This window comes from Puma concolor, chromosome C1, assembly GCF_028749965.1.
Source record: "Puma concolor isolate L17-30 chromosome C1, mPumCon1.1.hap2, whole genome shotgun sequence".
In the NCBI taxonomy this organism is placed as follows: domain Eukaryota; kingdom Metazoa; phylum Chordata; class Mammalia; order Carnivora; family Felidae; genus Puma; species Puma concolor.
The window spans coordinates 77,973,194-78,222,494 of NC_141674.1; the positions used below are offsets into that span (position 1 = coordinate 77,973,194).

Here is a 249,301-nt window from a genome sequence, read left to right on the forward strand (position 1 = left end):
ATCCAAAGTACCCCACGTCTACCTTCATAGCATCACTCACACACCAGGATTATAAATGCCTGTGACTTTGAGTTCCCTGAGCATAAGAACTGAGCATTTTTCATCTTTTTAAAACTAGTACTTCTCATAGCACCTGACACATAGTAGAAGCTCAGGAGTGTGTGTGGAATAAATGAGTACCTCCATCAATGCACGGATGATGGATATGGGCTTTCCCTGGGGGTCAGTCATAGAGAAGCAAGCCCTCATGCTTGGCGAGAAAATAAGACTCCAGGTCTTTCTCCTATCCAGCCCTCACCCACACCCTGATGAACCACAGCCTAGAGACACCAGAGCAAAGGAATCAGTATAATCAAGGGCAAAAAAAAAAAAAAAAAAAAAAAAAAGATGTCAGACTAGCTATTTTGGAACACTGATCCAATAAAAGGCAGAAAAGGAGAGACCGCACGTAAAAATCATTATTACCAACCCGATGTTGCAAAAACCTACCAAGAAGGAACCTCCCTGTAGAGCCTGTAATGTCAACAACAGCATCACTACTATCACTTATATTTTAGGAATTTCTTAAAAATCTGTACATGTTTTTATCTCATTTTATCTTTACAATAGTCTTATGAGTTGGGTGCTTACTTATATTTTATTATAAGTGGGGAAACCACTATAAGCTTGCCCCAGGCCACTCAGCTAGGAAGTTAAGAATGCCAGGATTTGAATCCAGTCTCTTAAGCAAAGGCAAACCTCCTCCCATTTCCAGATCTCACCAACTCAGTGCCTACCCCAAACTGACAGAAAGGATGGAACAACAATACTCCTGCCTTGGCAGCATTCTCAGCTCTGTTCGGTCCCATAGCCCAGGTATCTGAAATTCAGGCGAAGAGAGCTGGGAAGGAGAAGGACCCAGAGGGAGGGTGCTTTTACCCTCATCCCTCCACAAATGAATTGGCAGAAAGAATCCCTGTAGAGGAAAGGGGGGAGAAAAGGAATCCCTGCAGGGCAGGGCCAACAGGCTGCGCCTCACGGCACAGCTGTCCCCTCCAGGCCTGGCCACAGGGACTTGGTGGTCTGCTCTCAGATGATGATGGGCTTGGGTTTATGGACCCTGGAAGAAGGGGCCAAGAGCAGCAGGGATCAAGTTAGAGCCAGTGACTCACCCCACTGGGGGCCGGAGGTTCAGGAACACATCACAAGATGCTGAGACACGTCTCAAACACTTGCCAGCTGAGTCCATCTGGAACATGAGTTCTGAGCATGAAGGAGCGGGGAGACGAGGGGAGGAGCCCTAACCCTGCGGGTCACTGACAGCTGACTCAGAACTGACTTCCAAGGCCAACCGGGATGGCCCGGCCCGTCGCAGACCGTCCCCAAAGCGCTGTGAGAGGTCATGAGAGCCGCCAGGCTGCACCTCCAAATAGTTTCCCAAAGAGGGAGAGAAAACAGCTCTTTTGCCGCCCAGCTGCTCCGAACCCTCCCCCTTAGACCTCCCTACTCCCGTTAGGGCTGTTTTCTCAGGACGGCCCACCCCTAGATGTGGGCGGCATAAGAAAGGAACCGCCACCAAAAATCCCTGGGGGCCGACTTGTTGCTGTTCCTCTGAATCCTTTCGAAGGATTCAGAGCTAAGCCATGAAATCGTTCACATTTGCCTAAACAGAACTTTCACACTTGTAGTTATTGAATTTGTGAGGTGGGATTATTTCATGCCTGTCTTTCCCACTGGGCAATTTCGCCAGAGTCGGTTTAGTCTTGTTCACCAGTGCCTCGGAGAGTCCCCAGTACACAGTTGGTGCTCAGCATGTGTTTGTTAAGTGAACTGTGCATGGATTTATTGCAGCCCTCCGTGGTTAGTAGGAGCAAAACTCCCCCCCACACGTCTCTGCGTGGAACGGCCTTCAGATGCATCAGATGCTCTTGTGGCCCCCTCCTCCTCCCACCCTGGTGCTGCATTTGCAGAGTAATTAAAGCTCCCCCAGGAGCTTAGAGCTAGAGTCCAGGTCACGTGGCTCGGGCCCCGGTTTACAGCTCAGGTGTCAGGGGCTGGGCTGGGCCGGGGGCTGGACTGGGAGAGCAGGATCTCTGGAAATCATTTGGGGACCGAACGACACGGATGAAGAATTTGAGAAGTTGGGAATCAGCTTTTGAAAGGAAATGTCAGTAACTCAGGGGAAAAAACGAGGATGAAGGGCGAGCTTTTTGGCTATGAGAAAGGGTACTGGCTCCGAGTCAAACTGGCTCTCTTCCAGGTTTTTATTTCTGGTGTTTGGTGGTTAAATAAAAAAAGCTTATAAACTTAACTCCAGTTGGGAAAAAATACAACGATTTCAAATATTGATCCCGAATAATCCCTTCAAACCAGGCAGGGTGGGGGTGGGGAGACCACCCGGTGTGCAGGAAGGGAGGGGCCGAGTGGGGGGAGCCCCGGCCAACCGGTTCTGGCTGTTGAATTGGCATTCAACATTCCCTGCTCTGGGCACGTATTTTATTGGTCACCTACCCCACCTCCCATTGGATTTTAAGGACCAAGGGACAAAAAATCAATATGCAGGTAGGTAGCCTCCAGCAAGGATTCTCAACGTTTCTAGACTGCTCACATGCTAACATTTACATTTGACATTAGCTCACTCTCTCTCTTGGAAGAAATTATTTTTAAATTTCAACAGGGAAATGAATTTCAAATGATTTTATCAGATCAATAAAAACATTACAAATACCAAACAGAAAAACTGGCAGAGGAAGTGAACTGGCAGTTCACTAAAGGAAAACAAACGGCCAATGAACACCTGAAAAGATGTTCATCCCCAACAGCTGTCAAAGAAATGCACTTAAAACAATGAGAAGCCCTGCTGAGCCTTGCAGATCAAAAGAAATAATATTATTTGCAAATTTTAACTTTTGAAAAACCAGAGAGAATCAACTGGGGGGACTACAGAAGTGAGATCTCAGTCAAGTGACTGGTCACAATATTCTTATTAAAAAGCATATAATAATATATATGTTAAGTATATATATATATTTCTTCCCAAACACCCACAATAACCAGCTATAAAATGCAATGGAAAAAAGAGTCCATTCATAGTAGCAACAAAACAACAAAATTTTAAATGCCCAGTAATTAATATAACAAGAAATGAGGAACATGTATAAAGAAAAAAGCATTCTGCTTTATTGAGAGACAATGAAAACAAAAGAACCATACATCTGAAAATATCCAGATAAATTAAAGATTTTTTAAAGTTTATTTTTGAGAGAGAAAGAGAGAGAGTGCAAGCGGGGAAGGGGCAGAGAGAGGGCAAGACAGCTGTGTCTCTGCACTATCAGCACAGAGCCCAACATGGGGCTCGAACCCACGGATCGTGAGATCATGACCTGAGCTCAGATCAAGAGTTGGACACTTAACTGACTGAGCCACCCAGGCACCTCTGAATTAAAGATTTAAATGTAAAATACAAAATCACAAAAGTCCTGGAAGAGAATATAAGCCATTATGTAATTCTGAGATAGGGAAGCCCTTCTGTGGATGACCTCAAAGGCAGGAACCATGAGTGAAAAGTTAGATAAATATGACTATATAACAACAAAAAAAAGGAAGATTTGTTTCAGTATGTGGATAAATACCATAAACCAAAATAAAAGGCAAATAATAAACTAATTACTATAAATATTAAATATTTTCTCAATGCTAAAAGAAAACTTATTGCTGGCATTACTTTTTGTTACGGAACATTCATTAATATCTATTCTAAAGGAGCATTTAGGGGGAAAGTGTCAGTAAGACCTGGTTAAATTCTTATTTCTTAGCAGTAAATAACTCCATGGGCTTTCTTTCAGCCCTTCAAAAACTATGAAGATCTTTTGGTCCTTAACGTCCTTTACACATGCTATTGTCTTCGCTTAGAAAGTAAATATTCCTTCTGTCACCACCGTGGGTAGCCGTGTCTCAGGCTTGAGCATAAATGATACTTCTCAGAGACACCTACTTTAACCAGTCTAATTCAAGTCATTCCTTACTGTTTATCCCACCATCATGTACATTTCCTTTATATCATTTATCAAAACCACAACTTGCAATTATAAATGTATTTGTTCATTTGTGACTCCATTACAGAGTAAGGTCCTAAGGGCAGCACAAGAAGATGCCTACTTTATACACCAGCATAAAGCAGTATTTGGCCCAGGGGCTGCCATAAGCCAGGCCCACGATACATGTTTGTGGTATGAATGAATAAACACTCATCTAGGTGCTAGAGATGTAAGAGAAAATGAGACAGTCCGTATGTCCTGGAGCTGACATTCTAGGAATTGACTGATTGGTTCATTGATTGAATGTATGGGTAGATGAATGAATGAATGAATGAATAGGCTTGGATAAGCCTTTCATGGTAGTATTCTGTAAGGATTGCCTATCTGGTTTTTATCTCTTCCAGGGGGCCAGAACCTTGTCCTGAATCAATAGGTAGAGTCCAGGTATCCTTATCTACCTTAAACCCTACCCTAGTCAGGGGCACCTGGGTGGCTCAGGTGGTTAGGCATCAACTTTGACTCAGGTCCTGATCTCACGGTTCATGAGTTTCAGCCCCGAATTGGGCTCTGTGCTGATAGTGCAGAGCATGCTTAGGATTCTCTCTCTCTCCCCCTCTCTCTGCCCCTCCCTCACTCATGCTTTCTCTCTCAGAATAAATAAATAAACTTAAAAAACACATACACACAAAAAAACAAAACCCTACCCTAGTCAATACCCACATGCCCAGCCCCAAACCACTGCTGCACTGAAGGAGTGCAGTTCAACAAAGATTTTATTGAGGAGGACTCTCATTTGTTCCTCATGTCTTGATATTTAAAGGAGTCCAATTCACAACCCCTGCAGGACTTCTCGTATTCTCTTTTCTCTATCCCAATTCCCTCCAGCCCCACAAGAATCTAAATCATCTAAATCAATCTAGATCTTTTCTTTACCAAATCCCCATTCCCTTTCTTTCCCAACAACCCCATTCCCCACCTCACCCCCAACACATTCCCATGACCTCTTCCACTCCTAGCTATTTAATGACTTAATCCCTTCTTAAATCCTTTCCACACACACACTCCCCTTTTGGTCTATGTCTCTCCTGTCTTCAGAATTTGTCTTTACCAAAGTCCAGGAATAAGTCTGACTGAGGCATTCTCTTGGAAAGACGGGGGTAGGTGCAGGAGACCAATGATCTGGAAAATTACTGGAATCTCTTTGGTGACCTGAAAGGGGGTGTGGCGGGCATAGGAAAGGAGAAATCTCACTATCCACCATCCCTAAAATCCCTGCATGCCCAACCTCTTCTCTGGTTGTATCTGAACTTGTTCATGACTTGTTACATGTGAACCCTGCCTGGCTGCACCCTGAGAGCTCAGCTGCTCCTGTTCTTAATCCTGTCACAAAGCCTCTACCAAAAAACATTCTCTCAATATTCTTTAAAACCTCCAGCTCTGAAGCTCATGACATCAGATGATACTACCAAAAAGCTCCCCTTGGTATGGCCTGGTCTCTTCCCCCCTTCACAGATACCTGTCTGTGTCTCTCTCTCTCATTTCTGTGACAGACCCTGGCTTTCTCTTCTCTCTCATCTCCCAAATGTTGGAATGCTCTGGTGCTCTGTGTCTCTGACCCCTTCTGTATCTACACCTAATCCCTAGGTGATGTCATCCAATCCCATGAGTGGCCTATACACCCATAAGCTAATAACTCCTAAGTTTCTATCTCTGTACTCAGACCTTTCTTGTACTCCAAACACACATACTGAACTGTCTACTTACAATCTCTATCCAAATGCCTAACACACATCTCACTCTTAACAGAACTCCTGATTTCCCCATGTTAAAAATAAGACAACGGCCCCAAATGGAGCTGCTTACTTAGCATAAGCCCCACATCTCCAAATCACGACTTAATTAGACTTAATTATAGTTTCAGCTCTCCCAGAAATGGAATCTTAAACCAGTCAATCAGGAATTGCCTGATCAGCACTAGTTAGATAATCTGCCTCATGGACCCCTGCCATCCCTGAAAGGAAAGTACCTTGCAACAACCGGCCTGCTTTTTTGCCCAGTATAACCTCCTTGTTCCTCTCCCTTCTGCCTATAATTCTCATTTTGTGCAGCTCCTCAGAGGTCCTGTCTATCTGCTAGATTGGATGCTGCCTGACCCACAAATCATTGAATAAAGCAAATAAAACGCTCAGTTGAATTTTGGGTTTTGACACCCACAAATCTCCTGTCCTTACAGTTCTTTCCATGCCAGTAAATGTACCTTCCACCTTCTGCTGCTCAGCCCCCAAACCTTAGAGTCATCTGTGACTCCTCTCTCACACCTCACATCCAACCTGTCAAATCTCGTCATTCTAGAATCTACCTGCTTCTCACCACTTCCACCATACCCTCCCTTGTCCAGACCAGTTTCCTTGCACCTTGATTAGTGCCATAGCCTCTGAGGCAGACACGCAGCAGCCTCTCTACAGTGCACTGTTTATCACTTGGGTAAACACAGTATCCTCTGGGCCCTCCTGAAGAACAGAGTTGTGGGGTTTCCCTGCCTTACATAGTGTAGCCACTCCTGCACGCCCACCACTCTGAGCCTTTTGGTCCCCCTTCCACCATCTGCCACAGAAATTTTGACATTTCTACTTTACTTAATTTGGGACATTGCCTTCTCTGAGCAGCATGTTAGCACTACTGCCCAGAGGCCTTACCAGAGTGTTAAATCCTGCATCATGGGAGAATGCTCCCATACCAATAAATTCTCTGTGACAAGAGACTCAAGGTGACCTCCATGATCATGCGTCTTGGTGTTGCAGACTATGAGTCTGGAGTTCTTTCTTGTCCAGCAAGAGAGCAGATGCAGAATTGAATACAAGAGAGGCTAATGTCTGGGAGGAGACAAGAACCCTGAACAGGTTTCAACTCCATATTTATTGAGCTCACAGGATATTACCCACATGGCGAATGTGAAGAAAACAAGATTTACATGTGAACGTGGAGAAAACAATCAGACGGTAATCATTAACTTGTGTGTGTAAGAAGCAAAGGGTCTGGGGGGCAAGTGGAGTTTATGATCAAAGTACAATAGTATATTGGCATCAGATGGAAAGTAATTTTCTGCGGGTGATATGACAAGGTACTCGTGATCCCGTTACAATATCTCACTAGCTAACCTCTTTCACCACAGGGCACTTTCACCCTGTGGTGGCAGCTTTCCACCCTAAGCTTTTTTCTAACCCATTTATGTAAGTAGAATTTATTTCCCCACATCTTGGTATTCACACTCTTGTGTGGTCTTTCCCCTTGAATGTGATTCAGACATGTTGAGATATAAGTGATTACATTGCATGTGATCATAACATCCATCTTGCTAGAAGACTGTCTCCTTTGCTGGCTTTGAAGAAGCAAGATGCCATGTTATAAACTTCCCTAAGGAGAGAGCCATGTGGCAAAGAACTGACAGTGGCCTCTGGCAGACAGTCAGCAAGAAACTGAGGCCCTCATTACAATCATCTGCAAGGACCTGAATCCTACGAACAACCACGTGAACTTGGAAGTGGATCCTTCCCCGGTGAGCTTTCAGATAAGATCCCACCCCTGGCTGACACCTTGATTGCAGCTTTGCAGAGGAGGGAGCTAAGCTGTGCTGGAACTCCTGACCTATGGAAACTGTGAGAAAAATAAAAGTGTATTGTTGTAAGCCGCTAAGTTTGTGGTAGTACTGTTATGTAGCGATAGATAGCTAATACACTTACTCTTTTCCAACCTTATGTTCTTCCCATCCTCCCCACTTGGTCTAGCACTCCCAAGATCCAGTCTCATCCACACTCTCCCAGCTTCTATCAGTACACACTGACCAGGTCTTACAGTCCCGTTCTTTCCTTAGTAGGCCCAATGCTTCCCTGACTGTTATATATTGCCAGAGTCTCTGAGTACTCCACCAAATCTCACCACCCTCATTCCTACCAATGCACTTTCCATTCTTCCAATCAATCACTCAGGCCAGAAAACTGATGTCATCCTTGGTTTTGCATTTTCTCTCATACCCCACATCCAATCACTTAGCATATATTGCCAGATTTGCTTTTGAAATGCGTGCAAAATCTGACCCTTTCCTACCAACTTCGCTGCTCCTATCCTGGCCTAAACTGCCACAGTTCTCATGAGTACTTTTGCAAGAGCCACTGCGTTGGTCTTCTCACCTCGGTTTCTTCTCTACAGCCAGAGTGATCCTTTTAAAATGTAAGATCAGGGCGCCTGGGTGGCTCAGTCAGTTAAGCGTCCAACTCCTGATTTCGACTCAGGTCATGATGTCACAGTCATGAAATTATGCCCCATGCTGGGCTCCATGCTGGGCATGGAGCTTGCTTAAAATTCTCATTCCCTACCTCTGCTCCTCCCCTGGTTGCATGCAAGCCTGAGCTCTGTCTCTCAAAAAACAAAAACAAAAACACCCAACATATTAAAACGTAAGATCATATCTCACAATTCAACACTTTCCAATGGTTTCCTATCTCATCCAGAATAAAATCCAAAGTCCTTGCTGTGGCTATCCGACTACCTGCTCTGGCATTCTCCAACCTCTAACTTTGTCCCTTATACTCCTCTCTTACCCGAACATGCTAGCCACATGGCCTCCTTGCCAGTCCTCAGCACCCCACCAATACTGCTCCTGCTTCAGGCATTTGCATTCCTTGTTTCCTCAAAGATAGTTAATACTCTCCTCCCACGCACTTTCTTTGGGTTTCTGCTTAAATGTGCTCTGTGGGTGCCCCCTCCCTATATCAAAAAGGCATTTCTTATTAGCCCAACCTATTCCCACCACTCTAACACTGCTCTATTTTTCTGCACAGCATTGGGTTATTTGATTGCGTTCCCGCCTAGAATGTAAGTTCTCTAAAGGCAGGTCTGCCATTCACTGATGTGTCCCCAGCACCTAGAATAGACACATACTGAACACTCAGTAACTATTCACTGGGGGCACTTGGCTGGCTCAGATCAGAACATATGATCTTGATCTCAGGGTTGTAAGTTCAAGCTCCACATTGGGTGCAGACATTACTTTAAAATCTTCAGGGGGGCGCCTGGGTGGCTCAGTCGGTTAAGCATCTGACTTCGGCTCAGGTCATGATCTCACGGTCCGTGAGTTCAAGCCCCGCATCGGGCTCTGTGCTGACCACTCAGAGCCTGGAGCCTGTTTCCGATTCTGTGTCTCCCTCTCTCTCTGACCCTCCCCCGTTCATGCTCTGTCTCTCTCTGTCTCAAAAGTAAATAAACGTTAAACAAAAAAATTAAAATCTTCAGGGACACCTGGCTGGCTCAGTCAATAGAGTGTGCAACTCACTCTCTCTTTTTTTGTTTGTTTGTTTATTTACTTATTTTGAGAGAGAGAAAGTGAGAGAGAGAGAGAGAGAGAGAGAGAATCCCAAGCAGGCTCCACACTGTCAGTGCAGAACCCTATGTGGGGCTCAGTCCTATGAACCGTGAGATCATGATCTCAGCCGAAATCAGGAGTCTGGCGCTTAACCAACTGAGCCACTCAGGCACCCCAAAGCATGCAACTCTTGATGTCAGGCTTGCAAGTTCGACCCCCACGTTGGGTGTAGAGATTACTTAAACAATTAAAATTTAAATAAAATCCTAAAAAAATACTTAAAAAATTAAGTATTCCTTGCAAGAATAAATAAATGAACGCGTGAACTGTCATGGAATAGACATGACCCAGCAAGTTTCATTGTAGGTTCTTGGAAAGTGCTCTGTAAAAACCCAGGGGGTCAACAGGTAGCAGCAGAAACTGGTACATTAGCTGCCTCTTTTTTTTTTTTTTTTTTTTTTTGTGCAGTCTAGGGATTTCCCATCTTGTATTTTGTTATTGTCTTATCATCTCATTCAAAATACAGTTCTAAAACCTCATGGCTTCTACCCAGACCAACTAGGTTTACAACACGGCACAACCAAACCCCTTCTTCCTTACCCATTTCCCAAACACACATCCACATCCACACTCACACTTAGACTTAGCAAACAAATTCCTTACAAAACACATTAAGCCAACCAAATATATAAAAATCAATATTTATAAAAAGATTAGGAGGAGTTTATGCATTTCACAAAAGGACCTTTGCTTTGGAAAAGGATTCACCACAGGAATCCTTTAAATAACTAGTTCACTAAATGATTTTAAAATAGGACTTGGCTTCAAGCAGCTCCCCTAGAAAGAAAGAAGGCTATATTTATCAAATATCTACTTATGATCCAGTCACTGGGCCTGTACCATTGGCTATTGTTTTATTTCCTACCGATACTCTGTGATTTAGTGAGTCGCACCAGGGATATATCTAATTATTACATCAGTTTATTTGTATCTTTTGAGTTTCTTTGAGCATTACAAGCCATCATATTTTTTTCCCAGGAATAGTATAAAAATATATAGCATTCTGGGGTCATTTAGTTTTGGGGGCAAGTAAATTTTACACACCACAGAACAAGAGAATTCTCACAAGAAGGGAGTGAGCTTTGAAATTAGCCGGCCTCATTTGGATTGTCACATACAAAACATGTGTTCTCGGATAGCTTCATTGGGGGCTTATTTGAGTCTCAGCTTCCTTACTAATAAATATGGACATAATACCAGCCAGCTCAAAGTGACCAGAATTGAATAAGATATATAATAAAGCCTAGTCCAGTGTTTGGCACATACTGGCAGCCTAAAAAAAAATGTTATTTTCTATCTTCCTTCTACAGGATATGACAGATAACACCCATTGTAAAGGCACGTGAAGTGCCTAAGAAAAGGAGGAAAGTATCCATTAATTACACAATCTGCATATGACACACTTACTCTGTGCCAGGCACCGTTTGAAGCTATTGGGAGACAGTGATGAACAAGACAGACCCTGCTTCTCCTGGAGCTTCCAATTCTGGATAGGAGATACTGACAATAAACAAACTAAAATTAAAAAAAAAAACAAACAAAAAACCCAAAAACGTTAGTGGGGAATGGGTGCTGCTTAAAGAGTCAAACCCGAGTGATGTGATGGAGAGGAACTGGGTGTCTTCTGTAGGCTGACTCATCTGCCTTTCTCACGTGATACTTGACCTGCGATCTGAATAATAAGGACTAGCCAGCTGTGTGATGATCTGGGGAACAGCATTCCAGGCAGAAGGACAGCAAACAGAAAGTCCTTCAGGCAAGAAAAAGATCACAGAACATCGTGGCTAGAGCATAACAGGTGGGCAGGAGACTGATATTAGCTGAGGACAGAGATGAGGAGGGGTCAGATCCTTAGGGCTTTAAATGCCAAGATAATCACAGATAAAAGGCTAATCTCCCTAATATATAAAGAATTTGTAGACATTGAGAAGGTAAAGGACAACAACCCAGAAGAAAAACAGGCAAAGGGCAGGACAGTTCACAAACGAGAAGAATAAATGGTTCTTATATATGTAAAAAGATGCACAACCTCATTCATAAGAAAAATACAAGTTAAATTACATTAAGATACCATTTTTATCCATCAGATCGGCTAAAATACTCAGTTGGTGCAGCTGTGGGAAAACAGGCATTGTTGATACAAATGGTGCAACTTCATTCTGACAGAAGTGAGGTGATATCTCATTGTGGTTTTGATTTGCGCTTCCCTGATAATCAATGTGATATCATCTCACACCTGTCAGAATGGCTAAAATCAAAACACAAGAAACAAGTGTTGGCAAGGATGTGGAGAAAAAGGAAACCCTTTGTGCAGTGTTGGTGGGAATGCAAACTGGTGCAGCCACTATGGAAGACAGCATGGAGCTTCCTCAAAAAATTAAAACAGGGGTACCTGGGTGGCTCGGCCAGTTAAGTGTCTGACTCTTGGTTTCGGCTCAGGTCATGATCTCACAGTTTGTGAGTTCAAGCCCCACATCAGGCTCCGCACTTAAGTGTGGAGCCTGCTTGGGATTCTCTCTCTACTCTCTCTCTGACCCTCCCCCACTTGTGCTCTCTCTGTCTCTCAATAAATAAATAAACTTAAAAAAAGAAGATGTGGTATATATACATACAATGGAATATTATTTAGCCATAAAAAGAATGAAATCTTGCCATTTGCAACAACATGGATGGATCTAGAGAGTATAATGCTAAGCAAAATAAGTCAGTTACAGAAAGACAAATACCATGATTTCACTCATCTATGGAATTTAAGGAACAAAACAAATGAACAAAGGAAAAAAGACACAAACCAAAAAACAGAGTCTTAACTATAGAGAACAAACTGATGGTTAGCAGAGGGAAGGCGAGTGGGTGGGGGGAAATGGTGAAATATACGAATGGGCCTAAGAGTACACTTACCATAATGAGCACTGAGTAATGTACAGAATTGTTGAATCACTATATTGTACACTTGAAACTAATATAACACTGGAAGTTAATTATACTGGAATTTTAAAAATAAATAAAAAAATAAAATAAAAAATAATTAGGTTATAACATCCAAGCAAGCAAGAGCAAAAAAAAAAAAAAAAAAAAAAAGTAAGGTCTAACTTTAATAGTATACAATTTTATAATATTCGTTACAAGTAGAAATGCACTCATTCTGTAATTCACCTAGTAACCTTTTTCCGGAACTTTACTCTTGATATATTCCTGCACACAAACCAATGAATCTACATATAAGGCAACACATTGCATCTTGTTTGTAAACCAAGGGCCCGCTAAAAGGGGCACGTGAAATAGATTATGGTATATTCCCACAGAAGAAGCCTATATGGAGAAAGAAAAAAAAGGAATGGAAATAAAATATATTAAGGAGAAAAGCAAATGCAACACGGGTGCATTTACTTTATTACATACACAGGTTGTGTATGTGATACACATATTACATAATACACATAAGAAAAGATACTCGGGGTGTCTGGGTGGCTCAACCGGTAAAGCCTCCGACTTCAGCTCAGGTCATGATCTCGCAGTTTGTGGGTTCGAGCCCTGCATTGGGCTCTGTGCTGACAGCTCAGAGCCTGGAGCCTACTTTAGATTCTGTGTCTCCCTCTCTCTCTGCCCCTTCCCTGCTCATGCTCTCTCTGGCTCTCTCTCTCTCTCAAAAATAAACATTAAAAAAAAAAAGAAGAAGAAATATTCATTTGCTTGCATTTTAAGAAACATGACAAACTTGTAAAACTTACCTATGGGGAAAATAGGCTGGGTAGACACGGGAGTAGGAGCCAGACTTACTAATGCACGCTTTTTTTAATATCACTTAAATTTTCAAATTATCCGAATTGTATTTTTAGTCAAAACTTAAAAATCTAAAAAGTTAAAGACAAAAATGAATCAATGAGAAAACTTACCGATTAATCTAAGGACCAATAAAGGCATTGATAAAGAATTTGGAGTTTATTCTAAGTGTGCTGGGAAATTGTAGGATTTTCCATGAGGGTTTGACGAGATGTAGCATATTGTGAAGTCAATGGTCCAGCAGCCACACAGGGAACAAACTGTAGCAGGACAAGAGGGATGCGGAGGTCTGTGGGTGGAGTGGGGGTTGAGGAGTGAGGGGCAGTCGTGAGGGGGCAGGATGAGTTAGACCAAAGTGCAGTCGGAAAGCCCTAGAATATGTTTTGGAAGTGAAATCGACAGCACTTGCTGATAGATAGTAACAGGTTTGTGCCATGAGCTCAGAAAGGGGTAAATAACTCACAGGTGGAGCAGTTCTGAAGGTTCTATGGAGAAAGATGTGTACCAGCAGAGCCATGAAGGACATTAGGATGCAAGGAGATGTTAACATGGTGAGAGGTCACTGTGGATGGATAGGAAGAGGGCTTGGGGCAGGGGGCAGAGGGCAGAGGGCAGAGGGCAGGCAGCAAGTGGAGGGCTCTGCCCTGCAGAGTGGGGTGGGTCTCTCTCCTAAGAGTTGCTTCCATTTTTCTCCACTGCAGCTGAGCTTAGATCCACAGGCATGAAATGATTTGAAACCAAATCCTATTTCCATGACATACTTCTCCTAATTGCTTCCTACACTTCCTGTGACTATTTCCTTGCAGAAACTAAAGAGTTTCTATCACACACATTGGCATTCTTAGAATATATTGAAAGGAAAAAATCAATCAGGCAAAATGGGGAAAATCAGGCTGGGCTAAAGATTTGTCTTTTTTGCCGTTTGCTCACAATAACTGAGTTACCTTCTCTTGGAACTGTAGTGTAATGGTGAAGAATGCTGGGTTTCCCTGGAGTCCAGGTTGGATGCTCCAGCAGATGCTTCTAATTTTAAGGCTAATTGGTAGGCTAAGAAGCTTTTTGTTTTCACCTCTCCTCTCCACTTAAGAAAAAGATTTGATAACTAGACTTCCCTCTGGAAAGACTCTTTTGTAGATACTGTACTTATCTTGAATCAAGAGCAGTGACCCTAGAAGTTTGTGTTTCTGACCAAGAAGATATTTGAAGCTCTGGTTTCCACTTTTGGAGTAGATTGTTATTATCTGGGTTGGGTTTTAACACCAACAATCCAATCTTCTCTCTCTCTCTCTCTCTTTTTAAGTTTACTTATCTATTTTGAGAGAGAGAGAGTGAGGAAAGTGCAGAGAGGGAGAGAGAGAATCCTAAGCAGGCTCTGTGTTGGACGCCTAACCAACTGAGCCACCCAGGCGCCCCCAGTCTTCTGTCTACCCCCCCCTTCACCAAACAAAATCCATGTGTTTTTCTCCTTTTAAAATTCAGCATTATCTCAACACTCTTGTCCAGTGCTCTGTGTTCTTTGCAGGAACTATGTCATAGGCAGTTTATGAACCAGGATGAGTAACAGACCAGCAAAAGCTGCTGCTCCACCCAAATCACTTATGAAGACTTTCAGCTCTGGATTTTTGATCCATCAAGTGGGAGGAACCAAGTTGGATTTTAAAGCTGAGAAATTCTTGCCCATCCTTCTTGTACAGATGGTGTGCTGTGGTCTATAAAAGGATCATGTTCTGGGGCTTCTGAGCTGCAAGAAAATATTAAGAACATGTTAATAAAAAAGAAAGCAGAAAATGGCTGAGATGTAAGTGTGTGTGTGCATGTGTGTGTGTGTGTGTGTGTGTTTGTACTCACATTCCCGACCCTCATTTCTTTTTAAGTGACGATAGAATTCATTTCAGTCATGTGGATCTACCTTGAAAGTTTTTTTTTTTTAATGAAATCTCAGAGGCAGTAATTGGAGAAGGTCTTTAAAAATCAGTTTAAGCTATGACATTCTACAGAAAGAGAGGTGATATCATATGACCTTTAAGTGTGAAATCAAATCTACATAAAGGGCAGTGTTCATTCCTCTGAAAAAGTTGAGATAGAAATTTAGACACAAATGCAGCTAACATGTCAAAACTCAAACTTTAGATCATCAATGACATCTATAAAATTTAAACTAGCTACTTGCCCATTTTTAAACACATTGCATTAGGAAGAACAATGCTCTATATAGGTTTGGCTTGCTCGGAAACAAATAAGACATCTGCATTTGTCTTGAAAATACCAACTAGTAATATTTCTTCTTTACAGAATTATAACATTCACAAGTGGAAGAAATCAACACTTTATAAGTGGTGTTTGATGTTACTTATTATAATTATATACTTGTAATATTAATTATTCTATAAGTATTTATGGGGAGGGGAGGAAGATGAGGAGTAACAGAAATGCATTTCTGTCTTAGTTAGCTTGGACTGCTATATCAAGTACCATAGACTGGGTGGCTTAAACAACATTTCTTTCTCACAGTTCTGGAGGCTGGAAGTCCAGGATCAAGGTGCTGGCAGATCTGGTATCTGGTGAAGGCCACTTCCTGCCTTGTAGATGTTTGTCTTCTCATCATATCCCATGAGGGAGAGAGGAAGCAAGTTTTCTCCTTTCTCTTCTTGTAAGGGCGCTAATCTCATCATGAGAGCTCCACCTTCATGACCTAGTTACGTCTCAAAGGCCCATCTCCAAAAAGCATCACACTGGAGATTAGGTTTTCAACATATGGACATATGGAAGGAGACAAATATCTAGTCCATAGTGTTCCACCCCTGGCCCCTAAATCCATGCCCTTCTCGCATGCCAAATATATCCATTCCAGCCCAACAGACCCCTAAGTTCTCATTCCAGCATCAATTCATTCCAGCATCAAAAGTCCAAAGTCTCATCTAAATATCATCTAAATCATATATGAGTGTGAAATGAAGTAGGTATGACTCATCCTGAGGCAAAATTCTTCTCCAGTTGTAAACCTGTGCAACCAGACAAGTTATGTGCTTCCAAAATACAACAGTGGGACAAGCATGGGTAGACATTCTGAAGGGTAGCAGAATACACCACCCAGAATATGTCTGTAGGAGCTCAGGACATGCCACCCCAAAATGTGCCACTTTGGTACGTTGATTATTTCGAGTTATAGTTTCGTGAAAAACAGCAGGTGCAGGAAAGGGCTTTCTTTGGACTCCCTCTTATCAGGCTAAAGACCGACCTTCTAAAAGTAACCCAATTGTCATAAATACTCTTCCTGGGAATTTTATCAATCAGGGAAGATTGACTCATCATAGGAGAGGAGACCAGAAAATTGACACCACACCCAACTTTGTCACAAACTATCAAAGCTCTCATCTAGCCTTCTAAGGGCCCATTCATCTTCCATAAAAGCCATTCACTCCCCTGTAAGAGGCCTGTTATCACCCCTCCCCTTTCCCTATTAAGATGATATTTAGTCTTGAATTCTAAAGCCACCTCCTTAAGTTACTCATTTTTTTGCTGGGCGTCTCCCATGTATAGATGAGGTATACATGTTAATAAACGTGTTTGTTTTCCTCTGGTATGTATGTCTTTTATTATAGTGGTTGCAGCTAAGAACTCAGAAAGGTGGAGGGAAATTTATTTTCCTCCCCCAAAATTCCCATTCCAAGAGGGAGAAACAGGAAAGAACGAACAGGTGACAGGTCTCAAGCAAGTCCAAACCCTAACAAGAAAAATTCCTAGATCTTAAGGCTTGAGAACAATCCTCTTTGGCTTGATGCTCTGCCCTCCAGACCCATTTGGGTAACAACATCACCCACCCTCTGGCTAAACCGTGTGGAACCGTGAAAAATATCAGATAGGCCCAATATTAATCAAATGTTTGTTTTTCAGACTTTTTCCCCTAAATGTTTTTAAATAACAGGAAAAAAATCAGATCTGGTTTTTTTACAAGGAAAATCAGACAACCTATATGTCTTATTATGGGTCACAGAATCCTTTAAGAATCTAATGAAAATGACTAGTTGTTGTATGTTAAGGTCCCAATGAATTAGATCTCTTTCTGATTTATCTGTTTGAGTAATCTATTTAACTCTTCTTATGCTACTACCATAATATTCTTATTATAAGATTTTATACTAAATGTTAACATCTGCTAAGGCCAAATCACTCTCACGATTCTTTTTCAAAATCTTAATCCAACAGGAAGTAAATGAACTGTTTAATAGCTTCTGGTAAAACTGAGTAATCATCTGAAGAAAACAAAAATAGACCTCTATCCTGATATCATCACAAAAATATGGAATAAAGATCTAAATTTTAAAAATAAATTAACACAAGAATTAGCATTTAACTTTAGTTAGAACCTAAGCACGACAGGAAACCCAGAAGTCAAAAGGAAAAGACAGAAATATTCAACTACATAAAATTAAACACTTTATTTTGGGAATATTCATTATGAGCAGGATGAATGAGAAAACGCATCATGGATTAGGAAAATATTTGTCATACGTGATGTGTGATAGGTCATATCACCAATATGGAAATTATTAAGAAAATACAACTCAGTAGAAAAATGGGCAAAGGAAATGTTAATGTATAGAAGGACCTGGGAAAGACTAATAATTTTATAACTTAAACCTCACTGGCAATGGGGTACCTAACTGGCTCAGTTGGTGGAGCATGTGACTCTTGATGTTGAGGTTGTGAGTTCAAGCCCGGTGCTGGGTGTAGAGCTTACTTTAAAAATAAGTGGCGGGGGGGTGGGGGGGGGTGGGGGGGGGGACAGTGCTTGGGTGGCTCAGTCTGTTAAGTGAAAGGCTCTTGGTTTTGGCTCAGGTCATGATCTCACAGGTTCATGAGTTCAAGCCTCACTTTGGGTTCTGCCGCAGCTGGCAGAGCAAAGCCTGCTGGGGATTCTCTCTCTCTCTCTCTCCCCCCACACACACCCCATCCCTCCCCTGCTTGCGATAGCTCTGTCTCTCTCAAAACAAATAAAGAAAGCTTAAAACAAAACAAACTCACCGGCAGTGGGGATAATGCAAATTCAAATAACGTGACATAGTTTTTCAACTATAAGATTGGCCAAATTCAAAGTACATACTGCTGGTAACAATAATAGTAGATGATATTTTTTTAAATTTTTTTTTAACGTTTATTTATTTTTGAGACAGGGAGAGATAGAGCATGAATGGGGGAGGGTCAGAGAGAGAGGGAGACACAGAATCTGAAACAGGCTCCAGGCTCTGAGCTGTCAGCACAGAGCCCGACGTAGGGCTTGAATTCACAGACCGTGAGATCATGACCTGAGCTGAAGCTGGACGCTTAACGAACTGAGCCACCCAGGTGCCCCTAGATGATATTTATTAAAGTGATTAGTATATCCTGAATACTTTATGTGGATTTATATCATTTAATATTTATGACGATGCTAAGAAATAGATTTCTCTTAAATTAAGGAAAAAGCTCAGCTAGCAAATGGCAGGTCCAAGATTCAAACCCAGGTAGTCTGATGTCCAGAGCCCAAGCTCTGTTTCATGTGTCCAGTGCCAATGGGAAGGCTGTGGCAGTGTGATTTGCTACAACTGTTAGAGAAAGTAATGTGGTAATAGGTATGAATATTAAAAAACTCATTCCCTTTGACCTGTCATCCCCCAAATAAAAGAATCACCATGATCTGGTATTACTGATTCTTTGATTACTGATTCTTTGATCTGGTATTACTGATTCTTCAGTAGAACTTACCTGTAAAACCGTCTGAGTTTGGCAGTGGTTTTTTTTAATGTTGTTTTTTAATTTTATTCTGTTTTGTTGTAAGTAGATTTTAAACCATTGATTTTCTTTTTTTTTTTAAATTTTTTTTTTTCAACATTTATTTATTTTTGGGACAGAGAGAGACAGAGCATGAATGGGGGAGGGGCAGAGAGAGAGGGAGACACAGAATCGGAAACAGGCTCCAGGCTCTGAGCCATCAGCCCAGAGCCTGACGCGGGGCTCGAACTCACGGACCGCGAGATCGTGACCTGGCTGAAGTCGGACGCTTAACCGACTGCGCCACCCAGGCGCCCCAACCATTGATTTTCTTAATGGTTAAATGTATTTCCTATTTTCTGTTGCTTCTTGAATGGGTTTTGGCAAATTAGTTTTTTCCAGGAAATCATTCATGCCATCTTCTAAGCTGTGGCCTTCCAGTTCCTGATCTACCCCTTTCTTCCTGGTATTGGAACTGAGGAAACCCCTGCCAACTGCAAGTTCCAATAGTCCTCAGCCCCAGGGATGTAATTCTTCCTACATTTATTAATTCAGTGTCCTCTTTTTACCCTTCCAGCCACCTGACACCCGCTTAACCAATTCCTTATGTTAATTTCTTTGTATTGAAATACCCAGTGTGGTTTCTGTTCCTCCAACAAGGGCCCCAACAGCACATCACCAGGAAGTAAGTGTTCAAACTTCTTAAAATGAAGCTGTTTATCTTGATTCCTTATTTATTAAAATCTCTGCAGAATCTTGTTTTGTCCTCTTTCATTCCTAACACGTGTCTGTTTTTCTTAATTTTTATCTATCTCCAGTAATCTTTTAATTACTAGTTTTTGGAACTTTTCTTAACTTGCTATACTGGATATGTTTCCATTTGTAACATTTTTCCCCCAAATACAAGCATTTTACAGGTATAAATTTCTTCTAAATTACTGCTTTGGCTGCATGCTTGAATTTAGTACTTTCATTATTTTTCAAATCTATGTATTTCCCAATTTCTATTAAGAGTACTACTCTGAGTCATGAATTATTTAGGAGTTTAAAAATTTCCAAATCTATTGAGTATTTTTATTTTTTAATTTTATTTATCTATTTTTGAGAGAGAGGGCAAGTGAGGGAGGGGCAGAGAGAGAGGTGGAGAGAGAGAATCCCAAGCAGGCTCTGCACTGTCAGTGCAGAGCCTGACCCGGGACTCAAACTCAGAAACTGAATTGTGACCTGAGCAGAAATTCTTAATTGACTAAGCCCACAGGTCCCCTGTATTGAGTATTTTCAAATTATCCTTTTCTTGTTGATTTCTAAACTACTTGGGTTGTGGTTAAAAAACTTGACCGGTATAATTAAGTTCTGTGGTATTTGCTATGAATTCCATTATGGTCTAATAGTAGTCCATTTTTGTAAATATTCTGTATGTACAAAATTCTCAAATTTGGGGGTGCAGGATTCTATGTATATGGCCATTAGATCAAACTTAATTGCACTGTTCAAATCTTCCATATCCAGGTCTTTGTGATTTATGAACTTCTGAAAGTATTATGTTAAAATCTACTGATAGTACACTGTTACTTTGTTTGCTTTACAGCACTAGAATTTAAGGACATATATAAGGATATTAATAGCAGCAGGTATCTTCGCAAAACCCTAAAAACACCACTTCTAAATGTCAATCACCAGTGAATTGGCTAATTATATGAAATATTATGTAGCCATTAAAAAGCATGAATTTGTTCTAGGTCTATTAACCTAGAGGGTGGACCATGTTCAGTGAGAAAGGCAAGTTTCAGAGTATATATATTGTGATCCAATTTTTAGTAAACAAAACAAAAATTGCTCTGTGAACACATTTCGTATGTTTGAGTTAGAAAAAAAAGGCTCTTGGAGTGCCTGCGTGGCTCAATTGGTTGAGCATCTGACTCTTAATTTCTGCTCAGGTCATGATCTTACGGTTTGTGGGTTTGAGCCCCACATCAGGCTCTGCACTGACAGTGTGGAGCCTGCTTGAGATTCTCTCTCTTCCTCTCTTTCTGCCCCTCTCCTGGTCATGGTTGTGTGCACTCTCTCTCTCTCTCTCTCTCTCTCAAAATAAATAAGTAACAAATAAATAAACTTTAGGAAAAAGAAAAAAGGCTGTTAACATCATTTCTTCCAGAGAGGTGCCTGCCTGGGAAAGAGCATTAACAACTTTGCTTTATTTTACCACCTACAATGACCATGCTTTACTTTGGCAATTTAAGGAAAGTCCAGTAAAAAAAAGTGATGATCAGAACACACAAAACCTTATAGGAAGATATGCCATGTGAAAACAGCAAGTCACAAATGCTATGATACAATCTTATGCATTACAGTGACATGTACATGTTGATACGAACATAAGGAAATGCCTGGGAATACACAATAAATCCGTATTACCACCTTTAAGTGTGAGAATTATGGGGGCTGCTTCACTGCTACATGTCTGTATTATTTGCATTCATTTTATACATGTAAATTAATTGAATGTGCAGGAAAAAATTTGAGAGGATGCAATATAAAATGGCTATGGACCAAAAAAACCCCACAAAACAAAAAACAAAAAACAAACAACAAAAACCCCAGAACAACAAAAAGCCCAGACACATCAATGCAAAATTTTAAATACAATTTCAGGTAGTTAATAGAATCTCTGAAGCTAATCTATGGATTGCCTCGGTTTCTGCTCCCCACTTTAACGGCAGAAAAATTATTTGATCTGCCAATTTCTCCATCCTCTGAGAAGCGCTGGCTCCAGGACACAATATTGATCTGGAAAGTGGCTGGACTCTCTTCTGTAATGAGGACTTCGACCTCACTGGAGTGAAATGTTACTTAAGCCCCTCACCTGCTCCTGCTCTGTGGACACCTACCTGTGTGAAGTGTTGGGGTGAGGGGGATACTGGCCTCAATACCATTTGGGTCTGTTTCCAACCACCTAATTTCACTAATTCTCAAAAGGGGAGGAGAAGGTAGGGACATGTGACAGCAGTTTGTATATATTCGATATCATAATTTAATCCTTAATAGGAAAAAACCAAGCTGTTGTTTTCATGATACAAATGTCTAGTGGGGGGTATGCCACATAGAAATTGAGCTTCCGACAGGTGAAGGAAGTTGCTGGGAAGGTAGGCAGATTATTCTCCTTAAGCCATACTTAGGAGGTTGAACTTTATTCTGAAAGCAAGTGGGGGAACTACTTAAAGGCTTTAACTGGAAAGTGACATGATTTGAGTCTTTTTTCATTTCTTTTGGTTGCATAGTGGAGAAAGAATTAGGGGGTAGCAAATCTGAAGTCTGCATACCAGTTAGGCTGTTGCAGTAATTCAGTTTTTTAAAAAAAAAAAATTTAAGGGGGCGCCTAGGTGGCACAGTCGGTTAAGCGTCCGACTTCAGCCAGGTCACGATCTCGCAATCTCGCGGTCCGTGAGTTCGAGCCCCGCGTCAGGCTCTGGGCTGATGGCTCAGAGCCTGGAGCCTGTTTCCGATTCTGTGTCTCCCTCTCTCTCTGCCCCTCCCCCGTTCATGCTCTGTCTCTCTCTGTCCCAAAAATAAATAAACGTTGAAAAAAAAATTTAAAAAAAAAATTTGTTTATTTTTGAGAGAGACAGAGTGCAAGGGGAAGAGGGGCAAAGGGAAACAGAGAGAGAGACACAGAATCTGAAGCAGGCTCCAGGTTCTGAGCTGTCAGCACAGAGCATGATGTAGGGCTTGAACCCACAAACTGTGAGATCATGACCTGAGTTGAAATTGGACGCTTAACCAACTGAGCCACCCAGGTGTCCCTGCAGTAATTCAGTTTAAGAGATAATGGGCCTTGGATTCTGGGTAACAGCAGCAGGAGTAGAAATAAACAGGTGATTTGGAGAAAGAGATACTCTAGAGGTTGAATAAACCTGGACTCATTAATTCGTGGGAAGCCAGAGAGGAGTCAAGTTAGATTTCCAGATTTCTGGCTTGGGCAGCTAAAAGGTGGTGGTGGTAGTGCCATATCCATAGAGAATGCTGGAAGCAACACTGAGGTATTTGGAGATCCAAATAAATATTTTTTCCCATTCCTTGGCTCTAGGAGATGGACAGAAAGGCCAGGAATGGATTCAGGGGCCGACATCCACTTCTGGGTCTCCCACCATGTTTTTCCAAGAACAGAGACAGCTCCTGCTATCTACTTCCTCAGGTCTGTCCATTCTTTCCCTCTGTTCTACTGAGCTAGGGTTTTCTCTTAGCTTTTTCCCTCCCGACTCCTCACCAACACAGTTGGAGCAGATGATACATTTAGGACAAAGTCACAAGGAAAAAGTTATGTCATCCTGAGGGTAGAATTTAATGATGATAAAACAAGACACACATTAATAAATTGATATGTATCTTTTTTATTATGCACAGATAAAGGACTTAAAACTGTGGTTATCAAAACTATACATCTAAGCATGTTCATAAAATTGCCAACACATTGAACAGAGAAAAGAATACAACAGGGGTGTTCAAACTGGCCACAGGGATTTTAAGGGTACTCTTTTTACCCTGATAGATGAAACACAGCAACAAAATCAGGCTCACTCAGGAAAACCCAGAAGAAACAAGCATTGTTTTTGGAAACTGATAATAGTCCTTTTTAGAAAAACATCTGTCAGTTTCATGAACAATCCCCAGATAACACAAACAGGAAAAAGGTCACACACACACAATTCGCCCAACCAAATGTGCTCTGTTACCACAACCATCACTCACACCATGAGGTAGTTACTGTACGAAATGACCAACACGCATGTGCGCACCCCCCCCACACACTCACAACCACGCCCCCTACAGAACACACACAGAACATGGGTTTACAGTCTTATCACAGACAAGGAAAAGACCATTTTTGTTTGTTTGTGTAGACAATGCTCTAGAAGCAGCTCAGACAGAAGACACCTCTGACTTTAAAAACAGAGGAACTGCTGGTGAACACCACATGGTGAAAGCTATAAGGTATCCCACAGACACTCTGCCTGGGGAGTTTGGAGCATTTCAACAATAGCTTTGGCTTGGTCAAACACAACAAAAATGATCTCTGTGAATTAGAGTGTAGCCGGCAGAAGTAACGAAAGACTTTGTAGACAGAAGCATTTAACTGGAATATAACAACAGTTTTAAGGAAACTTGCAGAACTTGTTATAAACTCGAGCTTGTACTTTGTATTGAAACTGTGAAGTATGAAGTGATTAGAAATGCTGTAATACAAAACTGGGGAGAGAACACTTTTTTTAAAAAACATTTTTTAGAAACATTTCTGAGATACTTAGTTAATGACATTCACTCTCCAGTGAACATGGGATCGGGTTTATTATCAACACAGATTTCTTGATCTGAATAATACTTCTGACAGTAAGACCCGAACAATTAAAAGGTGATTTTTTTTTCCTTCTCTTTCTTTTAAAATCTTTTGGTTTGCATCCATAAATTTGTAAATTAATTTTAAATTATTTATAAAATCATTGGCAATGTAACATCTCTCTCAAAAATATACATTTAAATATAATCATCACAAAAGGTTTTAACCCTGTCCATCTAAAGAATTGGATCTGTTTAATACCTCTTAATAGATGATTTTGTTTTTAAGAGGATGGAAAGGGTTTTTTAAACAGCAAAGAACTGATCAAAAGAATTCACAGTAACTGAAATTAAACATTTCATATGGAGTAATTTAAATTTATCTAAAACACTTAAATATATCTTTATACACACATTTTTGTAGTAAAATATAGCTATATGTGACTTAAAGACTCTAGTCTTCTTTGAAGACATCTTTAAACTTTTTTATACATAGAATATGCTAAAACAATACATTCTGCTGAAGGTTAGGCAAAGCGCATTATTTTCAAACACAGGTAGCATAATCTAGGTCCTCCACTCTGATACCCTTATGTTAAAAAGTTAACTGAAGGAAATCAATTCTCTAATCTCGTATCTTCATTTGTATGTGGAAATCTGCAAAATTTTCAATAAATCAATGCAGGCAGCCTGGAAATCTTAGCCCTCAAGTAATCTGTTCTGGTTAATATTATGCAGATTGAATATCTATACTTATCAAATCAGAGTATTATTCTATGATTGGATGATATGTCTATCATATGACAGATCAGTATCATATCAATGACTGTCAGTATCTCCACCTACTTGTGGGCTGACAGACACTGCCCTCAGGTCTTGGGTATCATCAACATTTTCTACTTAGGGTTCCATTCAGAGAACCAGGCACAACTTCCTTATTTTAAGGGCAGTGAGATTCACTTATGAATATTTTGGAGTAGAAGCTAGCCTGTTCTTTCTGTAGGATTTAGAGTCATTTGGGGGAGAATTCTGGAAGAAGATGAATATTTCTTTGCAACGAAGCTATTCTCAGTAGTAAATGAATTGGCATGGCAACTTTCCTCGGCCTTCTTTTTTAACACAGACTATCAGTTGAGCTTATTTTAGCTGCAAAGTGGCATCATATTGTTCCATTTTAATGAAATCCATCTCAAATCCTTTTTTGAGGTTGGAATATATTTAAGGCAAGAGAACTAAAGCAGTCCACACGAGTGCCCTTTTCCAATCTCAGCACTTTCTTGGCAGAATCGGTGACACTGTTCAGATAACCAACCAGAAACCAACAGGATCTGCCGTGCATTTGCACGAACAAGAGCTTCGTTTTTCACAAAAGGGTCTATTAACAAGGTTGACACGTTTTGAGTGGAAACACTAATTCTCCCAAATACACTTAAGTTGCAACTCTGAAGACACAGGGTCTTTTAAAACGGGGAATGAATTTTCTCTTTTTCAATGGAGAAAACAAATGTGCCAGGTGACATGGTCTATACCTGTACTTGCATATATATATATATACTGTGCAAATTCCTCTCCAACTTTAAAACTAAATTTGCCCCAATTTATAATTTTTCTCAGAACGCAATGTCATAAATGGGGACAAATATGCAGTCCCAGATTTTGGCCATTTTCTATTTCTATATGCTTATGAAGCAATACAAACTTTGCATTAAGACATTTTTGCAGTCGGTGTGCGAGTGTGGGACAGGGGGGAGCAGGTAAGGTTATCGGCACTGGTTTTGGCCCAGGGCCCGAGAAAGGAATGTTGCTGCGATTTGTGTGTCAGGGTGCAGTCCCTGAGGGTGGCACCCTTCAAGCGGACAACATCAGCCCCCAGAGGGTGTGACAGCAAAGTGAGAAGTGTGCGTCCAGAAGGTGCAAATTAGACACGGAGGAACACACTGAGAAAATCTTGAAGTATTTCTTGTGTTATACATCTTGGTTCAGTTATACAAGGCTCTTTGGCCGTATCTCCTCACTGGTCCTACTGTCTGGTTATCATCCTCTCACCAACCCCTCGAGTCAGGGTAAATCTCGGGGCCCCAAATTATGGACAGTCTTACCTGGACAAAGCAGCATTTTGAAAACTGGCACGTGTTTCACATTGAAAACCCCCAAGCCCGGGCGGGGCTGGTGGAGAAGGCCACCACCTTGGCTTTCTCACAGGAGTTCTAGTGTGTTACAGAAGCCCAGGGGGCACACGTGTATTAGCCCTGGGCGGGGGAGGAATACAACAGGTGGCCTGCGTGTTGGAATTCACTCTCTCTTCGCAATGGCACCGTGCTGCGGCCTTCCCGCGCGGACACGCGGGGCGGGCGGCCGCCGGTCCCCTCCGGGCGGAGGCGGGGAGCTAGGCTGCGCTGCTGCTGGAGCAGGGCGTGCTCTGCGTGCTGCCGATGCTGTGCGCCGCGCTGCTGTTCTCCGAGGCCGGCGGGGAGGTGGGCACTTGCTGCCTTCCTGCCGTCTGCCCTGCGGTTAATGAAGAAAAGGGACGAAGAAACACGCGTGTTACGTGTGCGCATCCGTGACAAGGCCAGTTATTTCCCCCTTTGCTGTTCTATCTGATGTTTCTCTCCTCCGGGGGCAGAAGCAGGTAGACCAGGCCTTACACAGAAAGTGGTCCTGTTTGTTGGTGTTTTGTTTTGCCTGGTGAAAAGAGAACTGTTTATAAGCTGACCTATGATAGGCAGTGTTAGTGGCTAAGACTCTGACAGATGACAATAAATCCCCGGGATTTCAGTGCCCAGGACCTTTGAAGAAACCGCCACCATTGGTACCAACTGACCAGCCCCTGTATTCGGGACACACAGCCTATCTCTTCTCATAAAGATACAGTCAGGTTTGGAGGATGAGACCTTTATTTATTTATTTATTTTATTAAAAAAAAAAACAAAACTGTTTTAACATTATTTTTGAGAGACACAGAGAGAGCATGGGCAGGGGAAGGGCAGAGAGAGAGAGGGAGACACAGAATCGGAAGCAGGCTCCGGGCTCTGAGCTGTCAGCACAGAGCCTGACAGGGGGCTCAAACCCCCAAACCATGACACCATGACCTGAGACCAAGTCACGTAACTGACTGAGCCAACCCGGGCACCCCAAGAGGGCGAGACCTTTAAACTGTACTGAGAGAGGTCTGCGGTACGGGGGCCTTTTTCTGAATATACTTGCTCAAAATGGGGGTGGTGAGCCTAGATTTTGCCCGAGCTACAGCACAGCCAAGTGCTGTGCGGCCCATGAACACAACCCAGCTGAGAAATGGAGGCAGGACAAGCCTGCTCTCGGAAAAACCTTTTGGGAAAGGAGTTTAGCTGTTGGCACACGGGGAACTGTGGTTGCCTGGGAACAACCTCCTCCATCCTGCAGTTCACTGGGGGTGCAGTGAGAATATCTCCTAACACATTAAGCATCCCACTTTTCATTACACATCCCACTGAATTTTAGCTAAACCCATTCCTTGTGCCAAATGTGCAGTGCTTTGGAGGAGGAGGAAACCCTGGGTCACCCACACACATGGTTTGCATTTAGCACTTGCAAACGGCCCTAGAGTGAAGTCTTTTCTTCAGCGAAACTGGTCTCAGGGCAGCCCTCAAAAAATGGCTCTGTGTAGGGAAAAGGGATCCATGCTCTCCAATGAAAAACACTGCATTTTCTCTGAAAAGTCAGAGCATAAACTTAATAATCTTCTGGTCAGCAGTCGCCCTCTTCTAATGTTGGAAGCCCCAGAGGGCCAGCTCTGTTTATGAATGAGCCTCCTCTTTCCCGGTCCTGCTGAAATACACAGCTATCAGCCAGAGAGATAAGCAACCTTCCGCCCGCTTCATTAAAACAAAACACACAGAGCAAAGGCTCGATTCCTCAAGGGCGGGATCTCAGCCTGTTACTTCCATTCCCTTTCTGGGGCCCCTCAAAGGACTCTGCCAAAAGAGCAGCTCTGCAAAATGTAGAACCCGTTCATGCCTTCGCATCTGGTTACAGCTTCCCCTGTCACCCATTTTACAAACCACACAACTACAGCACACATTTTTGCATCAACCTCAGGGCATTTGTATGCTTGCTGCATTGTTTGGCCCGTGCTGTCTTTCCTCTGATTCTCTTTTCTTCCGGGACTGGTGGGATAGAGAGAGGATAGGGGGCCAATATTCCTCAGAGGCAGAGAAACTGTATTTCCACTCTTCTTGGTTTTTTTGGGCAATCTATATTTTGGACGTTCCCCAGCATTACCCTCTACCCTTCATGTATGTATGTAATTAAAGATCTGGAGAAGTTTGCCTCCATGACAGTGACTTTCTGCCAGAAATTCACTTTCCCCAGAGTGGGAGCTTATTTCTAGAAGGAAAGCAAATCTCTTAGCTATTCTGATGTCAAAAAAACAAAACAAAACAAAAACCCCAAAACAAACAAACAAAAAACCCCAAAGCCTCCAGGGACCCAAACAACTTGTGATATACTTTAAAAATTCAGCTCCCTTAAACCCACATGTTGATCCACACCCAGCTGCATTATTATGCTATTAGAAGGACTGATGGGGCCGTGCATGAAGCGCATTTTTGCAACACTTTTCTCCATTTAAAAAGAAAAGCAGCAGGAATCAACACTCCACCTTCCCTTTTTGGCTCACCTGGACTTCATTTGTTCAGCCTGATAGCAGCTAAAGCATGGTGGCCTTGCCTCATTTATTGACAGTGAGCGAGTCTGTCTCATCCAGAATTGGACACGGGCTTGATTATTCAGAGTCAGGAAAAGTGCCAATACTACTCCCTGCCCAGGAAGTATGAGTACTTGCTTTCTGATGTCTGTTTGCCGAATGTAATTTGTTGGCAGGCCAGTTGATTTTAATCAGTGCCCATTAAAAAGGTCTTTCAGCTTCCAGTTTTGGAAACTCTCGTGCTAACGCAAAACACTGTCTAAAATGAAAACTCAAGCAAAGCAAAACAAAGAAGCCCCCTCTCCTCTCAAGATTGCAGGATGTATTTCACCACGGTGGACAAGTCAACTTAACCTAATAATCTACTGACCTCGAAGTAGCTACACCTGTGGTGAACGTTGCAAAACATACAGACTTGTGGAATCACTATGCTGGACACCTGACCTAATGTGACACTGTGTGCCGGCTATACTTCAGGAAAAAAAATGAGGAAAAAAAAAAAGCCAATCTACTGACTTTGAGCCAATGATGTGCCAAGCCAAGGAGAATCTTTGTCTGAGAATCTGCTCAGAAATACTGAAAATACTGTTTTTAGAAATATTAAAAATACCTTCTCCTACTGTGGTGGCTATTTTCACATGGATGAGATTTCTCACACGTTGTTAAAAGCTTTTACCGTCTTAAAAAAAAATTTTTTTTAATGTTTATTTATTTTTGAGAGAGCAAGTGAGCGAGCAAGCATGAGTGGGGGAGGGGCAGAAAGAGAGAGAGACACAGAATCTGAGGCAGGCTCCAGGCTCTGAGCTGTCAGCACAGAGCCCAACGTGGGGCTCAAAGTCACAAGTTGCGAGATCATGACCTGAGCCAAAGTCGGAGACTTAACTGACTGAGCCACCCAGGCGCCCCAAAAGCTTTCACCTTCTGACAAATTACGACAAGGATTTTTTGTTGTCAGATGGAAGTGGTGCGACAGAAACAGTCACCCTGAGAAACAAAAGTTTGATGTGCAGATGCTTCTGCTTAAAAAGCCAACGGAGTTCCCCCGGGTTTTCTGAGATGGGCCCTTTGGCTTTCTGCTCTCTATCACAGTGACCTCTGATTTCCTGGAGCACTAACTCGTAACATATCCCTTGGGTGACTAATACAACCACCCTACTTCCGGAGAAGAAGGGCAGGGAGGACCCCAGAGCTAAGCAGAATAGGCCCACTTAGCAAATGTAAGGAACTGAAGGAAGGATCCTTACTCATGAACATCATAGTTGGCCATAAGGAGAAATGTGTTCAGTCTTCACGCTTTGCTCCTAAAATTTCAAACCCCACTAAGGAAGAGAGATGTGGGGAGGAAGGACAGTAGAGGAGGAGGCCTTTGGAAGAGGGTGTATTAGAAATAATTCCACCCAGTTCACATATTCGCCTGTGGCTGAGCCAAGATGTTGCCAGAGATGCTTTCAGAAACAGAAAAATATATTTCTTAAGGGATAATCTGTTTTATTTCTTTAGCTTGGCATGGAGTTGTCCAGATCTGATTTCCTGCCACCTCTTTGGCAGTCTACTTTACAACTGGATTCTTATCTCTGCATCTTGCAGCATGGCAGGTCCTGGGGAAGAAACTTCATCTCAGAAAGATGTGAATAACTTGGAGAGGCTCCACGGGGAAACAACAACAACAGAAGAATTTTAAAGAAAGGTGAGAGGAATCTCAATTATTTAGCCCAAAGGAGAATGTTTGCAAATATCACCCAAAGAGGATTATTATAAAGAAGAGCAGACAGCTGTGCCTTATCTCTCTTGAGGGCAGAACATGAGGAAATGAGTTTAAATGGTAGCACTAAGGATTTAGGTCACAGAGAAAAGAACTTGCTGATTATGGGGATTGGTTAGTTATAAGGGGAATTTATGGAATCTCTTTCTTGGAAGACACTTAAGCATTGGGTTGAAAACCATATGCCTGGGGATGGCTTAGCTTTAATATTACTTGATGCTGGAAAGAAAAAGATACTGTCTGCAAGGCCTATGTGTTGGTTGTAATTATGGACCAGTCAATGTCTCAACCTCCTGATATCCTAATTGTAATGATTTTACAAGCTTGCTCCCGTAAGGATAGTGAACTAGATAGACTACCTTTAGTTTATAGAAATGTTCATTCATTATTTATCATTTCCAAAAATGGTCCGTCTCCACTCTCCGAGCTAAAAGATTTTCCTTCTGCAGGCGAAACTCATCAGGAGGGGTACGTCTGATGTTGTTATAATTTATGAGGAAGCGGGGAGAGGTTCCAAGGCAGGAATTAAAACCCTTCAAAATGTCCTGCCTATCATTTTCTTCCTATATTCCTGCAGTACAGCCAACCTATTTGCCCCCACATTTTGGTCTTCTGTGGCTTATTTTACTCTAACTTAACCTGAGCACATGGGTGCCGAGAGTGAATTCCTGCCTTCTTTACAGTCGTACCAGGGCTCCCATCTGTTCAGCTGCATCTTCCTGATCCCTGGGACTCAGCCTCTTGCCCCCTACCTTAGTCACACCTGTCTTCCTGCTGCTTCTCTCTGCACCTGGACTAAACTTGGGAGCCTGAAGAAACTTCAGACTTCTGGAAACATTTGAAGCCCCTAGAGATGCTCCTAATTAAAAGCTCTTACCTGACTCAGGTAAACCTAAGTAGGTGCTTGACTTTCACTTTAAGAACACATGGTATGTTCAACTGAAGACTGCTGAACAGAAACCTGAGGGATTGGGACAGGCATGCCTACTTTGAGACCTCAGCATTTTATATTGCTGTGTGGAATGCAGCATTCCTTCCACTCTTAGATTTTTGTTCTGCCTACATATCTGAGAAACGTTCATTATCTTACATTTTTGTAGGACTTGGGAGTTCATAAGACTTTTCACATGCATTCTTGCTTAAGTGCTCTCACCGCCAATGACCCTGGGCAGAAGGGGTCACGTCTATGTTTACTAAAGGGAAACATGGTTCATAGTAAGGTAACAAGACTAGAAGTTGAACAAACTAGATCTTCAAGTCCCAGGGCTGTACAGAGACACACATGGAGGGCAGCCTCGCCCCGGACCCCTGCCCTCTTCCGTCTTCCTCTCTTCTTCCTCTTATTATCATCACACTGTGAGTACATTCTGTTCAGTGGCCACAAAGGCAAGTTACATAAAGTAAAGATAAATGATGACAACCTCTAACCCACCCTCCAGCACAGTTTTGTCTGCAAAAGGAAGGTCTTTTAGCTTGGAGGATGGGGAGGCTCAATTTTGGAAACGATAAACAGTGACTGAATACTTCTCTAAACTAAACACAATCTAGTTCACTCTTCTTACAGGGGTGAGATAGTGAAATAATTCCAATTAGGATATCAAGAGACTGAGACATTGGTGCACAATGACCACCTACACGGAGGCCAAGAGAAAAATCTCACCAAAATGACACTGTACAGATTTTATTTTTAAAGTTTCTTTATTTATTTTGAGAGAGAGAGAGAGCGGGAGAGGGGCAGAAAGAGAGGGAGAGAGAGAATCCCAAACAGGTTCCATGCACAGTCAGCGTGCAGAGCCTGATGTGAGGCTCGAACCTATGAGACCGTGACATCATGACCTGAGCTGAGATCAAGAGTTGGTCACTTAATTGACTGAGCCACCCAGGTGCCCTGACACTTTACAGATTTTTAAAAGGCATCAACCTTCAAGAAAGAAAAAAAGAAAAGCAGGAGTGGCGACAACATCAATAAAATATTGAAAGCTGGTGAAGAAATGGGTGAGTAGTAAGTGATGTAGCAGATTTAAGAGAGCCAGAACCTAAGCCAACAGTAAGAACAGATGAGCAACAACCAAGTTATGGTACAGAACCCTCAAAAATTCAGGAAATGGTGGCATCAGTTACTCGCAAAGACAGGGCAAACTTGAGGCTGCAGGCACTAGGGTTGACTGACTGCTGCCGTATAAGCAGCAGTGAGATTTTTCTAAATCCCCTTCTTTACCCTGTGGAGTGGGACCCTGCCCATCCTCATCTGGGAGGGAGACAGGAAGTTCACTCTCCAGAATATGAAACCGAGGTTTCCAGGAGTGAACAACACCAGGACAGCTGAGAGCAGAGAACCCAACTCAAAGAGGAGGATTAAATGAATGTCCTGGGGGCGCCTGGGTGGCGCAGTCGGTTAAGCGTCCGACTTCAGCCAGGTCACGATCTCGCGGTCCGGGAGTTCGAGCCCCGCGTCGGGCTCTGGGCTGATGGCTCAGAGCCTGGAGCCTGTTTCCGATTCTGTGTCTCCCTCTCTCTCTGCCCTTCCCCCGTGCATGCTCTGTCTCTCTCTGTCCCAAAAATAAATAAAAACGTTGAAAAAAATTTTTAAATAAAAAAAAAAAAAAATAAATGAATGTCCTGTAGGTTGGATGTTGTGGTGCCTAGAACGCTGACAGCCAGACCTGCACTCTCCAGGAAGAAAATAAGAAAACCTATTTTATAGAAAACCTGGTGAGGAAACCTCAAGAGGAAAGATCCAAAGATGAATTATTAGGAGTTACTCAATAAAAGGCAGCCAGATCACCCTAAGGGAAGTTCACAATCAGTATATCCCATCTATATCCTCAAAACTTACTCATTCTTAAATAATCCTATATTATTTTCAGAGGGATAAGATATTACACCCATAGGAATAAGATATATATTTTTAATTCATAGGAAAAATGGCTTGGAATTGAAACATTTGAATGCAGTAGTTAAAAATTCAGTAGGAAACGAAAAGATAAAGATGATGAAATCTCTTTGAAAATTAAGGAAAAAAGCAGAAAACAGAAAAGAAAGGAAAATTGGGGAATCATTCAAGAGGTTCATCTTTATAATGATTTCTAGAATGAGAGAACAGAGAAAATAGGAGTAAAAACAAATGATTCCAAAAACCTCAGTGCTGGAAGACATGAATTTCTAGACTGAAAGAGCTCCATAATGTATGAAATCCACCTAAGTCAAAGACTGTCATTGTAAAATTTCTCCCAGAAAACAAAACAAACAAAACAAGCCAGCAATTTGAATGGCTCTGAGTTTCCCAAAAGCAATCTTCAGAGCCAAAAGTCAATGAGGAGTGCTTCTAAGATTCTAAAGAAAAATTATTTATGACCTAAAATTCTGTACCTTGCCAAGCTGTCCACCAAGTGTTTGTATAAACTGAGGATATTTTCAGATATGCAAGGTGTGACAAACATTTACTTCTTATGTACCCTTTCAACAACGGAGGAGAAGACATGGAATGAATGACACAGGCCATTCAAAACTCCCAAGGTGCAGGGAATTCCCAGAACAGTAGTGAAGGAATATAAGAAGACAACAGTGTCCAATATAGAGGGCAGCCAGTTCAGACATGAACAGGTAAAAAGGCTCCGGGAAAGATTTAGTGAAGAAAATGAATCAGTGGAATACTGTTGTCTGAATGCATTCAGAAGAGACTGAGACAACTGGCAGAGGGTCAACAGATGAATTAGTGAGAAGCGTACAGAAAACTAAGCCCGCTGCCTGGGTGGCTCAGACAGTTGAACATCTGACTCTTGGTTTGGGCTCAGATCATGATCCCAGGGTCATGGGTTGGAGCCCTGCATATCACGCTCTGTGCTGAGTGTGGAGCCTGCTTGGGATTCATTCTCTCTCTCTCTCTCTCTCTCTCTCTCTCTCTCTCTCTCTCTCTGCCCCTCCCCTGCTCATGTGAGCAGTATTGCTCTCTCAAATAATAAATAAATAATAACATTAAAAAGGGGTTAAAAAACAAAACTAATGTGGGGAAGGAGGGGAGAGATAATCATCAATTCTAGGGAAAATTAAAAATCATACAGGAGAAACAATAATATACTATATAGCTAAATTGTGATTAGCATTTAGGTAGTTATAATATAAACAATAAATACTGATCTACCCAAAATTTGACTATAATTCTGTTAAGAGGATGGCAGGGTTGGGGGACAATCAGGGGCGTATGAATGTATAATTGGGACACAGTGATGACAAAGAACTGAATTATCATTTTCCATTGTTGAAAGAAAAAGCCTAAAGCTGTTAAGTCAAGAAGTTGCAATACTATACTTCTATTATTTCAATATATAGATTAATGTCCAAAACAATCAGCTAAGAGTCAGGAATGGTGCTCTGAGGAGCAAGAAAAGGGAGTGGGGCAGTAGGGGGCTCATGTTCTTCTAATAAGTCTTGTAGAACTATTTCAGTCTTTAAGCTATGTGCATATGTTACTGTAATAGGGCTAAAAAGTTTTACTAAAAAATACAAGTAAATACTTTTGCCCCTCACATCAAAAAAATGACAGATACAATTCTGCATAGGATTTTTGGGACCTTTAAGAACTACAAGTTTGGGACTCCTGCACTAGTCAGACTCGCAGAAGCATGAAGATTCTATGGTTCCTTTCCAGCACCATTTCTATTCTGACTGTTACTCCTTTTTGTGGTATCTTAGTAGATAATGTAAATTTTAGGAATGGAGTTTTTCAGAGTTAATATAGCCCTCAGGAGGTATTGCTTATGGCGCCCAAAGCTGTGATATGACAGAGGACGGACCCAGCTTTTTTAGACTAACACACGTTCCAGGTATGGAAGTATGTATCCACAATTCAAACACATGACTTGGTTTGGTGCTCTGTGCTCGGATGGAAATGAAGAACATAAAGAGAATTTGTCTGAATTAGGGGCTGTTTTTGACACAGAGGCAGATGCTGCTTGAACCCCCAAATATACCATACAAAGTCTGAGTTTCACAGCTTAGACTATTGTGGATGTTGAATGCATTGAGTCTGTGTATACATACCTCTCTCCATTGACTACTGCATTAGAATCTCTTTTCATCTAACCGTGCTGCTAGCTGATCCACGTAGGAAACTGAAGGAGTTCTGGACAGGATAGTACGACTGGGTTCTGAAGTGGGCCTTTTTCACACTTATATGATGTTGGTTTTCCTTATGAGAAGTCTTTAAAATGAACCAGAGGCTACAGCTTTTAATAAAAAGTCATTCTGAAGCTGTATCATATGTGATGCTAGCAGGGTTAGAGCCCAAATGACAGTGTCTATAAACCTTTTAACTTCCAAATCAGTGTAATTTATATTGCTTTGGAAACCATAACAGGAAGGGTTTTTGGCTTTGTTTTTCTTTAATCTACTTCCAAACCTATTTCTATATTAACAAAATGTAAAAACTCCTCCCCTTCAGTGTCTGGTTTGTGGGAGAAGGGAGCAGGAACGACAAACCTTGGAATTTAATGAGCAGACCAATAAATGCCATGAAACCAAGCTTTGCTTTTTATCAGGTTTGTGACCATGGCTGTGCGCAAGAGTCTGGGATTATCGGAGTGAGTTTAGTGGGGTGTGTGCCAATAGTGAGTGCCATGTGGTAGCCCGATACTGCCTGGACCTGGCTGCCTGGCCCTACCCGGCCTGAGATGAACTTGCAGGGTTGAGGGTGTAGCTCCATGGCCAAGGCCAGTCATTGCTCTCAGCAGGCACATGTTAAGCATAGGTGGATAACCAGCCCATATAAAATCCTCAGGGCGACAGAGTCTTTTTGGCGTAGTTCCAAGTTCATTCCCAAAATACAGCATCAGCTGCCAACGGCCCTAGAACCTCACAGCCAGGCAGGAGATTGGGAAAGATTAAAAGGAACTGCTAGCGTGAGATCTGAACATGTCAGTACGCCTCTGACAAATTACTTACTCTAAAATACTACTCTGCTAAAAGCCGTCCCTTCTGGTGCTTATATGAACTGTTCATGAGGAAGAATATGCCTAAATTGATTCCCAGCGGTTTGTATATCCTCAGAATCATTACATTTAGGATTAAGAGTCTCATTTTCTCTCTCACATGATATATACCTCACTCAAACATCGCCAATTGGGAACAATAGTTTGAGGACTCAAAGCTCCACTATCACAACTCCTAAGCTTTTGCTTTGGATTGTGTGACTTTCCATGCTAGGCACAAATAGATCTGATCTCCTTCGGCCATAATCTAAAATATCTCAGCCAGAGGATGCAGTATTTGAAGTAAAAATTCTGCTTAGGGATTAAGAGGTGACTTCTCAAAATGCCCTTCTGTGTTTCGTCTCCCTTTAAAGCAGTCATCTTTTTAGCTTGTCTGGTTGAATGGCCCACGGTAAGGCCAGAGATCATGGCGCTCATTCGTTCAATGGAAAATCAATGAAATTCTAAATAGAAAGGCTGAACCTGCCACTGGCCTCGGGCTGATCAATCAAGCACAATTTACCTAGGTTCATAGTATAAACTCAAAGTATCCAAGGACACATAAGCCTAAGTAGCTCTCTAGACATACCCCAAAATGCATGTCTTTCTTTCCTATGTCTATCTGCAAGGAAACTAAGAAAGAAGCAACAGAAGGAAGGTCCATTTGTTCCTCCCCCATCGCACTAGCCTCGCCCCTTGCCAGGCCTGCATTCTGTACTGGGGTCAGAACAGGTTCTCTGTTCAGGCCAGAATGTTTCAACCTTGGGATTGAGGGGAAGGGGAAAGAGGGGGGGCGTGGCATATCAGAATGTTGGGGAAGGAGGAGCACAGCTTGAAAACAAAGTGCCTTGTTTCACCATTTTTATTTGTTTGCAAATCATGAAAATATATTTTAACTTTTTTTTTTTTTAATTTATTTTTGAGACAGAGCATGAGCAGGGGAGGGGCAGAGAGAGGGAGACACAGAATCTGAAGCAGGCTGCAGGCTCTGAGCTGTTAGCACAGAGCCCGACACAGGGCTCGAACTCATGGACTGTGAGATCATGACCTGAGCTGAAGTCAGATACTCAACCAGCTGACCCACCCAGGTGCCCCTCATGAAAATATATTTTAAAAATTTAAACAATTTTATGGAAGAAAGACATGAGAAATTTATGCTTATCAAAGAGGGCATGGCATGGGTTTTAAAAGGGTCAAGAAATTCTGGTGTAAGCCACCGAGACACGGGATTCTGGTGGGCAGTGTGCAACATCTTAGCAGAGAGGATAATAAAATCTTCGCTTCCTTTTTCACTTCCTGCCCATTCATATATCTGCACTGAAGTGTTTAGCTTTGAGGGAAGGGTTTGTATTTCTGGTTTGTCTACATTAATTGTCTTTAATTCAACCCTAACCACAAAATAGCTTTATTAGTAGCTAAACTTGACCAACATTTCAATTGCAATTAACATAGTTTGAACATTCCTTTTCTTTACTTTCTCTCTTTTTTTTTAAAATGTTTATTTTTGAGAGAGAGAGATAGAGAAAGAGCGAGTAAGCGAGTGCACTAGCAGGGAAGGGGCAGAGAAAGCCTGAGACACAGAATCTGAAGCAGGCTCCAGGTTCTGAGCCACCAGCACAGAGCCCGACGAGGGGCTTGAACCCACAAAGGGATAGATAGTGACCTGAGCTAAAGTCGGATGCTTAACCGACTGAGCCACCCAGGCACCTTGAGCATTCCTTTTCTAATGGTACTTCAGGCACACCGTATTTTTGTAAAACCCCATTTATGCCAAATACATTCATGTGCAAACGGTAGGGATGAACTTTCTTTCTCATTCGTGAGTCCATCCATTCATGCAACAAAACCCTGAAAGGTTGCCTGTGTGGCAGACATACAGGATTCACAGCAACTACTATCTGACAGTCACACTCACCTGTGTGAGAATAGATGTACCACAAGGCCCCTGTCAGGAGTGCTCCGATCACAAATGCTGCAAATGCGATGCCCATCACGGTGAGGGTGTCCAGACCATGGAAGATCTCTACAAAGGAAGGGAAGTCAATGCATACTTTCAGTGGATCTGCATTATACGTTACAATTTTGTATCTGTGCCACAAGCACTGTTGGGAAGGCTGAGCCCTAACTAATAAAACAAGGGTGAAATGAGGATTCCAAGAAAATGCAATGTATTTGAAACTTGCATGTTTTTTTCCCCCAAAAGGAAAATAAAATGATCTGATTTCCAAGATATCCTCCTCAGTTTGCAGCCTCCGTGTGAAGATGCTTTGGAAAATGAACTTCCATGATCGAAATGTGACCCACAGCAAACACTTTGAACAATGATACGAGAAAACACACTTCAAATACTCTACAAACATGTTTTCATGAACATTTACAAGTATGAGAGATGACCGGAAGAAAGGGAGTGCCAAGGAGGAAACATGAGGTAAGGATCGACTCTTCCTATAGATTTTAACTTTTCAGTGGTCTCAGCTCAAACCCTCCATCTTAACAATTATGTACTGTATCATTTAAAACAACCTACTCTTTAACACTTTTCCAACCGTGATCTTTCTACCAGGGGGACGGAAACATGTCTCGGTGTGGAGGGATGTCAGTTTTATGGTCAGCAAAACACATAAATAGAACCAATTGTTCCTCCACTTGGCAAAGATGTTTATACTTGAAATTAATTCCAGGCTACAGAAATAGAACATTTCCTGAGAACCACCTTCTTTGAATCACTTATAAAAAGTTAAAATCACTTTCTAAGAGAGAACGGTTTTCAATAGGATAAAATTTCCAAGGTGTCTTTTTTTTTAATATAAATTTAAGGTGTACAATCTCCCCAATGTTTCAATACCATGTTCCTCTCCAGTCAGAAGCAACTCCAGCTGATCTCCATATGAATTAAATCACTTTGCCTTTCATCTCACTTCAGTGTAAAAGATCTAATTGTAGACAAATATGACTCCCTGAGTAGCCCCAGAACTAACTCGTAAGGGCTCAGGAAAAGTAGGTCATGCTGGCAACGATTCTAGAAATTAGGAATTCCCAACCTGGTGGCTACTCTTCTAGGCCATGTGTTCTTTGGTGTGTTAACTTCTGGAAAATGGGGATTGCACTATTTCACCTGCTGAAGGCAGGAAGTGAAGAAAAGGAGTTTGTAAAAGGTCTGGGATCCTGAGGAAGGAGTAAGAACTGGGAAGAACTCTAGAGGTTAAGATGAACCAAGTCATCAACACAATTTAGTCTAGTCTGCAGGTATTAAAAGATGATTTGCCTTTTTATGCTTACAGATGCAAAAGAGAGGCATGAATGAAAGTTTTTAGTAAAACTTCTCCGAAATTCTAAAAATAGAGATGTCATTTATGAAAATTAGACTGGGTAAGTATGAGAGAAATGCGTCCATATGTGTCTCTTTGTGGGTTCATGATAATGTTCCACAATATTGTTCAAGTAAGATCCTTAACTAGAACAGTATAGTGCTTTGCATAAAGGAACTCACTAGATCTTCATGTGTAATGTGATGGGGTCAGTAATGGAGACTGACCCAGACAGTCGTAGGGAAGAAAAAAAAAAAAAAGCAGAGATTCTCTTCACAAGGCAACACCATCTAGAAGAGCTTCTTGGGTATACAGCAGGAAGCCCAGGCTCTAGTCCTGTCTGACTGCCAATTATAACCACAGGCAAATCTACCTAAATCTTTTGGTTAGAGTTTTCGTCCAGAGCGAGTGACAAAATTGGCCCGGACGATTTCCAATGCATCATGTTGTAGCAGTTGCTCTCTCTCTTTTTTTCACACATGTCCCCCCAGGGCCTCCATAACCGCCCCTCGCCCCCCTTGGACTAGAGACTGTCTAGAAGACCCAGCAACTAGTTCCCTTAGCCCTACTTCTCTGAGCAGGTAATTACTGTTGATGATGCATAAGCAAACCACTCCCATAGCTGTAAGTTAATGCTTTTAGATCACAGCTGATACAGGTATGCAAATAATGAACTCTTCTCTCTAAAGCTAAGTAAGGCCACACATGCCAGTGGGTCAACAAATTCATATTTAAAAGAGGCAGACAGGGGAAAAAAACCCAGAAGGATGAAGGAAGGACAGAGGAAAGGAAAAAGAAAGTATGAGATTATGAAAAAATGGGGGAGAAGGGGAATGGGAGCAGAAGTCTCCTTATCAAAACTCAAAGTTTGCCAAATGCTCCATAACCAACTCATTCTTATAAAAAGCCCAGGAGGCTTCATTTCAAAACAGATGCATAAAGACTTACGTGGAGGAACTGGATTCGGTTCCTTAATGCTTAGACTGGTTTCTGGAAAAAAAAAAAAAAAAGAAAGAAAGACAGAAAAAATACATAAATCATGATGCATTCCACAGAGAAACCAAGTTTTAAGCAAAAGGTCATCAAAATCTGAGCAGAGACTGCCACTTTCCTATTTGTTAATAAATACTCGGTGAAAGCTTTGTCCATTATCCTCTTTAGATGTCAAAACTGTAACATGGGTTACTCAGAAATTTTAAACACTGCACTTTGTTAACCATCAATTGTATAGTTCTCCAAATTGAAGAAAACCTGAAGGCCAACTTAAGGAATTTGAGTGTGACAATGTGTGTGTGTGTGTGTGTGTGTGTGTATGTACATACCTTTATATTAACAAGAGGATATGATACCTTCAAATACCATAATTCTCCAGTGTATTCATGATGTTCTTCCACTTTAAAAAAGTTCTTTTACTTTAATGTACACAAATTTTGTAAAAATGTCTTTATTCTTCTTAGTGCTATTATCTTCTAGTGCAGCTCCTTTTCATCACACATCTGCATTGGTTACAGAGGTTTCCTAACTGGTCTTCTTATCTCCACCCACTGCCCTGCTGCCTCTGCCCCAAATATTTCCTCCTCTATATTTTCCCCCACACTGAATTTTCCAGAGCCCAGAGTTGATTAAGTTATTGTCCTGATTAAACTGCTCCATGACTTCCTGAACTTATAGGAAAGAAAATCCAAGCTCTAGCAGAGCACACAAAGTTCTGCCTTCCTCCTCTACCGACCTGTCTATAGTCTCCTTTCCTAGGGGTCCTTCACCCATATTTATTTAAGCTCCCTAACTTTTCCATGCTGCTGTATGTCATCACACTTTGCAAGCCATTCCCTGAAATACCTCTTCTCCCCCAGACCTGCACTGTTGGTATTTTTGCGGGAGGCCTTCTCTGACTCTCCCACTGCCCCAACCTCCAACCCCAACCAGCAGGGCTGGTCTCTACCCTCTCTGCTAATTCCACCCCACAGTTTTTGTACGTATACTACATCACATTGTAATTCTCTACATTTTTTTCTGCCCTGAGGGCAGGGTCAAGTTCTTCCTTATCTGTACATCTTCAAGGCTCAGCCTAGCATAGAATAGGCTGACCAGAAATATTCAGTGAAGGATCATTAGATTGTTGATATGCTTTTCAAAAATGGACACAACAGAAGAAGCCTGGAATAAGGCTATATAGAAGATGCTTTGACATTCCTATAATTCTTTCGTGTTCAAATCTCATTTGAGGTTCACACCAGCCCTGTGAGGGATGCAGAAAAAGAATTCTTATCACTATTTTACAAATGAGCATCCTGAGACTCTGATATCATGTGACTTGCCCAAGGTCACAGCTGGAAAGCATCAGGGCAGGGGTTGATCCCAAATTCCAGATTCTACTTAGTAGGCTAATGACTAGGGAATGACACTTTGTCCTTAACAGGAAAGCAGTGATTAAGAAGATACTTGTGACTAATGGTGAGAAAAGCTTAGATCATGAACTAAGAATAAATTTTATTTACTTTATTTTGAGAGGGAGAGAGAGAGAGAGAGAGAAAGCATGAGCAAGCAGGGCAGGGGCAGAGAGAGAGAGAGAGAGAGAGAGAGAGAGAGAGAGAGAGAGAGAGAGAATTCCAAGCAGTCTCCATGCTGTCAGCAAAGAGCCTCACGAACTGTGAGGTCATGACCTGAGCCACAATTAAGAGTCAGACGCTTAACCAACTGAGCCACCCAGGCGCACATTTTATTTTATACTATATATATATATATATATATATATATATATATATATATATATATGTATATATATATATCTTTTAGAGAGAGAGAGAGCATGTACAAGCAGGGGAGAGAGGCAGGGAGGGAGGGGAAGACAGAGAGAGAGAGAGGGAGAGAGACAGAGGGAGAGGGAGTGGGAGAGAGAGGGAGAGAGGGAGAGAGGGAGAGAGGGAGAGAGGGAGAGAGGGAGAGAGGGAGAAAGGGAGAAAGGGAGAAAGGGAGAGAGGGAGAGAGGGAGAGAGGGAGAGAGGGAGAGAATGATTCTTAAGTAGGCTCCACATTCAGCATGGAGCCCGAAGCAGAGCTCTATCCCACAACCCTGGGATAATGAATTGAAATCAAGAGTCAGACACTCAACCAACTGAGCCACCCAGGTGCCCTAAATTTCATATTGTTAGGTGACTGGAAAAAAAAAAAAAACCAAAAATATTTTATGACATATGAAAATTATGTGACATTCAAACCTATTCCATAAATAAAGTTTTCTTTGAACATAACCATGCTCATCGTTCCTGTATTGTCTACTGTTCGCACTTACACGCTACAAGAACAGCACTGAGTAGTCAGGGCTGGGACTGTATGAGGAAGAAACCAAAAACACTATCTGGCCCTTTAGGGAAATAGTGTGCTGAGTCCAGGCACAGACTCTCCCCCGCTCTTTAGAGTTTCAAGTGGTCAGTGTTTAGCACCTTTCTTTTCACCTCCATTTCCACTCCATAAAGAAGGAACACATACCTTGTGCTGGAATCCACAGTGGAGTGAAAAGAACTTGTGAAAAACTGACCAAACAAGCAGCATTCGAGGTCATTGTTTATAAAAATAAAGAAGCTACACAGGATTGTAAATTTTCAGGATTAACCATCGCAGCTGGGCTGCAGCACAAGTATCCTGGTCCAGCTCTAGGGGAAGGAATGCTCCCGGATGAATCAAAGCCACCACAACTGAACAGTGCCCCCTGGAGTTGTGCAACACGGGGGCACGAGGGTGAGGACATGTGAAGGTTATAATGAAATAGAATTACTAAAATTAAAATGATTGCGTGTTTTTAAGAATCTATTTCAGTAGGCAGAACACACACCGACTACAAAATGCACACAAGAGACTGTCTCCTAGGGGTTTGGTCCTATCAGCCTATTGGCAGTGATAAAATAGTGAAGGTGATGTCTTACATTTATACATGTGTATAGTATTTTACAATTGACAAAAAGCTTTCTCTTGGATTTTCTCATTTTAAACTCCCAAGAACCCTATGAAGTAGGGGTATCTAACCACAAAATTCTAGTTCCAAGATGCAGTGGTTTGATTCGCTGAACTAAGTCCAAAGGCATTTAAAGGTCTCTATAGTGTTCATCATGTGAGAAATATACACGCGTCTGGGAAGAGTTCCATCCAATCAACCGCCCATGGCTAAACTTTTTCACTCAGAATCCCTAAGTGGTTTTAAATAATGACTCTCCCCAAAGGAGACCTCACATGTGAGAATTTGGGTTTTAGAGCAAGGCCTCTGTGATGGATGGCATTGTTTTAAAACTCTTAATGGACTTAGCCTATGATCTAATCCTTTTCCCCCACCCCAAATAGGGGCCTTCTCGCAGCTAAACAGAAACATTTGGTGCTTATTTCCCCCGGGGTGAAGTTCCTCCATAAACAATAACAAGCACAAGCTGCAGCACTGAGGTTACAGGATTTTATCCTCCTTTTGGTTCCAAAAGTCCCCAATAACCCCTGTGTATGACTAAAGGAGCCTGATCTCCGCCGGAACCCTATAATCGAGCTGGCATGCCGAAAGGAAAACGGGAACGCGGCGATATTTACTTTTGGTTTAAGGGTAAGATGGTAAGAAAGGAATCCTTGCTATTGCTGCAAAGAGAATTTTAACAATAGAGATTCATTTGCAGAAAGAACAAACTATAATCAACATTCTGAATTAAATCTTTTCATATACTCTTGAGCAAATTTTGGTCTGCCTCTAGAACCAAATTTCAGTTTGTTGGGCATGGTTTTCATAAACGGGATATTTCTGGGGTTATGCATGAGTAACTGACCACAGCTTTGAGCTTCCAGCTTTCAATTCAGTTCTCCTAAATATGGTAGGATCAAGCAGGCCCACAGGGTAACAAGGTGTCTACTTGGTACCCACATCTATTGGTGTTTGGCAAAGAGGGAAAGATAGGAAGATGAAGAAGCTGGGGACTCAGGAGGCCTCTGTGCAGACCCCATTTAACGTGCAGTTTTTACTAACTTCACTGTAAATGAACCCCTTTGCTGGTTCTTTCAATATTTATGGCATTCATTCCAATTACCCTGTCACTTATCCGCACCCTTCCACTTGATCACTGGTTCTTACCTGGGGTGATTTTTGCCCCCTGCATCCCACTGGGACATGTGGAAATATCTGGAGACATTTTGGGTTGTTACAATGGGTAGCAGAGGGGTTTACTATGGGCATCTAGTGGACAGAGACTAAGGATGCTGCTCAAAATCCTACAATACATAGGACAGCCCTCTACCCCAAGAGTTATCCAGCTCAAAACATCAAGAGTCAAGGTGTAAACCTCTGCACTACACAAGGCCTTACAGACGGGTTTACTATGTGCCGAGCATATAGTGGGTACCAATAAACATTTTTTTAATAACTGTAATTATCATGTATATCTTATACTATGTATATCTCCCCAAAACAACCTTCATGCTGCTTTCAGAGTAGTCTTCCTAAATGATTTGATCATTGGTTCCCTACCCAAGGTCTTTTTTTTTTTTTTAAAGATGTTATTATTTTTAAGTAATCTCCACATCCAACGTGGGGCTCAAACCCACAACAGTGAGGTCAAGAGTGACATGCTCCACCAACTGAGCCAGCCAGATACCCCAATCTTTTCGACGGTTCTTAAATTTTAGAGGTGCATGCTGGAATATTTATGGATGACATGAAATGTCTGGATTTCCTTCAAAACAATCCAGGGACAGAAAGTGGTAAAACAAGTTTGGCCATAAATTGGCAGCTGCTGAAACTACACGGAGGATACATAGTAGTTCATTCTCCTATCCTATCCTATCCTATCCTATCCTATCCTATCCTATCCTATCCTATCCTATCCTACTCTCGTATATATTTAAAATTTTCCAAAGTAAAAAGTCCCTAGATACCTCTGTCCCTTACTGGATAAAGACTGAATGTCTTGGTCTGTCAGTTAAGCATTTCTACCATCTTTCTACTCAGCTTCCCCTCATCTCTACTTCAGCCTGAGGACAAAACCCGGCTGGGTGCTTTAGAGTATTTTTGTTCTGGAAAAATCAAGTATGTTCCAAAAAGTAACGCCTCTCTTGGATTAACTTCCAATTGACGTTTACAGCTTTCCCTTTCATTCCCCTTCCACCCCTACTCCCCACAAAAACCCAGTTTGGCTGAGAGGTTAAGAGGAAGGAAAGGAAATTAACATTTACCAAGTGCCCATGATATGCCAGGTGCTGTCCTGAGCACACTTATTTTTAAAAAGTTATGTAGTGGAAATTCAGTATTTTGAATATTTAACTTGCTAAAAATTACATATTGTATATAAATCATGGCAAACTTGGGGGTGATGTTTATTGTTCTTTCTCACTCATTTTTTTTATATGTGCCCTAAATTTCAGACAAATGATTATCTTCCCTTTCACCATTTTCAAAAATCATCACTGCTGTGGTAGAGCCATTTTTATTGTGCAAGCCCTAGTGTGTTCTCAAATGCCACAAAAATGGTCACAGCATCCAAAGCAAACAGCACTAACGTGCCTATACTTCAAAATATTTCAGAAAATATGGTAGGATGGCACTACCTCAACTATTTTAATTGTTTTGCCATAAACCATAATACGCATCGACTATTCATGTTTTCTGGGCTTTTTTGTGAGTTACAATTCAGAGTCACAGAACTTCTCAATTTTAATACTCTCTTAAACGGCTTACATGTGTCCCAACATCTTACCCTTTGGGGAACAGATTTTTTTCCTAAAATTCTTCATCTTTTCAGTTCACAATCATTAGAGTATTTGAGTATGAACTTGAATGCCAGTGTGAAATGGCATGAATAGGAGAAGGGGTGTGAAAAGGGTGTGAGGAGATAGATACCTATGTTGCTTGTAGTTTTTATTAAAACCTAGAATCAACCTCTACCTAGGATAAGGCATAGGGTTTACAGAACACAAGCCCTGGAATCAAAGTGCCTGGATTTGAATCTCGGACCCACCATTTATTTATGTCAGGTTATCTAATATTGCTCTATACTTGCCTCCCAGAGGGGCTATGATGATTAAATACGATTACCCACATGAAGCATTCAGCACAGAGCCCTGTAGTAAGCAAATGCCCCGTAAATGTTAGATAATCATTATCATCTCCATGACTATCATCACCACCAGCACAATCATCTGTTGAAAGTTTTAGCAGCAAAATAATGCTAACCCAAAGCTAGCTCCCAAGGGACTAAGGTGGTGATTATGTGCTGTGGAAGCTCAGGCATATTCCATTAAAAATAGCAGCCCAGGGGCACCTAGGTGGCTCAGTGGGTTAAGCGTCCAACTCTGGACTTTGGCTCAGGTCATGATCTCACGGTTTGTGAGTTCGAGCCCTGAGTAGGGCTCTTGTGCTGACAGTGCAGAGTCTGCTTGGGATTTTCTCTCTCTCCCTCTCCCTCTGCCTCTCCCTCATGCATGTGCGCGCGCGCGCGCTCTCTCTCTCTCAAAGTAAATACATAAATTGAAAAACAAAAACAAACAAACAAAAAAAAAACAGTGGCCCAGAGGAGGGACCCAGAATTATTTAGTTTTGGCGGCCTGTTCTCTGTGTCCATAGGAGGAAGAAACACCACCTGAAATATGACCAGGCCATTAGCACTGGGAGTACAGACCAGCTCTCTGCTTGGCTGAGAAGCTGATAACCTGAGCCTTTATCTGCTGCTGCCCCAGAAAATCCAGTGTGGAGAAATAAGATGCACCAATGACCAGGGAGACCTGGAACTTCAGCACGGCCTTCAAAGAGCACCTGTGTGGCTAAAAAGGCAGTCAAACATCTCATTGGTTGGGTAATTTTTACCCCCAAATTCGTTCCAGTAAGAGATACTCCTGGGATACTACAGGTTCTGTGGCTTACAAAAGTAACACACAAAGCTGGCAGAAAGACTGTTCATGATGACCCAGTTATTATTCAAATAACCTAATGCTATTAGGCAAATGGTCACATCCCCATTTCAACTGATTATTCCAATTTACTGAGAGGCAGAGGGAAAACACAGACTCCAATGGCCTGCATCATGAAGAAATGATTTCAGAATCAAAAGAAAATAAACATGAAGGGTGGGAGGAGTCACTCAGAGAGCTGAAAACTGCCAGAACTGCCATTCAGTGCAAAGTTAGAAAGCCTATTTGCACACAGCCCAAGGGAAGCTGGCTGATAGTCTAACCTGCATTTGTTTAACAACCCTAAGCAATCAACTTTCTTCACCACAAGCTTCTCCGCTAAAATCTAGTCTCAATCAGCGAATCTCATGAAACTGCTTTGATATTTGGTAAAATTTTCCTCTTGAACTTTCATGTAAAAAAAACAACACTGAACTTTCAGGATAATTACACTAAGTTTAAACAAAAGTAATTACCTAATTTGCAAGAGGAATTACTTAGAAAAATACCACCAAACTTAAAAGAAGCATGAATGAATTACTGGAAGTTATACTGCTGTGTATTAATGCCTAATTATTCTTTGGCATAGAAAAAAGCAAGCGGCTGCCTTCAATTATGAGCGGAACTACCTCTCTCAAAAAAGGTAAGAGTAACAAATGGAATACAAGTGGCTGCTGTTATTGTTAAACCACTCACAAAAGTACAAAATGAGCCAGATGTTGCCCAACTGTGATATACTTCGCAACACAATTAACTTATTTCTTTCCCCTGGTCCCCCAAAACAGGGAACTATTCGGGCAATCCATTTACAGAAAGACTGTGGCTATTACACGGTTTCAAATTGTTGAAAACCAATCAGTGAGAGTAAAACAACAACAAAAAGTGTTAATAAGGAACCAATAAACATCTAGTATGTCCATTTTGCACCACCTTCAGAATGGCTGGGCAATGAATTAAAACCTAGTTTCCTTCTTCAAACAGTACAACAGGTAAAGTTAAGTTGTGCCCCAGCCTCCTGACTCTAAGCCAGTGCCCTCCTCACTGTATCTCCTGCCTTTCCAAAGTGAGCAGTAGGAAGAGGGCAAATGACATACAGATACGTCAGTAAGAATGGCTCTTTTCACAGAAGTCACTCAACCAAACAAGAAAGTAGACACATCCACATGCCTCTATTCTATTAGGTCCTGTGCGCCTATCCTCTTAGCCCCCACTGCCTTGTCTTGCCAAATCCAACAATGCTTACATCAGAAATGCCATCCCAGCGCTGCCCCCAAGCCTACATCAGGTGTCAGCTCCACCTGGCAGGCCTCCTAGCAAATGCTCACCAAGAGGAGACAGTATGCTTGCTGGCTTCTATCAAGGCTCCAGTGCCAAGCTCCTCTCTGTCCCTTGGTGGTGGAAGGTGGCATGGGACCTAGCCCTGAAATAGCTAACCCCAGAAGCTAGGAATCCACTTTCACTCTCAGACTTCTCTTTGTTTGGCACCCCTAGACAATGTTTCCAGATAGTCATAGGTTGTTTCTAGACAGTGACAAATGTAGCTGCCCAAATAGCCCATGTGTATTTGGCTCCACCCCCTCAGATGTTGCCAGCTGCCTGATGTGTTCTTGTTTGTCCATGCCCCTCGGCTGTGATGCCCGTCCCCATCAGATGCTCTCCACAGTCCACAGGACCTCATGTCCATTCCTAACATCTCCATGGAGCCCAGCTCGGTTTCTCCGCTGGTATGGCTGACTTGGCCTACACCATGTTTGGCTTTGCCTTGCCTGTCTACCTGAGGCCACACCTCTTAGGGCACGTCCTTCCTTTTCTCCCACAAGAAGATGCAGACTGCTGATGCTCCTGGGTGTGCAAGAAGAGGCACCCTTGGCTTCAAGCAACAAACGTGCCTGGGTAACATTCTGAAACCTGAATTATAAAAATGCATTTGGACAGTGGTTCTTAACCTTCTTTCTGCTCTGACCTAAGATGAATGGTGTTCATATACCTAACACTCTCCCCAAAGGCATCTGCGATCCTGATACAGCCCTGGGACTGCTTGTACTCAGCAGAATCACTGGTAGTAGACCACAGAAAGATGGGCTGTGGGCTGCTCAATCCAGGCATGCCAGGAGGAACTTGGAGCCTTTCTTGCATACTCAAGGGATCATATTTGAATGGCAAGGGAGAGTGACATTGGGATAGGGACAACTTTGACTCTGATATAATATTAAAGAGGAAATCATTGGCAATCACATCACTAATAACTCAGCCACATGTCAGAGCAGACCTAACTAAATAAAAGGCTCTTTTGGCAAAACTCCTTCTAAAGTTACTAATTGGCCCTTAATTTATCTTTTGAATACAAAGGTACTTTGATTTACAGTATTGGAGCTGTTGCTGCTTCTTTTGTATTTTTTTTAGTATTGGAGCTTTTTTTTTTTTTTTTAATGTTTACTTAGTTTTCAGAGAAAGAGCATGAGCAGGAGAGGGGCAGAGAATCCAAAGTGGGCTCTGAGCTGTCAGCACAGAGCCCAATGTGGGGCTCAAACTCGTGAACTGTGAGATCATGACCTGAGCTAAAGTTGGATGCTCAGCCAACTGAGCTACCCAGGCTCATCCTAGGGGTCTAGTACTAGAACTTCTTAAAATGGGCAACCCCCAGGCTCTGAGCGAGCCTTCCAAAACGCACCTTTAACTTCTTCTTGCTGGTGGATCACAGCAAGGGGCTTGGTGAAGGTCTTCTTAGTCTGCATCATGGCCCAGATCATTGAGGCGTCCAGCGAGGTGCAGGCTTCATCTGGAGGCACACACTGCAGAGAGGCAGAGATAGCAAAGCAGGGTCAGGGGTCACCCCGAAGAGCCTGCACCAACTCAGCCTGCACAGTTGGCCAGTGCCCCTTATCAGACAGCTCACAGCTGTTTACCAGAGAAAAACAGGAGATTTGGGCGTTTTCCAAAGAACCATAAATAATCTGGGAGATATAGTGGCAGACCCAGGATATTCTCAGCTGCACTTGAAGATTCAAATATCACTGGATGGCTTATAAACATTGCCTTTTCCCCCCATCTTCCCACAAAACAACTAGAGGTTTATGTGTTATTTAGTCTGAAAAATAATTAAAAAAAAAAAAAACTGTATGACGAATGTTGGCCCTTCACCAAGCTGGCTTCACATAAATGGTTCATATTTGTGACTTGTGATTGTGGGAAACTTCATGCACAGCATTATGAAAGTGACAGATTTTACATCTGTTGTCCAAAAAGATAATAATGTTGTCAAATTTGTTTGATTTTTTAAAATCCTGGTATAGGCTCGTTCAAAATGGTATAGGTGACCAGGGTCACCTGCTATAGTGTTCCACACTGGAGTCCTGGGGAGTTGTAGCCAGGTGTGGAGACCATGAGATTAGCTGTTTACAGTCATTTTAAGGCCCCGAATTTAGGATTAGCATGCCCAAGCCTGTTATATCTGTTTTTAAAAAGTGTACTCACATTCTAGTACCTTTTTCTTTAAAACATCTTCAGTTCCTTGTCTATGCTTATCAATAGGTAAAACTCTGATGTACATGGCATCTACTTGTTTTTGTTGTAAGAAGTATATCAACCCTTTAAGAAGTCTATAGCAAGCCATCCCTAAAAGCTAATGAACTTCCAGCTCTTCCAATCACAAAAGAGCAAAGCCTTTTGGCTCTATTGTCATTGCTGCTCTGAACAGCATATTATAAGAAAATAACTCCTTCCCTTCCCCCAAAACCCAGAGGAAGCCTTTACAATAGCCTCCTTATAAAGGGAAACAACAGATTTTTCTGTGGAAAGGCCTCATTGTTGAAAAGATCTGCATGTTAGGAAAAGCCTTCTTACTTTGCTGCTATTTCTTCAGATAAGTAAGAGTCTACGATTCTACGTCCAACTCACGGCTCGACCCTGGGCAAGACACTTAACTCTGGCCTTAGTTTCATCAGCTAAGGGCAGGGATGGACCCAATGATCTTTGAGTACTCCTCCTAGGAAGATTCTTTGGCTCTCTCTATCATCATAGAAGGCACTGAGAAGTCGCTAGAACTGTGGAAATATTACCTACAAGCAGTAAACATGAGGAGAGTGGTAACAGTTCATCCGAAGCCACTGCACTATAAATGGTGGACTGTTGTTACTGTCTCATTTGCTCCTCTGTTCCTAAGGGAAGCCAGCTACTATTATTTCTTTTTTTTTTTTCATTTTTTTTCCTTTAACATTTATTTATTATTGAGAAACAGAGAGACACAGAGCGTGAGCCAGGGAAGGGTAGAGAGAGGGGGAGACACAGAATCCTAAGCAGGCTCCAGGCTCTGATCGGTCAGCACAGAGGCCGACGCAGGGCTCGAACTCACAAACCGTGAGATCATGACCTGAGCCAAAGTTGGACGCTCAACTGACTGGGCCACCCAGGCGCCCCTACTATTATTTCAATTATAGATGAGGCCATGCAGATTCTGAGAGCTCAGGGGACTTGCTTAAAATCTTGTTAGTAAGCAGTGGGCCTTCCTGCTCAGTGCTCATGCTCTTTCTACTTTCTCTTGCCTTGGGCGTAAATAGAGACTTTAGGTTTAGGGTCACATCCCATGTCACTCCTTAGAATTCTCTGCAATGAAGTACTGGGATTAATTTTCACAGAATGATACGCTATGGACTATGCCAGGCCAGGCTCAGCGAGAGGTAATAACCAAAGCCCTCAGTAAAGACGCCTAGTAACTGCCAGGCCTCCCCTCCTAGATCCCAAACTTCTACAAGTCTTCCACCAGCTGCAGGGACCAGCTGTGTGTCACAGCCAAGCATTAAGTTTTCCCATGCCTCTCTACCACAAGTCCACAAATGGCCACTGTGAGGTGAATGCCCACAAGGCTAAGGCATCAATGTTTCCAAAAGCAACCTAAAGAACATAGTCTATATCATCTTATGTATTCATGCTCCCAAATGATCATGACCAGATTTGCTACATTTTCGTATGTATTATAAAATGTTCTCTGATGTTATCGGAGAAATGGATGCCCAGGGGAATATAACAGTGTAAAGCATTCAGGTCAGTGGTAATTTATCCAGTAATAATGATTTAATTGTTCCTCCTCCCTCTATATCTACCTCTTACAACCTATGTATTAAGAGACATACACTATTAATGATACCAATCAATTATTAGTTTTAGACACTGATTTATATGTGACTACAAAAGTTTTATAAGTCAGCTGACACTGTGCGAGATTTCTACAGATGAAATGCATGTAAGGAATTATACATAACTATGGAAGATCACAGAAACAAAACTGTGGCAGAGACACCCTTCTTGCACAAGGCCCAACTAATGAAGGTTTGTAATTAACCTTGCAGATCCCCCCTACGCAGCCATTCCAACAAGGTCAAAGTGTTCTGATGTCTGTTGTGGCAACAGAATGTCCTGGTTCAATATGGGGAGTGACATAAGGTAAACATGATGAACCAGTATGAAGCTGAGAAAAATTAAAATATTTGTTAGTTTCCCTTAGAGGTTCTCTTGAGACAAGTCAACCTTATAATTCACACAGAGAAGGTCAAAAAACAATTGCAATACAAGTCTCAGCGGGACCTGGAAAAATTAATCCTCACATTGAACTTGTCCTTTCGGCTCTGTACTTTGGCACTGCACGCTATCTGAATAGCAAAGATAAAGCCAGACCTCTCCCTCAATGGAAAACAGTCTTGATTTATCATTTATAAGATACTACTAAGTAGCTTGCATGGAAAAAAAAAGTCATACTGTCAGGATTTATTCTCTAAGACTCCATAAAACTCACGGTTCCCTGCTAACACAGATTTTATTACTTCAGTTGGGCAGTTCCCAAACCAAAAACCTCAACCTGCAATAACTCGTGATTAAACTTCTCCGGTAGGTCACTGCCTCACCTAAAAATGTCGAAATAGCATACAGATGGATGAAGGCCTACTCACCTTAGGTAACTTCTGGGGGTCCTTTTCCTTCTTGGTACACAGCGTGAGCTCACACTGTAGAAAGAGCAGTGAGGTGTTGAAAATGGACTTAAACACAAAGCTGAATCGCTTCTTATCCATCTCAGCTTGGGGAATAGGAAAGTGCACCCTCTTTGGATTGTAGAATTTCACAGATTCATCTTTAGGACAAATGTTTTCAATGATAGTGTAATCAGACATCCTATCCGGGTTTGAATATGGAGAGATAAAGCACGTTTGGATGGCAAAGCCCAATTCTTGGTCAGCCTTAGTAACAGACACCTACAAAAGAACAGAAAGACCAATCAGAAGCAAGTTGGCATCTCTCTTTTACTCTATTACACAAGGGTAACATATCAACATAGCGCTTCTGATGAGGGACCCTGCTTTATTTTCATAGTGTACTTATACAGTCTTCTTTCTAATTACAAAAGTAATATATACTCATTGAAAAAAGATGTCTCCCGGGGCGCCTGGGTGGCGCAGTCGGTTAAGCGTCCGACCTCAGCCAGGTCACGATCTCGCGGTCCGTGAGTTCGAGCCCCGCGTCGGGCTCTGGGCTGATGGCTCAGAGCCTGGAGCCTGTTTCCGATTCTGTGTCTCCCTCTCTCTCTGCCCCTCCCCCGTTCATGCTCTGTCTCTCTCTGTCCCAAAAATAAATAAATGTTGAAAAAAAAAAAAAAAAAAAAAAAAAAAAAAAAAAGAAAAAAGATGTCTCCCATTTAAACTTGATATGGATGATTATGGTGAATTATTTGGTTCCAATGTCAGTCTGGAAGATTCCAACACAAGATGAATAAATCTTGTCAACCTCCCCTAAGTCCTCTAGGAAATAAAAATAAAAGCACAGCGCGCACCTAAAATGGATTTTCCAAAATAAACAAACACCAACAGGCAAAATCCCTGATGTCATAATACTGTATCATGTCTTAGTAGCATACCACCTGTAGCGCAAGCTATTTTTTGAAATTGCTCAAAAATAAGGTACAGAGCAAAATCTATTTAACCTAGGCAGAGAGGACTGAACTTCTAAACTGCAGCAAGTCAGAATGAGCCTAAAACATTGCAATAAAGCTACAGATTCATCTAAAGTCCTGCTTCCTAGTGAGCAGGCAGAGCTGGCCCAGTTTGGTGTCAGGAACCGTGCAATCTGGTGGCGATCACGAGCCTGGCAAAGTGTCCTAGCTGCTCACAGGTCCAAAATAGGCCTTGCCAAGTACTCTCCCTTCGCTCTTTAAGCCCAAGGGTATTTTAAGGGAAATCTAATCTGGAAACGTTTCCAACTCATTATACTTCCCTCTTACAAAACATTTGTATGGGCTACGTCCAAACCTTGTTAAGGTTCTTTTCTTTAGAAACAGGAAGTGGTGTTTGGCCAAGTGTAAACAGAATTCAAACCTCAACTATCCTGAACTCAGCTAAAATCCTCGGACCAGAGTGGATTCTCCATTTGGTGACACATGGATACTGTGTGAACTGCCTTTCCCCTCATGCCTCATTCCTTTACTAAACTTAGGGTCAAAATAAACTTAAACACTTTAGAAATAAAGTTAGTCCTTAATCATAAGCCAATAGCCCCAGAATCCTTTCAAAAGGCGTGGAGATATAAACGCACTTTCCATTCTGGGAACCCAGGGGAAATCCCTGACATCGCATAGGGCACAGCACTATTTTGAAATATCCCTACGTGGCTAACTACAAGACACTCAACAGTGAAGATGATTGTGATCATGTCACTTTGTTGGGCCTTAAAGCTCAATCCCTCTGAACAATCTTGTGAGATAAATATTTTCATCTCCATTTTATAAATGGAGGAGAAACAGCATCCAGGATGGATGACTCATTCAAAACCCCACTTTGCAAGCGCTGGATAAAACCAGGGCTTAAAACCCAGGCCTTCTGACCTCAAGTCCATTTTCTCTAAAGTACTTCATGGTAGCCACAGGGTCAATTCAACCAAACCCAAGATGTGGCCTTGGGAAATCACCTAGTCAGAAATCTTTCTAGGAAATAGCGTTTGGTAGTCTAGAAATATTCACAGATCATTGTTTTGGCAATATTTCTAAAAAATAAGATATCTTGGAAAGATGGAAAATTACATATATCCTATTACTAAAAAGTGGCCTTTAACATGAAGTCAGAACCCACAATGCAAAAATGTAGACAGAAGAAGAAATGCAAATCTTTTATCTAATCTCAAAGAAAGTACATAGTAGCAGAAAGTCTCAGGTATCCCAAAAAGTTGTTTTGGAGGAAAAACTATGGTCAGTAAGTCTTTTACTCTACAATGGCCTGGAAATGAGTGGTAGAAGGACTACAGGCCTTGGAGGGAGATGAGCAGATGAGCCTCAGGAAATTGTGTGCTCTGTGACTTGTGCCCTGTGAACTCTGAGTCTCAGTTTCTTCCCACACAGAATAAGGGCACCAATACCTACCAGAAACAGTTATTGTGAGCATGTGTAAAGTCACAATTACACACAAACACGAGTTCTCAGCTACTCAATAAATGCCAGCTATAATTAGTAGTTCTATTCTAGATGTAAAATTTGGAGGTTGTAAATAGTTCTTTTTAATGCCCCCAAGAAAAATGAACTAACAGAAAAGCTGTCATTTGCTGAGTCGAAGGGGCACATGTACCCTAATGTTTAAGCAGTGCTATCAACAATAGCCAAATTATGCAAAAGTCCAAATGTCCACAGACTTATGAATGGACAAAGAAGATGTGGTACCTTGTATACACACACACACACACACTCAGTATACACACACACACACACACACACTCAATGGAATACTACTCAGAGAAAAAGAATGAAATCTTGCCATTTGCAACAATGTGGATGGAACCAGAGTGTATTATGCTAAGCAAAGTAACTCTGTCAGAGAAAGAGATCATATGATTTCACCCATATGAGGAATTTGAGAAACTTAACAGATGAACACAGGGGAAGGGAAGGAAAAATAAGGTAAAAGCAGAGAGGGAGACAAACCATAAGAGACTCTTAAATACAGAGAACAAACTGAGGGCTGCTGGAGGGGAGGTGGGTAGAGGGATGGGTTAAATGGGTGGTGGGCATAAGGAGGGCACTTGTTAGGATGAGCACTGGGTGTTACATATAAGAGATGGATCACTGGGTTCTACTTCTGAAGCCAAGACTACACTGTATGTCAACTAACTCAAATTTAAAAGAAGAAGAAGAAGAAGAAGAAGAAGAAGAAGAAGAAGAAGAGGAGGAGGAGGAGGAGGAGGAGGAGGAGGAGGAGGAGGAGGAGGAGGAGCCGCCGCCTGGGTGGCTCAGTCAGTTCAGCATCCAACTTCAGCTCAGGTCATGATCTCAGGGTTTACGAATTTGAGCCCCGTGTCGGGATCTGTGCTGACAGCCCAGAGCCTGGAGCTGCTTCAGATTCTCTCTGCCCTTCCCCCACTTGTTCTCTCTCTCTCTCTCTCTCTCTCTCTCTCTCTCTCTCTCCTTCCATCTCTCTCTCATAAACAAACTTAAAAATTTTTTTTAAAAGAGGATGAAAATATAGTCAGTATATGAAAAGATATAAATGTGAAAGTAAGAAAAAAAAAGCATTTCAAGTAAGCCAGCATTAGGTGGACTGGGGAGAAAAACCAAAAGGCCCAGGGTAGGATACAGGAGGAAGACTGGCCACTGATGAGTATATGGCAGCAAAGCCGTAGGTCAGCAGAGCAGGCACACGTTTGAAAAAGAACAAACTGCAGTTAAGCAGGGCCCCTAAAATCCAGGGCACAGCAGAGGGTCACTGACCAACTGCGCATGTGGACTATGCAGGCAGAAACACAAGAAGAAAAAAATGATCTTGGATAAGAAGAGATCTATAATTAGGAACAGCATGTAGAAAGCAGTATATTTTCCCCAGTGGAGAAAAAAGGTATACCCCCCAAAAAGAGAAGACCTCTCAGAATAAGGAATGAAAAAGGAGGAGAGATCCAGGAAAACGTCTAGAGCCAGTGGGTTCCATCCCAGAATGAGGACAAAGGTGAGAGTTCTTTGTCTTTCTGAAATAGAAATATGTGCTCTGAAGTCACTTTCAATGTGTCGAAGTACCCCATTTCCACCCTGTAAGCTTCTCAATCCTCCCACAGTGAAGCAGAACACCAGCTTGCAGTTTAGCACCAAAACTAGCTCATCAGAGGATGATGTTCTTGTAAGACCAACAGGTGTTCTGAGGCCATAGAGATATTTATCTTTTTCTAGAATCTAATCCATGAACCTGGATATTTGCACTGGTGAGAGGGTTACATTTTCTTCCCCTTTAAGTGACCCTTTGAGGATAAATGATAGTAGCATCTAGTAGATAACATTATGGGCTCTGGAGCCAGACAACCTGAGTATGAACCCTACTCTGAGCTCATTAGTTACTAACTATGTGATTGTAGACAAGTTTGTACCTTAATTTCCTCATCCCTAAAATGGGGATATCAGTAGTCTTGTCTCATCAGACTGCTTTGAAGAGTCAATTACTATAACACTTATAACCTGAGTTTGGCACAAAATAAATCTGCAATGTTAGCTGTTATTATTTCATTATTCCCACCACTACCTAATATTTTCATAGTTATTCCACAGATATATGCTATACATAATAATTACCATTATGTATACAAAATAGTTTCATACATTTATAGACACATTTAGATAATGATCTAAAAAAACCCAATTTTCATGAGATATGGAAGCGCACAGCATTTCACTGAGGTGTGTTCAATTTAAAAGATAATATAAGAGGTGATGTGAGGGGCGTCTGGGTGGCTCAGTTGGTTAAGCATCCAACTTCAGCTCAGGTCATGATCTTGCGGTTTGTGGGTTTGAGCCCTGCGTCAGGCTCTGTGCTAACACCTGGAGCCTGGAGGCTGCTTCGGATTCTGTGTTTCTCTCTCTCTCTCTCTCTCTCTGCTCCTCTCCTGTTCACACTCTGTCTCTCTCTCTCAAAAATAAATAAACATTAAAACAATTAAAAAAAAAAAAAAAAGAGGTGGTGTGAAATCTTCCTGGTTAACTCTAACAGTGCAAATACTGAACTCCTGTTCCAAAAATACTAAGGACAAAGCAAGAACAGGACTTTATTAAAATTCACACTGCTGATTAAAAAAACAAAAACAAAAACAAAAAAAAAAAAACATTCATCTGTAAAACACTCTCTCCATGTAGCAAATCCTAAAATGTCTTGCTTTGGTCAGAAATCAACCTGGATGCAGGGCGCCTGGGTGACTCAGTTGGTTAAACATCTGACTTTGGCCCTGGTCATGATTTCACAGCTCATGAGTTCGGGCCCCGTGTTGGGCTCTGTGCTGACAGCTCAGAGCCTGGAGCCTGCTTTGGATTCTGTGTCTCCCTCTCATTCTGCTCCTCCCCCTGCTCATGTTCTGTCTCTGTCTCTCTCTCTCTCTCAAAAATAAATAAATATGGGGCGCCTGGGTGGCGCAGTTGGTTAAGCGTCCGACTTCAGCCAGGTCACGATCTCGCGGTCCGTGAGTTCGAGCCCCGCGTCAGGCTCTGGGCTGATGGCTCGGAGCCTGGAGCCTGTTTCCAATTCTGTGTCTCCCTCTCTCTCTGCCCCTCCCCCGTTCATGCTCTGTCTCTCTCTGTCCCAAAAATAAATAAACGTTGAAAAAAAAAAAAATTAAAAAAAAAATAAATAAATAAATAAATATGAAAAAAAGAAAGAAATCAACCTGGATGCATTTTCTGAGCCAAGCCCTTACCCAGAACTGGTTAAGGGATGTGGGGAAGAACACGATGAGGTCTGCCCCAGGAGCTACTATAATTCAGCCCTGGCCTAAAAGCCCAAGGCTAGTTAATGTTCATAACTAGCATACCTAGTTATCCCAAGGCTAGTTAATGTTCATAACTAGCATACCTCAACATAAATGTGTCCGTTCTCTGCCACAGAGAAGACCCCCTGAGAGGGCACGAGAAAGAGGTCAGTGTTATAGAGCTCCATGTTGAAAGTGACATTCCTGTGGAGTGGGTCCTGGAAGCCGCTGTGATTCCTCACTCGCCGCAGGCTGCAGTTAAACTAGTGAAAACAAACAAACAAAACAGAGATAAATCAGAGTCAAATGAAGGATGAACACCCTAGACCTTTATAACCTTTGGCCTTTAACATCTAATCCCTGCCCCCCACTCCCAACAGTCCCTAATTAAAGGCGACCAAAAGGAAAACATTCTCACAAACTACCTACTATAAACAAACACATACCACCACAATTTCAGGCCGGCTGAAGAAGGAAGTGTCTCCTTCATCCATATCCCCCGGAAATCCATGATCACCTGACTCCAGATCTTCATAACCATCTAGCCAGCCACTACTATCCCCAGGTGATGGAACCTGCATCACAATCTAAAAGGCAAAGAAAGCGCAGACATGGTCATTGAAACACCCAGTCACATGATCTGGTTCTATCTCACACCAACACCAATGTAATAATTCAGATGCAAACTGAAAACCTGACTTAAAACAAAACAGGGCTCCTGAGTGGCGGCTGGGTCATGGCTCCGTGGCTCCGTCATCAAGCATCTGACTTTGGCTCAGGTCATGATCTCACAGTTGGTGAGTCTGAGTCCTACATGGGGTGAACATGAACCCTGCTTTGGGTAAAAACATGAGCCCCAGGTGAGCCCCACTTCTCTCTCTCTCTCTCTCTCTCTCTCTCTCTCTCTCTCTCTGCTCCTCATAGGATTTTCTTCCTCTTTGGCCTTGCTCACTTGCGCCCCCCATCTCTCTCTCTCAAAATAAAAATAAGAAAAACCTCCAAGTGTTTCAGGATTTTATCTTCAAAGAGATAAAAATAAAGAGGAACCCAAAGTACATTCAAATTAAAACTTGACTAAAGTATGCATCTTTCCTGGTGAAAGAATAAAACTTGTTTCAAACAGTAGGAAAACACTAGGCACTAGGTTGAATGGGGTTGTCAGCAGGCCAGCCTGTAGGGGAAGGGGCCTTCTCCTTAAGGGGCTTCTCTTTACATCAAAAATTCTAAGAAATATTAAGAGCTGGCTAATTTGTATCCATTGAGATTTCTATCAAGTTTGAGTTGGAAACAAAGTACCTAATGTTTACTATTATGCCAGCCTCTCCTCATCTTATCTCTGTACTCCTCTACCTTTTCCTCATTTCCTCCCCCGTATCTTTCTGTATGGTATACAGATGGAGGAAAGAATCCTGTTTTATTCTATGATAGTCTATCCAAATGTTAGTTGAGATGATTATTCCTAGGTTAGTTCTAAATAACATGAAAAATTCACCTGAGGACTGTGACTCCATAAATAAAATCCTAATTTTTTTGTGTATATAGAATAGTCATATTTTTTGGTCTGATTTCGTGTCGTGTGCCTAATTTCTGAATATGTTGCAAAACAAAAGTATATAGTAAGTCTGGAAATTGCTACAAATAGTTATCACTGGAACGAACACCTAAAATATTCACTAAAGGGAAGAGAATGTAGAAAAACCACCTCTCCATTTACCGGTTCCTCACAAGAAAGTACTGATGTACCTGAAGCAAGTACCTAGGACATTTCTTACCCTAGGTATTATCATCATAATATACACACAAATACACACACAGACACATACACAGACACACACACAGGCGCACACACGAGAAGAAAGAGATTTTAAGGGCTTGGGATATACCTTTTTCTTCTGAGGAAAATGGTATTATTTTTACTTAACAGATAACCAGAGCCTCTTATTGGTGTTAATTTAGACGTAAATTTAAAATTCCAAAATCAAGTATATCAGTACTATATGCTATTCATTATATCTGGAAAAACTGGGTAATATACAAAAATTAATGTTGGAATTGGCAGGGGTGTGTTCATCATAGAGGTCAAAGGTTAATAAATTATTCCAGGAACAAAGGGAGATTAGTTGGGCCAGCCTTGTGTCAGGGAAAGATTAGTGGATGAGAGGTCAGGAAGCTGGATTCAGTCCTGGCTCTGCCGTTAACTAGTTCCTCAAATCTAAGCAAGTCTCTTAACTCCCGGGAGTTCAAATTCCTCACCTGTGAAATGAGGAAGTTGAATGAGATCATCTTAAGGTTCTTTCCAGCTCAAACACTCTAAGTCTGAAGAATAATAAACTTGGGCCCATAGAGTCAGTCCCCACATGAGCCACAGTGACAGAGCACCTGATCTCCAGTCTTTCCTCTGGATGGGTCAAGGGTATCTACCAAAGGGCAGTGGGACGAACGTGAATGAGAGTCATGCCCTCCCCACCCGTGGCAAAGCTGGAGTAGGTGCTGGGAGCATAGACACACACATCATGTCAAAGCCAGACACGGGTTTTTGAGCCTTATTTTTACCATCAAAAGTATAACCTGAACTGCAAAATTAATACTATAAAGTTCTTTTGAAATTTCGTGTTTCAAATTCTTTTAATATTTACTACCCAGTGTCTATTTCTGCAAGAATAGGCTTCATCTGAAAAAAAAAAAAAAAGATTCAGATGAATGAACTGACAAGAATGATATCTGAAAAGTGCAGGATAGCTACTATAGTGGATAATCATTGGGGGAATCTGTGGAATCTTCCTCTGGGGAACTTCAAAAGTAGGGGATTTTTTTCAATTTAATCTCTTTTCTTCAAGTTGGAGAGAGACTTAATAATAATTTCTTGAGGGCCATTTTTGGATTTCTCTTGATTATTTTGTTCACGAGGAAGGGAGAAGTCCTCCTACCTCTGAACAAGACTGAAATGAGGCCACAGAGACCATGGAGCTGGCTAGCTCAGCTGTGTAGACTCAAGGTCAAAGGACACCCAATTTGTTGAGAACTGACACTTGGCTTTTTTAGGCCTAGGGTATATGCCCCTGCACATTTTCACAGAAATTTTAAGGCTAATTTTAAGGAAACACCCGGAAAGGATCTGGCAAAGGGCCAAGCTTTGTTTTGGGGAACACTTACAGAGTTATAATAAATCACTCCATCCGGGGCTGACCGCCGGTGCCAAGTACCACAGCCACTCAAGGGAGACTCCAAAATGAAGTGGGTGCCATTCATCTTGGCCTTGCAGGTAGGATCCAACAGAGTGAGCTCCATCCCCGAGTAGTTGTTGGCCTGAAACAACCACCACCAAAGACATAAGGAAGGGCCCACAGGCAGTTCTGCAGCACACAAGGAACGTGTTTTGCCTGGTCTTCCCATATGGTATTGGTTGCTGGAGGCCTGCATTCCCCCTCCCCCCTTACCTCTTCCCAGCCTACCAAGGATTGTGTTTGTTGGCCTTGGAAATTCAATAGCAAAATATTGACACACAAGGATCTGGAACCCCCTTTAACTGAGAATAACAGGACCCGGGTAAGAAACACAGCCAAGGGGAAGTAAGCCCATCCAACTGAGAAAACAGTATCAGGTCCCCAGAGTTCAAAAGTGAAAGAGCTAGAGGGAAATAACTAACACATACTGGGGCAAGATGGGGAGGGAGGTGGCTTTCTCTTCTCTCCTTTAAGAAATTGCACTGACCTGAAAAGACTCTTTTTGTACAGATACGACCATCTTTTCACTGTCACATTTGACTGACAGGGAAATATCCACATTCTCTTGCACCTCCTTGGGCTCTTCGGGACCAGGAAACAGCCGCAAGCTGGGGACGATAGGGTCCCTCGGCTGGGGGATCCCATCTTCTCCCCTTTCCATCTGGCCTCTCCTGGAGATATCAGGGATAGGAAAGGGGAAACCTCCATTTCGGCCTCCCCCTCCCCGGATGGGTGGGTTCTCCAGGGCAGGCAGACTGCCAGGGTCCAGCAGGATCCGTAGCTCAGGAGGGATGGTATGGACTTCCTCATCTCTCATTTCCTCTGGTGGTGACAGAAGGCAACATTGTCAGTGTTTGATGCCAGGCCACAGTCATCATCATTAGAGGCAAGTACAAGAGGAACTGGCACAGAATGGGTGTGTGTAAAATTACTCTTATCAAGCAATGTGTAAAGGAGACAAGGAGTCTGGAAACCTGAATTCCAGTCCTGGTGTTCTTTCTAACTGACTGAGTGTCTCTGGGCCAGTGGCTTACTTCTCTGTGTCTTAGTTTTCTAATTTTTAAAATTAAGAGGTTGGATTAGATCATTAGTCCTCTATATTAAAATTATTTGGGGAGATTGAAAAAAATTCCCTATACCCAGGCTGTGCCCCAGGTCAATTAAAATCAGACTTTATGGAGAGGTATCTAATCATTAATATGTTTTAAAGCTCCCTGTATGATTCCAACATACAGCCAAGGTTGAGAACCATGGACTAGATAATTTCTAAGGCCCTGTAAGATATAAAAATCCATTATTTGAGGAGCGCCTGGTTAAGCATCTAACTCTTGATTTCAGCTCAGGTCATGGTTTGTGAGTTCGAGCCCCAAGTCAGGCTCTGTGCTAACAGTGTGGATTGTCTTTCTCCCTCTCTTTGCCCCTCCCCAGCCTTCTCTCTCTCTCTCTCTCTCTCTCTCAAAATAAATAAATAAACTTTAAAAAAATACATGATTTGAATAAGTTATTGGGACAATAATATTTTCAAGTGCCATTGTAATACTTCCCTTGAATCTAGAGATTCTTTAGAATACATTCTTCAGGGATTTCTTGAAATAGTATTTGCTACCTCCTTTTTGCCTGCTAAATTCTAACAGGCATTTGAGCACCCTGGCCTAGTCCTGAAGGAGAAAAGAAAAAGCTGCTTAGGTACACTTATTCCTTCAAAGGGAAAGACCTGTTTCCATATAATCAATATTCAGTGTTCTGTCCTATTTTCAACAATTTAGGGAAGAGACATTTCCCCAGTATTGTTTATATCCATCCAGTCTCAAAGTCAACGCCTGAGGTCAATCCATCTCAGTGGGGGCAGGAAGTGAACATGACTGGGGACATTAACTCTCCTTCAATACTATCTTTCGGGAAAGGATGGCAGACGGCACAGCTGTATGGGTCCAAAAGAGGCCAGAGCTTTGGAGGGTTTTAAATTTGTACGTTGACAAAAACCTTCACAACAACCCTTTGAGGTAGGGCCTATTTGCTCTCCCATATTACTGAGGAGGAACCACCTGAGGCTCAGAAATTAAGCAACTTGCCCTCAAACAGTGAACAAATGGCCCGTATTCCTAACCTTCAATCTATGGGCACTGTCCTTGGTGGCAGTACCAGGGGGTGAGGAACAGGTCTGGGGATCAGAAAACTCTGGATTTGAGTCTCACTAGTTAGAGGCTTGGCAAAACCTCAAGAACCTGTTAAAATTCCACTTTCTGCTCCATCCAACTGGGGTAATGACTCCTGCGTCCCCTCTGGGTGAGGAAGAAGAAGCACCTCGTGACTACTGTCCTGTAAGATGCAGTCTGACCCAGGACTTTTCCCCCGTAGTTCCAGCCGCTCTGCATCTCAGCTGTCAGTGATTAGCAGGCACTTCTGAGAGAAGAAGCCAGGCTAATTTGTTCTTAATGTAATCACAGTGAATTACGTGATCTACAACAAAGTTCTCCACCATGCAATCAACTGTACCAAAAGAATTTGGTACAGAAAAATCTGTACAAAAGTACCAAAGATCGTTGCTTTAAAATAATCTATCATGATTCTAGATACTCTTAAACTTGATAGTAAAATGCAGTCAAATGAATCATCAAAATTTACAACAGAAAAACAGTATCATATGAGATGTAATGAGAGTTCCTCATTGGAGAGTCTCATTTAGGGGATATTTTTACTACAGAAAAAAAAAAAAAAAATCCATACTTACCACTGTTTTCAAGCCGAAGATGGAATCTATTAGCCACAGGAGCCACTGTATATGATGTTACTGGACTATAGCCATTGTCCGAAGCCCACTTGAACAGATTCTCTTGGGTTGAAGGAATGTCATCTCTTACTGATTTGGTTGTTATCATGGATCTTTCACTCTCTTTCCCAAAGCCAATACTGTTAGGAGCCTGAAGATAACAGCAAAATTTCACTCGTGAGTCTAAAACTAAACAGTGCTTTAAGTACAAATTCAATACCTAGAATGAACAGATTCTACATTGTATATGAAAGAACTATTTATTCTTTTGATCCCTACTTTCCTTGGGCTAAGAACACTGATGTGAAAATCTTTAACAGCAGATTAAGAAAAATTTATTCATGTTGTTTGATCTTACCATTTGGGTTGCTTATGCTGATAAAAATAATCCAATAATCGATAAGTAGCTACATACTGAGTATACCTACTAGGTTACAAGAGTTAGTTAACTGTTTAAATTATATATATATAATATATATATATATATAATATATATAAAATGTTTAAATTATATATATATATCAAACTTTCCCTTATTTTTATTTAAAATGATGTTTAAAGTGTACAAATGTGCATGTTATACTGCCAAAAATATGTCCATGCTTCTATTTTCTGCACTCTAGATTTAAATGAAAGAAGGCACAATGCAGTTACTTCACTGTGGAGACCATCTCATCTTTGTAAACTATTAAATTCCATATGGTGGAACAACCAGTGTTGAGATTTCAGTTATAATTTATGGCCAGTTCAGCAATCCTGTAATTGTATTCATTTGTCAATTTTATTAACTGAATATGCTTCGATTTTATGTTCCAAAAATTAATTAATTGATTTGGGTTACTGTCCCTCTTAGTGCCAATATTTTATCCAGCAATACCAGTAAGCTGACTTTCACTTGGTAATTAATTACAAAATTAGAACTGAGTGATAGGAATCCTTCCAAGAAAGGACTGAGTAACCAGGATATGGTAAGTTTCCACATCCTCTGGCTCCTACAGCAGTGACCTTGTCAGACAGTGAAGGAGCTGACGGATGCAGAGGAGATCCCAAAGCGAAGGCACCGTAGTTTCAACAACTGCTCCAACAAGACTGGAAAGCCCTTCCAGCATGAAGATTAGGCCATTTTCACGCCGTATAAAAATCACTTTAATTTCCATGCCCAATTATTTTCTCCTGCATACATGCAGCATTTTTTCCTGAATTCTCCATTTGTTTCCCATTCTGTGTGCCCCGAACATGACTAAATATTAATCCTTTCCCACTATAAAACCATCGAAGATTCACAGGCTCTAAGTTCTCTTGGCCTCTTTGGTGGTGGGATATTGGCTAAGGACACATATTTTCAATTCAAAGCTTAAAGGATCTCCCCCAGTATATTTTTTCTGTGACCCAAAGTGATTATCTGAAACTTCCAGAGCAGCCAGTCACAATAATGCATGCAAAGGAACCAGACAGAGCTTTAACCACGCTTTGTAGCCATTTGTGAAAAACTCAGCTTGACAGGTTTGGAATATTCCAGCACTTACCCTGATTTAGAGAAAATTCCTTAGAGGAAGGAAGGGTTAAAAAAAAAAAAAAAAACTAAAATAAAATGAGGTAAGGAAGGATCCAAGTAGTTCTTTAAACTTAGTTTCCTAGGTGCAGCTTCTTCTAGTCTTTTAAAGCAGCATGTCGTTTTGATTGGCGGGAGTTGTAACACTGGCCTAAACAACACAGCTTGGCCTCATCTGCCCTAGTCTTTCATGTTGTTGGACAGCTGAGAAAATACTGTATTTCCAGAATACTATCATCACAACCGCCACCTGTGTTTTTTGTACCAATATGGAATGATTTGTTTACACCTTTCCACATTAAATCTAGGAGCTGTCAGTACAACTCATATTGATTACGCCTCAGGACTTACAAGGCTAGAAATCTATCTACACGTTTGTAAAACAGCAAGTCTTGGCAAATTGGTTCCTTCCCAGCAATGAGCAAATTCCTCACCCTCTATTTCGGGATACAGGGAGTCCCCAGGCTTTTCTAAGGCTTTGGTGTAGCTACTCCAAAAATGGGAGTGTTCAAGGGGGTCTCCAAATACCACCACCATATTTCAGCCACATCTTCATGAAGGATGATGAGCAAGGTAGAGTCTGAGCACTTCCCTCTTCCCCTTCCCCTCCACTGCCCAACACACACTTGCATCAGAAATGATGGGGTACGGGAGAGGTTGGTCAGAGATGTAGTCCATTCCCACTGGGATTAAAACACGTCTTCTCTAAGAATAAGCTGGCTGAGGCCATTTGAAATAGTGTAACCAAATATTTCCTCCATCTATTCTTTTGTTTTGGAGGTTCCTCCAAAATGTGATTATGCACGGTCCATAAGGGACCTGAAGAAAAACCCAGAGCTGGGCACAGTAATGAGGACAGTTCTAGTATTCCAGTTCTTGTCCACAGTACTGCCCTTTGTGGCTCTTGGAGGGTGCACTCTGCCTGTGCACCCACCCCCTACAGGCACCCACATGCCATCTGTGTTTAATGGGACTTTTCTTTACATTTACCCAATCAAGTGCCTTATAATTTCTTCAGCAGACATTTTGTTTTCACTTTGTTTAGAGAAGTTAATTGCTCCTATAGACAAACTTTTGAAAAGTTTCCTGTGGAAGGAAGATAAATTCCCTTTTTATGGCAGGCACTATGCTAGAAGACTTACATATGTTATTTAGTTCTCCTCTAAAATATAAGGAGGGTACCTGGGTGGCTCAGTCAGGTAAGCATCTGACTTCAGCTCAGGTCATGATCTCACAGTTCATGAGCTTGAGCCCCACATCCAGTGAGCTCGAGTCCTGCTTTGGGTGAGTCCTACTTCTCTCTTGCTCCTTCTCTCTCCCTCTCTCTCTTTCTCTCTCTCTGCCCCTCACTCAGAAGTTAAGTAGCACACGTGGCTGAGAACTCACCCTGTGCACACAGCCTGTCTACCAGGCTGTCTCTAAAGAAGATACTACAAACAAGGCCACTATGAACCATTTCCCTTTTCTAAGCATGAATGTATACTTTTTTAATAGCAGGTACCTTTCCTTCAGAGCATAGTCAGAACTCACATCTGAGACTGGGAGTTAGGAAATCAAAAAGCATGAAACTGATTGGGAGAATAAAAAAGAACATCATGAAACATTACCTAATTGTTTAGTAATGTTGTCATGCATTGTCCAAAATTGGCCGGGAACAGGAGTACAGCCAAAGAGAGGAATATAAACAGATCTTGCCCTGGGATGAGCAATCTCATTTCTAGTCTGTCTTACTCATATGAAAAGTGAAGACATTCAAAGTGAACTCCAGGACTGCCATGGACCAGGAACACATACATGCTCAGGTACAGAAAGAGCCACTGAAGGGTCAGGGCCGAAAGAACATTTACACAACTCCAGCAGGGAATTAAAATGTACCGTATGTTTTTTGCCTTTCAAAGCATAATTCCCTTTCCTGTTTTTGTTATTCTGAAATTAAAAACATTTGGTTGGTGTGCCAGGCAGCAAACGCTGCAGACATCCCAGGTCACCAACACCCCTCTGGCCAAGCCAGGGAAAGCAACTGAAACAGCTCTGACTTCAGAGAACTGCGGCTGGGCTTTGTTCTCGACACCAAATTAATGTATCGCCCTCACACAGGATGGCTTATTTGGATCCTCTCACAATCAAAAAAAAAAACAAAAACAAAAAACCCACAGGAACCAGAAACAATTACAGTACTTTAAAATTAAGATGTGTATGCTTGTGGCTTTGCCTGCTGCTTCTGGTGAGTGCTTATACATGAGGTAGCCCCAGCGGAGCACTGGCTTTGTCCACTGTTATATCACGCTAAAGGTGCCATGAATGAACAGCACCAAAACCAGAGGCATCCCTCCCCCAAAATGGGGAAAACATAAAACCCTCTCCAATTGCTTCAATGCAGGTACTGAAAGAGGGAATCAGACACAACTTTTTAAAAAGGCAATACACAAAAATTTGAGCCTACAAAAGAGATGCTAAGGTAATTATCTTCTTAAAAGTGACGAGGGGGGGTTTTCTTGAACTTTCTTGTAATTTGTGCAACATGCTGTCACACAGTTAATGCCGTAAACATATTTGAAAAAGATTTATTTTACCAAATTTCAACATTTAATTTTTTAGGAAACTAGCTGCCTATCATGCCAGCCAACTAATAAACTTCTTAAGCCTATCTCCTTCATGGAAGTAATGTTTAGTTAGGGAGTAGGCTGGGGGTACTTTTCCCATATTATTTCACTAACCACCCCATTACTGTGATTCTAGCATCAGTGTTTCACCCTCAGAAGTTAGAAGCAAGCAAAAAGGCATGCCAATACCATGTATTTATCTCTAAAAGAAAAGACAACAGTGTGAGCTGGGGTCAGCCCAATTTTCCACACCTTCCCTAAATACCTAACCCCAAATTAAGAGCTGATATTCAGTACCATGACAATGAGGCCATTACAGGACTGTCAACCATGAAAGGCCCCATTGTGCTCATTATTTTACAGTTACTCTGACTGGAAAGCACACTCATACATTTCAGGAATTTCACAAATGAGGCGACTGGGGTCTAAAGAGGTTAAGGGACTTGCCCAAGGTCACAGTTTGTAAATGGCAGTCTGGACTCAAATCTTGATCTTGACCCCAGAGGCCATGCTTTTAGCCACCACACTGTCTGCCCTTGTCAGGAGAAACCATGGAGCAGCCTATTTTATAAAGTGAAAAATCACAGAGAGCTCAGAGAAGCAGAAACTTCACAAAAATAATACATATAAAGCAAAAATGTCACAAAAATAACACATACAAGCACAGCTTAAATTGTTGCCATGCATCAAAACAAAGAAATGCTCAGCAAACTTACAACAACTCTCAGGTTTCCCTTAACATCAAAAGATTTGATCACCCAGTTGACAGACTTTTTGCACTTCAAGATCAGGATGAGATTTTTGACCACCTCAAGATCCTTTCGAGAAGGTCTTATGTCAATTATTATATCCACCTGGAAAGCACTGTGAATGGAAAACAAAGGCAAAGTTAGAACCCAAATGCCAGAGAGTTGCAACTATCTCCTCTCTTCCAAGTCTTCATGTTTCCAGTGTCTGGCCAGTTGATTAAAAAGCTGGAGTTGATCCCAGGCAAATGACATGTGCAAAACAGATTGTTAGTGCACACAAAACAAAATAGTTTTACATAACAATAGAAAAATACGCCTGCTGATAATTAGACACTAAAATTTTTCTCCTTCTTTGGGGGGAATAAAAAAGACAGTTACTTAAGGCAGCCACTGTTTGAAATGGATCTGGGCAACGAGGAATTTACTTTTAAAGCAGAATTGTTGCTTTTCAACCTTCAACACCTTCAGTGTGTAACTTTCCAATTTGCATATGCTCAAAATCCTGGAAGGTGGCAGGGAGGAGGGATGCCTGGTAGTAAAAAAAACAAAACAAACCCCGAAACAGAAAAAAACAACAACAAAAACAACAACAACAAAAAAACTAGGACACTTAAGATGAAATAAGAGGCGAAAGGCTGGAGAACTTGACTTATAGAAGGTTTGCATAAGCCATTAACATTTGCTACAGAATCATATCTGCACTCACTTTCCCAAACTTCTGGATATACAGTTATTAAAATAAAGAAAACAGATGGTCAACCAACTGATTACTGGAAAATTGATGAAGACAACCCAAACTTCTAAGAATTCGGTATACAGGAGAATTTTTTTTAACCAAACAGTAACATCTCTGTCATTCTGAATTTAAAGGAAAGTCTTTCTTTCCATTTGGTTTTACACACTTGTGAAGCACATGATGAATGATACACTCAAATGAAGCCTGAGGCTTAATATCTAAGCATGTTTGCCAGATTGATTCTATTCCCATTCTCTTTTAATTTTCCACAAAATTCTTCATGTGGGACAGAATGGAATCTTCCCCAAACTGAGGTGTAGTTTATTCACCTTTGAAAGCAAAATTTGATTAGAATTTTAATTCTGAAATCCCTCTACAATATAAATTTAAGGCAGTGGTCCACAGGAATGCAGACTCGAGTAGAAGAAAGAGGCACTTTTCCTCTTTTATCCCTTTTAATTCCCTAATCATTCTTGATAGGGAGGGTTAAATTGCTAGTCCTGGGGCAGGAAGCTGAGGGTGGGAGATGGAGAAAAAGAACGTAAGCGAGAGGCAGGTTGTATCTAATGGCTCTTTGGTGTGTCGCCACGGAGGGCCATGCGCCAACACACCCACACTCACTCCCCCACCCCTGATGCACACACACCTTCATAGCACACACAGCTCTGAATGCAAATGTGCTCTGAGGACGCTATGAATGGAATTTTATTAAAAACAGAATGTGATTAAAATTATAATTATGTTAACAGGCATATTTTATAACTTTTTATCAGGAATAACCTCAGTCAAAGGAGATAACAATGGGGCAAGAATTATTTTGTACTGTAATTAATTAGTGCCTGAAAGTTCAAAATAGGCTTCAGAAACTCACCTAGAATATAGGGGATCTAGAGACAGATGCCGAAAATAAAATATACCACTGGTGCCTTCACTCCCTTCTTCAAAACTTCTGTTGATTCACCCAACGCATGAACAGCTCCCTCCCTCCTACACAAGTAGGGTTGTACTGTCTCTGCCTCAAGTCAGCATATATCTTTATTTTCATTTCTTTTCAGTTCAGCGCACACCCGCCCACACACACACACACACACTCACCTGTAGGGGTTAGAGCTGGGGGTAATTAACTCAATGATGTGTACTTCCTTATCCTGGGGCTGGCTGGATATCACACAACCCTCCGCTGCTTTGGGCTGAAGGTACTCAGCAAGGTAATTGAGCGAGAGAAAATTCTTCCCTATGTTGCACATGGGAGGGAACACTTGATCTGAAAGAAACACAGGACAATTCATCACACCACTGAGCTACACGTTATCAGACTCGAAGGGAAGAAGGTGATAGTAACTGAGCAACTGCAGGACACAAGGAACCACAAGCCCTAGGGACGGCCTTAGAACTCAACCACTGCCTTCAAATACCTCCCCTATGGTCACCAGTGACCTCCTACTGACCAATTCTAGTGGCCTCTTTTGGTCTAAATCCTTTCCTTTCCTGTTTTCTGTGATACTGCATTGTCCTCATCCACATCCTCTGACTTACCTCCCATCTCTTTTACTGGTTCCCCCTCCTCTGCCCATTCTTTAGACACCAACGATCCTCAATCTTGGGTGCACACCAGAATCTACCTATTTGGACCCCATCCCAGAGATTCTGAGTCAGAAGATCTGGGGGGCAGGGTGGTGCTAGGCAGCTTTCTTTTTGAAAAGCTCCACAGTTGATCTTGATACAAAACCAAGGCTAAGAACTCAATTCCTTCCTCAATCTTCTTTTTGTCTCATAATCTTCCCAAATGACCTCAACTGCTCCTAGGGCTTCAACCTGTACCTAGATCATGACTCCTTTTCTGAGTTGCAGTCCTAGGCTGGCATCTGTCTACCAAGTACCTCTCACCTAAAAAATCCAATAGTTATTTCATAGTCCACATACTCAACACTGAAATCAATTATCTATCCAGATATGCTCCTCCTTGGATATTTGCTACTCCAATTAATAGGGGGATCAACCACCTAATCAATTCTCTGGCCTGCTATGTAGAATGAATCATTCCCTCATATTTATTCATCACAGCACTACAGATCTAAAGACTGAAGGAGGGAGTTTGAGGGAAACAGTGAGGGCAGACTTTCACTCTTTCTCACAATCTCGTTACAGATGACTAATGCTTTTATAACACTTTACAGTTTACAAGGTGCTTTTGCAAACATCTCATTGTGCTAAGGGCTGCTCATCACCTCCACCAGGGAAAGCGATACAAGTACCAAGAGTCTAAAGATACTCCCACAAGGGCACATGCCGTTTACACAGCACTGTGGTTGATGGGATTTCCAGCCAGCGGTTTAAATGTTTAAACAGAACTTGAAACTGCTGGCAGGGTGACAGCTGGGACCAGTGTCAAGGAAGTTCTAGGTGTAGCAAACTTTTTTTCAGAAGGGGTAATTAATCAGAGCCCTGGCACTGTAATGAAACAAACTTCTGCCTCTTTCATTTAATGGACAGGATGCTAGGGTTCAAATACACATGCAAGTCTCACTCAGGAGAGAGGAATCAGCTCAGGAGGTCCCAAGATTGGTTTGGTACTGCCCTGCCCCCAACCCCCACCAAGCCTGGGTATCAGCGCACACTGTGGCATCATGGCTCCATGCACCAGGCCTAGAACAGAGGGGACCACAGGAGCTCACAAGGCCCCAGGATGCAGGCTCCTGCACAACAGACCTGGATCCTCCCTCTGCACTCTTCCCTGAAGACCCCCTTAGAGAGAAGAGGCCAGGGCTCCACTGAGGCAGCTGGAGTGGCCCCCCCTCCACGTCTGCTGAGGGTTTTCCCGGATGAACAGATGAGGAATGCACACCCCATAGCTGCAGCCCTGCGGACGCCTCCCCCAGATCACAGGATGGAAAATGATACTACGGTAGCAAGACTGAAATTTAATCAAGAATCAGGGGGTGTGTGCATGGGCCAGCGACAGGCTAGTCTGGAACTCCAGAGACTAGGACCCTCTTGGGACTCTGGCCTGTATATTCAGTTCAGTTCATAGGTGGGTCTGGTTTGCATCTGGCATGTAGTAGGCATATGGTACAGGTGTCCCGAATTAACAAACAATGAGGTGAGATTTGAGACAAATACCAAAAATTCACCCACGTTGTGACCCTCCTAAGCCACTAGGAAAGGTTTGTTTAAAAGTTGCTATTATTGAGGTGCCTGGGTGGCTGGGTCGGTTAAGGGTCCAAGTCTTGATTTCAGCTCAGGTCATGATCTCAGGGTTCCTGCGATTGAGCCCCGAGTCAGGCTCTGTCCTGACAGTGCGGAAGCCTGCTTGGGATTCCCGCTCTCCCTCTCTCTCTGCCTCTCCACTGCTTGGGCGCTCTCTTTCTCAAAATAAATAAATCAAAACTTAAAAAAAAAAAAAAAGTTGCTATTATTAAGGGCTCAAGTCCCAGATGCCATTGTCACTAGGTTGAATAAGCTGATCATTTTCTGTTGTGTATACATGTGTGTGCCTAAGTTTTTTTCCCCCCAAATGACCTTCCGCATGCCTGGCATCAAAACTTATACCAACTGCCAAGTAGAAAGGAAACCACAAAGGGGAATACCCGGGTAGAAACCTGGCAAGTTTTGGGGGTGGGGGAGGGGGGAAGTCACATGCTTATTTGTATTTTAGGAAAGGTTTGACGACTAACTTTGCGACTTGGAATGATATACTCTGGGAACCTAGGAAGTAATGCAAACTCCTTGTTTTCCTGCTGTGGAAACTGAGGCTTACGTGGCAAATCAGAGGGGTGCTGGAAGTCTCACAGTTAATGAGACAAGTTGGAGTAAGAACGGAAAGTCCTCAATTCTTCCATTCTAGGTGTACTGGTTAGAGCAGCAGTTCTCAAACGTGAGCACATATCCGAATCACCAGGAGTGCTTGTTAAATAAAACACAGACGGCTAGACCCTACTCCCAGAGTTTTCAATTCAGTTGGTCTTGGACGGGCCCAAGAATTGGCAATTCTAACAAGTTCCCAGGTGATGAGGATGCTGCTGGGGCACAGACCACATTTGAGAGCCACTGGGGATAGAACAAGAGGAAACTCTGCTCCTCTTGCTTGGGATCTTGGCTTGGGATCCCTAGAGGTAGCTAGCGAGAGATGGGCAGGTTCTGGGAAGCTGGCTGATGAGTCCTGCTCAGTGAAGCCTGATCCATGGTGACAGACAACATCACCCTGTGGTCCACCGACCTAACCAAGGAACCTCACTTCCCCCAATAGTTGTTCTCCATGGTGTATACCAGTGACTCATACCCGACTCGTGTCTGGAATCAAGTTTCAGGGGCTCCAAAGGTGTTACCAAGGAGTCACCAGTTTTGACTGGACTGGACTGGACATGGGGGCCTTTGAGTTCGTTCCTGACTCAGTGTGTGGCCCTGGGGAAGTCACTTAACCAACCCTCACTCTCAAGGCAGGCAACAGCTGTGCATAAAAGTTCCTGCACTGTCAAGAGAACAGCTCAACAGCTCCAAATGTTACTGTAACACATTTTCTTATGGTAACAAATTCCAAGTGGGAGGGGGGCAGGTGATCGATATCCTTTTACGCTACTAGAATTCTGCTTCAGAAATGCAGGCCATGCGCCAGGGCTTAGAACCTTTGTTAAAGAGGTTTTGCATTTTGTTCCAATGGGAGCTGACCTCTATTACAAGTTACCTAACCACCTAAGAGTTCAGTAACAAACTCCAGCTTTTGTATCCAACACTCACCTAAAATTCTTCTCTCTACTCTGCTAAACAAGTCTTTCCACCCAGGTGGCCTACTTGTATTATCAGGTTGTGCCTACTTAGCTAAGACTTAAAATACAGCATCAGGAAACAAGCATTAGACTCGAGAGTCAGGAAACCTGGGTTTGAATTCTGACTTCACCACTTACTAATAATGCGGATTTGAGCAAGCTAGCTTAACCCACCACTAACCCCTCTGTAAAAGGGTGGAAGTAATGGTTTCCTCGTAGGATTACTGGTGAGGTTAAGTGGGGTACCTGCGAAAAGAAAGCACCTGACGTGGCCTTTGCACTTAGCACATACTCCAACATCAGAGTCCACCTTTCCTGCAACTGTCAAACAGCCCAGGTTTAAGAACGGGCTGGAAACAAGCATTCAACGCGTGCTGCCATGCTGTCTGTGAAAGAGGTGACAAGTGCTGTCGAGTTCAACAGAAAGCAGATGGACGCTGAAGACCTGAAATGCAGTTTTCACATACTCACCTGACTATAACAAGGACTCATTCACAAGAGTTGTTATTTCTAGTAACTAATGGGGTCTCCAAATATATACAACTAAAAATAATGATGAAAGAAGTTATTTTTAAAAACGTGCTTTCAAACTGAGTTACCAGATATTTATATCCCTCTGCAAGGCAAGGAAATTAAAACGGGCAAATCTCTTATCAAGGCCACACAGTTCCTTTCTCCAATAATTTGTCCTTGTAATGGGCATTAGTATTAAAAATATATTTAAGCACTTTTCTGCTGCTATTGTCCAAAATTTAACCCACGTCTCAAGACCATAAACCAACACTGGCTTCAAATGTTTGCAGATCAACAGGTAAGAGGAAGCCCTAACTGTTGGCTCAGCCGGCCAACTCCTCCTCTATTCCATTAGCGATCACCTCCTTTCCTTTACTTCGGATTCTCACCCTTCATTCACTTCCGATTTCTGTGTGTGGACGTCTTCTAAACCCTGCACCACAGCCTCCTCTCCTCTCTCAACCATGCTACTCCCAACATCCTGCTTGGCCATTACCAGGCCTGTTTCCTCAGGGAAAAAAGAAAAAAAAAAAAAAAAGGGAAGGAAGGAATGTGAGGGGAGCAGGCCTGGTGATCTCTCAGGTCCCTGCCAGCTACAACATTCTGTAATTCTAGGATTCCTTGCCCTAACCACCTGGTCTGTGAAAAGAAAACAAGTGACTGTCATAAATCAGTCATTAACTGAAACCACGTAAAATTTACCTTCCCCCACTTTAACGTAAATGTTTCTTGCTATCTTGAGTTCAGTGAATGAAGTGACTGCTCCGTACTCCTTTCGAGCCCAACTTAGCAGACGGTCGTTTCTATAAGGGAATCTCTTTTCTTCTGTTTTTGCTGACAAGGAGAAGTTTCCTGATGAAAACTGGACCATGGAACCCTGAGACACCTAGAGGAAATAGAACAATGTACATGTTTAATATGGTACAGTCACCTGGAGCTGAATCATAATTAGAGAAAGCACTTATCAGACAATGGGTATTTGTCAATCCAACCTCTTCTCTTTGTTATACAGGTGGGTCTTTTTTCAGCAGCTGATTCAAGAAACAGTCCCAAGGCTACTTCTCCCAGGAAACAACAAAGCTAGCAGTGACCCTGGTATTTTTAAGAAACCAGTGACGCAGGATTGTGCCATTAGAATTTGTAAAGAACTCTGTGATAAGAGACTGCAGAGTGCATTGTGAGTTATCACAAGAATGATCATTGCTATTTTTCCTGATATCTCAGTTGAAGGCCAGCCTTTCAAGTAGAGTTTCTAGCCTAGCGGAAACTAGGGAGTGTGATCATGGGCTTGTCATGGGCTTCAAGATCAGGGCAAGCAATCCAAAGTCCAGTTAGCAAGTAAACCTGATGTCCAGGTCCTCCATAACTGCAGCCTCTACTGACAGCCACCATCCCAGAGACACTGGTTTGTGCTGTCCTGGGCAATGAGATAAAGAGAATGGCTGGAGGCTGTCAGTCTTCTACGACGTCGCACTGCTGCCTAGAAGTGAGATAAATGTATGTTACAGTTTATTTTGTGAGACCCCCAAACACCCACAGATAATGAAGTCAAGAGGCTGTTAGACTGATCCTAATAAAACTTTCAGGATGATTTATGCAAGCACCACATTCCTGCTGGATGCATCTAGACAATCGCTGACCTAGCACATCATGGTATATATAATTAACACATACAAAGGAGGAAAATTATCATCTTGCTGCTGCACTGCAATCAAATTTAGTTGCTGGTGAAAATATGCACATGTCATCTTAATTGGCTAGCATTTATAAAAGTAACTGATTTTATGAATGTCAGGGTGAAACCTCAAACTGTCAGCAACAAGGTTCACAAATTCCCAAGCCACAGTGCTATAAATGTATTAAATTTCACATTAACTATTTCTCATTAACAAAGAGCAAAGGAGTTTCCGAAGGGGGTTACAAATAACCAGACTAAAAGCAGGCTGAGGGCAGGGGTTTTGCTTAGGGTTCTATTGCTTACAGCGATGTTTGCAACCTTAATGCACAAACAACATAGTACGTACCCCAACTATGTGCTAGGCACTGTTATTTTCTATTCAATTATACACAGGTACAGTAGTCCCCCCTTATCTTTGAGGCATATCTCCCAAGACCCCCAGTGGATGCCTGAAACCACAGACAGCAGTGAACCCTATGTACACCATGTTTTTTCCTATACATAACTACCTATTGTAAAGTTTAATTTATCAATTAGGCACAGTAAGAGATTAACAATAATAGCTAGTAATAAAATAGAGCAATTAAAACAATATGTTGTAAATAAATGTGGCCTCCCTTTCTCAAAACATTTTACTGTACTGTATTCACCCTTCCTCTTGCAATGTCAGATGATAAAATGCCTACGTGAGCAGATGAAGCGACAGTGTTAGGCTACTACGGACCTTCTGACAATTCATCAGAAGAGGAGCATCTGCGTCCAGACTGCGACTGATCAACAGTAACTAAAACCATGGAAAGCAAAACTTTCAGATCGGCAGGCACTACTGTGTATATTTAAATGCTAGCAAAGACGTTCTTCGCCAAATTGATTCCATGACCTACTAATGCTGTGGTCTCACTCTTGGCTGAAAAGCAGAAGCATCTAAGAGCTTCTAAATATTATGAGGTCCAGGCCACACCCAAGACCAATGAGAACCTTTGGGCTGGGACCCAGACCTCAGATCATTTTAAAGCTCCCTGAGTGATTTCAAAGGTCAGCCCTGGTTGAGAAGCCCTTCCTTAATTGGGACTGAGTGATCCGTAATTTTAAAAGCACTATTATGGGTCAGGGGCAGCGTGGGCACCTTGCAGCTTCCTCTCTACCAGTGGTTCTTCACTGGGGTGATTCTGTTCCCCAGAGGACTTTCGGCAACATCTGGAAATATTTTTGATTGTCACAAGTGGGAGGGAAGAGCTACTGGCATCTGGCAAAGAGGCCAGGGATACTGCTAAACGTATCACAGGGGGCAGCCCCCGTGACAAAGATGACCCAAAATGTCGACAGTACTGCGCCTGAGAGATCCTGGTCTGACTGAATGTTGCTAACATTCAAACGTCTACTGGATCCCCAGATTGAATCCTCAAGTTGACAGTCATCTCTATGCTAGAATTTGGGCCGTTAGGTACTTAATAAAGAGTAAGAGAAGCTTCCTGGTTTAGGAAGCCCAAAACTAATCATTACTAAGCTGGACATAAACCATGGCCTCTAACAATAGTTACCACCTCATGCACACCTACTATGTATCAGGTATCATGAAGTGCTGCGAAGAACGCTAATGACATTTGCAAAATATGTCCTGATGCCAATTACATATAAACAAAATCAGTGGGGACTGTCCAGTTTTAACCTTGTTTTGAACAATGCCCGCAGAAGAAAAAGTTCCTGAACCATTTACCTGCCAAACAATAACCATGCCAACATATGTATAAACCCTCTGAGACTTAGCTACTCACCAACACTGAACTTCAGTGTTTATCTGATTTTTATGACTGAGGCACTGTAGTAAAATCTTCTTTTCACTGAAAACCACTTGTGCTAAAAAGTCATTTTTATCAAGCCTGTCACCAAAAAACCCACAACAGTGCAAAGGCCTTTGTCCCTCTGCCAGCACAGTTCTGAACGTTTCGGCAAGTATCCCTGGATGTTCCGCTCCTTTTGTCCTCATTCATGTTACAGCCATAAAATAAAGCACTTGAGTTTTAAACACCATGTACCTAGAGTACATTTCTTCGGAGTAGAAGGTGGGGTATACAGTGTAAGAGAGAAATAAGGAGCAACTCCCAAATGCATCCGAAAGTAACAGAAAAGTGATACTAGGGCATGGCTGATTCTTCAAGAAGGGGCAACTCTTGGCTGATCCCTCCATGTACCACCAACCCTGCTCCAGTCTGTCTTCTCCGGGGGCCAGCAGCAAGGTTCATCCACTCACAGCTGAGGAATTTGGAAAAGGAGTTAACTGCCGCTCCTCAGGCACATTCCAATAAGAAGAAAGCCAAGCTGCCAGAGGCAGTGAAATGTCCCTGACTGCAGGTCAGTGGAAATTTTCTGCTGCGGCACGGGGTTAGTCAGCACTCCTCCTGATCACCAGTTCTTCTGGCTCTGACAAAGTTGCACGCCGACAAAAGTCGGCCCCAACCCCCACCGAGTTTTAGAAGGTGTTGTTATTTCCATCTGATCCTCAGGATGACCTATGAGCTAGGTTACTAGGATTTCCACCGTGGAGAGGAAGAAACCTCAGAGAAGCTAAATGGCACACACAAGGTCAGAGGATCAGCACGGGAAGAAGACCAAACAGGAGACTTCAGACTCCTGGTCATAGTGAGCCTCTGTGCTAACCGTGCCAGAAAGAAGACCTCATCAGCTCCCGAGGCAGATTTCTGTTCTATCTGTAAGATTTGCCTTCTACTCATGTGTCTGAGCTATGCCTTCCAGAGGAAGAATTCCTTCCTCCTTCCTCCACGAGATAAGCCTTCAAGCATCTGAAGATGTCAGTTGACTCCAATCCTGACTCTACTTCTTCAGAGCACTATTTCCAGCCCCCTCACCTCCTCCTCAGATACTGTGGTTATCAGTTCTTCACCAGCATAGTCCCTGAAATGTGGTGCTCAGGACAAGACTTGGGGTTTGGGGTGTGGTCTGACAAATGCACCGTAATGGTTAATTATGTGCCAACATGCCTGGGCTATAGGGTGCCCAGTAATTTGGTCAAACATAATTCTGAGTATTTCTGTGAGGGTGTTTGTGGATGAGATTAACATTTAAATCAGTAGACTAAGTTAAACAGACTGCCCTTCCTAAGGTGTGTGGGCTTCATCCAATCAGTTGAAGGCCTGACCCCACCCCCGGAATAAGCTCTTCCAGGTTCTACAGCAGCCTGTTGGCCTTCAGATTCAAATCGGGGCATGGACTTTGCAGATTCTGGACTTGCCAGCCTCCATAATCACAGGAGCCAATTCCTTACAATAAATCTTTTTCTACATATATGTGGACACTGCATGCAGCCCAGAATCACATTAGGTTTTCTATCAGCTGAACTCTGCTGTTATCTCATATTCATTAATTTATACTTCAAACATACACCTGCCAAATATTTCTTGAGCACCTCCCTCATCTGTGCCGGGCACTGTGTTGGAGGTGCTGGGGTAATCGCACAGAAAGGTGACAGATGAAACTCCCCGGCCTTGTGGAGCTTACAGTCTCTTAAGGAAGCCAGAGGAGCACAATAAATAAGCGAAATATGTAGTATCCCAAGAGGCGCTATGGAGCAAAATAAACTGAGAGAAGGGAAGGCTTAAATGTCATGGGGAAAGTCCAGCTGAGAAAGTCACAGCATAAAGCCCTGCGGAGGTCAGAAGGAAAAGAATCTGTGGTTGAAACAGCAGCTCATGTAAAGGTCTGGCAAGCGGAAGGGAGAGAGGCGGGGCCAGTGTGGCTGGAGCACCGGGAGGGACAGGTAGATGAAAAGGTCAGAGAGGTCAGAGAGCCGAGAAGGTCCAATCTGACCTTGCAGACTGCCACTAAGGACTATGGTGTTTAGTCCAGGTGAGATGGGACACCACTGAAAGTTCACGAAAACATCTAAAAAATTTTTACCTCTGGCTGCTGTGGCCAGTCTAGATTGAAGAGCGGCAAGAGCAGGAGACCAATAGTAGGCTTCTGCAATAACCTCAGGGAGAAAGAGCAGCATCTCACGCCGGGGAGGTGGTGGTGGAGATGGTGGCACCTAAATCCCCAGGGCTCATTTTACCGGGTTGCGGCTCTTTCCATCCTTCCCTTATAGCAGTAATTCTTTCATAGAAACACAAAGTCTTATATTTATTCCTTAGACCCATATTTCAAATCTGTGTCGGACACATAAAAATCCTTATTCTGGGGGCGCCTGGGTGGCTCAGTTGGTTAAGCGTCTGACTCTTGATTTCAGCTCAGGTCATGACCTCACGGTGGTGGGACCAGGTGACACATCGGGCTCTGTGCTGAGCATGGAGCCTGCTTGGGGTCCTCGCTTTCCCTCTCTCTGTCCCTTCCCCGCTCATGCTTGCACTCTCTTTCTCTCTCAAAATAAATAAATAAACATTTAAGAAAATCCTTATTCTGTTAGCTGTCAATATCACTGAATTGCACATGCGTGCCTTCTATACATTCATCTAAATACTTGAGCAGTGGAATAAGACCAGGCTAAGGTCTGTGACTTACAGGTATACTCCCATGCTGACCCAAAGATGCTAAACAGCACATGCTGGGGTCCCAGGTTGTTCATCAACTACAAAGTAACCCCATAGAACTGTCCTCACCTGGTCTGTAAGGGCATCATGCTAGAACCTGTTAAGAACCCTGCTGAAATAAACACATGATCTATCACTGTCATCCCCCCTACCATCTGGCACTCTAGTCTCCTACCTGATCTTCATGGTATGGTATCCTTATTTGAGTCTGGATTGGGTTACAGTCTGTGGAAGAACACAGACATAAAGAGAAGAGCAAAAAACACTATTTTTCTAATACAAGGAGGGGCTACAATCACCACTTCAAGGAAAATAACTATGAGTGAATATGGAAATGTTTTAAAAAATGTTAAGAGCAAGGATTTTATATTTGGATAAAATGGCAGGTATTTTCTTTTACTCCACCTTATTGGTGGGTTCTTGCCATGCCGCCACCCCATTTCTGGCCCTGTATCTCAAGACACCTGCATCTCAACCACTAGAGTAACCCCCTATCTTCCAATCTGGTCTCCTTCCATCACTCCTCCACCCTGTTGCTGGGAGATCTTTCTAAAGAGTAAACTCATGACGATGCAGGACAGTATCTAAGCATCTTAAATGGCATATGACCAGAAAGGGCCTCTGCCTGCCCCACTGGCTACCACTCCCCCGTGTACTCACCATATGGAATCGCTTGGTGGCAGAACACATCCTGCTACTTGAGGCTCCTGAGTCTTGTTACATCCAGGTCCCTCCCACCTGGACTGCTCTTTCCAGCCTTCCTCATCTGGTAACTCTCCTTGAACTTCCACAGAACCACCTTCTCTGTGAAGCCTCCCAGACTTCCCTTCTGACTTCAGGGTGGAGCAGCGCACAGGTGCCTTTTCAGACCTCTAGTCGAGCCCCTCTCTCACATGAAATGTGACTCTTTATCAGCAAAACTGATAAAGAAAAACAGCTCAAGGGTCAATCAAGCACCTTGCTCATTCTAAATCTCCGGGGCTCGCGTGGCATGGAGCTTGGCACAAAGCAGGGACTCCATAATTGCTTGCTGAATGAGAATCGGTTCTGTTACTTACAGGAAAGGATATGCCATAGTTTCTTCATTCCTGTAACCCAAACTCCTTACTTCTCTCACTGCCTGTGGAAATGCTCTTTCAGCCAACATTTAAAGCCCATGATTTGCCTTTTCACCCAATACCTCCACCTAAAAACAAATTCTTACATCATTCCATGTCCTCCCTTGAATTCAGCGAACTTTCCTCCTGCTTGCTAATTAAAACCCAATCCTCTGACATTCCCTGACATGACAAACATCTCCCTGTGGGAATGAACGGAGCATAGAGCTTTAAGAATCCCGATCCTTGGCAAGAAGGGGCAAACGTGAAGCACTTTACTGCCCAACAAACCCCAGGCTACTGAGATGCACACTGAGCCACCTCCTGAATGCTCTTCCCTACTTAAACCATGCACGACATTTGTATTGTAGATTCTGGTTATGCTACCAGATTTTTTTTTAAAGAGCAGAACATTACTCTATCTGCCAGTGCTGGGAGTTTTATTACAAGAACTTACGGCTAGGCAACGAGAGCCAAGTTTATTATTTTTTCTGGATCAGATTCAACAACCTTGTCCAAAAGAGCAAGAAAAAAGCAAAGAGGCAACCAGCCCTTTTTGTTTCCACACCTGCATTTAAACTTTAACTCTTAAAGTCCTAAGCAGATCCATGGAAGCCTCAAGATTTATCTCCCAAGTTCTAGTGAGGTGAACAAATCCTGGCCGATGGGTGCAGTCACCATTTTCCTGGAACTGAGGCTCTCTGTTTTAGCACTTAACTCAGCACATCAGCTGACTCAGAGGCCTGGTGGTTGCATCACAGTATCCCTGTGGGCCTCCCCCGAGTTAGTTTGGTCTTCGGTGAGGGGGGAGAGAGAAGGTAGTACCATACTATAAGGATTCACTCATCCTATGCCCTTCCCCTCCCCTTCCTCTATCCCCTCCCCACTGCCCTCACCTTACGAAGAATGTTCCCTGATGAACAGTCCTGATAAGGAAGTCCCATCTAGGGGCACCTGGGTGGCTCAGTTGGTTAAGCATCTGACTTCGGCTAAGGTCATGACTCGTGGTTTGTGAGTTCAAGCCCCGCATTGGGCTCTATGCTGACAGCTCAGAGCCTGGAGCCTGCTTTGGATTCTATGTCTCCCTCTCTTTCTGTTCCTCCCCTACTCATGCTCTGTCTCATAAAAATAAATAAACATTAAAAAAAAAAAGAAGTCTCATCTGAAGTTTCTCCTCACCCAGTCACATGTTATCTTCTCATGGGGCCAATTAAAAATTACAATCCAACCACCCAGCAGCCCCCACTCTAGCAATCCTGATACACCCCCAAACCTGCTTTCCATGTTCTTGGAAAGTCACCTTCTAAACTACCATATAATTTACTTATTTATTATGTTTATTGTCCATCTCCTCCTACCAGAATGTAAGCTCCTTCAGAGGCTGGGATCTTTGCTTTGTTCATGGGTATATCTGATGCACCTAAAATAGTGCTGTATTTAGAAAAGATATTCAAGAAGTATTTAGTGAATGAATGAATCTTGAGGTCCAATCAACTGGTAGTACCTGCCTAAAGTTCTGTGCTAAGAAGGACTCTGAGGTCATTCACATACGGAAGTAGTGGAGAAATGAGAACGAGCACTTCGATCAGTCACGTGTCTGCCAATGGCTCAGAGCACCCTGTACCTGCTCTATAGCTGTCCAATACAGTAGCCACACTCCATTGAACACTCGAAATATTGCTAAATAAACTGACCTGTGTTGCAACTGTAAAATACATACTAGATTTTGTACTGTGTCATATAGTACAAGATTAAAGAAACCTCAACAATTTTTTATTGTTAAATGCTATTATGTAGATATACTGTGTTAAATTACATATGCCATTACAAATAATTTCACTTATTTCCCTTACTTTTTAACAATATATTTTTATGTTTATTTATTTGAAAGGGAGAGACGGAGTAAGAGAGGGGGAGAGAATGAGCATGTGTGGGGGGAGGGGCAGAGAGAGAGAGAGAGAGAGAGACGGAGAGAGAGAGAATCCCAAGCGGGCTCCATGCTGTCAGTGTACAGCCAGACTTGGGGCTCGATCTCACGAACCTGAGATCATGACCTGAGCTGAAATCAAGAGTCAGACACTTAAGTGACTGAGCCATCCAGGTGCCTTTCCTTTCCCTTTTAAATGTACTAACAGGGGCGCCTGGGTGGCGCAGTCGGTTAAGCGTCCGACTTCAGCCAGGTCACAATCTCGCGGTCGGTGAGTTCGAGCCCCGCATCAGGCTCTGGGCTGATGGCTCAGAGCCTGGAGCCTGCTTCCGATTCTGTGTCTCCCTCTCTCTCTGCCCCTCCCCCGTTCATGCTCTGTCTCTCTCTGTCCCAAAAATAAATAAAAAAACGTTGAAAAAAATTTTTTTTAAATAAATAAATAAATAAATAAATAAATGTACTAACAAAAGATTTTAAATTCCCTCTGTGGTTCACATTTTATTTCTATTGGACAGTATTACTCCAGGACCTCCTCCAATATGATTGTAAGGAAACACTGATAATATCCATCTATCCATCTGCTTCTTGATCTGGTCTCAGAACATAAATTAATGTCAAGAAGCCATCTCAAATCCAATGCTTCACAAAGTGTGATCCTTAGACCAGTATAATCATCCTGGAGATTCCAGGATGGGTGGGAATGTGGGGTCCAGGAAACTGCATTATAACCTTCCTCCCACCACCCCATGATTCCAATGCATAGCTGAGGATCATTGCTGTAGGCCATAGATACAAATATTATTTAAATTTCAAATAATCTTTGTGAAGCAAACAGGAACAGGATTGCAGCAGGGTGATCAAGTATGAATCTTCTCCTCTGCAGTGGTAGAAAAAAGAAAAAAAAAAAAAAACAAGACGAGAGAGTAAAGCCAAGTCATGGATAGAGTCATCTTCTTGCACATCTGAAAAGAAAGAAATGGGCCTTGTGAAATCAGAGGAGACACAGCTCCCCAAAGATGAAGAAAAGCCTGCTGACATCGCAGAGGAAAATCTGTTCCAGGAATCACATACACACGCCCTATAGCTCAGCTGTGGTCCATTTAGAGCTTGAGCTGTGGCTGGTGAGCGCCTGCTATTCAGGTTACAAAGCTCCGTGGGGCTGCTCTGCTCACACACCCAGCTTCACACATTTACATGACTTTGGCATTGATGAAAGTGAAGCGTGTGGACAATCAGGATCAGCTCCTCTCCCTCTTCTATCTTGCCCTGTCCGTAACTTTTACCATTCCTATTCCTTTTCCCTGACTCCTGTGCAGACAAATCTCTTTTTGGAGTTGCCTGACTGGGAAAATAGAGCATAACAAGGAAAACAAAAAAAGCAAAGAAAAACACATCGACATTTCCAAAACACCTTTGGTGTCAAGTATTTGCTAGTTCCTTCCATTCTAGAGGGAAAAAAGACGTAAAGTAGAATAGGCATTTCTCTTGAATTTAGGTTTTTATATCAATAGTATTGATGGCAGATGGGTCCTAGAATTCATCTAACAGTGCCCACACAGAAAGGCATTGAGATGATGCTTTGGTGTATTTTGTGCACAAAGTCCATCCAGTAAAAACAAACTAACATAAAGTACTGGAACAGTACTGAAATATTTACCTCCCAAATGAGGACTAAACCCTACATTCTGAAAGAGGAAAATCACACGTTTTTCCTACCCAATTCCTGGGAGGGCTGTGCTTGCCTATTTCCTCCAAAGCCACGTGAGGTGAAATATGATCTGAAACATGTTTTCTATTAACCATATATCATGACTCAATGCTTTTTTTTTAAGTTTGTTTTAAAGAAATAATAACTTCCATGCCCATGAACCTACAGTCTTAATTTGTAATGCTACATATTCATGAGCCATGTGATTATGGCATCTGCCAATCGTGCATTCAAGAAACACAAATCCATGCAACCATTTAAAAATCTTGGGTGATTTTAATTTTGTATCTAAAACCAGATTACCTTCTTCCTTTAAAATGACTTAAAACTAATATTCAACACTTTTTCTCAAAACATTCATGATGGTCACCCTCTGCTTTTAATTTTTATTTTTGCTGAAATGGAATATAGAGAACTAAAGGATTGAAACAGCCCTCTGTTCTTAACACCCAACATGTTTACACATGCCAAGAACAAAGCTCTGAGATGCAGCCCTCTCACTATAAACACGCACAAACTTGAATGTAAGCCACTACAAAAGCAATCCTCTAATCTCCCGTGGAAATGTTACAGAAACGATAGTATATGTGAATATACAAAGGGAAGCAAAATATGTCACTGCATCTGAAAGACAGACTCAGTCCACACAGGTTACCAAATTAATGAAGCATGAGCTGCTTTACAATGTAGAGTTTTCCAAAGTAGAGTCCCAGGTCACAGAGGGACCCTTGATGGTCTTACAAAATGAGCTCTCCAGATTCCTAAACTTACCTTTCTCATCTGCCAGTGTTAGCAGGATTTTAGGATGAGCGTGATTCAAAATTTAAAGCGTACTTGCCATCTAAAGGGTATTTTTCCAGGAAAAAACAAAATGTTGACATCATTATCATCACTTGCCATGATCCTCTATCTGTTTTTGCCCTCCAAACATGCTTCTGGGAATCCCTAGCTAGGGAAGATTCTTTTATTTTTCTTTTAAGTTATACCCAATCTGCCAACCCAGGTTCAAGAGCACAAATTGAACTTTCTAAGTGCTTGGCTCCTAATAGGTTCCTAGAATTCTCTTTATAGCGTTCCTCTTCATCAAATAGATATTCTAAGTTCTATTTTACAGACAAGGAAATTAACGCTCAGAGAAGCTACAGGATCGGCCCGAGGCACACAGCTGGTAGAAAGCAGGCTGACAACAGAACCAGAGGCTTTCTTTCCCATTAGAGAGCTGTTTCTACTCCACTACCATGGAGTGGTCAACTACTGAACTCAAGAAATCAGTAGATCTGGGTAGACAGAGCCCCACCTTAGCCTCCTATCAACAGAACACTGGGAGAGAATAGCCATGAAGGTTCTTACTGATCACTTACTAAGTGAACGTTTCATAGATTCTGAATCTTCACATGGGACAACTGAAGATACTAGTGCTCTGAGAGGTTACATAAAGCTCCAGATTGCATAGCTTTAGCAAGGGACAAGTGCAGAATTAAAATGTCTATCAGACTCCAAAAACTATGCAATACATAATCCAGGCTTTTAAGAGAGTGAAAAGGGAAAGCAGTAAGGCAAAGCAGGGGACTATGTCCTTTCCTGATGTTTGCATAGAGATTCCCCCGTTCCGTTTGGTTATTTCCTTCTCTTTCTCCCCCTTCCCCAGCAGTCTAAGGAGTTCAGCTGGAAAAAGTAGGGGAGAGAAAATGGAAATGGAAGGGGCAGACAGAAATAGTGATGACTGTTATGGGAACAAAGTAATTACTTGTTGGGAAGAAGAAAGATTGGGTATAGTAAACAACAAAAGCTGCCAAAGGATCTGAAATCATTTGAAGAGAAACTATGGTAGACCTAGGTTGGCAAGAATTATCAGGGTGTATAAATTTAAGATATAAATGCTCCCTGTGATGGTCAGTTTTATATGTCAACTTGGCTTGGCTATTATTATTCCTATTATATCCTATTATTCAATCAAACTCTAATCTAGATGTTGCTGTGAAGGTATTTTGTAGGTGTGATTCACAGCCATAATCAGATAAATAAATAAGGGCAATTATCTTAGATAATCTGGGTGGGCCTGATTCAATCAGTTGAAGGATTTAAGAGCAGGGCTGAGGCTTCCCTGAGAAGAAATCCCACCTGTGGACAGCAGCTTCCACTCAGGCTGGAGAGTTCCAGCCCTCCTTCCTGATCACCAATCTGCAGATTTCTGCCATGCCTTGTCTGTCTCCACACGGCATAAACCAATTACTTGCAAGAAATCTCTTTATATATATCCCCTACTGGTTCTCTTTCTTTGGATAACCACTGACTATTACAGCTTCTGTGAATGGCTGATGAAGGCTTGAAGAGAAATGGAGCTGCATATTCTGGCCTAGCAACCCCAGACCTAAGAACAGTTTAGGAAAAAAAGGTTCTAAAGGATATTTCCTTCAGGGGTGCATGATGGAGGTAGGGCCTTCAGCCCCAAGAATGGCTGGAGCCCTCTTGACCTTCCTAACATTAGCTCTCAACCAAAGGCAGACCATGTTTCTACACTTACCTCCATTTTCCAGGCCACCCCGGATGAAGAAATAAATGATCCTAGAGGGTGAAAGACAGAGGGCTATGCAGGGTATTCTGGTAAAGCTTATTCAGAGACAAGCTAACCAGAGGAGCCTGGGGGACAATGTTGTTGGAAAAAGGATCAAGAAGCAATTTTAACACCCACACCCAACTGAAATACTGGCATTACCTAGATCCCAGTACTGTAGCAAGCCATTCACGACACACTCTGCTGAAATGAAACCAGAGAGGCAATTTCACGCCAGCTCCTCACTGGATCTGGTGAGCGATACCCTGATTTGGCTCTTCAGGTTCAATTCTGAAGCCCTTGTCGCTGGGACAGTCATTGGTGGTTCCAGGCTGGAGACCAGGGTTACAGAGGACATCAAAGTCACACCCTTGAATCAAGTGGTGTGACTGTCCCCAGTGAGGTCTCCATTTACCTTTCTGAAAAGTAAGGGGCACTTAGATTATGTACGTCCCTCAGGAGGCCATCCAGCTACCTTCTTTGCACTATCTGTGACTGAGGGATGATGGCAGGGGCTCTAAGCAAAGGGGAAAACAACTGGAGAAAAAAACAGCTCAAAACACCAGGGGGTTGAGGGGGGGTTAGTCGCTTTTGGAATGCTATTTTTAAGGTGGCAGCCTCAGTGACTAACCTCCAGTCAGCGGGAGGGCAATGGCTGACACTAGTTCAAAAGCTTCACACGGTATCTAGGAAAACTATTGTTATATGTAGTTGGTTGTGATCGGGGCAATGTCCTGCATCTAGATATCAGGGGAAATCGTTCAACCTAAATACCTTCCCTCTGCAAAAGGAAAGCCCTGGGTCAGACGACAGTGGACAATTAAATTCCAATATCCCTGGCTACACCAATTTGCTCCCATTCAAACCCCAGATCAAAGTCGAAGATAGGAGATAAAAGGGAGAAAGTAGGGAAAAAGCTAACCCAAACTACTAATCCTTATCATTAAAAAATACTCATTATTATTGCTAACATTTGTCAAGCACTTACTATGTGCCTGGCACTATTCTAAGCACTATACATGGGTTATACATGCCATTTATTTACTAGCTGTGTGATCAGGCACAAATTAACTTAATCTCCCTTTGTGGAAACGATTTCCTCATGTTAAAATGAGGATAATAATTGTACCTACTTTACAGGCTTGTTATGAAGGTTAAATAAGGTAATATATGTGAAGTACTTGGAAGAGTGCCTAGCACATGGCTCATGCACTAAGTGTTTGTCAAATGTACACATACATGTATACGTAGCCCCACAATGGGCCACAAGGGTTGTCTGACAGATCATAAGGTTGACAGGCCATAATTCATTCCTCACTATGCCTGGACTGTAGCCTTCTTGTCTGAACTTCCAGAAAAGGATATATGAACCCTGTTTTCAAGGGCTGGAGCAGTGCTGGCTCCAAACAGTAGCTCTGAACATCACCCAGCAGCCTGTATCAGCCAGAAACTATAGAATCTCCAGAACAGACTATGTCATAAACACAGAATGGCTAGAGATCAAATGAGCTTTTGTGGGCTTTTGGCAGAGGTGGCAGATGGCTAAGCCCCTGACTTTCAGGTATACCCTGGGTCCCAAGATCACAGTTGTGTCATTCGCCACCGAAACAGGACAAGGCAGGAGAGTAAGGAGGACTCCCTGGCCTGGTGGCATTAAGAGGCCATCTGAGGATAGGGTATTAGCACCAAAGGCAAAAACCAAGGGCAAAAACTATTCTCGGGATATAAATTCTACCTTGGACAAAGAAACAAGAAAGGCTAAAGGGACCCCTTCCTCTGCAGAAATCCACTTCCAAGCTAGGGGTTTGGATGATGGAGGTTTAGAGTGTCGGCGCTGGGCTGCCTCAAATAAGCCCAATGACTCCATTCCCAGGAAGGAGTCAGGCCATCATGCAGTCCCCATTAGAGATGGGGACTGCAGGCCACCTGTGTGGAATGCTTACCAAGGGCCTCACTGTCTGCAGTGAGAGGACCATGGCACAACCACAAGCTTTCAAGCTGACCTCACCAGAATCTCCCAGGAGATAAGTTTCTCCCCTTCCTATTACATGAAAAAATATTCTGCAACCTCCCTTAACAAAACACTCACTTTTTCTACCAAACAGCCCCTTGCAAGCTGCCTACCACATTAACCAAGGGCACCAGACATATGATGTTTGATACAATTGCCCAAAGCTTGGGAAGGGCAGATCCATCAGGTTGCCAGAGTAGCCTTAGACAGCAAAGCCTTAAAGGAAGGAATGGGACTCTACACGAAGAAACCTACCTTCTCTCCTTGGTAAAATAGAGTTTATTTAACCTCAATTTGTTGAGTGAAAGCAAAGCCTTCACAGAGCTGGAGCCCAGGCCTGCACACAGACATGACACAGAAAGTCCAGTGGAGCCAGGAAAAGTCTACGCTTGCGTGAACCCTCCAGGACAGGATGTCTCAAGCAGGAAGAATACACCCAGGCAAACCTCACAAGGCCAAGGGGCCACTCACTGGCAACATTCACAAGCCTTAACCCAGCAAGTTAAGATAATCCTAGGAAGTCTTCCAAAAAACTCTTTCTGGACCAGGATTACCAACTGAAACTGGACTCATTCCAATGCTCTAATTGCCACAGTGACATTTAGGAAGAGCTCTCTTGACCACAAATGGGCCAGAAACTTATTCCTAGGAAATATGGTAGTTGACTGACCCTAGTTCATGAGAGGATCAAGCCCCTTACAATTAGGGCTCTTATGGACAAGCCACAAAACCAACAGATAAGCAGCCTCTGGAACAAAAATGCATGGTACACAACCACTCGGAATATCCCAAAGGGCACAGTGAGTCATTCCACAAGAGACATTTTTTAAAAAGAAGAAGAACCAATCTTGAAATGTTTAGTTATTTAATCTGTCTTTGAGAGAGAATTTGTTTAGGGGAAAGCCTAACTGGAAAATCCAAAACGGTATATCTAGAGCCCTAGTCTATACACTCCTAGTACACAGGAGTGACATTCCTGGTTGAGCAAAAACCTATTCTTGTGTCCGCAACCCCGACCCACACTGCTCCTCCATCAGCCTCACAGAGGGAGCTGCCTTCATTGCATTTGGAAGAAGAGAATTCTCATTTTCTCCAATTTTCAGGATCCAACAATGGTACTTCTTTTTTTTTTTTATTTATTTTTTTTTAATGTTTCTTTTTGAGAGAGAGACAGAGAGACAGAGAGACAGAGAGACAGAGCAGGGGGTGGGCAGAGAGAGGGAGAATCCAAAGCAGGCTCTAGGCTCAACTGTGATCACAGAGCCCAACGTGGGGCTAGAACTCAAGAACTGTGAGATCATGACCTGAGCCGAAGTCAGAAGCTTAACCAAGCCACCCAACAATGGTACATTTTACACTGGTACCAACAATGGTACATTTTACACTGAAATGCAACTCCTGGGGTGTCTGGGTGGCTCAATCTATCAAGCGTTCAATTTTGGCTCAAGTCAGATCTCGTGGTTCATGGGTTCAAGCCCCACATCGGACTCTGAGCTGACAGCTCAGAGCCTGGAGCCTGCTTCAGATTCTGCGCCTCCCTCTCTCTCTGCCCTCCCCTGCTCACGCTCTCCCTCTCTCAAAAATAAATAAAAACATTTTTAAAACTTTGAAATGCAATTCCCAATCTTTTTTTTTTAATTTTTTTTCAACGTTTATTTATTTTTGGGACAGAGAGAGACAGAGCATGAACGGGCGAGGGGCAGAGAGAGAGGGAGACACAGAATCGGAAACAGGCTCCAGGCTCTGAGCCATCAGCCCAGAGCCCGACGCGGGGCTCGAACTCACGGACCGCGAGATCGTGACCTGGCTGAGGTCGGACGCTTAACTGACTGCGCCACCCAGGCGCCCCTGCAATTCCCAATCTCTTAACCATCTCTCCTATGTAATGAGTAGCTCCTGGAGGGCAGGCAGTCCGTTCCATTTCTCTCTGGAACCCTCCATACCTAGCACAGTCCCCAGCATCCTGTAGGCACTCAAAACTGGTTGTTGGATGAATGAACAAGCGGATACAGAAACCGTCATAGCAGGTATGCTAATCTAATGTTTTTCTAAGCGTGGGGAGAAGTGCCAAGCAAGGGAAAGGAGGAATTTAGAAAAAAAAAAAAAATCATTTCCAGATTTTTAAATGCAACATAGTGGAGAATACAGGGATTTTCCTTTTTTTTTTTTTTTTTTTTTTTAAGTTCCCTCCTTCACAACCAAACTTGAATGCCTGAGTTATTCAAAGGGCATTTTTGGATACTACAACTCTCAGTTACACATCACTTGGAGTTAAGAAAAGGAAGGTCTGGACATGCGCTGTGGTTTAGGCTGTGCACGTCCCTTCCTAGAGTGGAGCTAAGCACACATCTGGGGCTATTTAACAACTGATTGGAAATTTTGCCTTCTGATTTCCAGTTAAATACTGGGCACAGGAAAACAAATAGCACTTGTTTTTCACTGAGCCTTGTCAGTCATCCAAACTGCAGTGCGGACCAGAGAACTGCCTGTGGTTTGGTGGCAGAGGCCCAAAAATTTAGACCTTTCCACCCCACCCCCCCAAGTGCAAGTAAAAGGAATAAACCAGATTTTGGCAACACCCGCCTCTTCACCTACCCCTCCCTTCTTCTCAGACACACAAAACTAGATTTTAAATATTAAGCCTGTAACTGGTATTAATTTACATTTTTCATTAGGATTAAATTTTGATTTGTTTTTATTCCAAAGCCAATAGCGTTGCGTTTGGTTTCTCTCATTTTTTTTTTTTTTTCCAACTGCCCTGCCCTGATATTTACTTGGATTTGCTGAAGAGGCAATGTTCAGATTACCATTTTCTGTTTCCAATTAAATTGGGATATAATATCTAACATTCATATTATCAACGAATCAGAGAGTTTAAAAGCTGAGAGGAATTTCAGAGACTGGCTACTACCACCTCCTTACTTTAGAGATGAGGAAACTGAGGCCCAAGTAAGTGATTTTGCCCAATAATACAGAACTAGTTAGTGACAGAGCCACTTAGTGCTCAGGCCTCCTGGTACCCAGGCCAGGCTGTTAACCAGAAAGAAAAACCCAAATTACCTCTTAGTACAGCTGTGAGATAAAATACAGAATAGCTAATTAAATTTGAGTTTTGGTTAAACAATGAATGATTTTTTAATATGAATATGCCCCAAGTATCATATGGGCATACTAAAAAAAAAGTATTTGTTGTTTATTTGAAATTCAAACTTAATGGGCATCCTGTATCTCTCTTAACTCTGGAAACCTTATCTTAGAAACCAATATCCCCTCCCACTCCACACCTCCACTCAAACATATACATGTATGCACACATTTCTTTCTTTTTTTAATGTCAATGGATGGAAAATATAAGTTGCAGCACAGTAATCCCAAGAACAAGTGAGATTGGAAGAAGTTGCTGCTTATTTTTCGAGGTTTCCTTATCTTAGATACCTTTCTTCCTTATAAGCATGCAAAGCAACTAAGCCTGACATTAAAAGGCTGCGTAAGGCCCCTGGATTAGACATTTTATGTGTCATCTTGAGATTTTCTGCTTGTCCCAAGGCTCTGAGTCTGTAGACCTTGCAGGAGAGCGCACTCAGGTTTAGAATAGAATAAAACAAGATTAGGGGCTCCTGGGTGGCTCAGGTGGTTAAGTGTTTGACTCTTGACTTCGGATCAGGTCATAATCTTACGGTTTGTGAGATTGAGCCCCATGTCAGGCTCTGCACTGACAGCACCGAGCCTGCTTGGGATTCTCTCTCTTCCCCTCCCCACTACAAGAGGGGCAGAGACAGAGGGAGACAGGGAGAATCCCAAGAAGCCTCCATGCACAATGTGGCGCTTGAACTCACAAACTGTGAGATCACGACCTGAGCCAAAGTCAGACATTCAACTGACTGAGCCACCCAGGCACCCTGGGTCTACATTTTTTTTAGCCCCTCCATCAGTTGATGGATATTTGGGCTGTTTCTACTACTTTTTGGTTGTTAAGAATAATGCTGCTGAGAACATTTGTGGGTGATTTTTTTTTCTGTACACCTAGGTTTTGCCCAATTGTCTTCCAAAGCAGCATTTTACTTTACTGTCGGCAATTTATGAGGGTTCCAATTTCCCTAAATTCTCAATAACACTTGTCATTATCTGCCTTTTTTATTAGACCCATCCTAGTGGGTGTGAAGTGGCATCTCATTGTGGTTTTAAATTTGCATTTTCCTAATGACTAATGATATTGAACATCTTTTCATGTGCCTATTAGCCATTTGTGTTTTTTCTTTGGTGAAATGTCTATTCAAATTGCATCATGTTTCTTAACAAAAACTAGTATTGTTATGATTTTTTTTTTTTTAAGCAAACTCAGGTTGGAAGTTCAGATATTTATTGCCCCACTGAACTATGCTTCTTCTTCTATGTGGAAATAATTGCAAAAATAAAAATCCTTCTAAGAGATTTTTCTTTATAGTTTCAACATGACAGACTGAGGGGTTAGGATTATTCTTATTTCTAATTGCACTGAGGGACAGCTCTAACCTACTCAATATTCTCTGGGCCATCCAGACACCTTACAGAAGAAAATCTATACAGCTGTGACAACTCCATCATGCATGTGCGTGTGCACGTCCATATACACATGTGTGAGACTCGTACTCAAAGACTCACTGCTTGACAATGACACAATCACCCTTCATTCCGTTTCCTACATAACCAGAACAACCGGATAAAGGAACTACATTCGCAGAGGAAACTCAATCCCATTTTCCCCCTGCCTGACACACTCCTTCTTGCCTGCACTGTGAAATCATAAGGAGGGCTGGAATGATTTGACAGAAAAAAAGCCAGACACCTTCATCAGACAGTATTAAAGTATAATATTTTTAGTCATTCTCATGGTGGCTGAGACATTCAGAGCAACACAAGTTCCTAACAACTAATTATGAAATGTTTCCCTTTTAAATTTGGGCATCTATAATAAATGCAGACATGTCAACTTAAATTAAAACATCATCTTGAACAGATGAGTAGATATCATTGCTTCATCTCTTCTCACCACCCTGCTTAAAAAAATAAATAAAAACTAAGACAAAAATCAAAAAACAGAATTGTGTAGTGCTGTAACTTTACCTGGAAAGTAAAGATAGCTTTAAGGCAGTAATGCAGGCACTACATTAATACACATCTTAGACAAAGAATCAAGAGACGGCCTCTCTCCTCCACAACTCGGAGCTCTTTGGGTAACCTGGGAGGAGACAGTGATGGAAACGGCTAAGTCCCAGTGTCTGAAAGTCCCACAGGCCTTCTCAAGTGTTTGTAAAATAATGTAACGGTCTTGTTTCTAAATTTGAACTCTTAGCTATTATACATGGATCAACAGACCTCATCCCTGATGTGTCTGTCATCCAGCAGCAGACCCCTCTGCTGCAATGGCTGTCCAGTGGATGCACAGACCCTGAAATTCCTTTCCAGCAACACAGAGTAAGGGAAGAGCTTGCCTTTACCCTCTTTACCTCACACACTGTCAGGGAGAGCTACCTGGCTTGTGAGAGAGCTTGTATACCTCCTCCACGGACCTGAGAAAATGAATGAGCAACACATGTTCTACTAGCTTTTCCAGGCCTTGAAGACATGTACAGATGGGAGAAAACCATTTTATCTAAAGAAAGCCTGCTGGATAATAAAGTAGAGTTCAAGTGTCCCGGAATGTAAATCCTTGGCTTCTCCCAATGCTGTCTCCCCTGTGTTGGTAATTTTAGGTTCATCACTTGATCTGCAATCTCCTTACATGGGATCGACTCCAAAGAGGGATGATGTTAAGTTGTTTAACTAAAACTGTCTCCTTTTTTAACTGTTAGTGCATTTTAAACTGATGGCCAAGATGCAGTTCTTACAGATCTTAAAATTAAAGCAAATAAATAATAACTAGGAGTAAGATACTTTCCATTATAACCCATTGAGGGGTAGGTTCATGAAGAATCCAGAAAGTGACCAGTACAACTATGATATATGTAGCCCTCACTTTTCATCTGGACCTGTAGCCCAGAGAAATAGGAACTCCTTTTAATCTTGGACAAGCCAAGCTAGACATTTATAATTAGAAATATAAATTATATTTTATAATATATATACATATTATATATAAAACGAGTGGCTCAGTCAGTTAAGCATCTGACCCTTGATTTCAGCTCAAGTCATGATCTCATGGTTGAGATCAAGTGCAGTGTCAGACTCAGTGCTGGGTGTGGAGCCTGCTTGGGATTCTCTCTCTCCCTCTCCCTCTTCCCCTATCCCGCTGTGTGTGCTCTTTTTCTCTCTCTCTCTCTCTCTCTAAATAAACAAATAAAAATAGAAATTCAACATCTTTTCCAAGTGTTCTTTACTATGACTATTAATAAATAGCCACAACAACAACAGGTAATATCTATGAACGGGGTCAGGCACTGTATTAAACATGCTACATGTAATCTCTTTTAATCAAGATAACAACCCCATGATGCTGGGACTATTAATTTTCCTTTATTACAAGTGAGGAAAATCAGGCTTAAAGAAATAAAATAATTTGCCTTGAGTTACTATTTGGATTCAAAGCCGGGTGGGCAAAGCATTTACTCATAACCTGTCCATAACCTGCCCAGTGTGGTAGCCTCATGTAGCTACTAAGCACCTGAAATGTGGTTGGTATGCCTCAGTAACTGTATTTGTAATTTTAGTTAATTTAAGTTTTTTTTTTAAGTTTTAAAAAAGTTTTCTTTTTTTAGTTTATTTATTTTGAGAGGGAGAGAGAGAGAGGGAGAGGGAGAGGGAGAGTGAGAGAGGGAGAGAGAGAGAGAGAGAGAGAGAGGGAACAAGAACAAGTGAGGCAGGGCAGAGAGAATCCCAGGCAGGCTCCGCACTGTCAGCGCAGATGCTTAACCACCTGAGCCACCCAGGCGCCCCTAGTTATTTTAAATTTAAATAGCTCACCTATAGCTACTGTTTACAGTATTGCACAATATAGCTCAGCACTCTAAGGGCTAAATGCACATAAGACTTTATGATCATGGCCATTACTTACTATCACAAATACCTTTAGTTACAAGAGATTGACAATGATTATGAGTATGAAGGAGCCAGTCTGGGGTAAGAGCTTCTTGTGTAAGTCCTATCTGGGTTTGATAGAATGTCACTCAATTTGGTTTTGCCTGATGCTTCATCATGACCAGATCCAGGTTATGTGCATGTTTGGCTAGAATATAACATAAATGATGCAGGTTATCACATTTAAAGGCACACAATGTCCATGTGCCCCATACTGGTGATGTTGATTTTGAAGATTTGGTTAAGGTACCATAGGGTATCTCCACTATATATAGTTATTGTTTCTTCTTTTGGTATTAGTAAGTAATTTGGGTAATTTAAATAAAATATACAGTTCCTCAAACTCCCTCCACTTCTGCTACATTTAGCTTCTACTGATGACTCCTGCCCAATAAACTTTTACTATGATGATTGCAAAACCAGGAATTTCTAACTCCATTATCCTTCTATATCACTGATTGGCATCTGACTATAATGAAGAGCTGTCCCTTATCCCTCTTTACTCATTTATTTATCTACTTATTAACTGTACTGATTATGGATTCCTACTTTATTCAACAGGTACCTTTGAGTTTTTAAGTGTATTCTTCAAATGTAAGTACAGATATGCTCATTATACAAGAAAAAGACTATTAACTGAGGCCTCTTTTTGTTTTGGATGCTTTGGGGCGATGAGGCTTAAAAGCCTAAGGCTCTGCAATTAAGGACATCAGCATGGAGCCCTAGCAGTAGACAATGTGAGTTATCACTGCGAAGGGCAGTGTTGCGCATCATCAGACATGATATCATACCCCAAAAATTCCATCCAAACAACCCATCAATTTCTCCACAACCAGCAAACTTGAATGTTCTGGCAAACTCAAAAGGACATGATTTACAAATAGTAGGTAATATTTGGATCTTTCCACAAGAGCTGGGTTCCAGCTTTTTTATAAAATACAAATGTTTTCATTTTGGAACTGGCTGTGTCACTCTCTCAACAAACAGATCCTCGTATCAGAAAGTAGGCCTGTGTTATATACAAATAGAATGGGTTTGTGTGTATTTATTTTGCGGTCAGAGACCACACACCTAGTGGCTGTTTACAATGTTTACATTGCTCCTGATGCCACCAGAGGAGTCTCAGAGTGGAGACCAAAGCCCAGGCCACACAGAGTATGACTGCAGGTCCTGCTCTAACGTGGAAACTAGACCAGATCCTCTATCCACAGTCAGACACACACGTGCGGTGTTTGTTTTCCGTGACTGCTTACCTACACTGTCCAAATACCACTAAGAGCATTCTTTCAATTTAATACACTGTGGACTCTGGTATTATTTCAATGAAATAAGCCTTTTAAAAACGCTTGCAAAGTTTTAGGGTCATTATATCCTTATGCTAAGGACACTTTGGGAAGGTTTCAAACACTTACCAAGAAAAGTCTGGAGACCCCAACTGCCAGCCTCTCTGTCTTCAGATGCCAGACCAGGGGCTGTGGGGAGTTGAGCACAAACACGATAGGCTTGTGGTGAATGTGGACCGAGGAGATGGGATTTAGGTGCAGAGTGACCTAGGAAGCAACAGAAAGAGAAATCTTAACACTGGCTTTCCATTAAAATCACACAGCACAGCATCTGGAATACTTTTCCACAGCCCACCATTAAAAGAAGCTATAAGGTAGTTTAGGTTCTATGGATAAGATATACTAGGTTGAACTAGATGCTGCTGCCAGTATTTGACCAATTTTTACTACAAAAATGGCAACCCACACTAATCTCAACTAAAACATGATTCAGCTCCCAGTAATAGGGAAACACAAACAGAACACTTTTTCCCCCCCAAAGTTAGCAAAGACAGAGCAAAAGTTACCTTCCCTCAAGACTGCCTTATCCTTCAAGTCAAATGATTAAGCTAAAAACTGGGATTACGGAATGCCATGGGATCATCCCTGTGGATCACCAGAGAAAGGACTTTCTTCTCTTCCAGGTGAGCTCCAACCTCTAAAAAGTGAAGTGAGTTCTGCCAAAAAAAAGTGCTGAAAACTGCAGGAAAGGGGCTGCCAAGGGGAGTTTTCATCAACCCAGCTATTAGCTTAAGGGGGCTTTCCAAAAAAAAATGAAGTATAGAGAACACACAGAATAAAAACTGACTGTATGCAGAACTGGTCCAAAACAAAAACAAAAACAAAAACAAAACAGTGAAGAAAACCATGAGCCTGGATAAGAAAGCTGTGACCACTTTTGATAGTGGATCAAGGACTATTATAGGTTATCACTATCATCATTAACATCATCAAAAAGCACCTATGAGGACAGCTGGAAACAGTGGGTTCAACATCCTCCCGGAGCATACCAGCCAAGATAGGTCAACATGAACACAGAGAAGCAAAAGGGTGAATAAAGAAATACTGAACAGATGCTTTCATAGAAGCATGTCTCATACTGGCTTTCTGTACAGAGGGGTGAAGCAAGACGCAAGAAGCACATATTTTAACAAGCTGAACTCACCCAAGAGCACCAGAAAGTGATGAGAGGGAAAGCACGAAAAATGACTTTAGCTGGCAAGACAGAGACTGAGTAATACACTGGGAATAACGGAACATCTCAGCCATAATCCTTATGAGCATTAAATGGCCTAGATCTATGATCTGAGTCTATACAGCCATCAGGGATAGAGCACTCAAAGCTGGACTATTTTACGTCTTCCAGTGGCTGCTGGCCCACTTTGATCTCAACATATCTCTGCCTTTTATTGTAGGGACTGCCTTTGACACCAATGTCGCTTATCACAACAGCCTCTCGGGTCACTGATAATACAACTTCGAACTTTACTTTCAGTACCCATGCCTTAGCTTAGCACAGGGTCGGTACTCGGTGAGTACCAACTGGATATTTAATTCTCTAATTTCCAATGCCATGGAAGTATTTTATTCTATTAATAATTTACACTCTGGTGTATAATACCATCTCTATTCATTAACTGTTGAGCGTGTGTCTTAATTTCTGAAACAGACTGCAAACATTCAGTAGGCAAAGATATGTCTTACTATAATACTGTGCTGAAACAGAGGGCAGACAGTTATTTAAAGGATTGATTTACTACAGCAAATTTATAAATTTATGTTACCTAAAAGGTGAAAAAAGCTGAATATATTGATAGGTTCAAAGGGACGTAGCTAGCTAATTTATAGAAAAATTTCAGAACACAAGCAATACTATCATGACCTGTTTTTGCAACACAGCTAGGATCATCTTTACATTTGGCATATGCAAACTACTAAAAGCAGAGCACTAATGAAAAGTGATGTTGAGTACAGCTACAGCATAATAACACATTTCTTGGTTGTACAAACTCTACCTCACAGCATTTCACATAGCTGTCCGCATCTAGAAATAAACAGATCAATGGCCACTGTAAACAAGACAGGCTTGGGGCAAAGATTCAAACTGTAGTATTAACAGAGAGATGCACACTACAGAAAGCATATACTTTGGAAAGTGAAGAAAGGAGAGATGAAGTCATTACTTGTACAAAAGTACCTGAAAAATTGCTAAGAAACACTCTGTCATGAACAGTATGTGTCAGTAAAAAGTTTCCAGATTTATTCCTTCCAAACTGTTTATTGAGCACCATCATGGCACGAAGAATAGCCATGGGTATCCACAGAGGGATGTCAACTCTTTTTCTGTTAATTTTCTTTGCAGCCCTCAGGCATACCACTCTTGAAGTGTGTAGATAAAATTGCAATAAATATATATCTCAAATGAACAAGAATTAAAAAAAAAAAAAAACTTAGGAAAAGAAAACTGTGTATGAGACAGATATTGGTGCTGGGGTCCAAAATCTTCCAGATGGTCAAAAGTGTCGAGGCCTGGCTCACACAATCAAGGAAAGATTTCTAGGAGCCACAGCTCTGAGCTTTCCTGGAAACGGCTCCCTCTTCAATATGTGGCAGCGTCTGGCCAAGATGAATCCCCGACTCTGGCACACAGGACCCAGGCAAAGCCCCAAAAACCATCTGGCAAAGAAGAATTCACACTATGATTGGGAAATTAAAAGAAAAATACTCAATACTTTTTTTAAAAGATCATTTGGCATGAACAAAGAGTCCCCCAAGCACCCACTCACCTAATCCCTCAACAACCTTCTTCTACTGGAATAAATCTTGCTGAAGGGAATACAGAGGACAACCAAAAACAACCAACAAAAGAATGAAGGTATAAAAGCTCTCCGAACGGTGGGGAGAACATACTCGGAATATCTCTGAAAGAATTCCTGGCTAAGGTGCCTACTTTCTCTCAGGCTGGAAAAAAAAAAAAAAAAGCCAAGGAAAAAACAAAATCCTCTTTAGAACCAATTGTAACTTAGGATAGACTACAGTTACAAGGATAAGAACATTCTGCTAAAGGTTTTCTTGGGTAAATTACTGCCCCATGATCATGGTCTCATGACCAGAGCTGAGGAAGATGGCAGCAAAGAAACAGCTGTGGAGAAATGATACAAGTGTGTATCCAATGATTTCCAGCTTGGCAATCCAAACAGTAGTTCTAAGGGTTGACTCTCAATCCTATGTTAAGTCTACATGAAAGTAAGAGTCACCACTTAGTCCATGGTCTTCATAAGAAATAACAAACTAAACCTAGGGGCCATGTGGCTGTGAAGGAAAATGGGACTAAAGGGGATGCATCCCAAATGAGGCAACAATGACTAGTCTGTAAATAGGTGGCTTGTGTGTTCATCTTCGGCAGTAATAAAGCATTTGAGAACTTAATGCAAGATGCACCACACACAGAAAAACCCATATGTGTACTACATTTTGCAAGCAATGTCAGAGAAAACACATTCACTACAGGGCCCATGAATTCTAGGTTAAGTACCCATTAAGCCAGGTTAAGGAGTCCACTGTAGAAGAGTAGGAACATTCTAAAGGCAGAAACAGAAACAAAATGACTCCATGTAATTAAACTAGAGATTATACCTGTGGTTTTAACATGTCATCCTCTCAGAGAACGAACTTACTAGATGACAATTCAGAAATAAAACACTTGTACATGCAGTTTCTGGGGATTCAGTGACCTCTTAAAACCATACTTTGACCACAAAGTGGTCCATAAAGCCTTGTCCAAGAGTTTCTGCTCTAACCATGTTTGTCTCAACAGTGCTGCATTTCAGTCTTCCTCACGGTGTGAGAAAATGCAAGTAAGTCTAATCTGTCACATCCCATATGTAGACATTGTCCCTTATACATTGCTGATCTCCCCTAAATGAATAAAAGCTCACTGGTTCTGAGCTAAGAGAACGCTGATCTGTTCTATGGCATCTATTTATACTAGGTCTACTGAGGTTATCTGTGCACTTTAACTACCAGATGTAATTAATGTATTTCTCCTATTTTATAAAGAAATGCAAAGTAAATCTTTTCTGAGTACTTTCCTGGGGAATCTGAATACAATTTTGACCAAAATCAAGGCCAACTCCAAGGAGCATAAAGCCCCCAATTGGAAAGACAAACTTCGTATCTCTCACTTAGGAAAACTGTCCTTGTCCACGTTATGACCAGAAAACAATGACAACTTTGTTTTCCAAAAATTAGCTTCTTTTTTTTTAAGTTTATTTATTTCTTTTGAGAGAGACAGAGACAGTGTGAGTGGGGGAGGGGCAGAGAGAGGGAGAGAGGATCCCAAGCCGGCTCTGAGCTGCCAGTGCAGAGTCTGACATGAGGCTCGAACTCACAAAACTGTGAGATCATGACCTAAGCTGAAACCAGGAGTTGGACACTTAACCGACTGAGCTACATGGGTACCTCCCAAAATGATCTCTTATAAGCAAAAACTATATATTGTCTCAAACTTTGTAAATCACTTCATGGAAATGAATTATGTACTTACAGGAAAGAAAAAAATCTCTACTCTCTTTATGGAAAGATGCCATATGAAAATTGTTTTGAATTTCTAAGGGTTCACAGCAGAGATGCAAGGTAGTTCTATCATAGTGACTTCAAAATTTTCCTGTTAGACACCCTCCCCCCCACTCATGGGGTTTTTAAAACAAACATAAGGAAAGCCAGCAAAACAACTGATATGAGAGTCTAACAGCTGTCCGATTTTGCTCAAGTGTCAGTGAGGTTCCTTTTCAACATTTCTGATTCTTGTAACAGTCCCTATGGACCTATGAAACAATGAAGTCATCCAAACCACTACCAGAGAGACTCCTGTTCTCTAAAAACAGACCAAATGCTCTGAAATGAAAGATCCAATAATCAGTTTACAAGTAGATAGATAAGAAAAGAACTCTAGCAGTGTGTCTATAACCAAGACCCATAAAATCACACCTTGGTCTGTATATAGCCATCATCTATCCCCTCTTCAGAGGTAAGGAGACATCCACTTAGCAACACTGTTGGTAGTAACTGAAAACATCCTGAATCTGGGTCTCATAGCACCCATAATTTACACAGACGTACAATGAGACACAAGTCTATTTCAGGATGCTGAGGTACCACAGCTGAACTCAAATTTCACTTCTATTTGGGCAATAGGACTTTTAGGAGCTCAAATCTGACCCCGGATGCATCCAAAATGTGCAACCAATTGCTGTGAATGGGAAATAGTAGTTAGTTGCTGCTGCGGTGTTTGAAAATATGTTCTGGTCTAAGGATCCCCTACAGCTGACATTTTATTTGCCGTCGCTTATCTTCTGCCATTTGGGAATTGGTATAAAAAGATTCCCTTAAGGAAGGGAAACAAAAATAATATAAAAACAGGGAGGGGGACAAAACAGAAGAGACTCATAAATATGGAGAACAAACTAAGGGTTACTGGAGGGGTTGTGGGAGGGGGGATGGGCTAATTGGGTAAGGGCACTAAGGAACCTACCCCTGAAATCAATGTTGCACTATATGCTAACTAATTTGGATGTAAATTTAAAAAAATAAAAAATAAAACAAGTTAAAAAAAAGATTCCCTTAAAATATTCTTGGAGGGGTGGATTTGGACCTTTAAACATTTTTCCTTATTATATTATTTTCACATTTCTCTGAATTTCTAGAAAAACATTAATCAGTTGGTGCTGAATTCAAAGAATCTTGACCCCTTTCGTGTCTCTACCCTCACCCAGGAAGTCAACTGGCCATTCTCTCAGCACTAGGGTCAGAGATTTCACATTGCTATGGCAAATGATAGCGAGCTCTTTTTCCCAATGGTTTTGTCTTAAAACCATTTAACATGATGAGAGGGATACAGCAACTCAATTCCAAAACTAATTCCTCCCCCTAAAAACAAGGACAGGATTCAGGATTCTCTGGGAGCTTCTGAAAATAATCTATTATGACCACAAAACAGGGGGAAAAAAAAACTAAAATAAAAGTCTGAAATCTGATGCAGAAATAAGCCTGCCCTCTCTGCTCTATATTTTGAATGCCCTGGAAAAATACTCGGAACTAAATTTGGGTTGGGGGTTGAGGGACAAGAGCTGATATAAACAGAAGAATATTTCTGAAACTACAGGTCATGGCCCTCTAAAGGGGTCCTGGGAGAGTTGCAAGGGGATTCCAGAGACCCTGGCCCTTCCTTCCCAGAGTAGCCCGCAGCTCAGTCACTATGGGGAAGAGAGGCAGGGAAAGGGGGGACCGTGGATATGGGCATGCTCTGGGATAGAAGCACTGTGGGAACCCTCAGCAGGCCACTGCTGATGGCAAGTCTAACACTGGACTGGCACTTTTCCATCATCCTTTAGTATTAAGTATCTGCCATCTGAGTATCTTACTGTATGTCATCAACCCACCATAGCCTTTTAGGATTCTGGCCTTCAGCATCTTCCTGCCAGCCCCTGGTCAGACAGGTGTGTCCAGCTCAAAATCAGTAAAATCCTTCCCTATCCACACACAGGCTGGAGGAACAGTGCTCCCACAGACCATGCTCATGTTACTACCTCCGTGTTGCACTGCAATAATCTGTTTAGATGTTTGTCATTTACACACACACACACACACACACACACACACACACACACACACACACTGTGAAATCCTCAAGGCATTCTTCAAGGGCAGAACCTGAGTCACACTCATTTCTGCATGCTTGGGCCTAGCACAGAGCTGAACATCCAGCAAGCAGTCAACAACTTTTCTGAAAGAATAAATAAAAGTTACTCATGAAATGTGCTTCAAATAATGGTTACAGAGTCATACTGTCATGGTTTTCTGGCCAAAAGGGGTGAGGGTGAATCTAGTAAAGAGAATGTTAACTTTCACTATCAAGTTTGACTTGAACTTTAAAACACAGTTGAGAAAAGCAGATTCCAACTCATGCTACCAAAACGAATGGCCGTGGCTGCTGGGAATATATGTTGGGGGGAACTCCAAGGTCACGCCCAGGCTTTGTGACCCTGATCATCATCCTCTGCTGTGTGTACAGCACAAGGCAGAGCAGCACTTATGCCATGTCTGGGGACCACACTAGGCAAACAAACAAGCAAACAACACACAGAAATTATTTTGTTATCTTTAACAGTTATGAATATACAAATAGATAAAATGTGAAAAAGCCTTTGGAGCAGGTTTTCCTTCTCAGGGATAAATAACAAAGATAAGAAACTTTGACCAAACGTTCTACCCTCTCTTAGAGCACAGAATTTTAAACACTTTTCATTTAGGCAAAGAAGTGTGCGAGAATCATCAGAAAGTACAATTCTAGACAAACTGAAGGAACTCAATATTTGCACATCGATTAATGTGAAAAAAAGCCTGCTTTTATTTTTTATATTCCTTGTCACACTTAATAAACAGACCCATCCCAAACACTATTATTGTTTTTAACACTACTATTATAACCAAAGTGCCATATAACATGTACTACACAAATGTATTTCCTTTCAACTTCTACTTTTTATAATGGGCTTGGAACTGTTTTTGCTACTTAACTGTTTAATAAACCAGTATTTTGACATGATATGTCTATAATAATAAGATGTCAGAATGGCCAGCTTGTCAATACTGTGGTGAACTGAACTACATAATAAAGAGAATCACTGAGGTGACCAAGGGGAGCTAATTTAAAAAGTAGGCATAGCAAGAAGCCAATTCTCACATGATCTGAGTGCTGAATTAATCATTTCCACCTGCCAACTGCAGTCATAGATCTCAGTAAAGATTGCTGCTTAATCACCATCTTAAAGTTAGTGAATTTGTAATAGCAAAAAACACAAAATGCACTGGTGTTCAGGCAGTGATTTAAGATGCGTTAAGCTTTATAAAAGGAGAACACCTGGATTCCCCCAGACCAGTACATTAACCTGAAGCTGGTAAAGAACTGTGAATGGGCATACAATGTCACCTTTTCAGCACAAAAGAGAAGTCTGGAGAGGAGTAATTACTGAGGCATGGGCTTCAAACACTGCATTTGTGTTTCTGTTGTTAATATGAGTAACAGCGAGAATAGGGACAGCCATCATCATTGTTTTCCAAGGAAAGACACAGGCAGGTCCACAAGCCTTCTACTGGGTAAACATTTGCCATCAGAAGAGATTCTGTCTAATTATCTAATTATTTCCATTTTAAAGGTGAAGAAGCTGGTGCTGAGAGGTAAAAAATTTTCCTAAAGTCATATGGCCAGAGAGTGGCAACGCTAGGGGTAGAGTGAATATCTCCCATTGTCCTTCACTTTTTTTCTCCCTACTTTCCCACTGTATACCTTAACCTTCAGTGTTGGCCCTGAGGCCAAGAAGAGGACAGCAGCCTACTCTACAGGAGTAAGAGGCAGGAATGATTTTGCTCCTGGAAAAGAAAAGATCAGGAAGAAAGGAAGGGCAATGAGTTGTGAGCAAGATGATGGGAAGCTAAGCACAAGCTGGGAGGTAAGTGAAACTCCACAGGGATGGGTCAACAAGCATTTTTATGAACTGTGATGTCTACACTGGCAGCTAAAGTTGTGAGTTGCTTTGATGTAAATCCTCCTCTATCTCCTCTACAAAAGCTTTAGTAATGCTCACTGTAATTCTCATGAACAAATGCACTGTGGAACTCAAAATGGCGTTAGCTGCATTTCACATCTGAGCGAATCAGCTGTATCCCAGACCACATGTAGAATTGCAAAACCAGGAAGTGGACAGGGCCATGAGAAACTTCAAAGCTCTGACAGTCTGCAAAAATATACCCTCTGTATTTCTACAAGTCACTGAATTAGCAGAGGTGCGACTCAATCATTCCTTGAACTCCAGGGGCTCCTGGTTGATATGTGGATTAGACCAAATTACTCTCTAAGGAAACTAAATTCTGGTCAGGGTAGAAAAGCCTTGGGAATTCTGTAAAGTCTGGTTTCCTTTGAAAACTCTAACAAAAACAACTCCTGAAGTTCACAGTACCGGCCCCCTAAGGATATTCTGGTCTCATCCAGCCAGGTTATGATTTTAAGTGGAAATGTTTTTCAAGGAACTTTAGTTTCAACGTTACATGGTCTATCTTGAGAAAGAGAGAAATAACCCAGAAGCCAAAGTGGGGAGAACATATTATCGTTATGTGTTTTGGGAGCATTTTTCCTGAAAACAACAACAACAACAACAACAACAACAACAACAACAACAACAACATTATTTTGATTGAATGTTCCACTATCTTTCAGAGGCACGGAATTTTAAATGCTTTTAATTCAGGCAATGAACTCTGTCAGAAAAGCCTAATTGACAATAGAACAAATTCAGTTTGCAGTATTTACATTAGAGTCCAGTACTTTTGCCTATTTTCCTCCACACAATCAATTTTCCTTGAGTCCTGCAGTTTCAGGGTAAGACCTGTGATCACAGAAGTAAACAGAAAGTTGCCAAAATATGCATACAGAATTTGGCATGTTATAGTTAAGTGTTTGAGATGGAATAATATCTTCTAAAGCCAGTATTGAAGACAGCATTAAAAGTAGTTCAATACACTTGTTCTAACTGGAAAGGGCTAAAGCTACAATAAAGATCAGGATACCTGGTAACAAATCTATTGAACTTTCTCTCTATCTTCAAATACTTATTAATACCCTAAAGGAAAAAGGGAAATAAAAACTAAAAGAAAAAGGAAAAGACCTAAGTCATAGAAACAATGTTTATTAATTAGATCAAGAATGGTCCTGTCAAAGGGCGCCTGGGTGGCTCAGTCAGTTGAGCATCCGACTTCGGCTCAGGTCATGATATTACGGTTTGTGGGTTCGAGCCCTGCATCAGGCTCTGTGCTGACAGCTTACTCACAGCCTGCAGCCTGCTTCAGATTCTGTCTCTCCTTCTCTCTCTCTCTGCACCCCCCCCCCCATGCTCTGTTTCTCTCTGTCTCTCAAAAATAAATAAATGTTAAAAAAAGAAATTAAAAAGAAAAAGAATGGTCCTGTCAACATTTATTTACAGATAAATCAACACCGAGTGCCATGGCACCAACTAGCAATGGATTTTATGTCAGAATGAAACAAGTACAAATTCTAACCCAGCGATTTTCAAGTTATAGAGTTAATACTATCCAGCCATTCATTTCCCAGTAATAAAGATACTGTAATCCTGTCAAAACCATACACATAGTCAGCAAATTTAAGGCCTGATAAACCAATTTATATTATTGGGAATTGGTGAATGTGTAGAGAAACAGAAAAAGGGATGACAGCAATTCATTTTCAATACAATAACCAAAATTGTTCCCCCTTTTGACATCGAGAAATATGGAGTTCTGCCTTCACATATGAAAATACTAACAGTGTCTTAACTTTTTATATATAATCTCATTTCTTATGAGATTTATGGGAATGAGGGAAAAAAGGTTCTAATCTCTGAACTTTACTCAGCGTATTAAACATGTAAGCTTTACATGTTTATAAGTACAGCAACAGCACCTGTATTTAAAGAGAATTTCAAAGTATTACAAAGGCTTAGTTTCTCATTTAAATGCAGAAGGTACAAGTTACTTTTTCATAATATACCTCTGAAGAAATTTTCCAATTCTGACCAAAGTCTGGAAGGTCCTAAAAGATACCAAGATCAAACAACTTAAGCTCTGTTTCATAATTCAGTCAAGTCCCAAACGCCTATTAAGTCAACAGCTGCTAGCGTTCTAATTCTCATTTTCAGCAAAACTACCATAGTCTACCATTCTGTTTCTGACTCATTCTCTAATGAGCAGTAAGTAGAGCCAAAATGGGAAAAGTAGAAGCATGGGGTGGGGGTGGGGGTGCATTACAAAATATTCAGACCTGGATTATAAATTTAAATATTACAAAACTACTAGGATTTTGTAAGAATAATTAAGATTCCTTGCCATTCGTGATGCTTGGGCAGAAATAAGAAACTTGATTCATCATAACGACAAATCTCTCTATAAAAGTGTGATTAAAAATTTTTAAATTATACCTGACACACAATGTTACATTAGTGTACAACACAGTGACTTGACAACTCTATAGTCACGCTATGCTCATCGCAAGAGTACCTACCATCTGTCATCAGACAATGCTGTATCAATACCGTTGACTGTGTTCCCTATATTGTACATTTCATCTCCATGTCTTATTCATCCCGTAACTGGAAGCCTGTATCTCCCACTCCTTTTCACCCATTTTGCCAAACCCCCACCCTCTCCCTGTTCTGCCAGCAACCTCCAGTTTGTTCTCTGTATTTACAGGTCTGATTGTGCTTTTTGTTTATTTATTCATCTATTTTGTTTTTTAGACTCCACATATGAGTGAAATCATATGGCAGTTGTCTCCCTCAATGTGACTTATTTAACTTAGCATGATACCCTCTAGACCCATCCATGTTGTTGAAATGTCAAGATCACATCTTTTTTTTATGGCTCAAGACGGTGTGATACACACACATACAACGGAATATTACCCAGCCATAAAAATGTGATTCAAAACAAGCAAATGTGACATATCCATACAATGGAATATTACTTAGCATAAAAAGAATAAAGCACTGATACATACTACAACACGGATGAACTTTGACAGCATATGTGAAGTGCAAAAGCCAGACACAAAAGACCACATGTTGTATGATTATATTCATATGAAAGGTCCAGAGCAGGCAAATCCTGAGACAGAAAGCAGATTAGTCATCACTAGGACCTAGGGATAGGGGAGAATAAAAGTGACTGCTAATTGATCTGGTATTTCTTTTTGGAGTGAAGAAAATGTTCTGGAATGAGACAGTGGTGATGGCTGCACTGCATTGTGAATGTACAAATGCCACTGAACTATACACTCCAAAAGGGCTAACATGGTAGCCCTTGGCTAACATTTTACTCTGTTTTCACCACACACCAAAAAAATGTGGTTTGAACTTACACATGGGATGAACCAGACTAACTCTTCAGTTTCAAACCTCACCTGGAAAGACTGTCACGTGATACAAGGAACTCAGTTTATCTCAGAAGAGCTGAAAGGTCCCATCAATCCTCAGGATTTCCTTCATCTAAGACAGTCAAGGCTAAGTCACACACTAAGCTATCTTCAGATGGGAACGTGTTTCCTATGCATTTTTTTTCATTTATTCAAACAGCATTAGTTAGGCACCCTATGATGTGCCAGGCACCATGACAATTATTTCTATTAATATTGACAAAAGAAGATGAGTAGGACACAGCCTATCTTTCACCAATTTCCTCACAGTCCAGAGGAAAGCCAGACACACGAAAAGATGATTGTAACACAACACAAGACTGAGATATGTCCAGGCTGTGTGGGAGAGGGAAGAGGATGTCAAGGGTCAGGAGAGGCAACAAGCAGGCAGGACAAATCAAACCCAAACTTCTATGTAACAAACAGCCAAAATCTGTCAACATGACTGATCTTCTGGTTTCTCCCCTCTTCCCGATGTCCAGAACTACTTGGATGGGCTACATGACCACTTGTCAGAGATATTTTAGAAACAAAATTCACAAGCTAAGTATAAGCCTGACTGGATGAGCACTAAGACCCCTTCTGACCCTAGAGTCTAGGAATTCTGTGATTTAATTATTGAATACTTTGTTTGAGACTTTCAGAATCGCTTTATCCACTTCCTATTTCATTTCTTCCCTAAAGAAGTTTGCTTAAGTTTGTTTTTAAAAATCCATATACACATAGGGGCACCTGCGTGGCTCAGTTGGTTGAGTGTCCCCGACTCTGGATTTCAGCTTAGGTTATGATCCCAGGGTCACAGGATCAAGACCCATGTCCACACCCAGTCTGGAGCCTGCTTAAGATTCTCTCTAAAATAATTTTTAAAATTTAAATAAATAAATAAATAAATAAATAAATAAATAAATAAATAAAATCCATATATTTAATAAGCAATACTGTAAAGTCCTCAAGAGTATTTCTCAATAGTAATTATTCCAAAAGAAAATGATACTAGGATAGAGCAAATCTGTCAGGGAAGTGAGGAGAGTTATAAAGAGTTCAGAATCCTACTGTGGTAGGTTCTGATCACATCTGTCTTGGTGTATATATGTGAGTGTGTGGAAGCCTATTGTCTCCTGCTTAAGGGCCCAGACTCTAAAATTAGAAGTAGCTCTGAAAAAGCCATTATTTTTCAAAATTTGTTAAATTAAATCCCCCTAACCTTAAAAGAAATCAGTGCAATCACACAAAACTGTTGAAGTTAGATAATTTATACTTATTACAAAGTTATGGTTAACTCAATGTGGTAGAAAATTTTATTATTCTCTCAAAGAAAGATGATGAAACTCAAAATTTTCAGACCATTACAGTTGGATAATATTCTAAAATATCCTTGTTTTTAGAATAGAGAAATCTGGGGCGCCTGGGTGGCTCAGTCGGTTGAGTGTCTGACTTCGGCTCAGGTCATGATCTCACGGTTTGTGGGTTCGAGCCCCGCATTGGGCTCTGTACTGACAGCTCAGAGTCTGGAGCCTACTTTGCATTCTGCGTCTCCCTCTCTCTCTACCCCTCCCCCACTCATGCTCTGTCTCTGTCTGTCTCTCTCTGTCAAAAATAAGTAACATTAAAAAATTTTTTTAAAAAAGAGAGAAACCTGATAAAGTCAAGTCATCATCAGATACCACCTCCTTAAGCAAACAAACTTTTTAACCTGGGCTAACAAGTAGCAAAACTATATAATTTGTGTTTCTTCTCCTATTAATTTTCCACTCACCATGGGGGGTTCCCAATAAGCACTGAGAAAAAAAATGTGGGTGATGTGCCAAGTAGATGCCGTCCCTCTTAGGACAGTTAATGACCAGATATTTCATGGGGAAGGGGGAATCTTATATCAGCCTCAAGCTACTCTAAGAACATCTTAGTGTCTGAAAGACTGCCTTTTGATTATTTATGGCTTACTATGGAACCCAAAAAGTGAAATACGACTAATCAGCACAGGATGGACACTTGCATCAAACTCCCTGTGTTGAACCCCAGCTCCATTCCTTACCTGTCTGACCTTGTTTATATAAAAACCAGGATAACAGTACCAGCCTTTTACAGTTATTATGAGAAAGAAATGAGTTAAAATTTAAATGAATTAAAGCACTAATATGCTTGCCCATAGTTATGAATTTATGTACTACAGAAAGGCCTTCACCAGATTTTAGGAACGTTGCACAGTCATCACCTGAGGCATCATGGAAAGTTTCTCCTATAACAATGGATTACCTCAGCCTTCTCAAACCCTTTCCCTTGTGGAGTGCTCTCCATTCACTACTCTGGAACCCACTCCTACCAGAGCTCTTTATATAAAGTAGACGTACTGCTCTACTGTGGTTTGGAAATTCTCAAGGACAAGCTGTATGCAAACACAGCAAATAAGACCTCTAAGTTCTGTTTAGAAAGAGGTAACGGTATGTATTAACATAATTTAATTATAGTTCTGGGCGCCAGGGTGGCTTAGTTGGTTAAGTATCTGACTCTTGATTTCAGCTCAGGTCATGATCTGAAGGTTCGGGAGTTCAAGCCCCCCATTGGGCTCTGCACTGACAGTGCAGAGCCTGCTTGAGATTCTCTGTCTTCCTCTCTCTCTGCCCCTCTCCTGTTCACAATCTCTCTCTCTTGCTCGCTCGTTTTCAAAAATAAAATAAATAAAAACATTTAAAAAATAAAATCTCCTTTCCATTTCCAATTAAAAAAAAATTACAGTTTCATTTTCATACGGGATCAAGTTTATTTACCTCACAGAAAAAAATGGCATGTGCTTTAAGAAGTTTTCTTGTTATCAGTGCCCTCAGAAGAAGGAAGCTCTTCCCAGTGAATGCTCCTGACCTCCGTCCAAACGATCTTTCTCTTACAGCACAGAGCACCTGCTGCCTTGTTTTACATCAACTTTGTATATATCAACCATCTAAGAGGAGGGTTTGGGACTTGTCTTTTTATTACCTCAGGGTCTAGTCTAATACCTGGCATTTAGTAGGTCCTACATAAGTATTTAATGATGAATGAATGAATGAATGAATGAATGAACAATCAATAAACACACTTTAAGGCATTATTTAATCTCTTCCAAGATCTATGTTTTCTTCCAAGTTGGCCAGTGTCCCCTGGAACTCGATCCTTTGGGTCACTCTGCTTTCCTTTCTAAATTACAGGCAGTTTGACCTAGTGTTAATAGCAGTGACTCAGAGCCATTTGGAATCTCAGTTCTCCACTTACCAGCCTTGGGACCTTGAACATGTTAAGACTCCATGGGCATCAGTTTCATTGACTATAACGTGGGGATAATACCTATGCCTATTCCATCAGATGTCAAAGGATTAAACACGCCATATGTGGAAAGCACTTAAAACAGTGACTGGCACACAGTAAGTGCTCTTCTAAATGTAGCTACTATTACTTCTACCCTCTAAAATCATGACTATTTTTTTCCATTCCCTTGGTTCCTATGGAAAGAAGGTCTTGTCTATATTGTCCTCCACTGAGATGAAAGGTCAAAATAGCTTTCCTCACAGTCCTGCAAACACCAAACTGCTGGCATCCTTGGACTGAGCCCAAACCCTCTTCCTAAACCAACTTCTCCTCTCCAAGCACACACAAGCCCCATTAAGCTTTTCCTTTGCCACCACTCTTTCTTCCCCACCTGGCAACTCTATAATGTCATCAACCATCCTCCCTAAGTTCTTACTCATATCATTATCATGACCAACATCTCCACGGCTTACTAAACTCTGGCTTCAGCCAGCCTTGGAGATACTTCAAAGTTCCCTATGATTTGTAAGAAGGATAAGGGAGTTGCTTGTTTGGAAATAATACAACATGTCCTGAATGAGATGCCCTATTTCCACGTATTTGTTTATTGACCACTCTCCGGCCTGCAACAAGCTCAGTGAAGACCTCTACCAGATACGATACCAAAAGGTTGAGACAGCTGCAAAGGTTTCTGTTTCCCTGGAGATGGAGTTTCATGGAAGGCTAAGAATCACCACAGCAACCAGACTACAAAAACAGTCCGTGGGCTTCAGCCCCATAACTCTGGTAAAGCAATTTGTACTCCGTGAAAAGGCTGGGGCACAGAAGTTGAAAAATGATCAAAGTAAACACTGCTCTTCAAGCACCATTTTGTTGTGCTGATTTCAAGGCATCAAGTCACAGCATCAAAGTTCTGTTATGAAAGATGCACATCAAGTGCCAGGGATTTGCTGGGCTGAACTAACTGCTCTGGTGCGAAGGTCTAGAGATAAATTCATAGCACATTTTCCAAAACAACCATTTCAAATTTGCTCTGAGAGCAGACCAGGGTAAAAATGTATACCATTATATCAAGTTACCCTGCCCATGCTAGAACAGCTGTTGATCCCAACCCTGGATTTAAAAGACAGAGAAAGAGGGAGCGGGGTGGGGGGTGGGGGGGTGGGGGGGAGAAGGAGGGGGAGAGGTTTTTCTGATAAAAACCTTAGACTTCATGCCATATTGACCTTACATGGACTAATTCCTTTCTATAAATTTAAGAAAAAAATAATCTAAACCTCATTTAACACTAAATAAGAAAACAACCTGTTCTAGGGTCTCTAATTTAATAATCTATGCTACAGTTTGGTGTTTGTTTGTTTGTTTTTAATGTTTGGGGTACCTTGATGGCTCAGTTGTTTAAGTGTCTGACTCTTGATTTCAGCTAGGGTCATGATCTCAGTTTGTGGGTTCAAGCCCCACATTGGACTCTGTGCTGGTAGTTGGGTAGTACCCAGTTGGGTAGCTGGTAGTCTCTTTCTCTCTCTGCCCCTCCTCTGCTTGCACTTTCTCTATCACATGTACACGTGGGAGAGGGGCACAGAGAGGGAAAGAGACAATCCCAAGCAGGCTCCCCACTGTCAGCATAGAGCCCAACACGGGGCTCGATATCACAGTTCTGTGAGATCATGACCTGAGCTGAAAAAGCAAGAGTTGGATGCTCAAGTGACTGAGCCACCGAGGCACCCCTATGCTATAGTTTAAAAAGCAAATAAGGAACTATAATTTATTACTTCTTTACTATATACAAGCAGCAACTATAAAGTATAGCAACTCAGAAACAAATTTCTTCAGGAATTTACAAAAGCCTTTAAGTTTTATTAAGATTATTGCAGTTAATTATTAACTATGTTACTATAGCTTGAATATACAGAACATTTTATTGTATTGTATTGTACTGTAATGTATTATTTTAAGGAGGTCAAAGTGGTACACCTGAGTAGCCTGACAACAACCTCAAAAGGTAAGAAAATATATCATTTCCGTTAGCCAGAATTCATAGAAAATATCTTCAGAACTCAATTATACTGGCAGTACACAATGCATTCATAAACAAAAATTGGTAGGGAGAGATCTGTAACTCAAATTACCTCAAACAGAACATTAAGAAATTTGATTAGAACAATGTGATATGTGCACACACTTATCACGTTCCTCTCCTCTAGATGCATTCCATGTATAGTGCTACTTCCTGAACCTATTGTGGAGAGGGGGTCCCCTTGCACAGTTTCTGGGGTTTCAAACAAGATGCTCACTCAATCAGCAGAGAGTCAGCTATCCACAGGCCCCACTGGTCCAGCAGTTTGCATTACATAAGGAAGTAATTAGTAATATCTAACACAAATTGCTTCACAGGTAGGAATGAATGGCTCCACTTAAAGGCTTGCTGTGTCTTTTCTGGCTTCTCCTTGTTTCATCTCCAGGTTAATAGCTGTGAAGTTACTAAGCTAACAGGGAGAAAAGGTTCTTAATTCATATGCTTTGTGCAGCCATTTTTTCATTCGGCAGATACTAAATGGCTAGCTAGTATGTGTAAGGCACTTGGCAAATCAATCTTTCCCAAAGCATGGTGACAACTAAGAAATGTTAAGAAATAAGAAATTTTTGGGGACGCCTGGGTGGCTCAGTTGGGCGTCCAACTTTGGCTCAGGACATGATCTCACATTCCGTGGGTTTGAGCCCCACATCAGGATCTGTGCTTAGAGCTCAGAGCCTGGAGCCTACTTCAGATTCCGTCTCCCTCTCTCTCTGCCTCTCCCCTGCTCGCACTCTGTCTCTGTCTCTGTCTCTCTCTAAGATAAACATTAAAACAAATTAAAAAAAAAAAAAAGAAACAAGGAATTTTTATATATAGTTTATGTCTTCATTTTCATGGGTATTAAAAACATAATTTCACGTTGAGGATGTTAGGGTAAAGCCAGTTTTTTTTTTTTTTAATTTAAAGAGAAATATTGGTAGTACATAATACAGGTAGTATATGAACTCAGCAAAAACTGTGAAGACAGAACACATAAATGTATTTTTGGGAAATGCCACTCTGTAAGGACTTCAAATGCAAAGTAGGTACAAAATTTGTTCTCAAGAAATTCACAGTTTAAAGGATGAAAAAGATAATATACAGATGTAAATATGGGAGGAGAAAGGGGGTCACTTCACTGGGTCCTGAGGGTAAACAGGGCAGAACAGGAAGAATTAAGAGGACACGGGCAGGGAGAGCCTCAAGAGAAATATCAAAGCAGGAGAGGGAACATGGAAAGGTGTGGGGAACACTTAATTCACATGAAGCTGAGGAAATGTAGAAAAGAATATAGAGAAATAAAATTGGAAAGGTAGACTGCAGCCAGATATCAATGGGCCATGAAAGCCAAGCTTAACTAATCAGTGAAGGCAAAGAAAGAATACCATGTAATATAATTCACTGACCTGTGACCATGGCTTGCCTCCTGAAAAATAAAGGGTACATCTATTTCTAGCATATCAGGTATCACTTAATGACATTAATGCATTAATTTATTAAATCCACTTCAATTGCTTCACTTATTTGCCCAAAAGAATATATATTGGTAATTGAGCTAAAAAAAAAAAAAAATCCCATTTTGGATCCTGTTCCAAATTTTATATGGTGTCATTACTGAATTACCAAGGAGTATCTCACAAGGTAAGGAAATTAAACTTTACTCCTCAAATCCAAGTCTCTCGGACCTAAGGAATTCATTCCCTGGGTTTGTTCCCAGCTCACAAGCCTTCAAGAAACACTTGATGAGTTTGGGGTATATTTTAACCGAAAAACAATCAAAGAATCAGAAACTACTCTGAGGTACTTGCCTTCAACACTTTTTTTTTTTTCTGTTTTTACTTTTATTTGCATGTATTTTATGCAGAATTTACTCCCGGGCCATAAGTTTTTGTTTCTTCAGTTTCTTCTGGATATCTTTTTCTTCTGTGCAACCTCCTCTTCTGGTTTAGGAACAACCTGCTCTTTTTCAGTAAGGATCATCTCAATGTGGCAGGGAGAGCTCACGTATGGGTTAATCTGACCTTGAGCCCTGTAGGTTCTACGCCGCATTTTGGGGGCTTTGTTCACCTGGATGTGCTCAATGACCAGAGAATCTACATCTAAACCCTTAAGTTCAGCATTACTCTCTGCATTTTTAAGCATGTGCAGTAAAAATTCAGCAGTTCTTTTTGGGCCACCGACCCTGTGTCCTGCCCCACTGTTTGGCCTGGGCACACCTACCAACTCCACCACTGTAGCATCAGAATGGCACACATTGCTTCTGCGAAGTGACATTTTCAGATACTTGGTGGCTTTTTGGATATGCATACCCTTGATGGCCTAGGCAGTTTCCTATGTGTTCTTAAAGTGAACACAAAGATTTGAACCTCTTGCTTTGCATGATTTTGTCGGGTTTTCCGGGTCAAGTGAATAGCAAACCAGTTTCAGAGATCACCTCAGGCCGCTTATGGGAAGAGGAAGAGCAGTGGCTCCTGGGAGAATTCACGTGCACTCCGCCTTCAACACTTTTTACAAGGAACAACTCACGGGGCTTGGTAACTCTGGTCCCAGTTATATGCAAAAATCTTTATCTCCGATCCTTTGTTCTCTCCTGTAGAAGAAGTATGTCCAACAGTCCTTTATCTCTGCCTCTACTTTACCATCCCTAAAGGAAAACAGCTCTGACATTCTTCATCCTAGGAATGTCTTCTTGAGACGCCCTCCTAAGTCTTCACAAGACCTAACAAGTTTCCAGTACAAACCTGAAACAGTTTGGGGTCATAATCTCTCCCACTTTTTGAAAAATCAAGTAAACTGTTGGTAAGCAATTCTGGAATGAAAACAGGATTGTCTGATTTACAGAAAATGATTTGTCTGCCGTCAGGGAGAAGCAGTTAATTATCCTTGGCTGAGAAATGGAGAAAAGGAACTTTCACTACTACACGACCACTAACAGTGATGCTTCCCAATCTTGTATTCCTTCCAGTGTGAGACTCTGGACATAGCATTCACTTGGGGGTAAAGAAAAGTTCTGCCGAAGAATCTTACTTCGGGATTCAGTTTCCCCATGAATGAAGAGGCTAGAACAAAGCCTAGTTATGTGACCAACTGACAGTAACAGTCTTTATGTCAGATCCCTAGGAAGAGATGTAGCTGACAAGAAAAAATGGCCTGATGTGACTGAACCATCCGTTCAGAAATGCCAGGTCACACTAAATGGCTTGTGTACTCAATGAAAAGACTGACAGAAGTTTAGGTTAATCTGCCAAAGTAAATACAAAAGAACAAAACAGAAGATTTTTCCTCTTTCAAAAACTGAAAATATTCCAAAATGAATTTATTGAACTTTTCAGACCAGTGTGAACATGTCTTAGAGAATTTCTTTCCTACACCACACCACATTTTTTTTTTTTTTTAATTTTTACTTTAACTTCGGGTCAGTGTATGCCCTGTAGTCCTTTAGGCTTGGCAGAAAGAAAACAAATCATGAAATACTCAAAGTTAATCCTAAGGGCAAATAAAGATTTATAGTGGTCTTTCAAAATAGGTAGTGTTGACAAGATAATGAGACAAGTTAATTTATTTGATTTTGCTAATTTCTTCTAGACATACTTTTCAATGAGAGAGCTTCATGATTTAGACCGAATTACAGGAAGACTGGCAGATTTTTCTAGTTACTATTGAAATACAGAACTTCCGATAAATAAAAAAAAAAAAATATGATTTTAGAAGAGTCAATGCAAACAACATGATTACACCGTCAGGTTCTAAAAACATAATTTTGTTGGGATAATCCTCCTTAATAAAGACAATGGCTGCTCTTAGTTAACCATAAATCCTTAGGCTGGGAACAAGTCTCAGTCATTACAACTGACTCATTTGGTGACTGGGAATTCTTTTAGGTCAACGGGCAATGTGCTAAATGGTCACTGTTAGGCACACTGGCCAGCTCTGAATCCAAGGTGCAAAGTTATGAAGTTCTCTCATTTTTATTCCACTTGTTTTACTTCTTCCTGCCATTTTTCCCCCAAATACTTTACTGTCTGTTCCACAAGCAAAAGAATAGGGAAAAGGGTGAAATTACAACCACTGGACTTGGTTACTGCAAACAGATCTGATAAAATTCTGAAAGAAGCCAGAGGAAAAAACACAAAATCAAATTTGTGTATAATAAAGCCACTGATTTTTAATGATAGAAGAGACGTTAGAGATATTCTACTTCAAATATTTGTTGTAGATAAGGAAACTGAAACCTGAAGAGGTAATGGTATGCCCAAGTTCCATGCTGGTTATGGCATCATGGAGACTAGAACTCAAATAACCATTCCAATAATCTAGCTTCTACTTATCTTACTAATGGAACTATCTACGTCTTTCTTTATAGAACCAACTCTCTACTATTGGAAAAGAAGGGCATCCCCAAGTCTTCTGAATTTAGAGCCAGCCTTTAACTAGTGGATAAGAACAGAGAAACATAAGAAACGCCAAGAAATAACTTTGCCCCCTGCAAAGCACCACATGATCTGTCCCTTAACTAACTCATCCCATCTCCTATTGCTTTCCTCCTTGCTCACTCTACTCCAGCCACCCCAGCCTTCTTACTTACCTCCAACAAGCTGCTTCCAAGCTTAGGGCTTTGACATCAGCAGGTCCTTCATCTGGCCTATTCTTCCCTTGGACCTGTGCATGACTCCTTTTCATCATTCAAGTCTCTGTTCAAGTGCACCTCCTCAAAGAAGCCTTTCCTAACCACCCTAACAACCACCCCTTCCTGTCTCCTAAATGGGTACCCTATGTTCAAAACAACATAAGCACTATGAAGGCTGAAATTCTGCCTTACTTACCACTGTATCTCTAGTCCCAGAACAATGCCTGCACCTGGTAAACACTCATACATTTTTAGAACGAATAAATGAATCAATGTATGAAAGACAAAGGAAAAATGAACCAACATATGGGGTAGATTCCACAACATGATGCTGAGAAATCTCTCCATTTATGTTTTTATATAAAATTGAAAGGGAAAGAAGGCAGGTGTATATATAGAAAATTACCAGAAAGCCCACTGGCTTCTATCTAAAGCATATCTGCTAGGTATTTCTGATAAAAGGTCATTGCCAATAAAACAAAAATAACTCTCAGCCTACTTAAGATATGCAAGAATCCAAGATCAAGTCATAATATATTTCAAAGTTCACCTGATTCTGCCAGCAGGAGCCCTGGAGTGCTGAATTTTTGGGCATGTGAATGATATATTTTTATTGAAACATTTTCCAAGATTCCTTTCCAAATTCAACTCCATGGTCTTTTTATCCCTAAAGGGCAAAACACTAACCTGTTTCCAAGCTATTTGGTAATATTTTGGCACAGATAATCCAGTAGAGAGAGTTGTTTGTATAGAAAAGAACTATCGTTAGTAACAGGACGTCCCAACCTGCCCCTCTTTCTAAGCTCTTAACCTATAGATGACAACCCAGCTATTTACATGTAATACTTACCAGATGGCTATTTCATTGTAGTTCAAAGACCCACCTTTCCAATATGACTGAGTCAACAAACAACACCAGGAGCAATATTTAAGCTCATGGTTAAGGAGAGCAAAATGACTGAGATCATCTCAATGGGAGCAAGATCAGGGGAAGAATTCACTATCTGCTATATCTTTGCTACCTTTGGCAAATTCTCAAGATTAGGAGTGTCAGGGCCACCAATGCCTGGTACTGTGCCTGACAATAACAGGCGCTTAATAAATACTGATTCAATGATTGAATAAATGTCTAAACCTTGGGAAAACCCACCTTGCCCAAAGATACTCACTGCACATTGACCCCATCTATAGGAATTATGTGCTGCAGATACAAGCTTGGGCTCTGCCAACTACTTCCAAACTCCGGACCTAGAGTAGAGTATTTAGTCTCTCAGCCTCAATTTCCATGCCTGTAAACTAGAGCTAACAACAAGTCCTTTGCAAGGGTGTTGAGAAGATGGACCAAAATGCCAGTTTTCATAATCCTCTGAAGAAGCAGCTTACCAGTGTTTGATTTTGGCCCTGATCAGTGTGCTACTATTACCTCCTGCCTGTAGGTACCTGGATTTTGAAGTAGGATGAGAAACCAATGACATCTGCATACTTGATCCTCAGCCACCTGGCTTCCAAATAAAGAATATTTCTTTTGCCATTTCCCAGACTTCCCCTCAACCTTTGGGATCTGGGTCTCCTTAAAGACCAGGCCCAAGAGACAGAGCTTGGACAGCACAAATTCACAGGTTTCTTCACCATCTTCCTGTTCAGGCAAGGCTAACTTGGGCAGACCCAACTCTTACTCTCCAAATTTCACTGCAATTCTGGGGACTTCAGAATCCAACAAAGAATGCATGGTCCTGAGAATACCACATTCATTCCACACCTAACCCCAACACCTCATCTACTCCAAAGCAACCTCAAATGTATGAACAGAAACTCAGTCACCTGCCTTTCCATCTGGAATATGACTCTAGAGAAATAGGCAAACATGGGAAGTGCTAAAACCATGAACTCCTTCCAAGGCAGCTGAAGTCACCAGGTTATGAGGGAGAGCTAGAGATTTTCCCCAATCTGTGGGTGGGAGGTTTGGGGACAAACATTTGTCTTTAGAGGTCTATCTAAATTGCCCCTCCCAGTGTTAAAGATTATACCAATTCATCCAACTTTGAAGACCTGAGTACATGGTTGAACGCCCATTCTCCACCATAAACACCAACGGGCAAGGCTATCAAGCACAAGCTTTCACAGCTGCCAAGGTACTTGCTTTCTTCAATGTATTTCATACTCCTCAACTGGCTCCATTTTATTTACCAGCCTCCTCCCCTAGTCATGGAAAATTCTCCCTCTAGCTCTCAGCCAAACCACATCCCTATTTCAAACCTCTCCAAATTCTCACCTCCAAAAACCATTGCCAGGCTAACACACCTGGCTCCAATTACTCCAGCAACAAGCCTCCTCCAGCCCCAGCCCCACATCCTTCCAACATGCCTGATTCCTTAGCACTTCTGTGTTTATCTCAGCCCAGCTGTCCTTGATTAAGCCTGTTTGGCTAAGTTTTTATCATATGTGTTTAGAGCAATAATATGTTTCAATGTCTCTGTCCTTTCTGTTTACAGGTGTTGTTCTCTGCCCTGGTGTACACATCCAAGCACAAGCTCCACGAGCTCCTGCTCTCCTCACTCCCACAATGCTTTGCACTGGTGCACAGTCTACGAAGGCTGCTGCTGATGACTGTCCAGCTGCCTGGGTCTAATTACATGAGGAAGGGCCTTTGCTCGGGCAAACTCAAATGATTAGTTCTTCTAATCTTCAGTATTTCAAATAAATAAAAGAGAGTGGGAAATTCTTTGTGTGTACCCTGTCCTGATAAAACAGCAAAACTGTTTGGAAAATCATGAAATTTCTATTGTACAAGGCAGTAAGATCTAAGCAGTCAAACTCAAAAGCATTTCCCAAGTATTTGGAGGCTAGATTTGTCCCAGATCTGTAAACCCTACTTAATCCAGGTTTTCTTAAAACACACATACACATGAAGATATGAGATACACATAGTTTACATTTCAGCTATTAAGTGGCTCCCACTGGATGCTAAGGGTTTCCTTAAAAACATTTTCTAGTTTAACAATCCAAGAAACACTTCTATCTACATTTCAATTGATGTTTTGTACTAAATGCAAGTTTTGCTGTTTTTCAATTTGGAGATCTGAATTAACTAACTATATTTAAAAATATAACCTTAACAAAAAAAAAAAAAAAAAGAGGTTAGAGTGGGAGAGAGCCAAAGCATAAGAGACTCTTAAAAACTGAGAACAAACTGAGGGTTGATGGGGGGTGGGAGGGAGGGGAGGGTGGGTGGTGGGTATTGAGGAGGGCACCTTTTGGGATGAGCACTGGGTGTTGTATGGAAACCAATTTGACAATAAATTTCATATATTGAAAAAAATATATATATATAACCTTAACTCTTAATGTAGACTAAAAAAAAAAAAAAAGAAGAAATAAAGAAAAGAAACTCAAAAGATTGCACTGAAAGAAATACTGAATCTCAATCTTCCCAGTCTCTTTTTATTAACAAATAAAGAAACTGAGACTCACATGGTTCTATAGATTTGCTCAACTTTAAACAAAAAAGATCTTGATAAATGGAGAGCCAAGTTCTCTATTAGCACTCACAATTCACTACACCTTGAAACCTTAATTAGGAAACACTACTTGGGGCACCTGGGTGGCTCAGTAGTTAAGCATCTGACTTTGGCTCAGGTCATGATCTCACGATTTGTGAGTTTGAGCCCTGCACTGGGCTCTGTGCTGACAGCTCAGAGACTGGAGCTTACTTCAGATTCTCTGTCTCCCTCTCTCTCTGCCCTTCCCCTGATCATGTTCCATCTCTCTCTCAAAAATAAACATTAAAAAAAAATTTTTTTAAAGGAAACACTACTTCATGACTAAACCAAACATACTAATATCAATAATCAGGTTGCTCAGAAAACATAATTATTTCCAAAATAAAATATCCAAATAAAAATTGCTAACAGTCTATTTAATAAAACTCGACTGTTACAATCAACTTCTGCACATTCACTCAAGCATTTATTTCACATATCTTTATTGAGTGTTCACTATATGCTGGGTATGTTCTAATTACTGGCGATCTCAGTGCACAAAATAAAACATCTCATGGATATTCTTGTAGAAGGGACAGACAACAAACACGTTTAAATATAAATATCAGGTCATATTTTATCAGATGATAGGAGTTTTTTTGTTTTTGTTTTTTTTTTAAGTTTATTTAAAAAAAAATGACAGAGACAGAGCATAGGTGGGGGAGGGTCAGAAAGAGAGGGAGACACAGAATCCAAAGCAGGCTCCAGGCTCAAAGCTGTCAGCACAGAGCCTGATACAAAGCTTGAACTCACGGACCGTGAGATCATGACCCTGGCCAAAGTTGAACACTCAACTGACTGAGCCACCCAGGCACCCCAGATGATAGGAGTTATTTTTAAAAAGTAAAACATGGTTTGGAGACAGTAGGGGTGAGTATGGCTATTTTAAAGGAGGAGGTCCATTGGGCTCTCTGCTGTCAGCACAGAGCCCACTTTGGATCCTCTGTCTCCCTCCTTTGCTCCTCCCCAGCTTGCTCTCTCAAATATAAATAAACATTGGGGTGCCTGGGTGGCTCAGTCAGCTGAGTGTCTGATTTCAGCTGAGGTCATGATCTCATGGTTCCTGAGTTCCCGCCCTACGTCAGGCTCTGTGCTGACAGCTTGGAGCCTGGAGCCTGCTTCGGATTCTGTGTCTCCCTCTGTGCCCCTCCCCCACTCACACTGTCTGTCTGTCTGTCTCTCTCTTTGTCTCTCAAAAATAAATAAACATTAAAAAAATTTTTTAATAAACATTGTAAAAATTATAAATGGGGGCGCCTGGGTGGCGCAGTCGGTTAAGCGTCTGACTTCAGCCAGGTCACGATCTCGCAGCCTGTGAGTTCGAGCCCCGCGTCGGGCTCTGGGCTGATGGCTCGGAGCCTGGAGCCTGTTTCCGATTCTGTGTCTCCCTCTCTCTCTGCCCCTCCCCCGTTCATGCTCTGTCTCTCTCTGTCCCAAAAATAAATAAAAAAACGTAGAAAAAAAATTAAAAAAAAAAAAATAAAAATTATAAATGAATGAATGAATGAATGAATAAATGAATGGGATGGTCAACGAAGGCCTCTCTGCGGAGCTACCAGCAGGGCAGGGACTGGATGAAAGGAAGGAGAAGCGCTCCAGGCAGAGGACTGGAGGCAGGAGTGTGCTCTGTGCCTCTGGAGGACATCAGGCCCAACAACTACAGTGCCATAAGATTGGTGAGAAGCTGGGTGAGGGGTGACCACTGTGCCAGGGATTTTATCCTAAATGTAATGAGAAGTCACTGCAGGAAGCTCAGCTGGTGAGTTTTGTGACTTGGACTTGAAAGGATGACTGAGGCTGCTGTGTGGAGAATAGATCTTATTAGTTAATAATGATAGCAGCTAACACTCATTGTAAGATTACAGCCCAAGCACTGTTCAAAGCACCTGTCACATTTTAACTGTTTTACTGGCATAGCATCTATGAAGTAGATACTATTATTTAAAAACCTGCACAGAGTCACACAGCTCATAAACAGTGGAGCCAAGTTTGCAAGGCAAGAACCCTAGCTCTGTGTTGTGCTCTCTGAAGGGATCTGGGCTAGGGGTTCACTGTGTCTCAAATAAAAATGTGATGGTGGCTCCACTGAAGAGGGGAAGGTTGGTGTGTGTGTTGGGGGGTGTCAAGCAGATGCTGATTCAGAGTATATTTTTATGGTAGAATAAACAAGTGACATGTGAGAAAACACAGGAGGTCGTGGATAATGCCAAGGTTCTTGGGCTTGGCAACTGGGTAGTAGTGTCTTTTTTAGAGATGAAGAACACGTGCAGTGAACAAAATGGGGGCAGGAGAACTACATGGAAGGAACTCAAGATAATCTCCCAAGCTAATGTGAAATCGGGAGTGTATTAGTTTCCTATGGCTGCTGTAACAAGTTACTAAAGATTCGGTGGCTTAAAACAATAGAAATTTATTCTCTCATAGTTCTGGAGGCCAGACGTCCAAAATCAGTCTGTGCCAAATCAGGTTAATGAGCCCAAATCAAGGTGTCAGCAGGGCCATTGTTCCTCCAGAGCTCTAGGAGGGAATCCACTCCTTGCTTCTTCCGGCCTCCCACAGCTGTTGTTATTTCTTGGCTTGTGGCCCTGTCACTCCTATCTCTGCCTCCACAGTCAGACGGACTTATCCCCTTTCGTCTATATTAAACCTCTGTCTTACAAGGAAACGTGTGATTGCATTTAGACACTGCGCCGATAATCCAGGAAAATCTTCTCACCTCAAAATCCTTCAATTAATCACATTTGCAAAGACTTGTTCTATAAAGCATTCATATAGTAGCATTTTCTATAAAACATTCATGTAGTAACATCTTGGGGAAGAGGATGTAGGCATATCTTTGGGAGCCATTTTTTAGCCTACCACAGGTGTGGACAAAGAGTTGGCAAAATGTATTCCTCCTTTACATGAGAATTTGATCTTCTGTTAACTCTCTTAACTCTGTAACCCTGGTAATCTACAACAACATGCCAACTATAATAAAAGGCAAGTTGCTCATGATAGAATTCTATCCCTAACTGGAAAACTGTATTAGCATTGGAAAGATTAAAAATACTTGATAGGAAGAGAGATTTGGGGGCTTCCCTGAGAGCAGTGACTCTCATAAATCAGGCATTTCCTTTATGGCCACCATGGACACAATTCCTATAGAGCATAGTTGCATATTAGCTCCCAGGAGGTATAAAGTTTCTTTTTTTTTTTTAATTTTTTTTTTTTTAATGTTTATTTGAGAGAGAGAGAGAGAGAGAGAGAGAGAGAGAGAGAGACAGAGCTTGAGCAGGGGAGGGGCAGAGAGAGAGGGAGACACAGAATCCGAAGCAGGCTCCAGGCTCTGAGCTGTCAGCACAGTGCAGGGCTTGAACTCACAAACCATGAGATCATGACCTGAGCTGAAGTCGGATGCTTAACCGACTGAGCCACCCAGGTGCCCCAGAGGTATAAAGTTTCTAAACCAGGACAAGACACACAAACTCATACCATGTAGATCTCCTGCCATTTGAGCCATCTACTGGACAGCTCTGGATGGTGATATGAACTGGTGTGCAGACAGCCACAAGGCATCCGAAAAAGAGAGATGTCAGGCTGCCCAGCTGTAAGCTGTGGTCCCCACCCTAGTTCTCTTTAAGTAGACTAAAGCCACCTGCGGCCTGTGACAGGCTCTTGGGTCTGAATGTGTATTTGAACCTAAGAAGACCCCCTGGGTGTTTGCTGCCACATGTAATACAGATATCATTTCAGCTTAACTATTTCAGTTTCTTCCTCCACCAAACCCTTTAACAAAGTGACCAGCAGGGAAAAGGAGCAGAGCATTTGTTCCATCTAGCTGCCTCATGGTGGTCTCGCAATAAGCAGCAGAATGGCTAAAAGGGGCAAAGGGAAAGGAAAACTTGGAAAATACAAATTAATAAATTCACAAAAACTGAGCTGACTGTTCCCTTGGGGAGGAGAAGTGAGTAGTGCCTTCAGATGAATATGTCATGTTTCCTGCACTGTGCCTTGAAGAGGCCTACCCTGCAAGATTAAATACAAAAGTCCCAACCCACATCTCTGCTGGAAACGTGCAAGTGGACTCATTACTCAGAGCCAAGATAAAGGATAAATCTTTATGAGTACCGTAAGTATGAGTCATAAAAAATAGGAAACACATGTAGGACGTATACACAGTAATAGTACCGAGCCAGGGAAAGTGTTTAGGAAATGTATATAAAAACACATGGCAAAAACAGGACTAAACAGGACTCTTGTACACAGCTCCAAAACACATCAAAAAAGCTCACAGCAAGTTAGGGGTCCATGCCACTGTGGTCTCTAATAAACAGAGGTCATTTCCCTATTTGGAAATAGGCTGGGTTTCTTTCTTTCTCTCTTTTTTTTTAATGCAAAAAGGAGGAGAATGGAATCAAGAAAAAGTAACTTGGAGAAGGCTTTGAAAGATTTTATGATTTGGGAAATTTGAACAGCTTCCAACTAAAACACTGGGAATTAGATATTTACAGCATTAAAAATGAAAAAAAAAATCTTTTCAGAGAAAGACTTGTTCACAATGGTAATATTACCATTTCATTTACATTCTCACTATCTTAACAACCAGCAACGATAAAGGGGAGAAAAAGTGGAATCTTCAGCCCATACGAAAGCAGGAAACAAAGCAGCAACGCACGCACTAATAACTTACAGAGTCATAAAGGGCCAGTATTAAAACCTCTAAATGGTGCTAGGCAGAAAGAACTAATGGTGGGGAACAGGTAGAGCCTTTTGGCCAATTGCACCAGATAAAATCGGTGAGGGTGGGGGGGGGGGGGATGTTCAGAATACAAGGGAGAACAATTGGCCCCCCTAAGTCTTCTGGGGCCAGATGACAAAGGCAAAATGCCCAAGCGTGACTCATCATTGGAAATTAAACTCTTCAATCGCCTTTGACTTTGGAAGGTCCCCAAATCTACAACTCAAAGTGGCAAGCAAAGGGGACACCCTAAGTACCCAGAAATACCACACCAAAGTGTGCATGTCCATGTCCAGATGGACCTTCAGCTCCCTCAGACTTCAGACTTGTCCTTGATCTTCAGAAACAACTACTGATTCCCAAGAAAAGCACTAGTGCATGTCTATCGACCTGAGGTTGAGAGGAGTAGCAGCGGGATGTGTCAAATATTGTTCTTAACTTCTTAACTGTTAAATTTACTACCGACTTCGAGCAAGTCAAAGCTCTTTTGTACCTATTTGGAAGTAGAAATCTCAATACAACTTCCACCTCACACAAAGATCCAACTGTAGACCACTAAAAGACCACCCCCCACCCTGCAGCATGGTTACAGCTAAGTGACATCCCATCTTCTCTCCACCCTCCATTTCTTAGTCCTCTCAGCTGCGAGGTCTCTTTTTCCCTCTCTCCCAAGGAACCTGCACATGTGTGCACATCACTAGGAGGCCACACTTGCCAAGGGCTCACCTCTAAGATAATGAATGCTGTTTCCATCTAAATCAGTGTACAGGTACTGAGTACCTACCCTGTGGCAAGCCCAGTGCTAGGCACATACAAACTACAGCCACGTCACCAATTTGCTGTAGCAAGTTCAGAAAGAATCAGATTAAGTGTACACATGTTATCAACAAAGAGAATTTAAACTTTAATGGGTGCAATGTGGTATTTGGGCTCCAGGCAAGAATTAGGCTACTGCAGTGATCCTGGATCCTGTGGGTGACTCTCCTTGGCTCATAGTTAAACCCAGCTAGTCTTTCTATCTTCAATAGAAGCCAAATCATATCTGCCATTTGCCTATCTTCCCCCAAAGGGTATAAATATTCTAGTTTCAGCCAAGCGACTCTGTGGAGTTTGGGTAAAAAATGCCATTAATATAAAGCACTATTGCAGGATAGTCTTGGACTAGAACCCAGACAATACCAGATGACTGTGGGCAAGGAACCATACCCAGGAATCAAAGTATAGCCATTTCAACTTAGTTTTAGCATTCTAAATCAAGAGGGCATGCAGAGCAAAACCCTATCAGAATATTTTTAAATGGTAGGGCACCTGGGTGGCTCAGTTGGTTAGGCATCTAATTCGGCTCAGGCCATGATCTCACAGCTCATGGGTTGGAGCCCCACACTGGGCTTTGTGCTGACAGCTCAGAGTCTGGAGCCTGCTTCAGATTCTGTGTCTCCCTCTCTCTGCCCCTCCCCCACTCACGCTGTCTCTCTCTCTCTCTGTCTCAAAAATAAACATTAAACAAATAGTGACCAATAAACTTATAAAAGGCAATTCATAAAAAAATATCTTTTTCAATCCTATTCTTAAGAGATTAAAAGAGCTATCTAGTATCTGGACATTGATACTTCAGCATTTCAGACAAGGCCAAGAAGCTCAGAAAGGACTATTTCAATTAACCACCAGTCTAGCTGAGGTGCCCTGGCAGTCTGGAAAGGAAAAGACAGAGCACACATTTGCAATAGAAGTCAAAGCAACAGGTCTTCCAAACACAGATTCAGATTCCTGCATCTTTAAGAACAGACCCTCATAAATGGATTGCTTCTGCTGGACACCATGCTTTAAATAAACAGACTCTTCTGGCCGACACACCACTTCCTGTAGGGTTCTGGTGGGTAAAGCTTGAAAACGCTGCCAAATCCAATGACCAGCAACTTTTGAGCTGACTTAGAAAACAAGCTACAAAGACTTGAGTCCAGAGTAAACAAAGGAAAAAGCCACATTAAACAGGGAACAAATTACTATACAGGCAGGGATATTTTAAGTGCTCACTGAGCAAAAAAACAAAATAAAAAAAATCAAGTTATTAGATATTTAACAATACAGGGTAGAGTAAAATGCCCTCTCTCAATTGGCGGAATCAAGGCTAATTAATTCCAGCCATATTAAGAATTGGCTGGGAATCATCCCCTACATCATGAGGACAGATCATTCTTTCCTTTTTTTTTTTTTTTTTTTTTTAAATTTTGTTTATTTTTGAGAGAGAGAGAGACAGAGCATTAGTAGGGTAGGGGCCGAGAGAGAGGGAGACCCAGAATTTGAAGCAGGCTCTGAGCTGTCAGCACACAGCCCTGACGTGGGGCTCAAACCCACAAGCAGTGAGATCATGACCTGAGCTGAAGTCAGTCGCTTAACCAACTGAGCCACCCAGGTGGCCCCAGGACAGATCATTGTTAATGGCCTTACTTCAAATCTGGCTCAGGTCATATGAGTTACCCAAGGGAGCTGCATGGAGTTGAAAACCACTTATAGCTTTTTACCCAGCTGAGGGAAAGGACTAACTAGTTTACTAGCAGATGACTACAATCTGTAAGAGTAGAGAAAAATGTAACAAAAATTCAGAAATGGACTGGGGAAAGACTGACACAGGGCTCTGGATACTTTAAACTGCAATAGCATGAGATTTAATTAGGGAAAATAAATCAAAGCCATAATACAAAATGGAGGATACCTGCTTAGCTAGAGTGGTTAAGAGAGGCCTGAGAACAAAAACACCAAGTCCACGAATACAATGCAAATCAAATAAAAGTACACTGTGGAAAAGGGGAGTAGTTTCAGAAGACTTACAGTGATACTTTTAAATAACACCCTGGCATCATTCAAGAACCTAATATGCACAAAGCAAAAGAGGTCCAAGATTTGGTTCCTGCCCCTAAGGACTCCACTCACCAGCTGGGTGTGCAAGATTAACACATGATTCAGCAGCAAATACTACAAGAAAATACACAATCCCACACTCTGAGGAGGTACAGACTGTGCTGGGGTTGGGAATGAGCAATTTTAGAACAGAGGGAGAGGGAGAGGGATAAAGGACAAAGGAAGAGTTGCTGTAGAGTCAAGACTTAGAAATGGGCTTCTAACATGGCACAGATTGAGTTAAGAGGGAACTTCAGGTGGAATTAGGAAGAAAGGTGTGGGGCAATGGAATCTGCACTGAAGCATCTCTAAGGGATTCAGAAGAAAAGGGTTCACATACCACACACACGTGGAGAAACACGGATCCACAGGGTTAGTCCAAACCCTCACTCATGCAGCCTTTCCACTCTCATCTTACACTTTCAAGCCCCAGCCCACCCTACCCACCCCCCACTGTCCCCATTTTGTCCCCATCCTCTATTCCAATGGTTGGCAAGCTTTCTCTGCAAATGGCCAGATCATCAATCTTTCAGGCTTTGTCACACTACTCAACTCTGCCATTGTAGTAAGAAAGCAGCCACAGATGATAGATAAATGAATGGGCACGGCTATATTCCAATACACTTTATTTTATTTACAAAAAAAACCCCACCAAAACCCAAAAAACAAAAAAAACTTTATTTACAAAACTAGGTATCACACTGGTGAATGGATAAGCAAAACGGTACAGCCATACAATGGAGTACTGTTCGGAAATAAAAAGGAATAAAAATAACTAATACATGCTACAACATGGATGAATCTCAAATGCATTATGTTAAGTGAAAGAAGCCAGTCATAAAAATCACATGCACTATACCATTCCACCTATATAAAATACCCAAAATAAAGAAATAAAGTAGACTTTATTTCTACTTCAAGGTGGTTGTCTAGGGCAGGGGGTAGGACCACAGGCAATGGAGAGTGATTGCTAATGGGTACAAAGTTTTCTTTTGGAGAGCTGAAAAATAAACTTTATGGTATGTAAATTATGTACATATAAAATAGGCAGCAGGCAGAATTTGGCCCAAAGGCCAGTTTTGCACTCCTTGAACTGTACCCCAGCCACACACATGTACATGGAGGAATTTTTCCTCTACATGTGGTTTCTGCTTTCTCCTCTGTGTATACTGAGGCCTCTCTTCCCTTCTGCCCAGAAACTTCTACTTGACTTTCAAACCCTTTATTAAATGCTCTCTTCTGGGAATCGTCCCCACACCTGCAGATAGAATTACCACTGCCTCTGCTGGACTCCTGAAAAATTTTGTTAATTTTAGAACAAATAATGGTCATATTATTTGTCACATTGCATTAAAATTTATTTGCTCTCAATCCTCAGTAAATTCTGAAGACATAAACATGAGTAAGAATGTAACAGAATTGGGGCCCCTGGGTGGCTCAGTCAGTTGAGTGTCTGACTTCAGGTCATGGTCTCATGGTTTGTAAGTTCGAGCCCCACATAGGCTCACTGCTGTCAGCATAAAGCCCACCTCAGATCCTCTGTCTCCCTCTCTCTCAAAAATAAATAAAACATTTCAAAAAAAGGATGTAGCAGAATGTCTACCTAGCAGGCAGTAGGTTCTCACTGAATGCATCTGTAAATGAATGAATTATGAGATGTTATGTAGAGAAAACTGGTTTTAAGAAATGTTTCACAAGCTAGACTGAAACAATCAGTCCCAGGAAACTGGTTTAAAAAGCTGCAGGGTAAGGGGTGCCTGGGTGGGCTCAGTGAGTTGAGCTTCTGACTCTTGATTTCAGCCCAGGTCATGATCCCAGGGTCCTGGAATCAAGCCCTGAACTGGGCTCCATGCCGAGCATGGAGCCTGCTTAAGATTTTCTTTCTCTCTCTCTCTCAAATTAAAAAAAAAAAAAAAAAAAAAAAAAAAAAGCTGCAGGGTAAGTGGAGAAGAACACAGAAATTCAAGAGATATTTCAGAGAAAATGTCAATAAAACCTGGTGGCTGACCGATACAGGGTCTGAAAGGGATGGGTAAATCCAAGATAGTTCAAAGGACCTATGGCAGATGGCAGCAGTGACACTGATGGGACAGGGAAGTTGGACTGATAAACAGCACTGGGGGAAGAAGTCCGGCTCACATTCCATTTCAGAGATGATAAAAAGAGCTAGCATTTGATTGTTGACTGTATGCCAGGCACACATGGCAGCCCTAAGTGCCATACAGCCATCTCTAAGCCTCAGTAAACTCTCTAAGGAATTGCTACTATCATCTGCATTTTGCAGATGAGCATATGGGGCTTAGAGAATGAAGTAACTCACCAAGAGGCACACGCCTGGGAAGTGACTGGGAGCTTGAGGTAAGACCAGGGAGACAGGGTTCTTTAGAGACCTGACTGGAGCTCCACTGGAGAAGCCTGGAGGGAGTGTTGGGAGTCTTTCGCATGGAGGTGCGAATCCAGAGAATCGATGAGTGACCCAGGGACAACAGACAGGGTTTAAAAAAAAAAAAAAAAAAAAAAAAAAGGCCAAAGACCATACTCCAGTCAAGAACCCCTGAGAAGGAACAAAGAGTTGGGAAAGAAACAGAAAAACAGATGGTAGGGAAGGAGGAGAACCAGGCTAAGGTAACATCCTGGAGCCCAGAGAGAGATGTCAGAAAAGGGGGTGCAGAAAAAGGAGTTGAGGAGGAATAACAGTGGGGAAAAGTGCTGGGGTAGTAAGTGCTCTGCCACAGGAATCAGGGCCTCTGCATTCCAGTCCGGCACTGGCACCAACTTCTTGTCTGACAGTGAACAAGTCGTCACTTTACTCCCTGGCCCCGGTCTCCTCTGTACGGTAGTTAAGTCTAGACTGTCTCCAGGGCACCCCTCCAATCCCAGCATCCCATGAGTCGGTCTGAAGGGCATCATCAGAGATCAGCTCAGGAGAACAGAAGTCAGGCTGCAGAGGAAAGAAGGCAAAGGCAGGACACACAGATGTTCACTCATTCAAGAAGTGGGAGAGACAAGGATAAGAGAAACACAACAGCGTGGAGAGATGATCAGCAGCGCCACATTCACACCTGGCATCTTCAATGTGGAAGAAAGAAAAGTAAAATAATTAAAGTAATTAAAAGTAAAAATAAAATAAATAAAGTAAAATAATTAAATAATTTCTGTGCTCATTTTCACAGAAACACTCAGAAAACACAGTGGGGGAATGAATGAAAGGGATTTAAGAAACATTTCTGCAGAATTTGAGTAGTTAAATCAGAGATATTAGCAGTAAATTTCTTTTTACTCTCAAACAAAATGTCAAGATAGCAGATAAGCAATGAAAACAAGAAAGTACAAGTTAGAGATTTGGACACTGCACACACAAGCTGGGCATTTGCCCAATCAGCACATCTGGGTCTCAGATTTGTAGACTTGCCTCGTACTTTGGTCTACTGCTTGTTAAAATACTCTCCAAAAAGTCCTAAAAGCAAAAAAAATCCCATTTTCAAATGCAGAGGGGGCTCCTGTAAAAACATTTTCTAACAACATTTTTAGGAAATTAGAATTTTTTAAAAGTCAAGAGGAATTACCATGGCAACAACAGTATGGATCAGGGCTGTAATCCCAACCTCCATAAAGACAAACACCACACTGGTTGGAAAATGCTGCTGCAAAAATTTTAGAGGGGGTCCAGGCAGTCTCTTCTCCAGACTGGGGAAGAGGCAATCATGAAAGGTTTTTTTTAATCTGTCACCTCTCAAGCAGCAAAGAACTTAACCCGGCATTACCTCATGCTAAAATGGCAGAGACCAACCAGGCTCAGTCCCCCTGGTGGGGCAAGAAGGAGTGCTTTCAGAGGGCAATTTCACAGCATCTGGACGTTACTATGATAAATGACAGGGTTTAAGCAATGTGGCCAGCCAGCATCTTGGTAGGAATGCTGTAACTTTTTCGCTTGGTTTGTGTCCCGATTTGTTTGCTAACCCCTGATGTTTACTATTATCGCTCTGATTTCTGCTTTTACTTTTTTCTACACTTCCAAAACGGGGTTTCTGAAGAGTTCTTATTTCAGAGTTGGCTATAATTTCTGATTCAACATCTTGCCCCAACATGTTAGAAACCATCCTTCACTAGTGTGGCCCGTTCTAAACTGGCCTGCATTGTCCTCTGCTGAGCCAGCAGCCAGGTCTAGTTGCCTTGCTGTCCCCAACCCTGCTCCTAGCCTAGCACCTTCATAGTGCCCAGCAGGGTGTACTGAGTACCTCAGGCACCAGGGTGGCTCAGTCAGCTAAGCATCTGACTTTGGCTCAGGTCATGTCACGGTTCGTGGGTTAGAGCCCTGCATCAGGCTCCCTGCTGTCAGCATGGAGCCTGGAGCCTGCTTGGGATCCTCTGTCCTACCTCTCTTTGCCCCTCCCCCGCCTGTTCTTTCTCCCTCTCTCTCTCAAAAAATAAATAAGTAAAAACTTAAGAAAAACTGTATTGAGTATCTTCAGGTGAAGGGGCAGCTCCCTTCAAATGATGTGACTGGCCTGTTTATTTAGAGCCTCCAATCCTGCATGGGAGTCAGATTCAGTTGTCTTTCAAATTAATGAAATAAGTTCCACAGCAGCACTCAAATGAATAGAGAAATGTGACCCTTGTTGTCAGTTTAACTTTCTGATATATCTGCTGTAGATCTGCACAAAATGGTCAGTTCAGAGGTAATCTCACCTAAAATGCTGGAGTGATTTCCAAAACAATCTCCATTTAAACAAACACCAGGCAGCATTTATACATGGAAGGTATTTGTTTAGTAACTAAATTTCACCAATATACAATGTCTGTGTGTGAGCGGTTTACTCTGACACTTGCTAAGCATATACTACATGTAAGATCTCTGAAACATTAACAGCCTTGAGTTTATTTGGATTTTTTCTGCACATACACAAGACGAGCACTGGCAAATCACTCATGAATAACTGCAGAGGAAAAAATGTCCCAGGCAGAGAAGGAATGTAGCTAGTATGCTACTGTTTTCGTGTTCATCTGATATTTTTGCTCCAACATAGGTAGTCTCCAAAAAGCCAGTCTTGTAATTTTGTATCCATTCTTTGGGTGGTGATGAGTAAAGGTAAGACACGGCCCATTCCACTCACCCCTGGGCTGCTCTGTCTGTATTTTAATAACTGAGGGGGAAGATGGGGCACCTGGCTGGCTCAGTCAGTTAAGTGTCCAACTTCGGCTCAGGTCATGATCCCACGGTTCATGGGTTCAAGCCCCACATCGGGCTCTGTGCCTGCAGCTCAGAGCCTGGAGCCGGCTTCAGATTCTGTTGTCTCCCTCTCTCTCTGCACCCCCCTGGCTCATTCCCTGTCTCTCTCTATCCCTCAAAAATAAATAAACGTTAAGAATTAAAAAAAAAAAAAATAACTGAGGGAGAAGAGAAATGTTGTTCACCTACTAACATTGTGGAAACAGAGACAAGACTATGTATAGATAGGTGAGTAGGTAGGTAGTAGTGATCTCCAAAACGTTTAATCCCTGAACTGCCAGATTCCTCAAAGTAAGCAAAAAAGATGTCAAATCAGAAGTCAAAGTCCATGGAATAAAGCTTGCCTATTTCATTCATAGCAGGAAGAGTCCTTTAATTTGTTCATTCTCCCTTATCACATGGTTCAAGCAAGTTTGGTCACAAGAAGTCATGGATGGAAGCAGAGGACAGGTGGGTTACTTTTGTGAAGGCAGCTGAAAGCCTTATGGGGGGAGGGAGGGAAGGAAATAATCAACAATGAAGGACAGATGGGAGGTGGCATTTGGTATGGCCATTAATGGCCACGTAGAGTGCAAGGGATCCTCAGTTTCCTGCATTTTAGAAATGCTAATGTATGATGTGATAATCTTCTAAATGAGACAGGAAAAAAGACAGCAAGAGACCAACCTTAATACTGCCCCAAAGCCACAAGAAGGGAATGAAAAGGGACTGGGGACACTGGAATGAGCTGTCACAAGCCTATGCAGGAAACCCAAACCCTGAGTAGATCAGCTGGCTCACCTAACAGGTGGAGCCAGAGTGGTCAGCAGGTTTCATAGCCGGGAACAAGGTAAGAGCTGAAGGTAGAAGGGAAGTGGATGGGAAGAGTGGGGAAAGCCTGTGCTAGAAGAGTCCAACCGACCCAGCGTCCACTGCCTCCCTAAGCCTTGCTCCTTTCTCTGGTGACAATGAGGACAGGCAGAAATAATACAAGTGCCAGGGAGGTGGCCAACCCCCAGCAGGCACTTCACCACCACCATCACCATGGTCGTCGCTGTTACTGTAACTCAGTGGGCATGGGAACTGTTAAGAAGCAAGCAGAACAGTTAGCATTTCAGAGAGATGTGCTTACTTGCTTCTCTTTCTCCCAACTGTGGTCTTTCCTGCCCTCAAAAGGAAGCGGGGGGGCACCTGAGTGGCTCAGTCGGTTAAGCATCTGACTTAGGCTCATGTCATGATCTCACGGTTCTTGAGTTCCAGCCCCCTGTCGGGCTCTGTGCTGACACCTTAGAGCCTGGAGCCTGATACGGATTCTTTGTCTCCCCCTTCTCTCTGCCCCTCCCCTGCTCACACTCCGTCTCTCTCTCTCAAAACTAAATAAACGTCAAAAAAAATTTTTTTTAAAAAGCAAGGAAGGAACAACTTTATGCCACAGTCCTCGAGAAGGTACAAAGTAAAAGTGATTTGCAGCCACATGTGTGATTAACCACACATCCCATTTGGCCCCGCCTGCCAAGACGTGTGGATCCAAATTTCATACTCAACCATACCAAACACACTAACCCATAGAGCCAACAACGATGCTTTTCTTTTTGCTTTGTCCTCATCCTGCATTTCTGCTTACACTGTTGAGATGTCTACTGTAAGCCTATCCCAAATCCTTTCTTTGGAATGAGGCAGAGAATAAGCAAATACATGAAAGTATGAACGGTTCTGAACTTTCTGAGGGATAAAGTTATTAAACCTGGTCCCTTTCCCATGACAATGAGCCTTCCAGATCTTTCCTCCATACAACCAGTTATTGGAATAGACATTAAGAGTTACTGCTTTAATGTCAAGACAAATATATAAATTTAAACACCATGTCTTTTATATACGTAGGTAATGCTAACTAGGGGCTTGGTCTCAGCAGCTTTTCATAGTAAACAGGCAATTAGGTAAGTCGGAAATAGAAAAGACACATGGCCACATAAAAGCAGGTCACAATAAAAATTAGATAGGAAACAAAATTGTTGCCATTCCAGCAACTAATGAAAGTATGTTACTGTAAGCAAGCCTCTGGTGGTGCTATAACCCTTCTCAGGAATCAGGAAACACCCGAGGGCCCAAACTCTGACAGGGGGACGGGTACGTTTTAGAAGTCAAAGAGCGAGAGCTGGTTTTCACAGGATGAAAATGATGACACCGGTGTCTGCTTATTCCTAAAGACAAAACTGATCTCTCTGGGCTGTTTACTGTCTTCTGCCCTTCTCTGTCGCCAGAGAGTCTTTTTCAAGTTTCCTGTTCACTTCCAGGCCTGTTGTTTCCAAAACCAATGATTACAAATGAGAGGTGTGGTCTCAGATGAAAAATACAATTATAGGTCTCTGCGCTGTCCTGAGGAGAACCCAGCAGGGAGGCCAGTGGCAAAGCAGTGCTTTGCTACAGAAGGCTTTGTATACATTATTGTCACAAGCGAGTTTCTGACACAAATTCTCTGCTGGCCTCTAAAACTGTTTCTCTGACTTAAGCATAACTATTTCCCCAAATCTTGTCAACCTGCTGCAGTTATTACTTCCAGGTGTAGGGCTCTGTCACCTCCTTCACACAGGAATAGCAGCAGCCTCTCCTCAGCTGAAGAACCTTAAGATGCCTAGGAGGTAGGAATTTAGCAAAATGTCAGAGAAGGGCGGATTTATAATAGATCTTAGTGTTGATCCTGCACCAATAACAAGCTATGGGAAAGAGCTGATTTAGTAATTTAAGGGGGAAATGGTGAAAAACAACTACCTTGGTCATCAGAGTCAAGGTCAGTTATACCTTGGAGCTAGCATGGCACTCTTTTTGCTAATTTATACATAAGGGCATCATTTCACTTTGACGAGTATTTGCCTTCACTGGTCAGTAGAGACGTGCACAAAGGCTACCTCTGGTCCTTCCTCTCTTACTCCAAAAATGGATCAGCCGTGATTTTTACCACAGACCACATGATATCTATAAAAACCAAGTTATCCAGTGAGAAGAGAATTAGGTGACCTCAGGTTGGGGTAGTAAGCAATCTTGGTTTAAAAAAAGTTCACCCATTTAAAATGCAACCCAACCATTTTTAGTATATTCACATTTATCAGTGGTGTTTAGTATATTCATATGCAGTCGGGGAACCATCACCACCACTTAATTTTGGAACATTTCTGTCCCTCCAAAAGAAACCCGGTACTCATTGCCATCAACCCCCATTTCTCTCTTTTGCCCTTCAGCTCATAGCAACCACTAATTTACTTTCCGTTTCTATAAATCTATTATGGACATTTCATATAAATGGATTCACGAAATATGTGTCTGTCTTGTCTTCTTTCACTTAGCATCATGTCTTCAAGGTTCATCCACATGGCAGCACACAGCAGCACTTCATTCCTTTTTATGAGTAACACTTCATCGGGTGGATAGACCACATTTTATTTATCCATTCACCAGTAGATGGACATGCAGGTTGTTTCCACTCTTTCATACGAATGACACTGCCATCAACATTTGTGGACAAGTTTTTGGGTGGGCATACGTCATCATGTCTTTTGGGTAAATACTTAGAGAAGTGGAACTGCGGGGACATGTAGTTCAAATGATTTCAAAAACTGCGTGGCTGCACAGTCATACATGGAGAAGATGAGAGATTTAATATTTACTATCTCTCCACCCCCATTTTGCCATCATTCTTTCATTCTCTCGTGGCCACACCACTCTGATGTTGTACTCTACACTCACATCTGTACATAAAATACTCCAACGTCTGAGAGCAACTCAGTGCCAGATAGAATTTCCAAAGATCACATATCCCAAAATCTTGTTTTCAAAAAGGAATGAATTGCAACCATCTAATTCCTAAAAAGTCCCCAAAGAAAGAAAGGATGCAATTTCCCTCAGTTGCCTCATCTCAAAAATATCTTCAAATCACTAACCCCAAGTCATACATATACATGTACTATATGAATACTGAAGAAAGGAGAGTAATGTTTAGGTTTTTAAACAAATTTTTGAGACTATCCCCTACAGACCCCATTTCTTTACTCCCTCACTGAACACACTACGTCCCTGGATGCCAGCTAGTTTTATGTACCCTCAGAGTATGTATGTCAGAGAAGGGTGGATTTATAATAGATCTTAGAGTTGATCCTGCACCAATAACAAGCCGGGGGAAAGAGCTGATTTAGTAATTTACTGCCATGAACAATTTTAATCTAACGTAGTAAATGCAAGTGTGGAGAAATCTGCTATCATTCCTGGAGGTGTTTTTCTTTTACTTCAAACGTCTTATTGGAATCTATTTTCAGAGTCCACAACAGTACTGCACAATTTAACATCCAGAATTTCTGCTGTTGCTGCTTCTGTAATAGCTCAAACTTTCTTTTCTTTCTTAGTTCCTCTGAGAGAGCACATATAAAATGAGTAATTATTGCTGCTAAAGAATTGCTGGAGTCAGCAACGCTTCACAGGAACTGCATTTCCTCCTCCTCCTTTCCCTCCCACCACAAATCTCCCCCATAAGTTAAGAATTAAAGACACATTGCTCGGATAAAGAAATCTGACCTGAAATATGTGTTGCAGCAACAATGGCAAGCAACCAAGTGTATTAACAATAATTTCCAGGGTAGCTGAAAAGGTTAGATGATTTGTCTTTGAAATGAGCCAACTCTGCACACTTTCATGAGATGAAAATCAGTTTGCTTTTCCTTCTGGACACCTCACCTCTCTCCTATTCCTACTCCCCACAAAAGGCAGAGTGGTTGAGGCACATAAACAAATAATTCTGGAAATGAATTTCCTTGACCAGGAGAAAACGCAAAGACAAATTCCATTCTGCATTAGTTTCCCTACACTTCGCTGTGATCAGGATTTACTATGATTTCTCTCTCCCTGGAGGGATAATACCTGATTGATAACATTTCTGACACACAGAAGCTTCAAAAAAGAAAGAATGGCAACTGTGTGTTATATTCCAGTATGACAACCATTACCCACAAACTAGGTCATTTCTGAGCCACAGGAAAGAGGAGGCCATTTTTCTTTTAAAGTGATGATGACCTTGTGTGAGTAAGTTACTTCTGCACCTGTCACCTGTAAAAGGAGGATAATAATAGGACTTCGTGGGCTAAGTGTATGAGTGCTTCAAATAGCACTGAGGACAGATGAAATACTGAGTCACTACGAGCTTGGCTCGTCACCATCACCTAGACCAGCACTATCTTCAAAAAGCTGCCTAGATAGCATAAGGAGCTATCCTCCAGCACTCTTCATTCAGGTACAAAGTACCACCATCTTTATTTCAGAGAGTTCTCCAATTTCCACCGACTCATCCTGCAGGGGCAGCAGGCTCATAAGACAAAGGAAAGAAATGAGAAACACAGGGACACAGGAGGAGATGAGAAAGACATCTTACAATTACAGAAAAATGGCACCTTATTTTATTTTCTGACAGCCATGTTTAAAAGACGAAATTCTTAAGAACATTCTTTCCAATAGGGGTAGCCAGGAAAGTTACAAGGCTGAAAAATCTCTCCAGAATGATGTCCTAGACTTGCCCAGTCTAGAGAGCAATCTGCGTACACTGTGTCCCCTCCTCCCCACTTACATTCACACACGAGCATCCTTGCTAAACCCGGAATGGAAAAACAGACAAGTGTCTTTACAAACTCAGAGGGGCAGTGAGTAGAAAGCTGGTGCCTACGCCTACCTCTCTCTGAGGCTGGTCAGGCCCTGGGTCAGCAGCGCGGAGGTTCAGGACGTGCACCTCCTGTGGCAGCCCCGTCGTGCCTCTGCTGGCACACCCCGACAAGACAGTGAAGCTCTCCATTAACGCCTGGACAGGATGGGAGGCGTTGACAGGCGACACTTCACACTGGGTCCCGGGCTCTGGATCTGCAGAAAGAATCATAAACACAAACCCCTCAGAAACAGCAATTAACTGTGCTACAGTTAAATTAATTAGTCTGGATGATCAAGCCACTGCCAACCTTTAGGAACCTTTCCAGGTAAGTTCTTTCCAGAACTGAATGGCAAAAAAGCTTAACCTATTCTAAAACCCCCATCTCTTGAATTCCTTTCAGATGATTTTGATGTGTATTTGATTATTTAAATTCCCTTTTAGATACACAAGTCACGAATGTATTCCTCTGGATGGAGGAAACCTCCCGTTTGACATCTGTGTTCAATTCCTTCCTCTCGTAGAAGAAAACCAGAAGTAAATGGAATAAATTGCCTAAAGCCCAATAACAGTATGCATAAATAACATTAAACACCTAAAATTGCACCAAAAAAGTATAAGATACAGTCTCAACTTTTTAAGCACTTCCCCCTTCTTAGAGCAAAACAAACTTAAGAACAATACAAAGCAAGATATAATGAGCAGGGCTAATTGGGGCCAGCGTTGTATGGCAAAATTTGGGCCAGAGGTCAGAAAAATCCTCCCAAGAGAGGGCAAAGCATATGAGTAGAGCTTCAAATAGGAAAAGTAGAATCCTGGAAATACTCAGCTCCCGCCTCCTGATTCTCCCTTCCTCTAATCATCACAACTTAAATCCTAACATCCATTCCTGCCCAGCTCTACCTTCTGTGATTCTAATCACCTCTGTCTCTAGACAACTGCAGATCTTCCTAAAAGGTGACTCTGGTCTCCAGCTCTCCAAGTCACCTTCCATGCAAGCACCACCCACGTTACCCAGGGTGCTCAATGGGATGGTTATTCCCAATATGAATGCCTGCCCCTCCCATCTCTGTGGGCATGTCCGGTCCCTTAAGGACTTCTGGCCTATGAAGAAAGCCCAAGCTCCTCCACCAGGCACACAAGGCCTTTCTTGATCAGTCCCTTCCTCTCTCTCCAGCCTCACCCCAACCTACTCCAGCAACCCCAATTGGCTGAAAGTTCTCCAAAGATACCATGATGTTTCTTAACTCCATGCCTTTATTCAAGTTTTTTTCTTTTACCCAAATTCCTCTTCCACTCGAACTCTGTCCCCACAACAAACACCCCAAGCTGAGGGAGGTACTCTTCCTCCATCCTCTCATAATTTCTTTGCCCATCTCTGCGGTTTCATTGTCTACACTGTAACCACCAGTGTATACACATCTGTCCCTGCTAGTACAGTATGACCTCCCGGACTGTGGGTTACTCATCTTTGTGTCCCCAGCACCGATCACAGCATCTGGCATGTAGAAGATGCTAAAAAAATATTTGTGAAGGGAATCACTGGGCTTACAAACAACAACAACAACAACAACAAAAACTGCCTCCTCCTTGACTGTTGATTGAGGCACCATTCTAGAGACTTGGATTCGGCTGTAAGGAGGTAATATGGGCAAGAGTGATGTGAGGTACTACTTGGGCCTCATTGCACACTGGCTGGGTTGACAGAAAGAGACATCTAAGAAAGAGGAACCCATAATATATCTCTGCAAGCTTGGTGTTGTCTCCACTGGATACATGGGGAGACTGAGACTTGATCATATAGCGTCCACTAAACCGCAGCCTTCCCCAAGTGGAACCTGATAAAAGACTTAAACTCACTCCCAACGAGTTCTTCCTGACTTATACATAGTAAAAGTACTCTCCAGGATTACAGACCCAGTGCAAAATTAAAATGCAAATGTCATTCAGAACCAGGCAATCCTGCGCCCCCACTGCTATACTATAAGCAGACACCCTGCCTAGTGTGCCAAGTCTATTTCAGAACTCATGGAAATTGTCTAGGTTGATAATAGTTATCTGGTCTGAAATGAAGTATGTACCTTCTCAAATAATCACTGCTGCTCTCTGTACTGCTGTACTGTGCCCAGCTGCTTTCTGAGAAACAGCGGTGGTGAAGGAAGATGTCACAGTGGCAAAGGCAGCAGGTAAGGGACATAGGAGTCCCTGAAGTCCCCATGTAGGGCAAACAGTATGAGCAGGTGCTCCCCCTACTGTTTCCCCTCCTGTCCTCACCAACTGCAGAGGGGTGTCTGGTATATCTCACACCCCAAAGCTCCAGAGTCTCCTACTACTTCCTACTCAACTCTGGGGAACTGGTTTCACAGCCTCCTGCCATGACTTTTCCATTATCATAAATTGAGCACATATAAAAATGCTTTCCAGGGTAGAGGGATGGGTTAAATAGGTGATGGGGATTAATGAATGCACTTGTTGTGATCATCACCAGGTGCTGTATGGAAGTGTTGAATCACTATATTGTATACGTGAAACTAATATTACACTGCATGTTAACTAACTGGAATTTAAATAAAAACTGAAAACAGAGCACCCGGCTGGCTCAGTCAGTAGAGCATCCGACTCTTGATCTTGGGGTCATGAGGTTGAGCCCCATGATAGGTGTAGAGATTATAGAGAAAAACTTAAAAAAAAAAAAAAAAGCTCTTCAGCACCACTTTTGTATGTATGTGCAAAGCTCCAAATGGCCTGTGGTTCCACGCAAAACATGTCTGCAATCTGCTTGACTTGCCCTCCTCCTTACAATGCCACCATCACCTGTCAGGATCTCCCTTAAATCACCACACTAGGGCTAGAGAAAAAATTCACTGGCAACAAATCAGAGGATAAAGTCTTTCCTAAAGATTGCTAAGGACAAGCAATCCTCACCTTAGAATCTATGGTTTTTATCTTGCCAGAGTCAGGGCAGGGAAGATCCCACTTAATGGGCTATAGTTCCAGCCATGTGTTATAGGAGTCAGTCCAAGGTCAAAGAAAAAAGCAACGCACAGGGCACACTATGATCAACTGACTGGATAGATGCACTTCAAAGACCCACTGGGGTCAATGATTAAACACACTCCATATAGAGCATCTCTGACCATCAAACATACCAGAGTGGTAGTTGGTTTTTGAGATCCCTTAATGAATTTTTTTTTCCTCTAAGTTAAAAAAAAAAAAAAAGCTACAAGTATGATTAAGCTATCCATAAAGCCAAAAAGCAAGAAAGAAAAGAAATTAGGAATTATGTACCCTTATCTTCCAAAAGTATATAAGAAATGGTAGCTTCAACAATTCAACACACAATGTCAGTCTAGGGTAGTAAAAAAAATAATAATAATAAATTGCTCCTATTTATTAAGTGCTCACTATAGGCTGGGCAGTGCTGGGTTTGTATAACCTTGAACACCATCATAATAAAGTGGTAGTATCCCTATTTTAAAGAAAAAGAGAGTAAGTTTAATGCACTTAAGTAACTGTTGTAAGGTTACCCAAGGAATGACACTCACACCTACCTCTGGGGCTCACATCTCTGCATGGTGAAATTTTTCATAAGAACATATTGGATCTAGATGGGTTCACTGGCAAATTCTACCAAACATTTAATGAAGAAATTACACCAATTCTCTATAATCTCTTTCAGTAGAAGCAGAGGGAATGCTTCCTAAGTCATTCTGTGAGGTCAGTGTTACCCTAATACCAAAACCAGGCAAAGATATCTCAAGACAAGAAAAAGACTAGCGGTGCCTGGGTGGCTCAGTCGGTTAGGCATCCAACTTTGGCTCAGGTCATGATCTCATGGCTTGTAAGTTCGAGCCCCACGTCAGGCTCTGTGCTGACAGTTCGGAGCCTGGAGACTGCTTCAGATTCTGTGTCTGTCTCCCTCTGCCCCTCCCCTGCTCATGTCCTGTATCTCCGTCTCTCAAAAATAAACATTTAAAAAATTAAAAAAAAAGAAAAGACCAATATCTCTCATGAACACAGATGCAAATATCCTCAACAAAATATAAGCAAACCAAATCCAACAATGTAAAAAAGAAATGCATGCCACAACCAAGTGGGATTCAACCCAGATCCATAATGTCTGAAAATCAATTGATGTAATCCATCTTACCAACTGGCTGAAGAAGAAAAATCATATTACCCTATCAACAGATGTAGAAAAAGCATTTGACAAAATCTAACAGTCACTCATGATAAAAACTCGGAGCAAACTAATAGATAGGAACTTCCTCAAGTGGATAAAGAGCATGTAAAAAAAAAAAAAAACAACACCAAAAACCTATAGCTAACATCATATTTAATGGAGAGAAACTAGAAGCTTTCTCATTAACATCAGGAATAAGGCAAGGATGTCCCTTATCACCACTCCTTTTCAATATTGTACTGGAAGTCCTAGCTAATGTTTGCAGCTAGGTATGGCCATGTGACAAAATTCTGGCTAAGAAGATATAACCAAAGGTGACACATGCAATTTCCAAGAGATTTCTTTCGAAGGGAAGTTGTGTTCTTCAGCCCTTTCCTCCTTCCTGTGGGCAGGAATACAGATGTGATGAGTAGGGCCAGAGCAACCATCTTGGGCCGTAAAATGGAAACAACATGCTGAGTAGGGCAAAGCAATAAGACAGAAGTTGCCTAGGTCCTTGATGAAGATGGAGCTACTGGATCAGCTCTGGACTACTTCTTTTTATATGGAACACATGTAATTTTTTTCAAGCCAATATCATTTTGAGTTTTCTGACACTTGCAGCTTAATCTACCTTTATTTTATTTCATCAAAAATGCTAACCTTCTTCCCACCAGAGACTCCATATACAAGGTATCCTCCAGGAAGACTTTTCCACAATTCCTGTTCCTCTGCCCTGCCATGGGGTGGCAAATTCTTACTCATTCTTCTGATCTTTCAAGAAAGCTTCTCTTACTTCTCTTACATTAGAGAATACATTTTTAAATACTCACATGGTACTCTTCATTTCTCTTCACTGCACTTCATGTGGTTATACTTATATAATCATTTGTCCAATGATTTGTTTAATGTCTACATATACCCAAAGACTGCAAACATCACAGAAGAATGGAGCCCTATTATTCTGATTATTGCTGTATCCTTTATCCCAGCATAACGTCTGGCATACAGTACATACTCAAATATTAATAAGGGAAGGCAGTGGGAGAGGAAAGGGAAAGAACCACAAGATGCTCAAAGGATGTCATACAGAGGCGTCTGGGTGGCTCAGTCGGTTAAGCGCCCGACTTCAGCTCAGGTCATGATCTCGTGGTTTGTGAGTTCGAGCCCCACACCAGGCTCTGTGCTGACAGCTCAGAGCCTGGAGCCTGCTTTGGATTCTATGTCTCCCTCTCTCTCTGCCCCTCCCCTGCTGGTACTGTGTGTGTGTGTGTGTCTCAAAAATAAACATTTAAAAAAAGGATTTCATACAAATAGGAGACTCTATCCTAGAATTCTTCCTTTCTTTCACTCTTTACCTAGTAGATAAAACTTCCATCTTATAATAAGGGAGTGGGGGGAGGGGTGGTGGAATCAATCATGATACAAAGGAGGGTGGCATTTTTGGTTGCTAAGAATCAAGTCCCGGCTGGGACTTCCCCACCCTCAAATGTCACAGCAGGCAGGAAACACAAACTTGTTTTTGTGTTCTCCAGGTGGCACAATGCTCCCCTCTGCCATCAGCAAGCCTCCAGCCTCCTGCCACCTCTGGTCAGGTGCAGGCCTTCCTGCCCCTCTCCTGAAACCAGAGGAAGCCTCTAGGAACTGGCCTCCCATCTCTCCCAACTGGCCTCAAAGCAGCTTCTACTGCATCTGCTCACACAAGGCCAGAGCCACATCCAGAGGGAAGCTTCCACCTAGGAAGAGTGTGACCCACCCCCAGGCTCTACTACACAAGCCCTAAGCTATCAAGGCGGCCACCAAGGGGCCCAAGTGCAGCACCTCATAGCCACAAAGGCTTGGAAACTAGGAAAACATGTTCTGAAACCCTATCTGACTCATCTGCTCACTTCTGTGGTGACCTGTGAGCTGAGGAACTGCTCACACAGGCTCTCACTGACAGCATCGGAAGGCTGGGAGTTTCTCTTGTGGCCACCACTGGAAACCCACAGCCCTTCCTTCCCTGAGCTATCTCTTCCCCCAAGTCATGAGGCAAATGAGTGGCGTGCTCCGTGATGATGCCAATCAGCACAGCAAAAGCAACTTTACCACCATAAGGGTCAAGCAGGGCATAAGTGATACGGAAAGAAATGCTGGCTAAAGGCAACAATATCATAAATGCACATTCCTGTTCACCTTGCACCAATGTTAACAGTCAGAAGGCATTTTACTAAAAAAAAAAAAAAAAAACAAACAAAAAAGAACATTGTACAGATTCTTTATCTGAGGCCTCACAGAAACTCTCTAATGTGGACAGAACAGATATAATTGCCACTATCACATGTTGCAAGCCACAAAACTGGGTGCATACTTTGACGGACTGCTTCTTAATAGTAATGTACATACAGGTCCGCCTCCAGAGACACTTCCCACTGTTGCCTCCCCATCTAGATATTTCTTTTTATTCCAGGCATCTAGTATCTGCCCCATCCAGGATTCTTCGCGGGTAATTCTCAAAGAAGTCTAACTTTCCCTTGGTCTGATAGCGTGAGCTGAGTTTATCCTTCTCTGCTGGCTACACAAGCAATCTGATCTCCCCCAAATCCTGCTGGGTGTTGTGTTTTGTTTGACTTGTCCTCTTTCCTACCCTGAAGTCAGACTGTGTTTTTCCTTCTCAATACACCCTCCTCAGCCACCAGGACAGACCCATGGCCCCAATTCACTCACAAGATGCTACTTCTCTTGACTAAAAACATTCACTGACCTGAAGACAGCACAGATTCAAGTAAACCCTGGGGAGAGAAGCTCACCAGGTGGCCCAGACCAAGTGGCCTCCTTCACAAAGCAGAGCCCTGTGTTCAGCAGCTGGGCCACCTGGGGCAACACTGTGGAGCATATGGTGACACCCTAGGCCTCCACCTCCTGTGATAAGCCAGGGTTTAATTCCTCATGTATACGGCTATCATGCACCTTCTCTGGGCCACACACTATGCACATATTGTTTCTAATCCTCATTGCAGCACTGTAAAGGTACTGTTAAAACTCCCATTTTAGAGTGGTGGAAACAGGGACCCCTAGAGGCTAAGTAACTTGCCAAAGGTCACACACCACCAGTAGAGGGCAGGGTGGGATTCGAACCCGGTCTCTCAGCCTCCAGGTCTAAGCTTTTCCCATGGATAGTCACTGCTGGCTTCTAACCTGCATTTTCCTGTCCTTCACCTCAGTGTTTGATGAGCAAGCAGACTTATTGGCCAAACCTACACATTAACTCATGTTTGATAAAACAGACTGATTAGTTCACACTTGCAAACTTTTAGTTGATTTAAAAGATTTCATAAACTCAATGAGAAAGCACAAACTTATTTCTCATTTTACCAAATGTCGTCTTCCTCTTTTTCACTCATGTTTGCTTATCTGCACACTGGGAAATGTTCCTAAGATCTGGCTATAACATCAATGTCTAAATTCCCAGTTCCACTTAAAGAAAAAAATGCAAATGGACTCACCCTTTCATTATGTCCTTTAGCTACAACACAGCATTCCAATCTCTGTTACAGAACCCCCACATCCACGCTGGCTGCAGGCCAGCCCTAAGGCTTGACAGAATGCAGACGAAGCATCTGGGAACAGATGCATTTGCTGCACACACTTTAAATTTAATCTGTCCCCAAAGAAATTATTATCACACCTCATGCAACAGAGAGTAAAATATTGGGGGTGGGGGAGTTATTGTTTGGGGGGAGGTGCAATAAGTAATTTTCACATTTAATAAATGTGATCCTTAAGCATTTTAAATACCAATGCATACCAAGTTGACACAAACATCTGGTACCTATTGCACGTAATTTCCAGCACACTGATTCCCCATATCACCCAGGGTACTAATGAGGAGCGTGTGTTCAGCTGCAATAAAAAGTGGTAAAGATGCAGAGGGAATGGAGGGGTAACATTATAGCCTGGGACCAAGACATTGCAGTGGGGAGATTTTATTCCAACAACACCATTGGCTAATAAGGGTTTCTGTTATTGTCCCACAGGGAATTCTGCAATGCTGTCAGCTGTGAAGAGGGACAAACTCCCATAGACTGTGCGCCTGGGCACTGCAGGATCTATTCTGCCCCTGAGCTGAAAATTCCTTCAACCCCCAATGGGATGCGAAAATCTGTAGGAAAGGGCACCCAAGATGATTTCTCAGCAATAGCACAGCCGGGCTCTAAGTGAGCTTCATGCAAGGGAATGTGACATATTCTAGGATAGGATACAAAACAAAGCTCCAGGAAAAAACACCTGGAAGGCCTGAGCTCAAGAGTGCCTGCTGTGTACACAGCATAGGCTGGTGTTTATACCATCTCAAATTACAACTCATTGAGCTACAACCCTTTGGGGATGGAGCTGTGGAATGTACCACCATTAAGATCCAAAGGGGGCCCTTCTACCAAAGACCCCCCCTAGGCTTTTCAACAATAAAACTTGACTTAAGGCTAAAATTTATCCTTAGTAGAAAAAAGACAAGCAGAAGAGTTTCTAGTGGCCTAAAACCTGTAATCTGTATTTCTCAGGAAAAAACAGCCAGATTTTTCTATAGTACAACTCCTTAGGCATGTCTTATCATAGTTTATTTCATCCCCCAAGTGAGTATGTAAATCCAGACCTTCCACTGGACCAACTAGCCCTCTTCCAAGAAGTCAACTGCCAACCGGGTCAAAAGCCAATGCTTATTTGTATACTGTTGTGTTCAAATCATGGTGCAACCATGTTGAAGAATTTCCCATGTTCAAGTTTGTTTTTACAAGTCCGAAAAGAAACAAAAGGCAGGGTACCTTTAAGAATTTAAATTCTGGGGGCACCTGGGTGTCAGTGGGTTAAGTGACCGACCTCAGCTCAAGTCATGATCTCACGGTTCTCCCGTGGCTTCAAGCCCTGCATCAGGCTCTGTGCTGACAGCTCAGGGCCTGGAGCCTGCTTCTGATTCTGTCTCCCTCTCTCTCTGCCCCTCCCCCGCTTGCACTCTGTCTCTCTGTCTCTCTCTCTCACTCTCTCTCTCAAAAAAATAAAACAAACAAACAAAAAAAGAATTTAAATTCTCAAAGTGTTGGGAAATGCCTGGTTATAAAGGGCACACACCTTTCCATTTGAGCAAGATACCACTATACAACCAACAAATATCAGAAGGGATTCATGCAGTTCTGGGAGGCAGTGGGATTGTTTCGTGTTTTTTATAATCTGAAGAGAACAGGTAGCTGATGAAGTATGTTCCAGAAGTCACCACTAGGCATAGCAAGAGAAGGGTCCCCATATTAGAGCCAACTGGACCAGGAAATGTGAGAGCTGACATTTTAAATCCAGATCTGCTGCTTACCAGTTATGGGACCCTGTCTTGAAGTTTCCCATAATCTCTCTTTCTCTTACTTTATGAGAGGCTCGTATATCATGAGACACGATACATGCCAATGCTTTACAAATTTCAAGTACTATTAGAGACATAAAGTCCCTTGAGGGGAGGAGGAGAAGTAAATGAATGAAAATATTTTCTCCATTGAAAAAATGTTTTCTTTCTGAGCTTTTAGAATGATTAATAAAATATCTAAGATAAGATGTTCTTATACTACTCCCTAGCCACTTCTCCCCCAAAATTACTTCTAAGAATTGCAGTGGAAAGATTTAAAATAAAGCTGTGCAGTACTGGAGTAAAAATTCCTGTTCTCTGAGCAAATTCCGGAAGTATAACTCCCAAAGGTGAGAACAGTCCATTTTTCTACCTCTAGGGAATTTCTAAAATCCAGAGAGTAATCTGGCATCACCTTGGCTGACTTTCTTGTTGTTTACTTTTGATCTGTAAGATGGTACATCTATTCCTGTTCTGACACGATCTAAAGGAAGCCAGGAATAAAGAGGACACTAACTCCCCTTTGGTATTCATTTATGGGGAAAGTAGAATTTATGGGATGTTATTGCCTAAATGGCTCAGCACTGAGACCAAGAACCAATATGAAGATTTGAAGGATGGAAGAAAATGCAATCTATTTTCTCCTGTGTGAGTCTGAGACACACAAAATTATTAAAAGAAAGTCTACTTCCTTATTAAAAGAAAAAAAATACTTATTTGATCTGGATTCAAAATATTAAATGCAATTTAGGCACATAACCAATAAAAATTATAATTTAATTCCTACTAATGCAATATTTTCTGGCAAAGTGGGACTTGGAAGGCTGGGAAGCTGCCTCTCATTAACCCTGAGGGATCACATTGCCAAACCCATTCATCAACCAGACCTCAGTTTGAGCCTAAGATAGTTACTTAATGGATTTTCTCTTTTTTAACCTCTAGCAAACTGGTGTCTGATGAAAAAGAAAAGGTGGGAGAAACAGAGGTAAGGATGTGCACAGAAACACAAAGGCATAACATGCTACAGTGAGCATTCTCTGGGACTGGTGAGCCCTCAGGTAGGGCTGGGGTGCAGAGTCTGGGTAAGTGACAAGACAAGAAGCTATAAGTGGGGATATAGTCAGGAACGATGGAAGGAGAAAACCATAACTGCTGGTGAGCTGAATTAAAGCCTGTAACCACTGATCCTGATTATAGATAGGAGACAAGAGATTAAAAAGAAAAATCTACCAACTTTTGTTTTGGCCATGCCAAATATTACTAATTACAGCCATGTGTACAAACTGGGCGATGAACTACATTTAATTTAAGGATTTTATATATAATCAGGGCACTCAACAATTTTTTTTTAATGTTTATTTTGAGAGAGAGAGAACACACATGAGTGAAGGAAGGGCAGAGAGAGAGGGAGAGAGAGAATGCCAAGCAGGTTCCACAGCACAGAGTGCAACACAGAGCTCAATCCCACATGAGATCATGACCTGAACTGAAATCAAGAGTCAGACGTTCAACCGAATGAGCCACTCAGATGCCCCTCAACAATTGGTTGTTAAAGGCATGAAGAAAATGTTTAATGTGAATGCCAAATTATCAATCATCGATGTATGTATGTCAAACTCAATTATAATAATAAACCATATTCCTTCCTCTCCTAGCCAGGTAGCTCACTGCTCAGGTGTCTCTGTTATGAGGAAAACAGAGCTAATGGTCTGGAGAGAAATCTATGAACAACTAGTGTGCTGTTTGTTGCTCCTTTCACAGTGAAGCTAAAAGGTTCAGGAGAATCTATGGAGCTGGCGTTTCCAGAGTTTGCAGCAGGTATGGGCCAATCAAGCAGTGCCACTGATAAGATCACTACGTGTAGACCAGGGAACAAGAGGGTTGTGCCCAGCTAAGCAGCCCTGGCCCAGAGCCACATTTTTACGTCTGATTAAATTAAGAGACTCCATAAACCAGTTACAACTATTACACTTTCCCTTTATAGCCAGTATCTACTTTTGGTTATAAATCCATTTGGGCATTTGTGAACCATTCATTTATTTGGGCGTATGTTTCTATGTCTTCTACTTAGTTGGAAACCCAATGAGGGCAAGGATCATGTATGTTTCTTTTGCTTATCCTCCAACTATACCAGAGCATGACACAGTGCCTGGCATGTGACAGGTGCTCATAATGACATGTTGGGTGATGAATTCCTCAAACAACCAAAATCCTAATTCTCTATAGAGAATATTTCATTCTCTATGAAATAGGCATATTTCATTATATTGCACTTTGTTTTATTGTGCTTCACATATACTGTTTATTTTTAAGTTTATTTACTTATTATTTTGAGAGAGAGAAAGAGAACACAAGCAGAGGGGAGGGCATAGAGAGAGAGGGAGAGAGAGAATCTCAAACAGGCTCTGCACTGTCAGTGTGGAGCCTAATGTGGGGCTCAATCTCACGAAGCCAAAGTCGGATGCTTAACCTCGTGAGCCACCCAGGCGTCCAATTACAGATACTGTTTTCTATAAATTGAAGGTCTGTGGCAGTCTGGGTTGAGCAAGTCTGTCAATGGCACTTTTCCAGCAGGATTTTCTCTCTGTATCTCTGTGTCACATTTTGGTAATTCTTGTAATATTTCAAACTTTTTCATTATTATATTTCTTATGATGAATTGTGATCACTGATTATGACTCATGGAAAGTTCAGATGATGGCTAGCATTTTTGAGAAATATTTTTAAATTAAGGTATGTACATTGGGTTTTTTTAGACATAATGCTATTGCACACTTAGCAGACTACAGTAAAGTGTAAACATAAATTTTATATGCACTGGGAAACCAAAAAATTCATTTGACTCGCTTTATTGCGATATTGGCTTTACTGCAGTGGTCTGGAACTGAACCCACAATATCTCTTAGGTATGCCTGTATAAACTATTTGGTATATAAAGTCCTTCTATTACAATCCTTCCTAGTTTTCAGACAGGTTTTCCACAACTTCTGGTCCAAGAAATGCAAAATTAATGTACCAAGATAGGTCTGACCAGTACCTCAGTTTTAGTGGCTCTACTCCTAGAAAATTCCTAATCTACTGTGTGGATTATATGTCAGCCATATGTGTCAACCATATTCAAATAAAAAAATTTTTTTTAAAGAAAAAGAAAATTCCTGATCCAACTAAAATGTCATGCTATATACTCCTTTATAATTTATATACTCAACTACTTCTAGAAAGGAAATTGAGGGGGTTGTAAGAAAAAATGTTAAATGGGCTTAGAAATCCACCTAAGCTGCCAATCAATTGATAAGTGGTAATGACAGAAGAGAAATCTCATCAAATAACTTAGTTAGGGGCGCCTGGGTGGCTCAGTTGGTTGAGCCTCTGACTTCGGCTCAGGTCATGATCTCACAGTTTGTGGGTTCAAGCCCCGCATCAGGCTCTGTGCTGACCGTTTACTCAGAGTCTGGAGCCTGCTTCAGATCCTGTGTCTCCTTCTCTCTCTGCCCCTCCCCCTCTCATGCTTTGTCTCACTGTTTCTCAAAAATAAATAAATGTTAAAAAAAAAAAGAACTTAGTTAAAGGAAACTACTTCATGTGAGCACCTCACCTAGCTTTGAGCTTCCCAGTAGTCAAGGTAAAGGAGAAAATGTGATGCTTACAAGATCTCATAAAAAGGAAACAAATCAGCTCTTTGGATAAGAAAATATTTTTCCTAAGTCTGAATTTCAGAGGCCTGTAATGAAGCAAGGATCAGGGATTTCAAAAGTTATTTTACAAAAAACACAGGCGCATAACTTTTCTTCAATGGCTTCATTAAAAATAGAGAAAATACAATCTACAGTGAAGTTCACTCAGGGGTCCAGGCAATTCTCTGTAGCATTCCTTTTCTAGAATTAGAAGAGGTTTTATTTTGTTTCTGTTTTTTGTTTTTACTTTTTTAAACCAATAATTTACATCAATGTATGTCTGAAGGCAAAAAACAAAGTGGCATTAGTTTGCTAAAAGCATTTGGGGGATTTTCTGATCCTGATTTAAAAAAAAAAGCCATTCAGTTAATCAAAAGTTTCAGATTTGGGGGGTGCCTAGTTGGCTCAGTCAGCAGAGCGTGGGACTCTTGATCTTGGGGTTGTGGGTTTGAGCCCCAAGTTTGGTGTGGAGATTACTTTTTAAAAAGTTCCCCCCGCAAAAAGAAAAGTTTTAGATTTTGCTATGCTGGGTCAACAAACAACTTCTGAAAAGGTAAAATCTAAACAGAGTTATCAGTTTAACAAAATGCTAGAAGGGAGGGATTTGATTCAATCAAATTGTGTTTAACCTAAAGACAAATATAAGAAATAATTGTACTGCTGTTGAGTAAACTCTCCCCAAAATTTAGAACTGAGATAAAGGGATACCTGTTCAGAAAAAACACCTACTGAGCATGCTCATAACAAAACCTCACACACAGTAAAGTACTGTCAAACACACATCTGTATCTGACAAAGCAACCTTTCAAAACAGATGTGTCATAGGATGTTTCAAAGCTTGACTTTTTTTTTTTTTTTTTTAAAGTTTGTCACATTCAATCAAAGCAATTTCTGTTTTTCGGAAATCTGTGTGTTCTTTAGGGGGAAACTTTTCTTCGGTGTTTTTCCACTCTGGATCAACTAGCTCCTCTCCTTTCCTCCCAAGTGAACCTTCGGAAACCACTCTGCCAGAGGGAATTCACCTTTCTCACATGTAGACAAGCTCTAATACTTTCAAATGGTCAATTTGAAAATGAAATCCTTTGCATGCCAATTCCTAAAACAAAAAGGACTTTGTTTCAAGATTTGCAGAGAAAAATGTACCCAAGTTTCATCCATTATTTAAGGTAATAATTAATTCCTGCGCCCAGTATTTTACATCATATTCCTTTCTTCCCACCTTACTTCATCTGGCCCAAAGAATCACCTTACCACCACACAATAAATGCCTCATTTATTCAGCACTGACTGGGAATGAGATATCCACATAAGCAAATCTTCCAAATAAGTAAGGCTTTACTCCTTTCAAGAAAGTGACTTAAGTAATTTTTGCAGGAAATCTACCTAAAATGTACTATATACAAAATTATTTCCTAGCCACCTTAAATATTTTGAGCATCCTGAATACCATTAATTTTTTTGAGTACTTGGGGTCATCATTATGCATACTAATGACAGGTTATTAAATGTTTTTTTTTTTCAACGTTTATTTATTTTTTTGGGGACACAGAGAGACAGAGCATGAACGGGGGAGGGGCAGAGAGAGAGGGAGACACAGAATCGGAAACAGGCTCCAGGCTCTGAGCCATCAGCCCAGAGCCTGACGCGGGGCTCGAACTCACGGACCGCGAGATCGTGACCTGGCTGAAGTCGGACGCTTAACCGACTGCGCCACCCAGGCGCCCCAATGACAGGTTATTAAACTTTGCTATGGTATTTCGTTTTTGTCTCTACACCAAATGGTCCCCTATTTGTGTTGTATAATTCTGTCTATACTTTTTATACTTCTGTTTTCCTCAACTGACTGCAGTTCTGTCTCTCTGCCCCAAGCCCATCACACATCACCTTTCACACTCAATTCCAAGTCAACAAGCTTGGACAAGGGCAGTCCCACCTACCGAGTAACCCCTATGGACTTCTGACACTTATCTTCCTTGTAACTCACCAAATACTTTGGTTTCCTTCAGGTGTTATGGATGCACAAACCTACTATAAAAGTGACACTGTGTAACAACATTAGTGACAATATTAGCAATAATATTAGTGATACTCTCCACACAAAATCTAATTTGAATGGCAAGCCATCAAAGAAAGTGAAACGTATGCACTAAGGGTGAACTGCTGGGAATTGAGTTCACACAAAAACTGTGCTAAAGGTCCTACTCTTCTATTGTTCTAAGGTTTCAAGCATTTTAGAAATATTCTCTTTTCAAGAGAAGGAGAAAGCAAATACATGACTAGGTATCTTGTGTGTGTGTGTATGTGTGTGCGTATGTGTACGTAGGTATAGAAAGAAGGAAAGGAAGGAAAGTTAGGAAGAAAAGGAAGGAAGGAAAGAAGGAAGGGAGTTAGGAAGTTAGGAAGGAAGGGTCTAGTGATGTCTCCCCCTCTTTTTTATTTTTCAGGATGAACACATATTTGACCCACACATCCCAGATTAATTACAATTTTAGCATCATCTGCACATTCTTCTACACTGTAGTTTCTCAGTGGAACTTGTAATCACTATTCCTTCCCGCCTTCACTCTCCCACCAGTGATAGTGGACACTGTCACTGCGACCAGACACTGCTACCAGGGGTCCCTGTTTTCAAGTCAGTACAAACGATCTATTCTGTACAGTACAGTGTAGGGCAGGCTGCAGGCTGAACATCCACGTTACAAAGAAAACACACAAAGCCACTCAAAAAGCCCCTCCTTAGAACAGTGTGATGATCTGCAGCTTTCTAAAATCAAGTCATGACATGGAATCTTCCCTGCCTTCTGATGTTAGTTAGAAGTACGGGTCAGACTGCAATCTTTGCAAACCATGATTATGTTTAAAAAAAAAAAAAATTTTTTTTTTTAAAAGGCACATACTGAGGACTGTTGCAGGATCACAGACTCTGAGAAGGCTCACTTTGTAAAGCTCTTTTCTTAAATGAAATAGGGTTTCTTTGCCCCAGAGATAACGCATAATTTATCCTAAATTTTGACCTTTTTTTACTGTAAAAAGCATAGGAAGTTACATGGAAACAATGAATGGAAGTGCACTTTTTTTATTAAACAAGAACAGGAAACTTTCAGTAGTTTATAGTAAAACTACATATTTAAGCCAAAGAGAAAAATTTAACTATGCTCTTTTAACTCCTAAATTTTCACCCTCTCTCATCCAAAACATACAAGAATATGCAGAACTGACACTCATGAAACAAATCTCAAGACCAAGAACAAAATTAGCATTTACAGGCTTCAAAAATATATTTCCTCCAAATTACTTAATGAGCCTCTTCAAACAGGCCTACTCCTACTTCTTCTATTATTGCATGGCCCAAATGAGTCATAATAAAACTTTGGAATATTAAAGACAATAAGTGAGGAAATTCCAGAAAATATAAAAACTATTTCAGGGAGCCAAAACAGAACTATATTTATTTTTTTATCCTAATGCATAGGAATGAATAAACCAGCAAATAAAACAGGCACTCACAGAGGTAAACATACATCTGGCTATAGTTTTGTAACTTAAAGTCTTGCAAATTCACCACCTCCTCCATACTAGACACATTACTTCCTTAAACAAAGCTAACTACAAGTACTACCCCAGTCAACTCTAAGAACCTGTACTATACCAATCTAAAAACAGTTTATGTCTGAGTCTACAACATCCAACACAGCAAATGACACATAACAAGGGCTCCATCCACGTATGTTCCAGAAAGGAAAAGCTCATATGTAATTCTCATTCACTTTAGTCTTGGTCCAACCATGTCTGGGTCACAACTCCAATTTCATTAAAAACCTATCACTTCCCTGAGCCTCAGTTTTCTCATCTTTAAAACAGGGATAATACTTATCCTGGCTAATCTCCACGCTTGTTAGGAAACAAATGAGATCAGGTATTTGAAAGCTTTTTTTTCTTTAATTAAGTCAGGAACCCCTACACAAATATGAAAATATTACCAATAAATATATGAAAAATCAGTAGAAAATCACATCCTTTCTCCTCATCCTACCCTCCCTCTCAAAAAAAAAAAAAAAAAGGCAGCTCACAACATAACAGACCTTAAGAATTTAAATGAAAGAAGGCTGAACACAGGGTTAGAAGACTGGGGTTCTAGTCTCAGCCCTGCCAGTAACAAGCTGCTTGATGTGGGCCACCTACAAACTAGGGCTAATACTACCTATATTGCTAAAGCAAACTAAAGTAATAGATAGCAAAGAATTCTAGAAGCTTAAAAGCAAGATACCTACATAAGAGACTGATCAATTAGAACTGCCTAACAAAAAGTTTGGACTTTAATGGCTTTATTATATAATTGGTTAACGAGGAAAGAAACTGGTTGCAGTTAAGACCCATCCTAAAAGACCCTTCCTGAAAAAAGGCTAAGCAAAGACAAAGGAGTGGAGGACCCTCCCCAGTGGAAATGCAAGTATTAATTATGTAAAGAGGGGGCTTTAGAAATAGGAACATGACGGGCCACCTGGGTGGCTCAGTTAAGTGTCTGACTTCAGCTCAGGTCATCATCTCACAGTCTGTGAGTTCAAGCCCCGCATCAGGCTCTATGCTAACAGCTCAGAGCTTGGAGCCTGCTTCGGATTCTGTGTCTTCCTCTCTCTTTGACCCTCCCCCTACTCATGCCCTGTCTCTGTGTCAAAAATAAACATCAAAAAAAAATTTTTTTAACAAATAGGAACATGGAAAAAAATAACTGTGGATTAGAACCCTTTCGAGTCCAATCTGATGTGAGAAATGAAGGCAAAAAAAAAAAAAATTAAATTTCCTTACAACTCACAGCCCACTGACAGTCAAATCCTTGAAACAGACAGTGACCGTCCTCTAGGAGCTCAGCTGCCTCAATAATGACACTTTCCTAAAGGTGAAAGGGAATCTTGGCTTAACATTATCCCAACCCCCCAGGACCCTGTAAGTCTACTTTAACATATAAAAATTACTTTTGAAACTTCCTTTATCTCTACTCCCCCACCCCTAACAAAATACATGTTGGCAATCCTACTCCAAGCTTTTGGCCCCCTGAGTACATCTGAATGGACTCATGACTGAGTTTTTACTAAACAGCAATAAATGACCTTTTCCTAACAGCAGCTAGCCCCTCTACATCCTGGGAAACCTTGTTTCCAAAATACCTTAGCGACTTCTGCTATCCCTAACCCTCTCCCAACCTGAAGATAAATAATCAGTCACTCTTCACAACGCCAGCGTGTCTCTTTCTGTCCACAGATCCTGCCCTGAACTTTAACAAAACCACCTTTTTGCACCAAAGATGTCTCAAGAATTCTTTCTTGGCCGTCAGCTTCGAACCCCAACATTTTCCACAATTAAACTTGTAAAGTGAAATACTGGGTCAGATTTTTCTCCATCCCTGGTGAAGGCAGAGGCAGGGAACCCAAATTCTACATGTGGATGCCCAGAATTCCAGAACAGACAGCAGCTCATGAAGAAAGCAACAGGAGGGGATGAAGAGGAGAAAATAGATCAACAAACTACAACAGATAGGTCAGTTAGTAATTAAAAAGAAAAAAAGAAGAGGCACCTGGGTGGCTCAGTCAGTTAAGCTTCTGACTTTGGCTTAGGTCATGATCTCACAGTTGGTGAGGTTGAGCCCCATGTCAGGCTCTGTGCTGACAGCTCGGAGCCCAGAGCCTGCTTCAGATTCTGTGTCTCCCTCTCTCTCTGCCCCTCCCCAACTTGTGTTCTCTCTCTCTCTCTCTCTCTCTCTCTCAAAAATCAATAAACATTAAAAAGAAGAAGAAAAAAGAAAAGAAAATAACCTACTTGAAAGTTCAACTCAAGGCTGAATTCCTATCAGAAAAGTACTGGAGGCCAAAGCCTACAGCTGCATAATACTTTAAATCTGAGGCTGGTCTTTGGAAAAACATTTGACAAAGAGTATCAAAACATCTATTTTTCTTTCTTTCTACTCATTTTTCTCAATTATTTTTCATATTAACCCTTGCACTTCACTTACCACCCCTGACTTTCTCAACTACAGTAAGGAAATATGTAGAACTATGGACTGAATAAAACTGTACAACATATTTTTCTGTATCTATTCTTTTTCTTATCGAATTTTTCCCTTTTGTAACTCAGTGACCAGCAAACAGTCACACAACTAAAAGCCAACAAAATGAGCTAGTGCACAGTGCCGATGTTGGAATTAACCCAACGGCGATTAGACAGTGTCAGATTCTTCTTGGATTCCAAAATATTAACTTTTTTTTTATATTTTATTTTATTTAAAAAAAGGACGTTTATTTATTTATTTGGGGGGGGAGGGGTAGAGAGAGAGGAGTGGGGAGAGAGAATTCCAAACAGGCTCCATGCTCTCGGCATAGCACCCGATGCAGGGCTTGAACCTACGAACCGTGAGATCATGACCTGAGCTGAAATCAAGAGTCAGATGCTCAACTGACTGAGCCACCCAGGCGCCTCCAAAATGTTCACTTTTTTTAAAGTGAGGCCTTTATGGGATTTTATTTTGAAAATCACTAGAGACTATGGTTTCCACCTATTGGCCTCAACTGAAACTTTAGACTCATGCTACAAGCATTAACATTCACATATAGCTTTACCTGGTAGGAGCACATCAAGAGCAAAATGAAGTATTAAGAAATTTAGTAACATGCATTTTTTATATCCCTTTATGTAAGCAGAATCAAACATACTTATTTCACCCCTTTTTTCCCTAAACTAATATAGGATTTTCACTCTACTAGGATAGGATTTTTTTTTATTTACTCCCATATAACAGATATTCTTATTAAAGAAAACATCTTCATGTCACCACATATGAATTAATATAATCACTGAGTACCTTATCATTTATCATCTCTCCAATTATGTATCTGAAAGAATCAAACTGTGACCCTAAGTAGTGAGAACTACTGACCTCACTGGGAATTCAAGAACCCAGTATACAACAAGAACTCTAGTTACATATTTGCTTTAAAATAAGAACAGGGGTGCCTGGATGGCTTAGTTGGTTAAGCGTCCAACTCTTAGTTTCAGCTCAGGTCATGATCTCAAGGTTCATGAGTTTGAGGCCCACAACGGGGGCTCAGGATTCTCTTGAGAATTCTGCTTGGGATTCTCTCTCGCTCTCTCTCTGCCCTCCCCCATTCATGCTCTCTCTCTCTCTCTCTCTCTCTCTCAAAATAAATAAATAAAGCTTAAAATAAAATAAAATAAAATAAAATAAAATAAGAACAATAATTTTTAGCTCTATGTTAGGCTTTGGACTCTGCTTCTAACTTGATGGGGAAAAAAAAAAAGCTACCATGAAGTCTAACTCCAGTAAGCATTAGTGTGTTAATTAAAATCCCTAGCCACCTGACAGTATTTTTACAAACAAAGCATCATAAAGAACATACTGTTCAAAAGGCATGGAAATTGTGTTTTCTAACGTCCATATTTGCCAATCTTTAGGAGAAGACTGCAGATATTAGTGCAGTGTAATAAATAAGATGCAATCCCTCTTCATGACAAGGTCACTTGGAAAAGAACACTCTGACCTTGGCAAAGTTCTTAAAAATTTAGACAAATAGGAACTGCAAGAAGTGTTTTGTTATTGTTGGTGTTTGTTTGTTTTCAAATACTGCCCATTTTAAATCATCCCCTTGATTTTTAGGCCGGAAAGGATGTAAATGTCTGAGTTACTACAGTCACCTTCCTCCCACTACTTTTAACTGCCTATAAAGCAATCTCTGTAGACACCAATCTTAAACTGCCCTGGCCTTGCCAGGGCAAATGTTGGCCCATATACTCCAGCAAGGCCATGAGTATTCTGAAGGTCAAAAAAAAAAAAAAAACAAAACAGGATTATTTCCAGTCAGAAAGGAAGTCCCTGCCTTCTGGAAGGTGGCCCCCAGCCCAGCCTTGACTTCGTATGCTATGAGGCAAGTAAACCAACAACTGGAAACAGCCTTCATCTCTAATCAGTACTTTCTGAAAGATGCTACTGATAATAGGGAGAAAACAAGAATGTATTTGATGTTCACATTTCCCTCTGCCTTGGCTTTTCTCCTTTTACAGACACATATACAGATGTTTGAAATAACACTTCACTAATGAAGTTTTCAATGTAAACTACAGAATGTATATTTGGATTCCTGCAGCATTCATGAAAATGGTTGGACACATCACTTAGGGTTTTCTTCCTATTTACCAAACAAGTTTCTGTAAGTCCTTCCTATAGTAAATAGTATACTAGTGATAATGGTGCTGAAATGGAAAAACAAGGAGGCAAGTGCAGGGTGCAGGGAGTTTTGCTGTCTACTTTTCATAAAGGGCTAACACCCTAATTGTCTTCAAGCACTAAGGTACAAGACCAGTGGCAATTTGCATGCCTAGGGTGCAAACATAATACTCGCTTTCTTTGGCACATTGAAATAAAAACACATTTCCTCAGATGAGGAAATTAAGGCCCAGAGAAATTAAGGGACAGTTTAGTTTGGCACTCAGAACCTACCACAACACAGCCCCACTTTCTTCTGGGGCCTGGTCATCCAAAAGACCTCCTGTTTCCCCAGATTCAGCACCTAATCTTCACTCTCCGTCCCTAATATGCTGACGGCCTATGCACACTTTAAAGCTCACCTTAATGGGTCTTCACTGCCTGCATGAATCCTCTAAGCTAGACATAACCTTAACCCTTTCTCTGAATTCCTACATCAGGCGGGTTCTTTTCTGATGGGCATAGACCAAAGCACCAAGCTGTGTGATTCCCCCAGCATCTAAGCATATTAGAGTCAAGAAAGCGTTTTCTTATTAATCCCCCCAGCCCTTGGGTGGCTCAGTTGGTTAAGCGTCCAACTCTTGATTTCAGCTCAAGTTATGATGTTGCAGTTTGTGAGTTCAAGCCCCATGTTGGGCTCCATGCTGAGCACGTAGAGCCTGCTTGGGATCCTCCCCATCCTCTCTCTGCCTCTCCCCTGCTCACCCTCTTTCAAAATAAATAAATTAAAACACACACACACACCTCCCCAGCCCCTAGATAGGGCCTTGCACATAATAAGCACTCAAAAAGGATGTGTTAAATAGAATTATTTGATTGATTAAGGAATAAAATAGCATTTCCAAGATTCCACAGCAAGTGGGCAGCAGAAGCAAAAATAAAGCCCATGCTTCATGATGACCAAATGCAGCTTATACCACACCACCAAAAAAAATTCACAGCTGGGTTTATTTTTATGCATGTGGTAAGGTGTGTATTGTATTATATTATGTGTGCACACACACAAGTCCTCACAACCAAGCAAAGAACAGTGAGACTTCTCACCACTAACTAAGCTCTGTTTTTTTAGTAAGTGTCCCCACAACCCTAAACTGCTATTTTATATCAAAATTTTTAAAAACTGGATCATTTCCTCTTTTGCCCAGCTTTTTTTTTTTTTTAAGTGAAGTTTAGGACAGCAGGAAAACTGCTGAGCTGAGACACAAAGAGCTGACTCTACACATGCCTCATTGTTTTCTATTTTCTTTCCAGCACAGTTGTGGCTGGAAGATGGCATTTCGGATTCCCCGTGGACCTGTGCCCCTGGTGTTTCAAAACATTATGCTTTATACACTACTTGGAGAGGTGTGAGTCAATTGAGTATGTTCTCTCATATATATCATGTATCTTTAGGGAAGTAAGCAAAATATGTGTTTGGGGAAAGGAGGAGGAAAAAGGGACCAAGGGAGTATTCAGAGATGTAATTGCACATACACAAGAGGGGCCTTTCATGTGTGTGTTTTGGAGGTGGGGGGTTTAATGTAAACATTGACTACATTTGTGCTTGTGACTTTTACATACATACTGAATCAACACACACTTGAAAACACATCTGTTAAAAATGCTGACACATTCATTATAAGAACATTATTTATTCTCTAAGGGGTTTATATTCTGTTGTTTCCATTTTTTCAGGTTTTCTTAGCTTTCCTCCTCAAGTATATTTGATGACTTATTTTTAAATTTCTGATTTTACTGCCAATAGGATGCTCCATGAACACAGGACATTTTGCCAGAAAAGTAGAACTGATTCCTCTTTCTGAATTGCTCAACTTCACCTCTAGGAGGAAAGGCTGCTCACACCTACTTCAGGAGACCCACAAACACAGGGTCCTGGAAGAGTTAAAAACAACCTTTCAGGGGTGCTTGGGTGGCTCAGTTCGTTGACCACCTGACTTTGGCTCAGGTCGTGATCTCATGGTTCATGGGTTTGAGCCCCACGTCAGGCTCTGTGCTGACAGCTCAGAGCCTGGAGTCTGCTTTGGATTCTGTGTCTCCCTCACTCCCTGCCCCTCCCCCACTCACACTCCGCCCCCTCCCTCTCCCTCTCTCTCTCTCTCTCTCTCTCTCAAGAATAAACATTAAAAACAAAACAAAAAATTCAACCCTTCAATTCTGACTATCACTCCACTTCATTGTCCCTGTAAAAAGGGCCACTTCTCAGTGAGCTAAGGCATCCCACAGGTTGAAAATAACCTTTAATCCATACAGAAGTGAAAACTTTTGTTTTCAAAGGAAGCTAAGACAATTTGTCCACTGAGGGCCATTCTCCTGTTGGGGGAGGACCTCCATGAGTCAGGTGCTTCTAAACATACAGCGTTTCCTAGTGATGATTCATTTTTTTAGCATGAATAGTAAATCCACAGCCCTACAAAAGCAGGACATTGCTGTCAGGGCACCAAGGCCTGTCCAGTGTAGCCTCTATTACAGCCTCCTAAAGACATGAATCACACCTCCAAGCCTGATGATAGGAAAAGAGGCTTCACTTCTCCTACCCCCAATCAAGAGGATGCCCACTCTTCCTTTCTCTACTCACGCTATCATGCATTATTCCAAAGACATTTTACTTCCTATAATTTTTCTCCTTAAAGACTTTGAGAATGGACCAGCTTCAGAACAATGGAGAAAGAGACACTGAATTGGTAATCAGAAGGGTTCAAATTCTGAATTAGCTTCTTAGAAGGCATGTCACTGTATGCAAGTCACAATCTTCCCAAGTCTTAGTTTCAGATAAATGGTAAATAGCAGCACATTTTTCATGCAATTCTTAAAAGATTTAAATGAGATAATACATAAGGAAGAACCTAGCACGTATTAGGTAGTTACTAACGTTTTGCCTATGAAGCAACCAGAAAGCTCAATTAATACTTTTCAGAGGGTGTTATCATTCAATAATAAAGGCCAATAAGAATATTCTGAGCCCTTTGCCAAATAGCCAGGTTTGGGCAGCAACCAAAGTGCCCAAAACCTCTGTAAAGGTATTACACCATAACTGTAATTACACCATAACTTTACAACATAACTGTAAAGGTATTACAGTGTTACAGGCATAGGTGTTAACTGCCATAGTATTTACAATAGACAAATACTAGCAGTAACTTAAATGTTCATGAGGGTACATCTGTACCATGAAATATATACACTACAGTTAAAACAGCGCTATTTGTACTGACAGAAACATCTTAATGACATATTGTTAAGCTTTTTAAAAAATTATAGAAAAATATGTAAAGAATGATATGACCTATCAACTTCCTACAATGATGTGTATAGGTAGATAAGTGCATAGAAAAAGGACTGACTACATAACTGTAACTGTAAAGAGTCCTTACCTATGGTGGGGGTGGTGCTAGAGTGGGGTCAGGGAGATGAATGGCCACTGGGACTTTGCTTTGTCTTTCTACGTTATTTAAGTTTTTACCATGCAAATGTATTTTAAGTATTACTTGTATAATTAAAAGTTTTTTTTAAGTTTATTTACTTATTTTGAGACAGAGAGGGAGGGAGCCCCTCTGCGACGTGGGACTCGAATTCAGGGAACTATCAGATCATCACCTGAGCTGAAACCAAGAGTTGGGTGCTACCCAAGTGCCACCCAACTGAGCCGCCCAAGTGCCCTAAAAACAGCTTTATGTACCTAATTAAAAACTAAAAACATATACTCTGTCATACAAATAGTTTTGATTATAGCCAATGCTGTTGATTAGTTTTCTGCTCTGGAAGTCTTATTTTGGGCAGCATCATATGTGGTTCAAAGAAACCACCACTCCAGTATCTCTCTAGGCAGCAGAGAATCCTGGTCTACACCACTTGTGTGACAATAGCCTGTCCTCTACTTGAGGGCTTTGGCCCAACCTCCTCTTTCTCTATGGCCACTGACCCAGCAGACCTGGGAGCTTGCCTGGGCTCAGTAGGAGGTAGTAGTAGAAAAAAAAACAACAACAACAACAAAAAAAAAAACCTGGCTTTGACTCCTCAATTCTGTACCATCAGAGACTTTGCCTCGGTTTTCTCATTTATAAAATGCAGACATATCTATACTGTGCAAGGCTATCACGGGGATTACATGACACAGACTAAAGTGCTCAACAAATGGCAGCTTTTAATATACCATTATTTACCAGGCAACTACATGGGTCTCAAGGTCAATACTCATCTGTAATATGAGATCCTGATATCTGATTATTTTGGAAGCTTCCAGTTCTAATATTCTATGAACATACAATAAAAAAGAGAAGTAGACAAACATGCTGAAAAGTGCAGCCAGGTGTCTGGGACCATAGAGATGAGACAACCTCCAAGGCAGGGCATTGGCAGTGTTGACTTGTGTGACGGTTATCACATCGCAGAGTGAGAAGAGGATAAGAGAAGCTATGAGAATTTGGAGAGATAATAGACAGAAAGACACACAGACAGACACATTCATATTCTCCTGACAAACAGAATCTCCTAACACCTGCTGGTACTAGTACCTAGTACCTAGTCCCTGCTGGGAATAGCAAAGCATTACAAAACAGAATCTTGGTATAACCCAGGCACAGCCTTCATCCTCTGGCCTCCTTGATCTTTTGGAACAGAAACTCAAGCTAAATCCTTTTAGAATCAATAGTATCTCTATACATCTAAATCTATCTTTTGGGGCTCAGTTGAAATTCCACCTCCTTTACTAACCTTCCCAAACCATCGCCATTAAAAGCCATCTCTCTGGGTGGCTCAGTCAGTTAAGCATCCAACTCTTGACCTTGTCTCAGGTCATGATCTCACGGGTTCGTGAGGGTGAGCCCAGTGTTGGGCTCTGTCAACACAAAGCTTGCCTGGGATTCTCTCTCTCCTTCTCCGTGTGCCTGTCCTTCGCCTGTGAGCACATGCCAGCACTCTCTAGCTCTCTCTCTCTCAAAATAAATAAACTTAAAAAAAAATAATTCTTTGAATTCCCATAGAGTTTCTTGTTCACCTTTATCAATTTCTACTTTACATTACAGTTATTTGCATGCCTGTTTTATCTCCCCTACAGGGTCATAAATTCTCTTGTAAGCTGAAGACTGTGCCAATCAGTCACCCATTCACAAACATTTATTGAGTCTCTAGCTAGATGTTATTAGGTATCACACAACGTGCTAAGGATACAGACATAACAGCACTTTCTCCATCTTCAAGAAGCTCACAGTCTGATGGAAAGATGAGCAAGTGAACAATTTCGATAACCAAGGTGCCACGGGGACATGGAAGAGGAACCTCCCTAATCTACCTCAAAAAAGGGAAAGATGAAAAGTGTCAAAAAAGCCTTCCAAACAGGTGGTGTTCGAGGTAACTGCTAAGACTCGGTTGAGGGGTGCCTGGGTGGCTCAGTTGGAAAAACAAGCAAGTCTTTATGTTGGGGGTGTGAATTCGAGCCCCACATTGGGTATAGAAGTTACTTAATAAAACTTTTTAAAAGATAACATTAAAGAAAAAAATTACTTGAAGTTACACAAGCAAAAAGGAGAAGAAAGGACAAATCTGTATCAAAATCAATATAGGGGGCACCTGGCTGGCTCAGTTGGTAGAGCATGCAACTCTTGATCTCAGGGTCATGAGTCCAAGCCCCACGTCGGGCACAGAGCTTACTTTAAAAAAATTAAATTAAAAAATTTAAATCAATATAGATGTATCTAGTTTGGAGAACTGGGTGGCAGTTTCTTATAAGGCTAAGCATACACTTACCATACAACAGAGCAATTGCACTTGTAGGTGTTTATCCAAGAAAAATTAGAACATATGTCCATAAAAAAGAAATGTTTGCAAAATGTTTATACCATTTTTTTCATAATAAAAGGGAACAATCAAATGCCCATCAACAGGTGAATGAATAAACAAATTGAGGTATATCTGTACAATGGATATGCTCAGCATCAAAAAAGAACCACTGATACATAAAACAATTTGTTGGTTAACTCTCAAATACGTGTTGCTGAACAAAAGGAGCCAGACTCAAGAGAGTACATGAAATTCTGGAATAGGCAAGACTAATCTTCAGTGACAGAAAGCAGGTCACTAAGCCTGGGAACGGGGATACTCACCACAAAGGAACACAGGCGAAGGGGAAAGGGAGAGAGTGACAGGAAAAAAACCTGTATCTTCCCTAACTTGATAGAAGTGGTGGTTTAAGAGCTATATACATATTATCAAAACTCATCAAACTGTACCCTTAAAATGTATGCATTTTAGTCTATGTAAATTTTACTTCAACAAAGCTGAACTTAAAAGAGAAAAATATATAGCACAGTACTTATGCACTAAGAACGCAGACTCTGGAGCCAACTGCCAGCTCTATGATTTACTGGCTGTATAAGAGTTAACCAGTATTGGGGCACCTGGGTGGCTCAGTCAGTTGGGCAACCAACTTCACTCAGGTCATGATCTCACAGATCATGAGTTCGAGCCCGACATCGGGCTTGCTGACAGCTCAGAGTCTGGAGCCTACTTCGGATTCTGTGTCTCCCTCTCTCTCTGCCCCTCCCCCACTCATGTTTTCTTTCTCTCTCTTTCAAGAGTAAATAAAAATGTTTAAAAAATTAAAAAAAGAGTTGAGCAGTATCACTACTATTATTCTTAGCTTAGCATTCGTATTCATATTCCAGGCAGAGGGAAGAACACAAGCAAAGGTCTAGAGGTAAGAAATAGCATGGTAGCGTAGAGACTACAAAACAATTTAGTGGTATGAAACACCAATTAAGAGGAAAGACATGAAGAAGGTGAGATCAGAGAGGCAGAAAAGGTCAAGATTACTCATCTCTGTGTCTTCACATCTAACAGGGAGCTTCTGACACAACCAACTAAATGTTTATTTTTTTTTTAATCAATGAACACACAAGGAGATACCCCTTGATACCCATTAGGATGGCTATTATCAAAAAGACAAATAACAACAAGGGCTGGCAAGGATGTAGAGAAACTAGAGCTTCATATATGGCAGCTGGGAATGTAAAATGTAACCACTGAGGAAACCAGTTTGGCAGTCCCTCAAGAGGTTAGACATGGAATTACCACCTGAGTCAGCAGTTCTACACCTAGGTGTACATATATCCAAGAGAAATAAAAACATATGCCCACACATCAAGTACACAAATGTTCTTAGCAGCATTATTTGTAATAGCCCCAAACTAGAAACAACACAAATGTCTACCAACTGATAATGGATTAAGAAAATGTGCTACACACATACAATGGAATACTATAGGGCCATAAAAAAATGAGTGAAGTGCTGATATAGGCTACTATACGGATGACCCTTGAAGACATTATGCTAAGTAAAAGAAGCCAGACACAAAAAGTCACAGACTGAATGACTGCATGGGATGTCCAGAAGAAGCAACTCCATAGAAACAGAAAATAGATTAGTGGTTGTCAGGTGCTAGAGGAGGGGTACAGTGGGGAGTGACAGTTAAAGGGTATGGTATTTCTTTTTGGAGTGATGAAAATGTTCTAAAATTGACTAGGTGGTGGTTGGGCAATTCTGTGAATGAACATACTAAAATCCAGTGAATTGTAACCACTCTAAATAGATGAATTATACAGTATGTGAGTTGTATTTCTAAGGTGTTATAAAATATTTAACAAATAAGATGTCAATGGTACAGTTATTTCAAGGAATGTTTGATAAAAATTAAACATGAAAAAATTTAAAACATCTCTTTTCATTCAATATGTTCAAATCCCATATATGACAGGTATGGTGACCACAAATATTAAGACAGAGTACCTTAGCCTTACGAAGCTATACTCTAGAAGTAGGGAGAGAGGCAGTACACAGTGTAGCACCACATTAGAAGGCCCCCTATAAGGCTATCTAGGGAACTGAGGGAACACCAACAAGAGCCAGGACCTCTTCTCCATTACTTTGTCTTTGACCTCTTATCCTTACAGAGTCCTACTAGATGTGCATTTCTTCTACTGGAAGGTCTCCTCACGTTTATTTTCGCAGGAGACCCCTATGGTAAGTAATGTCATTGATTATCTAGCTGATCAGTCTAAGCCAGTCATGGCAACTCTATTACTCATTGCCAGTGGCTGGTTCAAGGATAGATGGCACTACATCAATTCACCAATGAGTGCGAAGAGAGGCAGAGGCATGCTGGGGGGTTGGGGAAAGAGAAAGAGGCTCTATCACCCTTAAGAAAGCCAAAGATAGCATCACATCACTCTTCCTGGATCTATGAACAAGCACTGATATCTACTAAGACATTCCTACAACCATCAGGAGATCTGTTTTCAGTTAAGATAACCCTATGCCTGGTAAAGTCAAAACAGCCTGGGGCAACTGGGTGGCTCAGTCAGTTGAGTATCAGACTTCCGCTCAGGTCATGATCTCAAGGTTCATGAGTTCAAGCCCCACGTGGGGCTCAGTGCTGTCAGCGAAGAGCCCACTTCTGATCCTCTGTCTCTCTCTCTCTGCCCCGCCCCTCCCCTGCTTGAGCTCTCTGAAAAATAAACATTTTTTTTAAAGCTTCTCAACATGCCATTTGATGTTCTGTCTTCCCTCATGGGTCAGGGAGCATCTATGGAGCGGAGACTAGAGGCTACACCTGTGTTTAATTTCCTACCAGAAGATCTAGCATATAGTCAACCATTGCAAGTCACATATTTCGGAAGAACAGAAAACAATGGACAAAGTTGAACTTAACCCTAAATACTTGAAAAAACAGAATTTAACAGAAAAAAAATTACCTAAGCAAAGGGCTTCCCTATTAAAACAGATGAACACAGTTCCCTTTATTGCCTCAAACAAAGGCCACGTTTTATCGTTTTATCGAGGGAAGGCTCCTATCCCTTCTCCTCCACCACTTCCTGTGGTGTCAATGTGGAAAAGGTCCTGGGATTCCAAGGAAGGTAAGCTTGTAGTAGGGACCCTGTAGGTGTGATGTCAAATGCCAGGCAAATGGCTAGCATTTGACGCTAAGCATCATAGCAACAATCACAACAACAGAACCAGTAGGGCGTGTATAGACTGGCGATTACAACATGGAATGGTACTGGTTTCTATTCTCAGCATGTGTCACTGACTTACTGACAAGACAGTTAAACATGAAAAGGGTCCATTATCAGTGGTAACTGGGACAAAGTCCCTGGGCTAGAAGGAATAGGAAAACTCCAGCAGTAATCCCCAAACCTCCTACTTCTCAATAGTTTCAATTTCCTTCTCCAAACCTTTTCTAAAACTGCTATTACCAAAATAAACTAATTTAAGTTGACTTCCACTTCCTTTCCCCGATGTGAAGGCACCAAAGAATAAGCAGGAAGAGACATAAAAGATCCCAATTATCCACCCCTTCTTAAGGCTTCTTTGTGTGCCTGCTGCATAAGATCATTCATTAACTAAGAATAAGTTACTGGTTTGTGATAACACAGTTCCTGGCACACAGTAGGCACTTGATAAATGTTTACTGAATGACTACAGGAAGCTATGAGAAAGCACGTGAGGGTTGGATAGAGAGGAATAAAGCCTTGACTTTCACAGGTTCATTTTTTAGCCAACCTGTTAAAAACAATCATCGTGCATGTCAGCAAAAAGCTGAAAAGAGCTGGTTTTGCAGCTAAGGCTGCTGTTACTCACTGCTCCCTGAATGAATAAATCTATTCAGTTTCTCTGACCCCTGTCCAGAACACAAGTGAGTTATGGCCAGTGCAGGCACTGGCTCCCGGCTAAGTTGTTATTAACCTCACTGGCTAACTGTAAATAGATACTACAGAAACCTGTTCAGCTCCAGACTGTCCAGACATCATTTTGGTTAATGGCTTCAGCTAGTTCAGGGTACTGGCTTTTCAGATCACCCTGAGGTCTGTTTTCCAAAGCCTGACAGAACCAGTGCAGGGCATACTGTAGCAGTACTCTTCCTTATCCCTTCCCCAGGAGAACTTGAAAGCCTTGATAGTTATAGAATAAACCTGGAAAAGTGGGCTTCTTCCTTTGATTATAATTATACAGGGTGAAGCATGGGATTCATCTGTACCAATATTCATGCCCATGATGAACTCTCAAATATGACCAACCAACCCGGTTGGTACTTTAGCTTTATCAGCTGGTTGGAGGAGAGTTTACCAAAAGGCAAACTCACATTTCACACGGGTACCTCAGCCAAGACAGGGCAGAAACATCACCTCCATGCCCCAAAATACAAATGTGCAGTACTGAAATGAATGGAAACCAACAAGGGTACTTATGATTATAGTTTAACTTAAATCCTCAGCTAAAGGAAGACCACTACTGATTTGGTTTGGTGTACCAACAGAGTTCATAAAGAATTATCATGAGCAAATAGTGGCAGCCACCCCAGTAATGGCAAAGGCCTGAGTATTGAAGTAAGACCCAGTACACTTGGCTTCACTCCCTTCCCTGCAGTGAAGGGTCCCTCGGGATGGTCACCTTCATGAGGAACAGCAGCTGTTCAAACCCCAGGACATATAGGGGAAGTTAAGGAGTAAAGGGTTGATGGGGGTACAGCAGGCTTGAATCCCTCTAGGAAGGGACTCTGGTTTAAGCTCACATTCTTCTCACAGCACTCACAACGAGTAGCACCCCCCAACCCAGGTCCTTTTATCCCAATTCCTTAACATCTGATCAGATCAAGAAGAGCAGGTGGGGGGCCTGAAGGCCTCCTCAATGCACTGAATAGATATTTTAGTTTTTTGTTTTATTTATTTTTATTAAGTAAGCTCTATGCCCAATGTGGGGCTTGAACTCACAACCCTGAGATCAAGAGTTGCATGCTCTACAGACTGAGCCAGCCTGGCACCCTGTGAATGGATACTTTAAACTTTAACAATTTTTTAAAAAATATTTATTCATTTATTTTTGAGAGAGAGAACACAAGTTGGGGAGGGGCAGAGAGAGAGGGAGATACAGAATCTGAAGCAGGCTCCAGGCTCTGAGCTGTCAGCACAGAACCCAATGCAGGGCTCGAACTCACCAACTGTGAGATCATGACCTGAGCCGAAGTCAGATGCTTAACCAACTGAGCCACTCAGGCACCCTGGATATTTTAAACTTTAAAGCTAAGGCTAGCTTACATGTGAGAGTCCCTCTTTCTCTGAATATATGTCATTCCTGAATATCTTTGTTCTGTTGGCAAATCAAAGCCAGCCCTCTCGACTTCCCCATCTGTCCCTCCTCTACCGGGACACCTAACCCACAGCCCAATCAGCCTTTCACAGTGACAAGACACAGCGTTGGGAAGGGAGCTCTGGATCAGCATTAAAAGACCCGAGCACCCAGCTCTGCCAAACTAGCTGAGTGACCTTTTAGCCTTGGCTTACACATCTTTAAAATAGAGGAGTGTGCAGGGAGCCTGGGTGGTTCAGTTAAGCATCTCTCTCTTTTAATATTTATTTATTTTTGAGAGAGCAAGCGAGTAGGGGAGGGGCAGAGAGAGAGGGAAACACAGAATCCAAAGCAGGCTCCAGGCTCTGAGGTGTCAGCACAGAGCCCAACGCAAGGCTCAAACTCACAAACCAGGAGATCATGACCTGAGCTGAAGTGGGTCACTCTACTGACGGAGGTACCCAGGTGCTCCCAAGCGTCTGACTCTTGATTTTAACTCAGGTCATGATTTCACGGCTCACAGGATCAAGCTATGAGCTGGGCTCTGGGCTAACAGTGCGGAGCTGGCTTGGGATTCTCTCTCTCCTTCTCTCTGCCCCTCCCCTGCTCATGCTCTCTCTTTCTCTCTAAAAATAAATAAATTAAAAAAAAAATAGGGGAGTGTGGTTTGATGATTTTTATGGGTCCTTCCAGCTCCAAACTCTGGGAACATTCAATGCAGACTATAGCTTCATCTATCTATACCCCAGTAAGCATATAAATGAGGCTAAAAGACACATATGCTGGAAGGGCCCAGCCATGGAGTCATAAAACCTAAGAATGCTAGAAGCACCCAGAACATAGCAGTCTCCTCAAAGGAAGCTCTGGGTTTCAGAGGGTGCTCAAAGATGTCTATCGCTCACCATTTCCCATGGGGAATGTTTGGATCATCCCTGTGAAAGCCAAGGACTCAAAGAGGACAAACTCCAAACTCGGTTATTCCTCCAGACAAAGGTCAATTCTAAAGGTGCAGACCCAGAAATAGCTTTACAGTTTACATAAAAGCAGAACCTAAAATAAGATTTTCAAAAAGTCAGATCCTTCGTACTAAACTTCCTTCTAAACCCACAGCTAGACACCAGCCCTGCAACACAAGTGTATGCTCAGAAAATTACCCATAGGAGTACCAGGGTCTTTGTCTCCTTTCTCTGGCATAACCAAGATAAGCTCATTCTGGCATGGTTCTGTTGGGTAAAGGAGGATACCAGGCAAATTAGGCCATGTGCATGTCCCCCAAGGGCAGAACACTTCTCCAGCTACTTTTGTTTGGTATGTCTTTGTTTGGGTTTAGCCCTGGCAATCTGGCAGGCAATGTATTTCCAGGGGGAGCTCTGTCCATGGTGTGAATGCCCCAGCCTTGAGGTCCTCGTTCATTTTCATAAACAGAGCCCAGTTGCCACAGTGACTGGTGCTAGGAGCAGCTGCTAAATAGCAAAGGTCACCCAGAGCTTTCTTTGGGTTCTACAGTCTGGGCTATCTGTCCCTGTGCCTCTGTGGGTCAACAGGAGCTGCAGTCACGCCAGCCAGTACTTCCTACAGGAGGCCAGACACTGAGGAGGAACCACCAAACAAACAGGTAAGTACTAGTGTGATTTCAAGGTGGGGCCCAGACCCACACGACAGATCTCAGCCAGGGGCACAGGAAGAATAAAGGGCATAGGAGTGGCAACTTCCTCCCTGAGGGTTCCACAGTCCCCAGGGGCAGGGCCAGAGCTCTGTGCAACAGGAAGAACCTTGGAAAAGTAAAGATGGAGTTGGGTCTGTGACACTTCTGAATCATGTATGCCACTCAGGTGCTTTCTCCCTTCTCCGTGAAGGTATGACACGGTTCTCCCCACTCCACAGCAGGAAACCCCGCACCCCACCTGACACACACAGGTCAAAAAAGAAGACCTCCGGACCGAAGTCCTAGAGATCCTTCTTAATTAGAAACTACCCCTACTGTGTTTCCATCTTCCCAAGGCAACCCTGCCAAAAAGCCACAAGATCTGCTTGGGCAATCTGAATACAACTACAGCAGGTATGAAACACAACTGTGTCTGGAAACACATACACCCATGGCCACTCCCATCATTGTCCATTGGCTAAGATCAGAAACAGTTGGTTTTTTTCCTCTGCAAAGTAGAGCTTCTGTCCTTAAGGCAGATGATTTCAGATACAAACATAAAAACAGCTATAAAAAAGAGGTTACAAGGCAGGTCCTCTTGGCCCTTACAAAACCAAGTTACCTTGGCTGGAGCCCAAAGAAGCCACAAAATAGAACCAAACATAAACCTCACTTCACATCTTTCAGACCCATCCCGTGTTAACAACATGGAAGTAATAAACATTCCTTGGTCCCAGTGACAGTTCCAGAGATGATGACCATTTAAAACTTAACCAAAATGAAGGCTTACCTTTCTCAAAAACATACGCTTCTGTCTTTATCACCATGAACCAATTAGACCACAGCAAGAAGAGGAAAATGGGGTGAAAGTTTCCTAATTTATCAGTGTAACTCCAAAGGTAAACCTGAAATTTTGGATCCATCATGCTTTCCAAACAGGACCCAAATGTTTCACACATAGGATGCTTCTGTGCTAATCCCACCACTGTAGTTTATTACAGGCCAAAGGAAATGTAAATCGTTAAGACATCTGTCCTTAGGCAAATAGCTCAGTAATTTAGATTTCAAAGACTCCATACTAACTTCAGTTTATACAAAGTAATATGTTTCCTTTGCCTGCTGAACATCAAAATACTCCACAATTAATTACCTCTATTTTTATAAAACCCAAATACTGTTCAATATGATGGTCAAAATATTTTAACAGGGGGGAAAAAAAAGCATGTTCAAAATCTGCTCAATTCTCTGAAGACACAAAATGATCATTAAGACAACATCTTAATGGAATTTGATTGATGTAGACAATTATAAAAGAAAAGTCCTTTTGGGGCACCTGGGTGGCTCAGTCGGTTAAGCATCCAACCTCAGCTCAGGTAATGATCTCATGGTTTGTGGGTTCGAGCCCCATGTCAGGCTCTGTGCTGACATCTCTGAGCCTGGAGCCTGCTTCGAAATCTGTGTGTCCCTCTCTGTCTCTCTGCCCCTCCCCCACTTGCACTCTGTCTCTCTCTCTCTCAAAAATAAACATTAAAAAAATTTTTTTAAGTCCTTTTCCCCTTAAAATTGTAATTTTTATCTATTCCTTTTTCCATTTTGCCTATGAACAATGTGAATCTAAGAATGGAACAGCTTTTTATCTCCTTACTTAGAAATTCAACAAAGTTAAAATTCCAAGTAAAGGTTTAGCTTTAGGAAATTAAATGTTACTTCATTTTCTAACTACCTTCTTTTCTTTACAGCATTCCTAGTTCATGATTAATGAAACACCTCAGAAATGAACTCCATACCTCACACAGGGAAGCATAAATGGAAGCCTAGCAAGTGGCCTCAATGGCAAAGAACTTTACAAACACTAAGGCCTCATGGAGACAATGTTCATATTCCTTGGAATTTGTAGAGGGTAATTTCCAAAGTTTTTTAAGAATCTATTTGTCACTATATTTTCCTCAAAATATCCACATTTGACAATAGTAATATTATCATCTAGGGCGCCTGGGGGCTCAGCTGATTAAGCATCTTGATTTTGGTTCAGGTCATGCTCTCACTGATGTGAGATCAAGCCCCGCATTGGGCTCCTCGCTGAATGTAGAGCCGGCTTGGGATTCTCTTTCTCCTCTCTCTCTCGCTCTCTCTCTGACCCTCCTATGCTCGTGTCTCTCTCTTTCTCTCAAAAATAAATAAATAAATAAATAAACAAATAAATTATCATCTATGGAGTAGTTATTATGTGCCAGGCCATCTTCCAAGCACTTTACTTGTATTTACGTATTTATTCCTCAAAACCACCTTGACATATACAATTGTCTTCACTTTACAGCTGAAAACACTGAAGCAGAATGATGTTAAGTAACTCACTCAAAGTCATATTGACTTACTGACTGAGTCAAGTGACTAAGCCAACATCAGCCCTAGTGGGGGAGGGATGCAGGGAGGATGGTACCTGGACTAGAAGGCAGGAACTGGCATTCTGGTTCCAAAATCAAAAGGTGTTTCTTCCCAGAGAAAATGCCGACCCAAGATAACCAAGCAATATGCCAATGAGTTCTAACTTAAATGTATGTCCTCATTTTATGGAAAACTCAGCTATTGGCACATTAAAGAGAAATACAAACACCAAAGGAAAAAGGAAGCTCGGATTTCCTTAATTAACTATGCAAAATTCTCAGCTAATGTCATTTTAATTTTAAATATATTTTCTATAACCTAAGAAAAATGTTTAAAGCCTTCAGAAAAAGGAACTATTTGGATTTTATATGTTAGAATTTTCACAACATTTTTCTCCTAAATTGTAATCTTTTGATGGCTTTTCACAATTCATATTTCTGGCCAATTTGTTTCATTAGCACTCAGAGTAGAGCTTAGTTCATATAACATCACTGGGGCTACAGTCTGAAGCTGCTATCCAGCTGAGCAGATTTCAAAACCCAATTCTTCCATCATATATCTATATGATAGCATCACAGCATCGTTTACCTCTGCCTTTGATAAAATTAGAAAACTTTCTTTCCTTTCTAGAAAATCGTCACATATAAAAACAGAAAAAAAATACATTTTCTGAATGTATATGAAAGCTGCAAATAATAATAGTATTAATATTTTTCCTGAGATCTCATTTCCTATCCTCTGACAGGTTCTCCTTCAGCTCAGGCACAAAGAATGGGCCACGACATACAAGTAAAAGTGACATTTATTTCCCTGCACTAAATTGAAAACATATTCACACTTGAGTGTTTAATCTGTAATCCCATCATTTGAATACTGAGCGCCTACATATCCCAGGTTCTGGTAGCTGCTAAAGATACAGCAGTAAACAAGGTAAGCAGCCTTCTCCTCTTCTTTCATGGAGTTTTCATTCTACACAGGAGAAATAGGCAATTTAAAAAAACATAATGCAGATCAAACTTTTAAACACAAAGAAGATCCTCCTCCAGGAAAGGACTTGTACAACAATGCATGAGGGGGTTTTGAAGTGAGGGGTAGAGACCCAGGCGCTGCCTTTCCCCCCTGGCTCACTGCCCCAACCACAGGCTCAGTGGGACAAATTTCTATGCCAAATGTGTACCCAACTGCTCAAAGCAACTCTGTCTACAAATACAAGCCTTACTCTTTTACCAACAGGGAGAAAAGTACTTTAAGTCTCATTGATGCAGCATTCTGGTCACTTTTAGACAACCCTTAGTTATCCAGAATCCATTTACCACCAGTCAGGTGGGTTATTTGTTAACCAAATTCCATGCAGCTCTACAGGGCAGAAAAGGAGCTCAGAGTGGAGGTTTACAGCCAGGTGGATTGCACAACACAAGGACAAATTTCCCAAGGGTCGGGGATATTTTAAATTCAAGTCAAGGCTAGAGGCTCAGTCAACAGGATATGACAAAGGTGATTTATGTATCAGGCTGAGCTGAACCAGATCATCTCCAAGGATCCTTAAAATACTAACATACCACAAATCTAGAACTCTAGCAGTGTGCCTTATGAATGTAAAATCTACCCAGATGTAACTTACCCTAAAACATTACTTACGGATAATGTTACTAATGAGATAGAAATTCAGATGTCATGAAGAAATAAGCAACCTAAAATATACCACATGTTAACTAATAATGTTAATAGCACACAAATACTAAAAGCTATGGCTTAGCAGAGCTTAGTAAGTGCTAGGCAGGTTTTGAGCAGGTGAAGCATGGTATCTCATTAAATTTCAAAACCATCTAGTGAGATGGATACTATTATTATATTAGCTCCACTTTATAGATGAAGACACTGAAGCAAACAGAGGTTACAAGGCTATTTAGTGGCAGGCCTGGGATTTGCACCTAGGCAGCTGGCTCTCAACTCTGTGTTCCGAAGCGTATACTCTGTTAAGCTGCCTCATTGCAGGTGACGAGCATTTTCCTCTTAGACCAGGTTGTATAAATAACCTGAAATAATTAACTACTGAAAAGGGACTCTTGAAATGTGATGAATGAAACTTTTCTGATGTAAGATTATCAAAAATTTCTCTTTTTAGATATAATGCATACTAAACTTACTATAATTTACTAAATCGTAGAAGTGCTAAAAAAAGTTTAGGGGCGCCTGGATGTCTCAGTCAGTTGAGCATCCGACTTCAGCTCAGGTCATGATCTGACAGCTCGTGAGAGCCCCGCATTGGGCTCTGTGCTGACAGCTCGGAGCCTGGATCCTGCTTCAGATCTGTGTCTCCCTCTCTTTCTGCCCCTAACCCACTCACATTCTGTTTCTGTGTCTCTTAAAAGTAAATAAACATTAAAAAAAATTAAAAAAAAAAAAAAGAAGAAGAAATTTCAGTTTCCAAATCTTATTTCCAAATAGTAGCTTAAACACTGGAAGAATTTGGCTCAAATCAATTACAAAATTTTCCTATGACAGTATAACAAACACACACTACATTAGATATTTATATTTCTGCTAACTATCAGAGATGCCCAAATTGGTGAACATGACAGGGCTGGCCCTCAACTGTGGCAGTTTCCATTACAAAATCCACTTGACAGGAATTCAGGATCCTGTTTAAAAACTGATTGAGGCTGATACTTAATAGGACAATATACCACTGGCTTCCCCTTCCCTTTTGTTTCTTCATCTTTAAAAACCAAAGTCATCAAGTCTCCTTCCATTTAAACTAAGAAAGGAAAATGTTAGTTCCAAAGTTTGGGATTCTCAATACATTCCAGGTGGCTTTTTTTTTTTTTTTTAAAGTTCACATTTGTAAATATCAAGGATGTCTCAAGCGTCTTAATCAAGTTTTCTTAGGGGTGCCTAGGTGGTGCAGTCAGTTAAGCATCCAACTTTGGCTCAGATCATGATCTCATAGTTCATGAGTTCGAGCCCCACATTGGGCTCTGTGCTAACAGCTTCAGATCCTCTGTCTTCCTCTCTCTGCCCCTTCCCCCGCTCACACTTTCTGTCTCTCTCAAAAATAAACATTAAAAAAAAAAAATCAAGTTTTTTTTTAAAAACCAAGTACTAAAATTAACTTCATGAAGATTTTAAGTATATAATGAATATTATAACTCAAGCCTGCTTCAGTATAGACATCAGTGATATATGAAGAACCCATAACAAAGAAAAATGATTTATGTAAATATTTATAAATCTCCACACAAAAGAAGTTTACACATATATACACAGAACATTATAGCACAAAAATCCTAGGAAATCATACACTTTTTAATTTGCGATACACATAAACTGACAAAAAAAATATTCAGCAATAATTAAAAATCTTTCTCCTACTCAGTATAGTAAAAACCACTTTAGACCTAAAACTACAATTTTTTTGAAGGGGACACTGAAAGAACTAATTTTTAAAAAGTCAGAACAAGACTCTCAAATCCCAGCCTCACAAATATTACAATGTCATATCCTCCAGATATGATCTTCTTCATCATTAACTTTGTAAATACCACTCTCTAGAAACTACTTATATTGCTCGATAATGCCCGTGCTGCTAAGCGACATCTTTGACAGCAACAGTGACTTGGAATCATAAAATTTGGGAGCTGAAAGAAACCAAAAATCTTCAGGCCAATCCCTTATCTGTCAGGTGAGAAAACAGATACAGAGGTACTAAGTGAGTAACCTCCCCAGGGCAAGACTTCTAGGTGAAATCCTTCACCAAAACTTCATTTGGGCCAGAAGACATGATTCTCCCCCTCCACATGGCAAGATATCTCTTCTTTTATTTAGCAAGCAGCAATTCTGAAATTTTTTGGTCTTAAGATCCCTTTGTGCTTTAAAATTACTGAGGACTCTAAAGAGATTTTGTTGGTATGAGTTATAGCCACTAACATTTAGCACAACAGAAATTAAAACTGAGAAAATGTTTTAAAATATTTAATTCATGAGGCATCTGGGTGGCTCAGTCAGTTGAGTGTCCGACTTCGGCTCAGGTCATGATCTCACACTCCGTGAGTTCGAGCCCCGCGTTGGGCTCTGTGCTGACAGCTCAGAGCCTGGAGCCTGCTTCAGATTCTGTGTCTCCCTCTCTCTCTGCCCCTAACCCACTCGCATTCTGTCTCTGACTCTCTCAAAAATAAAAATTAAAAAAAATTTTTTTAATATTTAATTCATTTAAAACCAACAATAATAAACCTACTGCATGTTAATGCAAATTTTATCTTTTATGAAAAATAACTATTTTTGAAATAAAACAACTTAGCAAGAACAGCGGCATTGGTTTACATTTTTGCAAACTCTTTAACGTCTAGCTTAATAGAAGACAGCTGGGTTTTCAGATCTACTTCTGCATTCAATTTATTGTGATACATTATTCTGGTTGAAGGATATGAAGAAATCTGGCCTCACACAGATATACAGTTGGAGAGGGGAAGCAAATCTTAATAGTCTTTTCATATACTTGTAGTCAGCTATTTCTTCTTTGATATTTTACCTAAACTCATTAAATAGCCATTAAAGGTTAGATGTGATGTGAAATCTGAATCGTATAATAAACTTTTCCTACCTTGTTACATTAAAATCCATTGCTCTGAAAATACCAATTACAAAGGAAAACGTAGTAACTTTACAGTAGAGAAATATGGCAGAGACCACGTTAGCCAACTGATAAAGGCTAGCATCACCAGTAACCAGACGTATCATCTTAATGTAACCCTGACCTGATGCCCTGAGAAGGGCACATTATCTCTGTGTACCCTTCCCGATGATGCATAGTCTTAATGCAATCATGAGAGATATCAGATAAGCTCATATTGAGGAGCATTTTCCAAAACAAGTGACCGCTCTTTCAAAAGTGGCAATGTCACTAAAAGAACTGTCACAGACTGGAGGAGGACATGGAGACATGACAAATGCAATTTGAAATTCTGAGTTAGGTCCTGGAATCGAAAACAAACATTAAGGGGAAAATTGGTGAAACCCAAATAAATTCTATACTTTAGTTAATAATATTGTACCAAGATTAATTTTGTAGTTTTAGTAATTGTTCTATGGGCATATAAATGCTATCATAAGGTGAAGCTGAGTAAAGGGTATATGGGAACTCTTTGTACTTATATAAGCCTTCTGTAAGTCCAAAATTATCTGAATATATAAAGTTTTTAAAAATCAATTGCTCTATCTTACACTATCAAGATGTGAGATCTTTTATTACCCACACATAATTTTGTAACATCATGTATCGGCCATCTGGAAAATCATGGTTCACTGAGTTATGTAAATATGACAAATATTGACATATTTCTTATATGATATAAAAAAATCATATTTGTGAATATTTCCATTGATTGCATTAAAAAGTATTAACTATTGAGAAACTGTATGATCATGGTGATGAATGTTAAGTTTTCCAAAACTTTAATTTTTGCTTGAAAAATAAAATTTTTCATTGGCAACTAATATTGTACACTGTTTTCTTTGAAATAACAGAATCGCTTTGTTCATTTTCGAAAAATGTCTGCCAAGCACTGAAGGCTAGATAACCATCGTTTGTCAGTTCCTCTTTCAAGTAAAATGGCATTCCATGAAAAACAGACTCGTTCAGCTCACAATACAAACAACTGCACAAGTGTTTCCTCAGCACAACCACTGCACTTTGGAATAAGAAGTGCTACTTGCCTACTGCCCATTTCATCATACAAAACATGAAAAAGACATGTATTTGAGGATTTTTAACTCCTTCAGCAAGAACATTCTTAACTGAAAGTAATGTGTGGCATTGTCTCGATCCCCACAAAGGCACCAGCTGTTTTATCCAATATTCCTTTTGCACCATCACTGCGGTGTTAACCTTGTGAAAGACCACTTAGAATTATCATTATCGTACTTCTGACCTCACGGACCCCTTGAGGACCACTGGTTTGAAGAGTTAACCTTCAGCTCCTGAATGTAATATACCACCACATCTTAAGCCAAGGTGCAGAGTACTAAAGAGTCTTATGCTAAGCTTTATAGAGTGTTTACCAAGAAGCAGTATCTTTTTGCTGTCAAAGACATTATCTTGTGACAGATCCAGTACCTGCCTTTAAATCAACCACCACAGGTCACTCAGACGTTGTTTTATCTAAGAATCTAAACAGTGACTCCTCACCTGGTGTCCACAGAATAGTCTCCAACACTTTTTCTTTCCTCCAAAATAAAATACATTAAGATTCAGACTTGTTACTTTAGCAAAGTTGTTTCTCTTTATCGCACTTTATGAATGAGACAGGGTTTTAATTATTGATTTATTCAATAAATACTAAGCAGCCACTACGTACAAGGGACGAGGGATTTATCAGTGAACAGTCCCTGCCCTCTCCCTGAAAGAGGACGTTCAAGCAGGGACAAAGACAATGTGCAAACTCTTCTACTTGAGAATTTTCATATATATGGAAAAGCTCCACCATAGCTTTTGCAAAGTGACTTGACTTTTGTAGAGCTTACATTTTAGTGGGGGAAGATAAATAATAAAAATAGTAAATTATAAACATGTTTTAAAATGATAAGTGCTATGAGGGAAAAAAACAGAGCAAAATAAGAAAGAAGGGAGATACCAGGGGTTCAGAGGGATTTCAATTTTAAGTAGGATGGTGGGACTGAGCCCAGAGGTACTACACAGATGAGGAAAATTACCATTAGGTGGTCTCATTCCATTGCTTCTGGGTTCCCTGACCTCTCCCCCAGCCCTACTCCTCAGTGCCACTACTACCTTTCTTGAGGATTCATGCTAAAGGCCAACTCACTTCCTCCAGAGGAGCAAGGTCTTTTCCATCCTGGCTCCAGATTTAGCCCTTCAGCTGTTATGCTCATTTCAAAGCCACCCGAGTTCTAGCTTAGCCAACAGCAAATCAGCCATCTCCCAAAGAAATACCCTGACCTGCCTTATCTCTGTTGGGAGCACACAGTTGAACAATAAACTCACTCTGCCCATCATAAGTCAGTTCTAGCTCTCTTTCTTTTCCAAAATATACAGATTCTCTAAGTAATGACTAACTTTTTGAAGACTTACTATGTGCCACAAATTGCTGGCTGCTTTATATGCATTTCATTCTCAGAATAATCAACAGACTAAGTATAATTAGCAGTATCCTACAGATCGGGCAACAGAAACTCTGAAAGTCATAAACTTATCAAATCTCTGAAACAAGAAGAAAAGAAAGCTTATTCACAACCTTCTCCCAGCTTCATTACACCCCTTATACCAAATCAGTACTGACTATACTGCTCTGAGCAGAACATAAGGAAAATAAAGAAACTGGGCATTGACAGAGTCTTATCTGCAAAATTGTATTTCACAATCAGATCTGATTCTTGCATCAAAAAAATATGTCTGAGTAGCAAGACTTGCAACTTAAAAGACTAAGTATGTTCACCATGCTAACATTTTCAAAGAACACTATTTTTTAAAGTTTTATTTAAAATAAACATGCCCCGGGGCGCCTGGGTGACGCAGTCGGTTAAGCGTCCGACTTCAGCCAGGTCACGATCTCACGGTCCGTGAGTTCGAGCCCCGCGTCGGGCTCTGGGCTGATGGCTCAGAGCCTGGAGCCTGTTTCTGATTCTGTGTCTCCCTCTCTCTCTGCCCCTCCCCCGTTCATGCTCTGTCTCTCTCTGTCCCAAAAATAAATAAATAAACGTTGAAAAAAAAAAATTTAAAATAAACATGCCCCTATGATTGATATGCATTATCTTATTTATAATTCTCACAAGAACACAGTGTGGTAGATACTGCTGATATCTCTATTTTTATGTGAGGACACTGAGGCCATCATATAGCCTGCAAATAGCAACATCTGGACCTGAACCTGTCTCTGGATCCACAGCCCAAAGGAACAACTACTGTACAATCTCTGTCAAGAATGAACACTGTGGTGGTAAAGTACTTTTACTAAGTAAGAGTGTAACAGTCCAACAGGTTTGCCTTGTTAAAGTCCTCAGGCATTCCTCACATTTGGAGCACAAAATCTCTACAAAACTCTTTAGTTACAAGTCTCGAATAAAGCTTCACCAGAGTGATAATGCTCTAGAAAAATATGCTGGGAAAACCCAAGGGTCCAGCAAAAGGATAAAACTTTCAACCTTTGCATTCTGATATTGCCCCTAACACTGACCTTTAGTCCAAAGGAACAAGGATGCTCATTTTACCTCAGTGAAGAGATGCTATGGCTATCTCCGGTCAGCAACACCAGTTTGAGCCTTAACTAAAGAACATATTTCTTAAGTACACACTGAACGCTGAGTTCTGACAACTTACAGCAAAGCTAGCCAGATCAATAACTCACTTCATCAGTGGCTTTAATTATCAATGACTAAGCTCACTCTCCAAATGGCCAGAGGAAGAATTAGTTTTCATCATTATTAATGGAGAGTAGTTTGAAGAAGATAGAATTACAGCTCTAAAGAGAGGTTCTCATACCTAATTCTAATGAAACAGACATGCATGAGGGACACTGTTCATATTTGGACACACTACAGTCTTCAAAATAAACTACTGAAAACCACAAAAAGCAGTGCTGAAAGAAATTAAAGAAAATGTACACAAATGGAGAGGTGTACCATGTTCATGGACAGCAAAACTACTACATGACACATTACAGATGCTGTGTACTTTTCACTCTATCAATGGCAATCCTAACCCCTTTCTCTTCCACTCAAATGGACTTAAAATATAAATAATCATGGTTATTTTAGAGTAACTTTTTTTTGTATCTTTTTAAATAAAATCACTCTTTAAGAAATCAATTTAACTATTAGTTGTAACATTATCCATAATGTCTTACAACTTATGTGGAATATACTAGTAAGTCTTGACTTTGAGGCACAAAATTACTTTCTAAAATCAAAGTGTAATCAGACCAAAAACAAAAAAACAAAAACCATAGTCATTTATTGGTTCAAAGGCTCTATTACCAATTTAAAAAATATCTTTCATGTTATCTCACAGCTCTGAGATCTGCATTCCAACCAACTCCATCAAGTTGCCTGGGGAACTATGTGCAAAAAGGGTTAAAAGTTCGAAGTCCCTACTCCAGATCTGCTGGTTGAGGAGGAGGCAGGTTGCCCAAGGTCTCAGCATAGCCAGCCTCACACAGAGTAAACAGAGGCCACTGTGCACTAAGAAATAAATTCTTCAACCAGCACACACTCTCCTGAGGTTTTCTTGTAAGATTTTTCCAGCAGATTCCAAGTTGAGTAATAAACAGAAAATAACAGATTTTGTTGGGCCTTCCTTGAGTTCAGGAAGATCTGACAATATGAAACAGCCCAGCACAGGCCTCTGAAATTTTTCATTAGAATTCTTTTCTCCTGAATCATGATAATAAAGTACGATTTGGCCTGAGATTTGTACGTAACCACTGACTCACAGGCTGTTCAAGCCCAGAAGGATGGGGAAAAAACACTGAGGTCTGTCGGTAGGAGGCAGGGCCAGGCCCAGGGACTGGCAGATTTCTGGATGGGTGTTTTCAAACAGTGCTATATACTGCTTAGAAAATAGCTTCCTCATATAACATTCTATTGGCTCTGAGATAAACGCAAAATACTCTTCTCTATTTTCATCTTCAACTGACTGGAGTGCTCTCAGAGTCACCAGCACTGGCACCTGGCCCAAAAAGCCTCAAATCTCTCTCATCTTAAGGGGCAGGGACTTCCATTATCCTTCTAATTCATCTGGCTGAGCTAATTCTAGGTATTATTATTTTATAAGACATGTCAAATGTAGCAAAATACAAAATATAAAATGCAAGCCTGTTTTCCCCCTTCGTATATACAATTTACCTTGAACTTAAATTGGCACGCACTTGATTGCAAATTGAAATTTTTGAACACCATTTTCCAAATGCAGTAGCAGTTTGCTGTCCTGGGCCAGCCAAACAGGAGAAATGAGGAATCTGATTTGTTTTATTTTAAGGAGGGTGGGGGAGATACTTAAGGCCTGATCCTGGTGCCTTTGAATGGTTAACACTAAAACCTGAATTATTTCATAACAAACCAGAGCTCCCTTTCCTTTCTCTAAGAAGAGGCCCTTGGGAAGTATTTATTTAGTTAATGAATGTTAAATAATTGCATTTCTCTCACAAAACAAAAAACAAACAAAACCTCTAGAAGATGCTCTTTGAGTTCCCTAGCTCAGCAAGGTCCATCTGAGCTGCATCAGACTAGACCCTGGAGCAGTAAACTGGGAATTTAGGAAACAATGTGACCACAAGCACTTCTCCAAAAAGAAAAACAACTCCCCTCTTGGCCTAATTCCAAAAGGCAATTGAGCTGGGTAAGGTCCAGGTTAATCTCTGAACAGTCTTTCTGCCAACTTTCTCCTACAGGCATTAGGTTTTTCAGCATGGGCTTTGCAAATAATCTAAACCAATTAATTAGTGCTTTTGAATTCACCTCGTACCATTAACGAACCGTTGCCAGATAGCCTTTGATAGCGTATTTCCAGAGCTAATTAAACATGGCAAAACAGAGAACACAGACTTGCTGGGCATTTGAGAGGGCCAGTCTGAGACCTGGCTGGTGACAGTGAAGCCATCCTTGGAGACAATCCTGGGGTGACAAAGGTGGTGAGGGGGGTCTGCTGGGGTCAGGCCCTCAGGGTCTTTTACAATATGACAGACACTGCTCTCAAAGTATACATTAACCGGCTATTGAAGTTCAGATAATTTCTTTCATAGTAAAGGCTTTTTTTTCTTCTAATGAGTGAAAATTCTTAATTTGATACTTAAAAGTTTGGAACTGCTTCTAGTCCACACCTCCACCCCCTAGACTTATTTTCAAATTTAAAAAAAGTGTGCAGGGGTGCCTGGGTGGCTCAGTCAGTTAAGTGTCCAACTTTGCCTCAGGTCATGATGTCATAGTTCATGAGTTCAAGCCCTGTGTCAGGCTCTGTGCTGTCAATATTTCGGATCCTCTGTCCCTCTTCTCTCTGCCCCTTCCCTGTTCTCTCTTAAAAATAAATATTTAAGGGGCGCCTGGGTGGCTCAGTCGGTTAAGGGGCCGACTTCGGCTCAGGTCATGATCTCGCGGTCCGTGGGTTCGGGCCCCGCGTCGGGCTCTGTGCTGACAGCTCGGAGCCTGGAGCCTGTTTCGGATCCTGTGTCTCCCTCTCTCTGACCCTCCCCCATTCATGCTCTGTCTCTGTCTAAAAAATAAATAAATATTAAAAAATAATAATAAATAAATAAATATTTAAAAAAATAAATAAATCTCATTCCCAAATTTCCTCCTTTCAATCACAGAGTCCTGCATAATCCAAGATTTCTAACTCCCATAACCTCTGTCATGTGGAAATCTTTCCACTTTTTTTCACTATCTAGTGCCACACAGAATTCCAGACTGCTCCACATGCATGGCCGGCAAAATAAACACATTTTGGGGAGGCCCAGAAAAAAGCTAGCAGGGAGCAAGAAGTAAAAATGTTGTTGCATTCCTCTGGATTCTTCTGGTCCAATTTCAAAATCAGAATGACCACCACCTGGGGCCTGAGGCAAGCTCCAGGGCTGCATTAGGTTGCTCATTGCTCTCCTCCACCAGAGATGGTGATGAGGTCCGGGAATCAGAAAACCTTATAAACCATGGACAAATAAATAAAAGTTATTTTAAAAGACAGCTTTTCAGGCACAGAGGTTAAAGCTTCTCTGAGTCTTATCCCAATGTTTAATAAATATAGTGTCAGCTCCTTAACTCTTGAAGATATTGGAGAATCTACTGCTAACACAATAGCTGCCCAACATAAATTCCAGGATTCTGGCCAAAGTTGTTCTTGATAATAAGATAATCACTGATGACCCTTTAGCCTGTGCTATAGCCAACAGCACTTGCTGAACCTAGATTAACACTTCTGGGGAAGGTGAAATTCAGCTACATAAAAGCACTGGACGAGGGTGCTTGGCTGGCTGAGTTGGTAGAGCATGCAATTCTTGATCTTGGGATAGGAGTTCAATCCCCACATTGAAGGTAGAGTGTACTTAAAAAAAAAAAAATCACTGGGGTGCCAGGGTGGCTCAGGTGGTTAAGCATCCAACTTCAGTTCAGGTCATGATCTCCTGGCTCGTGAATTTGAGCCCTTTGTCGAGCTCTGTGCTGACAGCTCAGAGCCTGGAGCCTGCTCTGGATTCTGTGTTCCCTCACTCTCTGCCCCTCCCCTGCTTGTGCTCTCTCTCTCAAAGATAAATAAACATTAAAAAAAATTTTTTTTAAAAATCACTGGACAAGCAAGCCACTTGGCTTAAAAGAGTGACTCCTTCAATGGGATTTTCTTTGATTCAAATTTTATTTTGACTGGTTTGGATCTTGGGGACCACGGCTCTGAGGTACACTCCAGACAATGGGAATTGCCTTGTTTCTAATAATCATGATACTCTCCCTAGTGTGCTGTACTCTCTCAAAAGCTTTAAGTGAATTCACAGCTACTAGCCACCAAGCAAATGATCTCCCTATGAGCAGAAAGTCAGAAAAGAAATGAAGAGCATGACCAACTTAAACAATATGAACCTGGAGTTCTGACCTGTGCATGAATACCACAAAGAAGATAAGCAGAGTGAGAGCTCCACAGTGGTAGCTGGGAGTGATGCTAACACCTTCAAGTTTGATCATATTTCTCAGGCTGAGAGTGTGATCATAGGAAGAGGAGGGGATTGTTAAAAACAAGGGGTGCCTGGGTGACTCAGCTGGTTAAGCATCTGACTGTTGATTTCAGCTCAGGTCATGATCTCACAGTTTGTGGGGTCGAGCCCTGCACAGGGTTCCACGCTGCCAGCGTGGAGCCTGCTTAGGATTCTCTCTCTTTTCCCCTCTCTCTCTGCCTCTCTCTCTCTCAAAATAAATAAATAAATAATAGGTACAAACAAGAAAACAGGCTGAAAATGGAGTCATTGATGCTAAGCCCCACATCACCAAACTAACTGAATCATAGTTCTGGCTCTCCCAGAAACAGAATCTTTAGCCAGTTACTCAGGAATTACCTGGTCAGCACTAGTGAGGTAATATGCCTGGCAGACACCTGCCATCCCCTAAAGAACAGTGACCTTATTACAAGCAGTACACTTATTACTGCTACAAGGTCCTTATTCACTCCCTCCTATCATTTTGTACAGCTCCGTGGAGCTCCCTTCTGTCTGCTAAATGGGATGCTGCCTGATTCATAAGTCAGTGAAAAAAACCAATTAAATCTTTAAAATTAAGTGGTAAATAAATACAGTGTCAAGATGTTTAATAAATATCAACTTAGAAAATTTAGGGAAATTTTTTTCCCTTCTGAAAAATGTTAACTTTTTAAAGTTCTAGTTTGAAAACTGGTAATAGGAATAAGTAGGATGGGCATCTGAGGGGCTTAGTTAAGTGTCCAACTCTTGGTATCAGCTCAGGTCATGATGTCACAGTTCATGAGTTCAAGCCCCAAGTTGGGATCTGCACTAAAAACGACAAGCCTGCTTGGGATTCTCTCTCTGCCCCTCCCCTGATCACACACGCATGAACTCTTTCTCTCTCTCTCTCAAAATATATAAACTTTAAAAAAAAAAAAAAAAAAAAGGAATTAAGTAGGAATTAGTGAGGAAGCCAGAGTTTAACGTTTATTTTTTTATTTTTGGGACAGAGAGAGACAGAGCATGAACGGGGGAGGGGCAGAGAGAGAGGGAGACACAGAATCAGAAACAGGCTCCAGGCTCTGAGCCATCAGCCCAGAGCCAGACGCGGGGCTCGAACTCACGGACCGCGAGATCGTGACCTGGCTGAAGTCGGACGCTTAACCGACTGCGCCACCCAGGCGCCCCAGGAAGCCAGAGTTTAAAACAGCTAGAGCAGAAATGAGGTGTGCCCAACTTAACACTAATTTTTTTAGCATCGTTTTTAACCTACCTCAACTCCCCCTTTTATCCAGTCAGCTGGTACCATCCTTCATTACCTAGTCTCCTCAGTTTAGTTGCCTGTGACAATGTTCCCAGGCTCCGTGAATCAACAAAGTCTCCTGCCTTGGTCTAAGTCACAAGGCAAAAAATAGGAAAAGGCAAAGGAGTTACATGAAAGGAAGAACTGAGGGAAAATTCCTTAATAACTATAATGATTATGTCAAGGTGTAGCCCCAGCTAATAAAGATGCACCTGGTTTCTACGGGTGCATCACACTTAACAGCTGAAGAGCTAAAGGTGTCTGAGGAGCTCACCCCCTCATACTAATTTCCTCTCCAGCACATAAATCCCTTGGAGCTGAATGAGTTTACTGAAAGGTTTTAAAGGTAGCTGTTTCACAAGCAAGCTAACACCAAACTTCCATTTACGAGTTAGAATTTTCTAGAAAGTGTTTAGAGGTTCTGTGTTACAATTAGTCCACTCAGAAAATAGATGACCTATGCATTCAAATGTGGTCCACAGACCAGCAGCATCAACATCATATGGACCTGTTAAAAACGTATAGTCTGTGACCCATCAAGAACTACTAAAGCAGGGGCACCTGGGTGGCTCGGTCGGTTAAGCGTCTGACTTCGGCTCAGATCATGATGTCACGGTTCATGGGTTCGAGCCCTGCATCGGGTTCTGTGCTGACAGCTTGCTCAGAGCCTGGAGCCTGCTTTGGATTCTGTGTCTCCTTCTCTCTCTGCCCCTCCCCCACTCACACTCTGTCTCTATCAACAATAAATAAATGTTAAAAAAATTTTTTTTAATTAAAAAAAAAAAGAACTACTAATGCAGAATCTGTATGTTAACAAGGACCTCAGAGGATTTGTATGCACATCAAAGTTTAGAAAGAACTGTTCTAATGTTGGTCTGTTTAGAATTTCCAATTCCAAAAGCAAGGTGGGTATACCCCACTCTCAGACAAAACCACTAAAAATATCCATATTATAAAACATATTTTAAAGTGATTATTTTCTTCACAGGAAAAAACCTGCTAAATCAACCTTAAGCTTAATACAGCTTAATCTATAAAAATGACTTTACACACATTCATTTACTATATAAAGACGGGCACAACTGTATTTCCCTCAAACACTAGTTTTGTTATGCGAAGCACTTTTGCAAAAAGTGGTAAGATCCTCAAAATCCATAATCCTGAAATTAAGACCACATGGGGAATGAAAAGAATGAGACGTGGCAATCAGGAGAGTCAGTAAATTGGGAAGAGAAGGTCCAGGCTTTTGAGACTGTGAATATTCAAGAACAGTCATTCACAATGCAAAGAGATTTTCTTTAGATGGTTTAAGATACAGCTTTTACTGTTATGCAGAAGTAATTATTTTTACTAATAGGTTACAGCATAGTATTCCACTGATATGAGATACAAGTCTTTATCCTTTTTTTCCCCCTAAAGAAACACATTAAAATCACAAAATCAGGGGCGCCTGGGTGGCTCAGTCAGTTAACGGTCCAACTCTTGATTTCAGCACAAGTCATGATCTCACGGTTTGTGAGTTTGAGCCCCACACTGGGCTCTGCGCTGACAGTGTTTAGGATTGTCCCTCTCCCTCTCTCTCTCTGCCCCTCCCTCCCTCATGCTTCCTCTCTCTCTCTCAAAATAAATGAACTTTGAAAAAAGTAAAACTAAAAATCACAAAATCATTCTTAATTTCATAAGCATATCACTCCCAAGGGTCTTTCTTCTCTTCTAAAATCTGATCCTGGCCCCCATCAAACTCTTGCTCAAATATCCCAATAGCCATCAATCAGTAATCCCCAAATGTACCTTCACCCAACAGTTTATTCTCAACACAGTAGCCACAGGATCCTGTTAAAACATCCTTCAGATCGTATCATTCTGCTGCTCAAATGCTGTGGTTCTGTCTCACTCAGAGTAAAAACTTTACAATGGGAGCGCCTGGTTGGCTCAGTCAGTTAACCATCCAACTCTTGGCTTCGGCTCAGGTCATGATCTCAGGGTCATGAGATCGAGCCCCTCGTCAGGCTCTGTGCTGACAGCCAGGAGCCTGTTTGGAAATCTCTCTCCCTCTCTCCCTGCCACACGCCTGTGCTCACACTCTCTCTCTCAAAATTAAAAAAAAAAAAAAGACTTTACAAGGACAACAAGGGTGCATACGCAGCCCTGCACCTGCCCCCAGTGAACTCTTGGATTCTCCATTCTAGCAGCTGCCTGGCCTGCTTACTCCTCTGCTTGAGCACATCAGGCAAACTGCCACATCAGTACCTTTGCACTTGCTTTCCCTTCTACCTAGAAGGCTCCTTCCCCCGAGATAGCCACTTAGCTTACCTTCTGCAAAAATTTTATTCAAATCCTCTTTCCAGTGAGGTGCTCCCTATCTATCTTACTTTATTTTTTTAAGTTTATTTTCTTAACAATAGCTACATCCAATGTGGGACTCAAACTCACGACCCCCAAGATCAAGAGTCACATGCTCTTCTGACTGAGCCAGCCATGTGCCCCTATCCACCTTACTTTAAACTGTAGTCCCTTACTAACAATCCCTAGCCCCTTTGCTTTTTCTCCACTGAACCTGCTAACCTATGCATAATTCTTTTGTTCCTGGTCAGTCTCTCCTCACTAGAATGTAAGCTTCAGAAGGACAACAACTGTTGTCTATTTTGTTCACTGCTATACCTCCCACACCTGGAATAGTGTCTAGAATGCTCAATAGATGCCTGTTGAATAAATCAGTTAACTCTTTAAGAAACAACCATGTTACGAGGTAGAAAAAACTCATTGTGGCACTACCCAACTTCTCCCCTTTCTGTGCCTCAGAAGCTAGCAAAGTACATGAGGCTTGGTTAGGCAGGTCAACTTTACTGACCAGACTACACGCCCTTATCCAAACACAGCAGTTATTTAAAAGATGAATGAAAAGGTGAAATGAGGGGTGCCAGGCTGGTTCAGTCAGTGGAGCGTCTGACTCTTGATCTCACAGTCATGGGTTTGAGAGCCCTATGTCTGAGGTAGAGATACGTTTAAAAATAAATTAAAATTTAAATTAAAAAAAAAAAAAGGTGAAACGATCAATGGTGCTCTCCTCTCATTCAAAAGAAAGGGGCAGGTGGGAGCTATGCGGCATTGTGCTTCACCATGCGGCAACAAGAGCGCACACACGGATGCATCCCACTGGGAAAACCTGCACAGCAAAGTGCTACAGCAGCTCAGTGCGTCACCGATGGAAACAACAGTCCAGGTGCAACTCTGGAAGCTGGTGCTCTGCTCTCCCCAGAGGCCGGAGGCAGGGCTACCCTAGCATCCTCCTGGATGGGGCAGAAGAGCAGGAAGGGAGCTGTTCCTCCTGACAGTTCTAGTCTATCATCTAGACTAGGACTAACTCATCCAAGCATATGAGGACAAAGGAAAGCAATGCAAAGAACTTAAAGCAGTTACACTGGAACTCCTTCCTTCTACCATAACTACAACTTCTCACTATAAAGTTCCCTTCACTGCCAACACAGAGAATAACTTAAAAAGAAAAATCAATTTTCCTTCGAAGGCATTAAGATTTTCCATACTCCACTCTAGGTTTTTTGGGTTTTGGGTTTGTTTCTTTCTTTTTTTTTTTTTTTTTTTTTTGGTAAGATTGCTATGAGTTGGCAGTATAGGGTAGGAGAATAGCTGGCCCTCAGTCCCCAGAGCACCTGCTGCCTGGTCCCTGGAAGGAACATTCTGAGAACAAGTGCATTTTTTAAGCCCTCTAGAATTCTGCCTGATTTACAGTGTCCTCTCGGAGAACAAAAATGTGACTATACCGGACTTCAGAATAAATCTTTTTTTTTTTTTTTTTTTTTTTTAGGCCACTCTGGCAGAGAATGGTTTAAAAAAAAAAAAGAAAAGCGTAAGTCAGCAAGCAGCAGCTCACAGGGATGCCGTGCAGTCCGGGCCAATCTTCCAGGAGGGCCAAGCCCCTCAGTACCTCAATGCCCATGTGCAGGGCCATCTTAAATGAAGGCCTCATGTTGGAATCCTTCCCGGAACACTCCCTGATCCTACAATGCTTCCAAAACCAGCACTCAGAGCTCAGAGCTCTAGCAATGATTCAAGGTAGCCCCAGAGCATGAAAGATTAGTTATCAAAGCAAACAAGCTGAGAAAGCCTCATTTCCTACATCCACTGTGTGTGAAAGTGTAGGCTCTGAGCAATCAAACAGCTGTATGGGTACATACAGATAGCTCTGTGCTGGTGGAAATGTTGATCAGTGTTTATAAAACAGACCACTGCCAGTGACCTAAAATAACCCCAATAAATCAAGAATCCATAAAGCTGCGTAGCAGTTATACAGTTTAAGGTAAGGATGCAAAGGAGGGAGAAACCTGGGTTCTATTCACTTGTCTGACATCAAGCCTATGTACAATCTTACTCGTGTTCCTGGTGAACATTTTTCTTAGTCTATGCATAGCTAGTTACCCAACTATCGGCTGGTAAGCCATCTTCGCAAATGAAAAAAAAAAAGTTTTATTGCACATCATGTCATATTCCTCCCTGCCCACCCTCCCCAACACACACACACTAGTAGATTCAGGGTAAGGGGATCTTTGGGAAACAAATCCATCGTTTACTTGACTACTGCTAAGTGTTGCAGCTTCGTGTGTGTGCGTGCACATGCATGTTCGTTTACCATTTCTGTGCAAAAACATGGAGCAGGGGGGACCTCATCATGCTTGGGTGGGCATGGTACCCCCAAAAAGAACACAACATAAAACACAGGTCACTCTCTCCATTCTGGGTCTTTTAATTACAGTTCTTTACTCTTTAAGATAAATAGAAAGTTCATACCATGGTGAAAGCTGGCATCACAATTGACATCTTTTTCCCTAGATACCCAAAAGAGGAATTAAACTCAAAAGTGGTTATAATAACAACCCGAAAATAAGAATAATCACAGACCAAATCAACTAGCTGGATCCAGAGACGTAGTACCAGCAAGAGAAGGCCTTGCCAGGTTTGCTTTGGATCTTTAAGTCTATCCCTCCTCTGCCCTCTATATGCTCTGGTGGCCACCCCCACTGGCACTCCCCCCATCGTCCTGCCATTATGAGCTGCAGCCTCTGATCACACAGGTGGCAGAGAGGAGAAAACTGTGGAAGAGCCACCTCTGCAGTCCTTGGGCATTCATCTCAAGTCCAGGAGAAAGCATGGCTGCTCCTCCTGGACAGCATAATGGAAAGAGCATGAACTCTGGAGTTGATGCCTCTCTGCCAGCTACTACTGGTATGACTGCATAAAAATGACCACTTTAACTTTTATTAAAATTGATTTGTGTCTTGGGGCACCTGGGTGCCTCAGCTGGTTAAACCTCTGACCTTGGCTCAGGTCATGATGTTGCGGTTCGCAGGTTTGAGCCCCACGTCAGGCTCCGTGTTGACAGCTCTGAGCCTGGACTCTGCTTTGGATTCTGTGTCTCCCTCACTCTCTGCCCCTCACCCACTCATGCTCTGTCTCTCTTGCTCTCAAAAATGAATAAACTTAAAAAAATTTTTTAACTGATTTGTCTCTCATTATATATTACATTTTTCTTCTGTAAGGATCAGATGAACAACAGGTGTAGAGCGCCAGAGTGCCCAGCTAGCACCGTTTCAAGAGGTGCTAAGGGGCGTACTGCCACATAAAGACCAGAAGACTTGTTGGGTGCAGCTTGTCTGCAGAAGAGTGTTGTGTTCTGGTCTGACCAAGAATCAAACCATCTTTTAAATTACTTTCTCTGAGTCCCATAATCCCTATTCTGGAAATAAAGAAAACAATACCTGCCTACCCCAGGGACTACGGGAATCAAATGAAATAGTATGTAGAAGAGCATTTGAAAACTATAAATATAAAATGACATTACCAATAGTTTAGCCTCCCCACAAGGCTGCCAGCTGGTCCCATTCCAAACTAAGTATTAACCAGTTAATCGCTCTGTTTGCTGTCCCATGGACACAAAGAGTTCAGAGCTTTCTTAGCAGGAAAATAGCTCCAGGTGTGCCTCGGTGGCTCAGTCAGTTAAGAGTCCAACTCTTAGTTTCAGCTCAGGCCATGATCTCACAGTTTGTGAGTTTGAGCCTGCCATCGGGCAGAGCCCGATGAGGAGCCTGCTTAGGATTCTCTCTCCTCCTCTCTGTCCCTCCCTTGCTTGCACTCAATCACTCTGTCTCAAAAAAAAAAAAAAAAAAAAAAAGTAGTAGCAGGAAAATAGCTCCAAATAAAAGCATCTCTATTGTCCTGTGGACTATACCCGGAGCTCCAGTTACACTCAGTAGAGATGCAAAGAAATGTTTGCTCACTAGAAATGTGTGAGCGGATCATGGACAAGCCTCCAAAAAGATGCATCTAGGCACAGAATGGCAACAATGGAAAGAGGGAAACAGCCGTCCCACCAACATGCTGCTGGCACTGAGGCGAGGAGGGTGTCTACAGAGCTCACCGCAGCAGTGCCCTAGGACCTGGCACGAGGGGCCAGGGGACTGCAGGCAAGTCCATGCCTTCCAACCAAACTGATTTCCTTGAATTCCGTGTGCCTCTTTTTCTCATTATTAAGGCTCCTGGAAACAAAGCCCTATCTAACTCTAGCAAGCCTCGGAGAAATTAATTATTTTCAAAAGATATGTAGTCGAACAATTCTTAAACTGAAAACTTAGCCTTAAGCCCACAGGAGCAAGCATTTATGTTTTTAACTTTCCACTTTTCTTAGAGAGACTGCAGAATCTAAGACAAGGTGCCAAAAACCTAAGATAATTTCTAACCAGGAAGCTTAATGGTCCTCACACAGCTCTTGTTCACCAAGAGCAAGGCCCTCCCTACCCACAGTGCTGTAAGATGACCCAGGAAAAAGAGAGGGGAGGAAAAATATGAGTTTTGTCAAAGCAATCTCTAACCCTAGGATGCGGCTTGCTGGCCCTTCCTTGCCTCCTTCACCCTCAAACACAGCAGAGAAGGAAAGGCTTTCACTAAAGGCCCAGGCTAATCTATGGAGCTAGAACAGGCCTAGTATCCTGACTTGAGTTCATTTTATGTGTTGTGCTGTTCTCTGCCCTCCCTGGTTAACTATCCCTCCCACTACCAAGAACCCTACAATAGACCTTCACAGTCATGTAAGTGAAATAAGAACGCAAATAAAGGTGACCCATTATTTGAGGGTCCTTCCATTCTGATGATTTAGATATCTACGGTGAAAGGAGTTTAATCTTGTCCCAGGATGACTCATTGGTGGCTCCTACACAGAGGTACCAGGGGAATATTGGATGGGCTGGATTCTAGAGCAAACTGCCCAAGTTCAGTTCAAGTCCCAGTTCGGTCACTTATTAGTTATGGGTCTTCATACAATTACTAACCAAATTGAGTCTCAGTTTCCTCATTTGTAAAATGCAAATTAGGATAATACTAACACCCACTTCATAGGGTTTCTTATAAAGACAAAAGAAATTAGCTAGCAGAAAGCAAGCCCTTGATAAATTATTGGCCTATATGCTAATCAGTTTTGTCTTTGAAGCTAATGAAACCATATTCTCAGCCTCACTTTCTGAAGCCACAGTTTGAATTCTAAGATTAAACAGTATATATCTCTGGCTACATGGGAATGGAAAAAGAGAGAATCCAAACCTCAAAATGAAAACCACAAGCCTCGCTCTGACATTTAAGGCCCTCCACAATCTACTCCCATCCCTCCTTCCAAACAGACCTCCTGCTATGTTCCCGTACCACTTCTCCAGGTCATCCACCCTTTAAAAACACATCGAGCTCTTATGTGCCATGTATCATGCTAGGCATGGTTCCCCCCATCTGGTCAACCCCGTGCCTTTGTCTTTTTAGATTCTGACTGGCCTTCAAAACAGAGTTCTAGATCGAGCACATCAGGGCACCTGGGTGACTCAGTTAAACGTCCAACTCTTTTTTTCTTTTTTAATGTTTATTTATTTATTTTGAGAGAGAGAAAGAGAAAGAATCCCAAGCAGGTTCCACCTTGTCAGCCCAGAACGTGACGCAGAGCTTGATCTCAGGAACTGTAAGATCCTGACCTGAACCAAAATCAAGAGTCGGATGCTTAACTGACTGAGCCACCCAGGAGTCCCTAAGCGTCCGACTCTTGATTTTGGCTCAGGTCATGATCTCATGGTCATGAGATCAAATTCTGGGTCAGGCTCCATGCTGGATATGGAGCCAGCTTTAAATTCTCTCTCTTGGGGCACCTCAGTGGCTCAGTCAGTTGAGTGTCTGACTTCAGCTCAGGTCACGATCCCGTGATTTCATAGTTCTGAGTTCCAGCCCTACTTTGGGCTCACTGCTGTCTGCACAGAGCCCGTTTCAGATCCTCTGTCCCCCTTTCTCTCTGCCCCTCCCCCACTTGTGCCCTCTCTCAAAAATAAAAAATAAAAAACATTTTTAAAAAAGATTTTCTCTGTCCCTCTCCTGCACGTTCACGCATGCACACACTCTCTCCCTTTCTCTCAAAAAACAAAAAACAAAAAAAAGATGGAGCACATCCGCTCATCCACAAAGCTCTCCCTAGCTGCTCCAATCTACCAGGGCTTCCCCTTCTGACCTCTCTGAGGTCTTTTGGCTTTTATTTGGTATTCACCATATACTGATTATTTTGTTATATGGTTTTATTTTATATACCTAACTAAAGTACAAATGATTCAAAGGAAGGGATGAATCTTAACATTCCTTTGTATGACCCTAAGTGACTAGTACTGTGCTTTGCACTTAGAAGGACTCAGTGAATATGTGATTTACTGGCTATCAGTATATACAAAACATTTCTTCCTTCTTACTCATTCGTTTAGGCAATAGTTTGTTCAAAAAGGCATCTCTAATGCTATTCACATAGTTGTGTTCAGTTTGTGAAAATATACTGAGCTACACATTTCATGTGTACATTTCTCTATGTAAACTGTATTTCAATAAAAATTTAGCATTAAAAAAAGGTATCTCTACCTCTACCATTAATCACTTGCTTCAGGTTGCTACAAAATTTGTAACTCTACTATACCTTCAATTTTACTGTAATTCTCAGCAAAATTTTGATTATGTATACAATTCAAAAAAATATTTTACCGATGGCCTGGAAGAAAAAGGAAGATCTTAACCAAAACAGATTCATTATCTGATACATCAAGGTTATAGTCATCAAACTCACCACTTTCCCATGAAGTATCTTCTTCAGTTATGTTTTTCAGTCTGTTCCAGGCATCAGTGAAAGCAGAAAATTCTGCCTCAAACCCACCAGGTATGATTATACATCTTGTCATCAAAACAACACTTTTTTTTTAAAGGCACATTTTCAATCAAGCCATCTCTCTCTCCCTCGCTCCCTCTCTCTCTCTCTCTCGCTACTACTTTTCAATTAAATTTTAATTAAGATCAATTTTGACATACAGGCTAAAAGACAAATAACTCTTCAATCATGAGGCAAGATGAAACTGCTGACAGAGAGTGGGCAGTTCAAATTCACACCATCACTTAAAAAACAAAACAAAAAAACTAGTGACTTTCTCCCAAGGTATTTGCAACAAGAGGGACAGTCTGCTGTCCAATCCCATAAAGCAAGTTCTACAAACTGACTTTCACTCAGCCTGTGCCTCCAAATGACTCCTGGTCTGAGTCTACTGGAGCCTTAACAGCTTCTTACTGGCTTCTTCAGTAGAGCACAGAGGATAAGAGCATAGAGGTAAAACCTGTCTCCTCCACTCCCCAGCAGCACGACGCTGTGCACATTATTTAATCACTCCATACCTCATTTCATCAACTGTAAAATGGGACAAAATAATCCTACCTACCTTAGAGTTGTGATTAAGAGAGCTCATGAAATAACATCCTTATTCACTGTTATATCCTGTAACTGTTTAGCCCTGTGCCTGGCTGTAGTGCACACTCAATAAATGGTTATTATTATGATCACTATCATCTCATCTGTAGGTGAATTCAATAGCCAAAACCAAGAGGCTAATCATTTTCCAAGTTAATGCATGCACTCTTGTGGAGACCAGCCACTTCACAGAACTGGTCCAACAAACTCTTTCATGTAGCTCATTATAGAACAGACACAAAGCAAATTACCACAAAATAGGGCAAATTAAGCTTCCAAATTTGTTAAGTAACCCTGACTGGGAACGCTAAGATGTTGGCGTGGGGGGATCTAATACTCTTACTGAAGCGACAATGTTCCCACCAAATCTTTTGTTTCTTCTTATCTCCAATCTCATACTCTGATGGCCTCCAGGAAGCACAGTTCTGTACTTTTCCTAAAGTTACACATAAAAATATCTGAATAGACAAAACTAATAACCTCCTAAGCATCTCTGCAGAGATGGAATGTCACCTCTGTCTACAAGATCTATTTATTTTATGATAAAGAACAAAAAGGCTTTCTTGAAATTTTCATTTAGGACAAGAAAAGAAATGTAATCTATGCATGTAACAAAATGAAGCAGGTTTAAACATTAGCATATTTGTTCTCTACCTATGTCACCACTGATGGTTAGTTAGGTATCTACATCACCAACATGAGAATGTCTAGCACCAGTCTAGTAAAATGTAACACAGGCAAACATATTATGTAATCTGTGGTCAAATATTTTATTTCCTCAAAGAACATAAATACGTTTTGCATAAGCATCACATTTCCTAAATTCTTCCAAACTGAAGAGGCTGAGGAAAAATATACCCAGAAGAATATAATGAGTCTGCAACCTATATTATACAACTCACCGGCAGTAGCTACACAGGAACTCAGCAAGGCAAACATGGCGATCACATAGTAAGAAGCCATTTTGATTTCTCCAGAAGCATGCCCCATTTGGTCACCCTCAGCCGAGACTTCTTCAGATTGTAGACAGCCTTTGCAAATCGGAAGTGGCCTTAAAAAATCCTTCTTTCCAATTTTCAAATTGCCTGTAAAAATAAACATATTTCAAGAAGAAAACTTAACGCAGAAACACCTTTTCAAAAACACACATTAAAGTGAAATGAACAATTTCTAAGAGTGCCCGGGTGGCTCAGTCGGTTGAGTGTCTGACTCTTGATTTCAGCTCAGGTAATGGTCTCACAGTTTGTGGGATTAAGCCCCGAGTCAATTGGGATTTTCTCTCCCTCTTTCCTCTCTCTCTCTCTGCCCCTCCTGGGCATGTGCATGCTCTCTCTTGTTCTCTTTCTCAAAATAAATAAATAAACATTAAAAAAAAAAAAAGCATCTGGGGCACCTGGGTGGCTCAGCTGGTTAAGCAACCGACTTCAGCTCAGGTCATGATCTCGCGGTTTGTGAGTTCCAGCCCCTCGCTGGGTTCTGCTGCTGACAGCTCAGAGTCTGGAGCCCATTTTGGATTCTGTGTCTCCCTCTCTCTCCGCCCCTCCCCCTGGCTCAGGTTCTGTCTCTCTTTCCTTCAAAAATAAACAAACATTAAAAAAATGTTTTTAAATAAATAAATAAATAATAATAATAATAAAAGAATTTCTAAAGGGTGTAAGATAAATTTATCTTAAAACATGCTTAGACAGCACTCCAGGAAGCTGAAGTGGGGGGTGCTAATTACCTAATAAAGATTTTTAAAGCAAATACTTTTTTATAAAGAAATACTTATTTTTGACTTTTTTTTTTTTTTTTTTTTTTTTTTTTTAAGTAATCTCTCCACCCAACATGGGGCTCAAACCTGCAACGCTGAGATCAAGAGTTGCACACTCCACTGACTGAGCCAGCCAGGTACCCCAGACACTTTAAACCTTTGGTTTTATATAATATTTTCAGGAATACAGAAGAAAATCAAGATGCATCTACAATAGAATATTACCAGTTACGCTGTGGCACTAAAGTAATCAATGACACTTGATATATGAATTTCCTAGTGTCAACAAGGAAATACAAAGAACTCTGATCAGAGACTCAATCTATTGTTATAATGACAGAGTCATTACAAGCATCAAATTAAGATACATTAATAATAAATCTTAAAAAAAAAAAAAAAAAAGAACCATCAAAAGGAGAAATTCTCACGTCAACTATCTGACAACATTTTAATAGGAGGAAAGTCTTCCCTGTCTCTCAATCCCATCTGAGACTCTCTCTCTGATTACTGGACCAGAGGATCCAGAGGTCCTTTCTAACCTTATGCTAACCAGAGCCTTGAATAACAAGTTTTATGGTGGTTTGTTTAACTTGAATATCCCTCCTATGGCCCTAAAGATTACCTCATTTAGAAGCACCAAATATATTCTCCAGCCCTATATCCTGGCACAACCCACAGAAGTTGTTCGATTCAACAAGCATTTATTGAGCACCTACTATGTTCCAGGTACTGTGTAAGGGCATGGCTAAAAGCACAAAGACCCTGCCTGATCTAGGTGCTGAGCAGATAAGATCATGGAGTTTTCAGGAACCAATTCGAATAGCTGGGGACTACAGCTTTGTTACCCTCACGCAGGAAATACTATCTACAGAACCAGCTTGCTAACTTCACATACAAAGCCAGTTTGGGTACTTGTAGATACAGTACAAAAATATAAAAAGATAACGGCAAAATGAGTTTCTAATTAAGTGATCTTAGTTCATGGAATCAAGTGTTCAAGAAAAGATATATAAAATGGCTCTTTTCAGTAGTAAACTAACTGCCTGTGAGAAGGAGGGAAAGAGGTCGATTGGGGACAGAGGTGGGAGAGCACAGGAGCCTTTTTACTGATTCTCATTTGAGTTTTGTACCATTGGGGTATTGCAGGTATTACCTATCCAGAAATAATAACAATCAGGTCCTAATATCAAAAAGAATTATTTATGTATGCCTTGAAACTAAACTGTTATATATGCAGGAGGTACGGTTGTTCAATTTTGATGTAATATTGTGATTACAAAGAGGCACCTGGGTGGCTCAGTCGGTTAAGCGTCCAACTCCTGATTTTGGCTCAGGTCATAATCTCAGGTTCTTAAGATGGAACCCCACATCGAGCTCTGGGCTGACAGTGCGAAGCCTGCTTGGGATTCTCTCTCTCTCTCTGCCTCTCTCTCTGCCCCTCCCCTTCTTGTGCTTTCTCTCTCAAAAATAAACGAATAAACGTAAAAAAAAAAAAAAAAAAAAAAGAGAGAGAGACAGTGATTAAAAGCCCAGTATGAATAGAACATGGATTATGGTAACCGTTAAAAGCCTGCCTAGGTATGAATTTACTCTGTCACCTACCAAATGGGTTATGTTGGGTAGATTATTCTGCATGCATAAACCTATCATATGGGCTATTGTGAGGATTGTGTGTGTGTGTGTGTGTGTAAAGCTTAGAACAGCGCAGAGCACATAATAAGCAATCAATAAATGCTACCTGTGCATTACTTTTGAGGGATTTTTATACCTCGATACAGTGGAGAAATTCGGCTGTGGTTATTAATATAATCCTTAGCTACTGTAAAAACCAGTTCAATCTTTCATTTACTGAAAAATGAACACTTTAACAGATACAAAAAGGAGAGAAGCTAAAGAACAGAATCACTAAAAGAACAAAATTGCCAGTCAAGTAGAGGCACAAGTCATTGTGACACAACGGTCTGTCTCAAAACTGACTAAATTAGGTAATTTTGGAAGCCGTGAAATTGACTTCAATCATCCCCTGAATCCAACACTGCTGTCACCATAATTCCACATTCACCTCAGATGAAAGGGAAGTCTCCTCCGTGAACTTAAAAAGTCAATGACAGCAAAGAATTTGTCCCTATTTTTTCCCTTCAAAAAATTAAATTTCCTGAATGGATTGATAAGGAAAACTCTCTCCAGAAGAATGTTATTTGAGCAAATGCTAAGGGCAATTTTTGCAAAGCAAAGCCTGTAAGGAGATCTGAGGAGAAGATGGCTTCCCAGAGGGTTTTTATGGAGCACATAAACTATAACCAGCACAAGGCTTGTGGGAATATTTAATGAGCATGTGTCACCCCCTACCCACAGCTGCAGAGGGTCTGTGGGACTGTGAGAATTAATCCAGGGGCTTAAACCAGGTCTGAATGAACCTGGGGAAAAGAAAGGCAAAACGTTCTATTAAAAATATAGACTGCAAATTGCTGACAAGAATATTGGGCAATTATTAAAATGCAGCAATTACAGATATAACAGAGCCAAGCTAAACAGTTTGATGCCCAAAGGCAAACCACAGCAAGTTTACACCGGATCTTAAAACATCTCCGAGGAAGTCCAGGACAAGTTGAAACTGCACACTGCTGCTTCTAACAAAGAGGGAGCTTTTCTTCTTGTAGCTTAAAAGTCCCTTCGTAATGTAACTTGTTCAAAAAGAAAATAAACTGCAAAGAGTTTTTGTCTAATCTTCTCAAAGTGGTGACAGGATCCTAAGGCAGAAGAGAATAAAAAGGGAAGCGTGTCATTCCCGTTCTGTGAAACTCCAATTTTGGCCAAGACTTGCACATATCAGCATCTAGTTTAGGGATCAGTTCCCCAACTAGAACAATGCTGCATGACTGAGGCTTCTAAAAAATTGTAGATCTGAGGGGTGCCTGAATGGCTCGGTCGGTTGAGCATCCAACTTGGGCTCAGGTCACGATCTCGTGGTCCGTGAGTTCAAGCCCCACATCCAGCTCTGTATTGACAGCTCAGAGCCTGGAGCCTGCTTCAGATTCTGTCTCTCTCTCTCTCTCTCTCTCTGCCCCTCCCCTGCTCATGCTCTTGCACACGCGCTTTCTCTCTCAAAAACAAATAAACATTAAAAAAAATTTTTTTTAAGTTGTAGATCTGAAATAAAACTGAGGAAATAAAAACTCCTCTTTTTTCTGTAAGATTCTATCACACTCAATTTGTAAAGACCAGACTCACCACCCTGGTTTTCTAAACTCACTGAATCTCTTTGGACTTCATGAACTAAATGCTTCTTTTAGAAATATAAATAAGGTACTCTGCGATCTTGAAAGAACAATGTGGGGTCCACTCATTTTGTTCACATGTCAAAGTAATGTGTTCCATTCAAAGGGTACCAGAACTTTTAGTACCTACAAATGAGCAGGAAAAAATTCTGAGTGAGAGTTTAATGGATTTAAAACACACACACACACACACACACACACACACACACACACACACACACGAATGTGTTACTAATTTTTTTTTTTAAATAGGCTTCATGACCAGCTCAGAGCCCAACATGGGGTCTGAACTCATAACCCTGAGATCAAAACCTGAGCTGAGATCAAAAGTAGGATACTTAACCAACTGAGCCACCCAGGCACCCCTAATTCTTCTAATTTCAGAGTTCCTCTTTTTCTGAGGCCATTAAACAGAGCATGCTGCCCCACACTGTCTGATGACCAAATAGCTCTGGCTATATCCACAAGATTATTCAAAATCAGAACTTATAATTAACTTGGAGTGGATCTATTTCTCAATTAAAGGAATTAGCATGCTAGAGATAGATACATCATAGCTTTTAAAGGTAGAAGAGAGCAACATGATTTCAATGATGAAGAGGAACACAGTCTCCAAGCCCAGCACTTGCCCAAAATAATACCGCAGCTTCAAGACTAGAAACCAGGTCTTCCCATTGCAGGCTCTACCTCCCAGATCCAGATCCGTCACAAAAAACAAGACACCATTTTCTCCCCCTCAATTCTCAATCTCTGTTGGAAAACAGTTTTTCCAAGAGAGGGAGAAGCTTGACAGGGCTGCCATCACACACTGGGACTTCCACACTGACATATACCCTCTGTACAAATCATTATGGATCTCAAACTACGACTTGACTTCAGGACTAAAGGTGGCAACTATAATAAATACAGAATCCATGGTAATGTGGTATGACTCCCAAGCTCTCTGAAAATGCAAAGGGCAAGATGAAGCACAAACATGTGCATTGTCCTATCTTAACACTAAGACTTTGGTCAATGAGGAAAATATTCAACAAATCTGAAGATCTTCAAGACAGAAATATATTGAGTAGAATAAAAAAAAAAATACCATTGAGTGGAATTTTAAAAAACACCAAAATAACACCTGAGTTTCTGGTCCCTTAAACATGAAATTACTTTTTAACGGATCATTAAAATGTTTCTGGTTGGCCATGTACGTGAATTTTGGGGAGAAAATATACTGCTAAGTCTGTAAATGGTTAAAGAAAAGTTGGTAAAGGAATTCGTCTCATGGTTATTCAACATGTTATTCAGGGGATTTAAAAAAAGAGGCAGGATGGATGACATCAATATCTAGCTTGGCAGCTTATAAAAAGGGGTATACAGGATGTAGAAGAGATACTGTTGTTTGTCTGATGACATTTGGATGCCCTTTAAGACCTGTACACAGAGAAAGCAAAGCCACCTTACTGAATCACAACAGCAAGTCTCAGATTTCTCTACTATACAAAGAAACTGGTTAATTCCAAACCCCCATTTTCAGACAGATTTGGCAAAAGGGGGAAAGTTCTGGATTTGGATAAGAACTCTTTGGAATCACATTCAAACGCAATCAACATTCAACAAATACTACGATGAGCCAGGTGCTGTTGAAGATGCCAAAGCTACAGCACTGAAAAAGGAACCAAAAATCCTGCCCTCATGGAGCTTGTATTTAGTAGAAGTGACACCTATTGTGACTTTAGGTAAGATATTTAATTTCCTGAGCTTTATTTCTTCCTTCAGTAGGTCTCTAGTTATTGCTTACTCTGTGTCAGGCAATGGGAATATAACAGCCAAGGAACGAGATACGTTCTGTGCCCTCATGGGCTTAAAGTCTGGTGGGATAAACCCACAAATGCTCACAAATTTGTAATTACATGCTATGATAAGAGCTCTAAAGGAAAAGTACCCACAACCTGAAGGATAAGTAGAGGTTTAAAACAGTGAGGTTTAAAAGATTTCCAGGTACGGGAACTATTAAAGGCCCCTGGCACTGGAGGGAAAGAGGCTGCAAAGCCAAAAAAGAAAAGAGAGAGACAGAAATAAGGTTCAAGAAAGGGTTTAAGCAGGGAAGAGTTATGATCCATTGGGTTAAGATTTCCCCCGTATAGGGGCGCTTGGCTGGCTCAGTGGGTAGAGGTTGCAACTCATAATCTTAGGGTCATGAATTCAAGTCCCACGTTAGGCATAGAGTTTACTTTAAAAAGCAGGGGGGGAGGCCTGGGTGGCTCAGTTGGTTGAGTGTCTGACTCTTGATTTCAGGTCAGGTCTAGCCATGCGTTGGACTCCACACTGAGCATGGAGCCTGCTTAAGATTCTCTCTCTCTCCTCCATCCCTCTCCTCTGCTCGCGCTCTGTCTCTGGCATAAAATTTAAAAAAAAGATTTCCCTGGTACAGACATTATGGAAAACAGTATGGAGGTTCCTCAAAAAATTAAAAATAGAACTGCCATATATGATCTAGTAACTCTACTTCTGGGTATACATCCAAAGGAAATGAAACCACTGTGCTAAAGAGATATCTGCACCCTTATGTCCACTGCAGTATTATTTAAAATAGCCAAGACCCTTGGGGCGCCTAGGTGGCTCAGTCGGTTGGTGTCCGATTTCGGCTCAGGTCACCATCTCACGGTTTGTGGGTTTGAGCCCCGTGTCGGGCTGTGTGTGCTGACAGCTCAGAGCCTGGAGCCTGCTTCAGATTCTGTGTCTTCCCTCGCTCTGTGCCCCTCCCCCACTCATGCTCTGTCTCTGTCTCTCAAAAGTGAATAAAGATTTAAAAAATTATAAATTAATAAATAAATAAAAATAATAAATAAAACAGCTAAGACCCTGGAAACAACCTAAATGTCCATCAACAGGTAAATGGATTTTTAAAAAATGCAGCATATATACACAATGGAATACTATTCAGCAAGAAAGAAAGAAAGAAAGAAAGAAAGAAAGAAAGAAAGAAAAAAGAAATGCTGCATTTCCAACAACATGGAAGGACTTTGTGGGCATTATGCTAAGTGAAATACCTCAGACATTTCATATGACAGTCTATGAGCTCACTTATATGTAGAATCTAAAAACTGAACTCACGGAAACAGAGAACAGATTGATGGTTGCCTGAGGTTAGGGGTGGAGGAAGTGGGGGAAGATGATCAAAAGGTAAAAACTTCCAGTTATAAGATCAATTAAGTCCTGGGGATGTAATATACAACATGATGACTACATGTTAACAATACTGTATTACATATTTGAAAGTTGCTAAGAGAGTAAATCTTAAAAGTTCTCATCACAAGAAAAAAAAATCTGTGACTGAGGTGATGGATGTTAAGTAAATTTATTGTGGTGATCATTTTGCTATATATACACACATATCATTATGTTTTACACCCTAAACTTACACAACATTATGTCAATTATATCTCAATATAACAGGAAAAAAAATAAAAATAAATAAACATTTTCTTGAGTACCCTATTGAGAATATACTGAAAGGAGCCTACAGTGCATGGAAAATCCATGGAGACTCTCAGAGCAGAGAGTCTCGTGGCTGGCTCATCTGGTAAAGCATGCAACTCTTGATCCTGGGGTTGTAAACTTGAGCCCCATGTTGGGTACAGAGGTTATTAAAAGTAAAATCTTGGGGCACCTGGGTGACTCAGCTGATTGAGCATCTGACTTTGGCTCAGGTCATGATCTCATGGTTCATAAGGTCAAGCCCCATGTCAGGCTTGCTGCGCAGAGCCCACTTTGACTCCTCTGTTCCCCTCTCTCTGCCCCTCCCCTGCTCATGCTCTCTCTCTCTCTCTCTCTCGAAAATAAACATTAAAAAAATAAAATCTTTAAAAAAAAAAGACTCTTAGAAGCAGATCACACAAGAAAAGAGTTTTAGATGAGAATGGAGACTTGGTTTCTTCATTTTTTAGAAGAAAATAACCTTCCCTACATAACAGAGTCGTTGCAAGAATCAAATAAGACTGTACGTGTAACAGCATGAGAGCTATCATTATTTGTCACAGCAGGCTATCTCTACCAAAGAGAATGAATCCTGAGGCCTAAGATTAAAGTTCCAACGTTCTGTGGCTGCCAGTGGCAGGAAAAGAAGAATTACTTTTGAACTACCTTACACATGGGAAGGAATTCCACATGAAGACTCCCACATGAAGGGAGGCGGGAGGCAGGAGGCACGGAGGTTACAAGATGTTCAGAGAAGCTGGACTCTGCTCTCCCCGGCACCTCCAGGGCCTGGCCCACCCTGATTCCTGACCCAGAGTATGACTAACACATCTCTGGCCCCAGAATCCTTAGTTACCTTGAGGCTGACCTTCAGCCAGTCCTTAAAAGCCCCTCTGTCTATCCCAAGCACAACAGATCTCACTGCCCAAGCAAAATACAGCAGAAAGGGATGCACTTCATACTGTTGTAAAAGACCGTGTTTTATTCAAGTTCACAAAGGAAAGATTTTTCACCCACCCTTGCAATATTTCAAGGACAATCCTTCACACTTAATATTTTTGGATTCAAAGATTGCTGTTGCTCATAACTATAAGCTAATTAATAGAGAACTGTACTTGGGGATTCCAAACCTGGCTTACCCAGACATGTTACACTGGACAGCCTCTACCACTCCCTTATCTGACATTCTGATTATAATATGTGAGATAGAATATGGGCATGTTACCTAAAACATACCTGGCCCAAAGTACATTAAAAATATATGTATATGTGGGGCGCCTGAGTGGCCCAGGCAGTTAAGTGTCTGACTTCGGCTAAGGTCATGATCTTGCGATCCGTGAATTCGAGCCCCATGTGGGGTGCCCAGCTCTGTGCTGACAGCTCAGAACCTGGATCCTGCTTCAGATTCTGTGTTTCTTTCTCTCTCTCTCTCTCTCTCTCTCTCTCCCCCTCCCCTGTTCATGCTCTCTCTTTCTCTCTCAAAAATATTAAAAAAACTTTTTTAAATAGTAGTCACTGAAGTTTTTTATGGCTAAAATACCCCTAGGCTTTCAAAAAACCAAGCAAACTACTAGTAGTGAGATAATATAGTTTATACCAAAAATCTGTATTAATTTTAGACTTCATCATCTAGAATTGCAAAAAAATACCTCCATTACCAAAAAACAATGACTCCAAACTCAATACAAGATAGGAGTCCTAAAGATAGTCCTAATACTGCAAAGCTGCTGCGAAAGGGTGCTAAAGCGACTGACTGCCTCAACAGCACTGGTGTAAGTTTCAGGAATCTGGCGGCAGGGCCCTCCACAATTCTACCTTACCATTCCCAATTTAGCTTCAGGGGTTTAGCCGAAGGCTGAGGAACTCATGCTGGCAATGGCACCAACCAAGCTGCCTGGAGTGAGGAATCAGCTATCACCAAAAGGGCCTACTGAATCACGAAGCTGCAATTATTCCAGCAAAAGTCAGCACAGCTGAGTATCAGGACACCAGTCAACATCCCTTAGGCCCTAGTAAGCACTAGGCCATTAAAAAAAACTTTTGGGAAGCTACATCTACTAGACCTCCATTAGACTATTTTGTAATTTAGTAATTTACTAAAATATTTTATTCACATTTATTTACATTCACAGGGATTCTGCAAATAAATGAATTCAGAATAAATACTTCAGCAATAGACTATTCTAGTCTGCTAATTACAATTTAGCACATTTTTTTCTTTCTTTCCACTGACTTCCAATAAAACATTATTTCTCTTAAATGGGGGTAATCCCTTAATAGACAACATTTCAATTATTTAACTGATTATTTGGTAAAGAAAGGGCTCAGCAGCTGAGGCATGTGAAACATTAGAAATTAAAATCCTGGGGCACCTGGGTGGCTCAGTCAGTTGAGCATCCGTCTTCGGCTCAGGTCATGAAACAAGGTTCGTGGGTTCGAGCCCGGCATTGGGCTCTGTGCTTGCTGACAGCTCAGAGCCTGGAGCCTGCTTCGGATTCTGTGTCTCCACTCTCTGCCCCTCCCCTGCTCGTGCTCTGTCTCACTCTGTCTCTCAAAAATAAATAGATGTAAAAAATAAATAAATAAATAAAATTTAAAAAAAAATTAAAATCCTTCAGTAGTCACCCACTGCTGTCAAGAATAAAGACCAAAACCCTTCCCATGACTGCTGGATGTTGCCTATTTAGTCTGACCTCATCCTCTGTATGCTCCAGCTACACCTGCCTCAATTCAGTCCCACAAAAGGGCCAAGCGCTTGCTTTCAGAAGCAATGTTCCAACCCTGTCAGAACTCAGTGATGCTCTGTAATCTCCCTAACACAGCCACTTACTAACATCTTCAGGTCTCAACTCTGTGTATAAGCATTACTTCCTTAAGGAAGCCTCCTATGATTCCCTCAGACACAGTTGAACTTAGACACCTGAAATGTAGTTTAAGTCAACTCTGCAGATAGATGTTTATGTGATTATTTCCTTCCAGGCATGGCTTTCCTACATCTGTTCACTCTAGAAAGAAGGACTGCAGTCTCCCGGCTAGTAGCAGTAGTCTACCTACTTGGCATATAGTAGGCATCCAATGAAGGTACCATAATGGGTAACCAGTATCAAACACAATTCTGTACATTACAGCTAAAAGGATGGAAAGATGGTGAATTATCAAAACATTTCTCACTAATAAATGATAAAGTGACAAATAACAGCTGTGTATAAGAAAGAACCTATATCTCAGGCAGCTTCAAAGGAACAGGAAAGACAGGAGTTCTGGCATCAACATGTTTTACAAGCTTAGACAAGCCACTCCATTCTGGGCTTTAATTTCTTCATCTCTAATACGAAGAGATTAAACAAGAAAATCTTTTGTTCTATACCGTACTTGTAATTGTCATTATATGTACTAACAACTAATCCTGAATCCCTCCTATAAAATGAGACTTCAAACACACTTGTGGAAATTTGAAATACATGGTCATGTAATGGCTAGCACGAATGACTTAACAAAACTGGAAAGTATTAGCCAAGAAAAACATTCAATTTGACAACCTAAGTGTAAATAAAATACTAAGACTATAGTAACTACTTTTAATTCATAGCTGATATAAACAAAAATATTTTTTAAGTTTATTTTGAGAGCGAGCACATGAGCAGGGGGAAGGGGAGAGAGAGAGAGAGGGAGAGAGAGAATCCCAAGCAGGCTCCACACTGTCAATGCAGAGCCCCACTCGCAGGGTCCAATCCCACAAACCGTGAGATCATGACCTGAGCCAAAATCAAGAGTCAGATGTTTAACCGAATGAGCCACCCACGTGCCCCAACAAAATATATTTAAATCGTTATTTTCTGAGCAAAGTAGACACACACAAAACCTAAATATTGTCAGATCTGCCCAATTTATCAAAACTGCCATTTTTACTCTATTCCTAAAACTCCAAGAACTCTACTCATCCCCCTCACCTCATTCCAAAAAACATTCTAATTAATCCCATTCCACTGCGAACACAGTCTCCTTGACATTTTGTGGATAATTTGTTCCGTGTTATCTTCTACTCAGAGCCAACCCAGAATGTTAGAAATAGATAACATCTACTCCAGCCCTCTAATTTCACAGATTAGCAAACCAGGAATTAGAAAGGCTCGGTGACTGGCCCACCGTTACACAGCTAGTTTGTAGCACAGCCAAGAATTGTCTGCATGCTGCTTTGTAATTATTCTGTGGTTGTTCATGTTTTTATTCCACGTTCCCCTTCCTAGTAGAGGCTAACACCCTGCTTTCCTCTTCTGACCCCACAAAATATCTCAGCTACCACCTATTGAGCACCTACTGCGTTTTTCACAATTTCTCATTTCATCCTCTCAACAACCCAAGAATACTACTTTATAGTGAGAAAAGTGAGGCTTCAAGACACTCAACAGCCCCAGGGTCACCAGCTACTAAGTCCTGGCACCAGATGTGGAGCCCAGGTTTGTCTGATTCTCTTAACACTACAAATGGGAGCTCCTCCTCTATGGATGCCAACCAGGCCCTGCACTGTAGTGGGCATGATTCGATCCGACCTATGACAAGTTATTTTGTTTTGAAACCAGAGAGGCAAGGCTCAATGGGTGGTTTTATTTCACTTCATTCATTCACTCACTAAACATTTATTAGCACCTACCACGTGCCAGGCTAGTGCTGGGGAAGCTGGGGACACAGCAATGAACTAAACACGGCACTGTTTTCACGGAGCTTACCTTCTCATGGGGGAGAAAGACAACAAATTTGTAATGTGTCAAGTGATCGAAGTCCTATGAAAGAAAAATAAAGCAGGTTAAGGAGAGAGAGTGCTGAGAGGAGGAATATTTTAGACCTAGGGTGGTCACGGAAGTTGTGATATTGTGATTTATAACGAGAAATACACATTTGGTCTTAGTCCCTGATTCTGGCCCAAAGTTCCTACAATCCTTGGAATTTCCTAAGTGATGACAGGAATAAAGGTGTCTTTTGTTGTGTTAATGAGGTGACTTCTGGACCCTACCTCAGGATGGGGGCTGCTTACCAGGAGAACCAACAGCTCACTGGAGGGTGGAAACTTTCAGTTCTTTTTCAGAGAGGGGCTGGAGGTTGACTCAACTGCCAATCGCCAAAGATTTAATCAACCATGCCTATGTAACAAAGCCTCTGTAAAAACCCAAAAGGATGGGGTTTGGAGACTGGGGAGAGTGCCTTGCCCAGGGAACATGGAAGCTCCATGCCCTTTTTCCACACCTTGCACTGTGTATCACTCCCGTCTCGCTATTCTTGAGTTATATCCTTTTACAATAAGCCAGAAATCTAGTAAGTAAGATGTTTTTCTGAGTTCTGTGAGCAGCTCTAGCAAGCTAATCAAACCCAAGGAGGGGTTGTGGGAATCTCCAACCTGCAGCCTGGGCGTGTGACCCGTCAAGCAGAAGGCAGTCCTGTGGGACTGTGGAATCGAATGTTATCTCTCCAGGTAGAGAGTAAATAGTGTCAGAATTAGTGGTGTGTGGGAAGACAGCCCCACACACACATAGGAACTGGTTACCAGAAACCTTTTTAGAGGGCCTCTCAGATGAGGTGACATTTGAGCACAGGGACAGGGCTATGACAGAGCAAGACAGAGCTATGACAATATCGGAAAGAAAAGCATCGCAGACAGTGCAGTTAGTAAATATAAAGCATGTGTTTGATGTGTTGTTGGAGATTACATACAGCGTAGTGCGAAGTGTTGGGAAACCCTGCCCCCAGGCCCTCAAATCCCTGCCCTGCCTCTTCCTAGCAGTTGAACTATGAGCAACTTACCTCCAAGTCTCATCTATAACATAGAAATAATGATTATATTTTCCTAAGGGGGCTGTTATTAGAATTAAGTAAATTAGTAACACGTAAAGCACGTGTTAATGCTTTATGTTAATACCTAGTATGTTCCCAGGGTTCAGGAAATGGTAGTGATGATGATTTTTAACCAGGTCATTGATAACATCTCCATTCAAGACAATTTATTCTCAATTTGATAGTTTTGAATCCAAGGGTTAAATTATGCTGTTAGCTTTGTACATGGCCGATAACTTCCTCCTAAGCCTTTGACTTCCTTAGCTGGGCTTCCTGTCCTGATGAGGAACCATAATGACGTTATCACAAAAAGAGCAGTAGGAAGGGCACCTGGGTGGCTCAGTCTGGTTGATCAGTTGATGGTTGATCCTCAGACTCTTGATTTCAGCTCAGGTCGTGATCTCATGGTTATTGAATCATGATCTCATGGTTCGTGAGTTTGAGTCCCACAACGGGCTCCTCACTGACAGTACAGAGCCTGTTTGTGATTCTCTCTCTCTCTCTCTCTCTCTCTCTCTCTCCCTCCCTCTCTCTGCCCCTTCCTTGCATGTACTTGCACTCTCGCTCTCTCTCAAAAATAAATAAACTTAAAAAAAAAAAAAAAGAGGCAGGAGGCAAATGACTCTAACAACACTGTTACACTAATACAAATTATGCTCTTCGTTCAACATAACCCCTACCGTGAAGAATCAAATGCTTCGTCAGAACTGTAACTTACTGTCCCTTGGATTTAAGTCACTGGTTTCATAAAACAGATCCCACCAGTCTTAACTCCTCACTAGCATCACTGACAGAAGCAGGCAGTAATTTCAACTGCAATCCTGTCTTCAGAAGGGTTAAAACTTCTCTTCAAAATGAAGATGGTAATTTAATTTAAAAAATTAAAAAAAAAAAAGAAAAAAAAAAACCTTTCTCCATTGTCCCTTTGGCCTAAACTTAACTTTCTTTTCAAAGAAATTAGAACATCAAAGCAAATTCAAGAGTCATCTGGCCCAGCCGGCTCCAGACTATTCCTTAGAGCGTACCCCAAAGCAACTCAGGAAGGTCGGTGAGTGGCCCTGTGGATGGGCCCAGAGCCAAGGGAAGATGTCAGGGCCGCAGGGAAATTCTGCTCCTCTGCCCTATACCCTCTCCCCGTGCTCTTTTCTTTAATGCTATGTTTACTTTTCATCTATGCAGCCCAATGGGTTAAAGGGCAAATCACAGGCAGAGAGAAACCACAGCAAGCCCAAGCCTGTGAGAGGTAAACTGGGAGTCTTCCCAAACCACTTGTAAGGCTGGGGAGAGCCCACGATTGCTGTTTTCAGTCAATTAAAAAGAGGTCAATGTTCTAGTATGACAGGTCTTGAATGAGGCATTTTAAACGTCAGATTTTCCTCCTTCTAGACAGATCTGATAGTTTTCCCTTTGAAATGCCATAAGTGTACATTTAACGGGAGATATAAGAAATCCACAAAATCTTCTCATTCATTTATTCATCTAACGAATATTTATCAAGTGCCTGCTCCATGCCAGCAGTTCCAGGTACAGGGATTCAATATGGAACAAAACATACCAAAATCCCTGCCCTCATGGAGCTTACCTTCTAGTCAGAGGCGACAAATTATAAACAAAATATAAAATTGTGTCTGAGATAGAGATAAATGCTAAGAAAACAAAGCAGAGAAGAGGGAAAGGAAATATTTGGGGTCTTTGGTTTGGTTCTTTGTTGGGGTAAGGACTTACAGGATATGAACCCTGTGGATATCTGAGAGAAGAATATTCCAAGCAAAGGAAACAGCACATGCAAAGGTCCTGAGACAGCATGTCTGACATGGTTAGGAAACAGACAGCAGGCCAGGAAGCTGGAGCACAGTGAGTGAACCAGAGAGCACAGGAATGAGATCAAAAAGGTAATGGATGTGACAAGGGAGGGATGGCTAGTTGTGTGGGGCTTTACAGATCATTGTAAGGATTCTGGCTTTTCTCTAAGATAGGAACATTAGAGTGTTTTAAGCAAAGGAATAACAGGATCTGACTTAGGCTTCATCGGGGCCATTTTGGCTGTTGGGTGGAGTATACTGCAGAGAAATTTTAAAAAAAGCACTACTCCCCAGCGGTCTGATCTTGGGCAGAGCGTGATCTTGGGCAGGGCATGTAACCTCCCTGTTCTCATCTTTCAAGGTACTTAAAGAGGATTATTTCTAACCCCCACTCTAACCTTAAACTCTATGATTCTGAGTTTATTTCCTTTGCAGTTTCTGTATGGTTACAGTTCACATCCACTGTAAGCTTTGCCTCTCTCCAAACCTTTAACTGAAGTGGAACTGAGTTGGAGAATTCAATGTGATAATATATATTATATACCAAGCCCATGCCACACTCCCAGGACACAGAGATGATGAGACATACTAATGCTCTAGGAAAGTCCACAATCTGGCAGACAAAGAAAATAAGTTCTCCAGAGGTAGCAAAAGTGCTGTAAAATAAATTAAGGGAAGATGCAACGAACCACCTGCCAGGAAGAGCCATGTGTAGCTTCCCTACAGACTCTAACAACGTAGATAGAGACCTTGCATGAGTAAGCGGGAGACCACCAGAGAAAGGAAGGGAAGATATGCTAGGTGAGAGACAAGTACAAAAGCAAAGGAGCCCGAGAGCACCCAGCATGCTCTGTAATCCATAAAGGCTCTGGTATGGGAAGAGAGAGGTTTAGGGAGAAGTAGGAGAAATGGCTTGAAAAAGCAGCTGGGGCTACATTATTAATAACCAGACATCTTGCGCCAAGGATAATGGAAGAGCAGTGACTTTTAAAATGCAAAAGGAGGGGCGCCTGGGTGGCTCAGTCGGTTAAGCGTCGGACTTCAGCTCAGGTCACGATCTCACGGTCCATGAGTTTGAGGCCCGCATCGGGCTCTGGGCTGATGGCTCAGAGCCTGGAGCCTGCTTCTGATTCTTGTCTCCCTCTCTCTCTGCCCCTCCCCCGTTCATGCTCTGTCTCTCTCTGTCTCAAAAATAAATAAACGTTAAAAAAAAAAATTTTGGGGGGGGCGCCTGGGTGGCTCGTCGGTCAAGCGTCCGACTTTGGCTCAGGTCATGATCTCACAATCTGTGGGTTCGAGCCCCGCATCAGGCTCTGTGCTGACAGCTCAGAGCCTGGAGCCTGCTTCCGATTCTGTGTCTCCCTCTCTCTCTCTCTGGCCCTCCCCTGCTCATGTTCTGTCTCTCTCTATCGCAAAAATTTAAAAAAAAACAAAAAAAAAAAACAAAATATTAAAAAAAAATTTTTTTTTTAATAAATAAATAAAATGCAAAAGGAGCCTGGGTGGCTCAATCGGTTAAGCATCTGACTTCGGCTCAGGTCATGATCTCGCAGTTCGTGAGTTTGAGCCCCACGTTGGGCTCTGTGCTGACAGCTCAGAACCTGGAGCCTGCTTTGGATTCTGTGTCTCCCTCTCTCTCTGCCCTTCTCCTGCTCATGCTCTGTCTCTCTCTCTCAAAAATCAATTAAAAAAAAAAAAAAAAAACGTTAAAATCCAAGAGAACATGGGGTGCCTGGGTGGCTCAGTCAGTTAAATGCCCCACACTTGATTTCGACTCAGGTCATGATCTCACAGTTCATGAGACTGAACCCCTCAAGGGGCTCAGTGTGGATAGTGCAGAGCCTGGGGGATTCTGTCTGTCTGTCTCTCTCTCTCTCTCTTTCAACCCCTCTCTAGTTCCTGCACATGCACACATGCTCTTTCTCTCAATCTCTCTCAAAATTAATAAACTTTAAAATAAAATGCAAGAAATGAAAACACAGATCTGTGTTTGAGAAGGTACCAACCAAAATGGATAAAAAGATGAAGATAGAGATGATGAAGCCAGGAAAACCAACTGGAAGACCCCTGCAATAGTGCACGTGAGATGATGATTTGGAAAGGGAAAGAAAATGTCAACTGAGATCTGCTAAAGGTAAGCTACACGTGACTGGTATTACTCGGCTCAGGGAAGTAAGCAGAAGCAAGTTTAGTGTGCCTGAGGCTCCTAGCCTGGTAACTGGTGCCATTTACTGACACAGGAAATAAAGGATTGAGACTAGAGAGCACAGAGAAATAGTAGGTTGGGTTTCGGACTTGCTTTTAACAGAAAGACCTACAGAACAACAAGGTAGCTACTGGAAATAAAGGTATGAAATATAAAACTGGAAGTTACTGGCAGAAACATGGCCATTGAGGCATGGAAATACGAGCAACTATATGCAAACTGAGAAGAAGAGAAGAGAAGAGAAGAGAAGAGAAGAGAAGAGAAGAGAAGAGAAGAGAAGAGAAGAGAAGAGAAGAGAAGAGAAAAGGGAAAATATAAAACCTCAGAGAATGCCAACACATAGGAATCAAGCACTGGAAAGGCAACCTGAAGAGAGATCGAGAAGGTAAGGAGAAAACCGGAAGAAAGAGCTCCAAGGAAACTAAGATGATAAAAAGGTGGGGGAAAGACAAGAGTTAAGCAGCAAAGGCCCCAGAGAGAGGACAATGCAGACACCACTTAAAGCAAGCACAAGTTTCACACTTTGCACCTTTTCTCACACCCTGCCTTCGTATGGTGGGTGTGGGAGCCGGCCTGCAGCAGGCCAAGGACTTCAATAGGAGGTGAGAAAAAATGAGCCAATAGCCAAACACCACTAGCCCCGACAAACTGTGTTGTTACCAAAGATTCTGTACCATTAGGAAAGTTTTATTCAACACTCTGTGGAGGTGTAAGGTGTGAGAAACAGGAACTAAGACCTGCTGGGGGTGATCTTCTGGTGGTAGAAAGGAGATTTCTTAGTTAACACCTGGGTCTCACAGGACCACTAATCCTGAAACCAGCCGTAGGCACTCAGAAAGGCTAGGTGCTTCTGACAAGTGCTGAGGACACTATATGCACCCACACATCATCCAGCTTCCAGTTAGGCTTCTCACACCAGCATCCCTAGCCTTTCTTTCTTCACCAGCAGAATGATGCTCGGCATCAGGGACCACATTTCCATTCAAGTCTGGTAAAACATGTACCAAAAAAACACAGCACCAACTACCTGGTATGATGTTGGGAGCCCATAGCGTGGCACCATTCAGACTGGAAAAGGCTTTACCAAAAATACCAGCCAGGTCCCAGAACACTGGGACCAAACACCCTCGTGTCAGCAGAAGCTGCCTGACTACTCTTCCATTTGCTCTGTGAGAAACAAAAAGGAACTGAAGGAGGAGTCTTTAATCCCAAAATTATCTTCATTTCCAATAGAGAACACTTGAGAAAATTCTGAAAGCCAACCAGAAAAGACAGATTTTTTAAAAAATATTCTTCTATAGTCTTTCCTCCTTTACCCTCTACCAAAAAGCAGCCCAACCCCCAAATGATCATTTTTCTTGGCTTAATTTCCCTATTTTTGTGATATATAATTGGAAACAGACCGCTTTTTCCTGGCTTCAGAGAACAGGATCTTTGGGGTTATAGGAGTTGCCAACTCCAGAACCTCAGCCTTAGCAAAGTTTCTTTTGCAAACCTTTTACCTATACCTTTAAGTAGTTAAAGTATATATTAATTCCAAAGAAAACACTTAAATCCCTCATTATTATACAAAAGTGAATTTTGTCCTAATGAATTAGATGCTACTTTCCCTTTTCTACCTGGTTAAACAGAATCCTGCTTTGTGTTCAATTATCTCCCATTTGAACTTTACCAAGAGCCCTCCACCCAACAAGGTATCTAAATGGGGTACCTTCTGGAACTATTTTTAAGAATTTAGTAGGATGGGTTCTACAGGAAACTCCTTGTTTGCCCACACACTGAATGAAATGAAAATCTTGAATATCTTAGAAAGCAACCACTCTAATAATGAAATAAAGATGCCACAAACTGAAAAAGGCATAAATACAAAAGAATATGAAATGTATCAAAGTAGGTCATCCTTCCTCAGGCTCCAAAAACATGATGCAACAATTGTCATGGATGAGTATAATGAAGTCAAAAGAAAAAGACAGGAGTGCCTTCACAAAGTTGGCTGTTATCTTAAATATTTTTTTCACGATTCAGATGGTATATTATGAATACGATGACAGGTAACAATCTCTACAAAAAATTTAAAAACTAAGCAATGTCTGCTCAGAAAGGCTTTGACAAAAGGAGACAGACCAACAATAGTACACAATGCTGATTTAGAAGATCAGAAACTTCTCCCACACACATAGGGAAGACCTTACAATGTAATAATACAAAATGTATGTAATGAGTCAGTGGTGCTTTCCCTCAAAGTTGAAGTTAATTTGCCAGCCAACTGCACAAAGTCTAATATAACAAAAGGAGACATTTATTCTTTATGGACACTTAGAAGAGAGTTCTGTGTTTGAGTATGTTTTGTTTTAAAGGAAAAACAGAAAAGAGATCACGTATAACAACACAGGCAATACCACACAAAAGGACTTGGGTATCACATTGGAATCTAAGTATTTCACCTAAAATAACCTTCTAATTATGGGGGAGGAGGGGAGCCATATTCTTCTCCAGCAACCATCATACAGTGAATGATGAAATGAAATTTGCAAATACACACCCGTGTATTTTTGCATTCATTGACCAATTTCATACTGTCAAGACAGATAAATCACTAAAAATGCTAATAGAAGTATACTCTCAAAAGGGAATCTTTTCATGTGCCAAGTTAAATTAAGTATTCACCAAGTTTCCATTAATAAAACAGTAAGAACAAAACAAGAAATCCAAAGTTCTGGTAGACCATCCACCTGGTCCATCTGGTGTCCTTACCCATCAATGGAGGTTAGTCATCTCACCTGTCACACTGCAGCCCTTGTCTCACAGGGCAATCCGATCAACAGGAAAGCTCAAGGACTAGTAACTGTAAAGACTGTTTTCTACAGATCATTCTTTCAAGGACTAATCAACTTACACGTGTTTTTACAAATGTTCCATTTGCAATTTCACACAAAATCCTGACCTTCAGCATGTACCAGGGAAATGAATTATGGTACTTGGAAGGAAAGGCCAGCAGGTGCTTCTTCCTCCACAAACAGCACCCTACTCTGACCCCCTTCCGCCTGGAGTCCAGTGCCCAAGACGCAGGGAGACTATATGCTTCTGTATTACCATCCTTTCTCATAGAGATAGAGCTTGCATTTTAGATTTTATCTTAAATTTTTATTGTGGCAACAATTTAACAGTAAATCCTAAAAATGAACTTTGCCACGCTCTACTCTTATTCAGAGTCCTCTTCCCAGACTTGAAGAAACTTTCAGCACAAACACTAGTGTTAATCTTTTTTTTCTTCCCCCATGTAATCACCCTAAGCAGGAGATATCAGGATGGCCTGAGGACATAACTCTAGGGCTCTTTTTTCAGACCTTCAATAATAATTGAAGATTAAATAAATTAAATAAAGATGCCCTTAGTTGTCCTTCTATAAGTCTTGATGGTTGGCCTAGGAAACTAAAGAATTAAAAAAAAGTGTGTAAGGTCCAAATGAGAGTGGCCTCATGCAGAATTTTTACAAATGTTGTTCCAAACACTAAATACTGTGCACATCTTGGTTGGTATAAAAATCATTATTCTCTCTGAAAGAAGGAAAATTGCTTGGAAATCTGTCCTAAATCTTTAGCAAGGGCTTTGCAAACAGAGAAAAGAAACCTCAATGTCAGTTAACAAACAAATGTATTTCAAAAAGGTACAGAAATGAACAGAGCCCAGGAAATGGACCTAGATCATTTTTTATAAAGTCCTTCCAAACTGTGTTATTTCAGCTTGACTGGAAACCAAACAAATTAGCAATAGCTTTTGTTTTATGCAATGCTACAAAGAGACAATGCTGTATCATTCCAAGTATTAGCTCTGAAGATGTGGAACCAGAGAAATTACTGCTGTGTATCTTGGTGCAGTAATTTTCTTCCAAAACCACAACAGCTCTTGCTGAAACTGTTAAAGGCTAACTGTTATTTGTGAAAGGCTAGTTTTTCATATAACCACAAATTACTATTACATTGCAAACTGTCAATATTCCTACAGGTGACACAAGGTTACTTATAAGTTAAAAATCCTTAAAAACATTTGCTTACTTGAGTTATGCAAATTTCAAAAAGTAGTTAATATTTCTTAAGTTTCAAAATTTCAAGTTAAAAAAACACAAGGAAAATGCTCCAATACACAGCATAAAAGTAACAAAATCGTTTTTCAAATAGCTGTTAAGAGCAAAAGAAAGAAAAAAAAAAAGGGAAGGCTGTCCTCATTAACCAATGAACCTGACAGTTATAATTAGTTTTTGTCCAATAGCAACAAAGGGGGAAAAAAAAAAAAAAAAAAAAAAAAAACATGTTCAAGATAGATTGTCAAGAACAGGGATAATTCAAAATGACGACAGCAAATTCATCCAGAAAAATATATTACAGCAATGTTAATACTTATCAGTCTGAATTCTAACTGTTCTGTTAAGCCTGAAATGTAAAGTCAGAACTTTCCACAGATTTATGATCCCAGGAAATTGGTGATCACTTAGGTACTAAAGAAGTCAGCAGAGATCACCTTAGCAGCATACTCAAAAGGACACTTTGAGTTCCCTGAGAGGTTAGGCCCAGATTCTCCCTGCAGGAAACTCACCTGACTTTCACAAGCTACAACTAAGTTTGCATGCAAAAGGGAAAGATTAATTACTTTGAATCTTTTTTTTTTTTTAAGTTTACTTATTTTTGAGAGAGAGACAGAGAGAGAGAGACAGAGAATCCCAAGCAGGCTCCTCACTGTCAGCACCAGCCCATGAGCCGTGAGATCAGGACCTAAGCCGAATCAAGAGTCAGACCCTCAGCTGAATGAGCCACCCAGGCACCCCTAATTCCTTTGAGTCTTAAAAAGAATTGGACAATCCCTTCCTTTAAATTAACCAATTCTGTCAACCTATAAAGGCTTTCCAAGACAAAGCCTTAGGAAGCCTTAAGGCATCTTGGCCCCCTGCTATCAGAGGCTTGAAAGAGGACAGCTAATTCGCCAACTCCAAGACTAGGAACCAGAAGCCTATTAGGAGTAGGGGGTTTGAAAAATGTTTGCTAAAGGAGTGTAAACTACATGAGAGCATAGAAAATTAAGTTAAATCCTAAATAAAATGCTAATCTGAAGTAGCTTCTGCAATGCTGAGATTTTCAAAGAAGAGACTAAATTTTAAAGTTATTTTTTAAAAGGATCTACATGATCCTAACTTGCTAAATGAAATAAAGTCAAAACTACCTAATACACAAGAAACAAGCTGGGGCACCTGGGTGGCTCAGTCGGTTGATCATCCGTCCAACTCTTGATTTCAGCTCAGGTCATGATCTCACAGTCAAGGTATCGGCTCACATCACGCTCTCTCCCTCCCTTTTTGCCCTTCCCTCCCAGCCCCCAATCACACACACACTCTCTCAAAATAAATAAATAAACAAAGAATGAGAAGGAGGAGGAGGAGGAGGAGGAGGAGGAGGAGGGAAACTGGCCTACCAAACTGCAGGCAAAGATTGAAAACTTTGCTTAAAAGTCAGTTTAACTTTTTCCAGGCACGTTAATTTTTTAAGTTTTTTAAAATTTGAGACAGAAAGCACCAGCGGGGGAGGGGAAACAGGGAGGAGAGCGCGAGAACCCCAAGCAGGCTCTGCACCACCAGCCTAGAGGAGGACGCAGGGTTTGAACGCAGGAACAGTGAGATCATGACCTGAGCCAAAGTCGGACAACTACCCGACTGAGCCACTCAGGTGCCCCCAGGCATGTTAATTCTTAAATAATGTTTATATTTTATTTACAAGATCAGTGTCTATAGACACGTCACACCTCTACAAGACAAATACAATATGTCTGAACTATTACTATGTACCAAAATATAAGCCTCTGAAGAATGCCTAGAATTGCTGCTACTCAGGATAACAATCCCTCAGTCTTACACTTGGAAGATGCTAATGAAGAATTATAATGACAGGATTGTGAGTGTACCAACCTTCCCGAAAACAAACTCACTACATCCAATTTTCTACAAAAGACAAATGAGGACCATTACAAAAGGATACACAATGGATCTCTCTGGACTCCCAGTTCTCCTGGATAATTGAAATATTGTTCAAATTACACAAAATTATCTTACATACACTTCTTAGGGAAAACAAATGGAAAAAACTACATGCACGTGTATTTAATATCTGTCCAGCCACGAGAGAGTTGACATATATCCAACATATAGGCCTGGTCCTCAAGGTCATTCTTATTATAATCAGTTGAAATTAAACCCAGTTTTCCAGTGTAAACTCAGAAAGCAACTTGGTGATTTCGCTAGATAAAGCCACATTTCCCACTTCTTAAATGTATTTTTAATACCCTAAAAACTGGTTTAAGTGTCTGACAGACATCAATAGTGTGTTATACTCCCCCTATTGGCTAATATTCAAAATAACAGTGAATTCCCCCAGGGTTGCCTTTGAAGTGCTGGGGTTCAAAAGTAAGTTGGTGATTTTTATATTTAAAAACATGAGCTGGATCAACAGTTGTTAAGCAAAGCTGCCATGTAATGGTCAGATTCCATCAAAACAGGAAAAATTAAAGTTGACAAATGACAAAGACAAAGTGAAGGGCTGAAACTATGCTGAAGCCTTGAAACACTAAACAATGCAGAATTCAAGCCAAAAGCAGAGAACACCAAGAAACAGAGCAACATCCTTTAACTGACACAATGGCATGAAATCAATTTCATTTTAATAGCCCTTAAGGGGGTAAGAATTATTTCCCTGCCTCCTGTGCCAACCCCAAGCTGTTTCCTAAGGAAGCCAAGTAACTCTGACAATGTGTAGAGAATAAAAGAAATTAAGAATATTCATATGAATTAATCCAAATCAAGATTCTGTTTCTAATTACTTGGATCCAGTTTCAGAGCTGTAATTTGGCATCCCAGTAAGTATATCACCTAAATTAATTACAGATACCTTATTACTGTTTCAAGAGATATGTCCAACTCAAATGGGAACCTGAACAACAGAAGATGCCTGGGCTCACCCCACACAAATCTGATTGCACTTGTTAGCTCTCCCTGGCTAAGTTAGCTCTGGAGTCAGAACTAACAGAAAGTTATGCGTTAGCTTGGGCAAATTACTAACCTCTACAGTCTTATCTGTAAAATGGCCCTGATAATGTTTTTACCACAGAGTTGGTATGAGGTTTAAATGGTCCTCAAGGCATGCAGGAGAGTGACATGGGCTCAATAAACGGTAGCTATTATTACTAGAGAGAAATAGCTGATTTCACAGTGAAGTAACTGTTTGCAGCCTTAAAGTACCATTTCAGGACAACTAAAAGGTCTTGGCATCTAGATGCTTCTTTCCACCCAAACCGCTCACTTACTTTTCTTAGATGGGAGATGTTCAGAAAATGCCTGGTTCCCCATCTCCGGCTGTCACTCCTAGCATCCTTCACCCTCTTTGCTCTTTTCCCATCACCTCCGTCTCCGGACAAGCAGCTTTCACACCTGTGTAGCGCTTGCTCGGCACCAGGCACGGTTCTAGTACTCTACACATACTAAATCATTCAATCCTCACAGTGACTTTATGAGACCAGACCTATTATTATTCCCACTTCACAGCTAAGGATATTGAGTGATTTTCTTTTCTCAGCTCTTCTGGTACACACTAAACTAAGTTCCACTGTGCCAAGGTAATTCCCGCTTGACCACGCCGACTCCCTGCACTACGTGATTCTGGAAAGTGGGCAAATGCCCACTTTAATAACAAGTCTGCAAGCAGATTCTTGTAGCCACAGCCCAAGATTTCCAGTTTGTTCTCACCAAATGAAGATGCTAAGGGAAGCCTTCAAAATGAACTGGGTAAGGGGCTAATCCGTTAACGGGGGGCGCGTTCTCTGCGGGGCCCGGGTCTGCAGCGCTCCGCGCCGCCCTCACTACACCCGGAGGGCGCCGGCTGAGGGGAGCGCAGCTCCCGTCGGTGCGCGAGTCTCCGGGCGCAGCCTCTGCAACTGCAATTGAGTGCAAACCCACAACAAACCTTTCCCACCGACGCTGTCACGCGCCCGGGGGTAAGTGGCCGGCGCGCCCCGCGGGGGTCGGAAAAAAACCGTGGAGAGGAAGAGTGAGGACAGGCGTGGAGGAGGAGACGTCTTCCCCAGGACAGCGCATCGCCGGGAGCGCTGCCCACCCGACCCAAGACGGCCGCTCCCCACGCACCGCTGGCCACGGGTCGCGGCTCCTCCGAGCGTAAACAGTGCTGGACCAACGCCGCCCTCCCGAGCCCGAGGGGTCCGTGCGGCCGGAGCGACCCCGGCCGTGAACAGACACGGAGCCTCGTGCAGCGCCGACAGGCACCGCGCAGCCTGCAGAGCCCGAGGCCGGAACGTGTGCAGGGCTAGTGGCGCGGCCAGGGGCGTCCCGGCACGGGCTGTAGCGCCGCGGGGCCGGGCCCGCACGTACCTCGGAGGCGGCGTGTCACGCAGAGATCCACCCGCCGCAAGTCGGAGGAACGCGGAGGAAAGTTTCCCCGCCCAGCTCTCGGCGGCGGTGAGCTCCAGCAGCTGCTGCGCCGCGGCGCAACTACGCCATCCGGACCCGCCGGGACTTTCACCTCCTGCAGGGAGCTCCGGGAATCGTCCAGGGAAAGTGGCCGAGCACGAGAGCCGCCGAATGCCCTCCCTCACTCACTGGTAAGAGGAAAGCGCCACTCCGCGTCCCCGAAACCCTCGATTACCCCCATCGGGCCGACCCAGCGCTATAGCTCTCCCTCACACACACACGCGGGCGGGGCCGGGCGGGACGCCGCAGCAATCAGCGCGCGGGGGGAGGGGCGCTCCTCCCCCGCCGCCCCACCGAGGGCTCCGCGCGGCGGAGAAACTCCTCCTCCGGCCGCCCGCCCCTTCCCCCTCCCCCTTTTCCTCCCCGGCTGATGGATGAGCCCCGAGCGCTGCTGGAGCCAGCGTTTCCCTTTGGGCTGAGGGTGGTGGAGGAGAGGAGGAGCACCGGGGAGCGGCGGGGCTGCTGCGCGCCCGAGGTGGGGCGGCGAGTGGGTGTCTCAGTCCTGCGGGCGGTGGGGGTCCGCGGACGCTAGCTGCAGGGGTTCGCTCCCTCAAACTACGTCCTTCAAACTTTCTAGGTCTCTGGAGGAGTTGGGTTTTTATTTGGTTACCTCGGGCTCGATATAAAAATTCTAAATCCTCCAGTAAACTGATCACACCCTCCTGCCCACTTTTTAGCAAAGCTCCTTCATGCACACCTTCATTCTGTCCCTGTTTGTTTTTCCCACCTCCGATCCTGCTTGTTCTCTCAAGTGGCGCTCTGAGGGTGGGCGCCAATGGGGTCTTGCTGCCTCCTAACAGCGGAGAGCGCGTTACCCGGCCATTCTCCGTGCTCGATAAATACATGAATACAAATAGAGGAGCTAAGTCAACACTACTGGCGTGATCCTGTCGTCCGCTCGATGCAAACGAAGGTGCAGCCTCTGCGTACCTGCGCCTGCGAGCTGTACACCGCAAGAGTGACGAATGCAGTAATCAGAACCCCACTTTGACACTACCGTTTACACCTTGTTTTTCTATTACAAGACATGCTTAAGGCACAGGACACTGTTTTACCAACAGGCTGCTGAAGTGATCATGTGGTGAGAAGTTTCTGAGACTGGACTTCCAGTCCTGTCTTTTCACCCTTAGACCAGCTGTGGGACCTTGGACAGACAACTTCAACTCTCCAAGGCTGTTTTCTCCTCCGCAAAATGAGGACCTTGGCCTAGGACCCCTCTCCCAGCTTTAAAGTGCTCCGGACCTAGGCCTTTAATATATTGGAATGGAATAGGGAGGTTTCTTACACTATTGCTTATATCATTATTTGGGAAGTTATTCGATTTCCCTACTTCCCTTCCCTACATTCCCTACTCCCTTCTTTGAAGAGGAAGTATTTCTTATCCTCCTTTGTCTTGTGCCGATACAGAGGGAATCCACGAGATATTTTTATAAAGGTCAAATGGTCTTTGATTACCTGGGTTACCTAATTACCTGTAAAAACCTCCTCCATGAACCATTTGTTCCTTACCCATATTTATGGACCACCTAGCTTGAGAGGGTTGAGCTAGTCCTCGGAGATACACATAGGCATACTACCCTTAAGAAAGAAACAGTCTAGGTGAAGTTAGCCTCAGCTTTGACATAGTCTTTATAGATTTAAGGCCTTAGATTTCACATAGACTCAAATTACATAGTATTCATGCCTCACATTGTCAAGTTTTAGTTTCAAGTGCAGACATGAACACTTGAATTGGGTATGAATATCTAATCCCACATTTAAATGTATCAGTCATGTTAAAGCTCTCTAATTTTTTAAGGGTTTTTATTTTGTCTTGTTTTGTTTTGTTTTCAAGTAAACCCTACCCTAACATGTGGCTCCAACTCATGACTTTGAGATCAAGAGTGGCCTGCTCTACTGACTGAGCCAGCCAGGTGCCCGAAGGCTTTTTAATTTCTAGATAAAATGGCATTGTTGAAGAAGAGAGAAAAACCAAAGTAACTTAATTCTTAGGAGTGTCTTGTCTTTTAAGAGTGAAGTGACTGTTCACAATGGAGCCACATTCTCAGTCATGTAACCATCGAAATCTATTGAACAATTACTCTGTGCCAAGCAGAGTCCAAAATATTCTATACTTGTAAATATATTTACTTCTTACAGTCCTATAAGGCTATATACAAACTGGGACCTGTCAACAAACCTACATATATACTGAGGCCTTATAACTTGTCAAGAGAGTATAACTAATAAGTGGGAGGGCCGGGATTCAAACCTACATCCATCTAGCTCTTGGCCCAAGTCTTCAACTACCAGGACATACTCTCCACAAAACTTTACATATTGGCAAAATGAAAGATTTGAGAGATGTGGGGTTGGTTGGGTTTTATTGTGAGTTTGTTTGTTTGTTTGTGTTTGGCAAAACATCTTTAAAACTCAGGGCTGTTTGGGGTACCTGGGTGGCTCAATAGGTTGAGTATCCGACCCTGCCCAGGTCATGACCTCACAGTTTGTGAGTTTGAGCCTCCCATAGAGCTTGCTGCTCTCAGCACATAGCCTGCTTTGGATCTTCTGTCCCCCTCTCTCTCTGTCCCTCCCCTGCTTGCACTTTCTCTTGCAAAAATAAGTAAAACATTAAAATTTTTTTGAAAAGATAAATAAAATAAAATTCAGGGCTTATTTAATTAGTTCAGTAGATGATATGGAAAAATATAAGAAATTATATGGAAATTTACAAAACTGACAATGTCTTAGAGATGTTTCCTCTTTAAATCTTAATTTTTTTTAACATTTATTTACTTTTTGAGAGAGAGACAGAGAATGAGTGGGGGAGGGGTAGAGAGAGAGGGACACACAGATTCCAAAGTAGGCTCCAGGCTCTGAGCTCTCAGCACAGAGCCCGACGTGGGGCCCAAACTCACAAACTATGAGACCATGACCTGAGCCGAAGTCGGATGCTTAACTGACTGAGCCACCCAGGCGCCCCCTCTTTAAATCTTTACACAAATAATGTGATACTATTTGCATAAATCCAGACACCTGAAGCATTGAGCAAAGCTTTAAAATAAATTTTTGGCTCTCCAGCAAAGTTTAAAAAAAAAAAAAATAAAGGATACCCCTACCCTTTATTAACAGCAATATTAACTGATTTGGGGGGATGATTGGGGGTACACAAACTAGGACATTATTTTATATGGGAAACCAAAAAAAAGACAAGGAGCACCCAGGACATATATTAATATCTGTGAATATTACAATATTACAATGGAATTACAATATTCCATTGGTTACAAATCAGGACTACATTCAAGTTATAATATTTGTCACCATAAGACACAAGATTCTTTTGGCCCAAGGTGGTGTCTTGGTTATTTGTTCAGAAATATTTCAAAAAGAATTGTAAGTAGAGGGCTGAAATAAAGAGGTACACTTTACTGCACTTGGATAAAAATGTTTTTTTTACTGAGTGAAAGTCTCAGTAATTTACTGAGGCTGTGTGAAACACCCCTCCTACAAGTGCAGACCCACCCATTTTATGAGGATTCATATTCAGTGTTATATCTCTAGATACTGTTGGTTAGCAGACAACTGAACAAATTCAGACTAACCTGTTATTGTTCCTTACAGAAGTGAACACCTCCAATTTCTGAAAGACTGTATCATTAGAAAATCATTTGGTTTTGCCTTTTTTTTAATATTTTATTTATTTTTGAGAGAGCACCAGCAGGGGAGGGGCAGAGAGAGAGGGACAGAGGATCTGAAGTGGGTTCTGTGCTGACAGCAGCGAGCCTGATGTGGGGCTTGAACTCACGAACCACCAGATCATGACCTGAGCCGAAGTCGGACACGCAACTGGCTAAGCCACCCAGGTGCCCTGGTTTTGCTTTTTACTTTTTTTTTTAACAAGTCCTCATATAGTATTTAGCACATGCTTTGCACTTGACAAATTGTAACTCATTAAATCCTCATAATAGCTCTAGTTTCCTCATTTTACAGATTGGAAAACATGCGCAGAGAGCTTAAGTCACTTCTCCAAAATCACACAAGTGGCAGGGCCTGGTTCTCTAACTCCAGAGTCTGCTCAGAACCTCCACTTTGGGCTGTGACAGGTGAAAGTGATCCCCCTTCCACTCAGGGAGAGAGGGTCTTATTTTTTTAAGCTCGATCCTTTAAAAGTTTCAAAAGATAAAAACAAAAGTTTGTTTAGGAGAAATATTACCCTCTACCACCACATAAAAATAAATTACTTTCATGCAGTAAAGAGGGGAGAAGGGACCCTAACTTTAAAGGCTGTCTAAAACAGCCAACATCTTGGAGGCAATTGCATAACTATTCTTAAGAATGTGTGACAGAATATAAGCCAAATGTCCCAAAAGTGTTGTGACAGGATACTGGTCTACAAACTACGGTATGTTCTCCTATTTTCTGCTCAGTTGACATATTACCACAGACAGATTTACTACTTTATTTCTAAAATTTGCCTATAAAGATTCCAATTCATACTTGTATCATCGTAATCTAAGGCCACAATCTAAAGTTGCATTTTCTGTATATCTATATCCAAGATTTGAATTTGTTTTTCACTGATAAAATTTGAGGCTAGCCAATTTCAAATTAAAGAAGAAAAGTACTGTCAGATGAACCTGCATGCAGAGCAGAGCCTAAAAGAGACACCTAAATTCAGAGAATTTAGAAATAAAAATCCACAGCCAATTCCCTTACAGTAACCACAGAGTTCCTGAAAACTTGTCATTTCCTGTGCCTCCAACGAAGGTTTCCACGATGCACCTTCAATTTCCCCCTCAGTAGGGCTTCCGACAAAGCAGGAAACCTCACACCATTTCAAAGTAACAACAAAACCCCCTGAGATCCCTGCGTTCTTAGCTCCTTAGGGAATGTGGCAGAGTGACTGCTTTCTTTCTGTGTCAAGGAGCAGGGATTCCAGAGGGAAGACTTTACCCTGCCCACCCCTGCCCCCCACCTCCTTAGCTGCCCTGCAGAGAGAGCACTTTTGTTTTGGCCTGGAGAAGGAAAACAAAAATCACAAACTAGGACATTATTTTATATGGGAAACCAAAAAAAAGACAAGGAGCACCCAGGACATATATTAATATCTGTGAATATTACAAATCTCATTGCTTTCATTTTAACAAATACAAGAAACTCTACTTCTTAAAAATACCCCAAATTTAAAATTATTATTGCCTTTGTTATCAACCCTCTGTCATTATTGTTATTATTTTTAAAGTTTATTTATTTATTTTTGAGTAGAGGGGAGGGGCAGAGAGAGAGGAAAGAGAGAGAATCCGAAGCAGGCTCCACACCGTCAGTGCCTAGCCGGACACAGGGCTCAAACCCATGAACCGTGAGATCATGACCTGAACCAAAACCAAGAGTCAGACACTCAACTGACTGAGCCACCCAGGCGCCCTCTGATATTATTATTATTATCCTTTATTGACCCTTTATTACCCTTTATTGACTTACTCTGTGCAAGACCGTATTTTAAGTTTGGCCTTATAAAATTCATTTCCAAACATATTTTGAAAATGGATATTTCCATGTATTCGTTATAAAATTACCTGTTATAACATTTCTTTAGGTCACTCACTGTTCTTTTTTTTTTTTTTTTTTAACGTTTATTTATTTTTGAGACAGAGAGAGACAGAGCATGAACAGGGGAGGGGAAGAGAGAGAGAGGGAGACACAGAATCAGAAGCAGGCTCCAGGCTCTGAGCCATCAGCCCAGAGCCCGATGCGGGGCTCGAACTCATGGACCGTGAGATCGTGACCTGAGCTGAAGTCGGACGCTTAACCGACTGAGCCACCCAGGCGCCCCTCACTGCTCTTTTCATGTGCAATGTAAGCAGGAGAATTTCTCAACTGGGTCCTGCATACATATTCTTTTGGTTTCAATAATAAGTTCAATAAGAAATTTGTTTTTATTAGGGCGCCTGGGTAGCTCAGTCAGTTAAGCATCTGACTTCGGCTCAGGTCATGATCTAATGGTTTGTGGGTTTGAGCCCCGCATTGGGCTCTGTGCTGACAGTTCCGAGCCTGGAACCTGCTTTGGATTCTGTCTCCCTCTCTCTGCCCTTCCCCTGCTCATGCTCTCTCCTCTCTCTCTCTCTCTCTCTCTCTCAAAAATAAACATTAAAAAAAAGAAATTTGCTGTTATTATTTTTTTGTTTTAATGATAATGATAATATCTAAAAGGCAATTTTTTACTCTCTTTTGGGGGGCAGAGATAATTAAAAAACAACAGACTTTCGTATAATAAAAGACTTTCGTTTCTTAAATCAGTGTTTTTCAAAGTGGGAAATGTATCCTCAGAGTTCCCTAAGAATTTTTTATTTAAAAAGGGTCCTTACATTGTTAACATTTGAGAAATGTGTTATAAAATTTTTAATTAAAATTTCTTTAAAGTTTCTCCAGTTTACTCTTACAATTCATGCTGCTTTCTAGAAGATGTTAGTTTCTTTCATGTTCCAAAACCCAACCAATATTCATTGAAAGTTGCAAAGCCATATTAAAAGGTAAAAGATACATAGAGAGGTGACAGGAAATAGAAATAAAAAGACAACTAAGGAACAGAAAAGTATTATATGTTAACTATCAAATGTGACTGTAAGTGCTAAAAGAATTGAGATGATCAGAGCAAGGTATGAAGTGAGTTGAAGATACTCAGTGGATGCAGACAATGGAAAAAACATTCTGAACAATGAGAGACTGGTCCCAAGAAAGAATCTAGAAAAGGAATGGATTATTCACTACTCTGTAAGAGGCTGGGTGGCGGGTGGTGGGCTCACAATCCTTTTTCCATCTAAGGCTTCTAAGTCATTGCTCATTACCTGGATTCCTGACACTATATGGCTCTCAACATCCCCTAATCTAATTCAATTTCTTCTTTTCTCAACCTTCCAGTTTGCCCTCTGAAATTTATGACAAATTAACAGTAAAATCCCTTGTATATTCCACCTCTGGAAAACTCTGGGTTCTCAGTTCTTTGACTTTCTCCCTTCTAGCAAGCTGCTTTTCCACCCTTCTCCGGTTGCCTAGTACCAAGATAATGTCCAGGTCTTTTCATTAGAAATAACTGTTCCACCTCCCAAATCTCAGTTTCAAGCATTTCTCTCTGACCCCCAGTCTTTACTGTTCTAACTGTACCAGCCTCCCGTAACTTGGCTCCAACAATTCTTTGACCACCCCCCCCCCAGGATCTCTAATCTGTTGACCATGTTTTCACTGTTCACCACCATGTGTGGTCTCACTTTAAATTTAAGACCACAATCCTCAGTAGGTTCTTAGTGCTGCTCTGCAATCTTACTGTTTTTTCCTTATCAGCTCACTATTATTCCCCAAGAGGTTATTTTATTTCTCCTCCTCTTTCCTTAAATCTTCATACCTTCCATTCCCTACTTGAACTCAATTGATGTCCTTGCTTCACATTTTACTAAGAATATTGAAGTCCTCAGAAGAAAATATCTTCACCTTCCTGCCACCACATCTGCAGATTTATCTGTGTCTATTTTTCTCTGCTCTGATTTCTTTCTTTTTACCCTGCATGAATTGGTCCTGCTCCCTCTATCTGCACACTAGATTCCATTCCCTCAACTAATTAAGGAATTTCATCCTGTAATAATTCCTCTTCACCTGCATTCTCAGATTTCTCTCTCTCAGATCATCCCCATCAGCTTACAAACATGCTATAAAGTTTCTGATTTTAGAAAATCCTACTTGACCCCACATATGCATCTCATCCCCATTTCCCTACTCCTTTTGTAGTAAAACTCCTCAAAAGGGGTATCTACATTTCTTGTCCATGTTTTTTCACTCACCATTTCCTCCTTAACCAGTTCCAGTCAGATCACCCTTGTCAAGGTCACCCCATGGCCAGACCAGTGACAAATTCTCACTTTACATCTTACTTAGCCACTCAATAGCTTATGACCCAGAGCTCACTCTTTCTTTTTTGAGACATTTTATTTGGCTGCAGGAATATGGAGCATTAGTGTTTTTTTAGTGTTTTGCCTCCTAACTCACTGGCTCTTCCTTCTAAGTCACCTATGCTGGCTTTTCTCCTTGCTCCCAGAACCTAAATGTTGGCTTGTCCAAGGGTAGTGTCTTTGATCTCTTTTTCTTCAAAGTGTTATCATCTAGAACCATCTCATTAAGTGTAACTACACATTTGATCCTCAGAATTTTATCTCTAGCCTAGACCTCTCTTTTGAACTCCAAACTCACATATTTAGTTGGCATCTCAACATCTCCCCTCAGTTTGCTCAATAGAAAAATCACATGTTAGTTCTTCCTTCAAATTATTACTTCCCACTATTTCTACTGTAGTTAAAATACCATAATCTCTAAACCATTTTTTTCACCTATACAATTGTGATAGCTCTAGTCTCCCTGCTTCTAACCTTGCTTCCTACCCATTAATATATATATATATATATATATATATATATATATATATATGTATATATATATATATATATATGCACACATACATCCTTAGTCAGTATTTTCTTTTCTTTTCTTTTTTTAATGTTTACACAGGATCCGAAGCAGGCTCCAGGCTCTGAGCTGTCAGCACAGAACCTGAGGTGGGGCTTGAACTCACAGACTGCAAGATCAAACCTGAGCCAGTCAGTCACTCAACCAACTGAGCTACACAGGCACCCCATTTATTCAGTATTTTCTATGTACAGTTCATATTAGTGAATAACCTGGCTCCTACTTAGATCAGGCTTCCTGTATAAGATCACATTAGACTACAGGCTCATGAGGCAGGGACCATGACTATCTTAATCAGCACTGTATTCCCTCCTCCTGGCAGAATGTCTTGCATCTAACAGGCACCCAGGAAATATTACCAAATTAATGAATGGCTTCCTTCCAGAGATAGATACCCACAGCTGAGAGACTGAGAACAGTGAAATTTTACAACAACCATTGAGAGACATGCACCTCTAAAGGCTTAACAAGAGGCTGACCCAAGAGCTTTGGATGTTATGCAGGCCAGGACTTGGGAGACAGCAGAATACACTGAATCTGGAAGAATTGGCACCGATTTATCCAGACATGAAGCATGTGGTATAAACATGAATGAAGCTTGACCTGGAAGCCAGAGGTTCTAGCATGAGGAAGGGGCTTCCTGATCTCAGCCAGACCTGTTAACAGATAAACCAAACCCCCAGAATATAGCAAATAAGCACACTAACTAAAGTTAACTGACAGAAGAGAAAGGGTTAAGTGCCATAAAGAGTGAAAATAATATGTAATGCCTTAGCATACCAGTCTTATTTTATTCTATGAGAGAGATAAAAATCATATCCATACTACTATCATCCTGCTGGAAAATGCTGGCCATCTTGAAAGGCTAAAGGCACTGATACTATAGGAGAAAAAACAGAAGTTAAAGGATCTTTGGCTACTCCCCAAGTGTGAGAGAAAGGAAGGAAGCATTCATTAACTTCAAGTCTCCTCCCTTCCCACTCACCCTTTCCCTTGGAGAAAGGACAACATACTTTCTTCTTTGCCTCTGGTCCACTTCACTACATAGCCCCACTAGTAGGGGCTACTCTCTATAGAATAGCTTTCTCTATAGAATGTGGAAACAACTTCAACTCTGTTCTAAAAATCAAGGGAAGGCCCTATTTAAAAATCAAAAGCCTCCTAGGGTTTTGTGCATTCTGTAAAGCTTTATATTCCTCTTTTTTCTTCTCTTTTTTTTTCTTCTCTTTTCCCTTCACCAAATTTCCCCCTGCTTTTCCTTAAATGTAATTTTACTAAATTTAAATGCATAAGCAGGGGTACCTAGCTGGCTCACTTGGTAGAGTACGTGACTCTAAATCTCAGGGTTTTGAGTTTGAGCCCCACGTTGAGTGTACAGATTAATTACAAATGAAAATAAAATTTTAATTTAAATGCATAAGTATCTACATTTGTAGAGTTCATGAACATTTGTAAAAACTTACATACAAATTAGCAAGTTTCATAGATTTTTTTTTTTCCCTCATACGAATTATCTTCCAGTCTTTCATTGTGCCAAATATCTTCAAAACTTCACTGGGTATTCTTTCAACTCTTCTCAAGGCCTGAAAATTTTCAGAATACAAAGTTTGGAGGGAAGAAAACTTTCACTGGGAATTCTAAACTACAACGTTGCATTTGACCTGGGATAGTCTCAGATTTCATTGTTGGATGGAAATCTCTTTCAACATTTTTTTCCAGAGAGCTAAGTGGTATGTATCTTAAAAAAAAAAAAAAAAAAGAAAAAGAAAAAGAAAAAAGAAAATAAAAAGAAAGACAGACTGAGGCTCCCAAACTGGTTCTTCAGATACTTGACTTTTCTTAAATAACTCCAACTTCACCTCAGCTGGAATTTCAAGCGTCGCTGGAGTGCACTTGTATCCTTGCCTGCTTGCTTTTCTCTTTCCTCTATTTTTTTTTTTTTTTTTTTTTACTGACTGGTATTTCAGCATATATGATGATCTTTAAGAGGAGGATATAATGGTCTCTTCCATAGAATTCTGCTGTGTTTACAGGTGTTGTTCCACCAAACTATTGTAGCCCGCTAAGGTATCGTGCAGCATCTGGGTATTCATACCATTGACGTGCAACATTAGCACATTCTGGAGAATATACAACTTGACTTGGGGAAGAGGTATATCAATTGGAAAGGGTGATATGCCTGAAAAGCATATTTTTAAAGGCTTTGTTATCTTTAGGAAAACCTCATGTAGAAACACTAGAAAAGCATCTTGTCCCAAGGGCTTTGATGTGGGACGGTTCTGGTTACAGAGTATTTTCCTTGTATATATTGGTACATTAAGCTCAAACCAACCTCATAATTATGTGATTGTGACAAGATTAACTGAATGGACAATCCAAAATCCTGAAGGTCAACTGAGAGGCCCTCTATCCAATAATACTTTTACTCTTCAGTTATTTTTAGGCTGGCTTGGTGAGAATGCGGCTCGGCAGCTATGCAGAGGCTTACACATGTTTTGTTTCAAGACCCGTTTATTACTATTGTGTGGGCTGAAATGGGTGCAACTTACCAACTCAGGCACAAAGTAGAAGACCGACCTCAAAAAACAAAAACAAAAAAGTTCTTATTTATAAGAAAATTTCAAAATACGAAGAACCTAACAAATACCCACGTATCAACACCCAGAATTGGTAACTGTTAACATTTTAATAGTTCATTGTCTTTCCAGTTAAGAAATAAAACACTGCAGATAAAATTAGTCTCCTGGATCTCCCGCTCCAGTCCAGTTCAGACTGATTACCCTCCCAATCTCTTCAGAGGAAACCACTTTCATGAATTAAGTGTGTGTCCTTCCAGAGTGTTTTGCTATACTTTTACATGTACATACATGTGTGTTTCTATATAATATATATACAAATGTTAATATATATAGGGAGAGAGCAATGCTTTGTATTATGAATGTGTCTATTTCACATTACATAAGTAGCATATAATTTAAACTTGCTTTTTCATTCAAAGTTATGATTTTTATTTTTTACAACTTATTTATCACTTATTTTGCAGGGGGGAGAGTGTGCAGGAGGGGCAAATAGAGAGGCAGAGGGAGAGAATCCCAAGCAGGCTCCTCAGCACCAGCAGCACAGAGGCCCATGAGGGGCTTGAACTCATGGTTTGTGAGTTCACGAACTCACCTGAGCTACCCAGGTGCCGCCAAAGTTAGGATTGTTAAATCCATCTGTGTTGCATATGTGGACTAAATTCATTTTTCTTAGCTGCTACATAATATTCTACAGTATTAGTATACTATTTTAAATTTATCAATTCCCAGGGCACCTGGGTGGCTCAGTGGGTTGAGCAACCCAATTCTGGATTTCTGCTCAACTCATGATCTCACTATTCATGAGATGCAGCCCTGTGTCTGCTCCACACTGACAGCATGGAGCCCCCTTGGGATTCTCTCTCCCTCTCTCTCTGCCCCTCCCCCTGCTAGTGCTCGCTCTCTCTCTCTCTCCCAAAATAAATACATAAACATTTTAAAAAAATAAAAAATAAAGTTATTTGCTTTGCTTTGACTTCTAGTAAAGTCAAACATGGTTTCATATGTTAGCCACTCAATTTTCTTTCTCTGTGATACATGTTCCATTCTTAGAATAAGCAAAACTTAAACAAAATTTATAAACTAGTATCTCAAAAAGCAATCATATTAAAATTCTGACATAAGTAGTTACTGTTCAAACTGGTATCTTAAAACATTTTTTCATTTTTGGGCATCATGTGGAATAAACTGCTTTAATTGTTCTTTTTAAAAATTAATTAATTTCTTAATTTACATCCAAGTTACTTGGCATATAGTGCAATAATGATTTCAGGAGTAAATTCCTTAATCCGCCCTACCCATTTAGCCCATCTCCCCTCCCACAACCCTTCCAGCAACCCTCTGTTTGTTCTCTCTATATAAGATTCTCTTATGTTTTGTCCCCCTTCCTGTTTTTATATTATTTTTTGCTTCCCTTCCCTTACGTTCATCTGTTTTGTATCTTAAATTCCTCATATGAGTGAAGTCATATGATATTTGTCTTTCTCTAATTTCACTTAGCATAATACCTTCTAGTTCCATCCACATAGTTGGGAAGATTTCATTCTTTTTGATTGCCGAGTAATACTCCAGTGTGTGTGTGTGTGTGTGTGTGTGTGTGTGTGTGTGTGTGTGTGTATATACCACATCTTCTTTATCCATTCATTCGTTGATGGACATTTGGGCTCTTTCCATACTTTGGCTATTGTTGATAATGCTGCTATAAACATTGGGATGCACGTGTCCCTTCGAAACAGCACACCTGTATCCCTTGGATGTATACTTAGTAGTGTAATTGCTGGGTCGTAGAGTAGTTCTATTTTTAATTTTTTGAGGGACCTCCACACTGTTTTCCAGAGTGGCTACCCCAGTTTGCATTCCCACCAGCACTGAAAAAGAGATCCTCTTTTTCCACATCCTCACCAACATCTGTTGTTGCCTGACTTCTTAATTTTTGACATTCTGACTGATGTGAGGTGGTATCTCATTGTGATTTTAATTTGTATTTCCCCTGATGATGAGTGATGTTGAGCATTTTTTCAAGTATCTGTTCGCCATCTAGATGTCTTCATTGGAGAAGTGTCTATTCATGTCTTTTGCCCATTTCTTCACTGGATTATTTGTTTTTTGGGTGTCGAGTTTGTTAAGTTCTTTATAGATTTTGGATACTAACCCTTTATCTGATATGTCATTTGCAAATATCTTCTCCCATTCCATCGGTTGCCTTTTAGTTTTGCTGATTGTTTCCTTTGCTGTGCAGAAGCTTTTTATTTTGATGAGGTCCCACTAGTTCATTTTTGCTTACATGTTGAGTAAGAAGTTGCTGTGGCTGAGGTCAAAGAGGCTGCTGCCTGCTTTCTCCTCGAGGATTTTGATGGGTTCCTGTCTTACATTTAGGTCTTTCATCCATTTTGAGTTTATTTTTGTGTATGGTGTAAGAAAATGGTCTGGGTTCATTTTTCTGCATGTCTCTGTCCAGTTTTGCCAGCACCATTTGCTGAAGAGACTGTCTCTATTCCATTGGATATTCTTTCCTGCCTTGTCAAAGATTAGTTGACCATACGTTTGTGGGTCCATTTCTGGGTTCTCTATTCTGTTCCATTGATCTGTCTGTTTTTGTTCCAGTACCCTACTGTCTTGATGACTACAGCTTTATAATACATCTTGAAGTTTGGGATTGTGATGACTCCAGCTTTGGTTTTCTTAATTTTTCTTAATGCAAATAAAAATATGCTTCTCTAAAAATTTTTTTAATGTTTATTTATTTTTGTGAGAGACAGAATGCAAGTGGCAGGAAGGACAGAGAGGGAGACATAGAATCTGAACCAGGCTCCAGGCTGTGAGCTGTCAGCACAGAACCTGATGCAGGGCTTGAACTCACATAGTGTGAGATCATGACCTGAGCTGAAGTCAGATGCTCAACCAACTGAGCCACCCAGGTGCCCTAAAAATATCCTTTAGATGATAGTAAAACAAATATCTTCAGTGTGCAACCCAACATTTGGCAAATAATAGGTGCTCAATAATACTTGCTGAATAAATAAAAGGAGTAAGGCAACAGGTAATTTTAGAAGGAACATGTCAGAAATAATGCTCTGCTAAAGATAAAACTATATACTAAAAAAAGTTAAAAATACATAGTCAATACTACTCTCTCCTAATCACATTATGTCTTGTAATGACTCTGGTGGCTCTACTTTTTAGGTTCAAAATAAATGCTTCTAATGTTAATGTCTTAAGCAAAGTGACTTTTTAAAAATTCAAATATAGTTGACACACAATGTTGCATTAATTTCATGCGTAGAGCACAATGATTTGACAAGTCCAAATATTGTGCTTTGCTACCACGAATGCAGCTACCATCTGTCACCACACACCACTATTACATTGACTATTTCCCTAACCAAGGTGACTTTTATCAGGGACTCACTATGAAAAGTCTACACAGAAGGATTTCATGTCCTCCCTCTGATGTGTCCTGGTTTTGACTACAAATGAAACAAACACTAATTGAGCGTAGTCATAGCAACCCTGGATTTTAAGCTGAAAAGGTAGCACATGTAAGGAGTCTTAAAATATCAAGAAACTGCTTTGACTCTTGACTCTGTTGACTTGAATTTTGTGTGCAGATACTTATTGTAAGAGTTTCTTTTTAAGTTTTTATTTTAATCACCTGGTGCTCATCAACATGTGCACCTTAATCTTCATCACCTATTTCACCCATCCCCACACATGTTTCCCTTCTGATTATCATCAGTTTGTTCTCTATAGTTGAGTCTCTTTCCTGGTGTGGGTCTCTCTTTTTCTCCCCTTTGCTCATTTGTTTTGTTTCTTAAATTCCACAGGAGTGCAGTCACATGGTATTTGTCTTTCTCTGACTGACTTATTTCACTTAGCATTATACTCTCTAGCTCCGCCAATGTCTTTGCAAATGGCAAGGTTTCATTCTTTTTTATGGCTGAGTAATATTCTATTGTATACAGCATATCTTCTTTCTTTATTCATCTATTGATGGACACTTGGGCTTCTTGGCTATTTTAAATAATGCTGCTATAATCATGTTGAATTAGTGTTTTTGTATTCTTTGGATAAATACCCAGTAATGGAATTGCTGGATTGTAGAGTAGTTCTATTTTTAAAAATTTTTTTTTAAAGTAATCTCTACACCAACGTGGGGCTTGAACTTAAAACTTAGAAATTAAAGAGTCCCATGCTCTACTGACTGAGCCAGCTAGGCACCTCTCTATTTTCAACTTTTTGAGGAACCTCCATACTGTTTTCCACAGTGGCTGCACCAGTTTGCATTCCCATCAACAGTGCAAGAGGGTTCCTTTTTCTCCATATTCTTGCCAACACCTGTTGCCTCTTGTGTTGTTGATTTTAGCCATTCTGACAGGTGTGCTCACTACAGTTCTGATTTGTATTTCCCTGACAAGTAATGATGAGCATCTTTACATGTGTCTGTTGGTCATCTGGTTGTCTTTGTTGGAGAAATGTCTGTTCATATCTTCTGCCCCCTTTTTAACTGGATTCTTTTTTGTGTATTGAGTTTTGTTAAGTTCTTTATATATTTTGGATACTAACCCTTTATTGAATATGTCATTTGCAAATATCTTCTCCCATTCCATAGCCTGCCTTTCAGTTTTGTTGTTTCCTTCACTGTGCAGAAGCTTTTTATTTTGATGTAGTCCCAATAGTTCAATTTTGCTTTTGTTTCCCTTGCCTCAGGAGTCATATCTAGACAAAAGTTGCTACAGCCAGTGCCAGAGAAATTACTGCCTATGCTCTCTTCTAGTATTTTTATGGTTTCAGGTCTCACATTTAATTCTTTAATTCTGTAATAGGGTTCTGGGTTTTGTTTTGTTTTGTTTTTTTAGGATTCTGAAATATATTCCTCCTAGAAATCACTCTCTACTCCTACTAAGTTTAATTATTTATATCTAATCTGTTAGCTCTTAAATAGACCACTTCTTTTGTTTGTTTCTTTCTTTTTTTCTTTGAGAGAGAGAAATTGCAGAGTGCATATGCACACAAGCAGGGGAGGGGCAGAGGCAGAAGGAGAGAGAATCTTAAGCAGGCTTCACACCCATAGCAGAGTCCATGTGGAGCTTGATCTCAAGACTATGAGATCGTGATCTGAGCTGAAATCAAGAATTGGACGCTTAACCAACGGAACCATCCAGGAACCCCTTAAATGGGCCATTTCTAAGCTAACCGTCATTATTTTAGTAACATTCAAAATATCTAGTAATGAGAATTCAAAATATGCCAACTGTAATTTCCTAATACAACAGCTAGTTTTTTCTTATAAATCAACACTGTTAAGTATCCCATACAAGAAACTCCATACCTTGACTATTTTCACCTTGCAATACGCATTCTTGACTCACTATTTTATGTTGACACCCTTGCAAAATCAACAAGGTGGCCCAATATTAAAGCTGTCTGTTTAGAAAATAGTTGGGGGTTACAGAAAAGCTGAATCATCATATAGCTTTACAGTATCTCAAAATAATAACTATGAAAACTGCTGCAGTCCCACTCTCTCTTTATTTCCCCAATGGTGCTCATGGTGAAAGAGAGGGACTTCACAGCAAACTCAGGAAAATGAAAGAAAGTTACTCTCTTAAGGAAAGCAGCTGACAAAAATATCATGCCTTTTATGATGTAGGGCAGCATTCTCACACTAGTTTGCCAAGGACTGCTTCCTTGGTCAAATGGACTTAGGAAAAACATATTAATATACTCACAAGGAGGGGGGGGCACCTAGGTGGCTCAGTCTGTTGAGCATCCAACTTCAGCTCAGGTCATGATCTCATGGTTAGTGGGTTTGAGCCCCGTGTGGGGTTCTGTGCTAATAGCTCAGAGCCTGGAGCCTGCTTCAGATTCTGTGTGTGTCTCTCGCTCCCTGATCCTCCCCTGCTCATGCTCTGTCTCTCTCACTCTCAAAAATAAACATTAAAAATAAAAAATATATATTCACGTGGATATTAATGCATTAACATTAATGCCAACATACTAACCACTAAATATTACCATATAATATTTAATGTTGGCACAGTTACATTAACATTAACATAGTAACGCCTCTAAAAAGTTCTAGAGTAAAAAAATTCCATTTTTAACTCTTTTTAACCCCACATTTTCCAAACTTTTTGACCCCAGTGTCCTTTTTAAAATATAATACACATAGAACTAATATTCTACAGAACATAGTCTGGGAAACTCTGATATAAGATAAAAAACATAATTTATTATTTGATTTAAACAGTTATGCATTTCATCAGTTTATTTCATCAACAAATATTTCCTCTACTGGTGACTGATATCTACCAGAATGAGGTTCCAGAATGTTGTCCCTGGCTCACATTTCAGAGAAAGAGTTCTAGACCAACAATCAGGCCCTTTCCTTCCCTGTCTGCCTTTCTGCCCTACAAATGGCCTTTATTTAGTCCTTATAAAATGGCAAGAAACTCTCTGACCTGAGATGCTGCCCACCTACCCACCTTGAATCA

General features: G+C 41.4%; 1 protein-coding gene across 3 annotated transcripts; it reads right to left on the bottom strand.

Annotated features, from left to right (window-relative positions):
- Window positions 1–23,337: 23,337 nt before the first annotated feature.
- On the bottom strand, window positions 23,338–231,964 carry TGFBR3 (transforming growth factor beta receptor 3). 3 transcript variants are annotated; one of them, XM_086717529.1, is made up of 18 exons: window positions 231,640–231,964; window positions 218,111–218,164; window positions 205,790–205,972; window positions 144,523–144,707; window positions 100,562–100,699; window positions 77,280–77,463; window positions 72,397–72,565; window positions 70,533–70,680; window positions 65,623–65,812; window positions 63,379–63,713; window positions 62,821–62,973; window positions 60,114–60,254; window positions 59,772–59,930; window positions 53,868–54,167; window positions 50,597–50,717; window positions 40,966–41,007; window positions 38,625–38,732; window positions 23,338–26,805 (listed from the first exon to the last, which is right to left on the bottom strand). In XM_086717529.1, the coding sequence occupies exons 3-18, from the start codon at window positions 205,875–205,877 to the stop codon at window positions 26,687–26,689; spliced, it is 2,580 nt and encodes an 859-aa protein (XP_086573655.1). In that variant the 5' UTR covers window positions 205,878–205,972; window positions 218,111–218,164; window positions 231,640–231,964; the 3' UTR covers window positions 23,338–26,686. The 3 variants fall into 3 exon arrangements, with proteins under 3 accessions (XP_086573655.1, XP_025768571.2, XP_086573656.1); XM_025912786.2 differs by lacking the exon at window positions 218,111–218,164; XM_086717530.1 differs by lacking the exons at window positions 23,338–26,805; window positions 218,111–218,164 and adding an exon at window positions 26,870–26,982.
- Between the last annotated feature and the right edge of the window lie 17,337 nt (window positions 231,965–249,301).

Excerpts from the sequence above, each read along its gene's own strand:
- TGFBR3 (XM_025912786.2), bottom strand. The coding sequence starts at position 205,877 with ATGGGGCATGCTTCTGGAGAAATCAAAATGGCTTCTTACTATGTGATC. Across the intron at positions 60,255-62,820 it reads GAGTGATTTATTATAACTCT|ATTGTGATGCAGGTTCCATC; the intron begins GTAAGTGTTCCC and ends TTTGCCTTTTAG. Across the intron at positions 38,733-40,965 it reads ACCGAATCCAGTTCCTCCAC|AGATCTTCCATGGTCTGGAC; the intron begins GTAAGTCTTTAT and ends CTTCCTTTGTAG.